A 243793-nucleotide genomic window follows, 5' to 3' on the forward strand; every position below is an offset into this window, starting at 1 on the left:
CAAGGCCACCGGGAATGGTGCTGTGGTCCTGGAGGATGCTCATCCCCAGGCCCTGCAGCACTGATTGCTGGGATTTGGGGTTGTGATGGATGGAAAGTGACAGGGCTCCTTGCACATAGCCACGCTGCAAACCAGAGGCAACTGCCTGGACTCCTGGTGATCTGGTGGGGCAGTTTGGAAGCTGATCTCAACATTGTACAATGATAGCCACACTCAGATTGGGACTCAGCCGTCCCTTTCTATTTCTTGGTAGTTTACTGTTGTGGAAATGAGTATATGAATAAATTGTGAATAGCTAAATCTAGCGTTTAAGCACAGTACTTAATTTGTGTGAGAGAGTTGCTAGAGGATGTGAATTTCTTTGGAGAATTTTAAGTGCTCTATTTTAGTAAGGGCTGTGAAAGTAGCAGTGTTTTCCTGTGATGGGGGAGGTGTTGACCTCTAGAGTTGGAAGTATGTAGTACTGAGTTAGAGGGATCATATAGGGAAAATTTTTTTTTAACATAGTGAAGCTTTATGACATGGGAGAAGAATAGAAAGCCCGAGTTAACTTCCTGTGCCCGAGAAATAGTAATGTATTTACTACTGTTTATTTTAAAACCAACTTTTCATTTAGAAAAGATGTGTGTATCATATTGAACTTTCTAGTTTTCATATGGAGCTATATGAGTAGTAGTTTGATTATTTACATTTTCCCCACCAAAACCCTGCATGGAAAAAAACTTTTTTAAGCCATAAAAGGATATGTGGTTCATGAAACCTGTTTTATATTGAACCATCCAACATTGATGCTGAGATCCCCAGTGATGAAAGAACAATAAAGAGACAGCAGCCTTCCTTCAGGCTGCAGGTCAGCCCTCTCACTGGGTAGTGTGGAGGACAGAATGCAAAGCCCAAGTTATCTTTTGGTTTCATTGCAGGTTCACTGAGTATCTGAATTTCCGGAATGTTTGTTGAGTGCTTTTCATGTGCAGGGCTAAGCTAGGACATTGTTCTTCATCTGTTCCACTGCATTTACAGTATCATTTATCTGTTTCCTGTTCTCTTCTGTGGATGGAGAAAGATTGAAGATAGATTGAGTGACCCAACTATGCATGTGATTCATCAAATGCATTAAAAAATTGAGTAAGGGCTTCCCTGGTGGCGCAGTGGTTGAGAGTCCGCCTGCCGATGCAGGGGACGCGGGTTCGTGCCCCGGTCCGGGAAGATCCCACATGCCGCGGAGTGGCTGGGCCCGTGAGCCATGGCCGCTGAGCCTGCTTGTCCGGAGCCTGTGCTCCACAACGGGAGAGGCCACAACAGTGAGAGGCCCGCGTACCGCAAAAAAAAAAAAAAAAAAAAAAAAAAAAGAGTAAAACTTCTGTTATGAAATGTCTTGATTTAGTTATTGCATTGGTTTCTATTGGTTCCTACCCTGTGAAGTATTTTCAGTATTACCAAAAGCTTTTCCCAAATTGTGCATTTGTCCTTAGTGAGACTGCAGGGAATATGTAATTGAAATGTCGAATTTCTTTTAATTTGGTCGGGATAATGTTAATTTAGTCAACTAAATTTTAACATATTAAAATACTAAGTTTTTTATGATAAAATATACATAACGTAAAATTTACCATGTTAACCATTTTTAAGTGTACAGTTCAGTGACATTAAGTACATTCACATTGTTATGCAACCGTCACCACCATCCGTCTCCAGAAGCGTTTCATGTTCCTGAACTGAAACTTTGTATCCATTAAACAGTAACTTCCCATTCTGTCCTCCTCCCCCCCCCCCACACACTCCTGACCACCACCTTTCTACTTCTATCTCCATGAATTTGACTACTTTAGGTCCCTCATATAAGTGGGATCATACAGTATTTGTCCTTTTGTGACTGGCTTATTTCACTTCGCATGTTTTCAAGGTTCATCCATGTTGTAGCATGTTTCAGAATTTGCTTCCTTTTTAAGACTGAATAATATTCGATTCTATGTATATATTACATTTTGTTTATAAATGTTCTAAATTTTAACATACTAAGTGTTAGCAACTGAGGTAATCTCATGATGATCAAGAGCTCTCACTGGAAATTATTTAATTATGATTTGTTTAATTAAAACAGAAAATCAAATTAGTTATTTTAAAATTTTTTTTAATTTTATTTTTTAATGCACAGTACCTTTTTAAAAATTTTATTTATTTTTTATACAGCAGGTTCTTATTAGTTATCTATTTTATACCTATCAGTGTATATATGTCAACCCCAGTCTCCCAATTCATCCCCTGCCCCCCCGCCCCAACTTTCCCCCCTTGGTGTCCATACGTTTGTTCTCTACATCTCTGTCTCTATTTCTGCCTTGCAAACTGGTTCATCTGTACCATTTTTCTAGGTTCCCATGTATGTCTTAATATACAATATTTGTTTTTCTCTTTCTGACTTACTTCACTCTGTATGACAGTCTCTAGGTCCATCCATGTCTCTACAAATGACCCAATTTCATTCCTTTTTATGGCTGAGTAATATTCCATTGTATATATGTACCACATCTTCTTTATGCATTCGTCTGTCGATGGACACTTAGGTTTCTTCCATGACCTGGCTATTGTAAATAGTGCTGCAATGAACATTGGGGTGCATGTGTCTTTCTGAATTAAGGTTTTCTCTGGGTATATGCCCAGTAGTGGGATTGCTGGGTCATATGGTAATTCTATTTTTAGTTTTTTAAGGAACCTCCATACTGTTCTCCATAGTGGCTGTATCAATTTACATTCCCACCAACAGAATGCACAGTACCTTTAAAAAATATGGGAATCATGGGGGATGAAACTAATATGTATGTTATATCCTTTCTGGGTCCTTTAATTTCCCTTCCACGTGGATAGTGACATATGGTACATCTTTCTGAAACTTGCAGCTGATGCAGACGATGTTTTTTTTTCTCAGCTAATGTTATAATGGTGGTATATTTTGCTGTATGGAAGAGCATGAAGGACTCACCCTGAGGTATACATTGTATAGGAATGTTTGATTATGTCCCTTTATTTGCCACTCTCCAAAATCATGAGTTGGTTCCCTACCATCTTCCAATGGTAATGGAGCTAGGGTCTTTTCTTTCCTTTTTTTTTTTTTTTTTCTTTTTGAGGATCTTTATGAACTCTTCTGTTTTAGCATATATGATGTGTTTCAGTCCATTTCAATTATTGTCCTTTTGATGCTCAAATTGCCATATCTTTGGGCAGATAGACTTATTCAGTTTGGCTCTGAGTCCTTATGACACAGCTCTAGTAGCCTATAGTAGCTTCCTTGCTTTCTGGTGTGACAAGATGTTCCAGGCTCATCCTATAGCCTTCCTGTTCCAGGTTTGGAATCAGAACAGACCATTTTTAAAAGAAAAATGAAAGGGAAAGTAAATGACCAATAAATATATTAAAATATTCAATTTTACTAGTAATTGAAGAAATGAACTTAAAAGCAAAAATAAGATACCATTTGTTATGAACCGAATGTCTCTCCCCCTAATTCTTATGTTGAAGCCCTATCCCCCAATGTGATGGTATTTGGAGATGGGGCCTTACGGAGGTAATTAGGGGTAGGGTGGAGCCTTCATGATGGGATTAGTACCCTCATCAGAAGAGACAGACACCAGAGAGCTCACCGACCCCTTCCAAAACACTTCCCTCCCCGCCCCTCACCATGCACAAAGAAGGGGTCATGTGAGCACATAGCTAGATGGCAACCACTTACAAGCCAAGATGAGAGGTCACAAAAGAAATCTGCCTTGTTGGCATCTTAATCTTGGAGTTTTCAGCCTCCAGAATGGTGAGAAATAAATTTCTGTTGTTTAAGCCACCCCAGACTGTGGTATTTTTTAATGGCAGCCTGAGCCAACTAAGACACCATATTTCAATGATTATATTGGCAATGTAATTTAAACTCAATTTAGACCTTACTAGATGTGAAACAATTTGGTAAAGCTTGATATAAAGTATTATGTTATTATGATTACTTCGGGTATCCCTTCTCTTGGTAGTCTTAATATTTGGGCATTTCCCAGTTTGGAGTGGGAATAAGGATGATAGTAATTTCCAGTGCTGGTGAAGATGAAGGGACGTGTATACTCTTTGGTCTCAGTAGAGGTGTAAATTGATGCACTTATTCTAATTTTTTTTTTTTTTTTTTTTTGGCTGTGTTGGGTCTTCGTTGCTGCATGTGGGCTCTCTCTAGTTGCGGTGAGCAGGGACCACTCTTCGTTGAGCCGTGTGGGACTCTCATTATGGTGGCCCCTCTTGCTGTGGAGCACGGGCTCCAGGTGCGCGGGTCTCCGTAGTTGCGGCACGCGGGCCCTAGAGCGTGCGGGCTTCAGTAGTTGTGGCTCGCGGGCTTTAGAGCACAGGCTTAGTAGTTGTGGCTCGCGGGCTTAGTTGCTCCATGGCATGTGGGATCTTCCTGGAGCAGGGATGGAACCCGTGTCCCCTGCATTGGCAGGCAGATTCCTAACCACTATGCCACCAGGGAAGTCCAATGCACTTATTCTAAATAGCTACTGTTATGTGTCAAAACGTAAAATTTGCATAGCCTTTAACCCAGCAAGCCCACATTTAGGAACTTATCCTAAAAAATAGTAGGAAAAGTTAGCAAAGATATATGTATACAGTAAAGAACTATTTACTATATACAGTTATTTGGTAAATAACCTTAAGTAAGGAATTGATTAAATAGATTGGGGTACCTTCTTTGCATACAGCCATTGAAAATAATGATATAAATCTATATTAACTAATCTGGAAAGATGCCCATTATATATTATTGAGTGAAAAAGAGAGGTTATAGAACTGTAGGCATAGCAATTACATATAATATAGGCATAGAAAATGCTGAACGACTAGGCTTTGGAGGCCAAGAATCAGACCTTCGAGGAGCGAGGCTTCAGGAACCGCCTAATGGACAGTCTGTTTCAGGTGCCATGTCTTGAAGACAGCACCCACTGATTTCATTCTTGTGTCGGAAGATTTAGTTTTCCTGGGGAGAGACTATGATTGGCCTTGTTAGGTAATTTGCCCTTTGGCGGTGTGTGTGTGTGTGTGTGTGTGTGTGTGTGTGTGTGTGTGTGTGTGTGTGTGTGTGTGTGTGTGTGTGTGTGTGTGTGTGTGTGTGTGTGTGTGTGTGTGTGTGTGTGTGTGTAGGATTGCTCTCAGTTGACAGTCCCACAAAGATATAGAATGGAGGAATCACAAGGTGAGTTGGGGTGCTTTTAACTAAAGAAAGGGAAGACATTCCAGGAAGACAAGGCGATAGATGCCCGCTACACATTCAGTTAAAATTAAATACATTCTTTGCTCATAAACATTGAATTAATTACTGCATCTCCATAAATTACTACAGACTCTGATAAACTTGGGCTTTCTTTTCCTTTTAACTTCTGTTTTTGGCATGTTAGGACCTATACCAGTGGGTCAACTCTATTTGATTTCTGGCTTTCATAGAAAATGGGTCAAAATTAAAATTTTGGATTATTCTTGGATTGTAAAAATTATGCTATTTTCCCTTTAAATGTGGTTAATTCAGAATCAAATCTATTTCTCTGATGTCAGTAAGTAGAAATAGAAGTCTTTGCGCTTGTGTGGTGACAAGGATACCCACCTTTGAGAGAAAGAGTATTTTAAGAATAGAATGGAAAAGTAGTGTTTATGGAAAGCCTCCTAGTAATGGCATAGTAGGCTGTAGAGTGTAGAAAATTATTCTGTAGGTGTGCAGAGGTGCTGTGAAGATAATACAGACTCACTTGAACATCTTTCTCACTGGTATTATTTCTAATCCAAAGCACAGTTAGAGTCAAAATGGATGTGAAAGAGCTTTGAGAAAGATAACACACACTACAACTTAAGATTCACAGTTTCTCACTTTTTAAAAATTAAAGACTTAATTTAGACCTTAATGGATGTGAAAGGATTTGGAAATGCATAATATAAGTTATTATGTTGTTACAATTATTTCTGCTGTTTCTCTTTTCGGTAGTCTTAATACTTGGACATTTTCTCCCAGTTTGGAATGGGCATAGTAGAGCCACTGGGTTATAGTTTTTCTTGTATCAGATCTGTTCGTGTCTGGTTAAGGCTAAGAAGTTGGCCTTTTTCGTGAATAATTTTTATGACAGTCTCAGCCTCTCATCTTAAGTCTCACCTGTTGATCCCAAGCTAGTTACTGTGTGGGACACTTGGTTCTTCAGGCTCTTTGGTATCTACTTTCTAAAACTGTTGCTCAGTGTTTTCAAATTCTCCTTTGATAGAGGCAAATATCACTGGGTTCAGAATTTTTTCATCCTAACTGAATGTTTCTTTGACCAGTTTCTTGCAATCAGCAACGGAAGATTAGTTTAAATTTCGGAGGCAGTTACACCTCGTGTGTGTGTGTGCAGGTGTGTGTGTGTGTGTGTAATTTTCAGTCTCTGGCAAGAGAAATGAAGAGTCTTGTGTAGAACATACTTTGAGTACCATGTTCTTGGCCCCCTACGAACCTTTCCTTCATCTTTGGCTTTTAAGAGTATACGATACCGTCCTGGGGAAACACATGGCATTGTGTCAGAGTGCCAGAGGTCCTCCATGAGGACAGGCTGGTTAGTACTGGGACAGTTTTAATATTCCAGAAAAGCTGATCAGTAGTGACATTACTATGTGCTGAGAATATGCAAGATTATCTTCACATGTAAATCAGTTTCTTAAGCTTCAGACAGTCCCCTTAGCCACAAACCAGATGGACAAATTCAGCTCCAGTGGTTAGAATATCAAAACATGTGTGATAAGAAGTTAGCCTGATACTGTGGATGAAAACCCTGGACACCAAAGCTGACATTTCCGGTGGCCATAGTTACTGTGTTAAATCATCAGGAAGTGTATGTATTAACATCTGTCATATTACACAAGAATGCCTTCAAGAAGTCATTCCTGGATTTAACTTACCTGAAAGAAAGAAGTTTAAGGAGGTTGGCTCATGGGGACAGCTAGGTGGATGAATGTGGCTAAACCCAGGTCACATTTTCCAGGGCCTCCAAATAGTTGGAACTCTTCTTGTTTTTGTGCTTGCCATCTGTTCCCAGGAAATGAGAAACCCAGTCTGTGTTTCCTTTGTAGGATGTTAACTTTTCAGAATTTTCTGATATCTGAATGATGAAATAAATTCTGTAATATTTGAAATGCTTGGAATAAAATACAGCAACTCTTAGTAAAAGAAAGCTCACAGTTTGCTTATCTTATTCCAGTAGTAGTAATTTTTAACACTGTGACAAAGTGAGAATGGAAGTGACACACACATTGTCTCCTCACCCAGCTTTGATTTTGAGGGACTTGGGGATAAATTAAGTAGCGTGGGATCGGGGTCCCGCCCACAGTCCATCCGTCATAGCTAACTGGAGCATCGCTTCCCAGCCTTTCTGGATTTATGGCGTCCTGTTTGTGTTTCCTCCTCACCATTCTCACAGCTCCGACAGCCAGGTCTCTGTTTTCAGTGGAGAGCGAAGTGCTGATACATGAAGTCCACAGGTTATCACCATAATTCAGTTTTATCTAATTATGTCAACCTTTAATTTTAACTAATCAGCACCGAATCTTTTCTGGATCATTAACAAGCTGCACAATTACATTGCTATATGGAATAGATTTATGTAAGTTTTTGATCAACTAATTAACGTTGTTTTGAAAAATTTCGTGATACAGTGCAGTGAATAGGACTTGTACTTAGGTGTATTTATGTGCAAGAAATGGGATAGAGAAACATTAAGTACCATTGTAGGTCCCTCCTAGGCTACAAATGCTTTTCTTCACAGAGGTATTCATAGAAGCAATAATGTTTATGAGGTGCTTTGACATCAGTTTCCTATGAATTTAATGTAATAAGTTTATTGTAAATAAGTAGAGAAGTCTCAGGATTAACCCATGGTTCAGAAATGGTGTATCGTTTTTAATTCTGAGAGCCTTGGGATATCCCATTGTCTTCCCTTTCTTTGCTGTCTGTGATTTGCAAACAACGGTGATCTCTGCTGTTAATGGTCATAGAAATGGAGTCTCCTGGGCCGTCCTTCACCCGTGTTCACATGGTGAAGTTTTTCTCTTTCATGTGACATAGAAGGATGTGCGTGTACTTGGCTTTGCGGAATTGAGCTATTTCTCTGGTGTATGTTAGACAGCTGAAACTTGTGGGAGAGGGGTGAGCACTGTCACGTGAACTATACCAGTAATCACTGGAGGTCAGCTTAAGCCAGTTACTTCAAACCTTTTACTAGATGGTTAATGACAAGCACAATTGGTTTGAGCTAAACCTCCTTTGGTGCTAATGAGCAGTAAGGTGGACCCAAGGTGAGATGTCTGAGGAAGGGAGCGTGCTGGGGAGTCTGGAGTTATTCACAAATTAGATCATGAATGAGCTTCAAGAAGTTAAGATTGGGTTTAATTCTATTCTTCGTTTTGTGTCTACTCGGCCTTAAGTACTGTCTTAAGTACTTAGAGTTATTTTAAAACATAAACTACTATCTTGTAGCATAGGAAACTCCAGGTAAGTAGGGCAACAGAAAGTCTGCCTAAGGTTAATGGAAGAATGTAATCAACTGGGATGCAAACTTTTAGCTCCTGAATTTTTATCTAGTGGTTTTAATCATGGTCACACTATTCTGCGTGAAAAATATTTTATCTTTTGACTTCTATATTGTTTTATGTATGGAACTTCAATGTTCTTTTTGCTTCTTAATTTTAATATGATAATATGACTAATATTAATTCTTAGTATAATTCTAACTCTGACATAATATAAACTCTACATATATGGGGACACCTTGAAAGAAGTATATTCTTTCTTCAGATTCTCTGGTCCCCTTCTAAATTTAAAAGCACAGAAATAACAACAACCAAAAAATTACTAAGATAGGTTGGTTCTAATATAAACTGCTGAGTTAGTTGTAACTATTTTATTTTAAGAAGGTGCTTTTTCTTTGAATAGGTGCGTCTCTCTAGAAATCCAGGTAAATGGCGCTCCAGGTGGGAGGCGACTGCCCACCTGTGGTGAGTGCTTTTCTGATTCCTTTTTTTCTGATTGGCTGGTGCTGAAATTTGAATCTGGTTTTGACCTGCGAGGTGTTTGCACACCTTAGCCTTTTCTCAGGATTCCCACTTCTGGTTGTGGTTTGACCTGTTTTCACTATTGTGGGCACCAAGTAGGTAAGCTTAACATATTGCGCTCATAAAGAAGAAAAGAGTCCTAGATTCTAGAAGGAGACTTTGGTTAGGAGTGTCCAACAAATTGAACAGGGTTAGCAGCTGTGGGGAAGGCTGCACTGAAGCTCTGCTTTCTCTAGCAGAGCCCCCAGGTGTGGGGGGCCGTCAGAGGCAGTGGGTGGAATGGGAAGAAACGTGGTTTAAGGGGACTGAATTGGAGTTTGGATGTACAGATTTGAAATGTGTGAAAGCAGTTGTAGCAGATGGAGTACCTAGGCATGTGGCCTTTTTTTAAAAATTAAAAAATATATGAAGTTTGCTGTGTTATGTATATCAACCCCTTTTCTCGCATGTATATTATAAATATTTTCCCAGTTTCTTGGTTGCCTTTCAACTCCAACTCTGTTCATGGCATATTTTATGTATAAAAGTTGAAATTTTCTATGTAGTCAAGTCTTTCAATCTTTTTTTCCGTAGTTTCTACTCTGATGGTTTGCTTAGAAAGTCTTTTCCCATGCAGTGTGTTTTTTTCCCCTTCTTCTTTTTTTTTTTTTTTCCTTTTTTAAGCAGACAGGTGTTTTAAACTTTTTTTTTTTTTTGCGGTACGCAGGCCTCTCACTGTTGTGGCCTCTCCCGTTGTGGAGCACAGGCTCCGGACGCGCAGGCTCAGCAGCCATGGCTCACGGGCCCAGTCGCTCCGCGGCATGCGGGATCTTCCCGGACTGGGGCACGAACCCGCGTCCCCTGCCTTGGCAGGCGGACTCCCAACCACTGCGCCACCAGGGAAGCCCTAAACTTTTAAAAATAAGCTTCGTATCTTAGAATAGTTTTGGATTTACAGAAGGTACAAAGATATTCGGTACAGAGAGTTCCTCCGACCCTTCCCCCACTTTGATGTTATCCTACAAAACTGTAGAACATTTGTCGAGACTAAGAAATTAACATTGATACGTTGTCATTAACTAAACTCTAGACTTCCTTCTGATTGCACCGGTTTCACTGATGTCCTTCCCCAGGGCACTACATTGCATTAAGTGGGGTGGGTTTTGAAGAGGCAGGACCACACATGGCAACGTGCTCTGTGGGGAAGCTGAGCTCGAGACACTGCAGTGGTGTGGGACATGGCAGCTTTATGGTTTACAGAATTCTTTCATACATACACATGATTTAGATGGAAAATATTCTTGATCATCGGTCTTATTAGACACACCTGCCCCTTGGAAGCGTGTCTTGGGAGTGGCACTGTTCTGTATGTGTGCGACCACAGGGAACTTGGGCAGAGAAATACCTCTCAAACTGTCCAGACTGCCCGTTGCTGCCTCCGTTTTCCCTGCATTGTAACTCCCTAACATGTCTTTGCTCTCACACTGTTACCTGATTCTTCTGCCTGGACCGGAGTGGAAAATCATATGTTGTTGATTTTTAAGTCTCGGAGAGAAAGGCACCCTCATTGTGAGGAAGCGTTTTAAGTTCCTAGACATCAAAGTAAGCCCAGAACATCACTGCTTTCATCCTCTAGAATCACGGTACTAGGCACGGCCAGTCTTCTAACTTTATTGCCCAAATGAAGGTTGATGTATCTAATGAGAAAAAATGTGGTTGGCGTAGATGAACGCATATCTTACTCTTTAGATGGGTTTGAGACTCTCTGTGGCTCGCTTGCCCATCTCTACCCCACGGTAAGTGGAGACAGATGAATGAAGTAAGAGGTGGGGCGGGCAGCTGGGAAATTAGGTAGAACACAAGCCTCGCTGGGTGGCTCCGTGCCCACACTGCCTGATAGAAATAGCATTAGCAGGGAGGCCTTAGATACCTCTGCACTTGTTATCTGTAGGCATCGCGACTCACACACGTTCACGTGAGTTGGGCTGAGCTGTCTCGTGGGTACCCACTGGCTTCTACTTGTGCGTTCAAATCAGTCTCTCCTCTCCTAACTGAAAACACTTAGGTTTTCTTAGCCTTTTCTGACTTGTAAAACACCACCACCCTGCCTTTCGATTTAGAAGGCAGTGAGAATATGATTGCTGTGCATGCCTGAGGAGGGGGGATCAATGAAAAAGTGAAGAGGACCCTGGGTTGGCTTTCTACAGACCCCTAAGACAGTTTCTATAGAGTTGTTCTGTTCCACCTCAACTCCGAGAGAATCGGTAGATCATATTGGAAAGCCTCCAACCAAGTCACAAGTAAATCAATAGAAATATAATTTTTAAAGCAGAGATCTATTAGTAGATTATACCTGCTTCAGTTTGGCCAGACAGAGACAACTTTTTTTTTTTTTGAGGAGTTTTTCTCGGTGGCTTGTGACTTTTTACATTACAAGTTTTAGCTATAATCATTGCTTTTATAAAGACTTTTTCCACATCTGCCGTTTTATCTGGTCTTCACAGTAACCTTGCACATTATGTCAAGCCTGTATTTTTTTATTTTATGAGAAAGCTGAGGTCGGGGGTTTGCCCACGGTCACGTAACTGTTAAACAGACGTCTTGGGACTTGAGTCTGCACCTGCTGATCGAAAGTCCTGCATCTCTTCTCTTACCCCCTCGTTTGCCCTGTGGCCTCCTGCCCAAGCTGCTGCTGCTGGTTTTATAGGTGCATGTGGGTGAAGCTAGTGGGGTTTTCTCTTGGCAACAACCAGCACGTATCCCAGATTGATAACTAGCCGACCCTGTTGAGTGCATTTCTAACATCCTTTCTTCCTTTCGTCATAGAATTGGGGTTTTGTTTAGATACCCTCCCCGTCTGCATGTGCTGTGGGGAAGGCGATCCATCCCCAGCACAGGGGTAAGTCCTAATCTGTTTCAGCCAGTCACGCAGGTCCCACTCACCGTCGGTGACTGCTGTAGGGAGAAGCAAGAGACCTAGTTCTGGTCTGCCAGGGGTTCTGGAACACTTCTCAGTCTTAAAATGACAACACTAGGAAAGAGAGTCCTTTTCCTCTGAGTACAGTCCTGTCTGGATGTGGTGCCTGGAGTCGTTACAGCCGCCTTGCTACAATCTGAACGTGAAGCTGGTGCAGGGGAGAGGACGGAGCCGAGAGAAGAGCAGCGAGAACTCCTCGGAGCCTTCCACGCACCTGCCTTTGGACGTACCGTGTGAGATAAATTTCCCTGTTGTTTAAAGCAACCGGAGTTGAGATTATCTGTGACGTGCACTGAAAGACATGCTAACTCGTTCATACCACGAAGGAGAAACACAGGGTATAAAGGTGGGATTTGATCTGGTCAGAAGGTCAGAGATGGTTTCCCTGAGGAAACGCAGAGGCCTTGGTGAAAGAGGTGCCTTTTTGTGCTGGGCCTCGTGTCCCGTGTTCAAGGAGTTTGGTCTCTATTGCAGGAGCGGAGCCACTGAAGGGTTTCAGGACTGCAGAGTGGCAGGAGAACACTGAGCTGTAGTGAATGTAAGCTGCCTCTGCTACAGAAAACCTTGGCTTAACATTCCAAAGAGGCCCGTTTGATTTGCTGAGCAGGCAAGGATCAGTCAGTGGTGAAGGCCCTGGTGATTGTCAGGTACGTCCACAAAACATGAAAGAACATCTCTGCTTGGAATCTGGTGAAGTAAACGATCTACTTTTCCTTTTCTTCCTCCTTGCCAGTGTGTGTGTGTGTGTGTGTGTGTGTGTACACATATGTACATATCCATGCACAGAGGCAGCTTTCATGTTTTCTAATTCAGGTGTAATTTGTGAACAGTCTCGTTCTCTTAGTGTTTGATTATTTAAGTTAAAAAATTGCAGCTAAGAGATCTGTGTTGGCGTTACAAAAACAGGATAGATAGTTTCATTGTAAATAAAATTTTAAGGATATATTAATGTGGCTGAAATTGAACTTTTAGCGTCTCCAGAGGTTTTCCTCCAGGTCTGATGTAATAAGATCTGCTCTGATTCTCATACATATGGATATATTAGAAAACTGGATTCCATCCCAGTGTAATCAGGCCGGGAACCAGCCTGAGCTGCAGAGTGGAACTGCAACGAAAGCTGCAGTCTCCTGTAATCATATTAGGATGCGATGTGGTCCCTCCCTATGTTTATTAATTAGTGGAGTTGTAATGAGACTCCCCCCCATGCTTTTAAGGATGCTGATCAGTGGGCATCTGGGCGGGATTTGAGTTGTGTTTGGGAGCCTTCTGTGTGCAGGTGGGAGGGATCCGTGTTTCAGGTGGCGGCAGGTGAGCCTCCCACCAGGTCGGCATAATGGGAACAGGACTCTTCTGGGTCGCCATCTGTTTGTGGCGGATAGGAAACCAGCAGTGACTTCTGAGGAGTTCATGTTGAAATACTTAGGAATTAGTAATGCTGAGACTGTGCTGATCAGGTATTAGGAGGTAGGGGAGATAGACTGTGGAGTGGCTTTTCATCACTACTGGTTTCAGGATGTGGCTGCCTGGGTTCAGCAGCCCCCGCTCCCACCTCCCCCAAACCGCAGCTCTCTTGTACCCACCCAAACGGCCACTCATGTCACCCCGGTTCTGTACTGAGTTGCCCATGGCAAGGGGACACATTATTGACATGACTGTCTCAGGTAACACCGTGCATGGTGTTTGTCGCAGGGTGGGGGGCTCAGTCTCTGTGACTCTTGATGTATCATGTTTTTTTGTTGTTTTAAATTGTGGGAAAATGTACATAACAAAATTTACCATTGTAGCTATTTATAACGTGTACAGTTCGGTAGCATTAAGTACATTTATGCTGTTGTGTGACTATCATGATGGGTCATGTTTTAACCAAGTAAAAATAGTGGATGCTTCTCTGTTTACCAAATATATGTATAAAAAAATCATCAGCATGCTCTGTCTGATTGATGTCCCTTTGGTTTTTAAGCTGGGATTTGCTTCCTTTCCGCATGGGAGTTGACTTGGTGGGATAGACGGGCCGTGCCCCCGTTGCTCTGGGTTTGGTTTGCTGTTCTTGAACCTGGGAAGCTCTGCCCTCCAGGCACAATGCTTTGTGTGTGTATGTGGTACGTGGGCCTCTCACTGGTGTGGCCTCCCCCGTTGCGGAGCACAGGCTCTGGACGAGCAGGCTCAGCGGCCACGGCTCACGGGCCCAGCCGCTCTGCGGCATGTGGGATCCTCCCGGACCGGGGCACGAACCCGTGTCCCCTGCATCGGCAGGCGGACTCCCAACCACTGCGCCACCAGGAAAGCCCCGCAATGCTTTTTGACGGTACCCTGAAAGCTGCTCTGCGTCTCCTGTATTCTGCTTTAAAGCAAGGGTGTGGAGTAGAGAATAGCTCACTTCCCTTTTAACCTAGCATTACTTGGTAGGTTAACTAGAGGAGCTGCCCTCGGGTGGCCTGCTGAGGACGTGTGAGGTTGGAGTCACCCTGTTCAACCCCTGCCACTGCATCAGGTTCTGAGGTGCTGCCTGCCTTTCTGACTTGCAGACCCTGCTGGGTTCCATCTACCACCTGCAGGTTTCTAGCTTGCCTCCTTCAAAACAATCAACAGAAAGGACCACAGAGCCCTCTGTTAGTTAGGGGACTCCTGGTTATAAGTTAGAGAGACCTAACTGAACTCGTTTATACGCTAAAGGCAATTTATTGGAAGGATTCTGGGCTGTGTCCTAAAATCTCTGAAGGGACACAGCTGGGCTTCAGGCCAGGAGCCAGAGACTGGAACAGTCTGTGGATGGGCCTGGGAAGCTCTTTCCTTCTCTCTGTCCCCATCTCTTAGCTTCCTTCAGTGCTTCGAGTTCTTTGTTCCAGACCAGCATTCTCTACTCCCTGGTCCATGTGGCGCAACGTGGCTGCCAACACCCATGTTCTTCATTGTTATGATCCAGGTGTCTAGAGACTATTTTCTCTGACCCAGAATTTCCTGGGAAGAACTGATGAGTGGTCATAGAAGATGGAACCAGGCTGTGAAAGCACCTAATAAGCTTTGCATTAGAAATTAAACAGAACAATGAAACCCCAAACGAAATCAGAACAAAGTGCTGCCATCTCCACTACCAACAAAAAATCCAGTAAATGAGAAGATGAACCTGCCAAACAAATTCTGGAATGACCTTTTTAAAAATTAAATTTCTTTTTTAGTGAAATAAATTATAGCCTATTTTTATGTCAGCATTGTTTGAACTCAGAGAAATTGTGGCCAAAGTTTAATTCAGCAGGGTAGCTTGATGTGGGAGATAAATTCCTGAAAACTTGAGTATAAATAAAATATTTTAAATTAAATTATATTTTAAATACACAAGGGGAGTCAGTGGTTAAGGCCCTGACTGCTTGCTATCAGAAGGAATCCTTTTGTCAATCTTTTTCTAAAATGCAGTAATTTTAACCTTATGAATTTGAATCTTCCTGTATCACATTTACCTAGATCAAAGCGTACCAGTGGATTGTCCTTCCTTGCCGTCATTATCTTGTTGGGGTCACTGGCTTACTGGCAGACTGAACACTCCACCGACTTCTGAGGTTATGAGCGACAGCAGTTCCTCTTTTAGTTGTCTGGTTGCACCCATGGATCCCCTGTATGAATTTGAGAATTCCTCTGTGAGTTGGAATTAAATTGGGATTGAATACTGTCTGAATTGTGAAGCTGTATGCAATAATCCAAGCAGGTTTGAAAGTATCCCTTAGTGATTGCAAGAAAAAGAGCAGTCTGACAATTCTAGGAATTAGTGCCATTTGAGAATTTGGGAATTGGTCATGTTGTCAAATGTGTAGGATCTATTGTATTTGCACATCAGTCGTAAAGGTGGTTTATTACCTATTTGACTTATTAGTGTATTTAAAACTAAAAACTCAGTTTCCCTCCTCAGAAAATGTGGGTTGTGTGGAAGTATGAGTATCACCGGCCTTGAGGGGAAGGGCATGGTTAGCACCTGAGTAAATATTGACGTAGTGGAAGATGACACCCTCTGGAAGGCTGCTCTATCTGACATGCCCCTCACTGTACTAGATTTCCTACCCTCAGAAGGGAAACATTTATTTCTGCTTTAAAGGATTTAGAAGCCACTGGCATTCTAAAATAGTGCTGAAAGAGCCCCGCTGTTGGATGGAACCTGGGAGTACTGCATGTGGGTTATGGGAAGCCCTTTGTTCCATATGACCTTTCTCTCCTTGTGCAGGCCTCTTTCTACATACCGTGGGGGATGCCTCTGACATGTCTTGTCTTAAATAGAATGCCTTGAACCGTCCTTCTCTCTCAGAAATGCAGAGCTGGGGAGCTCTGAGGATTGGGGAGACTTGGTGCTCTCAGAACGACAGAAGTTAGAAGTAATAATAGAAAAACAGAAAAGCACATATGAGGGGGCCGATTTCATGTGGTGCCTTATGACAACCCAGAAAAAATCAAACTAGTATTGTAAATTTGATAAGGCACCACCTTTTAGTTTATAAAGCATGTTACATTCCTCAGAGCATTTTTATAAACGTTGTCACCTTTGATCTTTATAGTGTTGTCAGCAAAGGTGGTAAAGAGTGCAGCAAATCGACTCTCCGTTTACGGATGGGGAGCAGTCTCCGAGCAGCTGTGCACCCCTGGCGTGTCCCCGCCACTACCCAGCACAGCTGACCGGAGCTCCTCCTCCAATTCCTGCTCAGATGCTTTTCCCATTTCACTTTTTCTGACCCTCCTTTTTAAAAGAAATTGTATTTGATGATAACTTTATTTACTTACTTATTTAGAGCCCAGCCTTCTCCCACAAAAAAGTTAAGGCGGCTTAAAAGTAATGACTAAGAAGGAAATTATGTTGATAGAAAATTTTGGCTCAAGTAAGGCCAGTTTTCTTCTTAAACTTTGAAAATGAGGATAAGAGGAAAACTGTTTGATTAAAATTAAATCCTCTCTGTGTGCCGAGAGCTCCCCAGCAGTTGTTAGGTCATTGCACAGCCCCCAGATATTAAGCATATATAAACCTTTCTTGTGCCCCAAGTTTAGGATTGTGTGAATGGAGAAAGGAGTGGCACACGAGGGAGCTCTGTGGTTACGGACACCTGAGCTTCGCTCCTTTGGTGTTATACTTAGTGTCTTTACAAGTGCGGGCATAAAAAGCAGCAGTATATTACAGTACATTTACAAAACGGTGGAAAACCACCTGCGGTCTCCACCCTTATTATAATTCTTAAGCATAGCAATATTATTTTTTTTTTCTTTCTTTTTTTTTGCGGTACGCGGGCCTCTCACTGTTGGGGCCTCTCCCGTTGCGGAGCACAGGCTCCAGATGCACAGGCTCAGCGGCCATGGCTCACGGGCCCAGCTGCTCTGCGGCATGTGGGATCTTCCCGGACCGGAGCACGAACCCGTGTCCCCTGCATCGGCAGGCGGACTCTCAACCACTGCGCCACCAGGGAAGCCCGCATAGCATTATTTTGAATTCTCCTACAAACACCTTTGTATGCTTTTGAAAATTGAACATAGCACAAGCATTTTTCATGTTCCTATATAGTCTTCATAACTATACCTTTTTATTGCGACAAAATATATAACATACAATTTACTCTTTTAACCATTTTTAAAGTGTGCAGGTCAGTGGCCTGAAGGACATTCACCTTATTGTGCAGCCATCTCCACCATCCGCCTCTAGAACTTTTTGTCTTCCCAGACCGAAACTCCGTACCCGTTAAACAGTCAATCCCCATTCCCCACTCCTGGCAGCCACCCTTTTACTTTCTGTCAGTATGAGTGTGACTACTCTAGTTACCTCATTATATTCACTTATAATGAAATCACATAGTGTTTGCCCTTCTGTGACTGGCTTATTTCATTTAGCATGATGTCTTCAAGTTTCATCCATGTCGTAGCATGTGTCAGAAATTTCCTTCCTTTTTAAGACTGAACAATATCCCATTGTATGTATATGCCACATTTTCTTTATCCATTCATCTGTTGATGGACACATGGGTAATTACACATTTTTGAGGACTGTATAATATCCCATCAAGTAGATAAATCATATAATGATATTCTTCAGTGTTTGTTGTTTGGGTTGCTTCCATTTGTGGGCTGTTTTAAAGTAAAGATGTAGTAAATATCATCGTACTTTTTTTTAATCCTTCTGGGTTGTTTCTTTGCAATGATTATACAAATACTTATGTTCTGTTTTGTTTGTGATTTACTGAGTTAGAATTTAGGCTAAACTTTTGGATGAAAATAATTTAGGTGTATGCTAAAAATAAAAGCATTACTCTCCATTTTATTGAATATGCCTTAGTTTTAATGAGGAAGGGCCATCTAAAGAATTCTTATTACATCAGCCAGTAGAATGCCTCCTCAGTGAGAGGGCATGGTGCAGTGGTTTATAGATGTCAGAGATGACTGATGTTTTAGTAGTTGAAGAACTGATTTCAGGACAATATTCAAGAAGAGTCTATGGGCTGATGAAAAGATGATCCGATCTTTGAGAATTAGTCCAGTGGTGAAACTATAATTTTTACAAGACCGAGTGGTCATGTTGGGGAACAATTGGTATCTTTGTTCCTGTTTTTATTGTTATCAATCTTTGGCATGTCTGTGAATACAGAGCTGGAGTGAAAGATGTGATTCTTGACCTCAGAGATCTTACACCCAGATTGTCATACCACCATGTCAAACAGTTAGAAAACCAAAGCAGCTAAGTGGTAAGAGAAGCCGGCATTGGGTTCCTACAGAGGAAGCAAAAGCAGGCTTCCCTTGCTTTTTAGATAGTTGTTAGACTGAGAGGAGGGTAGGCCCTAAGAGCATTCCAGAAGAGGGTCTTCAGTTTGATATCCTGCCCTCCCTCCTGCATCAGCTGCTGCTACATTAGGCCTCTGCGTACAGTTTGCGGCCGTCTAACAGTAAGTCCTCCGATCACTGGGGAGCTTCACTTCTTTGCAAGGCTGATCTTCACCCTTTCCCAGGCAGCTCATTGCTGTGGCATCCACTGTGACCTGGAGTGTCGCTCCCCTGCCCATGGATGCAATAAGAAGGCCTGTGCGGTCTCACCGACCCAGTGTAGACAGCCATTCTTTGGCCAGACGTTGCCTAAAACCCTTCAGTGGTGTGCTTGCCTTTGCCTGGCTGAATTAAGGCTCTTTGTTACTTTTCTATCAGTCTAAACCTATCTGCTCCATGTCTTTTAGAAATTCCTCAAGGGCCTGTCAGTAGTGCCTGTCTGTTTTCTGCAAAAAATTCTTGTGGTACTTTTATATTTGTTTGATCATTTTAAGGGAATTTGAGAGAGGGACTAAGGTAAACACATAGGCTCATTCATCACTTTGAATTTATTCTTGTGTGTTTTGTTTTCCCATTTTACTGAACTCTCTTAATAGTACTAATTTCATTCAATTCTGTGTGTTTTGCAAATGGAAAATTATTTATAAATAAGGATTTTTTGCTCTTTCCATTTTTATATGACTTTTTTTTCCCCTGTCATAATACACTTCTTGGAATTTTTAGAGTGATGTTGAACAACACCTCACATTAGCCAAACGTTAGCACCGTTGGTTTTAATCACGGTCTGCGTATTGCCCAGTCGCCTTCTGGAAACGGGGGCCAGTACTGGAGTGCACCTGTCACCTGCAGCCTCACCAGTGTTGAGTGCCCAGAGTATTGCCAGAGCTCTTCCTGATCTGTCGTTCTGTCATTTTAGCATTAAATTTGAGTTTGGTCATTGGTTATTTCCTCTAGACATTCTGGAGTCCATGAGAACAGTCAGAGTTGGCCTTTATTCATACATCATTTTGTTCTCACCAAATACTTATACACAGCTTTCCCTCCCTATTCCAGAGCAGCTTGGGTGTGGAGTGGAAATTACTGGCAACACAGTTCGGTGGAGAAAGTACGGGCCGTGGAGTCAGATATCAAATCATAGCTCTGTGACTAATAGCCCAATGATTTTTGATAAGCTTAACTTAAACTCTTTGAGTCTTGGTTTAATCATTTGTGAAGTAGGGATTTTACTGTCTCACAGAGTGGCTTTGAATGTAGAGGAAGATGCAAAGAGGGCTCTTAGAAATGCAGAAATCATTCTTGCTCCTTGCCTCTTCTCTCCCCAGTGGGTTATTAACATACTAAGGCCATTCAACAAGAATTGGCCACAATTTTGGTAGTCTTTACTTTTTTTTTTTTTTCTTTTTTTTTTTTTGCGGTACGCGGGCCTCTCACTGTTGTGGCCTCTCCCATTGCAGAGCACAGGCTCCAGATGCGCAGGCTCAGCAGCCATGGCTCACGGGCCCAGCCGCTCCGCGGCATGTGGGATCTTCCCGGACGGGGGCACGAACCCATGTCCCCTGCATCGGCAGGCGGACTCTCAACCACTGCGCCACCAGGGAAACCCGGTAGTCTTTACTTTTAATCAGAGATAAGTTTTACTCCCCCGCCACTCCGATTCTTTGTCCCTAATTTTCTAATTGAAATCAGGGTGAATGATGGTTGTTTTTACATATCTTGTTAATAATTTACTTTATTCCAGTTTTTTAATTGCTTAGTGGGTATAATATAAATAACATTACAACAGCAATGTCTAGCATTTTTTTGAGCAACTATAACTATGTGACAGGCAGGTAATTAAAGTACTTTGTATATATTTATTTAATCGTCCCAGCAATCCTTCTTCATAGGAAACTGAGGCTCATACAGGTCACCGAGGTTGGGAGTGTGACCCAGGCTGCACATCCTGGCAGTCTGACTCTAGAGGTGTACTTCTGCTGCCTCTGGACTGCCATCGTGGTATTGAAGGGTTTGTTCCCTTTATTCTGTATTCCTGAAGCCCATTCTAGTGTGAGTGTGTATACATATGTATGTAGAAAAAAAATCTTAGTTTTTGAAAAGGCTACTTATTATGAAGTTAGATAGCAAGTGCCAAATGTAGAGCATTCATATCTAATTCTAATCTGTAGCATTAAGGCTTTTTCCTTACCTAGGCAGTATAATTTGACGTATCCCCCCTTGAAATTGCCACTCAGATCTGAATCCCTCTACTATGTCTCTAGAACCCTGGTTTCGTTTTGTCCTAGATTATCATAAAGTCCTCGTTATTGGGATATTCTAAAAATTTTTTCTTATAAAATATATCTAACATAAAATTTACCATCTTAATCATTTTTTTTGTTTTGTTTTGTTTTGCGGTATGCGGGCCTCTCACTGTTGTGGCTTCTCCCGTTGCAGAGCACAGGCTCCGGACGTGCAGGCTCAGCGGCCATGGCTCACGGGCCCAGCCGCTCCGCGGCATGTGGGATCTTCCCGGACTGGTGCACGAACCCGTGTCCCCTGCATCGGCAGGCGGACTCTCAACCACTGCGCCACCAGGGAAGCCCCCATCTTAATCATTTTAAAGTTACAGTTCAGTGGTGTTAAATACGTTTATAGTGTTGTGCAGCTGTCACCACCGTCCATCTTTATAACTTTCCATTTTGTGAAACTGAAACTCTGTACCCATTAAACAGCATCCTCCCCCAAGCCCCTGTCAACCACCATTCCACCTTCCCTCTCTTTGACTAACCTAAATAGTTCATATAAGGAATCAGACAGTACTTGTATTTTTGGGACTGGCTAATGTCACTTAGCACAGTGTCCTCAAGGCTCCTCCAAGTTATAGCATGTGTCAGAATTTCCTTTCTTTTTTAAGACTAACATCCCATCATATGTATATACCACATTTTGCTTATCCATTTATCTGTTGATGGACACTTGGTTTGCTTCCATGTCATTATCTGGACAGTCTTGTCAGTATAGTTCTTGTCAGTATATTCTCCTTGCTTTGACCTATGGTTAAGCTGTTTTTTTTTTTTTTTTTTGCTTTGCTATTGCACCATCTTCTTAAGATCCTGCGCTGGCTTTATGTTTCCAGGATTCATCATTCAGTCACAGTGCTCTCAGCTCTGCCCCAGTGCACTTGCTGGCCCTTGGTTATAGCTTATATCTTGTAATATTGAAGTTTATGTGTTTTGCCCATCTTCTCTGACCATGCGGGGAGCTCCTCAGGGCAGGGACTGGATTTCACTAAAGTTCTCAGTGCTGGCTCCCTCTGAGTGTCTGGGCCTGGGTGGTGGGTACCCAGTGACCAGCACCTCGTTTCTTGTTTCTTGTTTGGGTGTTCCTCGGCTGGTTTCCTCATTTCATATCTCACTTTGGACTCTTGCAGCTAAGATTAACACACATCAGCTATTGATTTGATGCTTGCCCTTTTTAAAATCTTCCTAAGCCTTCAAAATTTCTTCCTGAAATTCTGGATCCTTCACTGATGAAATGTCTCCTGAATTAGAGGTAATTTTTACCTCAGCCTCCATTGTGCCTAAATGTGGCATCTTTCGAGGCTGCCTTCACTTTTGTCTCAGTTTATATGCCAGCCTATTGTAAACATAGGCTGTAATAGGTTTATTTAATGTAAGCAGTTCTGTAGTCGTCTCTGCTCTGTCCTATGTTATTTTGTTTTCAGTTGTTGCTTATCATGTGGTAATCACGAAAGCATTTGAACCCTTCTCAGGTGGGTAGCTGTTTTGGTCCAGCTTCCTCAGGGTTGTGTCCTGAGGCATTGGTGAGGAGGATGGGCAGAGAAATATCTCACCCACATACGCCTTGTCTCTTAGCTGAGAGAGACTTTTTTTTTTTATTGTATTGCCCTTTAGAAATTTTGAAAGGGAGTTTTGATTCAGGTATAACTATCCTCCCAAAGGAAAACAAAAAGTACTGAAAAGTTGGATTTTTTTTTTTTTTTTTTTTTTTTTTTTTTGTGGTATGCGGGCCTCTCACTGTTGTGGCCTCTCCCGTTGCGGAGCACAGGCTCCGGACGTGCAGGCTCAGCGGCCATGGCTCACGGGCCCAGCCGCTCCGCGGCATGTGGGACCTTCCCAGACCGGGGCACGAACCCGTGTCCCCTGCATCGGCAGGCGGGCTCTCAACCACTGCGCCACCAGGGAAGCCCTGAAAAGTTGGATTTTAAAGTTAGAAAGCACTGAGAATGAATCTGTGCCAGGGAGAGCTTATTGGAAGGCTACATTTGGGAATCTGTAGGATTACATTTAAGGTGAGGTAAAGGGCGTGTGTAAAGGTTGGTGGTGGGGGGAGCTCCTTGAAAGGATTGATTAGGGCACCTGAGCAGTGGAGACCTTAAAAGTATTTGCAGAAATAATGTTAGACTCTTTAATTTTTAAATTAGAAATTTAGGAGTGGAATTTAGGAGTAAAGGGGTTGAATACCAAGAGATTAGCTCATAATTGCTATCTCTGAGTCAGATGTGGTTGCTGCCCTTGGGGAGGTTACAGTCAGGGGGGAGCAAAGCTTTCCCCACTAGATTTAAAAAATAAATAAATTTATTTATTCATTTATTTATTTTTGGCTGCGTTGGGTCTTCGTTGCTGCACACAGGCTTTCTCTAGTTGTGGCGAGTGGGGGCTACTCTTCGTTGTGGTGCATGGGCTTCTCATTGCGGTGGCTTCTCTTGTTGTGGAGCATGGGCTCTAGGTGCACGGGCTTCAGTAGGTGTGGCGCACGGGCTTCAGTAGGTGTGGCATGCAGGCTCAGTAGTTGCGGCTCACGGGCTCTAGAGCTCAGGCTCAGTAGTTGTGGCACACGGGCTTAGTTGCTCCATGGCATGGGGGATCTTCCCGGAGCAGGGCTCGAACCTGTGTCCCCTGCATTGGCAGGTGGATTCTTAACCACTGCACCACCAGGGGAGTCCCTCCCAACTAGATTTTAATTACAGTAAGATGCTGAGTTTCATGTGATAGGATGGCAGATGTATTTCAGGAACCCAGAATAAGAATGTTTGAGTTGGGAGTCACCAGTGGTCACCATCGTTTTCACCATTATATTCTTCTTTTCATTATTTTCCCTCTTTGTCCCCAGAAATGACTAATCTGATTAATAGCTAAGAACTTTTGCTCAGTCTAAGATAATGGTATTAATAGTTCTTACTCATTAGGTACTTAACAGTGAGCCCTGTGGAACCCAAACATTCCAGGTCAGGCCAGGGTGGAGGAACCAGCAATGGAGACAGAGAAAGAATAGTCAGGAGGGAAGAGGAAAGCCAACAGGGAGTTCCTGCCAAGATCTTACGGATGGGGAGGCTGAGACTTTTGTGTGTGGTTCACAGGCCTCTTACCACCGTGGCCCCTCCTGTTGCGGAGCACAGGCTCCGGACGCGCAGGCCCAGACGTTCCACGGCACGTGGGATCCTCCGGACCGGGGCACGAACCCGCGTCCCCTGCATCGGCAGGCGGACCCTCAACCACTGCGCCACCAGGGAAGCCCCGAGGCTGAGACTTTTGAGTGGTTAAATGACACAGCTGTCTGTAGTCACGCCCTGAGGAGTAAGTGATGGAGTCCCCCTTCTTAAAACACTGCTGCTTCCCAGGTTTACAGGTGTTTCCATACCCAGTTATAATTTTACCCAAAAACAAAGAAATGTGACAGTTTAGTTTGTATAACTTTATCTTAGGTAGATGCCTAGCTCTCAGTACGTGTTTTACATTTGTGGACTGAAAAAAAATGCACAACCTAAAAGTTGAGAATTTTGATTTATTTGGCAGACAAAACTGAGGACTTAAGCCCGGAAGACAGCCTCTCAAAAAGCTTTGAGGGACTGCTCCAAAGGGTAAGAGAGGAAACAGGGTATATAGGGGTTTTTGCAACAAAAACCAGGTAGTTCAAACATCAAAGGATTTCTGTTAATTAAAGAAAACCAGACACCTCAAGTTAATGAATTTAGCACTTTGTATGGGAAGATTCCAGAGTCTGGGCTCATTGACAGCATTCCTTTGGAATGCACCTTAACCATCTACGGCCAGTATCCTGCTTTTCTCCATCTGGAATCCCCTGCTTTTTTCCATTTGGGGGTGGCTGCAGTGGCTGTGGTGGCCGCTGGCTTGATGCCGGCAACATCCTTTGTTTACTGATATGGCAGGCGGTGTTTTTTGTCCACACAGTTTATCTTAGCCAGAAGGCTGGGAAGTGATCAGTACGTGTTTTAAATATTGAAAAATAGCTAATGGATTTTGATTAGTGGGTTTTAGATGCTTAGGGTACTCATGACCTGTGTTTGGGAATCTGGTCCAACCTTGCCATTTTACCTAAGGAGAGAACGGACACCCTTGTTTAGGGACTTACCCAAGACCTCACTGGAGTGGACTTCAGTCTTTTGACTCCAGGGTCAAGTTTTTTTCACTGTACATGGCCTTTGGAACGCATTTTCGTTTATAGATAGCGTTGTAAATGGAAGTTAGGTAGAGTTGAAGTGAACACATAAGATGCTAAAAATGCCATCGTCAGAATCACTGGTGTAACCTCCACAGGGCCACATCCAGTGTCTTCATCCACCCTGACATCCCAGCTGACCTTCTTGCTACGTTGTTAAGACTCCACTCTTTGTTGGCTTTCCTCCTCCTCTTGACTCTTCTTTCTCAGTCTCCCCGCTGGCTTCTCCACCTTGGTCTGACCTGGAGTGTTGGGGTTCCATAGGGTTTACCACTAGACCCTCTTTTCTTCTTCATCTTCATTCTCTCCCTCACTGACTCACCAGTTTTTGTAGTTAACTCATCTTGATGTGGATGATTCTTAAATTAATACTTCTAGTCCAGTCTTCTCCTCTGAGGTTCAGATTCATGTGTCCGGCTACTTACTTGACCTTGACATTTGGATGTTTCACAGACACTGCAAACTTAACATGCCAAATGGAACCTCTTCCGTAGGCCCTCTGGACCTGTTCATAGCACCCCTCTCCCCCGTCCTGCTCTTCAGTTATTGTCACCACCAACTGGGAATCATCCATGATGATAATAGTAAGAGCTGACATTTATTGAGAATTTATTATGTGCCAGGTACTTCCTTACAGGCATTGCATGAATCAACTCAATCTGTTTTGTTCTAACAGCAGTACCACGAGGTAGGTGATGGTAGTAGTAGTCGTAATGAGAATAGATGATTTAGCTCCTAGCATATACCAGGCACTGTTGTAAGCGTGTTGTAATTACTGACTCATGGAATTCTCAAATCACTGAGGTAGATACTCTTACTATCCTTCGTTGACAGATAATGTCGGAAACTGAAACACAGAGAGATTCCGTTCTTCCTGCCACACTCCAGGTCCCCCAGCTAGTACGTGTGGAGCTGGAAATACAGTCCGGCAGAGACTGAGCACGCGCACTGCGCTGGTGCTGTTTCTTACTGTGACTGTCCCCATTTCACAGACGGGAGGCACTTCCTCCGTTTCCTCTCCCACATCCAGTGTGTCAGAACTTCTGCTGATCCTGCCCCTTCATACCCGTTTCCAGTTGTGCTCCTCTTCCTCTGTCTGGTGAGTGTTGTAGTTTAGCCACTGTGGGCTCGCCCTGGACGGCGGCCACAGCCCCTGCCTGTGCTTTCTGCTTTGTCTCTGTCCCCTGCAGGGCTCCTCCACACAGCAGCCGCTCTGGCCTGAGCCTGAAAACCAGAACATTTCCGCCCGCTGCGGAAAGCTCGGCAGGGGCTCCCACTGTGCTCAGAAGTAGACGTGCACTCCTTTCGGTGGCCCTCAGGGCCCCCTAGACCTTGTTTATGCCCTTGGTCTCCACTCCCCCTGCCCCCTGCCCCAGTCTTTTTCATGTCCTCGTGTCTGTCAGAGTCCTTGCTGCCTCTGGGCCCTGGCACGGCATCCGCTTGGCTGGGAAGCTCCCACCCACCGCCGGCTTTGTCCGGCCTCCGCTGCAGTCTCTCCCCAGGCCCGTCCTCCCTGCTGCTCCGGAGTGCTCCTCGGCTCGGCACGTATCACCCGTGGCCCTAACTTCCTTATCTCTGCCCTTTTGCTGCTGTTTCTCCATAAGGATATAAGCTCCCTAAGGGCCTAGAGTGCAACAAGTGTTTGTTGAAAGAAAGAAACGCAGATTGAACTTTGGCTGCCTTAGGAAGCTGGCTTTTTCCAGGTGCAAGTGTGTCCTGAGCCCAGCAGAGCTGCCTCTCCCGGAGCCTGGGGCACAGCCCACCTCTCGCTTCAGCTGCTTGTGTGCTTCTGTCTCGGGGGGCGCAGGCACCAGGGTCCCGACGTCCCACCAGCTTCCTCATGCACCACAGGGTCTGAACCTTGTGGCACCACTGCTGCCAAAGCCTCGGGCACTTTGTGGCCGGGGGAGGGGAGCCAGGTGGGGGCTCTCACCAGGTGAGCTGGGCCTGCCTGCGACAGACCCCCGTCCCCTCCCTGCAGCTCGGGTTCTCCCACAGCCATGACCTCTCTTCGCTCTTTCTGGGTGCCCGCTCTGTCCCTTGGCAGCTCCAGGTCACTGTCCCTGGGGATTCTTCTAGAACGACCTTAAATGTGCATGTCACTTTAGCGGCAAGTTCTTTGAGTTTCTTTAGTAACACATTCTCCCAGGATGGGGTCCAAGGAAGTGTGCCTTTTGAGAATTCCTGTAGTTAAGCAAAAAGATGGAATTTGGGCTAATATTAGTAAACAGGCAGTAACTGTTAGCAAATTAATTACAGTCTTGCTTGTAGTTCTGTTGTGGAGGACAGTAAGCGATCAGCTTGTCGAAGACCCTGTAACTTCCTAAGAACTGACATCCTGTGAGGGTACGGGATGTGGTGGGCCCCGCGGGAGGTGTAGGAGTGTGCCGGCGTCCGGACTCCCAGACCGGGGCACTCACCTCTTCCTGAGCAGCAGTAGTGGCTGCAATGACCTGGGGAGACCCTTCCTCTGAAGCAGCAAAAACATGTTCTTAATTGACAGTGGAAGAGTAAACACAACCCTGATTAACGACTGCTTCAGCTGTTCTCTGGTCCTGAGCTCACAGTTCACACAGGTAAGAGCCTTTGGGTCCCCTTCCCACAGCACCCTTTTGTTTTTCATTTGGAATAACTGGGAAGTGATGGGTGTAAAGCAGCACTTTCTCTGCACACGCCCCAGGGTGTTTCTGTTGTGGCGATGGGGCCTGAGCTGTTAGAATCCGCAGCTGTTCTTTAGCCTGGCTCCCCTTGGTCCCGAATGCCGCCTGTAACCGCCCCGCAGCCAGGGAGGGTCAGGGAAGGGAGACGGCTTCGTGGATGGTCAAGCGTGCGGGGGCAGGTGCTGGTGTGTTAGCCCCAGTCCACTGTGGGGTGCGGGACGTATGGACTTGCCTGCGTAGCAGTGATGATGTTGACTTCACTTCGTCAGGATCGTTTATTCAGAGTTCAGAACAATCCACTCACAAAGACTCTAACCGCGTAGAGTGTGGGCTAACGGGGAAGTTTGCAGCAGGGCCAACAGAAGAGGGGACCGGCCTGGGCCACACAGGCAGCAGCAGCGCCTCCTCCCGGTCCTCTGCTGCCGCCGTCCTGGTCTGGGGGAGCTCAGGGTGGGCTGCGTAGGATCTTGTTTCTCCTGTCACACTAGGCTCGGTGGCTCTGACCTCTTGGTGGCCTGGAGGGTAACTTCTGGCTTTCGTGTGGAAGCTGTTGCTGTGCACGTCGAGCAGTAGATCTTACACAGGACACCTCGGATGAGTCTCAGCTGCGGAGCGTGTGCGTCAGTGATGCGCGTATCCTGAAGCCACTCGCTCCTTCCTACAGAAGTTCCTGGTGTGTGGGCGCCAGATACATCCCTCATTTTCTTTTTCTGACAGCAGTAATCTTTGTGGGCTCTGTGGGGCATCTCAAGCTTGGCTTGAGGCAGCTCTGCTTTCTTCACTCAGAGATCATCCTTTCAGCCCCTGTCTCGTAATTCCTGTAAGTCCCTCCACTTCCTTGATACTGGGGCCTTCTCAGCAAGAGGCAGAGGCAGCTGTGGGCTCCCTCCCTCTCCTGCTAAATTCATCATCCCAGTTGTGGAGTGACAGCTTCAAGGGATCTTAAATCTGCCGATTGTCAATCAAGTGGACTGCACCGTATTTGCTTTAGATGAAGTTCTGGGGGAAGGGTAGAGTCTGTTTTCACAGCTCCTTTCAGACTCTTCAAGGTGTCCAGTCTTGGTGGATGGTATAGCGAATTTTATTGACAATACAGCTTCATAAAGAAAGAGCCAAGTCCAGCCCCTGATCTCTCCCTTCAGTTGTTTTGATATAGTACATTTTGGAGTGTTTGGAGGGGGCAATGTTGAGTAAAGTACTGGGGTTTTTTTTTGCCTCTTGTTTTGAATGTAAAATGATCCAGCATTTCCAAAATATGTTTTTATTATTAGAACTAAAAGATGGTGTTTATGCTCATGTTGATTGAATTGATTGAAATGCTTAATTTTATGGACATATGCTTAACTCTTTCCTAGGATGTTACTTTGATAATACTTTTTGGCTGAGAAAATTTTTACATCATGGTTTTAGAAGAACAGTTGCTCTGATAGGAGTGAAAATTTCTTTTGATCATTTTACCTATTTTATTTTTTAATAGATGCTAGTAAGTATTTATTTGATCATCATTTTTCCCCCCTTTAAACATCTAATTGAACAAATACTTCTGGAGGCTCTACTGTCTACAGGGCACTATGTTAGGTGATACAGACCCAAGTCACAGTCTCTGTATTAGGGAGTTGTGTAGCTGAGGTTTAGCCTTCCTTTACACAGACTCTGGGAGGGGGTGTGGTCCAGAAGACTGGGCATAGTTTTTAATAATGTAGAACAATTAATAATTGTTCAGAGTTTAAGTCTTGTGTTTGTTTTCTACCATCTAGTTGAAACTTTAGAAAGATACTGTTAAATTTACACATAAACTGCATTAGTATATATCCATGCTTTAGCTCAGGTATGATAGAAGATGTTCTTTTCCTTTCTCTGTTATAATCTAACCTTTTTTTAAGTTTATTTTTCTATTGTCTTCTTTTTAAAATTATTTATTTATTTATTTATTTTATTTTTGGCTGCGTCAGGTCTTAGCTGCGGCATGTGGGATCTTCGTTGCGGCATGCGGGATCTTTTGTTGTGGCTCGTGGGCTCTGTGTTGCAGCGCGCGGGCTTCTCTCTAGTTGTGGCGTGTGGGTTTTCTCTCTCTAGTGTGGCACGCGGGCTCCAGAGCGCGTGGGCTCTGTAGTTATGGCACGTGGGCTTAGTTACCCCGCGGCACGTGGGATCTTAGTTCCCCAACCGGGGATCGAACCTGTGTCCCCTTCATTAGAAGGCAGGTTCTTTACCACTGGACCACCAGGGAAGTCCCTGTTATAATCTAATCTTAATGTCGTGGGAAGATAATAATACAGAGTTTGGTAGTAATGTGTTTAGAAAATGATTCCTAGCCTAAGTATATGATATTCTATATGCACCAGTGAGGAAAGTCTTCATTTAATATATGGCTCAAACTATGGAAAAATAAGTTTCAAATGACTTCATCAGTATTTAACTTCAGATAATTATGTTAAAAAAGGGAAGAAACGAAGAATCTCCCTCTCCCAGCCTAGTCATTTGACACTAGCATAACTGGGACAGTGTCCCTGGCCTGTCTCCTTCCCCTGCCCCTGGAATGGTATGGGCTACCCTGTGATCTTGCTGAGACATACAGCAAGTAGACCTCTTCGTTCTCTTCCAAAAAGTTCTCAGATGCAGCAGACAACTGTGAACACTGGATACTTGCTTGGCTTGGAATTAGCATGTGAACCTCTCTACCTAGAAAGTCATTCTCTAGAACATAGGGCTGTTGCTTCAAAATGGTGTTTGAAGTTAGGAGATGCCTCTTTATGAGCAGGCTGAATGTTGAGGCATTAGTCGTGTGGATAGACAGGAGATGCATCACGGTAGATTTAAGGATCTGGCTTTCTCAGTAACTGGGGAGTCAAAATGGATAATTCAGTAAGTGAGAAAATGGCATATTTAAAAAATATATTCTCTCTTCATTTCCTTTTATAGATCATCTTCAATGTTTGTTGTTGAGAGGTAGGCCTTGGTGTGAATTTTAATTAGAACTGTGGTACAACATTAATCTTGTGGTAGCAAGCCCAATGTGTTATGAATGCATTTAAAAAAAGGAATGGTTATACATTATAAAATGAATAATTGAAGCCATGCCAAGTGCACGGTACTACGCTTTTATGCCATTGTATCTTTTTTTTTTCTTGATATTGCTTTTTTATTTTTAATACTTTCCACTGGTCATTTATTACCTTATCTTCCCTGGTTATTTAACATTTGTTCATTTTCCTTCACCAGGAACCCATTTTCTTAGCTTCTTGGAGTAAGTGGCTGCCTGAATGTAGATTTTATTTTTACAGTGAAGATTAGTTTCTTACAGAAATTCTTCAGTGAGATTAAAAACTGCTTCACACCAAAGGAGAAAACCATGGTCAGGAAGAGTCCCTGCACGATTTGATCTCCCCCTCAAATGGCTGCCTCAGTGCCTCTGTAGCCAGGAAAGCTCTTGGCACAGTGCCTGCTGGCTGTGGGCACAGAGCTGAGAGCCCAGCTGTCCCAGCTGCCCAGTGGCCCTAGTCGGGTGATTTTGTATTTGAGTCCCCGACCCATTATCGGGTTTGCAGGAGACAGTCTTACATTCTAATGCTATTTGAAAGGTGCATTCTTATCGTGCAGTACACATTTTAACCATTTAAATTGGGAGAGGGAAACACTGTCATTTGTCATCTAAATTAGAAAGTCAGGGATGTGTTTTATTGATAGTTTCTTCACTGCTTAGCACAGAGGCTGGGGTGTAAGGTGCTCACGTTGTCGACTGAAAAGAAATGCACAGCCTAGAAGTTGAGAATTATGTATTATTCGGCTGATTTTCTGAGGGCTTAAGCCAGAAGACAGCCTCTCAGATTGCTCTGAGGAGAACTGCTCCCAAGGGTTTGGGAGGAGCCAGAATATATAGGGGTTTGTGCAACAAAAACTGAGTAGTGGGGGCTTCCCGGGTGGCGCGGTGGTTGAGAGTCCGCCTGCCAATGCAGGGGACACGGGTTTGTGCCCCAGTCCGGGAGGATCCCACATGCCGCGGAGTGGCTGGGCCTGTGAGCCATGGCCGCTGAGCCTGCGTGTCCGGAGCCTGTGCTCCACAACAGGAGAGGCCACAACAGTGAGAGGCCCGCATACCGCCAAAAAAAAACCCCAAAAAACCCCCGAGTAGTGGGAACATCAAAATACTAGTGTTAATTAAAGAAAACCAGACATCTCAAATTAATGAATTTAGCACTTTTCTATGTATGAGAAGGTGCAGGAGTCTGGGCTCATTGAAAACATTCCTTTGATGTGCACCTTAGCTATCTGGGGCAAGTATCCATCCTGAGTTCCCTCAGGACTCATTGTGGGAAGGAGGGGAAAAGGGGGAGCCTGTAGTGGCTGATGGCTTGATGGCTGCCACATCCTTTGTTTGCTGATATGACAGGTGGCATTCTTAGTCTGCAGGCGTTTGTTCAGTGAACTAATAGAGGGACAGATGTATGGATAAATAAATTTAGTTGATTTTTATTCTTAAAATATTTTATTTAAGAAGAAATAGCAGATACCTTATGTTATATCTGAGAAAAAAGAGCCACTTTGAATCCTTCGTTCTCCCAAGTTTTTGGGTGAGTGGCTGGGAGGGATATGGATCATCACATAGGGCCTGGTAGAGCTAGCTGTCTCAGCTTGGGAATGTTCTGGGAAGGATATTGAAAAAGGCAGGAGAAAGAAACGGAATTTCGTCACTAGTTTCCATGCATTTCACTGGTATCTGAGAGAGTTAATTGAGACTTTGGGCTCCCTGGGCTGAAGTCCTTGCTTTAATATCCTTATTTACAGAACCAGCCTAAATAGTGGGGTCTTTTTTTCCCATCCTGGCGTTTAATCCTTCCATCAGCTCAAAGGGATGAGGCACTGAAGTGGCAGCACTTCACAGGTGACAGAGGGAAGCGGGGAGATGGAGTGTGAGCCTTAGGGCCCTTATCTTAATTTGTAACTAGTCTGATTAAGAGTCATGCTTTTGTTGATGGTTTCCTTTGCTGTGCAAAAGCTTTTAAGTTTCATTAGGTCCCATTTGTTTATTTTTGTTTTTATTTCCCTTTCTCTAGGAGGTGGGTCAAAAAGGATCTTGCTGTGATTTATGTCATAGAGTGTTCTGCCTATGTTTTCCTCTAAGAGTTTGATAGTCTCTGGCCTTACATTTAGGTCTTTAATCCATTTGGAGTTTAGTTTTGTGTATGGTGTTAGGGAGTGTTCTAATTACACGTAGCTGTCCTGTTTTCCCAGCACCACTTATTGAAGAGGCTGTCTTTTCTCCATTGTATATTCTTCCCTCTTTTATCAAAAATAAGGTGACCATATGTGCGTGGTACCCTCAGAATGGGAGAAAATATTTGCAAATGAAGCAACGGACAAAGGATTAATCTCCAAAATTTACAAGGAACTCACTCAGCTCAATATCGAAAAAACAAACAACCCAAACCAAAAATGGGCAGAAGACCTAAACAGACATTTCTCCAAAGAACATACACAGATTGCCAACAAACACATGAAAGGATGCTCAACATCACTAATTATTAGAGAAATGCAAATCAAAACTACAGTGAGGTATCACCTCACACCAGTCAGAATGGCCATCATCAAAAAATCTACAAACAGGGCTTCCCTGGTGGCGCAGTGGTTGAGAGTCCGCCTGCCGATGCAGGGGACATGGGTTTGTGCCCCGGTCCGGGAAGATCCCACATGCCGTGGAGCGGCTGGGCCCGTGAGCCATGGCCGCTGAGCCTGTGCGTCCGGAGCCTGTGCTCCACAACGGGAGAGGCCACAACAGTGAGAGGCCCGCGTACCGCAAAAAAAAAAAAAAAAAAATCTACAAACAATAAATGATGGAGAGGGTGTGAAGAAAAGGGAACCCTCCTGCACTGTTGGTGAGAATGTAAATTGATACAGCCACTATGGAGAACAGTATAGAGGTTCCTTAAAAAACTAAAAACAGAACTACCATACGACCCAGCGGTCCCACTACTGGACATATACCCTGAGAAAACCATAATTCAAAAAGAGTCATGTACCACAGTGTTCATTGCAGCTCTGTTTACAATAGCCAAGACATGGAAGCACTAAGTGCCCATTGACAGATGAATGGATAAAGAAGATGTGGCACATATATACAATGGAATATTACTCAGCCATAAAAAGAAATGAAATTGAGTTATTTGTAGTGAGGTGGTTGGACCTAGAGTCTGTCATACAGAGTGAAGTAAGTCAGAAAGAGAAAAACAAATACCGTATGCTAACACATATATATGGAATCTAAAAAACAAAAAAGCGTTCTGATGAACCTAGGGGAGGACAGGAATAAAGGCGCAGATGTAGAGAATGGACTTGAGGATACGGGGAGGAGGAAGGGTAAGCTGGGAAGTAGTGAGAGAGTGGCATAGACATATATACGCTACCAAATGTAAAATAGCTAGTGGGAAGCAGCCACATAGCACAGGGAGATCAACTCGGTGCTTTGTGACCACCTAGAGGGGTGGGATAGGGAGGGTGGGAGGGAGACGCAAGAGGAAGGAGATATGGGGATATATGTATATGTATAGCTGGTTCACTTTGTTATAAAGCAGAAACTAACACACCATTGTAAAGCAATTATAATCCAGTAAAGATGTTTAAAAAAAAAAGTCATGCTTTTTAGGAAGACTGGGACGGACACATTCTCTGTTCACCTCATAGCACATTTCAGACCACAGTACCCTAGCCCTCAAAAAGCTGCCGTTACCTATTAACGTTAAGTTTTTAATGCGTATTTCACTATAGAAAATAATTGTAAATCCTCTTCTACATTTGTGTGAGATTGTTACAGACATTATCTTTTCCATCATCTGATGGCCATTCTGTAGTGCTTTGATATTGAAATTTTTTCAGAATACAGTAATAGGGAAAATGTTTCTTTCCTGGGTAATAGACAGTTTCCTCATTTCTGATAATAAGATTTATGTAAGCCATCCTGAGTCTCCTTCTGCCCTGGTTGCAGGCATACTTAAGGCCAAGATTTTTGTGCTCAGTGTTGACATTTTTTCTGTCTCCTTTTTCTTAACTTTTTTCCTTTAAAACTGTTTTAAGGTGATAAATAATCTGATTTTATTTTGTATGCACTTTTTAATCAGGTGCTTGAAATTCTTCCTGGAGAGATTTGTGCTTTTAATATACTCATTAAAAGAACGGTGCATGTTCATTATTCATTAAGTACTTGCTTTGAGTTTATTACGCCTGTTGTACTACAGCCTTCTTTTCCTGCTGACTCCAGTCGACTTTTCTTTCTTGTTTAGTCCTGGGCCAGGCTTAGTATTTCCATATTTAGGTATACTAATACTATTTTACTTAAGATCTTAAGGTTGTGGTATAAGAACTTGAAGGAAACAGAACTGATCTGTTTCTTCTGAAAGCTTAAGCTTTTGTTAAATGACTCTGAATCCCTTCTGAGAACCTGGGTGATATAAATCATTGCTCGAACCCAAGACTTATGTTCATTATCTCCAGCAGTGATTATTGCCCTTAATTGAAATGTGGTTTAAGGGAAGATTTGGATCATTATCCTTTTTCCTGCTTCCCAGTGTCTTCTCTTTTGTTTGAGGTAATGCTGTTTTCTGGGAAGAAGGGTTGCTCCAGTGATTAGAGAGCATGATAGTGGAGATTTAAATTCTGCACTTCATTTTCTCATGTTTTATTTGCACACTTACTCAGCCTATGAATTAACTGAATTTTCCCTGACACTTTTCATTCTTGTTAGTGTTACTGTAACAGCGCCTGTGGGAAGCAGGTATCTGGGTCCTATAGGGACACAGACGCTTTCCTTGATGAACCCCATTTCTTATCAGCTTTTTCTCAGTTTTGAATTCTTTCAGCTATTTCATATACAGAACGTTATATTATGTGAAAAGCTACAGAGTTGTGTGCCTGTAAGTGCTAAGATGTGGTGGTGTGACACTGGATCTTCATCCAGCTTCTTTGAGCTTCCTTTTGCTAATTATGATTATCTCCCATGTATGGTTATTACAAAAAAAGAAATAATAAACAAATCTTGAAGCATTATGCTTGACTACATTCAGTAATAATTGAATTAAAATAATAAGCATTTCCAAGCCCTTGGTGATGGTCCACTTACTCCCCAGTCTTTATAACCAAATTCCTTTGTAAAGCAGCACCTTAGTATGGAATGTGACAAGGTTTGGCTTGTGCTGTGAATCTTATGATTTCACAGCAGCATAACACAGCTGATAACTTGTTTCCAATAATGGAACATCCACTTCATTTATCTCATTTCCTGTACATGGGGTTTCCTATGCCATATCTCCTACTTGAATTGATTTAACTTTAGATCTGTGTGCTTGTCTTCAATTTTTTTGATAAGTTATATATACAAACGATAGAGTTATATTCCCAAATTGTCCTTTTCAACTGGTGGAAGTACCGGTAAAGATAAACATTGTTTTCTTTTTCTTCCCGTCATCCTTAGAACTAATTTCTGAAGTTCACATGGGTCTCCTTATCATTATGAAGTAAGCGCCTGCTTTTTGTCTTCTGCCCTCCAGGGCTTTTGCGCCCCGCCCTGGGTCCTGCTCTTCCCCAGCCAGCCCTAGCTACCTCTCACGCGGGCTTGCACGTTTCCTTTGCCTGCTCTGGGCCTATCCTGCTTTGACTGCTCCCCTTGTTTCAGCTCTTGCTCACCTTAGGGATGATTTCTAAACCCACGTTGGAAGGTGGTAGGTGGTAGTGTGTGAACCTCTTCTGGAAATGGAAGCTGACCAGATGTTATGGAAACCTTCCTGCTAGAAACACTTCCATTAGAAATACTGGAGAAAATAAAACAAACACCCTTTTATTATCTTTATTATAAGAAAGTGAGAAACCCACAGGTGGGGAAAAAGATAAAGAGGAGTAAACGTTTCTAAGAGAGAGAGAGAGAGAGAGAGAGGGGCTAAAACCAGAGTGGGACATGACAGTGAGAGGACTTCTGCTGATTCTGGGGACCTGGATTTCAGGAAGACAGTTTCATCTGAACCTCTTTGAAGGGCTAGGCTGGGAGTATGCGTGGGGTGGGAACATCCATTAGCAAAGGGAGGAGGAGGTGTCTTCTTAGCTTTAAAAAAAGTCTCTTTTGAATCTTGTTGGATTTGGGATTTGAATTTATGCCACCTGCACGGTCTGGAAAAACCCAAGATGGGAAGCTCATCTCAGTGCATCTGGGTTGGAAGTGCCTAAGGGCTTGGCAGAAGTAAACACAAATCCCCTCTGGAAGAATGCCACCCTCAACTCACTGATGAAGAGCTCTGAAATACAGACAAACAAAAAAAACTAGATGTATAAGGCAATGAGCCACCAAAGGAGAGTCACCTTGGAGCCCATTGTGATGTGCCGTTGGTTCATCCATTCATTCCTCGCATTTTTATCTATCAGTCATTGTATAGTAGGTGCGCTTCTCAGTGCTGAGGTTATAACAGCAAAATATTCTGTGGGGAAGTGGGTATTGCTGTTGACCCGAGGCGAGGCTTTGGTACCTTTGCCCCAGAGTCCTGCCCACTTCAGGTTTCTGAGTCACTTCCAGGAAACTCTGGTGCTTTTTCGTCCCCAGTTTGAAGACCTTTATTTTACAAGTGAAAAAACTGAGACCACTGTGGTTAAGTAACCTTCCCAAGGTCTGAACCTCAGATTGCTTGTCTGTAGAATGGGGATAATACCTACCTCTTGGGTGCTATCATGATGAAAGGTTAACCTACACGTCATCTGCCACAAATACACCTATTCTTCCTTTCCTGTGCCACTGATAGTCACACATGGTACGGACTCAGTTCTCCTGACTTTCAGGCTAAATGCTTTTTTACTACTGGTTTGACTCCATGAGATCTTAGACTGTTCAAGCCTGTACAGAGTCCCACACTTTCACCCTTAATTGTTCTCTGATTATTTCATGTTTGTGAGTTTTGCTTCCATTAGTTAGACTGTGAACTGTTTAAGGTCAGGGACCAGATCTTGTATTTTTATATTAATTTTGTATTATCTAGTCTCAGGCTGGTTACTTGGTAGAGGTTTTATAATATTTGTTTATTGTTGCTTGATTAAGCATGTAATGCCATTGTTATGAGGAAATGAAAATATTTCTGTCCAAAAAAGTTATTATGGTCATAATGTGAGAGTTTTGGCAAAGTAAGAAAATACTTTAGCTGGCTGCTTATGATGTAGACATCTGTATTCTTCTCTCCATCCCTGACGGATAAGATGATTCCTACCTGGCTTCCTGCTGCAGTGTCCTTTTGAGTCCAAGACTACTCATTCATTCAGGGCCAGGCACGTGTGTAAGTGCTGCTCACCGAGCTCGGACTCTCTGTGTATTGGAAGTTATTGTATACCCCACAGCCATTTCTGTGTAGTCCTGAGCACATGTTTAGGATTGGAAATGTGTCCACTTGTATGGGCACTGGGCCATCAGTCAGCTCTGGTCCCCTGCCTTCCTGCCCTGCCCTCTGCCCCAGGACACGGCCTCGATGGACAGTCGGGCGTGCTCTCTGTGTCTGCCCTGTCCATCTGTTGGCTGCGGGTCAGCATTCCTGCTCACCATTGGAACCAAGAAGGAATCACTTGGAAGTTATCCCTCCCATAGAACCCAACTGAGGCTGGACAATAGCCAGGATTCTGTTCTCGTTCAGCTGCTGGCTGCATTTCAGCGATCCATTTGAGCCCCTTTTTTATTTTATTTTATTTTTAATTTTTTTTTTATTATTATTTTTTGTGGTACGTGGGCCTCTCACTGTTGTGGCCTCTCCCGTTGCGGAGCACAGGCTCTGGACGCGCAGGCTCAGCGGCCATGGCTCACGGGCCCAGCCACTCCGCGGCATGTGGGATCTTCCCTGATTGGGGCACGAACCCACGTCCCCTGCATCGGCAGGCGGACTCTCAACCACTGCGCCACCAGGGAAGCCCTGAGCCTCTTTTTAAAATTTTTATTTATTTATTTATTTTTGGCTGTGTTGGGTCTTCATTGCTGCACGTGGGCTTTCTCTAGTTGCAGCGAGCGGGGGCTACTCTTCGTTGCAGTGCACGGACTTCTCATTGTGGTGGCTTCTCTTGTTGCGGAGCACGGGCTCTAGGTGCGCGGGCTTCAGTAGTTGTGGCTTGTGGGCTCTAGAGCGCAGGCTCAGTGGTTGTGGCGCATGGGCTTAGTTGCTCCATGGCATGTGGGATCTTCCTGGACCAGGGGTCAAACCCATGTCCCCTGTGTTGGCAGGTGGATTGTTAACCACTGTGCCACCAGGTTGCCTTTAATTTTTATTCCTGTGCTCTCCATATCTGGTTTTGGTATCAAAGTATAATAGCCTCATAGAATTAGTTGCGGGTGTTACCACTTTTTCTCTTCTCTGGATGAGTTTTTGTAATACTGCAGTGGTGTCTTCCTTGAATGTTGGTGGAACTTATCTGGAAAATATCTGGACTTGATGTTTTCTTTGTGGGATGATTTTAAACTACTGAGTCATTTTCTTTAATGTTTATAGCACAGCTTAGACTTTTATCTTTCTTCTTGAATTAGTTTTATTAAATTATGTTTCCTAGGAATTTGTTCATTTCATGTTATCAAATATTTAAGCGTTCAGTTGTTGATGGTATTCTTTTATCTTTTTAATCTTCACTGTACCTATAGTTTTACCCCCCCTTCTCATTCCCAGTATTGTTTATTTGTGCTTCCCTTTTCTTCATCTGTCTAGCCAGAGGTTTGTGTCTTTCATTACTTTCTTTGAAGGGTCAACATTTGACTTTGCTTAGCCTCTCTAATGTTATTTTTTCTCTTTTATGAATTTCTCTTCTTATCTTTATTATCTCCTTTACTGTCCTTTGGTTTATGCTGTACTTTTAAAATGAACATTTATCTTCTTAATTTGTAACATTTTTTCTTTTCTATTGTAAGCATTTAAGGAAATAAATTTCCCACAAAACACTGCTTTTTCTGTAGATGACAAGTTTTGGCATGTAGTATTTTAATTCACATTGAGTATTTTACATTTTCCATTATAATGTCTTCTTTGTTTCATAAGTTATTTAGAAATGTGTTTGTTTAAAATTTTCCAATATATAGTTTCATGATCATATGTGTAATTACTTCTAGGGTTTTTTTTTTTTTTTTTTTTTTTGGCCGCATTGGATCTTTGTTGCTGCGTGCGGGCTCTCTCTTAGTTGGGTCTTACTTGTGGCGAGCGGGGGTTACTGTTGGTTGTGGTGCGCAGGCTTCTTATTGCGGTGGCCTCTCGTTGCGGAGCACGGGCCCTAGGTGCGTGGGCTTCAGTAGTTGTGGCCCATGGGCTCAGTAGTTGTGGCACACAGGCTTAGTTGCTCCATGGCATGTGGAATCTTCCCAGACCAGGGCTTGAACCTATGTCCCCTACATTGGCAGGTGGATTTTTAAGCACTGCACCACCAGGGAAGCCCTGTGTAATTGCTTTTAACTTATTAGCTTTGTAGTCATATTTCTTTGACACTTATTCTTTAAAATATGTTGAGACTCAACTTTACATGGTAATTTTTTTTAATGTTCTTTTGTGCTTGAGAAGAATATGCATTCTCTGAATAGGATACAGGATTCTGTATTCATTCATTAAGGCCAAGTTTGTTAATTGTGACATTAACATCTTCTAAATGTTTACTTTTTTTCCCCCAGCTTGATTTATACATAATTGAGAGAGCTAATTGAACTCTTGTATTTTGATGGTGGATAACTAATTTCTCCCCATCACTTTTTGCTTTGTGTATTTCAGCGTTATTTCATTTTGAGTTTTATCAGGTTAGAGTTGTGATGTGCACCCGGTGAATGGAACTGTTGATCACTCTGTGGCTAGCTCTCTTCTTTGCTCCATGTTAACTACTTTTGCCTTAAAATGTATTTTGTTTGATGTTAATAGAGTAACCCTAGCTTTCTTTTCATTTCTATATACATAACATATCTTCTTTTTAAAATCCTTTTCCTTTTTTTAATTATTATTATTTTTTAACATCTTTATTGGAGTATAATTGCTTTACAATGGTGTGTTAGTTTCTGCTTTATAACAAAGTGAATCAGCTATACATATACATATGTCCCCATATCTCTTCCCTCTTGCATCTCCCTCCCTCCCACCCTCCCAATCCCACCCCTCTAGGTGGTCACAAAGCACTGAGCTCATCTCCCTGTGCTATGTGGCTGCTTCCCCCTATCTATTTTACGTTTGGTAATGTATGTATGTCTATGCCACTCTCTCACTTTAAAATCGTTTTATTTTCATTCTTAACTTGATCTTAGGTTTTGGGTATGTTTCTTGTGAAAGCATTTAACTGTTTTTCTGGGTTTTTCCCCCTTTGGTGTAATCTGATACTCTTTGAACTGGCAAGACTAGGTCTTTTAATCATTGATGTGCTGTGATGACTAATATATTTGCATTTAACTTCTGTCTCTTGTTTTCATTTATTCTGCTTTTTGTTTCGTTTTCCCCTTTTCAGAGGACTGATTTGAATCCACTCCCACCTCCTCCATTTTTTCTGTCTTGTGACTGGGCTGTTGTATACTTTGTTTCTGGTCTTTCAGAGATTGCCCTTTACAATTCACCATGCTTACCTAAGCTAATCAAGTGTAAAGTTAACAAGTGTTTTAACTTTCTGAACATTATAAGGGCCTTGGAGTATAGCTCTGATCATTCTTCTTTTCACCACATTTTATTTTTTTTTCTTTTTTTAGTTTTCTGTTTCCTCCTTCAAATAGACACAGGTCAGTGGTTAATCACAGGGGCTAGAAACCTACAGCCTGTTTGAACCCCAGCTCTGCCACTTACCAGATGAGTAAAGTTGGGCAAAGTGCTTAACTTCCCTGTGCCTCAGTTTCCTCATCTGTAAAGTATGGACAGTAAAAGGACTTTTTTCCTGAGACCAGGGGTTTTGAATGAGAAATGCAGTACCTATAGAGCATTGAGAACTGTATCTGGTGGTTAGCAGGTGCTGTGTAAGTGTCTGCTATTATTGTTCTTTTTTGAAAAGACAGTGTTTAATTTTACCTGCGTGTTTAACAATTTCTTTTTTCATTGTTTCTTCTTCTTAGACTTTCCTTCTGAGTCATTCTCCTACCTGAAAAATATTCTTTAGAAGTTATTTTGTGAGTTCAGCTGGTTTTAAAATTTAGCTTTTGCCCTTTTTAATCATCTTTGTTATTTAACTTTTAATTCTTAAAAGACAATTTTTCTGGGTATATAATTCTGTGTTACATATCCAGAATAGAATTCTGTATTTTCTGTCAGTGCTTTGAAGATCTTAGTTCATTGATCTCTGCCATTGTTGCTGTTGAGATGTCTGTTCTCAGCCTGTCATTGCTCTGTAAGTCCCTGTCTCCTTGGCTCTGTGTTTTGCTAAAATGTACTCAGGTGTGGATTTGTTTTTTATTTATCTGCCTTGGTGTGTGTATATGTGTGTGTGTGTGTGTGTGTGTGTGTAGTGCTTCTTGTATCTGTGGATCTTTCATCAGTTCTGGCAAATTCTGTCATTATGTCTTCAGATATTTCTTTTTCATATTCTTTGTACTTTCTTTTGGAATTCCACTTAGATCTGTCCTCCTTTTCTCTTAATCTTTCCTTTATATTTATATCTCCTGGTGCCTCTGTACTACAGAAGCTTTCATGGGAGATTTCTTGAGCTGTTAGATCCAGTTCATTAATTCCTTTTTTGGCTGATGTCTCATATATTGCATTCTGTTTTAGTGATTAGGCTTTCCTTTTGTCTCTCTCTGGTCAATTTAGATAGTGTCTTATTGCTTCCTTTTTTATTCCTTTAAACATTTAACTAATTATTTTATTTCTTCCTTCCTAATCTGGTGAGTTCAACTATATTGTTATGGATTTTCTGCTTGTTGGATCTGTCCATTTCTGACAGAGGGGTGTTGAAGACTCCAACTATGATAGGAGACTCATCTCTTTTTCCTTGCAGTGCTGTCACTTTTTGCCTCAAGTAATTTGATGCTCTCGTGTTAGGTACATACGCATTAAGGAGTATTACGTCTTCTTGGGGAATTGACTCCTTTATCATTATGTAAAGCCATTATTTATCCCTGATAATTTTCCTTATTCTGAAGTCTGCTGTGTCTGAAATTAATATCGGTTCTCCCACTTTTTTAATTTGTGTTAGCCTGGTATATCTTTCTCAGTAGATGTAGCTTTTAATCTATATGTGTCTTTATATATATATATATATATATTTTTTATTTACCTGTCTTTTTTTTTTTAACATCTTTATTGGAGTATAATTGCTTTACAATGGTGTGTTAGTTTCTGCTTTATAACAAAGTGAACCAGTTATACATATACGTATGTCCCCATATCTCTTCCCTCTTGGGTCTCCATCCCTCCCACCCTCCCTATCCCACCCCTCTAGGTGGTCACAAACCACCGAGCTGATCTCCCTGTGCTGTGCGGCTGCTTCCCACTAGCTGTCTGTTTTACGTTTGGTAGTGTATATATGTCCATGCCACTCTCTCACTTTGTCCCAGCTTACCCTTCCCCCTCCCCATATCCTCAAGTCCATTCTCTAGTAGGTCTGTGTCTTTTTTTTTTTTTTGTGGTATGCGGGCCTCTCACTGTTGTGGCCTCTCCCGCTGCGGAGCACAGGCTCCGGATGCGCAGGCTCAGCGGCCATGGCTCACGGGCCCAGCCGTTCCGCGGCATGCGGGATCTTCCCGGACCGGGGCACGAACCCGTGTCCCCTGCATCGGCAGGCAGACTCTCAACCACTGCGCCACCAGGGAAGCCCAGGTCTGTGTCTTTATTCACATCTTACCCCTAGGTTCTTCATGACCATTTTTTTTTCTTAGATTCCATATATATGTGTTAGCATATGGTATTTGTTTTCTCTTTCAGACTTACTTCACTCTGTGTGACAGACTCTAGGTACACCCACCTCACTACAAATAACTCAATTTCGTTTCTTTTTATGTCTGAGTAATATTCTATTGTATATATGTGCCACATCTTCTTTATCCATCCATCTGTTAATGGTCACTTAAGTTGCTTCCATGTCCTGGCTATTGTAAATAGAGCTGCAATGAACATATTGGTACATGACTCTTTCTGAATTATGGTTTTCTCAGGGTATATGCCCAGTAGTGGGATTGCTGGGTCATATGGTAGTTCTATTTGTAGTTTTTTAGGGAACCTCCATACTGTTCTCCATAGTGGCTGCATCAATTTACATTCCCACCAACAGTGCAAGAGTGTTCCCTTTTCTCCACACCCTCTCCAGCATTTATTGTTTCTAGATTTTTTTTTACAACTTTATTGGAGTATAATTGCTTCACAATGGTGTATTAGTTTCTGCTTTATAACAAAGTGCATCAGTTATATACATCTGTTCCCATATCCCTTCCCTCTTGCGTCTCCCTCCCTCCCACCCTCCCTATCCCACCCCTCCAGGCGGTCACAAAGCACCGAGCTGATCTCCCTGTGCTATGCGGCTGCTTCCCACTAGCTATCTACCTTACATTTGGTAGTGTATATATGTCCATGCCTCTCTCGCTTTATCACAGCTTACCCTTCCCCCTCCCCATATCCTCAAGTCCATTCTCAAGTAGGTCTGTGTCTTTATTCCTGTTTTACCCCTAGGTTCTTCGCGACATTTTTTTTTCTTAAATTCCATATATATGTGTTAGCATACAGTATTTGTCTTTCTCTTTCTGAGTTACTTCACTCTGTATGACAGACTCTAGGTCTATCCACCTCATTACAAATAGCTCAATTTCGTTTCTTTTTATGTCTGAGTAATATTCCATTGTATATATGTGCCACATCTTCTTTATGCATTCATCCGATGATGGACACTTAGGTTGTTTCCATCTCCAAGCTATTGTAAATACAGCTGCAGTGAACATTTTGGTACATGTTTCTTTTTGAATTATGGTTTTCTCAGTGTATATGCCCAGTAGTGGGATTGCTGGGTCATATGGTAGTTCTATTTGTAGTTTTTGAAGGAACCTCTGTACTGTTCTCCATAGTGGCTGTACCAATTCACATTCCCACCAGCAGTGCAAGAGTGTTCCCTTTTCTCCACACCCTCTCCAGCATTTACTGTTTCTAGATTTTTTGATGATGGCCATTCTGACTGGTGTGAGATGATATCTCATTGTAGTTTTGATTTGCATTTCTCTAATGATTGATGATGTTGAGCATTCTTTCATGTGTTTGTTGGCAGTCTGTATATCTTCTGTGGAGAAATGTCTATTTAGGTCTTCTGCCCATTTTTGGATTGGGTTGTTTGTTTTTTTGATATTGAGCTGCATGAGCTGCTTATAAATTTTGGAGATTAATCCTTTGTCAGTTGCTTCATTTGCAAATATTTTCTCCCATTCTGAGGGTTGTCTTTTGGTCTTGTTTATGGTTTCCTTTGCTGTGCAAAAGCTTTGAAGTTTCGTTAGGCCCCGTTTGTTTGTTTGTTTATTTATTTACTTACGTACGTACGGACTTACTTACTTACTTACTTACTTACTTACTTACGGTACGTGGGCCTCTCACTGTTGTGGCCTCTCCCAGCTCTGGATGTGCAGGCTCAGCGGCCATGGCTTACGGGCCCAGCTGCTCTGTGGCATGTGGGATCTTCCCGGACCGGGGCATGAACCCGTGTCCCCTGCATTGGCAGGTGGACTCTCCACCACTGCACCACAAGGGAAGCCCCCATTTGTTTATTTTTGTTTTTATTTCCATTTCTCTAGGAGGTGGGTCAGAAAGGATCTTGCTGTGATTTATGTCATAGAGTGTTCTGCCTATGTTTTCCTCTAAGAGTTTGATAGTTTCTGGCCTTACATTTAGGTCTTTAATCCATTTTGAGCTTATTTTTGTGTATGGTGTTAGGGAGTGTTCTAATCTCATACTTTTACATGTACCTGTCCAGTTTTCCCAGCACCACTTATTGAAGAGGCTGTCTTTTCTCCACTGTATATTCTTGCCTTATCAAAGATAAGGTGACCATATATGCGTGGGTTTATCTCTGGGCTTCCTATCCTGTTCCATTGATCTATATTTCTGTTTTTGTGCCAGTACCATACTGTCTTGATTACTGTAGCTTTGTAGTATAGTCTGAAGTCAGGGAGCCTGATTCCTCCAGCTCCACTTTTTGTTCTCAAGATTGCTTTGGCTATTTGGGGTATTTTATGTTTCCATACAAATTGTGAAATTTTTTGTTTTAGTTCTGTGAAAAATACCAGTGGTAGTTTGATAGGAATTGCATTGAATCTGTAGATTGCTTTGGGTAGTAGAGTCATTTTCACAATGTTGATTCTTCCAATCCAAGAACATGGTATATCTTTCCATCTATTTGTATCATCTTTAATTTCTTTCATCAGTGTCTTATAATTTTCTGCATACAGGTCTTTTGTCTCCTTAGGTAGGTTTATTCCTAGATATTTTATTCTTTTTGTTGCAGTGGTAAATGGGAGTGTTTTCTTGATTTCATTTTCAGATTTTTCATCATTAGTGTATAGGAATGCCAGAGATTTCTGTGCATTAATTTTGTATCCTGCTACTTTACCTAATTCATTGATTACCTCTAGTAGTTTTCTGGTAGCATCTTTAGGATTCTCTATGTAGAGTATCATGTCATCTGCAAACAGTGACAGCTTTACTTCTTCTTTTCCGATTTGTATTCCTTTTATTTCTTTTTCTTCTCTGATAGCTGTGGCTAAAACTTCCAAAACTGTGTTGAATAATAGTGGTGAGGGTGGGCAACCTTGTCTTGTTCCTGATCTTAGTGGAAATGGTTTCAGTTTTTCACCATTCAGGAAGATGTTGGCTGTGGGTTTGTCATATATGGCCTTTATTATGTTGAGGAAAGTTCCCTCTGCCTACTTTCTGCAGGGTTTTTATCATAAATGGGTGTTGAATTTTATCAAAAGCTTTCTCTGCATCTATTGAGATGATCATATGGTTTTTCTCCTTCACTTTGTTAATATGGTGTATCATGTTGTTTGATTTGTGTATATTGAAGAATCCTTGCATTCCTGGAATAAACCCCACTTGATCATGGTGTATGATCCTTTTAATGTGCTGTTGGATTCTGTTTGCTAGTATTTTGTTGAGGATTTTTGCATCTATGTTCATCAGTGTTACTGGCCTGTAGTTTTCTTTCTTTGTGACATCTTTGTCTGGTTTTGGTGTCAGGGTGATGGTGGCGTCATAGAATGAGTTTGGGAGTGTTCCTCCCTCTGCTATATTTTGGAAGAGTTTGAGAAGGATAGGTGTTAGCTCTTCTCTAAATGTTTGATAGAATTCCCCTGTGAAGCCATCTGGTCCTGGGCTTTTGTTTGTTGGAAGATTTTTAATCACCGTTTCAATACCAGTGCTTGTGATTCGTCTGTTTATATTTTCTATTTCTTCCTGGTTCAGTCTTGGAAGGGTGTGGTTTTCTAAGTATTTGTCCATTTCTTCCAGGTTGTCCATTTTATTGGCATAGAGTTGCTTGTAGTAATCTCTCATGATCCTTTGTATTTCTGCAGTGTCAGTTGTTACTTCTCCTTTTTCATTTCTAATTCTATTGATTTGAGTCTTCTCCTGTTTTTTCTTGATGAGTCTGGCTAAAGGTTTATCAATTTTGTTTATCTTCTCAAAGAATCAGCTTTTAGTTTTATTGATCTTTGCTGTTGTTTCCTTCATTTCTTTTTCATTTATTTCTGATCTGATCTTTATGATTTCTTTCCTTCTGTTGACTTGGAGGGATTTTTTGTTCTTCTTTCTCTGATTGCTTTAGGTGTAAGGTTAGGTTGTTTATTTGAGATTTTTCTTGTTTCTTGAGGTAGGATTGTATTGCTATAAGCTTCCCTCTTAGAACTGCTTTTGCTGCATCCCATAGGTTTTGGGTCATTGTGTTTTCATTGTGATTTGTTTCTAGGTATTTTTTTATTTCCTCTTTGACTTCTTCAGTGATCTCTTGGTTATTTAATAGTGTATTGTTTAGCCTCAATATGTTTGTATTTTTTACAGTTTTTTTTCTGTAATTGATATCTAGTCTTATAGTGTTGTGGTCAGAAAAGATACTTGATATGATTTCAATTTTCTTAAGTTTACCAAGGCTTGATTTGTGACCCAAGGTATGATCTATCCTGGAGAATGTTCCATGGGCACTTGAGAAGAAGGTGTATTCTGTTGTTTTTGGATGGAGTGTCCTATAAATATCAATTAAGTCCATCTTGTTTAATGTGTCATTTAAAGCTTGTGTTTCCTTATTTATTTTCATTTTGGATGATCTGTCCATTGGTGAAAGTGGGATGTTAAAGTCCCCTACTATGATTGTGTTACTGTCGATTTCCCCTTTTATGTCTGTTAACATTTGCCTTATGTATTGAGGTGCTCCTACATTGGGTGCATAAATATTTACAATTGTTATATCTTCTTCTTGGATCGATCCCTTGATCATTATGTAGTGTCCTTCTTTGTCTCTTGTAATAGTGTTTATTTTAAAGTCTATTTTGTCTGATATGAGAATTGTTACTCCAGCTTTCTTTTGATTTCCATTTGCGTGGAATATCTTTTTCCATCCCCTCACTTTCAGTGTGTATGTGTCCTTAGGTCTGAAGTGGGTCTCTTGTAGACAGCATATATATGGGTCTTGGTTTTGTATCCATTCAGCCAGTCTATGTCTTTTGGTTGGAGCATTTAATCCATTTACATTTAAGGTGTAATTATTGATATGTATGTTCCTATTCCCATTTTCTTAATTGTTTTGGGTTTTGTTATTGTAGGTCTTTTCCTTCTCTTGTGTTTCCTGCCTAGAGAAGTTCCTTTAGCATTTGTTGTAAAGCTGGTTTGGTGGTGCTGAACTCTCTCAGCTTTTGCTTGTCTGTAAAGGTTTTAATTTCTCCATCAAATCTGAATGAGATCCTTGCTGGGTAGAGTAATCTTGGTTGTAGGTTTTTCTCCTGCATCGCTTTAAATGTGTCCCACCACTCCCTTCTGGCTTGCAGAGTTTCTGCTGAAAGATCAGCTGTTAACCTTATGGGGATTCCCTTGTGTGTTATTTGTGTTTTTCCCTTGCTGCTTTTAATATGTTGTCTTTGTATTTAATTTTTGATAGTGTGATTAATATGTGTCTTGATGTTTTTCTCCTTGGATTTATCCTGTATGGGACTCTCTGTGCTTCCTGGACTTGATTAACTATTTCCTTTCCCATATTAAGGAAGTTTTCAACTATAATCTCTTCAAATATTTTCTCAGTCCCTTTCTTTTTCTCTCCTTCTTCTGGGACCCCTATAATTCGAATGTTGGTGCGTTTAGTCTTGTCCCAGGGGTCTCTTAGACTGTCCTCAGTTCTTTTTATTCTTTTTTCTTTATTCTGCTCTGCAGTGGTTATTTCCACTGTTATCTTCCAGGTCACTTATCCGTTCTTCTGCCTCAGTTATTCTGCTATTGATCCCTTCTAGAGTATTTTTAATTTCATTTATTGTGTTGTTCATCGTTGCTTGTTTCCTCTTTAGTTCTTCTAGGTCCTTGTGAAATGTTTCTTGCATTTTCTGTATTCTATTTCCAAGATTTTGGATCATCTTTTCTATCATTACTCTGAATTCTTTTTCAGGTAGACTGCCTATTTCCTCTTCATTTGTTAGGTCTGGTGAGTTTTTACCTTGCTTCTTCATCTGCTGTGTGTTTTTCTGTCTTCTCATTTTGCTTATCTTACTGTGTTTGGGTTCTCCTTTTTGCAGGCTGCAGGTTCGTAGTTCCCATTGTTTTTTTGGGTCTGTCGCCAGTGGCTATAGTTGGTTTAGTGGGTTGTGTAGGCTTCCTGGTGGAGGGGACTAGTGCCTGTGTTCTGGTGGATGAGGCTGGATCTTGTCTTTCTGGTGGGCAGGTCCATGTCTGGTGGCGTGTTTGGGGGTGTCTGTGGCCTCATTATGATTTTAGGCAGCCTCTCTGCTAGTGGGTGGGGTTGTGTTCCTGTCTTGCTAGTTGTTTGGCATAGGGTGTCCAGCACTGTAGCTTGCTGGTCGTTGAGTGAAGCTGGGTGCTGATGTTGAGATGGAGATCTCTGGGAGATTTTCGCCGTTTGATATTAAGTGGAGCTGGGAGGTCTCTTGTGGACCAGTGTCCTGAAGTTGCCTCTCCCACGTCAGAGACACAACATTCACTCCTGGCTGCAGCACCAAGAGCCTTTCATCCACACGGCTCAGAATAAAAGGGAGAAAAAGTAGAAAGAAAGAAAGAGGATAAAATAAAATAAAGTAAGGTAAAATAAAATATAGTTATTAAAATTAAAAATAAAAAATAATTATTGAAAAAGTTTTAAAAAGAAAAAAAATGGACGGACAGAACCCTAGGACAAATGGTGAAAGCAAAGCTATGCAGATAAAATCTCACACAGAAGCATACACATACACACTCACAAAAAGAGGAAAAGGGGAAAAAATAATATATCTTGCTCTCAAAATCCACCTCCTCAATTTGGGATGATTCGTTGTCTATTCAGGTATTCCACAGATGCAGGGTACATCAAGTTGACTGTGGAGATTTAATCCGCTGCTCCTGAGGCTGCTGGGAGAAATTTCCCTTTCTCTTCTTTGTTCACACAGCTTCCGGGGTTCAGCTTTGGATTTGGCTCCGCCTCTGTGTGTAGGTCGCCTGCGTGCGTCTGTTCTTCGCTCAGACAGGACGAGGTTAAAGCAGAAGCTGATTCGGGGGCTCTGGCTCACTCAGGCCGGGGGGAGGGAGGGGTACGGATGCGGGGCGAGCGTGCGGCGTCAGAGACGGCGTGACGTTGCACCACCCTGAGGCGCGCTGTGCGCTTTCCCGGGGAAGTTGTCCCTGGATCACGGGACCCTGGCAGTGGCGGGCTTCACAGGCTCCCGGGAGGGGCGGTGCGGAGAGTGACCTGTGCTTGCACACAGGCTTCTTGGTGGCGGCAGCAGCCTTAGCGTCCCACGCCCGTCTCTGGGGTCTGCGCTGATAGCCGCGACTCGCGCCCGTCTCTGGAGCTCTTTTAAGCAGTGCTCTTAATCCCCTCTCCTCGTCCACCAGGAAACACAGAGGCAAGAAAAAGTCTCTTGCCTCTTCGGCAGCTCCAGATTTTCTCCCGGACTCCCTCCCGGCTAGCTGTGGTGCACTAACGCCTTCAGACTGTTTTCACGCCGCCAGTCCTCTCCCTGCGCTCCGACAGAAGCCCGAGCCTCAGCGGCGGGTGAGCAGACAAGCCTCTCGGGCTGGTGAGTGCCGGTCGGCACCGATCCTCTGTGCTGCGGGAATCTCTCCGCTTTGCCCTCCGCACCCCTGTTGCTGCGCTCTTCCCCGTGTCTCTGAGGCTTCCCCCCTCCGCCACCCGCAGTCTCCACCCGCGAAGGGGCTTTCTAGTGTGTGGAAACCTTTCCTCCTTCACGGCTCACTCCCACTGGTGCAGGTCCCGTTCCTATCCTTTTGTCTCTGTTTATTCTTTTTTCTTTTACCCTACCCAGGTACGTGGGGAGTTTCTTGCCTTTTGGGAAGTCTGAGGTCTTCTGTCAGCATTCAGTAGGTGTTCTGTAGGAGTTGTTCCACGTGTAGATGTATTTCTGATGTATCTGCGGGGAGGAAGGTGATCTCCGTGTCTTACTCTTCCGCCATCTTCCTCAACTCCCTACCTGTCCAGAACAAGAAGCAAACTGAATCCCGCCTGCCTCGAAAAAGAACTGTTGAATCTCGAGCAGGGGAGACGTATGTAGAGCTCATTGGAGCCAATACTTTTCTTTTCACAGGAAGAAACTGAGGACGTCTCGTCTAAGGCCAAGGTGCTTAAGGACCGGGCGGAGACCCACACCCATCCCTCCATGTGTCTTTATATTTAAAGTGGGTTTCTCTTTTTGTTGTTGTTGTGGCCTCTCCCGTTGCGGAGCACAGGCTCCGGACGCGCAGACTCAGCAGCCATGGCTTACGGGCCTAGCTGCTCCGCGGCATGTGGGATCTTCCTGGACCGGGGCACAAACCCGTGTCACCTGCATCGGCAGGCGCACTCTCAACCCCTGCGCCACCAGGGAAGCCCTAAAGTGGGTTTCTTGTAGGCAGCATATAGTTGGGTATTGTTTGACCCACTCTGACAATCCCTGTCTTTTATTTGGTGCTTTTAGACCATTGATAGTCACAATGATTATTGGTATAGTTGGGTTAATATTTAGCATGTTTTACTGTTTTCTGTTTGTTGCCCTTGATCCTGTTTTTTTTGTTTGTTTGTTTGTTTTTTTGGTCTTTCACTCCTTTTCTGCTTTCTGTGGTTTTATTTATTTATTTATTTATTTATTTTTGTCTGTGTTGGGTCTTCGTTGCTGTGCGCGGGCTTTCTCTAGTTGTGGTGAGCGGGGGCTACTCTTCGTTGCGGTGAGCAGGCTTCTCATTGTCGTGGCTTCTCTTGTTGCAGAGCACAGGCTCTAGGCGCGTGGGCTTCAGTAGTTGTAGCATGTGGGCTCAGTAGTTGTGACATGTGGGCTCAGTAGTTGTGGCTTGTGGGCGCTAGAGCTCATGCTCAGTAATTGTGGCACATGGGCTTAGTTGCTCCGTGGCATGTGGGATCTTCCTGGGCCAGGGGTTGAACCCTTATCCCTTGCATAGGCAGGTGGATTCTTAACCACTGCACCACCAGGGAAGCCCCTTTCTGTGGTTTTAATCATGCATTTTATATGATTCCATTTTCTGTCCCCTCTTAGCATACTTTTTTCTCACTATTTTTAGTGGTTGCCCTGGAGTTTGCCATGTACATTTACAGCTAATCCAAGTCCACTTTAAAATAACATACTGCTTTGCAGATATTTTAAGTACCTTATAATAACAAAATAATGCTAATTCTTCCCTCCTATCCCTTATATCATTGCTGTCATTCTTTTCACTTATAAATAAGCATACATAAGCATACAGGTAGCACACGCATACATAATTGAATATGTCATTGGTATTACTATAATATTTGAATAAACTGTTTCTGTTAGATCAAGAATAAGAAAAATAAGTTTTTATTTTACTTTCACTATTCCTTCTTTGATGCTCTTCCTTTTGTAAATCTGGGTTTCTGACCTGTATCATTTTCTTCTCTCTAAGGAGCTTTTTTTTAACATTACTTTTAAGGTATGTTTACTGTTGGCAACTGTCCTCAGTTTTTGTTTGTCTGAGAAAGTCTTTGTTTTTCATTTTTGAGGGGTAATTATACAGGGTATAGAATTCTAGGTTGGTGGTTTTTTCCTCAACACTTTAAACATTTAATTCCATTGTCTTCTTGTTTGCATGGTTTCTGACGAGAAGTCAGATGTAATTTTTATCTTTCCTCCTCTATATTTAAGGTGTTTTTTTCCCCTCTGGCTTCTTTCAGGATTTTTTTTTTTATATTTGATATTCTGTAGTTCGAAAATGATGCCTATGTATGGGTTTTTTTTTTTTTTTTTTGCAATTTATCCTGCTTGGTGTTCTCTGAACTTCCTGCATGTGGGTTTTGTTGTCTGACAGTAATTTAGGGGAAAATCAGTCATTAATGTTTCAAACATTTCTTCTGTTCTTTCTGTCTTTCTTCTCTTTCTGCTATTCCTATTACATGTATGTTACAGTTTGGTAGTTGTCCCTTAGTTCTTGGATATTTTGTTTTTTCCAATATTTTTTTCTGTTTGCTTTTCAGTTTTGGAGGTTTCTACTGAGATATCCTCAAGGCCAGAGATTCTTACTTCAGCCATGTCCAGGTTACTAAGAAGTCTGTCAAAGGCATTCTTCATTTTTGTTAGTGTTTTTGATCTCTAGTACTTCTTTTTGGTTCTTTCTTAGAATTTCCATCTCTCTGCTTACATTGCCATATGTTCTTTCACTCTGTCTGCTTTATCCATTAGAGCCCTTAGCATATTAATCATAGTCCTTTTAAATTCCTGGTATGATAATTCCAACACCTCTGCCATTTCTCTGTCTTGATATGATGCTTGCTCTGTCTGTTTAAACTGTGTTTTCTGCCTTTTTAGTATATCTTGTAAGTTTTTCTTTATACCTGGACATGATATACTGGTTAAAAGGAACTGCTGTAAGTGGGCCTTTAGTAATGTGGTGGTTAAGGTGTGGGGTTGGGAGAGGCGTTCTATAGTCCTGTGATTATGTCTCAGCTGTGTGTGTGTGTGTGTGTGTGTGTGTGTGAGTGTGAACATAAGTTTTTTTTTTATTGTGAAAAATGTATAACATGAAACTTACCATCTTAACCATTTCTAGTGTACAGTTCCATAATGTTAAGTACATTCACACTGTTTTACGATCAATCTCCAGAACTTCATCTTGTAAAACCAAAACTCTGTACCTGTTAAACAATGACTCCCCATTCCTCCCGCCCCATAACTCCTGGCAGTGACTGTTCTCTGTTTCTACGGATTTGACTACTTCTAGATAGGTCATATAAATGGAGTACACAGTATTTGTCTTTTTGTGACTGACTTATTTCACTTGGCATAACGTTCTCAGTGTTCATCCACGTTGTAGTGTGTGTCAGAATTTCTTTCCTTTTTAAGGCTAAATAATATGTTTTTGTATGTATGTACCACATTTTGTTTATTTATTCATCTGATGATGGGCACTTGCTTTGCTTCCACCTCTTGGCAGTTGTAAATAATGTTGCTGTGAACATCGGTGTGCAAACATCTCTTCAAGATCCTGCTTTCAGTTCTTCTGGGTGTATATCCAGAAGTGGAATTGCTAGATCATGTGGTTGTATTTTTTTTTTTTTGAGGAGACTCCATATTCCATAGCAGCTATACCATTTTGCAGTCCTGTCAGCAGTACATAAGGGTTCCAATTTCTCCACATCCTTGTCAATGTTTTTTTCTATACTAACCATCCTAATGAGTGTGAGGTGATACCTCACTGTGGTTTTGTGTGTAAAGAGTTCTCATACTAGCACTCTTCTGAGTTTCTCCAGAGCACTGTATTCTCTTGGTCTTAGCCATGGTCTGAGCACGTGCTCTCCATTTGCTTGGAATCCTCCCCTTACCTCCACTATCCCTGACATTGTGGATTTCACATCTACTCTTCCTTCAGGTTGCAGCTTTCAGAACACCGTGCACCAGTCCTTTGTAGCTTTTGTCAGAGCCATAATCATTTGATTAATATCTGATCTTCATCACTGAACTGTAGGCTCCTTGAAGGTAGGACCACATCTCTACTTGCTCACTCTTGTCTTTTTAGCACCGAGCTTAGAGCCTGGTACATAACAGTAGCAACATTAATAATAATCACTAACACCGTGTAGCATTTATTCTGTGCCAGCCACTGTTTTTCAAAATTAATATGTAATTTGCATACAGTAAATTCACCCCTTGTAGTGTACAGTTCTGTGCATTTTGAGACGCGTTAACAGTTGTGTAACCACTACCATATCAACATATGGAGCAGTTCCATCACTTCCAAAAGGTTCCCTGTGCCCCTTCTCCCCCTTTTTTTCCCTGAGTTTCTTTATTTTTTCTTCCAACATTATTGAACCATAATTGACATATAACATTGTGTAAGTTTAAGGTGTACAGTAATGACTTGATACACTTACATATTGCAAAATGATTACCATAGTAGGGTTACTTAACACCTCCATCACCTCTCATAATTAGCATTTCTTTTTTGTGGTGACATTTAAGATTTACCCTCTTAGCAACTGTCAGGTATATAATAGAGTGTCGTTAAGCATAATCCCCATGCTGTACGTGACATCCCCAGAACTCCGGGTCTCAGTCTTGTGGTGGGCCTTTGCCTCTGGGCCATCCTCATGTATTTTTCTCAGTTTCCCCGCCCCCTCTTAGTTGGGACAGGTTGGCCGGAGTGGGCTCGAGTTGGGTGTGTCTCTGCTCCCAGGTCACTTCTGCTCTTATGAAATACTGATTTGTTAGGCCCTGCTTAAATTGTTTTTCTTGAGGGCAGACCCTGTTAAGAAGAGTGGAATGCTCTGCTGTATTTCGAAATGATTGCTTTTCCCCTGCCAGAAGCGAGGGTTACTGTGAGGACCTGCTGAGCTCCTGGAGGTAAAACTCACCAAAGTGGGTCCCCCTGAGGCTTTTATCTTTCAGACTTGCTCACTCTGGGCCTCCGACAGTTCATCATTTACAGTTCAGGTTTCCCTGGGTCCCAGTTGGGGATGTTTTCTGAAGACAAGGTGTGCACTTACTCCACCCCAGCACCGTTATGCTGGGAGTTTGGGGCAGCTTTAGTTTCCTCCATGGGCCCTGCTGAACGTGCCATTCAGGTTCAGTCTATCCACTTTGAGGTTGGACCAGAGTTTGGATACCTGATAGCGTGACCCGCTGTCTGGTTTGCCCAGGACTGAGGAGTTTCCTGGGACGTGGGACCTTCAGTGCTAAAACTGACACAGTTCTGAGGAAACTGGGACAGTTCGGCACCCAATTCTGATTCCACTGCTTATATCAGCATTTGTCCAGCAGTTCTGAACAAATATGTATCTTATGTCTGCATTTGCTGGATAATTCTGGTTTTCTCCTTTGTTTGTGTGTGTGTGTGTGTGTGTGTGTGTGTGTGCGCGCCTTCCTCAAGATATTTCTCATACTTTCCTGCAACTCCAGCACAAACTACGTTTGGTGTAATTTACTCAAGATCTAGTTATATAGTAGTGGGCAGGCCCTTCAGAGCATCCTGGGAGCTTAACCTGTAATTTCACTTTTTTCTTTTGGTATTCAGAACATGTTACCATGTCACTCCCAAGTAGCCTACAATATAATTGCTGGTGGTTGCATATTTTTTCTGCTTTATGTGTGTACCAGCATTTATTGAACCAGTATCCTGTTTGAACATAAAGGTTATTTAAGATTTTTCCTTTATAAAAATGCTGTGGTGGAAACCCTTATAGCTAAATCTTTGCACAATCCAAGATTATTTCCTTATGATAAATTTCCAGAAGTAGAATTGCTGAATCAAACTGTTTGTAACATTATAAGTCTTTTGAATTATATCACCACATTGGTCTCACATTTCTCTACACACTACGTGACACTAGGAATGATCATTTCTTTCAGTCCTTGTCACTTTGATAAATGAGATGCTCTCCTTTTCTAGTTAAGGCACATGACTTTTGAAACCAGTGAGTCCCGTATATAGCACGACAGTATTTTTTGTTTCATTTTGTTTTTTGATTTTTTTTCAATATCTTTATTGGAGTATAATTGCCTTGCAATGCTGAGTTAGCTTCTGCTGTATAACAAAGTGAGTCAGCCATACGTTTACACATATCCCCATATCCTCCCCTCCCTCTTGCGTCTCCCTCCCACCCTCCCTATCCCACCCCTCTAGGTGGACACAAAGCCCCAAGCTGATCTCCCTGTGCTATGTGGCTGCTTCCCACCAGCCATCCATTCTACATTTGGTAGTGTATATATGCCCATGCCACTCTCTCACCTTGTCCCAGCCCAGCCCTCCCGCTCTGTGTGTCCTCAAGTCCACTCTCCACATCTGCGTCTTTATTCCTGTCCTGCCCCTAGGTTCTTCACAACCATTTTTTCTTTTTTTTAGAGTCCATATATATGTGTTAGCATATGGTGTCTGTTTTTCTCTTTCTGACTGACTTCACTCTATATGACAGACTCTAGGTCCATCCACCTCACTACAAATAACTCAATTTCATTTCTTTTTATGGCTGAGTAATATTCCATTGTATATATGTGCCACATCTTCTTTATCCATTCATCTGTCGATGGGCACTTAGGTTGCTTCCATGTCCTGGCTAGTGTAAGTAGTGCTGCAGTGAACATTGTGGTACATGACTAATTTTGAATTACGGTTTTCTTAGGGTATATGCCCAGTAGTGGGCTTGCTGGGTCGTATGGTAGTTTTGTTTTTAGTTTTTTAAGGAACCTCCATACTGTTCTCCATAGTGGCTGTATCATTTTACATTCCCACCAACAGTGCAAGAGTGTTCCCTTTTCTCCACACTTTCTCCAGCATTTATTATTTGTAGATTTTTTGATGATGACCATTCTGACTGGTGTGAGGTGATACCTCATTGTAGTTTTGATTTGCATTTCTCTAATGATTAGTGATGTTGAGCATTCTTTCATGTGTTTGTTGGCTGGCAATCTGTATATCTTCTTTGGAGAAATGTCTATTTAGGTCTTCTGCCCATTTTTGGATTGGGTTGTTTGTTTTTCTGATATTGAGCTGCATGAGCTGCTTCTGTATTTTGGAGATTAATCCTTTGTCAGTTGCTTCATTTGCAAATATTTTCTCCCATTTTGAGGGTTGTCTTTTGGTCTTGTTTATGGTTTCCTTTGCTCTGCAAAAGCTTTTAAGTTTTATTAGGTCCCATTTGTTTATTTTTGTTTTTATTTCCCTTTCTCTAGGAGGTGGGTCCAAAAGGATCTTGCTGTGATTTATGTCATAGAGTGTTCTGCCTATGTTTTCCTCTAAGAGTTTTATAGTGTCTGGCCTTATATTTAGGTCTTTAATCCATTTTGAATTTATTTTTGTGTATGGTGTTAGGGAGTGTTCTAATTTCATTCTTTTACTTGTAGCTGTCCAGTTTTCCCAGCACCACTTATTGAACAGACTGTCTTTTCTCCATTGTGTATTTTTGCCTCCTTTATCAAAGATAAGGTGACCATATGTGTGTGGGTTTATCTGGGCTTCCTATCCTGTTCCATTGATCTATATTTCTGTTTTTGTGCCAGTACCATACTGTCTTTGTGATTACTGTAGCTTTGTAGTATAGTCTGAAGTCAGGGAGCCTGATTCCTCCAGCTCCGTTTTTCTTTCTCCAGATTGCTTTGGCTATTTGGGATCTTTTGTGTTTCCATACAAATTGTGAAATTTTCTGTTCTAGTTCTGTGAAAAATGCATTTGGTAGTTTGATAGGGATTGCATTGAATCTATAGATTGTTTTGGGTAGTATAGTCATTTTCACAATGTTGATTCTTCCAATCCAAGAACATGGTATATCTCTCCATCTGTCTGTATCATCTTTAGTTTCTTTCATCAGTGTCTTATAGATTTCTTCATACAGGTCTTTTGTCTCCTTAGGTAGGTTTATTCCTAGGTATCTTATTTTTTTCGTTGCAGTGGTAAATGGGAGTGTTTCCTAAATTTCTCTTTCAGGTTTTTCATCATTAGTGTATAAGAATGCAAGAGATTTCTGTGCACTAATTTTGTATCCTGCTGCTTTACCAAATTCATTGATTAGCTCTAGTAGGATTCTCTATGGATAGTGTCATGTCATCTGCAAACAGTGACAGTTTTACTTCTTTCCGATTTGGATTCCTTTGATTTCTCTTTCTTCTCTGATTGCTGTGGCTAAAACTTCCAGGACTATGTTTGAATGATAGTGGTGAGAGTGGGCAACCTTGTCTTGTTCCTGATCTCAGTGGAAATGGTTTCAGTTTTTCACCATTGAGAACGATGTTGGCTGTGGATTTGTCACATATGGCCTTTATTATGTTGAGGTAAGTTCCCTCTATGCCTACTTTCTGGAGCGTTTTTATCATAAATAGGTGTTGAATTTTGTTGAAAGCTTTTTCTGCATTTATTGAGATGATCATATGGTTTTTCTTCTTCAGTTTGTGATTATGGTTTATCACATTGATCAATTTGCATATATTGAAGAATCCTTGCATTCGTGGGGTAAACCCCACTTGTTCAAGGTGTATGATCCTTTTAATGTGCTGTTGGATTCTGTTTGCTAGTATTTGTTGAGGATTTTTGCATCTATGTTCATCAGTGATATTGGCCTGTAGTTTTCTTTTTTTGTGACGTCTTTGTCTGGTTTTGGTATCAGGGTGATGGTGGCCTCGTAGAGTGAGTTTAGGATTGTTCCTCCCTCAGCTATATTTTGGAGGAGTTTGAGAAGGATAGGTGTTAGCTCTTCTCTAAATGTTTGATAGAATTTGCCTGTGAAGCCACCTGGTCCTGGGCTTTTGTTTGTTGGAAGATTTTTAATCACCGTTTCAATATCAGTGCTTGTGATTGGTCTGTTTATATTTTCTATTTCTTCCTGGTTCAGTCTTGGAAGGGTGTGGTTTTCTAAGTATTTGTCCATTTCTTCCAGGTTGTCCATTTTATTGGCATAGAGTTGCTTGTAGTAATCTCTCATGATCTTTTGTATTTCTGCAGTGTCAGTTGTTACTTCTCCTTTTTCATTTCTAATTCTATTGATTTGAGTCTTCTCCTGTTTTTTCTTGATGAGTCTGGCTAAAGGTTTATCAATTTTGTTTATCTTCTCAAAGAATCAGCTTTTAGTTTTATTGATCTTTGCTGTCGTTTCCTTCATTTCTTTTTCATTTATTTCTGATCTGATCTTTATGATTTCTTTCCTTCTGTTGACTTGGAGGGATTTTTTGTTCTTCTTTCTCTGATTGCTTTAGGTATAAGGTTAGGTTGTTTATTTGAGATTTTTCTTGTTTCTTGAGGTAGGATTGTATTGCTATAAGCTTCCCTCTTAGAACTGCTTTTGCTGCATCCCATAGGTTTTGGGTCATTGTGTTTTCATTGTGATTTGTTTCTAGGTATTTTTTTATTTCCTCTTTGACTTCTTCAGTGATCTTTTGGTTATTTAATAGTGTATTGTTTAGCCTCAATATGTTTGTATTTTTTACAGTTTTTTTTCTGTAATTGATATCTAGTCTTATAGTGTTGTGGTCAGAAAAGATACTTGATATGATTTCAATTTTCTTAAGTTTACCAAGGCTTGATTTGTGACCCAAGGTATGATCTATCCTGGAGAATGTTCCATGGGCACTTGAGAAGAAGGTGTATTCTGTTGTTTTTGGATGGAGTGTCCTATAAATATCAATTAAGTCCATCTTGTTTAATGTATCATTTAAAGCTTGTGTTTCCTTATTTATTTTCATTTTGGATGATCTGTCCATTGTTGAAAGTGGGGTGTTAAAGTCCCCTACTATGATTGTGTTACTGTCGATTTCCCCTTTTATGTCTGTTAACATTTGCCTTATGTATTGAGGTGCTCCTGTGTTGGGTGCATAAATATTTACAATTGTTATATCTTCTTCTTGGATCGATCCCTTGATCATTATGTAGTGTCCTTCTTTGTCTCTTGTAATAGTGTTTATTTTAAAGTCTATTTTGTCTGATATGAGAATTGTTACTCCAGCTTTCTTTTGATTTCCATTTGCGTGGAATATCTTTTTCCATCCCCTCACTTTCAGTGTGTATGTGTCCTTAGGTCTGAAGTGGGTCTCTTGTAGACAGCATATATATGGGTCTTGGTTTTGTATCCATTCAGCCAGTCTATGTCTTTTGGTTGGAGCATTTAATCCATTTACATTTAAGGTGTAATTATTGATATGTATGTTCCTATTCCCATTTTCTTAATTGTTTTGGGTTTGTTATTGTAGGTCTTTTCCTTCTCTTGTGTTTCCTGCCTAGAGAAGTTCCTTTAGCATTTGTTGTAAAGCTGGTTTGGTGGTGCTGAATTATCTTAGCTTTTGCTTGTCGGTAAAGGTTTTAATTTCTCTGTTGAATCTGAATGAGATCCTTGCTGGGTAGAGTAATCTTGGTTGTAGGTGTTCCCCTTTCATCACTTTAAATATGTCCTGCCGGTCCCTTCTGGCTTGCAGAGTTTCTGCTGAAAGATCAGCTGTTAATCTTATGGGGATTCCCTTGTATGTTTCTTATTGCTTTTCCCTTGCTGCTTTTAATATGTTGTCTTTGTATTTAATTTTTGATAGTGTGATTAATATGTGTCTTGGCATTTTTCTCCTTGGATTTATCCTGTATGGGACTCTCTGCGCTTCCTGGACTTGATTAACTATTTCCTTTCCCATATTAAGGAAGTTTTCAACTATAATCTCTTCAAATATTTTCTCAGTCCCTTCCTTTTCCTCTTCTTCTTCTGGGACCCCTATAATTCGAATGTTGGTGTGTTTAATATTGTCCCTGAGGTCTCTGAGACTGTCCTCAATTATTTTCAATCTTTTTTCTTTATTGTGCTCTGCAGTAGTTACTTCCACTATTTTATCTTCCTATTTTATCTTCCAGGTCACTTATCTGTTCTTCTGCCTCAGTTATTCTGCTATTGATTCCTTCTAGATAATTTTTAATTCCCATTTATTGTGTTGTTCATCATTGTTTGTTTGCTCTTTAGTTCTTCTAGGTCCTTGTTAAATGTTTCTTATATTTTCTCCATTCTGTTTCCAAGATTTTGGATCATCTTTACTATCATTACTCTGAATTCTTTTTCAGGTAGACTGCCTATTTTCTCTTCATTTGTTTGGTCTGGTGGGTTTTTACCTTGCTCCTTCATCTGCTGTGTATTTCTCTGTCTTCATATTTTGCTTAACTTAGTGTGTTTGGGATCTCCTTTTCGCAGGCTGCAGGTTCATAGTCCCGTTGTTTTTGGTGTCTGCCCCCAGTGGATAAGGTTGGTTCAGTGGGTTGTTTAGGCTTCCTGGCAGGACCGTGTCCGGTGGTGTGTTTTGGGGTGTCTGTGAACTTATTATGATTTTAGGCAGCCTCTCTGCTAATGGGTGAGGTTGTGTTCCCGTCTTGCTAGTTGTTTGGCATGGCGTGTCTAGCACTGGAGCTTGCTGGCCATTGAGTGGAGCTGGGTTTTAGCGTTGAGACGGAGATCTCTGGGAGAGCTCGCGCAGATTGATATTACGTGGGGCCGGGAGGTCTCTGGTGGACCAAAGCCCTGAACTTGGCTCTCCCACCTCAGGCTCAGGCCTGACAACCAGTCGGAGCACCAAGACCCTGTCAGCCACATGGCTCGAGAAGATGGGCTATGAGTTGAGTGTCAGCCACTGCCCTGTTGTAGCTCTGTCTCAGCTGTCTCCAGAGGTCACCCAGATACATTAGGCTATTCCACTGTTCCTCAGAACTTGCACATGCCAGTCTGGGATCTGTAGATGTCCTCCTGATACTCTTCATTGAAATATGTTGCATTCATGGTGGTGAGAGATATGCTAGTAGTGTTGGTTATCTTCACTTCAGAGACTGGGACAGTCTGAGCCTTCATGTGGCCAAGTCAGGAGCACCTGGCCAATGGTCCCAAAGTGATAACATGTCAGAATCGAAGAAGGCTTTCTGCAGCGCCTGAGCAGTAGTCCCAAGCGGCCGCTCCGCTCAGGTGCAGCACTCTGACCAGGGAACTCGGTGGGACCCTCAAACGAGGATTTCTGCCAGCCTTAGAGCCTGCCTTGCCCACCCAGGCAAGGAGCTGAGGAGAGCGTTTCCCGGCCCCATCTCACCAGAGGAGCGGACACCTGGAAGCTCACCACAGTATTTTAACATCTAAGTTTCCAGTGTGGATTCATTCTCAGACGTACCTAGCTCCCACTCTTTTAAACTTGTAATCAATCTGTTCGTCTTGCAGCCTCCATGCTCTCCTGTCTCTGTACAGATAATTAGATGTTCATGTTCTTAGAACTGGCTGTAGAAATCAGGCACAGAAAGTAAATAGGAGTAACCTTCCCTGAGAATGTATCTCTTTGCTGTTCTCTGAGCACAGCAGTGGACCGCAGCCCTCTCCCTAAATTCTTTCACTCTAATGGGCTGCAGTGCCTGGCGGCCTCAGGCTTTCAGAAGGCCCAGATCTGAATGGTTGGTGTCGGTGACCACTTGGCGGTTTGTGAAGAGAACCTCATTCAGTCAGCATTTAGTTTCCCTTTTTCGTAGACGACTGTTTGGGACTCTGAACCATACTTAATACAGTGTTGAAGACTTCATTAAATGCATTACTGGTGGGTACTGCAGGTGAGATAAAAAGTGGAGTTCGGGTGTTTGTGGTTTGGTAGGTACGGTGGATTATACTGAAAAATAGCTGTATTATGAGCAGAGAAGACCCTTGCCATGTGAGTCTGGGCAGTGCTTCTGTGTGCTACGAGCATCTGAAGGAGCTCGTGCTGTTCGGAATAAGACAGCTTTTCTGTGGGAAGTGTCTCTAAGATTTACAGTCAACAGGAAAGTGATGTGACACTCACACAATTGTAGTAAAATTGCATCTTTTGAATAAGCCTGGGTATAACCATGCATACGTGTCTTTAGTTATTATCTCACAAGCATGTTTTGAGAATTAAGAGCTAGAGAATACCACGATAAAATATATTAAATCATTATTAAACTCCATTATCTTTGCAGTGGTGTTGTAGGTGTTTCATGTGTGTAGTTGTTTCCCTGCATATGTAGGTAGTAGCCAAGTGACATTTGATTGCTGGGAGTGTCCCGATCTTCTCGCCCTCTCTTCCTGCCCCCTAGGCTGTTTGACATTGATTTTTTTAAAAAATAAGTATGGTTGTTTTATAATATTATATTAGTTTCAGGTGTACAGCATAGTGATTCAGTATTTTTGTAGACTATATTCCATATAAAGTTATAAAATAATGGCTGTATTTCCCTGAGCTGTACAATATATCCTTATTGCTTATCTATTTTATACACAGTAGTTTGTACCGCATAGTCCCCTACCCTTCTTTTGTCCCTCCCCCTTACCTCTCCCCACTGGTAAATAGTTTGTTTTCTATATCTGTGAGTCTGTTTCTGTTTTGTTATACACATTCAATTGTTTTATTTTTTAGATTCTGCTTATAAGTGATAACGTACACCGTATTTGTCTTTCTCTGTCTGACTTATTTCACTAAGCGTAATACTCTCTAGGTCCATCTGAGAGTATCCCTAACTTTAAAGGCAGTCTTGGAAGGTAGATTTGAACTAGCCTCCAGGCAGCTATTGAAACTAATTAGGAACCAGTTAGAACTCCCTTGATGTTTGTGGGTTGTGGAAAATTCCCCAGGGAAAGGAGTGACTGTAATTAGAGGCAGGTCAGTGTAGTTACTTTCCTCAAAAAGAAATGTGGAATTCAGGACCTGTTGTTGTCTGTGGAAAGGAGGCATCAGGGGAGCCCCAGTGCGGCGGCAGCTACCCTCCCTCCACCCTGCCGTGGAGCTGAGCCCAGGACAGCAGGCAGCTGTCCGGGAGCAGACCCTGGGGTGTGCTTAATTTACATCGCCAATCAGCAAAACTCATGTTTATTTCCTTTTCTTCTCTCAAACCCGCAAACAACTCTGTAGTCAAAAGCTTAGAGTGTTGGGAATATTTTATTCAAAAGTTTCTACTTTGTTTTTTTTTCCTGTTTTGCATTCATCTAACAACATCTATGTATTTTTTCCTAAAATCTATTTTCCGCTTCTCATCTCAGTCCTCTGCCTAACTACTGTATACATTTTTATCCTTTAGAAAGAAATAGAGCTTTATTCTGAAATTTTCTTATATCCATTTGTTACTCTTAATATGTTTTTTCTTTGTGGATACTTTCTTAGCTTGAGAACTAAAATAGTATTTTTGATACTTTATTGGGATTTTCTAGATTGAGAGACTACTCATTAAGGTTGGTTATAATAACTAAAAAAACTCTCTTAATAATTGATTTAAATTATCAAAAAACCCCAAAGAACTGATGCCTAATATAGTTCACAGTGCGTTAAACCTGCTTATTGTGAGATGTACCATCCATGTAGAAGAATATGTCAGACATAGAGGTGTAGTAAAGAATAATTATGGAGTGAACACCCCATAACTACCACCCAGATCAAGACGTGGAGTATATGGAATATTGCTAGCGTCCCAGCAGTACCACTGTGTGCGCCCTCCCCAGGCATAATTTCCAACCCCCTCCCCTTTCAGGTGACAACTAAAACTAGTGACAAATGCATTTTTATTCCCCCCAATAGTAAATTTTATCCATGTTGGTGGAAAGTAGGAATCAGATAAAACAGAATAACCTGTAGTGAAATAACGTTAGTTAGAAAACAGAATATCTAACCGGGGGCAAGACGGGCAGCGAGTGCAGCACAGGGGCCTCCTGCATAATAGATGCTCCGTTAACATTTGTTGGTTGATTCATCCAGGAGCGCCTGTGATTAGTACAGAATTTTCTTGATGATGTACAATCCTGTCCCTAAGTTGTAGTTTCCCAAATTCTCAGGCTCCTAATTTGCCGTTAGAACTGGATAGTATGGGAAGTTAGCGTGTGAGGCATCGTACACGTTTACTGTCTCCTAGATCGCTGTCAGGTTATTAATTCAATCAGGCACATGTATTATTTGCTTTAAGATTGTAATCTTCTAAAAGCAGATTACAATAGAATTGATAGATAGAATAGAATAGATTTTTCAGTGATTTACTATCGGAATAGTCTGAAAATAAGCTGCAATTAACAGAAGCAGGTTTGGGCCAGAATTCAGAGGATAGCATTGTTTATTCCTAATGAAAGCCTCCAAGGATGGCTCATGGGCCTGCATTACAGTTTTAGGGTAAAAAACATCATAATGCCAAACTGAGTATTTACCTTCAGTCTGTTATCAGAAAACTTTGTATGAATAGTTGCTTTTCTCACCTGATTTTAAAAATTGAGGTGAGATATATGTAACAAAATTTACCATTTTTATCATTTGAAAGTGTACAATTCAACGGCCTTAATAGAAATACATTCACATTATTATGCAGCCGTCACCACTGTCCATCTCCAAAATTTTTTCATCATCCCAAACTGCAACTCTGTACCCATTCAATAATGACTCCCCCGTCTCCCCGCCCCCAGCCCCTCACAGCCACCATTTCCTCTGTCTCTATGAAGTTGGCTACTCTAGATACTTCATATAAGTGGAATCATACTTACATGTATTTGTCCTTCTGTGTCTGGCTTATTCCACTCAGCATAATGTCTTCAAGGTTCATCCATGTTGCAGCATGTGTCAGACAGAATTTCAGTTTTTTTAAGGCTGAATAATATTGTATGTTTTTCCACATTTTGTTTACTCATTCATCTGTCTGAGGACACTTGGGTTCCTTCCACCTTTTGGCTATTGTGAATAGTGCTGCTTTGAACATGGATGTGCAAATATCTGTTCCGAGTCCCTGCTTTCAGTTGAATAGTTGCTTTTTAATCTTTTTATACCAAACCCCTTTACTAGTGTTGATTTGACAGTCAGCTTCCCTCAGAAACTAGTTAATCAGTTAGAGCCTTATTTTCTCATCCTCATGAGAAAATAAGACAGAAGGGAAGTATCCAACATCACTTAGTTCTATTAACGGTAGCACTAAGATAGGCACCAGCCTTTCAGTAATTAGGAGACTATGATAGGAGTTTTTTTGTTGTTAGATTTTTGTATCCATTATCCATTTGAGAAATAATAAAGGAGCATGTCATTTTTCCTTAAATGATCTGCCTTATTTTGTCTAGCATACATAGCACTCTGTAATTTTAGAAGTTTGATTAAAAACCATTAGCAGCATATATAAAATGAAACACTTTTGTCTGTGCTTTTACTATGGAAATTTATCCTACATACTTTATTTCAACAGTTATTTAAGGCTTATATTCTGGAGCGTTAGCATTAGCATATGTCAGTGATTTTTAACCTTTCTGGTTTTAGGGCCCCTTTGTATTCTCAAAAATTATTGAAGTCCGAAAAGAGCTTTTGATTATGTGGGTGTTATAGCTCTTGATATTTACCATATTAGAAATTAAAACTGAGAAATTAAAAAAAAATTACTAATTCATTTAAAAACAATAAACCTATAAATGTTATAAATAATATATTTTAAATGAAAAATGACTATTTTCTGACTAAAAAAATTACTGAGAAGAGTAGCATTATTTTACATTTTGGTAAAATATCTTTAATGTCTGACTTATTGAAAAGATAGTTGAATTCCCATATATGCTTCTGCATTCAATGTTACAATATTCTGTTTTTGTTGAAATGTCTGAAGAAAATCTGACCTTACACAGATATGTAGCTGGAAAAGGGAAGAGTATTTTAATAGTCTTTTCAGCTAATCATGAATATTTTTCTTTGATACTGTACTAAAACTCAACAAGTGGTAGTTTCTTAAAGGTTAGTAGCAATGTGGAGTTTTAAATATATCAGTGACTTTTTTGTACTTGGTTATATTAAAATCCATTTGTCTTTCTTGCACTTTGAATGGCTCTGTCAAGCATAATTGGTATCATCATTCACTGGTCATTTGAAGAATGTTGCTTCAGCAAATTATGGGATCTTCCAAATATTGACACACTATGAAATATACTGTAAAAAATTCACATTTATTAATATCACCTTCTGTTGCTTGCAGAGTGTCTTTAAATCTTGGGGAGCTATCAAGCTCATAGTGATAGATGCTGGTTTTCCCACAATTCTAATTTTAACTTGAAAGCTCTACTTTTATTATCAGCAACAAATACCATCAGTTGTTTTCTTTAAAGTGACAGCTCACTTTGTTCACATTGGAGAAAAATGTCTGCCAAAGACCCAAGCCTAAATGACCATAATTTGTCATTCATTCTTTCCAGTAAACATGGCATTTCATGAAAAAGCAGTTTGCTCCGCCCATAACTTAAACTGTAGCACAAGTGCTTTTTCCCAGGATTACCACTGTAGTGCCATAGTCAGCAGAAGTGCTGTGTGTGTATTTACTGTTTGAAACACAGAATATTAAAAAACCATGTCCTCAAGAGGTGAGATTTAATAAATTAATAATTTTTACTGCTGCAATAAGAACTTCTTTTGTTTTTAATATTTATTTATTTATTTGGCTGTGCTGGGTCTTAGTTGCGGCGTGCGGGATCTTTAGTTGCGGCATGTAGGATCTAGTTCCCTGACCAGGGATCGAACCTGGGTCCCCCTGTTAAGACTCTGGGAGCGCAGAGTCTTAACTGCTGGACCACCAGCGAAGTCCCAAGAATATTCTTTTTTTTTTTTTTTTGCGGTACACGGGCCTCTCACTGTTGCAGCATCTCCCGTTGCGGAGCACAGGCTCCGGACGCGCAGGCTCAGCGGCCATGGCTCACGGGCCCAGCCACTCTGCGGCATGTGGGATCTTCCCGGACCAGGGCATGAACCCATGTCCCCTGCATCGGCAGGCGGACTCTCAACCACTGCGCCACCAGGGAAGCCCAAGAATATTCTTAAGTGAAGCTGGCATTTAAAAAAATCTGAAGAGCGCTGGTGCTGGCTGGTGCTGGGCCTTTTTTTGTGTCACAGAGCTGGCAGTTTGACCCACTGTTGCTTTCGCACCGTTGATGGAAATTGTCAATGCAGTGAAGAAGACAAATAATGTCTTAGTTTTATTTTGAAAATAATTTTGACGTTACAGACCCCTCTCCCTCCAGGCCGGTGTGAGGGAGCTGATGGTTTACACTGTCGTGTTTAGTGTGGGCGCTTCAGTAATCGTGGCCTATGCTCTTAAATCGTTCAAACCCTGTGTATATATTGCTGGGTCTTGAGAAGTTGCTTTTGCTTTTCTCCTCTGTGGTGCTGTCCCCAGGCCAGGGCAGGGACTAAGGGAGTATTTTACAGTGACATTAGAATCTCAGGAGGAAGAACATGGCATAATTTGAATTTTATAGCATTTGTTTTCACTTTTTCCCCTCGGGTACAAGTGCTTCCCGAGAGAATTTGTTTTGATTTTAGACACATAGGAAGTATATGTCCTGTGACTCATCTGAATTAGGATATCTCCAGGAAATTATCTGTAGCTGCTGCCTTGCCCCTGCCTGCATCCTCTTACAGACTTCTACTGAGTAACTTGTTTGTGCTAAGCTCCTTGCCAGGGACGAGAAGGGTAGGCTCCCAGCCTCTAGACGCAGCGAGAGGAAGACTGTTGCACGGGTTAGTATGGAGTCTCTGGGAAGCTTCACGGGAGAGGGCGTGTTCGGCGGGTGTTAGAGGCGGTGTGGGCTGGCTGGGCAAAGGAGCAGCAGGTGTGGAGACATGAAGGAGAGGAGGGACTCGGTACTTGGGGACATGGTTCACGGAGTGGCCAGAGGGCGACGGCTGCAGCACCGGCTGGACGTGGAGGCTGTGGCAGAAGAGGACAGGTTGAAATCACATCCTAAGGGGTCTTGCTGGGACTTGATCTCATAGGCCAGTGGTTCTCAAAGCTGGTCCCAGACCAGCAGTGTTAGCGTCTCTCAGGAGCTTGTTGGAAATGCAGATACTGAGGCCCAACCCTTGACCTTCAGTGTCAGGTATTTGGGGGGTGGGGCTGGGCTGTCTGTTTCAGCTAGCTCTCAGGGGTGGGGGACTGCCTGGGCGGGGCGAGAACAGTCCAGGCTCTTGGGGCAGCCTTGAATTTTATTTGTTTTTTGTTTTTTTTTGCGGTACGCGGGCCTCTCACTGCTGCGGTCTCTCCCGCTGCGGAGCACAGGCTCCAGACGCGCAGGCCCAGCGGCCATGGCCCACGGGCCCAGCCGCTGCTCGGCATGCGGGATCCTCCCGGACCGGGGCACGAACCCGCGTCCCCTGCATCGGCAGGCGGACTCTCAACCACTGCTCGGCATGCGGGATCCTCCCGGACCGGGGCACGAACCCGCGTCCCCTGCATCGGCAGGCGGACTCTCAACCACTGCGCCACCAGGGAAGCCCAGCAGCCTTGAATTTTAGAAAGATCGCTCTGAGGGTCCTCTGGAAGGTGGGATGGTGTGGGGATGTTAGGGATCAAGTTGTCCAGTGTCTTTGCAGATGTGTTGTGGGCCTGGACTGAAGGCAGCAGGAAGGAAGAGGGGATGGGTTTGCTGGAGGTAGCTTCTCTGGGCCTGTATTGCTAGTAGACGATGTAAAAGCCGAGAAGACAGCTGTGCCTTTTGCTCTGTGACCTGCTGGCAGTTAAAGGCCTTTGCTGCCTTGTGTCTTCAGGGATTATTTTTTACTGAGAGTGAAAACATCATTTCAGATAACTTGCCTGAGTCTCTTCTGTCTCCTTTTTGAAGATGCCTGCTTAACTCAGGGTGATGACCTCTGGATGGTAAAGGTGCACCTTCAGGGCTCAGAGTCCTATGAAGGACAGTCTTAGGTGTTATTTCGTTCACTATGCACAGCTGCTGGCAAATTTAGTAAATGGTACCTGGCGCTCAGCCTCCTCATGTTGCGTGTTGTCTGTAAGCTGGCAAGGAGCCCCCTTTTACTATTCAGATTTGACCAATCGGTTGCTCCATTTGATACATGTAAGTGTCCACATGGGTCTCTGATTTCAGTTACAGTGATTATTATGTTCTTACATGATACTCATATGTTCATGCAAAAAGGTGTATTAGAACCTTTATTGTTCAGTATTTAAAAATTCTTTTTTTTATGTCCTATTTTGTTTTACAGATTTGTAAGACTCCAGGGCCTTCAAGCTGTGATTAATCCCATGGTTCCTGAAACGACTGGGAAAACAGACGTCTTGTGTGCCAGCTGAAGAGTGTATGTCTATGTATATTTAAAACCTTCTTTCTGTACATACACATTTACACGAGAAGGCAGGCTCATTCTTGTGTGCACTTGAAGAGTTTTACAACTGATGAAAATTAATTTAAGAATCAGATGGAGCAACTTGACACCACTGGGCTTGGGAGCCCGGGGAGAAAAATACATCACTAATGGCCAGTTTTCCATATGGTCTTCACGGGTAAAGAAGGTTTGCAAAAAGAAGAAAAAAAAAACTTGCACAGATCAAGCCTCAAAAATACCTCTCCAGTTTAAAGAAGGAACTAAGTGAGAAGGTGACTGAGGGAGAAGTGTGATTTCAAGCATTGCAGATGGGAGCATGCAGTGCTTTTTGCACTTTATTTTTCAGTGGGTCTGGTGATTTGGACAGAGGCGAAAATTCTGGACTGAAGAGTGGCTCTTACTGTGTGGTTATGACTGGAGGAAAGCCAGTTAGTGTATGATGGGACAAGTTTGAACAGTGAACTGATTCCTTTGCCTTTTTTCTGTTAACTGTATTCCAGAAATTTTAATTTATTACTTCCCTTTTCCTTTCCTATACCTATAGGATAATACCTTAAGGTAGCAGTTGAAACTGATACTTACAAAATAATTATCAAGGAGCATCCGAGTAAAGCTTCTTTCCTTGGACTGTACACGTGGCGTTTGGAGACGGTCTCTGGAGGTGATCAGGAAAGTGCCCGTCAGCCGAACGTGGTCACTCCGTAGGGAGACAGTGGGGAAGAAGCTGACTCTCACCTGTGTTTCCGTTTTAAGGGATTCTCTTCCATGTTGAGTCCAGGAATCTTTGTATATAAGAGGAAGGCTACTTGATGGACTTAATTCTGAGATTAATTTTTTTCCTTCAAGATGGAAAAGTATGTAATCTTTACGAGCGGAAAGGGGAGAAGTGACTAGGGTAGGAAGGGAGGAGACGCAGCCTGCAGCCCAGCTTGGCTCCCGTTTGCCTGCAGGAGTATTTAGGATTCGCCGGGGGCCCACACTCAGACTCCCTCCCGTGAGAGCTTTAGAGCCTTCTGGCTCTGCTGAGGGAAGGGGCTTTCTTGCCCGCCTCTATGGCACCGAGGGGTGCGTCAGCCTGCAGAGGGGCCCTCCCTGGGGACACAGCCACCTGCTGGGAAGCCAGGTTGGGCTCTGAAGTTGGAGGTTTCAGATTCTGAACAGTGGGGAAAGAGTCCTTTTTTCTCCTAAAATTTGGACTGCTGTCTGCACAAACTCTGGTCTGTTTTGCACGGTTTGTGTGCCTTTTTTTCCCTTTATGCAATCTTTTTCAGCTTTAGCAGCAGAGATTTGTCTAGTTGAGAAAACAAGCCAGAGGGTGGCTTCAGAAGGAAGATGATCCCCATGTATTCTGCCTCTGCATCTGAGCTTTTGAAGAGAAGATTCCAGCTCGAGGGATTCTTAAAGCCTTAAGTTACTTGAAATCTATGTATTTGCAGCCCTTTGTCTCTGGAATCACATTACACTAAACTGGAATCTCAGGCTGAATAAGAAGAACCAAGTTGAGTGAAAAGAAGAACACTCGGTTTCTTTATCACCACTCGTTAACAATGCTCTTTCTCCAAAGGGTCAGCCCCCTCTTCCTCTGAGGACTTGAAAATAAAAATGGACCCCACGTTGTTTTTAAGCATTACCTTTTCTTAGCTGACTGCCGTCATCTTTTATAGAGGAATTTTTTCACTATGCATTTGGTGGATCTTTATAAAATACTGACCTTCTAATTAGAACCGGGTCAGTCTTAAAAGGGGGTCAGGGAAAACAGCGCAAGCCAACCACAAAAATAACATCGATCTGTCAGTGAAAGCAGTTTTTCAGCATTCAGCATTACTTTTTAAGTAAAACGGTTCTTCAAAAAAAAGTATGTATGCAGCGGTGGAGCATGGGCCTGTCCTGTGCAGTGACTCCAACATCCTCTGCCTGTCCTGGAAGGGCCGTGTCCCCAAGAGTGAGAAGGAGAAGCCCGTGTGCAGGAGGCGCTACTACGAGGAGGGCTGGCTGGCCACGGGCAACGGGCGTGGCGTTGTTGGCGTGACCTTCACCTCCAGCCACTGCCGCCGGGACAGGAACACTCCGCAGAGAATCAACTTCAACCTTCGGGGCCACAACAGTGAGGTGAGCGGGCTTCTGTTTCACTTTTGGTCTGGTCAGTAGCCGTGGATCTGAGCCCATCCTGCATGGATTCCAGTTTCTCAGACTTGCTGCTGAGGGAGACTTTTCAAACGTGAACCCTGTCTTGTGTGTGTGTCCCAGTCGGAGACACAGTTCCCGGCGGGCTGTGTCACCTCTCCAGCGTCCCTTGTCCTCCTCTCCCTGTGGTGGGTGGGCTGCCCCCTGGCAGGGGCACCAAGGCGGCTTTCTGACCAGGTGTGAGGTTGGATGAGACGATCCTAACCTGCCTGTCACGCTCTGAGCCTTTATGGTCGCCTGTATCCATGGCAAAGAGTCACTGCCCCAGTGTCAGACGGTCAGTGCAGGCCATGGAAGTGGTGCTGTCTTGGCCGTGCACAGTTCACATCTGCATGCTTTATGATGGTGTAACACCTAGCTTGTATTCTTGTACTGGGAGGTAAACAAAGGAATTAATTGGACAGAGGTGAAAGGAGTAATTGGACAAGAGTCATGGTTTTCAACATCTATGGGGTATATTCTGTTGAGGACATTATGCTATGTATACATGCATATAGATTCCTCTGGGCTTCTGAAACATAACCATGGTCATTATCTTTGAAATTCCTTCAACCAGCATTTAGTGAGCAGTGTGGTTACAAGAAGAGTTGTACTTGCGTAGCGTGTTAACCATATTCATGCTTCACTGTTGACTAGTTTCTTATGAGGAATCCACCTTAAATTGTCACTGGATGGTTTTTGGTTAGTCGTTGTAAAGGGGAAGAATATTTTTGAAGGGTAGCATACAGTAAAGTGCATTAACCGTACGCATACGTCCGTCTCAGTGATTATTTACGTACGCAGTCACCCGTGTAACCTTCCCCCAGATCAGGGTGTAGAACATTTCCAGGACCTCCCACAGGTACCTGCTGCCCCTTCCCAGGCCCCACAGCCCACTGAGAGGTGACCCAGACTCTGGCTCTGTCATCACACGTCAGTTGTGCCTGTGCTTGAACTTCATGTCAGTGGAATCATTCATTTTATTCTCTTTGTGTCTGGCTTCTTTCACTCAACATGGTGTCTGTGAGATTCATCCCTCTCATGTGTGCTGTTAGTTTGTTCTTTTAACTGGTGTTAGTTTTCCACTGAAGGAGGACACCACAGTTTTTCCATTCCTCCATTCTTCAAATGGTGGGCATTTGGAATGCGTCCAGTTTCTCGCTGTTGTGGTGAAACCTGCTCTGAACTTTCGTGTGCGTGCCTTCTTGTGGGTCTGCGCACTCATGACAGGTTTCCAGGTTGCAGAGCGGGCGTGCATTTAACAGGAATTTAACAGGTTTAACAGGAATCGCCAGGAACAGTTTTCCAGAGTGATTGTGCCGTTTGATGCCCCTACCGTCAATGTGTGAAAAGTTTCAGTTGTGTAAAAACTTCTTTTGGATTTGAACTTTTCATATTAAAAAAGGTAGTTTTATGCAAGGAATTTCGGTTTACAGATCCTTCTGTCCTTACTACACACACACACACACACACACACACACACACACACACCTGTAATTTTGAACTGGATGCTCTCTTAAAAGACATATTTTTCTTTTTCTTTTAAATAGATCTTTGTTGGAGTATACTTGCTTCACGATACTGTGTTAGTTTCTGTTGCACAACAAAGCAAATCAGCCAGATGCATACACGTGTCCCCATATCCCCTCCCTCTTGAGCTTCCCTCCCATCCTCCCTATCCCACCCCCCTAGGTCATTGCAAAGCACCGAGCTGATCTCCCTGTGCTGTGCTGCTGTTTCCCACCAGCCAACTATTTTACATTCGGTAGCGTATATATGTCGATGCTACTCTCACTTCGCCCCAGCTTCCCCTCCCACCCCATGTCCTCAAGTCCATTTTCTATGTCTGCCTCTTTATTCCTGCCCTGCAACTAGGTTCATCAGTACCATTTTTTTTTTTTAAGATTCCATATATATACGTTAGAATACGGTATTTGTTTTTCTCTTTCTGACTGACTTCACTTTGTATGACGGATTCTAGGTCCATCCACCTCACTACAAATAACTCAATTTCACTCCTTTTTATGGCTGAGTAATATTCCATTGTATATATACGCCACATCTTCTTTATCCATTCATCTGTTGATGGACACTTAGGTTGCTTCCATGTCCTGACTATTGGAAATACTGCTGCAGTGAACATTGTGGTACATGACTCTTTTTGAATTATGGTTTTCTCAGGGTATATGCCCACTAGTGGGATTGCTGGGTTGTATGGTAGTTCTGTTTTTAGTTTTTTAAGGAACCTCCATACTGTTCTCCATAGTGGCTGTATCAATTTACATTCCCACCAACAATGCAAGAGGGTTTCCTTTTCTCCACACCCTCTCCAGCATTTATTGTTTCTAGCTTTTTTGATAATGGCCATTCTGACCAGTGTGAGGTGATACCTCATTGTAGTTTTGATTTGCATTTCTCTAATAATTAGTGATGTTGAGCATCTTTTCATGTGCCTCTTGGCCATCGGTATGTCTTCCTTGGAGAAATGTCTGTTTAGGTCTTCTGCCCATTTTTTTAACTGGATTGTTTGTTTTTTTGATACTGAGCTGCATGAGCCATTTGTATATTTTGGAGATTAATCCTTTGTTGTTTCATTTGCAAATCTTTTCTCCCATTCTGAGGGTTGTCTTTTTGTCTTGTTTGTGGTTTCCTTTGCCGTGCAAAAGCTTTTAAGTTTAATTAAGTCCCATTTGTTTATTTTTGTTTTTATTTCCATTACTGTAGGAGATGGGTCAAAAAAGATCTTGCTGTGCTTTATGTCAAAGAGTGTTTTTCCTATGTTTTCCTCTAAGAGTTTTATAGTGTCTGGTCTTACATTTAAGTCTTTAATCCATTTGGAGTTTATTTTTGTGTATGGTGTTAGGGAGTGTTCTAATTTCATTCTTTTACATGTAGCTGTCCAGTTTTCCCAGCACCACTTATTGAAGAGGCTGTCCTTTCTGCATTGTCCCTTGTCGTAAACTAGGTGCCCATATGTGCATGGGTTTATCTCTGGGCATTCTATCCTGTGCCATTGATCTGTATTTCTCTTTTTGTGCCAGTACCATACTGTCTTGATTACTGTAGCTTTGTGGTACAGTTTGAAGTTGGGGAGGCTGATTCCTCCAACTCCGTTTTTCTTTCTCAAGATTGCTTTGACTGTTCGGGGTCTTTTGTGTTTCCATCCGAATTGTAACATTTTTTGTTCTAATTCTGTGAAGAATGCCATTGGTAGTTTAATAGGGACTGCATTCCATCTGTAGATTGCTTTGGGTAGTATAGTCATTTTCACAGTATTGATTCTTCCAATCCAAGAACGTGGTACATTTCTCCATCTGTTTACGTCATCTTTGATTTCTTTCATCAGTGTTTTATAGTTTTCTGAGTACAAGTCTTTCACCCCCTTAGGCAGGTTTGTTCCTAGATATTTTATTCTTTTTGTTGAGATGGTAAATGGGAGTGTTTCCTTAATTTCTCTTTCTGATTTTTTGTTGTTGGTATATAGGAATGCCAGAGATTTCTGTGCATTAATTTTGTACCCTGCAACCTTACCAAATTCACTGATTAGTTCTAGTAGTTTTCTGGTGGCATCTGTAGGATTTTCTATGTGTAGTATCATGTCATCGGCAAATAGTGACAGTTTTACTTCTTCCTTTCCAGTTTGTATTCCTTTTATTTCTTTTTCTTCTCTGATTGCCATGGCTAGGACTTCCAAAACTGTGTTGAATAATAGTGGCAAGAGTGGACATCCTTGTCTTGTTCCTGATCTTAGTGGAAATGCTTTTAGTTTTTCACCATTGAGTATGATGCTTGTTGTGGGTTTGTCATATATGGCCTTTATTATGTTGAGGTAGGTTCCCGCTGTGCCCATTTTCTGGAGAGTTTTTACCGTAAATGAGTGTTGAATTTTGTCAGAAGCTTTTTCTGCATCTATTGAGATGATCATATGGTTTTTATTCCTCAGTTTGTTAGTGTGGTGTATCACATTGATTGATTTGCGAATATTGAAGAATCCTTGCATCCCTGGGATAAGAGATATTTTTCTAATGCTGTGTAACAAATCACCATGGACTTGGTGGCTCACAACACCCACTTCTTTTTTTTTTTTTTTTTGCGGTATGCGGGCCTCTCCGTTGCGGAGCACAGGCTCTGGATGCGCACAGGTTCAGCGGCCACAGCTCACGGGCCCAGCCGTTACGCGGCATGTGGGATCTTCCTGGACCGGGGCATGAACCCGTGTCCCCTGCATCGGCAGGAGGACTCTCAACCACTGTGCCACTAGGGAAGTCCCAACACCCACTTCTTATCTCACAGTTCTGTAGGTTTGAAGCCCGGCCTGGGTCCTCTGCATGGGGTTTCATGGTGGCATCAGGGACTGTGAGCTCCTCTGAAGCTGGGGTACCCCTCAGATGCATTCAGGTTGTTGGCAGAAATCAGTTCCTTGTGGTTGTAGGACTGAAGCCCTCAGCTCCTAGAGGCCGCCCACCACTCCTGCCACATGGCCCTCTCCACAACATGGCCATTTGCATCTTAAAGGCCAGCAGGAGAGCATCTACTGTAGCTTGGAGTCTGACTTTCCATCTCTGAAAAAGGGCACATCTGATTAGGTCAGACCCGCCCACACTCCAGGTGAGGGAATCGTGTAGGGTGTGCACACCAGGGGCTGCTGTTTTAGAATTGTGCCTACCACAAAAGAGGTGATTATAATTCTTAGTGACATGGATATTTCACTACTGAAACTATTTCATGTGATTTTTCCATTTTGTATTTTTACTTTTAATTTCTGTTCTTTTTTTAATTGAAGTATAGTTGATTTACAATATTGTGTTAGTTCCTGAGGTACAGCAAAGTGATTCAGTTATATATACATACATACTTTTTCATATTTTCTTCCATTATGGTTTATTACACGATACTGTAATCGTTTCCTGTGCTAATTTCTATTCTTAACATTAGAATAGTTCCTATATATTGAGTGCCTGCCAAGTAGGGTGACCAGCCATCCTGGTTTCCCAGCATGTGTGACTGTCAGTGCTAAAACTGGAAAAGTCACAGGCAAACTGGGATGTTTAGTCATTCTACTGCTAAGGGCCAGACACATAGTACCAGGTGCCTTGCAACCTAACTACTTCATGTGGTTTTCACAGTAGACTTAGGGATAGATATCACTTTCCTATTTTACAGGTCAGAAAGCTAAGGTTTATGGATGCTAACTGGTTTGCCTAGGTTCATACAGCTCGTATGGAGGAGAGCTGGAATTGGATCCCAGAGCTCTGCCATTCTCCTTCAGTGTACCTTTATTTTCTTAAAACTTGTGTTAGGTGTAAGTTCTCAGTCCCTTATCCACAGTTGTGAAATCTAAGGGCTCTGAAAATGGAAAGTTTTCACATGACTCATTTAATGGCAAGACATGAACTGATGTGAGGCTATTTTTTGTCATCATCCTGCCATGTCAGCTGCAGAAATATTTATGTTTTATTATGGGTGCTGCCCAGACACTGCTGGGGGTGTTGTATATTGATGGTGTCTCCTGTTTTCAGACCTAAAATTTCAAAAACTCTGAATTTCAAAACTTACCTAGCTGCAAGGATTTTGAGTACATGATTATGAGCCTGTATCTTCCTTTAAGGGAATCGTGAAGAGCAGCCTCTGAAGAGTTTTATGTTTTTTCATTTTCAGGAAGGCTGATGTTTAAGTCATCTCTGTCCATTGCTTAGTTACCTAATCTTCACTGCCCTTCCACTCGAGGAGCCAAGTCCCCCTGCCCCCACCCTGACATACCCTAAAAACTCTAGTCAAGAACTGTCACAGAATTTTACTGTCTTCTGGCCATGGGATGACCAAACTGCTCATGTCAGGTCTCGTGATCTGCTGTTTCACAGCTGAAAAACTTGGGAATGTTTTTCTTCTAGAAAACAATTCATTACGGTTATTATTGATGGCATGCAAGTTAGTCACTGATTCTTCATTTAATGAGATTTTCTTCACTTAAGTGCGGACAGGCATTCATGCGTGTTTGGTGGGATCTGTTTCATTACAGGGACACATCCGCTGTAGGAAGGGTGTCTCCTGGATTCTGGGATCTGGTTACTTCTTCTCTGAGAAGCTTTTTCTGACCCTCTGCTCGCCCCCCCGCACTCCTCACCCCAGGCTGTACACTGTACACCGAACAGACCTCTGTGCTTGCCCTGGTAATGCCTTATTACAGTTACCTGCTTGTGTAGATTGGTGAACTTAGTGAAGATTATCTGTTCTCGTGTCGTAATTTCCTCACCTCCTACTATTTAAAATGTCATTCGTTTATTTTAATTTCCTTTAACTTGTTAGCCCACTTCAGTGGGGCTTCTTTTCCCACCACTCCACTGAGATGGTCACATTCCCAATGACCGCACGTTGCTAAACCCGTAGGCCACTTTATGGCACTTGCTGTCTTGGAAGCATTCAGTGGAGTTGAAACGTTATTTTCTCTTGCTTTCCAGGACACCAGGCTCTCCTGATTTTCCTCTTACCTACCTGGCCTCTACTTTCCACCCTTGTTGCTGGCTCTGCCTATTTTCACCTCATTGTTAATAAATGTTGGAGGGCCCCAAGCATGCCTCTGTTTCTAGATAACCTCTCCAAGTCGGTGCTAAATCTACCTATATGCTGATGATTTCCGAATTTATATCTTCCACCTGCCATCACCTTCTAGTTCCAGATTCTGTTCTTCGGTTTGTTACATGAGATACAGAATTGGACATCAGTCACTAGGCTTCTCAAACTGTAGGCCCTCTAAGAGAGAACTCCTTTTCCCACTGCCCCTTTACCCTCCATCTGTCTCCTCCATCTCAGGAGATGGCCCCATGGCTGGCCAGTGAGTCACACTGTACGCTGTACGCGCAGCAACCTCCCTGCCCTTTCCTTTTTCCCAGATCCAGTTATCAGCAAGGCCTCCCACTGTATTCGACTTCCAAGTGATGTCTGAAACATGCCTTCCTCTCTCCTTCACACCATGCTGTACAAGCCTACTCACAGATCTTTTGCCTTAAGCTCTGTTCTTAACCCATTGTGGAGGGCTCTGCTTACCAGGGTATATTTAGTTTCTCAAGTGTTGTTAAAGTATTCTAATTTATATCTGATGTACTTTAGTTTTCTTTTCTCTCTCCTAAAAATACTGTATGACATAGGTCACAATTCTGAAAAGAATGAGAATTTCTGGATTATAAGAATGATCTCCCCTTGTAGTTGAATCTCAGGTTTCTGTTATGCTCCATGGTGTGTCTAGTTCACCCTCCTTTCTGGAAGCCCCAGGGCTCCGGGTGGATTGCCAAGCCTGGGCTTGTTTTTGCATCACTGTGCATGGTGATGGTCAGCTTTCTTAAACTTAAAAGAGATTTGAAAACTGCTTTTCATTTATAAACATTTGTACAGGATTCAACATATTTAAGGGGTCATACACTAATTCCAGAGAGAAAATTTGACAAATTTTGGATTAAAGCCAGTGAGAAGACACAGGAAATCTTTTATCTTCCTTCTGAATTCTTCACAAAAAGTGACTTTTGGTAGATTTGTGGTCACCCACTAGGGTATCACAGTGATAGATGGAAGGGAGGATGGTGATTTACTTCCTGTGGTGATGGCCTATTCCGTTCCCCACTCTGTTCCTGTTTTTCTATATCTCTATTCCAAGAAGTTCTAGCTCTACCACTTAACTAGCTGGTGTGTCCAAACTGTTCATGTCCTTATTTTACTCATGGTTAAGTTGAAATAGTAATTTCTTTCTTTCAGAGTTGTCGTGAGAATCTATGAGAGTATATTTTTGAAAGGACTTCTGTCTTTTTTTTGAAGAACATTTTATTAGCCTAATCACATGTTTCTATTAATTTTTATTTCCATAATTAAACTCATGATTTTATATAGTTCTCCTGATCTGCAATCATACTGTAAGCTATGGTAGCACACTGAGCAGTGGAACCCTGTGAAGCCAGCTATATTCTTAGCAATTAAGAAGTTGAACATTCAGATACAGGAAAGTAAATATCCACAGAGTACTACTGCTAATATCTATGTCAAGTCTGTTGTCTTTCATCTCTGCCTTTGAAAGGACTCTGAAAATAGTGAATGCAGTGTATATAAATGGTGATGTTAAAGTATTTCATACTCTATTTACTTACTCATTTTGGGTTCTGTAAATACTTGAGGGGCCACGCTAGGCTGGAAACTGCTGGACTTCGGCTCCACAGTGATGAAAGAAGAGCCATTCCTGCCCAGATGACCTGCGTGTCAGGAGAATGGATATGGTTTGCAAGGTAATAATGTTGCTACTGCTGATAACAGTTGCCACATATTATATGGCCACGATTTTTTATGTGCTTTATGTCCACTGTTTTGTTTAACCCTCAGAACAACTCTCTACAGCTTTGTTTTATTATCCCTGGTATACAGTTGAAGAACGTGAGGATCAGAGATGTTATGGAAGTTGTCTGAAGTATAGAGCTAGATGATGACAATGACAGATGTGGGATTTGAATTCATGCGTGTGTGTTTTTCCTTCTGTAAGACACTGCTTCAAGAAGAGGTGAACCATAATGAGCAGAGAAACAGAGTTATGAGTGAGACGGGAGTGTAGCCACTTACAAACTGAAGGTATTTGAGAAGCAGCTCTTTTAAATGTGTCTTATGAATTCTTATTTTGAGCAGAGAACTGTTCTATCAAAGAGGCAGAAATAGGCATGTTTTTGGATCTTTAGGTCAGAATTTCCTAAGCCAGAATTCGTAAATCATAAATTTTAAGACTTGTATGTCTGAAAATACCTCAATTTTGCCTTTACTCTTGATTCATAGTTTGGCTAGGTATATATTTCTAGGTTGGTTCCTTCAGAATTTTGAAGGCATTTTTCCATAGTCTACAAAGTTGCAGAGTTATTACCGAGAAGCATAATAGTTAAGAGTTCAGGCCCTGAAGCTGGACTCAGTTTGAGCCCCAGCTTTATCGCTCAGTAGTGTTGTGACTTTAAGGGTATTGTTTAATTTCTTTGTACCATAATCTTCTCATTTGTGAAATGTGTTTGTTGTAAGGATTAAATGAGTTACTATATGTAAAGCATTTACAACAGTGACTAGTACATCATGAGGACTTGGTAAAATTGGCTATTATTATATTATTATTCTAAGTCAGTTATATGTGGCCTTTAAAAAAAACTGACATCTGCTCATTATCCCAGATATTCTGAAACTTCATGATGATGTTTAGAAGTAATGTATTAGAAAGCTTTTTGTCACCTCTGTGTGTATGGGCGGTGGGGCGGGGGCGGGTATTTCAGCTGATGGGCTTTATTGTGGAATAATCTGGGGGAGAATCAACTGTTTTGTTGCTGACTGCTAAAGGTCAGCAGCCAAGCATATTCACTGGGGTGGTTCCGTTTCTCTACATAAGGCCCTTCCGGTTGCATGCCTGTGAATTTACTCCTGCTCTCAGCATTCTGAGAGCCTGAGGAGGGGGTGTGTGTGCGCGTGCGTGTGTGTGCTGGGGGAGAGGTAGTGATAGTAGAAGTAGAGGGGCAGGAGGAGGAGCTGACACTTGTTGAGTGCTTGCTGTGTACTGGCCCCACTGTAAGCGCTTTACCTCGTTTAATCCTGGCATCGGCTCTAGGACTTTGAACCTATTTATTATCATCATCTTATAGATGAGGAAACTGAGGTGCCGAGATGCTGAGCAGCTTGCCTAAGGTGACGCACCTTTGCTAATTGATGGAGCTGAGACTGAGCCTGGAGCCCCGCAGATTCCACACAGTTTTTTTTTTTTTATGATTCCATTTATTGGAGTTACCTCCAATGGTCAAATTCATAGAGACAGAATCTAGATTAGAAGCTCCTAGGGGTGGGGGAAGATAGATTCCACACTCTGAACCTCTCGGAAAATGCCCAGTTGTCAGGCCTCTGTTGTCTTCTCTGTGCCCAGTGTCCCCGAGACTGCTTTCTGTGGTTCACTCTGCGGGGGGTGGGGGGTGGGGTGGGGATTAAGCCTTCAGGCTCTGACGCTGCGGTGAGAATTGCCTGGCGACGTCTCTGACGGCTCCGGGGTCCGGAGCGTCATCTGGCTGCGTGGGTGCCTGCGCTAACGTGCTCACCCCGGCCCTCTGGCTTCAGCCCCGCCTGCACCTCTCGCAGTCCCTGAGCCTCATTCCTGAGCCTTTCCGGGCTTCCTTCTCCCGGGCACCTCTCTGCAGGCACCCTGTTTGGCCTTCCTCTGTTTTGTGAAGCCAGTTGCCACGTTCCTTATCCATTTTCTGTCCTCACATGCTGTGGTCAGGGCACCTCGAAGATGGCTTTTGTGTGTGTTTTCATGCTCCTTGTTTTGAGGTGATTTCTAAGAGATGGAATAGGATCATCTTTATTTTGCCATCTTAAATCTGAAATCTCCTGTTAAGATATTTTTTAAAGATTCTTAAAGGCATTAAATGCAGATTTATTTTCCCTAAACAAAACCCAGACTATAATAGAATTATATTTTATTAAGAAAATAGAATTTGTCAAAATAATGGCATTGTTCATTTTTTTCCTTTAGCAATTTGGTTTGTCTAATTTTTTTCTCTTAATAAAAATAAATGATCATATCTGAAAGTATTTTAGACTCATGGCAAGCTATCTTTTGGGTGTATTTTTGCTAGAGAGAGTGAGAGAGGGATGTGGGTACAGGACAATAATTTTTTTGGTAGTAGCCTCTTAGGGAAGCAGCTTCAAGCTTCATGATGTCAGAATGAGAGCAAATGAGAATGAGATTGTTACTGAAGTCCTGAGCAAAGAAATACTTCCTGAACTGTGGAATCTGTGTTCATGATTTATTAATAGCTGAACCTATGGATTCTTGAGCCAGACTGCTTGGGTTTGAGTTGACCCCCTTTCGGTATGATTTGGGACAAGGACTTAACCGTCTGTGTGCTGTGGTTGCATTATCTCTAAGGGAACATAACACCTGCCACCTAAAGTGGTTGTGGTGACTGAAAGATGTGACCCACAGACAATGCACATAGAAGAGCTCTTTAAGTCTTAGTTCTTATTAATTATTGTTAGACTCACTGTCATCCTTGGGTGTTTCACCCATCTGCATTTCCTTCTGAAGCTAGAACAGTGGAGCCATGGCCTCTTTTCTGAGACTGCAGGAGTTGGCCTCATGACGGCAAAACACGGGAATGGAGTGTGAGGTGGGAAGCAGGTGAGGGGTTAGGAGCAGGATGGGAGTGTCCCAGCCGCGAGGGAGGCTGGGCTCGTGCCGGTAGTTTTATTATAGGTTTGGGATTCTGGGACTACGGGCGCCTCATCTGTGTTGGTTCCTTATTTGCAAGGCACTCTTGACTTCGTCTTAAGCAGAGCTCATTCACGCTGTCAGCTTCTGTCTGAGCCCACGGGGCCTGACTCGTGGCCTCGGGGGTGAATGGCGCATCTGTTGGTCCTTCAGCAGGGAGGCTGTTAGACATAACGCAGAAATGGATCCATGTGCGCTGGCAGCGGGTATCGTATTCTAGTAGGAGATTTTTGTCTAGAGTTGATCGAAGTCATCTTTCTGGGATATGGTCTGGGGTGGGTGGGGAGAGTGTGGGTCAGGAGAGAGAGCCCGGGATCCTGTGCTGTGAGTCAGTTTGGTGATTCTAATTGGTTCCGTCCACATGCTTGACTCCAAACTTCCAAAACAAACACACTTATGCACGTTGCCCAAGACTATACTGCTGGGTGTTCTTATCGTACCTTCTGGCAGCCTACGTTTGGTTTCTCTCCCTCATTGTTGCTGTTGTATAGAATTCTTACTGACATTTGTTGTTTTCTCCACTTGGCCTAGTTAGATTTGGATAACTGAAATACAGAGGAAATTGTCTCTGTCCCAGGGACCTTTCGTTATCCTGAAATAATCCTGTTTAAGCTCGTGCCCGACCTTCCTTTCTCCTCCCTGTGTATAATCCCTAAAGTAGTGTTTCAAACAAAAACCAGTTTTGTCTGTCTTAGCTCAGTTCTCCTCTTCATGTCCTTCTTAAACCTTTAGAGTTAAGGAAGAGTTTGTCAGTCAGAACCTTAAAACGGAAAAATAAGTAATGTTGTAAGTAACATTGTTGTCAGTCAAGTTTATTTCATAAACTCCTTGGTAGCAGAAGTAACTGTTTAAAGGCTTTGTTTATAAGATACTATAAGTTAATGTTTAGGATTTGGGAACTTGATGTTATTCATACAGAGTTTGAAAACAGAAGTGTGAAAACCATCTATTGTCTTCCCATTCGCTCGGTATTTTCATGAGTTTAGATTTTATTTTTTCTCCTCTTCAGGAAATTTGCTACAGATGGGATTTGTGGCTAATCAGGCAATTACTTAAACAACATGACCAGAGAGCTCTTTCTTGTCTCTTAGGCCTTAAATTTTTCTTTTCCCTTAATTATGCCTTAAAAAAAACCTAATTATCTACTTTATTTCCAAGATTGAAATCAGCTTAGGGGAATCAGAATCTGTAATGTTCCTTGACATTTTTCTCTAGTAATGAAATACTTGTTTAAGAGATCAACAAACACCTCTTTTCAAAAAAGGGTATTATTATATTTTAGATCAGCATTGTAAGAGAAATACAGTATGAGCTGCATGTGTAATTTAAAATTTTCTAGTAGCTACATTATAAAGTAAAAAGGTGAAATTTATTTTAATAATATATTTTATGTAACCCAATATGTCTAAAATATCATTTCAATATGTAATCAGTATGAAAACTCTTAATGGGATAATTTATATTCTTTTTCATGTTAAGTCCTTGAAAGTTGGCACGTCTCAATTTGAATTAGCCACATCTCAAGTGCTCAGTTGCCACATGTGGCTCATGGCTACCATATTGAACTGTGTCGTTTTGGACGATTCTGCTTCTTTTTGAGGGTTATGGCAGAGCTGCATGCTTACCCCAGAGAGCTTATTAATGTATGACTTAAAAGGCCTTTTGTCCAAGGTCCTAAAACCTTTTTATTTGGAAATAATTTCAAACATACATAAAAGTTGCGAGAAAGTTAAACACTCAGTCTTTCCACAGATTGACCTGTTGTTAACTTGGGCGTGTGTGTGTGTGTGTGTGTGTGTGTGTGTATGTATTTCCCCTCCCAAACCATTTGAGAATATATTTCTTGATTTTTTTACCCTGATATACTTAAGTGTATAAATCCTAAGAATAAGGACATTCTCTCATATAACCACAATAGTACAGTTACCACCTTCAGAAGATTTATTGATAACATTGATTCGATGCTTTAATTTACTGTCTATATTCCTTTTTTTCCCACTAAATGTTCATATTTATTGCTAACTTGGGGCCTATTAACATTTAGAAAATACAGTTTCTAAGAGGCAGCTGCTAGAGATTGGCCAATTATAATTCACAAGTCAAAGAGAAAATCTTATTTGACTTTAAAATTCTGTACTTGTTTTCTCCTTTCATGAATTATCACACAGCCAAAGCACCATGTGTGTGAGAGTAGGGATACAACAGACTTGCTTCCCAACTATCTGCAAAAATGCATCACCTCAGATGACCTTGGTTCTTTCTACACTAAATAAGGAATTTCTTCTGATTTTACAACTGATTTAATTACAATAAAAACAATTGTGTGAATAAAATAGATTGTGATTATCTATCTCCGTTTTCAGTTTCTGTGAGGAATCTTGAAATGCCAGCAGTTCTGTAGGAGAGCGTTTAAGTCATTTATTATAGTATGCCTCCTGTATCGTGATACATCCAAAAGTCATATCAGACCGATGCTTGGTCTCCCAGACAGGTAGTTTTCAGAGCTGGGTTAAAATTCTGAGTATATAATTGTTCTTTTTTCTTCTATATTTATTTATTTATTTTTGGCTGCGTTGGGTCTTTGTTGCTGCGTGCGGGCTTTCTCTAGTTGCGGTGAGCAGGGGCTACTCTTCCCAGCAGTGCGCGGGCTTCTCATTGCGGTGGCTTCTCTTGTTGTGGAGCACGGGCTCTAGGCGCGCCGGCTTCAGTAGTTGTGGCTTGCAGGCTCAGTAGTTGTGGCACACAGGCTTAGTTGCTCTGCAGTATATTCCAGTTTTTGTCAAAATTTTTTCTCCAGTACAGAATCTAATTTAGGCTCACAGATTGCATTTAGTTATTATGTATGTTTAGACCCTTTAATCAGGAACAGTTCTTCAGTCTTTTTTTTTTTCCCATGTCATTGGCATTTTAGAAGAATACCCTTCCTCATCTCTAATAGAATGTTTCTGCATTTGGGGTTTAATTCAGGTTAATTGTCCCCAGCTGAACACCCTGTAAGTGATGCTGGATGTTGCCTTCTTCTCAGATACTATGTGGAGGCTCATAGTGTCTATTGGCCCCTCCTTGCTGATGTTAATTTTGATCACCTGGCCAAAGTGTTGTCCAGTTTCCCTGCTGTGTAGTTACCATGTTTTCCCCTTGCATTTGACAGACATTTTATGGGAGGACACTTGAAAACCACGCACATAGCCTGTTCCTTATCAGGATGTTCTCCATAGGTTCATCATCCATTAATGATTCTTGCTTCAGCCAGTTTTTATTATGATGGCTGCGAACTGCTGATTTCCAGCTGCAGCACTCCGTCCACAGAGTGTTCCCAGGGGACGTTCTGTGTAAGCAGGAGCTCCCCATTCTCCCCATTCATCCGTTCAGTTACATGTTACCAGTATGAACTTACGGATTTCAGTTTTTTTTCTTCAGTGCTCATTGTACTTAATTGCTGAGACCCAGTTTTGCTCAAATTGTTCCATGTTTGGCCAGTGGAAGCCCCTTCAAGCTGGTGTGTCCTTTTGATGCACTCCAGTCATTGGGGGTGCCTCTACTTTCTGACACAACAGAAGAGAGCATATTATATTTGTTTTTTCTCCTGTTTTATTGAGATATAATTGGCAACATTGTATTAGTGTTAGGTGTATATATATGCTTTTTTGTACTTTTGCTTTTCTACTTAGCATCTGGAAGTGGTTCTATGTCAGCTCATGCAGAATGTCCTCATCTTTTTTTTATAGCCCATGGTGCTCCACTGTGTGAAGGTACCAGAGTTTATTTGGACAGTGTCCAAGTTTGAATATTTAGAGAATTTTCTGTAGTTTGTAATTATAACTAATGCTACAGTGAATAACTTGTACATACATATTTTCATATATTTTTTAAAATATTTATTTATTTATTTGGATGTGCCGGGCCTTAGTTGCAGCATGTGGACTTATTAGTTGTGGCCTGCAGACTCTTAGTTGCGGCATGCATGGGGGATCTGGTTTCCTGACCAGGGATCGAACCCGGGCCCCCTCATTGGGAGCACCGAGTCTTACCCGCTAGACCACCAGGAAAGTCCTGTATTTTTGTATTGTTGGAGGTGTATCTTCAGGATAAGTTCTTAGAAGTGGGATTGCTGTGTTCAAGTGTGAAAACATAAGTAGTTTTGTTGGATATTGCCAGACTCCTTTCCATGATGATTGACCCACTTTGCATTTCCACCAGAAAAAGTATTCTCAAGCTTTAAAAATTTTGCCAATTTTCTAGATGAGAAATGGTAACTCAGTGTAGTTTTGATTTGGATATCCTTTATTATGAGTGAATTCGAACATCTTTTTAAATATTTAAGGGTCATTTTTATGTCTTATGGGTTGTCTAGTCACATTGTCCATCTTTCCATAGGATTTTTGATTACTTTGCCACCTTTACATTTTAAAAGTTTTTGGTGTATTGGGGATATTAGTTTTTTATTTGTAATATATATTGCAGATGTTTTCTCCCAGTTTGTTATTGATCTTTTAACTTTTCTTATTATATTTTTTACCATACAAAAGTTTAAAAAAATTATCTAGTCAAATTTATCAGTCTTTTATTGCATCTGGATTTTGAGTCATAGTTAGAAAGCCTTTTTATATACCTCTGTTATAGAGAAATTCACCCATATTTTCTATAGGTTCAGGAGAAGAGTTGTAACAGAGTACTGCTCAAAGAAATCAACACATTCTTTGTACTTGCTGTGGAATCTGTCATCTGTGGCCTCCTTACAGCAGGACAAATGGTAATTATGAACTCTCGGACCTGCCAGGCAGTTGGGTTTTGAACTGCTTCTGCAAACAGATAAACTAAAGAACAGAGAGAACCATTCAGGTCAAGTTAGAATTTCAGTCAGTGACAGAATTGAGAATGTAACTCATTTTTAAAACTCTTTGTATTCTTCATCTATTTTGAGTTAGTCCCTAAGACCAATCCACTCGTTTCTGAGATTCTTGTTTGTTAACTGGGTCCTTTCGTTTAAGGTTATTTCCTGATTTCCTAGAGCATCTTGCCAAGTCTTATCGACGTCTTAGAGCTGTGTTTGTCTTAGCATAGTGCCAAGGTCATCTGGAGAGCAGTTACCAGCCATGACATTTCTTAGCCATCCTTCGTGACCCCCACTGAGCAGAGGCTTAGGATGGTGATTACCTCTGGGTGGGCGGGTGCAGAAATCAGTCCTCACATCCCTTTCTCTGGAGAGATTTGTGTGAAAGGCCCCCTCAGCAAATGAGCTCCCAGCAGTCCAGAGGCTGGGAGAGAGCAGGTTCCCTCTGTTACTGAATAAGTGAAAATAATGTTGTAGTGATTCGTTTTCTTACAGTGAAGTATGAAAACGGGGGCCAGGAAGCAGCAATGAGTAGATGCTGAGCCCTGGTGTCTGAAACTGCCCGTGTGATCCATGATGGATGGAACCAGTGGGAGGGAGTCCTGGGTTCTGTTCTGCTGACAGTCACTGATGTATGACTGTCGGCCGGTACTTTCTTTTAATTTTCTTTATCTTAAAATCAGGTGGTCTTCAAGAACCTTCCCAGCTCCAAGGTTCTAAATTCTTCTAGTGTCTTTTATTTCCTGCTTGTAATATAGTCCCCAAACTGCTAAGCACTTTTGAGTCTTCGTCTTTTTTTTTTTTTAAACCATTCACTTCTTTCTAAAATTTTCTTTTTGAACATTCTTGGTCTTAAGAGTATTGGTCAGATAAGTAGATTGGTACTTGACATTTTGTCATTTCTGTTTGAGTGTAAGCTCCATGGGAATGGGGACTTGGCGTTAGCACCTTAAACTAAAAGGTAAATAGTGTATTTCTTCTTGGTGTGGCTTAGTTTTAGAAGGGTAATCAATTCTAGGGGCTTAGTAACATTGAGGTAGGCCTTAATGTTTCAGGTTTATTACCATATAGACCAGTAAGCTGTCTTTGTTTCATGGTCCTATGTTGTACCCTTTCATAATTATGGCCGGCGATCATGAAAGTGCATTGTTGGGTGCAGAAAGGTTGGGTGAAAGTGTTGCTTGATCCTTGCAGATCCATCCTAGTGCCTTGAAAAACAATGCAAAATATGGTAATGAATTTATACTGAAACCACATTCAGTATTAGTTCCCCCTGCCTCCCAGCTTATGTTCTGCTGTTTCACTTGTAAAATGGGATTTCCTTCATGTCTGAAGAATGGAGAATTTAATTATTAAAAAGAAAATCCATTCCCAGTTGGAATGACATTTATTAAGAACATTTGGCCCTATTGTTGAGCAGCTATCTTATTTCTCTTATGTGGAAAAAAAAGCCAATTATATTTTCAAAGTTGTGACCCAGAGCCAGATGTTCACTTGAGGTAGCCCATGTTCCTTTTGTAATGATCAAAGGTACAAAACAATTCATGTTGCCATACAACAGTCAGTGGTTATCATAGAGTTAGCTTAATCAGGAAGGAAATGCCAAGAGTTTTGTGTAATATAAAATTCTTTTAAGTTCCATGGATTTATAGTAATTACTGTAACTGGAAGGCTTCTTTTCCAGTGTGGATTATGTCTGTAAAGTCAACTTTTCTTTTTTTTTTTTTTTCCTAGTGAAAGTGAATTGTGGTGGTTGTTTTACTGTTGACATTTTAAAAGGTAAAAATGCCCATGTAGGGAGTTCCCTGGTGGCATAGTGGTTAGGATTCCAGGCTTTCACTGCTGTGACCCGGCATCAATCCCTGGTTGGGGAATTGAGATTCCGTAAGCTGTGCGGTGTGGCTAAAAAGAAAAAAGAGAGAGAGGAAAGAAAAAAATAATAAATTATATATATAAAAAATACCCGTGTGAAATATTTTGATACTAGGTTTTTATTCAGCTCATTTGAAAAAATATTAAGCATCTTCTGTGTGCTAGCTGCCATACTAACTGCTGTGGTGATAGGGGTGAACAGGATGAACATAGGTTTTATTAATTATGATATGTTTGGTTGGAGGCACAGAAAACCTACTCGTATTGGCTTAAGCAATTAGTGAAAGGAATGTGCTGGCTCATGGAACTAAGAACATCCAAGAGATAATCAGGTGTGAATAGTGGCTTGAACCTTCGGGACCTGGTGACTCTCCATCTCTCTGCTTCTATGTGGGCTTCACAGGCAGGCTCATTCGACATGGTTGCCCTTGGCATCCTAAGCTAATAATCTCCTAGTTCTCACTCTGATGAAAAAGAGAGACCGCTCGTCCCCAGTGAAACGTTGGGTTTGACTCTTACTAATGTGGACTTACTCATGTGCCCAAACCTGAACCAGTCGCTGTGGCCAAAGTGAGGCAATGCTCCGATTGGCCAGGCCTGAGCCAGATGGAGAGAGTTGTCCCATCTCTAGCACAACGGCTGAGAGTAGGGAATAGTGGTCCCAGGGGGGAAATCCAGGCTCTGCCCTAGAAGCAGGGAGTGAATGGAGTCAGCAGTAACCACTGTCTACCTTACAGCCTAGTGGAGGGAGACGGAATTTCAACAGCAATGACTGTAAAGGGCGGTGGCGCTCTGAGAGAGGAAACACAGGCTGCCGTGGGTGCGCCCGGCAGGAACACGGCAGTGTAAATCTTACTTTAAAGTGTAACAAATAACAACAGTCAAAAACGCATCCTTAAAATTACATGTTTTAAGGACGCATAATATGGTGAAGGAACATGGCAGTTAACCTTATTTTGGACATTCTCGGGCAGCAAACCGGTTGAGTCAGTGCCTGTCAGCTCTTTCTCTTCAGCCAGGTCTCTGCTGGAAGAGGACTGGCTGAACCGTGAACTGCTCCCAGGCCGCCGGGGCAGTGACCTCTCATCCCGCGTTCCCTGCAACGGTGAACATCCTATGTTTCCATTTAATAAGGGCTGGTTCAGTATTGTGATGGTGGGTCAGCCACCTATGTTGCACCTTCAGTCAGAGAGAGGCAAGTGGGCTGCACTGTGAGGTCTGCACAGGGACCTGAATCACTGCCCCTGTGATGGCAGAGGGGACTTTGGGGGGTGGAGGGGTGATCACAGAACATTTCATGGACCGCATGGCTTTGAGATAGGCCTTGATTATGACCAAGGTTCCTCCTGACTGGGGGAGCCCTGCCTCACTTCTTCTGCTGCCTGCCCTCTTTGGAGTCCCTGAGGATTGCTCTTCTCATGCAGGTGGAAGCATTCCTGGGTGGGCGAGCATTCCCCATGCTCATCTGGAGGACTTCCTGAGAGGGGACCCAGAGCTCAGCTGGGCGAGCATCCTTACACTCACCTGGAGGGCTTCCTGAGAGGATTGCAGAGTTCAGGGAACGTCAGTCTCGTGGCCAGTTGAGTGCATTTGAGGTCCATCAGCTCCTGGGCACTGAGTGGGGCTCACCGTGAGGACAGAAGCAGGAATGTGGTCTGACCTGGTGCCTGGGGGCAGCTGCTTGTTCTCTGGCGGTGTCCCCCGCAAGACGCTGCTTCAGTGGCCACTAGCAGACATGCTCAGAGATGTGTAATTTCATTTGGTGGTATGTACTGTAACTTTGGTAATTTGGTGACTAGTGAAAATGTTATTTTTCCGGGAAGGGCGTTTATCAGAATTGCTTTGTATTTATTTAGCCATTATATTCAGCAAACCTCGAATAGTAGTGTTAGGGCTACTCATAACTAGTGAGTACAGATCATGTTTACTGCATTAAGGCCCCATTAATTCAGTTGTATTTTCTTAAGTTTGTCCCTGAGTTTCTGAGTGTCCTTCCCCACTCCTGTGTGTGTGCATGTGGGGCAAGTCAGGGCAGGCGAAGGCACGCACACAGCCTCAGGCGGGAAGGGAGGTAGCCTGGACTCATTCCCCAAACCATCCACCGCAACAGCACTGGGCCTGCGCTTCCCGGGGATGTGCTGTCCTGCTCCTGCCTCCGACCTTTCCTTGGGTGTTCCTCCTCAGGACCTGCCTTCTTTCTTTCATCACCAGGATACATGGTGTCCGTTCTGAGGGCCTCCCACTTGAGCGCGTGGTGACTCTGTGGTCACCCATCGCTAATCGTGCCACTCGCTAGGCGTAGGACTCCTTGTCTTCTGTCGTGTCCAGGGGTGTGTGCGCGTCGGGCTCCTCTGGTTTGCATTGTCTGAGTTAGAGCCTTTGAGGGGTGGCTGAGCTGCTGGAGACGGCACACAGTCAGCCGGGAGAGTTAAGGAATTTTAAGGCTGCCTGTTTCGGTTTTTTTTTTCTTTGCGGCACGCGGGCCTCTCACTGCTGTGGCCTCTCCCGTTGCGGAGCACAGGCTCCGGACGCGCAAGCTCAGCAGCCATGGCTCATGGGCCCAGCCGCTCCGCGGCATGTGGGATCTTCCCGGACCGGGGCACGAACCCTTGTCCCCTGCATCAGCAGGCGGGCTCTCAACCACTGCGCCACCAGGGAAGCCCAAGGCTGCCTCTGTTTTGAAAACATGTAGAGAGACTGCTGCACTTTGAAAACATTAATTTACATAGTTTACATCACCATGAGTCACATCTTACCTTTGTGGTTCGTTTGTACACTTTAGATCTGAATCCTGAAAAACTAGTGTTTTGTTCATATAGCCTGGATTGTCAGTGGAGGAAAATAGCTCTCTACGGCTGATTCATTCAGGGAAGTAACTGCATAGCCAGCTTGGTATCTTAAGCATGTAGGGTTTCTAGAATAATGAAATAACTAATTATATAATACATATTTTAGATTTTGTATTCGATACTCCTCAGTGAAAGTGCAAGTCCCTGTGCTCAGTTGCCCATAATGCTGACCTTTTGAAGGGTTGGATGAATGACACTGTGGTATAAAGAACTTAGGATCTGGAGTCAGGTGGACCTTGCAGCAACTCTTGGTTCTGTCCTGTACTGGCTGTGTAGTCTACCATGATTCCTTAGCTACGAAGCAGGGATTTTAAAAGCCTATTGGGCTGTTGTGAGGATTAAATAGGACTGTGTATATTTATCTCATGTATAAAGTATCTGGTATAGTGTTTGACCCTGAGAAGATGCTCAATAAATGGTAACTGCTAGGCTTCCTGTAGTGAACAGTGGGATGAAAAATAAGCAGTATGTTTTGGGACCAAAACTTAAATTTGGGGATACTTCTTCACAATTGTCATCTGATAAAATCATCAATCTGGTGGTTTGCTGTGCAAATGCATAAAACCATGTGTGTGCTGCCAGGCCCGCTTCCTCCAGACCAGCCCCAGGTGATGGGGGAAGATGGACCCACTGCAGCAGGGGAAGCAGCGGGACAGGGAGTTTCTCTGTGATGGCCTGAGGCCCACACAGAGCTGACCTAGGAGGAGTGCGTAGGTTGTGCTCATATAGCTGTGCTTACCTTGGAGCTGTTTGTGAGGGAGTTTGAGCTTTATGCTTTGTCTGTGAAGGCAGGGAGGAGCTCTGACTCCAAAGGTGAGGTTTGCTGTGGTTCCTGTCAAGGGGCTGAGCTAGAATAGAAGTCAGATGCTGATGGAAACTGGGTCCGAAATGATGTTGTGATCTAGCTTCTCCAAACTTTACCTGGTTAAATCATTGTATGTATGCTTTTTCTTTTTGTTGTGTTTCTAACCAAACAAAACACAAGTCAAGTTAATGCTGGGAGGGGGAGCATGATGAAGAAAAGACTAAAGGCTCTTCACTGGCTTCCTTTTTTCTTTTTCTTTCTTTTTTTAGTCTGTCAGGACAGGTAGTTTGACTTCAAATGAAAATAGTAATAAAATGAAGTACATAGAGAAAATTATGATAAAATTAAGTATGTGAATCATTCCTATCACTTTTGTTTAGCTTTCCGAATATAAAAAGCATGTGTAATTTCATACCTGGGCTTCTTTTAGTACTAAAAGGTCCAATATTTTGGGTTCTAAAGGTTCATTTAGGCAGTATTTTTATTTTATTTATTTATTTATTTATTTGGCTGCGTTGGGTCTTTGTTGCCGTGCATGGGCTTTCTCTAGTTGCGGCGAGCGGGGGCTACTCTTCTTTGTAGTGCATGGGCTTCTCGTTGTAGTGGCTTCACTTGTTGCGGAGCACGGGCTCTAGGTGCACGGACTTCAGTAGTTGTGGCTCGTGGGCTCTAGAGCTCAGGCTCAGTAGTTGTGGCGCACGGGCTTAGTTGCTCCACGGCATGTGGGATCTTCCCGGAGCAGGGCTCGAACCCGTGTCCCCTTCATTGGCAGGCGGATTCTTAACCACTGTGCCACCAGGGAAGTCCTAGGCAGAGTATTTAATGATTTAAGATTGGTCTAGAGTTTCAGCTTTTGCTAAAGCAAACCCCCTTCAGCCACTTCTTTCCTAAAATAGAAATCGGGCTTACATTTCTGCTCTTCCCTCATGACTGGAATCATTATAATTCATAATTCTCTGATCTTTGCTATGTGCTAACTTGACATTGAACTTTAACCTTAATGTGTGCATATCAAAATTTGGATGTAAAATATGACCATAGCTGTAGCAGACGTGCAAGATAAAGTTTATTATGAAATTCCAGAATGTAAAAATGTCAGGTTGTTTTTTTTTTTTTTTCCTTCTGGCAAATAATTTTTTGTTTTACTTTTTTCTGAAATAAGCCATTACAATAAAATGTAGTGTATATAGCTTTTAACAAATTGGAAATCCTATTCTCCTGCGCTGCAAGGGTAGCTGATATTGATCATATGATCCTAAGGCATTACAATATTCCAAAGTGTCTTTTGAATCATTAAAGAAATATTATCTTAAGTATAGTTTTTTAGTTCATTGCATTTTATTGCATTATAATTGAAAAATAGAGATCTGCATATTTCATATATATGGGAACTTTCTTATTTAAAAAGTAATGCATGATCCATTAACATATACATAGCTGTAAATATAGAAATATGAAATGTTGTGCATACATTCCTAATCCAGTCACTTTTTCTCGTTCTGCTGCTAACCCTTCCGGAACTGTGCTGACCTGCTTCTCCTCCGGACGTCCCTTTAGTCCACACGCGGCCAGAATCACATTTCTGAGCATTAGGTGATCCCGTCACCCATCTGCCTGTTTAGCGCCTGCTTCCTCCTGCCTCCCTGAGGTGCAGTCCTGCCGCTGACCTCCCTCTACAGCCCTGGGGCCGAGCTGAGCCACGTCCGCCGCCTGCCTGCTTAGTGCTGTCTTGCACTTAGGTTCCACCTTGTTTAAGGTTGCTTCCTCAGAGAGGCCTGTCCTGACCACTGAGTCATGAGTTATCCCTTCTCTAGCTTTCTTGCCTATTACGATTAGATTTTTCTGACAGAACGTTTGTATTATATTACCTCCCTGATTAAGAATCTAGAAGTGTTCTCTAAATTGTTTATCTCATCAAATGCAAACTCATACTTGGGTGTTCTTGATTTGCTCTCATTCAAACGTTTATGTTTTATACAGTAAACTTAGGGCCCCTTTCCTTGCTGAGATGCTGTTTCTAACACTTGGTCATTTAAACAGCATAACCCTGAATATAAATGTCGCAAGTGTCATTTGGGAAGGCTGGCTATATGCATGACTTTATGTTGTGGTCTTTCACCGTGTCTGGGGCCTGTCACAGAACTCAGGGGTATGGACTCATTCTCTGGTACCGAGCCACACATACTTGCACTTACACAGGCTCCTGAGAGTGAGGTGAAGAACAGATGCTTGCTTAGGCCGGTTCTGTCACTGTCTTGGCCTGCTGCTCAGCCCCATGGACCCAGATGTGCTCACGCTGGCATTTGCACCTACTTCTTCAGCGCCGTGTCGGGTCTGTTCTTGGGGCCCAGGCTGAGCACGACTTAGTGAGTTTCATCTTCTGCGTGGAGAAGGCTCAGCAGCCTGCTCGGGGGAACCAGTAGCAGTGAGAGTAAGGCCGCTGTTACAGCTGTCACAGCAAGGCTGCTGAAAACTGTGTTGTTTCATTTACAGCTTATGGTCACACGTGTCGTGTTCTTAGGAGATGAGGAAGTGTTGGTGGCGTTTCCTAGGAAGAACTCTTGGTAGATGTGCTCTCCTTTATAACTGTGACCTAGTGTGGTATTTATGGTCCCCCAGACTTAGCTACCCCGTGTAATTCAGGGATTGTTTGCGTTGGCCCAACTGAATTTTGTCATTTGTGATAGTTAAGTAACATCTTTTCATATGGCTGTACTGTGATTCGTTTAATCATTTCCTCGTTGGGTGCATTTAAAAAATATTTTCAAGTTTTCCTTAGAGTAAATAGTGTTAACACACTCTTTGTAGAAATTCCTTTGGGATTAGTTTCTGGAGATACAGTTTCAAAAGTGAGATTAATAAGATTAATGACTTGAGTAATTTAAAATTTTTGTTGTATATTCCAAGATTTTTTTCCAAAAGGATTGGCAAAATGATGAACACCAGATTTTTTTTTAAGACTTCTGGAGTCTAGAAGTTCTAGATCATACGGAGGCATAATTTTTTTTTTTTTTTGGATAACTAAGGGGTAAAGTAGTATATTATGGTTTTTGGTTTTATGTTTTCATTTATTAATTAGGTTGAAATTTAAAAATAATATCAACTTGCCATCTATATGGACTAATACTGATTCTTTAACTTTTCAGATATAGTGAATTTTTGTATGTTGTATTTTATTACTTTTCTCCACCCATTAAAATATTTCTATTTTAATTTAATTTTTCTTTATTTAAAATATTATTTATTTATTTATGGCTGCATTGGGTCTTCGCTGCTGCACGCGGGTTTCTCTAATTGCGTTGAGCGGGGGCTACTCTTTGTTGCAGTGCGCTGGCTTCTACTGCAGTGGCTTCTCTTGTTGTGGAGCATGGGCTCTAGGTGTGTGGGCTTTAGTAGTTGTGGCACGTGGGCTCAGTAGTTGTGGCACATGGGCTTCAGTAGTTGTGGCTTACGGGCTTCGGTAGTTGAGGCTTGCGGGCTCTAAGGCGCAGGCTCAGTAGTTGTGGCACATGGGCCCAGCTGCTCCGTGGCATGTGGGATCTTCCCGGACCAGGGCTCAAACCTGTGTTCCCTGCATTGGCAGGCGGATTCTTAACCACTGTGTCACCAGGGAGGTCCCTAAAATAGTTTTTAAATTAAAAAAAGATTTTATCTTTAATCACACCCTTCATATCTTTAACAATCACATTTAACTTTGTTTTACAGTTAAAATAGATACGTAAATCCCTTCTAAGTATTTATCATGATTTAAATAACAAAGGAAAGGCAAATAAGATATTTTTCCTTTCAAAATGTTCTTTTGTATTTGTGCCAACTTAATTTTTCTGACAAATTTTAGTGTCATTTTAAAAAAATTCATGATCGTCAGGGCTGCAGAGAGCAGGTTCTAGTTATGAAAAAAAATTGGACCCCAAACCCAAGTAAGGATGAGCCAGCCAGAAATTGTTACATGGGATTGATGTTGATCTGTGGTGTGTGGTCTGTCTGCCTCCCAGACGGCTTGGCTCCAGTAATGCGTCTGCTTCTTTCATTCCCACCTCCTGTGGCTCTGCCAGTAGTTTTCATCGCGTTTGATAATGCTTTAAACCTGTGTATTAAATGGGGCCATGTCTCCATTGCTGTATTTAGAATTCCAGTTAGAATCCTCCAGTATCTCTCCATTTGCCTTTATCTCCCATTAGAGTTTTATAATTTTCTTTAAATAGATTGCTTATGTCCTACTTTAAGGTAATTCCCCCAAATTGCTCTTACTGCAAATTATAATTGCTTTACAATTTCATTTCGGTCCTATAGCTATGTATAATTTCTCAAAAATTTGGAGCCATAGAACAATAAACATATTCAGTATGTATATATATTTTAGTACATGCTCTTCATAAATTGAAAGCAGTCTGCGTAGTAAAATTCTCAACGTGTTCTTTTTTTTACTCTACCTGAAAATGCCTTTCCAACTTCCAGCTATAAGTTTACATCTTCTTTAATTAGTTCAGACATCTCTTTTATTGGGTGCTGTTTGTGGAGAGACAGGTAATGAGAGTGTTAAATTGCTGGATTGCTTGTTAGTTGATATCTTCAAATACAGTACTACTTGTATCTTCTGTCTTTAAATTTTAGATCTCTGAGAATAGATCATTCTTAAAGTCCCTACCATTTCTTTTTTTTCCTGGAGGTTGAAATACTATGAATTCTCTAACAATAAAAACCTCCCAAGTAAAGCCTTTGACTTTGAGATTCTCTCAAGTGTTTTTTGTTTGTTTTTTTGTGTGTTTGTTAATGTGGGCACTTGTTAAGGATGTCAGAGAACAACATCCTCTCTGAAGTAGCTGCAGTGGTCGCTGTGGGAATAGGCTCCGGAATCTTCAGGGAGCATTTCCGTTGACCCAGAAGATGCTGTGTCCTTACCCTGAATGCCCATCAGGGTTCTCCACCACCACTCTTTGCTAAGGAGCACCTCTGGAATTTGGGGGGTAATTATACAACCACTGTATTTTAGGGATTTTATTAGACGATTATGTCTTCATTTCCCCCAGTATTTGCACTTCTTCTCAGAAAAAGGTATTTAATAATTGTTAGTTGGCAGAAGGAACGAGTGAACTAGTGAGGCTGGCAGCTAACGTGTGAGTAACTTTTATGTGTCTTAACGTGTTTTAGTTCATCTCTAAGGCATCTGGAGAATGTCCAACTGCATGACAGCATCACTGAGCGAGTGCGGCCATGCGTGCGCGCTCTGGTACCGACATTTTCTGTTACCGTGTTTGCTGACTGGTATCACTGTGAACAGGTACAAAACTCTGTCCTCTGACAGATCTGGAGTGTGTCTAATGGGCAGGCTTAGTAGAGTGTCAGTTTTTTCTTGTTTCACGGCTTATTAAAAAAACCCCAAAATAACTGTTGAGGCCACTTGTCGTCAAGTGTGAATGAAGGATAAAATATTTGTCCTCAAGATGCTCATTGTCACATATAAGTAAAAATTCCCATACAGTGAAGTAGTTGGGTAGAGGTATGTACAAGGTGTTGGAAGCTGTGAGGAGACTGTGAGGGAATTCTTCAGGGGACGGTTCAGACCAGATGAACTGTAAGCAGTTTCGAAGGGTAAACAGAGGTCTGTGAGGAGACTCATTTATTTGTCCAAGGGTCAGCGTAGCATGAGAGGAAGCGGACGGGGTGGGACCTTGTGTACCGAGTGAGGGAATTATCTGACCTCAAGATAGCCATGGTGTTGGGCTTCCCTGGTGGCGCAGTGGTTGAGAGTCTGCCCAAGGTCCCGAGTGAGGGATCACGTCGTCCCGTTGATGGTGGGATGCAGCAGAAGGATGGAAGCATTTGCGTTTACGCAAGCTCTGCTTGTGCAGCGTAGGTTCTGAATTGCAGGGGGAGAGGCACTGGGAGCTGGGACTTTGGGCTGCTGCAGGGATCTAGGCATGAAGGCGTGCTCAGGCCAGGGCAGTGGGAATGAAGAGGGCACATTTGAAAGAATGGAGGAGATCAGATTACGGGGTTGCTGACAGGTTTGATGTGGATGGCAAGTAGGGTGGAACCCAGGATGACTCCCAAATTTATAAATGGATGTGATTGACTGAGATAAACAGTGTAGACTTCATTTTGGGACATGTTGCATTTGAGGATCAGGTAGGATATGTATTAAAAATTCAGGTTCAAATTTATACACACAACAGCATGGATGAATCTCAGGAACATTATACTGAGTGAAAGAAGCCAGACACAGATAACTGCATGTATAGTGCGTGATTCCATTTACGTGAAAGTGTAGCAGAGACAGATCCAATCTGTAGTGTCAGAAGGCAGGTCAGTGGTTGTCTGGGGGCTGAGTGAATGGGTGGGGTACATTAGGAGAGCGGAGGTTGGGTGCAGATGGACCCGTTTCTTCTCGGGGAGCAGGGTGGAGAAGCTGGCTGAAGGGGCGTGGAGCAGCTTTGGAATAGCTGCCTAGGAAGTGGGAGCGGGACGTGACCCCGGAGGAGCACAGGGCTGCTGAGAGGAATTAAGCCTGCAGATTAGAAACTGCCGGGGTTCGGACTGAACGGGCTGTCGTTTCTCCAGCCGTGCCCAGCCCTAAAGAAACACAGGTTTCTCTCGCTAAGACAAAAGGCGACTAGGTAGCCAGATTAACATTCCCTTTAATCTGGTTCCTAAGGGGCATTGCCTTATGTGCTGCAGAAGGTCGTCTCCGTCTGCAGCCCCGGCACCGTCCAGGAGGGCGTGTCCTGGGCCCTTTGCCCCCTCCCCATCTGTGACCACCACGCACTGGATGTGAGACTGGTAGGGGTCGTGTTTGTAATTGACTTTGTGCCTCTCCGAATAAAGGTGTTTTTTGTTTTGTTTTGTTTTGTTGTTTCGGTACGCGGGCCTCTCACCGCTGTGGCCTCTCCCGTTGCGGAGCACAGGCTCCGGACGCGGAGGCTCAGCGGCCATGGCTCACGGGCCCAGCCGCTCCGCGGCATGTGGGATCTTCCCGGACCGGGGCACGAACCCGCGTCCCCTGCATCGACAGGCAGACTCTCAACCACTGCGCCACCAGGGAAGCCCCGAATAAAGGTTTTGTTTGACTAGAAATGAGAGCCTTTTGCCTGAGGAGAGTATGCTCTCCCCTGACCCCCAGCTTTATTGAGATATCATTGACATGTATATTGAGTTTAAGGTATATAATGTACTGGTTTCATGTATATATTGTGAAATGATTATGACAATAAGATTAGCGAACACGTCGTTCACCTCACTTAGTTACAGGGTTTTTTTTGGTGGTGAGAACTTTTAAGATCTGCTCACTTAACAACTTTCAAATGTACAACACAGTTTTTGTTTTTTAATACATCTTTATTGGAGTATAATTGCTTCACAATGGTGTATTAGTTTCTGTAGTACAACAAAGTGAATCAGCCATGTGCATACATATATCCCCATATCCCCTCCCTCTTGCGTTTCCCTCTCACCCTCCCTATCCCACCCCTCTAGGTGGTGACAAAGCACCGAGCTGATCTCCCTGTGCTGTGCTGCTTTTAACTATAGTTACCATGCTGTGCATCAGATCTCCCAGAACTTACGTTCATTTTGACCACCTTCAACACTACCCCTCATGCCCCAAGAATATGCTTTCTTTAATGAAAATAGGCTGAAGGAGTAGCAGTTGGTGTTCCCTGGCAGAGTTGGCAGAGGGCTTATGTCAGGCTTACATCTGAGCCATCAGGCGAGAGTCACTTGTTCTGTCTTCTAACAGGCATTTGAAATGCAAACCTTAGCTTCTGGTTGGAGGACCACCCTGAGAACATTCTCTTTCCCAGGACCCATGTTGGTGTATAAAGCACCTCTGAGATCCTGTGTAGCAATGACCACAACAAGCTCACAGGACCCCAGATGCCAGCAATTCCATCAGCTTAGTGGAGAAAGTGCTGTGGTTTCTGCTGTTGTTTTTACTGGCAGGAGAGCTCCACCTTTCTCTGTGATCCAGTGCCCAGAAAAGGAAATGTTTTCTGGAACCAAAAATGTTTCTCTGGTTCGAGGCCTGGCCCTGCCCTGCTGTGAGCGCTGCATGGCCCAGTTTTACCAGGGACTCCCACGTGCCTGGCCTTTTCCAGTTGCTGAGTTCGTTGGGTGAAGCAAGGAGGAGAGCTTTCACGTCCACCTTTGCTGCTTACTGGACTCTAACCTCTTGATTTCTTTGTAAAACTTAGGACCTCAGTTATGTGCTAAATTCAGAAAGCGTGGGTTTCTAAAGATCCAATGTAAGTAAGGAGGTGAGGTTGGGCATATCACTTCACCTTCTGCATCTAGTGTCCACCTCTGGGAGCTGGGTCGTGATTATGTCTGTCCCGCCCACCACATTGGAATGCCCTGGGCATTAAATAAGAGGGTTTAAGCAAAATGCTTTGAAAAATGTAAAGCGCCACGCAAATGTTAGTTTTTCATGTTGTTGTAAGTCCAGAGAAGACCATGACTTTCAGCCTTTCAGCCTTTCCTATGCCACCCAAAGACCTGTTTCTCAGAGTCTCCTCCTTAGAACAGCATGGGGGGCGCAAGCGCAGGTGGGGGAGCGGAGAGCGATTGTGTCTGAGAAACTCCGACAATTTTTTAAACTAAAGACTCTGTTTAAATAAGATAATGATAGAGCTGTATGAACTCTTCTTTGAGGCAAAAGTGATTCTCTGTGTAAATGTTAAGTGTGCTTTGTCATCACTGTGTCAGAATTGTGCTCAGAATGCTCTACCCTTGCCCTACGAAGGTATTTTATTAATTTAAAAAATCCGAATCCATCAATCCTCGAGATGATGTCGCTTTATTTAATTGAGTTGGTCCATTTGGGAGAAACTTGCTGACTCACATGGACTTATGCCTTACTTATTAGGCAGTTAGCATCTGTTTTACAAAGAGAACTTGAGGGTGAAGCCTTTCTCAGTGTCATTCTAACAAGGAATAACAAATGAACTTACTGGTTCTTGCAGTAAAACAGGTGTCCTCTGTAAGGCTAGTCAACACGTCCTTAGCAAAGGGTATAAAAAGGCCTGTGTTTCTCTAATGATTAGTGATGTTGAGCATTCTTCCATGTGTTTGTTGGCAATCTGTATATCTTCTTTGGAGAAACGTCTATTTAGGTCTTCTGCCCATTTTTGGATTGGGTTGTTTGTTTTTTTGTTATTGAGCTGCATGAGCTGCTTGTAAATTTTGGAGATTAATCCTGTGTCAGTTGCTTCATTTGCAAATATTTTCTCCCATTCTGAGGGTTGTCTTTTGGTCTTGTTTATGGTTTCCTTTGCTGTGCCAAAACTTTTAAGTTTCATTAGGTCCCATTGGTTTATTTTTGTTTTTATTTCCATTTCTCTAGGAGGTGGGTCAAAAAGGATCTTGCTGTGATTTATGTCACAGACCTACTAGAGAATGCACCTGAGGATATGGGGAGGGGGAAGGGTAAGCTGTGACAAAGTGAGAGAGTGGCATGGACATATATACACTACCAAGCGTAAAATACATAGCTAGTGGGAAGCAGCCACATAGCACAGGGAGATCAGCTCGGTGCTTTGTGACCACCTAGAGGGGTGGGATAGGGAGGGTGGGAGGGAGGGAGACGCAAGAGGGAAGAGATATGGGGACATATGTATGTGTATAACTGATTCACTTTGTTATAAAGCAGAAACTAACACACCATTGTAAAGCAATTATACTCCAATAAAGATGTTAAAAAAAAAAAAAGTCCTGTATGAGAAATGGTTCTGTACTCACAGGGCTCTTACTTGACAGCAGAAGACATGCTTGTAGGCTAGTAATATACAAACCGTGAAAAATTCTAGCGTAAGTGAAGGACTAAAGCACTGTGATAACTGAGGCATCATCTCTGATGACGTCAGAGAACACTTTCAAAAGCAGGACATTTGAGCTGGGTCTTGATAGGCAATGAAGGGGTTCCCTAATTGAAGAATGGAAAACAAGCGATGCCAGCCCATGGCCCTTGCAAGGGATGTGAGGAGACAGGCAGCTGGTGTTGGCTGGGGCCTGGGAGGGCCTGGCCGGGCTGGAAGCAGATGCTGGTCTAAGCTGTCGGAGCTGGGTTCATACGTGCACGTTTCTCTTCAGTTCAGCTGCTCTGATGTTAACTTAGGGGTAAGGTGTGGTGTGCTTGTGTTATAACATAGCTTTTCCTGGGAAGATCCTGCCCCAGTTTATTGTTTTTATTTGTGTAGGTTTGTGCCATCCGCCCTCTCCCCTCCCTCATTTACCTAGAACTAAACTGAGAGAAGATGGGCGTCTCACTGTTTACAGAGGAGGTGCATGCCCATGGAACTGGGGGAGACACTCCCTCTGCTTTCAAAAGAAAACACATCTTTCTTGGGTAATTATTGCTCTGTTCCTTCGTAGGTATATCAAAGGCAGATAATACGATCTTTAACTGGTAAGTTAAAAAGTTTTAAATGCCCAGAATTTGTCCTCTCTTCTTAGTTAAATAGACCTTGGCACAGAAGGTTTATACTTTTGCTTATTATGTGATGAGCTTCTCTGTGGGCCTGACCCCGACAGAGTACCTTTTGGTTTCTATTCAGTTCTTGTCCTTTGCTTCACTTCATCGGGCCCTGGGGACTCGCTGATTATTTGGCTCCACTGGACTAAGGGTTAACGTTACTGTTGTGATTTTGGTAAACTAAAGCAATTGAAGCTTTTTTGTGCCCTGCCCCCTTTTCCTCAAAAAGTGTGAGGTTAGGGTAATCATACATAACAGGAATTACAGTCTTCACGCCGGTCGGGGTGCATCTCTGCGGTTTGCTCCTGTGTACCCTTGTCATTCTTGGTGTCCATTTGTCCATCTTGGAGTGCTTGGCCGGGTCCGAGGGAAACAGAAACCTGCAAGAACTGACAGACCCTCAATTCACCTTCTTCTGGATTTGCAGCCTCTAATGAGATTATTAGTGTCTGCCCAAGAGGATTCTTATTATATAGCATGTGCCTGAAGAATCATTCTTCCAAGTTGATGCTGTTTTTCTGAGTGATGTAGAAGATTGATTTAAAAATATGGTTGGCCTGCAGTGGCAGCAACAAAGATGTGACATTTATGAAGAATTGGGTCCCATTACAAAATGAGTGAGTAGCAATAACCAGAACATTAGGTAGAGGGGCAAGAAAGAAATCCAGTAATGTTTATTTGACAGATATTTGCTGCTCATACATTTACTGAATGCTGGGAGATGGAAGATTATAAGATTACTCTCTCACAGGCTCTTAGCAGGTCAAATAGGCTCTGAGCAAGTGACTCCCTCCCCGATAAAGAAGTCTAGCAAAAGATGCAGCCCATGTTGTCATTTTCCCATAAGAAATTAGCCTGTGACTGCATTTATGTTGCAGAATTACATTTCATGTAATTATTGGTACAGTCGGACTCAGGGCTGCTAGTTTGCTTTTTTTCTATTTGTCTTACCTCCTTTTTTCCTTTTTTCCTTTTTCGATTCTTCTGATCCTCCTTTCCTGTCGCCTTTTGTGTTAGCCAAAATTTTTTCCTATGTTCTTTTAACTTGTGGTTTTCAGTTGTTTCTTTGCTGTATATTTGGGGTTTTTTTAAGCGGTTGCTCTAAGGATTATAACATTCATTTTTGGATTTGTCACAGTATACTTAAAGTTAATATGCAGTCGCTTCTGGCGGATCCAGGCGCCCTGCAGCAGCGCCGTTGCATTTTCCCTCTCCTCGTCCTTGGTGCTGTCGCCGTAGGGTCTTGCCTTTCCCTCTCCGTGAGTTGGGGCTGTTGGAGTTGGGAGCAGAGAAGTGTCAGGAGGGGCTGTTGCTGCCAGGGGTGTGTCCACACCCACTGATGACTTGAACAGAGCGGTGTTTAATTGTAGTTTGTTTCATGACGTTTTTTTCTTTTAAAAACCTATGAGTAGAGTGTTTTTCACTGTTTAGAAATAGCATATGCCGATCCTTAGCATTGAGAGAGATGCGTCCCTGAAAGAGAACCTTAAAAGCCTATTTGAACAATGTGCCAGACTGTTTGGCTTTTCCTTAGTTTTTCCTGAAATGGTGGATTAGTGTTATATTTCATTTAATTAGAAGTGAATCCCTGTCTTATAGCTTGTTCCTCAAATCTGTTAGCTTTTTAAGTGTTTTTGACTTTTAGAGGTGCAAGTGGCTTATTTTCTTTTTGAAATTAATACGTGTACATTCTCACTGTAAAAACCTGGATGCTGTATAAATGTATGGAGTAAAATGTGAGTTTTTCTCCCTGAAGGGAAGTCTTGTGGCACATGGAGAGCTGCTGTCTCTCACCACTTCCATGTTCATTGCATCTTTTCTTTCTAACAAAGAGTGTGTACTCCTCCAAATAATACCAACTTCCCCCTAATTTTAGAGGTTAACTTACAGATGAGTCTGTCTGTTCCATCTACCTCTCCTTATGGCTTAGAACATTTCCCAGTCATCAACATAAAAGGTTTAGGTGGCTTATTGGTTTTGCCTTGAGAATATTCAAGCTCTGCAGCTTTGAAAACTTCTCTGGTAGTTGAAAGATTGGTTTGAGATTAGTTTTATTGGATTCCACAGAGAAGGTCCCGTAGCATCATTGAAATAGTGCTGTTGCATAACTGTCCTGTGTCTAAAAATAGTGGTTGAGTAGCATCAGCTCTTGCCCAGGGATATGAACACACACTCTTCTGGTTATTTGTACTGACTCTGACCACAGACTGGCTTCCAGTGTGTCCTGCCAAGTGATCCTTTATAGGAAAGACCGAGCTTGTTCCCGTGCAGTCTGATGCTGTTGTAGTCACTAACAGCACGGCAGACGGACAGCACTTGGTGTTTGCCCAGGCCTGACTTGCCAACATTGAGGGATTTTCATAATTGTTTTTATACTTCTCTGAGGTCTCGTTGCCTGGGGTTGAAGATTGTCTATATCTGCGCTGAGCCGGTACACAGAAAGTGTCTTGAAGTGAACCTTCAAGTCAGACTCAAAGTCACAGTCTTTGTATTAGGGTCAGGGTGTGTTTTCCAGCTCTACACTTTTGAAATTAATACTCCCTTTATTGCCTGTTTTATCACATGAAAAACTATTGACCCTCCTCTTGCTGGCTGTCTGTACAAGGTTACGAATGATTTACAGAGCCTAAAATAGGCCGAGAGTTGCTCTGGGGTCCAGATGTGGAGATTGTGGGATGACTTTATTAGGGAGAGTGTGAATGTACCAAGGATTGTGCACAGGAACCGATGTTTCTATGTGAAGTGCTGTTACGTCTTTGAGGGCATCTATTTTTTAATTCACCTAGAGTGCCAGCTAGATTTTTATCTATTGTTATTTCAACTCCTATTTCGCTTTGAATTAAGGATATGATTCACATGTGTTTTGTTTTCATTAAGTCAGTACACAGTTGGTATTTGCAAAACCCACTTTAATAAATGCATATTAAAATAGCAAAATAATTAGCGTCATATTAAAAGGAACATGCAACATAGAATTTCTCTTCATTTGCATACAAATCAAAGACAGTTATGAACTATTTATCAAAACTTCACATTTTAAAATTAGGTGAAAAAAATCATGATTTTGTGTTAAATATAGAGGAAATGGAATGAATTGTTAAGGGCCATGTAATTTGACTAAGGAAATGCAGAGTAAGTTAAATGACTAGTAAATAACTTCTTTTGGAATTCCTCCTCCTTATGATTATACTTCAGGGAAGTTTTTAAATTTAGAAAGGAGAAATAAGAATCTAAACGTTGTGAAAAGTATTTTGCTCATATTTAGGAGCTGTCAACTTGGGGTTTTTAGAACTGAAAAATTAAGAGGCAAAAAAAATTAGTTGAGAGGAAATAATACTAAACTGGCAGTCAACATACCAGGGTTCTTATTTGTCTCAGCCATTAATTAGTTATGAAACCTAAAATAAATCTTTTATTTTCTCTCTTAGCTTCTTGTATTACCTTTCAGTTTTTAAAATTATTTTTGTTGAATGTATATTCTTCATTAGTTTTTGTAGTAACTGTCTGTAGAAGGTAAACTGAGTCTTCATGTTTCAGAAAAAAAGTCTTTATTTCATTCTCACTCTTCCTCCTTATAGATTCTAGATTAACAATGGTTTTCCCTCAAAACTGAAAATGTGAATTTATTGCTTTCTACGTAGAATTTATTGTTGTTATTGAGAAGTCTGCTGCCAGTCTAATTATCACTCTTTTAACTCTTTATTTTTTTCCCCACTGTTTTTCAATCTGTTTTTCAAGATTCCTTTTTTTCCTTGATGTTTTTCAGCCTCACTACAATTCATCTAGGAGATTTATTTTTATCCAGTCTGCTTGGCACTCACTGTGGGCTTTCAGTATCAAGATTCATGTCTTCAATTCTGGAAAATTTTTGGCATTATTTCTAACACTGCTTCCCACCATTCCTTCCAGCTTTATTTCTGGAAATACTGTTAGATGTGTTTCCCTGTCTCCCTATTGTGTTACTTAACTTCTCTGTATGTACTTTATCTCTTTTTCTCCACTCTGAGCAAACTTCAGTTTACTAGTTTTCTCTTTGTGCCTGGTGTTGAGTTTCACCCATCTACTGAGTTTTTAATCAAGACCTTTTTGTTTTTTTTTTCATTTCCAGGATTTCCAATAGACTTTTATTTTCAAAGCTACCTCTAGATCCATTATCTGACTGATTTTGGTTCCAAAAATTTGGGGGGGTTATTTTTCTTTTTTATCTCTTTGAAGGTTTGAACACATTTATATTAGAGTCCTTTTCAGTTTGCCATGTTTTCATTTTGTCAGGAGTATCTTTTTCTGATGGTTGAATATTTGTCAGTCTTTTTTTTTTTTTTTAACTAGATCTTCATCGGAGTATAATTGCTTCACAATACTGTGTTAGTTTCTCTTGTACAACAAAGTGAATCAGGCATATGCATACACATGTCCCCATATCCCCTCCCTCTTGAGCCTCCCTCCCGCCCTCCCAGGTCATGGCAAAGCACCGAGCCAATCTCCCTGTGCTATGCTGCTGCTTCCCACTAGCTGACTGTTTTACACTCGGTAGTGTGTATATGTCCATGCCACTCTCGTTTCGCCCCAGGTTCCCCCTCCCACCCCATGTCCTCAAGTCCATTCTCTATGTCTCCCTCTTTGTTCCTGCCCTGCAACTAGGTTCGTCAGTACCATTTTTTTTGTTTTTTTTGTTTTTTTAGATTCCATATATCTGCGTTAGCATATGGTATTTGTTTTTCTCTTTCTGACTTACTTCACTCTGTATGACAGACTCTAGGTCCATCCACCTCACTACAAATAACTCAACTTCATTCCTTTTTATGGCTGAGTAATATTCCATTGTATATATGCGCCACATCTTCTTTATCCATTCATCTGTTGATGAACATTTAGGTTGCTTCCATGACCTGGCTATTGTAAATAGTGCTGCAATGAACATTGTGGTACATATCTCTTTTTGAATTATGGTTTTCTCAGGGTGTATGCCCCGTAGTGGGATTGCTGGGTCATATGCTAGTTCTGTTTATTTTTTTAAGAAACCTCCATACTATTTTCCATAGTGGCTGTATCAATTTACATTCCCACCAACAGTGCAAGAGGGTTCCCTTTTCACCACACCCTTGCCAGCATTTATTGTTTCTAGCTTTTTTGATAATGGCCATTCTGACTGGCGTGAGGTGATACCTCATTGTAGTTTTGATTTGCATTTCTCTAATAATTAGTGATGTTGAGCATCTTTTCATGTGCCTCTTGGCCATCGGTATGTCTTCCTTGGTGAAATGCCTGTTTAGGTCTTCTGCCCATTTTTTAACTGGATTGTTTGTTTTTTTGGTATTGAGCTGCATGAGCCGTTTGTATATTTTGGAGATTAATCCTTTGTCTGTTGCTGCATTTGCAAATTTTTTCTCCTATTCTGAGGGTTGTCTTTTGGTCTTGTTTATGGTTTCTTTTGCTTTGCAAAAGCTTTTAAGTTTAATTAAGTCCCATTTGTTTATTTTTGTTTTTATTTCCATTACTCTAGGAGGTGGGTTAAAAAAGATCTTGCTGTGCTTTATGTCAAAGAGTGTTTTTCCTGTCTTTTTCTCTGTTTTATAGTGTCCATTTAGGTCTTTAATCCATTTGGAGTTTATTTTTGTGTATGGTGTTAGGGAGTGTTCTAATTTCATTCTTTTACATGTAGCTCTCCAGTTTTTTCCCACACGACTTATTGAAGAGGCTGTCCTTTCTGCATTGTATGTTCTTGCCTCCCTTGTCATAAATTAGGTGCCCATATGTGTGTGGGTTTATCTCTGGACATTCTGTCTTGTACCATTCATCTATATTTGTTTTTGTGCCAGTGCCATACTGTCTTGATTACTGTAGCTTTGTGGTGTAGTTTGAAGTCAGGCAGGCTGATTCCTCCAACTCCATTTTTCTTTCTCAAGAGTGCTTTGGCTATTTGGGGTCTTTTGTGTTTCCATACGAATGGTAAGATTATTTGTTCTAATTCTGTGAAGAATGCCACTGGTAGTTTGATAGGGGTTGCATTGAATCTGAAGGTTGCTTTGGGTAGTATAGTCATTTTCACAATATTGATTCTTCCAATCCAAGAACATGATATATTTCTCCATCTGTTTATGTCACCTTTGATTTCTTTCACCGGTGTTTTATAGTTTTCTGAGTACAAGTCTTTCACCCCCTTAAGCAGGTTTGTTCCTAGGTATTTTGTTCTTTTTGTTGCAGTGGTAAATGGGAGTGTTTCCTTAATTTCTCTTTCAGATTTTTCATCATTAGTCTATAGGAATGCAAGAGATTTCTGTGCATTAATTTTGTATCCTGCTACTTTACCACATTCATTGATTAGCTCTAGTAGTTTTCTGGTAGCATGTTTAGGATTCTCTATGTATAGTATCATGTCATCTGCAAACAGTGACAGTTTTACTTCTTGTTTTCCGATTTAGATTCCTTTTATTTCTTTTTCTTCTCTGATTGCTGTGGCTAAAACTGTCAAAACTATGTTGAATAATAGCAGTGAGAGTGGGCAACCTTGTCTTCTTCCTGATCTTAGAGGAAATGGTTTCAGTTTTTCACCATTGAGAATGATGTTGGCTGTGAGTTTGTCATCTATGGCCTTTAGTATGTTGAGGTACGCTTCCTCTATGCCCATTTTCTGGAGAGTTTTTATCATAAATGGGTGTTGAATTTTGTCAGAATCTTTTTCTGCATCTGTTGAGATGATCATATGGGGTTTTTTGGTGAATTTTTTAATTTTATCTTTATTTATTTATTTATACTGCAGGTTCTTATTAGTTATCTATTTTATACATATTGGTATATATATATGTCAATCCCAATCTCCCAATTCATCCCAACACCAACACCAACACCCCCCTCCACCATTTTCCGCCCTTGGTGTCCATACATTTGTTCTTTACATCTGTGTCTCTATTTCTGCCCTGCAAACTGGTTCATCTGTACCATTTTTCTAAGTCCCACATATATGCGTTAATATACGATATTTGTTTTTCTCTTCTGACTTACTTTACTCTGTATGACAGTCTCTAGATCCATCCACGTCTCTACAAATGACCCAATTTCGTTCCTTTTTATGGCTGAGTAATATTCCATTGTATATGTGTACCACGTCTTCTTTATCCATTTGTCTGTGGATGGGCATTTAGGTTGCTTCCATGACCTGGCTGTTGTAAATAGTGCTGCAGTGAACATTGGGGTGCATGTGTCTTTTTGAATTATGGTTTTGTCTGGGTATATGCCCAGTAGTGGGATTGCTGGGTCATATGGTAATTCTATGATCATGTGGTTTTTATTCCTTAATTTGTTAATGTGGTGTATCACATTGATTGATTTGCATATATTGAAGAATCCTTGTATCCCTGGGATAAACCCCATTTGATCATGCTGTATGATCCTTTTAATGTGTTGTTGGATTCTGTTTGCTAGTATTTTATTTTTTTAATTTTTATTTATTTATTTATTTAATATTTGGCTGTGTTGGGTCTTCGTTTCTGTGCGAGGGCTTTCTCTAGTTGCGGCGAACGGGAGCCACTCTTCATTGCGGTGCATGGGCCTCTCACTGTCGCGGCCTCTCTTGTTGCGGAGCACAAGCTCCAGACGTGCAAGCTCAGTAGTTGTGGCTCACGGGCTTTGTTGCTCCGCGGCATGTCGATCTTCCCAGACCAGGGCCCGAACCCGTGTCCCTGCATTGGCAGGCAGATTCTCAACCACTGCACCACCAGAAAGCCCTGTTTGCTAGTATTTTGTTCAGGATTTTTGCATCCGTGTTCATCAGTGATATTGTTCTATGATTTTCTGTTTTTTGTGATATCTTGTTCTGGTTTTGGTATCAGGATGATGGTGGCTTCATAGAACGAAGTTGGGAGTGTTTCTCCCTCTGCAATTTTTTGGAAGAGTTTGGGAAGGATTGGTGTTAGCTCTTCTCTAAATGTTTGATAGAATTCGGCTGTGAAGCCATCTTGGTCCTGGACTTTTGTTTGTTGGAAGATTTTTAATTACAGTTTCAATTTCATTACTTGTGATAGGTCTGTTTATAGTTTCTAATTCTTCCTGGTTCAGTGTTGGAAAATTGTACCTTTCCAAGAATTTGTCCACTTCTTCTAGGTTGTCCATTTTATTGGCATAGAGTTGTTTGTAGTAGCCTCTTATAATCCTTTGCATTTCTGCAGTGTCAGTTCTGATTTCTCCTTTTTCATTTCTAATTTTATTGATTTGCGTCCTCCCCCTTTTTTTCTTGATGAGTCTGGCTAAGGGTTTATCAATTTTGTTTATCTTCTCAGGGAACCAGCTTTTAGTTCTATTGATCTTTGCTATTGTTTTCTTTGTTTCTATTTCATTTATTTCTGCTCTGATCTTTATGATTTCTTTCCTTCTACTGACTTTGGGTTTTCTTTGTTCTTCTTTCTCTAGTTGTTTTAAGTGTAGGGTTAGTTTTTTGGTTTTTTTGGGGGGGGGTTAGATTGTTTATTTCAGATTTTTTCTTGTTTCTTAAGGTGAGATTGAATTGCTGTAAACTCCCCTCTTAGAACTGCTTTTGCTGCGTCCCATAGGTTTTGGGTCCTTGTGTTTTCGTTGTCATTCGTTTCTATGTATTTTTTTATTCCTTCTTTGATTTCTTCAATGATCTCTTGGTTATTTAGTAGTGCACTGTTTAGCCTCTGTGTATTTGTGTTTTTTACAGGTTTTTTTTTCCTGTAACTGATTTCCAGTCTCATAGCGTTGTAGTCAGAAAAGATGATTGATACGGTTTCTATTTTCTTAAATTTTCCGAGGCTTGATTTGTGACCCAAGATTTGATCTGTCCTGGAGAATGTTCCGTGTGCGCTTGAGAAGAAAGTGTATTCTAGCAGTTTGGGGTGGAATGTTCTATAAATATCAATTAGATCTATCTGATCTATTGTGTCAGTTAAAGCTTGTGTTTCCTTATTTATTTTCTGTTTGGATAATCTATCCATTGGTGTAAGTGGGGTGTTAAAGTCCCCTACTATTATTGTGTTACTGTTGATTTCTCCTTTCATGGTTGTTAGCATTTGCCTTGTGTATTGAGGTGCTCCTCTGTTGGGTGCATAAACATTTATAATTGTTTTACCTTCTTCTTGGATTGGTCCTTTGATCATTATGTAGTGTCCTTCTTTGTCTCTTGTAATATATTGTCTTTATTTTAAAGTCTATTTTATCTGATATGAGTATTGCTACTCTAGCTTTCTTTTGATTTCCATTTGCATGGAATATCTTTTTCCATCCCTTCACTTTCAGTCTGTATGTGTCCCTAGGTCTGAAGTGGGTCTCTTGTAGACAGCATATATATCGGTCTTGTTTTTGTATCCATTCAGCCAGTCTGTGTCTTTTGGTTGGGGCATTTAATCCATTTACATTTAAGGTAATTAAATGTAATTAATTACCTTTAATTAATTGGGGGTCATTGTCAGTCAGAAGGAGGCGGCATTTACTTTTGTACAAGCTTCTGAAGTCTTTCTCTTGATGGAGTATTGGTAGAGCTGTTTATGTTTTAAGGATAATGTTTAATGAAAAACTGCCAAAATTGCAGTTAACATTTTTCAAAAAATAAATAACTTAGCAAGGAAGCAACCATATGGTATTTGTTTAAAACTGGAGGTGTAGAATCTATTTTAAAAAATAGACCTACAAAAAGGCCAAACACAAACCAAAACCCCCCTCCACTTTAATAAAAAATAGTCTTTAACCATTTATGGTTAAATTTAAAAATTAGACCTAATAGTTTTAAACTTTTACAAATAGCATATTAAATTTGGCAAGCAGAAGTGCTGAGGAAATGTAAATTTGATCCCAGTCCAGTGGTTCTCAGTGATTCTTCTGTTGCTATGCTAACCTTCTAAGCAGAAGAAAGAATTGCAGATGACTGCAGTTTTTAGGGAACCAGGTGCTACGAGAAGAATGGGGTGAGGGCCTGCCATTAATTAGGAAGAAAGGCAAGGAAGTAGTTAGAACAGAGGGGAGAAATGGGCTCCTGAGTGGAGCCCAGGAGGAGAGGGTGGTGCCGCTGTGACCTGATGCCCAGGCCGACTTCTCACATGGCCCCCACCTTTTTTGACACACACCAGTGCTACCTGAACATCAGGACCTCAAAACTGGCATCAGAAGTGACCTGTCAGATCTCAAGTGGAACTTTGAGCTATCCATGAATTTCCTTTGTTGGAAATTCTATTGCCTCTTGGTTAGTTTGTCTGTAAAGTAAAAACCTATCTATATAAAATGATTAGAATTTTTTGCATGAGAAGTTATGATCATTAATGCTAAAATGGTTAATAACAGAATTGAGTTGTACTCTTGTTTTTTTTTTTTGAGTTGTACTCTTTAGTTTAACTGCTAGATTCAGTGTAATGTTCTTAGCCCTTTTGAACAGTATCCTATATGCCTTTTGTCTTATGTTGAAAGCATATCAGAAACCCATCCCTAATAGTCTTTAATGGCATTTGTGAATTGGGCTAATAATTAGCCCATTTGGTTAAAACACTCTGTTGGAGAGAGCAGAGTATTGCTTCAGCCCCTGGGTTGGCCAGTTAATTTCTTTCAGTTTTCTGAGTACAGAGCCTTGGTCCCCAAAGAGGAATAGATCCTCACATCACCATTATAAAAACAACTTCAGGGTGCATGACTAGGGCATAGTGTGTATGTCAGTACCATTTTCATTAAAATGTATATACACACAATCTCTTTTTTTAAGTATATAAAAATTATACAGTTGCCTCTTGTGGGACAAGCAAATAGTTAAATTTTTTTCTTTTTTTTTTGGCGGTACGCGGGCCTCTCACTGTTGTGGCCTCTCCCGTTGCGGAGCACAGGCTCTGGACGCGCGGGCTCAGCGGCCATGGCTCACGGGCCCAGCTGCTCCGCGGCATGTGGGATCCTCCCAGACCAGGGCACGAACCCATGTCCCCTGCATCAGCAGGCGGACTCTCAACCACTGCGCCACCAGGGAAGCCCGCAAAAAGTTAAATTTTAAATACGTTTTTATCTTTGCAGTATTTGTACAGTATTTAGCAGATCATTTAATCACTCAGTATGGTATAAAGAATCAATATCATACGCTTCTTGGCCTCTGTGTAATCATAATCTTGAACAAAACTGTGCTATGATGTAGTTTTATCTGTTTTGAAGGGACTTTTTAGAATTTTATAGTGCCAAAGAGCCACTGTAGGAGGTAATGGTGCCAGATTGCAAGAAATGTCTCCCTTTATATCTTATTAGAATCAATTTTAAGAATACAAATAGAGCTTCTTTGGAAGGCCATGATTTTATCCTCAAGATAACTCTTATTTTGTGCAGCTTTTATTTTGTTATAATGGCTTGTGATGAAATGTCATTTTACAAGGGAGGAGACAATATTAAGAGGCTCCGAGTTGGCCTCTGCCATAGGAGGCCAGGGCAGGAGTGGAGTGAGACCACCTGGGTGGATAACTCTGTTGCATCTTGTGTTGGGACAGCTTCACTTGAGACTTTCAAAGGTGGGAGCTGAGTATGTTTTTTAAAGCAAAGTACAGAGCAGATGTTGCTGTAGTTTGGTTTTGGAAAGTCATACATGTATACTTCTATATGCATAGACTATCTTCAGAAGATATTATGCAAGAAAATGGTAACCATGGTTGCCTCTGGCTGTGGTGATTTGTGCTTGGTAACAAGACTTGGTGGACTCAGATAATAGCTCTTATCTTAGGGAATTAATTTATCTTCAAGACTCAGTTTTCTCAGAAGAGGGGAAAGGAGAATATAGTAGACATCTGTTGTTTTTGACGTCTAGTATCCATGCACCCTTTATGGCACCCCTACTGGGGTTCTTGCTAGGGTTCCAGTGCAGCTGCAGCTGGTCCCATGACCTGGAGCTAGGCTTTATGGTTCCCCCATCTACAGCGATTGGCTCAGGAATAGGGTCATGACCTTGACATAGTCAGTGAGAGGTAGAGAGACTTTTGTTAGCACATCCAAGGATGAAATTCTTGTTCTTTCCCACTGGACTTGACTGAACAAAAGGTGTGAGGTTTGGAATAGCAGTCATCTGCATTCTAGCCCTAAGAACCAGAGAAAAAGCCGACAAGGAGGAAAGCATGGAGCCTGGAGCCACAGGTGGGATCAGGCGACCCCGGCAGCTCGTTCTGCCCCAGCTGATGACTAGGCTCTTTACGTACTCAGGCCAATAAATTCACGTTTTGGCTTTAGTTTCTTGTCACGTATGTGAGAAAACAAAATCCCAGCTGGTACAGGGGAATAGCATTTGAATTTCTGGATCACTGGTTGATTAAATGACACGTATCTATTAATACGAAGTGTGATGCCTGGCGGCACGTCGGTCATTTTGGAATCTTTAGTCACATTTTACTACTAACTTGCTCTGAGGTGGAGTAGAGACTGCAAGAGAGACTCTAACAGGTGCTTAGCTCGCAGGCCTGGCACAGGTACACTCTGCGTCTGCTCAAGGCCAAACACTGTGTTAAGATACAACACAGGTCTCTTTGGTGTATCGCAGCCGGGAAACACTAGCTCCGCTCAGGTTTCAGAGTTGATTTGAATTCCCTGTTGTTTTCGAATTTAAAAAGATACAATTCCATTCTATCTGCTGCTCTTTAAAAAAAAAAAAGAAAGCTATGTTGGGTGACTTAAAAAAAAAATAAAAAACAGGAACTCAACAATAATGAATGTCAAAGACTGATCAGGTCTCCGGAAGACAGCACCTCATGACGTCATGATGATTTTGGCTACCAGGTCCTCCAAGGCAGAAAAATCAGAACAAGCAACTATAGGGATGGAAATGTGTTGTTTTAGGTTGTTAGCATTGAACCACAGAACTCATTGGATTACATAATAGCAGAGATATCATTGTTGGTTTTCTGACATCTCAGTCCTCTCCTAAAAGTGCAGTGTAGCATATTTTTAAAAGATTAAATTGAATTAAAATCAGTTTCTATTTTGAGAATTTGAGTAGAGTGAGATAATTGCAAAGGTCCTGGAGTGCTTCAGTAATGATTGATCGTTGTTCGTAATGATAGAAATGAACCCTGAAATGACAAGCATTTTATACCCTCCAGCTAACCTGATTTTTAAAATAAAAATGTTTCTAACGCATAGGGAGCTCATGGCCCCTATCTGCAATAATCTTGACCTTTTTTCCACTTAGGGCTTTTATGTGATTATCTCATCCCCGACACCATATTTCTGAAGTGTCATCTTTTTTGTTACCAGCAAATATAACATACACAGTATATGGTTTTGTTTTTGCTGCTTCATTGCTTTCACATTCTGAAAAAGTAGCACATAGCATGTAGCAGATCAGTCAGAAAACATTAGGCATAAATATAAGGAACCAGGAAATCAAGCCGATATTTAGATTATTTTCACGCAGTAATAATGGAAACTGTTGCTAGCACTCCGTCAGCAGGCACCACTAATAGTGAGCAAGGTCTGGTCAGCTTGCCAGAGAGAAAGAACTGCTCAGAGAGAAAGAACCTGAAGATTGAAATAGGTAGTGAGTAGAGTAGGGTGGGAGCTTGACCGTAACTCAACGGTAAGTCAGGTTCTTAAAGACGGAGTTCTCTGAAGCAAGTGTAGAGTCTGTCCACAGTGGTAAGAGGAATTACAACAGGAGTAATGGTTTATCCGTACACAGCTCTCACTGTGTCCCAGGCACTGTGCTAAATGCTCTGCATATACTAACCTACTGAGTCCTCTTAGCAGCCTCCGAGGCAGCTGCAGGGGAGCCAGGGCCCGGGGTGGTGCGGTGACCTGCTCCAGGCACCCAGTTAGCGGGTGTGGGCACTGACGCTGTTCACCACCTCCTGTCTCGCCTCCCAAGTGGACGGTCCCTTTGATGAGCGACACGTTGAGAAAGCCAAGGGGAGCTCTGAAGAAGCTGTCCTTCGTCCTGAAGGCTTTGCCCTTGAGCCAGACTTAAACGCCGCGCCCGGCTGGACCGTATGGGGACTTCTTGAAAAACAGTTTGGTTGGTTCTACTTACAGTTATGGAGTTCATCTCCTCTTGGTAATACCGTCTTAATGAAATCCATGCTTTTCAAGGAAAGGACATTTGGAATAAACAGGTTATGGCATCCCCAGGTTCCTGAGTGGTTAATTCCTCCAAGAAGCTGCCTTTAACTTTCTCAGGCCACACAGATTTTTCTTTAGGATTTATTCCTGATAATGATTTACCAACTGCCAAGTACTGTGGCATGTGTTTTTTTTTTTTTTTTTTTTTTTGCGGTATGTGGGCCTCTCACTGTTGTGGCCTCTCCCGTTGCGGAGCACAGGCTCCGGACACGCAGGCTCAATGGCCATGGCTCATGGGCCAAGCCGCTCCGCGGCATGTGGGATCCTCCCAGACCGGGGCACGAACCCGTGTCCCCTGCATCGGCAGGCGGACTCTCAACCACTGCGCCACCAGGGAAGCCCTGTGGCATGTGTTTTAAAGTTATTTTTCATGTTGATGCATTCATCAGATGTTTATTGAGCCCCTACTGTGTTCCAGTCCCTGGAGAGAGGGATTGAGGACCAAACTGGTCCTCAAAGACTAGGTAGGTTCCATGTGGGTGGAGAAACCAAGCGATCTTACTGGCGGAGAACAGCCTGTGCAGTTGTTCAGAGAGGACCGTGAGAAAGGCTTCTTTTCCTTTCTTCTGTGAGATACTTCACACCTGCAAACTGTGAATCTCTGGGCTGACACATCCTGCTGCTTGGGAATCTTGGTTGCACAGACTGTTTCTGGACTTGTTTTAATAGTGCCATTAAGATACTATTAATAACATAACAATGCAGAGGCCTGCTTAGATGCAAACGCTGATTAGAAGTAAAGAGTAGACATTTTCCAGGAGTGAACTGGTAGTGTGGATGTATTGCAAATACGAGTGGTATTTTGTGGTTTACATTGATTTTCCAAAAATGGAAAGAAATGGGAGAAGAATTACGAAATTCAGAGAAGATACTACCTTGTTAGTCTTTTAGGATCCGCTCTCCAATTTTGGATTCTATCGTGGGAGCTATCACACGGACCAAGGAGGAGGTCAGGAGTCTGGCTTTCAGCCTGCTGCTGCCTTAGGTGACAGGGTTTATCCCTTAAGTTCTCCATATAACTCCAAATATTTACGGTTTCACTCAATTTCTTAGAAGTGGTTAAAGTTGTTTATAGGGCGCACTGCCCATTCCAACAATACTAATACGAACGTAGGAAACATCATACTGTCCCAGCCGTCATTATGACTTCCAGGTTTCAGCTCTAAAGCAGTGAATTTATTCACGAGTGTTACCTCCTAGGACTCATTATATTTTTGTTTTAAAATAGGTCTGAAATGTAACATTTTCCCAAAGTAGCTTATTAAGGATGCTTCTTGGTGTGTTTATAGAGTTATCAGGGTTTTATTTCTGTCCTTAAAGTAGTAGCCTTGCTATGCTTACCTAAACTAAGTGTTAAAAAAAAGTCAGGTTCTCAGTCATAATTTAAGCAATTAAATGGGAGGGTTGTTTTTTAAAATTTAAGCCCTTCCTTTTTTGTTACTTGTTAGCAATTCAGTATGTGTTCCTTTTTCCTCCACTCATCAAATGTTTGTTGAATACCTGCCGTATGTCAGCATTTGGTGCTGGGAATAAAAAGCGGAATACAGTACGGTCATTCCCTTAGTAACGAAGTGGTTTGGTGAGGAGACAGGCCCACAATTCCAAGATAATGGGACAACTGAAAGGAGCTGAGGAGTGTGGAGAAGGGAGGGTGGGAGAAGAAAAGGACACACAGCCCAGCACTAAGTGGTGGAGAGACGCTGAGCATAGCGTGAAACACAGGATGCTCAATTTCATTCAGCAAGAACTTATTAAACTTCTACTCCTTACCTGGTAAGGACTGAACGAATGTACATAGTGCAGTTATATGTTGGCATCTCCATGTACCAGAACTCCTACTAGATCCAAGAAGCCAGTATAATGGGGAAAAAGAATGTGACTGAATGTAATTAAATTTTTTAAATGTCTGTTATGGACAGAGAGATCACTGTGGAAGTGTGAGGCGGGGCCCTGTCCTGAGGATGTGAGGCCGTGTCTGCTTGTGCTGGCTGGGGCTCCAGCTCCAGGTGAGGCAAGAACAGAGGCACGGAGGCCAGAAGTAGCTGCGGGATCTGGGGAAGTGAGGGCCGCAGCTGGAAGGGCAGCGCCCTTTCCTAAGCCCCTTCTTTATTGCCTGCCCCCCACTGTTTTAGTTGTCTGCACTGATGCATAACAAATCACCCCAAAACTCAGGGGCTTAAAACAGTAGTAATCGTGTATAATCTCTCACAGTTTCTGTGAATCCAGCACTCAGGAGCAGCCCCGTCAGGCAGTTCTGAATCAGGGTCTGATGGGAGGCCTCAGTCCAGTGGTGAGGGGCTTGGGATGTGGTCATCTGGAAAGCCCTCCTCAGCCCCCCACCTTGGGGGGGGGGTCTGTCTGCATGGTCTCTTCAGCCCGACTCTTCACACAGAGCCTCAGGGCCCCAGAGACATACGTCCAGGAAAAAGGGAAGTCCAGGTGGAGGCTGTATCACCGCCTCTGACTTAGCCTTGACAGTCACCCGGCATCACCTGCTCTGTCACAGAACCCCACCCAGATTCAAGAGGAAGGAACTTGGATCCTGTGTCTCAAAGGGGGAGTTTCAGTGTCTGTTTAAGGAGAGCATGTGGAATGGGGTATATTAGTGTGGCCATCTTTGGGAAATGCAACCTGTCACAACCACAGAGCCTGTTCACTTTCTCGGCCTCTCTTGTGGGATGTCAGTGAGACATAAGGAGGAGTTGGCTGGCAGCCCTGGGAAAACCTTTGTTTTCCATGTAACAGAAGCAGACATGACTGTCACTGCCTCGTGTTTACCCTGCCGGATGTGGTGGTTATGCCAGGAGCTGTGGCAGCCATCTTGTGACCATGAGGGAAGGGCCAAGGGAATCAGAGTGGTTGGCTCTGGCACTGTCTGTCGTTTCGGGTGCTGTAACAAAGTACCATAGACTGGGTGGCTTATAAATAACAGAAGTTTATTTGTCACAGTTCTGAAGGCTGGAGGTATGAGATCTGTGTGCCAGCATGGTTGGGTTCTGGTCACTCTCCTCTTCCAAGTTGTAGACTACCAACTTCTTGTAACCTCACTTGGCAGAAAGTGGGTGAGGTTCTTTTTTTTTTTTTTTTTTTTAATTTTATGTATTTGTATGGCTGCATTGGGTCTTCGTTGCTGCACATGGGCTTTCTCTAGTTGCAGCGAGCAGGGGCTGTTCTTTGTTGCGGTGCACAGGCTTCTCATTGCGGTGGCTTCTCTTTGTTGCGGGGCACGGGCCCTAGGCATGCGGGCTTCAGTAGTTGCAGCACGTGGGCTCAGTAGTTCTGGCTCGCGGGCTGTAGAGCGCAGGCTCAGTAGTTGTGGTGCACGGGCTTAGTGGCTCCGCAGCATGTGGGATCTTCCCGGACCAGGGCTCGAACCCATGTCCCCTGCACTGGCAGGTGGATTCTTTTTTTTTTTTTTCGTACGCGGGCCTCTCACCGCCGTGGCCTCTCCCGTTCCAGAGCACAGGCTCCGGACGCGCAGGCCCAGCGGCCATGGCTCACGGGCCCAGCCACTCCACGGCACGTGGGATCCTCCCAGACCGGGACACGAACCCGCGTCCCCCGCATCGGCAGGCGGACTCTCAACCACTGCGCCACCAGGGAAGCCCTGGCAGGTGGATTCTTAACCACTGAGCCACCAGGGAAGCCCCTAGGGGGGGTGAGGTTCTTGGGGGTGCGTTTTTTGGGGGTCCTTTTAATAAGGGCACAAATCCCATTCATGAAGTTCTACTTTCATGGCCTAGTCATCTCCCAAAGGCCCCACCTCCTAATACCATGTCTTTAGGGGTTAGGATTCCAGTATGTGATTTTTGGGGGGGCACACATTCAGTTCATTGTAGGAACTTTAGACAGCCCCGGACAAGTGACAGCACCTGTTTGCCTCCAGGCTTCTGTTTCATGGAAGAGAAAAACTCCTGTTTGTCTGAGACACTGTTTCTGAGGTTTCTGTTGCTCACATCTGAATGCCTTTCTAATGAGAGAGTATGTGATATTATATAATATGGGATGGAAGAGGTAGTAAGATTTTTTTTATTGCTGCTGCATGAGAGTAGTTGAAATTTTAATAGGCAGTGGGAAGCCATTTGAGCTTCTTGTGTAGAGTTTGAAATCAATCTGTTGCTGAAGTATTTATCAGTGTCTACTACATGCTCAGCTGTGTTATGCAGGATGGGAATAAAAAAAAGCACAAAGTAACATCACTGTTACTAAGTAACTTATAGTTCACTTGAAAAGAGAAAAGCAAGTGGGTAATATTAATACACATACCTATGACTTTTTAGGTGCCAGGTATTATGCTAAGGATATAACGTGAATTATTGAATTTAAACTCAGAATTATTATGTGAGGAAGGTACTCTTATCTCCTCTTTTTTTTTTAATTGATGAGGAAACAGATGCTTAGAAAAGTTAAGTAGGGCCTCCCTGGTGGCGCAGTGGTTGAGAGTCCGCCTGCCGATGCAGGGGATACGGGTTCGTGCCCCGGTCTGGGAGGATCCCATATGCCGCGGAGCGGCTGGGCCCGTGAGCCATGGCCGCTGAGCCTGCGCGTCCGGAGCCTGTGCTCCGCAACGGGAGAGGCCACAACAGTGAGAGGCCCGCGTACCACAAAAAAAAAAAAAAAAAAAAGAAAAGTTAAGTAGCTTGCCTACGTTTAATTGTAAGATTTTCTGTTGTTTTAAATGTGAAAGGAATTCACCCTGGAAGTGCACGTTTTTCAGATTGTCACTTGACATTCATTTAGCCTATATTTTGAGCCTCTGCACTTGTGCTGGACACCGTGTTTGGGTGCTGAGAACACAGAGAGAAAACATGATGGGACCTGCGCCTTTGAAGAGCCAAATGGAGCGGGAGGCCAACCTCCATGTAACCACATTTGGGAACGCGACACACATCTATTGAGGGCCTTCTGTGAGCTAGGACGTTTTAATATGTTCCGTTTTAATGCATCAAATTAAGTTCTGTAATGGTTATTTATTGTAGCATAACAAACCGTTTCAAAACAAAGTATTGAAAACAACAGCTGTTTATTTAGAACAAGCTTCTGTGCGTAAGCGGTTGGCTGGGCTGAGCGAGGCGGCTCTTCTGTGCTCGACCAGACTAGTCACACTAGTCACACTAGCCACACTAGCCATGCATCTGTGGCCAGCCACCGGTCAGCTAGCTAGCTCTGCTCTGAGGGTTGGTAGGCTGTCCTTTGGAATGACAGGGGCAACCAGGCCACACGTCCTTCTTCATCCAGCAGGCATCCAGGTTGGCCTGGGCTTTCTTTCATGGCAACAGGGCAGGATTCCAAAAGAGAGAAAGCAGAAGTGTGCAGGGTCTTCTGAGGCCTAGACCTGGGACTGGCACATCCTCTCTTCTGCGGCCTTCTGTTGGCCACAGTCACAGAGCAAGCCTGGTTCAAGGGATGGAGACTAGGCTCTGACTCCTGATGGGTGGAGTAGCTGCAGAGTCACAGTGCAAAGGGGAAGAGGATGAATTGTGACCATTTTTATAATCTGCCCCAAGTGTTATGACAGAAATACGTTCCAGTGCATTGAGACCTGAGTAACTGTAGGGTTTCTGCCTTAGGATATGGTGATGTCATATATAAACATTGAGTGATTGGGGTGGGGGACCCGGTTCTGGGGGGAAGGATAAGTTCAGTTTGGAAATGTTGAGTTAGAGGTGACAGTGGCTTATCCAAGCACAACCGAACTTGTATTTAACTGGAAATTTGGACCTTGAAAAATCAGGGGGCAACAGAGAGCTTTATGGAATCATCTTCCCAGGGTGACAGGAGGAGCCATGAGAACGATTTTGCCCTGAAAGGGAGGAGGGCAGAAATCTGAGTGCTGTCTAGAGGCCGTAGGAGGACTGGAGTGGAACAGGGAGATAGTGAGGGCTGCAGGAGTCTCCTAGGAGAGAGACAGGCTGGTGGCACATGTGATAATGGTGAGAGTGGATTCTGGTAGAGGTGACAGGATTTGCCAACGAATCACATTTGAGGCGTGAGCTAGAGAGAGGACTCAAAGCTTTCTGGCCTGATCAGTTGGAAGGATAGAGTTGCCATTTAGTAGGGTAGTAAAGATTGAGTACCACATTTGGGGCAAGAATTCAGGACTTAATGCTTTGAGCTTCAGCTTGAGATGCCTTGGCTATCAATCCAAGCAGTGATGTCAGGTGGGCAGGTTCATAAAGGAATCTGGAATTCAGGGAGGAGATTCAGGCTGCAGATAAAAATTGGGGGTTAGTTCTGTATAACTGGTATTTAAAGCCACTTAAAAAAAAAACCCACTAGATTGGATGAGATCACCTAGGGGTGCTGTAATAGATGATTAGGGACTGGGTTAGGGTGGTGGCACTAGGAGTAGAGAGCAGGAGATTCGAGAGTTATTTAAAAGAAAAGTGAACAGGACTTGGTGATAGTTATGATTTAAAACCTTAAAGATAGGGAGGATTTACACACATACCTCCTTGATCTTAAGAGGAGTGTGAAGATTAAAAAGGACAAGCTTCCTGGTTTTGTTTACCTTAAGGTCTTGTCAGCAGACAGTTTTTTATTTTTATTTTATTTTATTTTATTTATTTTATTTATTTATTTTTTTTGCAGTACGTGGGCCTCTCACTGTTGTGGCCTCTCCCGTCGCGGAGCACAGGCTCCGGATGCGCAGGCTCAGCGGCCCTGGCTCACGGGCCCAGCCACTCTGTGGCATGTGGGATCTTCCCGGACCGGGGCACGAACCCGTGTCCCCTGCATCGGCAGGCAGACTCTCAACCACTGCGCCACCTGGGAAGCCCTTTTATTTTTTAATTAATTGTTTTTATTTTTGGCCATGCCCTGTGGCATGGGGTATCTTAGTTCCCAGACCAGGGATCGAACCTGCACCCCTTGCATTGGGAGTTCGCAGTCTTAACCACTGGACTGCCAGGGAAGTCCCAGCCGATAGTTTTTAATTTTACCCTATCTTATATATGAAAACTGTGATCTGGTGAGAATGGAGCACACTTACGAGACCCTCACAGAGGGTACAGGCTCTGCACAGCCCCTCACCACCTTCCGGACCACACATCCCCTTGCTTTGGCAATAACGTAGAGTTAGGAAACAGTTGTGCTGAACAGATGTTTCTCAGCCCCCAAACGGCCTTTTCTGTGTTCAGCAGCCAGGCCTTAAATAGCTCAGTTTTGGTTCTATCTCACAACTTTCAAGCAAAGCAGGGTGCCAGGAGGAACATGGCGGCCCAGGTGTTGCTCAGCATTGCTGAGGGCAGGGCAGCTTGGTAAGGGTGGTTTGTATCTAGAGTTGGGGTGACTCAGGGGCTACACAGATGAATTTCTGTTGGGTAAGAGCCCAGGCACTCTGCTGGGCCCCAGACAGAAAGACGACAACGACAGCTGTGCTCTTGTCTGGTGAGGAAGATGGATGCGGCCCAGGCAGTGGCCCACTGGGTGTGCCAGGTGGAGGGCCGTTCAGAGCCCTGTAACGGCGGGGCGGGGTGGGGTTGGGGGTGGGGGCGGAGCCGGAGAGGGTTTCCTGACCAGAGTGTGGCGCACTGTGACTCGTTTGTACGTTTTGCTCTGATTCTTAGTGATTTGGGGGAATGTCTGCAGGCAGGAAGATAGGTACTTTTTACTTGCCAGTGAAAAGTAGTGTTTCTTTGATTTCTTACTTCCTCTATGCTTCCGAAAGCAAATACAGCATCATAATTTTATCTGAGACTCTGTTCTTGAATTCTGAATATTTTGAATTTTAGAAGGTATCGGACGCACATACCATAGAGTGTGAAAGATTCCTCGCAGGGCTGGGTAACACTGTAACCAAACGTAGTATTTCAGCACAGCTCCCTAAATGGATGAATAAAGGCCTAAATGAGCCATGTGCCAGTTCAGAACATGATTTGTGGCCAAGTAATAAGTCAGCTTAGGTTTTATCATCAAATGAGTTAGTGAAAAACATCGGATTTTCAGAGATTTCTAGAGCTCAGAATTGTGGATAATTGATTGTTGACCCGTATTCCAAATGTAGGGCGCTGCTTCCTACTTTCTTCTTCTGCTACGGACTCGATGTTCATTAGAGCCGCGGGGCATATTGTACAACGCGGGGGTAACGTGACTGAATTTGTGACTTGCTGTGTGGGACGAACCCTGCATTCTGAGCTGAAGATGTAAACTGCTACCAAGATCAATTCAGGAGTACTTATTCTTTAATAATGACAATAGTAGAGTTTCATTTATCTTTCTAAAAGCTCAAATTATGAATATTTAACATTTCTTCACGAAACTCCAAGTAGAATGAATTCTCTCTTAATATCAATAATCTGTGTTTACTTGGATTTGTCATTTCATTACGTGCAACGCGATTATTTTGTCTTCCTCCCTAGACAGGAAACCCTTTTCAGGTAGGCGCTGTCTTTTTTATCTCTGGTGTCGGCATAGTGGACACTTAGGGCCACACGTGCCAGCTGGAAGAGCAGCGGCAGGAGGCGGCGGTGGCGGTGGGGGCGTCGCTCTGGCCTGACACCTGGGTGCCGTCTCCCGTGTTCTTCAGAAGCCTCCGGAGGCGTCAGCGTGCTCTTTGGTACTGAACTGACGGTCGGGAGCAAAACTTTCAGAAACAGATTTCTGAGGCTGCATCTGGCTGGCTGGCTGGCTGCTCTGCGGCTTGGGCATTTTCTCTCTATCTGTTTAGCCTGGGACTCTGTCCGTGGCCTCCTGTGCCCGCTGAACCTTGAGAAGTGGAGGTTTCAGCGCCCTGTGAAGTTCTGGGGCCTACCCCTGTCCCTACAGCACGGTAGGCCTCTCCCTGCACGTGGATGACAGGATCCCTCTTTTTTCCCCCTCTCCGTTTGCCATATTCCTCCAGGCGGCAGAATGGGTGAGAAAGAGCTTTGGAGCCCAGCAGACTGGGAGTTGAATCCTTGGTCTGCCATTCCTTACTAGTTTCTTTTTGGTGGAATTACCATGAATCTTTGAGCTAGGTGTTTTTTTTTTTTTTTTTGCGGTGTGCGGGCCTCTCACTGTTGTGGCCTCTCCCGCTGCGGAGCACAGGCTCCGGACGCGCAGGCTCAGCGGCCGTGGCTCACGGGCCCAGCCGGCATGTGGGATCTTCCCGGACCGGGGCACGAACCCACGTCCCCTGCGTCGGCAGGCGGACTCCCAACCACTGCGGCACCAGGGAAGCCCTGAGCTAGGTTCTTAGCTCTGAAATGTTGATTAACAGATAAGCTCTACCTCACAGGCCCGCAGTAAGGATGAAATGAGCCATTTCTGTACTGTGGTGCAGGACATGCCACCAGGGAGGCCTGGATGAATGGAAGTTCCATCATTGACTGCGCCCCTGTGTGTGCCTTGAGACTTTGGAGAGGAACTCTGGCATTTGTGTGAGAAGTTGAGGTGTCATTACAGCAAAGATTGACACATTAATTAGAGTAATGTCCTTTTCACATAAGTGAGTCACATACCATAATAAATACCATTAATCTTGGGAAATCAAAAAGGAGGTCCTCAGAGGCAGAGGGGGCGGTGCTGAAAGTGGAGTGAGAAGAATCAAGGTCACACGGCTGATTGAGCCCCCAGTGCGTGAGAAGTATTTGCTGGAGCCGTTTGGCACAGTTTGTTGGGTCTGGGACTAAACAGAACCCATCTTGCCCTGGACCGTTCTGCTCAGCACCTGCCTCCAAGTCCCGTGGCCTTTAAGGTGTAGAAGCTAGATTCAGACCCAGTCCTGTGACTTCAGACCTGGGCGCCCCCCCACCCCACCCTGGCCTTACTCCTGTTCAGAGTAACACCACCTCCCGGGGTACGTTCAGCAGGTGCCAGTGATGACGAGAACACGGCTTGGTGAAGTCTGTGAAATCTTGTATCCCGTTCCCTGCCTGTAACACGGGAATGATTATATTGACTTCTGCGTACTCTTGTGAGTATCGTAATGGAACGATTCAAGTAAACGTGGCACACACAGCAATTTTATACATATGTCGGCTATTATTACCAGGGTGTGGATTTACATCGTTTGGGTTGGGGTAGTGCCTGTTTTCAAGGCTGTGGGCAACTAGTCTGGAGATGAACCTTATAAAGGTGAAAAGAAATGGACCATTAGCATTATAGGATGGACAGATAACTGACTAACCCACACCAGCCAGGAGTGTGCGCTGAGCTGAACTTGGAAGGCCCGAGGGACCCCAGAGAGCACAGCCTGGCCATCCTGAGTGCGCAGTTGGAGCCTGAGTGAAAACCTGGGAACGTGGCCCATGGATGTACTGGGACGGGGTGAGGGTGGGGTCAGGGTGGGAACTGCGGACCATCAAAGGGGCTTTGTTCTGATCTGCAGGGCTGACTAGATGAGCACACTCGGTGAACCCCCTTCTAAAGAGTTCCAAAGGGGGTGACTGCCTCGTAGGAGTTGGATGTGGCTTGGATAAGGCTTTGGAAGAAAATGAGAGCAAAGAAATATCTGGATTTGGCAGGGAATAAATGGATGAGGATCCATACTGCGGCACCAAACGTTATCTATCACAAGACTTGTGGACAGAGGAGGTGGGTCTAGCAGTGACGGCTGAGTCTGGTTGGTAGGGTTGGTGGGGAGGCTTTGGTGAAGTTCGTGAGCTCTGTCCTAACCTTCTGTATGACTGTAGTAGTCTTTCTTTAAAATAAATTACCTCAAATATTCTGAACACAATTTTTTTCCTAGCGTATAAAGCCAATTCTTTCATTCCCTGAATGTAGTAGACATTATGACGAAGTAGTTTAATTTTGAAAATGTGACTTTTAGTATAAGAACTATATGCTTGTTTAGCTCTTACCTTTCTATCTTCTTCTTAGTTGGCAGTGGTTGATCCTTTCTTCAGGCCATGCATTTTAATTGTTTGACAGGCCATTAGCTGGCTGACTAAGATGGGGTGAAGTGGCATTGTCACCCCAACTAGGATGAGCAGTTGACTCCGTAGCCATCTGGCATCGGACCTGAATGTGCCCTTGTTGGTTGTCGCTGAAGGACTCTAGGAGCAAGACATCCTTGGCCTTATTGCTTTGGAACGTAGTCAAGGGCTCACCTTATAAATGTTTGGAGAGTGTTTAACATGAAGAGACTGCAATATCAAACGATCTGCTTGGAAAACTTCCCAGCAGTAGCTTTAGGAATTCTGAAATTAATTCCAGATTATATCTCCCAGTACCCAGCCCCAAAGTTAGGCTTTTAATTGGGTTAAGAGCCCGTTGATGACAATAAACAAATGGATGCTTTCATCTGGAAAGCAGATGCCCTCACCTGCCTCAGGAGGTGCTGTTGTGAATGTAGGCTGTATTTCAGTAGGTCACTCAGTAATTACCAAGAAAAATAGAAAATGTGCATGAGCACCTACTGGCCTTCCACTTCCATCGCCCACTAAAATGGTGATCTTGGTAAAATTATCAGGGGCTTATGATTTTATGATGACAGTTCATTATAGGCAAACATTCCAAGGCCGTTCTTGCTGACTTTCTGTTGCCTCTGGCTGCTATTATCTCTCACCTGTGCAGTCAGGGCTTCCAGTTCACCTTTAATTAGGTTGTACTATACATGATAGCCCACAAGGGATGGTTTTGGTCAAAACAAGCAATGCCATCAAAACAAGCAATGCCACGTGGCAGAAAGAGCATGGGATCTGGGATCAGCAGACTCTGGCTTCAAATCCTGCCTTTCAGTTTAGTAAATGTGTCACCTGAGTAAGCTTTTAACCTCAGATTGTTCTGTGAAATGGTGATACCTCCGCCTCAAGGAGTTGTGAGGATTAAGCTAATATGCACATATATCATATATACATATATTGTATCTACATATGTACACCCATATAATTATATATACACTATGTAAATATACATTATAATTTATACATTGTATGTATCATTTACTATAGTGCTTGGTACATAAAGTTCCTTATTCAGTGTTAATTTTGATTCCCCCTTCTTCCCCATAATCGTCTTGCCAACAAATATGGTGCCATGTAGTTCAGTTTACGTTGGTGAAGGAAAGCTCACAGATACTCTGTATAATATGTTGATTATAAAGATTGCAGTTGGCTAGCTGAAATATTCACCCCAGACATTATTTTATGTAATCTTAGCCACAATTGTCAGATCACTGCCCCTATTAATTGTAAGTTTTATTTCTGAATTACAATAATAAATTTGGAATTTCAGTGCTCAGACCTTAATAAAGCAGTGAATTTTCAAAATTTAACAAAAGTAAAACATTAATTAGATATAATTTGGAGAACATCCAATCTTTCATGGTGACGCAGTGAAATTTACTAAGAGATTTGTACTCTAGCCCTCTTTCAAGAGAACAACACCTGCATAAGGTGTTCATAGGTGCTAAGAGACACAGTGGAGTAAACCCATCTTTTTACTAATTTAATGTATATAAAGTTCTTTTTTAAAACAAAATAACATATTACAGACGTAACTTATTTCATGCATAAGAAGGAGCCCTTAATTCCTTGACTACAGTTTAATATAGCTACAAAGTTCAGATAGGACAGTCCCTATTCAGAAAGGCAGTATCTAAGCACACAGACATAAGCCAGACTGCCTGGAGTAGAAATCTGACGTAACCATTTATTAGCTGAATGACCTTGGGCAAATTCCTAAACGTCTCTGTTTTCTATATCTTTATTTGCAAAATGGGGACAGTTATCATTCCTGTCTCATAGGGTTGTCAAGGGGACTAAATGAGTTAAAGCTTGGAAAGTACTTAGAATTGGATCCGGCACACAGTGTTACCTGTTTTTTTAAAACTTTGAAAATTGAGGAAGAATTAGTTTATTTTCTGTTTGTTTCTCTCATCTCAAAATGATTACAGAAATAAACAGGTTAGGGAAAATTTGGAGAAGGTAATCAAAATAGGAAAATGTTGTAAAAGCAGAGGATAAAATCAGGAAGAAACTGTACAGTACAGTTGGGAGAGCAGGTAGGGGCTAAAGCAGAGAGGGAATCATGCTGCCGCATAATAAATGTGGAGCTGTTTGTATAATTGTCAATTAAAGCTTTTAATGCAAGTTCATTGTATTATACCAAAGTGCAAATTGAAATTTGAAGATCACTTCTCATGTAGGACATCAAAATTGCTATATGCCTTATATAGTAAATGAGCAGCCACCAGTTACACATGTATCTTAAAGCTTCAAGATGTTCTCCAACATAGCATGCCTTGGTAGATGTCCTTATTTGAAGGGATTGAGACTGGCAGGTGGTTGGTTAATCCAAAAGAGAAAAGAGAGAGAGAGAGAAAAGTTGAATAAGATAAGGAGTCGATTAAAAAATGATGCATTTTACTTTAAACGTTTTACTTTAACTTAAAGCATAATTTCTGAGCAGCAAATTAACCAGTAAATAGTTTTTCCGTGTGTTTGTTACATGGATTCCATGATGGTTTTTCCACTGTCCAAGGCATGTGCTACTTGCCATGAAATACCACACTGCCAGTGTTTTACTCAAGAAAGATACTGATGGGATTTCAGGTTATCTTTCTTAACCCCCTCCCCATTTACCCTGAGACAGACAGACAGACACACACACACACACACACGCACACACAGGCTTCTTTCTTTTTAATTCACATACTATACAATTCACCTCAGTGTAATGTTTACAGCCGTTTATTGTGAGCAGAACGAAAGCCACTTGGAAGGGAAGGCTCACAGTGGGCGCTCTCTCTAGATTATTGTCTCTGATTTTTGACAGTTGGATCACCCTCAGTTCAACTGAAATCTTTCTAAGTGATCTGCCTTCATTGAATCTTTGCAAATTCAACTTAGTTTTCATAGTTAAATCATATTCATGAATGTGCATGTGAGCAGCTCTTAACTCATTCCTCCCAAAAGTGAATTTTTTTAAATTAATTAATTAATTTGTTTATTTATTTTTGGCTGCATTGGGTCTTTGTTGCTGTGCACGGGCTTTCTCTAGTTGTGGCGAGCGGGGGCTACTCTTCGTTGTGGTGCATGGGCTTCTCACTGTGGTGGCATCTCGTTGCGGTGCATGGGCTCTAGGCGCACGGCCTTCAGTAGTTTTGGCTCGTGGGCTCTAGGGTGCAGGCTCAGTAGTTGTGGCACGTGGGCTCTAGAGCGCAGGCTCAGTAGTTGTGGCGCATGGGCTTAGTTGCTCCGCGGCATGTGGGATCTTCCCAGAGCAGGGCTCGACCCCGTGTCGCCCGCATTGGCAAGTGGATTCTTAACCACTGCGCCACCAGGGAAGCCCCCCAAACTGAATTCTGTAATCAGTTCTGCTGTCTTATTTTAGTGCATATAACATAGTTGCTTAGAGAAAATTGCTGCTTTAAGAGATTCAGGTATCTCAAATGGTTTAGCTAGAGTAAATATAAATAATCACATATTTTCTGTTTTCTATCTATTCTAGCAGATTGCCAAATTCCATGCAATTCATATGGCATAGGACTTAGTAATTTCTCTGCTTAACTAGCAAATAATAAGCCTTGAAATTTTGTTTATATAGAAGACTGGTAATAAAATTTGGTCTCATCTATCATGTAAGATTCTTAGAGAAAAATAATATACTCCTTTTCTAATGAATCAAAGAAAGCCCTCATCAAAGGTACAGTTTTTCTGCCCATGTATAATTATGTTATTATTTTAAAAAACAGTCACCTAAAAAATTTTTTTTAGTTTAAATTAAAAAATATCTTCCTGAAGTAATCAAAGTGAACTCTGTAAATTATGGTCAAAAGTAAATTAACTCTGTAAATTATGGTCAGTTAGTGTCACAACTGAAATCTTACTAAGAACTATAAGGCACAGACTAGACTAGACTGGATCACAGTTTTGAGTTCTGTGGTGATAGCAAAGGTGACACTTCCCACCTCGGGGCCGTTTCCATGGTGGCTGCCAGTATTTACCGAGAAGAGCACAGGTCTGTTGTCACTCTGTCCAGCGTTCAGGATCTCTGATCCTTATCTGAGGTTTGAGGAGGAATGTCCCAACTCAGGATGATGTGTGTTTGCTGATTCATGTTTCAAAGAGTTACATGAGACCAAAGTAAACAGTGTCGTAGTTTTGCCAGCTATGGTAGGTTTTGCTGAAAGTATCTTAATAGGCAAAGGATTTAATTTTCTCACTAAAACCTACAACTGAAATCAGTAAAAGGCAACTTTTCCCTGGGGGTAAAAGTGAGACAACATTTTTTTTCCCTGTACTTCTTATCATATACATAAAAATACATGTTTTGAATGGAGATCAATAGAGGTGGGTTTGGGGGTTTTATTGTACAAATTATTTCTTAGGTTTCAATTAATATAATTAATCGCAAAATGCTATAAAGGGCCATATGAATCATGTGGTGTGCCTCTTTCCTTGGAGTTGGCAGACAATGCTTTTTTTTTTTTTTTTGCGGTAGGCGGGCCTCTCACTGTTGTGGCCTCTCCCCCTGCGGAGCACAGGCTCCGGACGCGCAGGCCCAGCGGCCATGGCTCACGGGCCCAGCCGCTCCGCGGCATGTGGGATCCTCCCAGACCGGGGCACGAACCCGCGTCCCCTGCACCGGCAGGCGGACTCCCAACCACTGCGCCACCAGGGAAGCCCCCAGACAATGCTTTTGATGAAATTTCTATTGTTAATAAGTATGGATTTGGCCAGAAGATGGCCAGAGCCCAGTGGTACCCCTCACACCTCAAGTATGGGAAGAGCCTTTGGTTTAAGGTTAGGGTATCTGTTGGAGAGTATAGCCCAGTTCAGGTTGTTGAACAAAAATTGATGTGCACGTGACTAAGCAACCAGGCTAGGTAGTTTTATTTGGTTTGAATAGTGTTAAAACATGTTTAGAACATAAGTCACTCATTTGCATAGTGAGAAATAAAGAAGTACATGAAGTGAAATACCCTCTCCAGTATCTGGGGAAGCAGCTATTGATAGCAGTTTGGTATTCTTCATGACTTTTCTTGTGCATTCAAGAATAGGCAGAGGGCTTCCCTGGTGGCGCAGTGGTTGAGAGTCCGCCTGCCAATGCAGGGGACACGGGTTCATGCCCCGGTCCGGGAGGATCCCACATGCAGTGGAGCGGCTGGGCCCGTGAGCCATGGCCACTGAGCCTGCACGTCCGGAACCTGTGCTCCGCAACAGTGAGAGGCCCGCGTACCGAGCAAAAAAAAAAAAAAAAAAAAAAGAATAGGCAGAAAGACACGTAACATGTACATAAATGTCCACAGCTTTTTGTAAAACATTTGAATCACGGTACACCTGATCAGCAACTTGTTTTTTCTCTGTGTAACTATATGTGAACTTCTTTTCTTATCAGTACACTTTTTTTTAAAAAAAAAGAGAAAAAGATTGTTATTCAAATGAATGGATGGGCCATTATTTATTTAATTATTCAGCCATGTATTGGTGGATGTTTAGGTCGTTTTCTCCTTATTGATTTGTTAGCATCTTCAACTTACAAAAAAAATAACAATCTGATTCCAATTTGTCAGTTACTGCAGTAAGGACTCCTAGCTGCAACTATCTACAAACATTATCATACTGTTGACTTCTTCCTGCAGTTAACTTTATCCCGCAAAGTGTTCAGCCTCATTTGAATAGAAGGTTGACCCCTTCTGTTTGGCCTGTCAATCTTTATACTTCATTTTATCAAATACATTTGGTAACTGGAAGTGTCTTTAGAGAACATTTATAGGGTGTTTATGTGACAGTTTCCTAGATACGGAGAAGTTGTTACTATGCCCAACAGATGGGAAAATCAAATCACAGCAGGAAAGGGAGCAAACAGGAGATCTAAGAAGATCGCAGCCTGTGTACCAAGTAATTGAAAAGTCAGATGATAGAGAGAAGCACACCGTTCATGGAATGGTTTTGTGGAAATTAAAAACTCGAGTGAAGAATTTCCATCAACTAGCACATTTATTTTATTATGTATGGGTACTATGTTTATTTTAAAATAGAAATAAAATGGAAATACTTGAAATAATAAATAGCAGTGTGGAGACAACTAGTATTGTAAGGATTTCTTTCTTTAGATAGTATAGTGTTTGTGGATGTATTTATGTCTGGGGGGCAGGTAGGGGATGAGAGTTGGTATTTATTTCCTTTTGTAAAATTTAAAATAAAAACCATAAGGAAGTGTTTTATTATGACATGGAATAATATGGATATATCTTAGAAAATTGAATAACAAGTACAGCCCTTGTATACAGCAAGGTCTTTAGCTTTTATTTTCTGTTTCCTTATAATAATTGCATTTTCAAAGTTCATCATGCCCACAGGAGAGGATCACAGGGAGCTGTGATGGAAGCCAAATAATCATTAACAACTGTTTAGAATCGGCTATACTTTATGAGGGTTTGCTCAGGAAATTTAAACATAAAGAAGCAAATTTGGTGAGTATTTAAAAAAATATTCTTTTAGCAACTACATGCTTCCCCTAAGATAAAATTTAAAATAGACCAGAAATACTGAATGGCAGGGGCTTCCAAATGTATTTCCATATGTGGTGTAAAAAACATGGAATTCTTGGGTTCAGGAGAACGAGTTAGGAGTGGGCTACTTTGATACATGTGGTCTGCTTGCTTTCCAGTGTGAACCAGGCTGTCTTGGAGTCCGATTGTAGTTTTATTATGACTTTACCAGCCTTGGATGTTGTATTTCACAGTGACCTTTTGTTGTTGTTGTTGTTAGTTTTGCTTATGAATAGATGCTTATTGCTGTCTGTAGTGCTTAGATGTGCTTTCCTCCGGGCTGTAAGGAAGCTCCACAAGGCCAGGCCCTTTCTGCTTTGCTCACTCTGTATTCCTAGAGCCTAGGATAGTGCCTGGAATGTGGTGGGCACTCAGTAATACGTTGAATGAAGTAACAACATATGCCTGACTGTAGCTTATAGAAATAGGATTTTGAATCACATAATAGAAAGCCCAGAGGCAAGTGGCTGCTGCTGGCTTTTTTTAAAAGCCTGAAGCAGCATCTCTGCCATATTCTCTTGGCCTTTTCCTCATGGCCATAAGATGACTGCTGCAGTTCGCTCCACGGCATTAGAGTATAAGGCAAGAGAAAGCGGGGTAGGGTGGCTTCGGCTGCTTTCCGCTCACATCTCATTGGCCAGAACTATGATATATGACCAGTCCTGACTACAGGGGAGGCCGGGGGGAGCCTTGGAAATCAGCAGAGGCAGATAAGGAAGGGGGTGTGTCGGGATTGGATGATGATGGGTAAGTCGTCCACCGTCCTACACTGCCACTGTATCTATCTGTTTACATTTGCATTTCTTTGCTCACTAGGGAAACTGAGCATTTCCTATTATTTATTTATTTAGCATTTTCTGTTCTTAATCCTTTATTGTATTTGATAGACACATTTTTCCTAGTTTGTTTTAACCTTTTTTTTTTTTTTTTTTTGCGGTATGCGGGCCTCTCACTGTTGTGGCCTCTCCCGTTGCGGAGCACAGGCTCCGGACGCGCAGGCTCAGTGGCCGTGGCTCACGGGCCCAGCCTCTTCACGGCATGTGGGATCTTCCCGAACCGGGGCACGAACCCGCGTCCCCTGCATCGGCAGGCGGACTCTCAACCACTGCGCCACGAGGGAAGCCCCTGTTTTAACCTTTTAAATTTACTAATTTAGCAATCTCAGTTAGCATTAGTTATATCTTTTTTGGTTGCCAGTTGCGTAAGTCTGACTTTAACTTAGCCCCAAACACAGAATTTATTGCCTCTTATGACTGAAATGCCCTGGGTTGGTCTGGCTTGGATGTATTTCGGTCCACACATCAGGTGGTGTCTTCAGCTCTGCTTTCTCCATGTGTTGATTGTATTCACTCATCAGCTTCTTCCACAGGAGGTGGTTTCTGATAGCCCCCAGCCTCCATGACCTCAATGGCTCATAGCGCCTGGTGAAAAGTAGACCCTCTACCCCTGGAGCTGTGACATCAGCAGCCGGCTGGAAGGCCTGGTTGGCGGCCTGAGTCCTCGTCGTCCCGGCCAACTGGCAGGGAGACACAGTGATGGGCAGTCCTGGCACCAGCACACGGGGTGGATGAGGAGTTGCTGGACACACAGAAATGGGGTGTCCACTCAGACCTGACAGGAGCATGCGGGTGTTTCTATAGTTGAGTCTCCTGTTTTTCTTTGATTTTTCTCCTGTTGCTTCAAAGCTTAGAAAATTGTCAGTTTTCAAAGATGTTACACCTGTACAATTCTGTTTTACGCTGGATGTGCTGTTGTTTGATATTTCCGTTCTCTGCTCAGTCCTCCTGGAGTTGATCTGAAGTGTGACGCGGGTGAGGTATACAGAGCTGGCTCTTGACTCAGATCCCCGACTTCACAGCATGGCCCGGCCTGCAGCAGCTGAGACCTTGAGCAAAGTAGGTCTTCCTGCGCCTCCGTTTTCTCATCACAGAAAGTCTGGATAAAAGTAGTTCTCACTAGTGAAGTAGTGCTCAGAGTTCAGTGAGAAAATGCATGTAATGCTGTTAGCAGAGAGCCGAGCGGGGTGTTGGCCCTGGTGAACGTAGCTGCTGTCGTTACTGCTGTTCGCGGTACTGCCTCTCCCTCCAGCCCGTCCCGTCACAGCTGTCGTGTCAAGAGCAGAGCTCTGCTTCTTTCCTCCCTTTTGTCTTGCCCTCATGCTGACTTCATCACTTGCATGTTCTTGGCAAAAATTATCCTTAATTTTAGGCAATTCAGTCAGACTATGAAGAAACCTTTACAGAAAGCTTAACTCTGCATATGCCTTCTTTGAGACAGAGGTCCAGTTTTACAAGTCAAGTAAGTACTGTGATAGTCAACTTTACTTTCTTTATATCAGGTGCAATACTTTAAAAAGGCAGAGTCAGGGCTTCCCTGGTGGCCCAGTGGTTGAGAGTCCGCCTGCCGATGCAGGGGATACGGGTTCGTGCCCCGGTCCGGGAGGATCCCATGTGCCGCGGAGCGGCTGGGCCCGTGAGCCATGGACGCTGAGCCTGCGTGTCCAGAGCCTGTTGCTCCGCAACGGGAGAGGCCACAGCGGTGAGAGGCCCGCATACCTCAAAAAAAAAAAAAAAAAAAAAAAAAAAAGGCAGGGTCAGAGGGGTAATGTATACAAAAGGAATTCATTGTTATGAAATGGATCCTTTGAAAATATACTAAAGGGTCCAAATTTAATACAGCTTTTCTAATTTTTATGTAATCTTTTATATATAAATTTATATAAATAATATATTTATTTTGTAAAAAATGTACAGCAGGAAGCATATAAAAATCTTTTATAGGGCTTCCCTGGTGGCTCAGTGGTTGAGAGTCCGCCTGCCGATGCAGGGGACATGGGTTCGTGCCCCGGTCTGGGAAGATCCCACATGCCACAGAGCAGCTAGGCCCGTGAGCCATGGCCACTGAGCCTGCGCGTCCGGAGCCTGTGCTCCGCAACGGGAGAGGCCACAACAGTGAGAGGCCCGCGTACCGCAAAAAAAAAAAAAAACTTTTATAATCCCATCTCCTAGATGGCTTTTCTTTATACACATACACATACGTTGTGATATAACTTAAGATGTTTCACTTAAGTAGTCATAAGTGGGAGAGGTTTGTTTTTTTTTTTAACTTACTTGTTTTAACTTCCCTACAAGAAATGTACATGCCTTTTTCTTAAGCCGAGGCAACCAGAACCCTGGAGAAACTGGCCGAGCCTGCTTTCTGTCTAATCTGTGGGAGGGCAGCTGGAGGTGTGGTAAGGCTTCAGCTTCACAGGACATTAACCAGGGATTGAGGAAAATGGACCATGATGGGATTAACTGATGTGGCTTGGATGTGTTTGCTCTGCAAGAGGGATTTTCAACAGTAAGATGAACTTCAGGTGTTAGCAGCTGACAGCCACGTGGAGAGCAGCTGGAGGGATGTTCAGGAAGTGGTCCTGGGAGAACCTGGGAGCAAGGATGCTGTTGTTTGACAGCCTTTATGGAAATGTTTGCCTTGACTGTGGGCGCTTGAGTCTCAGAGTAACCAGGTCAGAGTCAGAAGTGCCTCTTGGAACCTGGCTGTGGTCCCCACGCTGGTGCCCTGACTTCTCCAGGGACGTGCAGGATTGCACTTCTCCTTCCCTTCAAGTGAGGTGTTTTCAGTTCATTCACCTTGGCCAATGAAATACGTGCAGAACCTTGAAAAGGCCTGCTTGATTCTCCACGCCCCCTTTCCCTGCACTGCCGGTGACGATGGGACAGGCACTAGAGGCTGCATCAGCCCAGGTCCCCCGGTGAAGACAGTGTGAAGCAGAGCTCGGACTCACCCTCACGGGTGTGAAGCATAACCAAGAAAGAGACCTGTGCGATTCTAAGTCTGTGAGATTCGGGGCATTATTTGTTATTGCAGCAAGACGCGGCCCCCTCTTGATTGATTTGTGGCCTCGGCCCTTGTCCTCACCTGCAGAACCAGTTCACCTGTCCCTGGGCCCAGGTGGAACTGTAATACTGCTTCTGTTAGCTTGGCAGTCCTATCCTCCTAGCTTATTGAGAATAGGTTCATTTTGGTGTATGAAGTATACTGATGACCTCCTATTTTTTCATATGTCGTGAAACTTTGAAAGTCAAAATAGAGTTAGAAAGATAGAAAACAGATGTTCTGCAGGGTGGCGAGGGCAGATCCAGTCCCAGAAAACCACCCAGTGTTCGGTTCGCGCGGGCCTTCCCGCCTCGGGCTCCAGCAGTCTCGTGGGTCGGGGGGGCGTATACATCTCTCTGCCCGTCTCACCTTCTCAGCTGGGCCTCGTAACGAAAAGACAGATGAGCGAGAGCACAGCGCACGCATGTAGTTAATATAAGCGTTACACGGCGCGAGAGCCTTCCTGAGGAAACGAGCCGTGAAGGAGTGGTTAAGCCTGAGGGTTTCGTGCTGGGTTTGACGCGGACTGGGAAGCGGTGGGAACGTGAAAGCACAGAAGGGCTGTGGCTCAGTGCAGGGAACTGGGGGAGCTTAGCGAGGCTTGTCCGTCCAGTCCTCTCACGTCCCTCCATCTTCGGAGACGATGGTGCTGCTTCCCTCGGGGTACAGGGAGGCCACCTCTCACATGAGGGTCAAGGACCTGCTTCAGGGGAGAAGGATGAGGGCAAGGTCCGAGCCCTTCCCGCTCCTGCCGTTTCTCAGATTCCTTCCGTGTAAAATATCCAGCGTGCCAGCGTGTGCGTATGTTGGGGAAGTGTGTCCTGAACCCCATCAGGGTGATGACCTAACAGGTAGCTAGTGCCCGGACGCACAGCCAAAGGCTTCCCACCTTCCTCACCAGGTCCTAGGGCGGCTGGCCCTGTGGAGCGTGACGTCCTTAGTCCATCTGATCTGGGAAGTCAACCAGTTACCCCTGGTAAACACCACATGTGGGGAAGGTTTCACCGCTTCTCCAAACCAGACTCACGGCAGGCAGGCTCCTCTCCTGGATGGCAGCTCGCGACCCAGTGTGACCGCGGGGACCCGGCGCCGGCGTCCTCAGCTCCAGTGGTGGTCGGCCCAGTGCCTGGCCCCCGAGGCCCTTGAGGGCTGCCTCTTCACCACGAGGCCAGACGGTGCTTCCTGCAGCGCTGACCCACATTATGCAAATGACGCTGCCCCCGTCCTGTGTAGGAAGAGTGCCTTTCGCTGAGGGGCAGCTGTACCCACAGTTTAATATGCTGCCCTCACCCCAAGCAAAACACTTTTCACTCGTGAAACCGCCTGTGTAGACTCTGCAAAACCATTTTCCATTAGTGTACAGCTGATGTTGAGTTTTCTTTAATTGGAGTATAGTTGATTTACAGTGTTGTTAGTTTCAGGTATACAGCAAAGTGATTCAGTTCTCTCTCTCTATTTTTTTTCAGATTCTTTTCCATTATGAGTTTTCTTACTTTTTTTTTTGTGGTACGCGGGCCTCTCACTGCCATGGCCTCTCCCGTTGCGGAGCACAGGCTCCAGATGTGCAGGCTCAGCGGCCATGGCTCATGGGCCCAGCCGTTCTGCGGCATGTGGGATCTTCCCAGACCGGGGCACAAACTCGTGTCCCCTGCATCGGCAGGCGGACTCTCAACCGCTGTGCCACTAGGGAAAGCCCGAGTTTTCTTACTTTTAAATGCCTTAACAAAATTACAAAGCCATTGTGACTTCTCAGTGACTGGTATGTTCTGTTTTGGTAACACAGGTCATTGCTGTGGCTGCATCTGAGTGGTGGCTATGTGTTCATCTGAGTCCGGCAGTTTCTACCATCCACCTGTCAGTCAGGGGGTTTCTAAGTAGAGAACACCCTCGATGTGCGTGTGCAGGTGTGTGTGTAGGTGTGCGCAGGTGTGGGTGTGAGCCTTTGCTGGCACCTTCCTCTCACGGGCACCAGTGTTCACTTTTGAAAAAGATGTCTTCCTCTGCCTCATTTTGGGAGCTGTTCAGAGTAATCCTTAGTTTGCTGGGAATCTGAAAGGCTGGCAGTTTGTCCTTGGACGGCTGAAGTAACAGGAGAAAGGAGAAAAGACAGGAAGGGTTGATGCTTGGCAAGGAATGACCTTGTGGGCTTAAATGTGCTCCCTTATTAGCAGCTTTCACCTGGGTGGTTTTTCCGGATGCTGAGTGGGTGTCCCAGCATTTTATGTGACCACACAGCTGGCGATGTGGACGTTTAGTCCTGTAGGGCGCTGCCTCGCAGACTTAAACACTGCACATGAGATGCCTGTTGACATGCAGATGCTAATTCCCTGGGCCTGGGGTCGCTGATGTTCTGACACTTGGGGTAATTCTGACCCGGCTTTCAGATTCCAGTACTCAGAAGAGAAGGTGCTAGCATTTTATAGCCATTGCTTAACCGTCTGTTAGCCTCAGAACTGTATGCTACAAATCACACTTAACAAGATAAAATGTTTACTGATAAACATGAAATTTAACGATGTTATCATTTTACAGAGTTACCATTTTGATAAAGTTTATCAAATTAAAGAATTTTATCTATAAACCTTTTTAAAATTTACTGACGTGAAATAATGTAAAGGTATTTTTTATACCTTAGCATGAGCTACAAACTTTCCTTGAACAAGCACCTCCAATCCCCATCAGTTTAAAAAAAAAAAAAAAGCACATACTCCAGTAGATGGCATATTTATTTACATATTATATGCTACTATACCAAGAAAAAGTGTGCACCTTATAACGTAAACACAAAAGAGAAATTGTGAACGCATGCGATGTCAGTGAAGTAAGTAGTAACTTTAAATGTCTTGCCAATCTGATAGATTCATTCCGTCATTAATGTCTGAAGGTACAGCGCTTAGAAGGCCCTCTTGATTCACAGTTGTCCTTGTAAATCAATATCTACAACGGTCATCTCGGTAATTTCTTCCTTGATAATTTGAAATATATGTATGTTTATACATATATACATATTTAATATTTATATAGGTTTAATACACACATGCAGGCCATGTCTTGTCAGATCTGTCTGGATCAGCCTTGTACTTTTGTCACTGGTGAAGAACCCATTCTGACAGTAGGAAAGATGTCAGTCCTACCATTTTCTTGTTTTCCCTTGTGCTTGCGTAATTCGTTTTATCTTCACCTTCGTTTTCTTGGCGATGTCTTTTTAAAACTGGTCGTCCTCTTTGTGAGGTTGGCTTAGGTAAGCTGGGTGCCCACTCAGAAACGCAGCCCTGGGTGTGCGTCCGTGCGCGTACCTAGGGCGGCAACAGCGCCGCACAGCTTCCCCTCCTCCTCTGGGGCCTGGCCTGTCGTACCTGACCTGGGTAACCTTTCCGAGTTTGGGACCAGAGGGCCCCACTACAGTTCATATGTTAAATATTGATAACATTTTTGTTTACTTTAACTTCAAATAGTTACAAGGAAAAGTATTTTTTCCCCGCCTCCCAGTGGATTGCCTTGTGTACACCTTGGGGCACCTGTGCTAAGCTGCCAGGTCAGTTGGAGGAGGTTTCGGGGTCTGCCTGTTGGAGCTCTGATCCGGTCCTCAGACGTGGAGGCTTCCTCGGGTGGCAGTGGCACTCAGTGATTGCCGTGTCCTAGTCAAGACCACAGCTCTCTTTACCTTGTAATGGCAGTGTACTATTCTTCACTACAGTCTTTGGTCGATGATGGTTTCTGTCCTCTTGAAAAATGACCTCATGTTCAAAATGGTCGGGTGTCCGTGATGTGACTCTGCAGTCTCCCCAGGACAGTCAGTCAGGGTTCCACAGGACAACAGTAAGTTTCAGCCTCACAAATGTAAAGACTCAGATTTCTCTTGACTTTATATAAAGTTTAACGCTACAAATGGCCTCCCTTTTCCAAGTCAATCCCTTGCTGTTACCAAAAATTTTACACAGTGAATCTTGCCTTTCTGGCTTCTGCTGAAGAAATAATTATGTACCGAATATGTACAAAGGACCTGTCTCCCTGTTGCCTTCCGTGTGTGTGTGTGTGTGTGTGTGTATCTTCCTGCTGCTCAGGCCTCTCGGGAGCGCCCTCCCTGGGGCATCTGGTAGGAGCTGGGTTTGCTTTTTCAGCACCTGGAGCTGAAGCATCTTCCACTAAACGGGTACCGCTGCTGCCCTGCCTTCACGGCGCACGTAAGCTCCCAAACTGGTTTCATCGGAATCTCCTGGAGGGCTTGCCAAAACACAGATGGTGGGCCCCACCTCAGAATCTCTGATTCACTTGGTGTGTGGCAGCCTAAGAATTTGCATTTCTCACAAGTTCCCAGGTTGTTCTGTGTTGGTGAACCTGGGACTAGACTTTGAGAACCACTGGCCGTGGTAACACCAAGTTTCTCATCGGTCTCATTTTTCCAGACTTAACAGAGCGTCTTTGGTGAGCTGGGTGCCCTTGAAGCAGAGCCTGAGATGGGGATTCTTGTTTGAACAGTTTACTGAAAAGGCTCTCAGGAGAGAGAGAGTAGGTGGCGTGGGGCAAGCCGGGCCAGACTCAGCACGGGGTCCAGCTTCTCCCCTGCAGCAGCAGAGAAATGGGGCAGAGGGCACAGATCACCTCCCGGGGCTGCGTGTTTTCTCCCTGAGGAATGTTGGGTGGGATTGTGGAGACCGCCTCGCGGAGCAGATGGGAGGGAACGAGCGAGTGCAGGTGATGTGATCCAGGCTGGGGCACGTGTGGACTTGGGGACTTGAAAGGAAGGGAACCACTTGGGTTGGTCTGATCACGAGAACACAGGGTGGGATATGGTGCCCAGGCCGCTCTCCTGGCTGAGGATTTCTCACCAACGTTAAAAAACAATGTGCTACTTAATAGCAGCCACTAATGTGGATGCTGTTTACGGGGCTTGTTCTGTCTGGGCACCGGCCCCCAGGTTGTACTTGCATCGTCTCTAACAGGAAGGAGGGCAGTTTAGAGGTTAAGACAGGCTTTGGGGTCTGACTGACCAGGGTCATCCCTGGCTCTCTTCCCAGTTGCTGCGAGATTTGGGACAAACTGCTGAGCACCTCTAAACCGCAGTTTCCTCATCTTTGCGGTGGGGATGGTCCTCCATATCCAATAGTGCTTTGGCATGAGGATTAAATGAGGTGCTGTGTGTGAAGGACCAAGCAGCTGGTGAGTCCAGAATGAATGGTAATTATTCTGTTCTCCAGTTGACTCTTGCAGCAGTCCTGTCAGTTAGGTGCTGATGCCTCTGTTTACAGATGAGCAAACTGAGGCTCAGGGAGATTGTGTGACTCACCCAGAGGCTGGCAAGGCGTGTGTCCCATTTTTGGTTAACAGTACTCACGATGGAGTAGAATTGACTCTTGTTTTTACAGGTTAGTAAAATAGTGGCTGAATCCTTTGGCCACCGTTGCCTTTGATGATTCCCTTCACAAAGTACGTTTGCTCCAGAAATGTGTAGAGCAGTGGATCTTTCAGCAAGATGGAAAAAAGTTGAGCTTTAATAAATAGGAACATAGAGCTAAATGCAAATTACGAGTTGCTAAAGCGGAATTTAGGTTTAAAAAGGATTGAAAGTACGTTTCAGGTATTTCAGGCTGTTGACTGAGATCCAATGAATGGTAAGTTATACTGCAGAAGCACATTTGCACAAAAAATTAACACTGAGAAATATTTTGAAGGGGAAATCTTAAATATATTAGGGAATATATAATTATAATTTTTTGTTTGTAGCTGTCAAAAAGCCCACCCCAGTTTTCATTCTGAAAGGGAGTACTGGGCAGAAGGGAAGTCTCTTGCTTGTTGAAGGAATTCTAGATAATTAGTGTTTTAGCAGGGAATGCTAACCCCCCCTGGCCCTGGGGGTTTGGAGACACCTGAGAATGTCTTCCCTGCAAGGATCTGTGGCTAAGGAAGCCTCCCCACGCGTTCTCTCTGCACAGAGTGTTTCTGGCACCTTGCTGAGCCCATGGTTGCACAGTTACTTACCTGCCTGTCTCCCTGTCCTGAGAGCCTCTTGGGCGTGTAAGCCAGGTGCCAGCCTCGGCTGTCTCTCAGGCCAGCATGGTGTCTGGCGCGGGGCAAATGCCCGCTAAGTGTAAGAAGTGCCTCAGGGTCCTCTACTATGTCTTGTACATTTTAATTGGGGTGTAAGCCCACTGTCATTTGCCTATTAATTCTATAGGCTAGCCACCCCAGTACTTTTTGTTAATAATTGCGTGGTTGGAAGTGACGTAAATCATCCTGGTAATAGTTTGGGTAACACAGAATTTCATTTCTAGCCTTTCAAAGTGTGAAAGAGTCATAAATCAATTTGCTAAGAAACTCAGCTGGGTTTTTCCCTCCTATAGGTTGTGTTTATTTTGTGTATTTCTGTGTATCATATAACTTAAGAGAATAATGACATTTCATTTCTTAACATGGAGTCTTCGATGGGACAACGTGGTGTTCTCAGCTGTGTATTGAAATAAGTAAGCAGAAAATAAGGTCTCAGTAAGGCCTTTCAATTGAGAAGAGAAAACCGGCAGGTAGGGGTAGTTCAGGTTGACCAGTTGTTCGCATAGAACGCAGTGAATGTTTGCCTGTGCTGCTTACTTTCATCTGTTGCACATGTTCTGGGTTGTAAGTGTAAAGTGTCCCACAACCCAATAAGTAAACAGAAGAGGGACTTCCCTGGTGGCGCAGTGGTTAAGGATCCGCCTGCCAATGCAGGGGACACAGGTTCAAGCTCTGGTCCGGGAAGATCCCACATGCCGCGGAGCAGCTAAGCCCGTGTGCCACAACTACTGATCCTGCGCTCTAGAGCCCGCGAGCCACAACTATTGAGCCCGTGTGCCACAACTACTGAAACCCGTGCGCCTAGAGCCCGTGCTCTGCAACAAGAGAAGCCACCGCAGTGAGAAGCCCGTGCACCACAACAAAGAGTAGCCCCCGCTCGCTGCAACTAGAGAAAGCCCACATGCAGCAACAGACCCAAAGCAGCCAATTAATTAATTAATTAATTAATTTAAAAATACTTTAAAAAAAAGAAGTAAACAGAATATGTCAGACAGTGGTGAGTGCCAGAGATGGAGCTGTGCTGGGCCCTTTCATTTGGAGGCACTGAAGGGACCCGTGTGGGGTGGAGCCTTGGTCAGAGGGTCTGGGCGGGGCCTTCCAAGCAGTCAGCAGATAGTCAGCTCTCCGCGACTTAGAGACTCATCACCCGGTCTGTAGCTTACCTGAGCCTGACCTTCTCACTTGTCTCGCGTAGAGTGCTGTCTTCTAACTTTTACTGTTCTCTGGAATCACCCTAGTAGGTGGAGACTACACCTCCTTTCTCTGTTCTTTTGTTTGTTTCTTTTTTCTTTCTTAGATGGATATGACTTCTTCATAATTCTCAATGACCATCTGGTTTTTGTAAAAGTGGTTCAATCTATACCTCAATGTGGTTGAAATTAATCACTCAAAAGCAGTGTGGTATTCTGGACTGATTTTTAGGAGCCTGAATCTTCGTGCTGGCTTATAGATAAGTCATGGAAAGGTCTTAGATAAAACTTTGATATATGTTGTCTTATGTGAAAATGCTCCCCGACTTCTGAGAAAGTTGTGAAGTTTCCCAGGGATGTTATGAGGACAAGTTAATTAGAATTCTTTGGTGCTGCTTTGAGCTTCAAAAGCACAAACATCGCCTAAAACTAGTTCTGAGTTGACCTCCCATAGATGATTCATACCTTCCATATGGTATTGTCTTCCTAATAACCATGCTTTAAAAAATTGAAATGCAACCAAATGTACAGTGCAATGCAACCAAGGATTCTCCAACAATAATTTTTAAAATACTTGTCTCCCTCCCTTTAACTGAGAAGTAAGAGAAAGTTCAGCTAATTTTAATATGACTATGGTTTTCTGTACAGAACTACACCATCTTTGTTTCTGTTTTCTCACAGACATCCATTCTTTACTCAATTTTTGTGATACAAATATTATAATTTTGAAAGAATAACCATGGTCAATGCTAACTGCCAACTGATTAAAAGGAAAAAATGGGGGGAGGGATAAATTAGGAATTTGGGATTAACATATACACACTCCTATATATAAAATGGATAACCAACAAGGACCTACACTATAGCACAGGGAACTATACTCAGTATTTTGTAATAACCTATAAGGGAGAAGAATATAACTGAATCACTTTGCTGTATACCTGAAACTAGCACATTGTAAATCAACTATATTTCAATAACAAAACAAAACAAAACACCAATCTATGATTCCATCTGTGAGCTCTCTGCTTTTTCACTTCAATTCAGTCCACACAACAATCAGGCACTACGCTCGGGGTTGGGACGGTGCCTGGCACTGAGATACCGAGGGTTACGGCCCAGTGTGGTACACGCCGCACTGGGGATTCGGCAACGTGTGGAGTAACTGAGAACGGGGGTGGGGGGCGCGGCAAAGCAGGGGCACCGGGTACTCGGGCAGGAAGAGCTCCCCACGGGCGGTCAGCTCAGCTGTGGCTCGCACGTGGTGAAGCCGGTCCTCGCGTGCGCTCTGGTCCCTCTGTGCCCCCAGGCTGAGCCATCAGCAGGGCTGCCTCGTGCCCTCACACTGCTGCCAGTTGAGAATGTTGGGAAGCTCTTCCCTGTGGCCGTCTCTCATCTAACTGAAAACTGTGTCAGTTCCAGGAGCCCCAAGGAGCTCTCTGGTGGGACAGTCCTTTAGGAGGACCATCCAAGGACTCTGGTGAAGATAAGTCAGTGGCGTCATCGAGGGGTGGCTCCTCACTTTCCTGCAGGAAGTCCTGGCTGGTTAACACGGGCTGTCTTAAGGAGCTCCTCTTCCCAGGCCCCAGGGTCTTGTGATGTGGGAACAAGAGGGGGACGCCGGGTGTTCCCTCTGCCCATGATTTTGTGGTTCAGTTTAAATACAGAGTTCAGAAGTGAGAAATTGCTCGAAAACAAGATACTAGTGTGTGCAGAGATGATGACAGGAAATGGAATTGTTGTGAGGCGATGTGAGGAACTTAGCTGTTAGAAAGAGGAGGACGGACACACAGTGACTTGGATTAAGGAGTCGTGCAGGTCTGGTCACCAGCGAAGGGAAAGTGTGAATCTGAAGGAATGTGCGCCCAGTAGTTAAGACAGTGGTTTCAGAAGTACAGCGTCTCAAGGAATGTTCCTTTTCTACGTACACACTTCTGTAATGTCTGAATTTTACTTAGCATATATTTACACGACTAGAAGGAAGATTAACAGGGAAAATCGTATATGAATATTTGAGAAAAATTGTAAGATATTTTAACTTAATGCTTTAATGTTGCACCAAATGCGGAGCAATCAGAAATTTAAAACAAAAAATCTTTGTAATTCTAACGTCAGGCAGTGTGTTGATTGGGGTTCTCCCGAGAAACGGAGACAGTAGGACATACTCCTCCCTGCCTCCAGCGTGGAGTAGGGGTCAGGGCAGTCACCCCGGCCCATGCAGGAACCCCCTGCTTTGCCTGTCGACTCCGAGGCATGAGGAGCCCACGGTAGCCGGGTGGCGGTGTTAATTCCAGTGCAGTGTCTCCAGGTGGAAGCATTCCTCCCTGTGGAACTCAGACCTCTAAGCCAGCAGAGCGTCAGTGTGTGGGAACAGCAAGCACACATTTTGCTAGTGGGTCGCCTGGGGTAATAGTGGTGCCATGCCCATTGCCACCCCTGGATTGCTGGACCTGTGTATACTGGCTATGGGAGAATTGGCTCCACATAATTGGACACCAAATCCATACCCGGAGTGTCTGTTGCAGTCAGGACAGGACACTGCCCCTTCCACGATGGAAGTGGTCCAGTGTGATCAGCCTGCCGCCAGGTCGCTGGCTGATGGCCGTGGGGAAGGGTGTGATGCCGGGCTCAGTGCTGATCTCTGCTGCTGGCAGGTTGGGCACTCGGTGGTGGCCGTAGCCAGGTCGGCCTTGGTGAGTGATGTCCACGTTGCCCAGCCCATGTGTCACCTCCATCCCTGCCGCCGTGGCCCCTTTGTTCACGAGCCCACTGGGCAATGATGGGTGGATACCGATCCATAGAATGGATCATTCTCTCCACGTGTTGATTAGGATCCTCTTCTGCTGAGGTCACCCTTAGGCGAGGTCACCCTTTGGCAAGCATTCACATGGGACACAAACATCTTCACCTTTTTTGTCCATTCATAGAGGTCTAGCCACATACCTCTTCCCCAAATTTCTTTGTCACCAGTTTTCCAATCACGTTCCTTCCAGGTAACACCCAGGTCCTGATGGGCAGCTCAGGTCGCATGGTGACTTGTTGGTCCGTGGTTAAGCATTCAGTCTGTGTCAGGCCAAGAGCTGTTTCTCAAAAGGAGAGTGGTTGTCTGTGGAGGATGGCAGGGCTTCGCTCCGAAACCCTCAGGGCGTGCGCTGAGATTCATCCACCAGAGGCTCCAGACAGCCTCCCTTTCTGCCGCTGGTGCTTCAGGCACCAGTGGATCTGCCGGATCACGTGACCCGAGCGGAGAACAGCTCCCATGGTGACCTGACCCGTGAGGAGCCTCCTCTTGTTCTGGGCCCCACTCAAAACCGGCAGCTTTTCGGGTCACTAGGTAGATAGGCCAGAGTGTCACATCCAGATTAGGAGCACGTTGCCTCCGAAATCCAAAAGGGGCCCAATCAATTTGACACATAAAATTAACTATCACTATACATAGAACTCAATCTGTATGTAACTCTTGAACTAATTACCTAAAAAGTAACATCTCTCAGGTTTTTAAAATTATGAGTGCTTAGGAGGAAATTTTTATTTAGCTCCTAACTCTGAATTGAATTATTATAACATATTCACTCAACTCCCATCAGCTACCCACCCTCCTACCAGGTGTTATGTCATGATCCACGTGCTAGATTTTTTTTCTTGGGTGGTAAATGTGTTTTAAGTTTTGCAGGATATTGCACTTAGGAGTGACTAGGCTATATTTGCTTAGTACTTGACCAAATAGAATCCAATGTGTCAAAATATTAGAGCTGGAAGTATCTTTAGAAATGGTCTAGGCCAATTTACTTTTTCAGACAAAATGAAGATGCAGGGTGTGAGAGGCCAGAGTGGAACTTGGGTTTTCTGTTGTCAGTGAGAAGGGCTTCTCAGTTCCGGCTCCACCCTGCTCCCTTGGAGCTGAGCGGCGTGCTTTAGGCTGGGCTGAGAGTCAGCTTGTTGGGAGATGAGCTGAGGTTCTGTCTTCAGTTGGTAGCCTGGCAGACTTGGCTACCGATCAGAGGTGGTGCCTGAGAGGCAGCGGTTTTAAAGAGCAGGATGTTGAGAATCCTGCTCTCTTAACTGCTCTGAGAATTGAAGAGGAGCATCTGGAAAATTAATCTGCTAGATTAAATGTAAATGACTAAAGTACACACCTGGTTGACAAGATTACTATAATATTTAATATATAAATTTTTAATTCAAATAGCCATAGCATCACTGATACTAAGGCCGCGTTTAATTTTGATTTGTCATCTTGGAGTTGGATGGATGGTGATGTGGAGGTCCTCTAGTTCTAATCCAGAAGCACCCCCAGACACACACAACTGATTAGATGAGTTCCTTCCAGGTACGCTTGGCAGTTGGCTGTCCGGCCTCTTTTTTTCTTTTTTTTTTTTTTTTTGTGGTACGCGGGCCTCTAACTGTTGTGGCCTCTCCCGTTGCGGAGCACAGGCTCCAGACGCGCAGTCTCAGCAGCCATGGCTCATGGGCCCAGCCACTCTGCAGCATGTGGGATCCTCCCGGACCTGGGCACGAACCCGTGTCCCCTGCATCGGCAGGCGGACTCTCAACCACTGTGCCACCAGGGAAGCCCCCGGCCTCTTTTTGAAACCCTTTCCAGTGTTCCAGGTGCCTTTTGAAGACAGCCCCTTCCAGTGATTGGCCGTGCTCCTTGTTAGAAAGTTCTCTTTCACAGTAAACATTGGGCTTATAATTTGCGCTTGTGTCTCCTGGTTCTGCCCCAAGATTTTTTTCTAGTTTTCTCAATATTTTTCATAGCTCATTTTGGATAGTCAAAAATTCTAGACTAGAGATTACAGCTTTCTAATTAAAAAACAAATTGAGCCTCCTTCACAAATACAGTAGTTTTCCCAGAGTGAATAGGTGTTTTCCTCCCCCCACCCCCCCATAGGATCATGAAATGATTCTGCCTTACTTCACTTTGTACTGATAGGTAGGAAAACACACTGGACTGGGAATGGAGGTGCCTGGTTCCCGGCCCCTGAGCTCCGCCTCTTGCCCGTTGGGTACTTTGGGCAAGTGAACCTCCCTGAACCTCTCAGTTTCCTTTTCTATGAAGTGAAGATGATAATGCCTGCTCCAGGTGTCGGGCCCTTTTGAGAATCAGATGTTTTTGTAGTCTATCCATTTCCTTACAGATATAGGAGGTTAACTCCCTGGCTTTAGAATGGAACATTTTGAATTATAAATTTGATTTAGCAGGGGCTTCGATAACAAGTTATGATGACTAAGAAAGGATCGATGGTGCTTTCTCGGAAGTCTAAACCCCGTGAACGTGGTGGGTTGACCGTTCAGTTTATGCTTTTCTGTTTTTATTTTAGAGACTGGGAAGAGATTTTAAGAAATTCAAGAAGAAATAAAATGTATGAGTTATATTGTGGAAGCTAACATATTTGTTGGCTTAAATTAACACTGCATACCTCGAGTGCGGTCCATGTGAAGATCTTGGTTTTAGCTGGGATCCCTGCTACCTCCACATTACAATCAGATCTAAATCCAAGGGGGACAAAGTATCATTTGCTAATAGACAGTAATGACTTTAAGAAATTAGTGACCTTTGCTGATTAATGCTTTTTATTCAGAATATTTTAATTTCTAATTTGTTCCTGCCTGATTCTACTCTTTTGGTACTTCAGGTAATCTGCTTTATTTACAGCTGTTGGCACCTGAGTTCTCTTTGTTTGCTTCCAGTCAGGCTCACCAGACTGGAAGGCTGAACAACACAAAGATGTGCTCTTCCTACTGTGAAAATAGTGGACGTGTGGCCTTTGTCTTTCTTTTCCTTTCCCTTTCCTTTTTTAAAATTTTTCATTTTTTTTATTTTATTTTATTTTATTTTTGCAGAATGAGGACAATACTTCAGGTGAATTTTTCTTTAAACTGTTACATCTGCCATAAATATTGTGAAAACTCTTTTTTAAGTTTTAAAAAAAAGGCTATGGAAATATTTGTACCTTCTCTCAGCTCCACTTTTTAAATCTGTGAAATGGGAGGTTAGAATAACGGTAATACCTCCTCCTAAGATATCTGTGAAGATTAAATAAGCTAATGTATGTGAAAATGACTTTCAGGCTCTTGATTATTATTATTATTGGGAAAAGAAAGTGTTGAAATTCCTTGCTACAGAAATAGGTGAAGCTGGAAATACGTTCATTGTGGGAAAATCAGAAAACGTAGAAAAATTCTGATGAAAATCCCTTTACTTCACCACTGCTAATGTTTTAGTTTATTTCTCTTTAGTATATGATTTTTGTTTTCTTCGGTCAGAATTAGAGTTTGTCGGTACAGCTGTTTTTCAGAATATTTCTGCATCGCAGAAGTCTGACAGCAGGAGTAAGAAAGAAGACGTGAGGCGGCTTCTCCAAGCTCCCCCAGGCGCTCCTTGAGAGCAGGGCGTCTGCTCTATCTGTGTGTGTCCTGTGAGCAGCGCCTTGGTGGTGCTGAGGGATTGATGGCCCCGGGCCAGTTTGGTTGTGGAGACCAAGTGCCCTGGACCCGAGCGAGGAGACTGCGGCTCTGGCCTGGAGCTGACCTACCTCGAGCGTTCTGCGTGACCTCACGCTGGCTGCCCCCATCCTCATCTGTGAGACTGCATGGTCCTGTCAGCTCTCAGTTGGCTAAAGCCAGTAACCGTTGTCTATACCAAGGGTATTTGTGCGAGAATAAGTGGGAGGTGACGACGGAGAACACATGCTTTGCCCTGGTAAGGTGGTCTGTAACCTCGGGGAACAGTGTTTGTGACTGAACATACTTTCCAGTAAAATTCTGCTTGGGAGGTGGCAACAGAGATGGGACAGAGGAGGATGCAAGTGGGAGTCACAGGGAGTGTTCAGTGCACTGGTTTTGAGATATGCACACATCAGAAGATGGCCAGGAGATAAAGGTACTGACTGTTGGGTTTCCTACAGACTGTACTTTTGGATGAAGCCATTCAGTGCATTTTATATATTGCTTTAGTGGAAGATTCTCACTGCCACCTAGTAGATGAGAAAGCTAGGCACGGTAATCTTGCATTCGTATCAGGAGACTTGATAGAGTTCTTTTTTCCCTAACTCAGTCCTGCCTGATAATATAAACTCTCCCTGGAAAGAAGATGTATTATTTTCCAACAAGAAGGCTTGGGAAACATCAGGAAGGAGTGTGTAGCTGTGAGTTTCCTGAGAAGCGTCTTGGGGAGCCAGGACTGCGGAAGTCACCCCCAGACAAATTCAGATTCAGGTTTAGAGCCACGTAGCGGCACCCCGGTCCCTGGCCTAGGGCTTAGAAAACCATAGTCCCATGTTTTCTGAATTCCTTTATTGTCCCTGAACCATTTCCTTCATGGAGTTCTTATCAGCATATTGAATTGAATGAATGAATGAATGAATGAAGACTGGATCTGTGAACATGTAAATGAGAGAAATATATTAGATTATGTGGAAATAAAAGCTAAAGTTTCCCTCAAACAGAGTGTTTCAAAAGGCTTAGGAAGAGAAACTCTTGCAACTCACTAATAAAAAAGGCAACCCAATTAAAAAGGGGCACAGGATCTGAATAGACATTTCTTCAAAAAAGGTAAACAAATGCCCAGTAAGCACTTGCAAAGATGCTCAAAACCATTAGCCATCAGGGAAATGCAAATCAAAACCACTTCACACACACTAGGCTGGCTATAATCAAAAAGACATAATAGCAAGTGTTGGAGAGAATGTGAAGAAACTGGAACCTCATACATTGTTGCTGGGAATGTACATTGGAGCAGCCACTTTGGAAGACAATCTGGCAGTTCCTCAAAAAGTTAAACGTAGAATTATCATTTGACTCAGCAACTCCACTCCTAGGCATATACCCAAGAAAATAAAAACTGATACACAAATGTTCATAGCAGTATTATTCATAATAGCCAAAAGGTGGAAACAACCCAGATATTTATCAACTGAATGGATAAACAAAATGTGGTGTATCCATACAGTGGAATATTATTTGACCATATAAAGGAAGTAAGTCCTGGCACATGCTCCAACATGGATAAACCTTGAAAACATTATGCCGAGTGACAGAAGCCAGGCACAAAAGGCCACATATTGTATGATTGCATTTATATGCAGTGTCCAGAATAGGCAAATATGAACCGACAGAAGATCAGTGATTGTCTAGGGCTGAAGGGAGTATTGGAGGCTGATGAAGATGTTCTAAAATTTACTGTGATGATTGCACAGCTCTATAAATGATACAAAAACCACTGAGTTTTGCTTTTTAGCTGGGTTGTATGGTACGTCAGTTTTGTCTCAGTACAACTGTTGACGCCCCACCCCCGCCCTGCCCCAAACCTCACTTGGACTAGTTTTACACATCTTAGTGTTGAAAGAGAACAGTGTAAAATTCTAAAGAAACATGGTTAATCATCCTTCAGGAATATATTAAGTTAGAAAGATTTGTGGAGTGCTACTGTGTGCCTGGCGTCGTACCGGGCTTCAGGAATACGGATGCAAAGAAATCGTCAGGCTGGTGAGAACCAGAGATGGTGTGCAGGGCATGAATGCGTGCACCAGAATTGGGTAGGGGGACATTGCTGTGTGCCTGGTGCTGCTCTAAGGTCCTTTGTCATCATAGTTTTCACAATAGCTCTAGAAGGATTGCTGCTGTTACCCCCGTTGCAGATGAGGAAAAGGGACCCAAGCGGGTCAACAGGGTGCCCGAGGCCATGCAGCTGGTGAGCGGTGTGGCCGGGGCTGAGCTCTGGACCTCACGGGACCATCATGCTGGTGGGCATGAAGCCGTTGTCCACATTGAATTTCTTCCAGCCTCTGTTTCAGGGTGCTTTTGGTTCTTTGTTACAAAAGAACTGAATGTATCTAAAATTCAGTTGGCACTCATTTTGTTTTTCTTGTACAAGTGAAGTTAGTGCTGTTTCGCTTAATAAATTACAGAATAAGAAGAACTCTGGTAATAATCACCTACAGGGATTTATAACTTGAACTGTTTGTATTTAGCATGTATCCAAATTACATTCTTTTAGGGTTGAGGGAAATATTTCTGAACATTGGTGATACTGCTTGTTCACTGCGGCGGTTTCCTGGATATATATATAAAATAGAAATTACATCTACCAACACCATTTGAAGGGTTCCTGCCTGAAATGATGAACATTCTTGGATGAACTGGTGCCTTGGATTAACTGGCACTAGAGTTTTGTTCTGCCTAAAAATAGTTCTAGAAGTAGGAGGTGAAGTGACTTATTGAGGGCATTAGAGTACAGCCCAAATAGGCCTTCAGCAGACCTGCACTGTATTTTTAGTGTAGATTTCTCTACCGTTAATTGTACTTAATAAGTATTTATTGATAAGAATAGCTATAAAATGATAGAAACCTTACATTGGAGAGGGTGACAGGCTGGCATTTTGGGGGAATAATCAAAGACCTGGGTCAAAACTTGGCTTAGCCTCTGCCTGTAGAGGAACACATACTTCAGCTAACATGTTAAATGCTGAAGTTCTTTTGTGCCCAAAGCAAACAGGAGCCCCATTTTCCTTTAAAAGGGAAGGAAAGCTCTGCCTTAGAATGCCTGGGCAGCTGCTGAGCACCCTGCCACGTCATCTGGGCAACTGAGAACCCAGCTGGCCCCTGCTTGGTAATTCCTCAGCACTCTGGTATGTCCTGACATTGCCAGGCAGACTGGAGGGATTCGCAGAACAGGAAATAAGCGGCCGGGAGATAAGACGGCAGCTCCGAATCGCAGACGAGAGCGGAAATGAGAAAACTAAGCCAGGGAAACAACATCGCAGTTTAACTTTATTTTTAAACCAAGGATCACTGGAAAGATTTCTCTCTCTAATTTAGGGGAGCAGCCCACCTATACTCATTTATACCGGTTATACTCACAGCCAAGAAGTGTGTGTATGGGGACTGCTCTTCTGTTTACTGCTGCATCTCAGCGGATCAAGGATTATGAAAAGATGACACTGAGTCTGTGAACTCTTCGTTTCTCCAACAACTACTCCTGTGTTGTCCTAAGACCAAGACATTTTTAATGTTAGAAATAACTTTAAAATATTTTTTTGCCTCTGCTCTTTTGTGTTTGTGTCATGCTGCGACTTGCAGGCTGTCTTCATGAAGAAGAGAGGTTTTGTTACTGATAATAACTAAATATGCGATCATGTGTGGCGATGGTTGGTAAAGGAAAAAGGCAAAACTATAGAAAATGTGACTAACCTCTGTTCTCTGAAATGTGACGCCTTGTCATCAAATATTATTTTATAAGGAAGGTCATAGTAGATGAATGTTCACTGTATTTAACTTAGGAAATAAATGTTCTCTTTTGTCATATTCCGCCCTCTTGTAGCCATCCTGAAGTGCATTAGTGATTCTGGGCTTAGGCGATGCAGGTGTCTTTAGGGACCAAATTGCAGCACATCGTGGGCGGCACTGCTCAGGCCGATTGTTGTTGGGTCCGAAAGAAGTTTATGAAATTGGCTTTTATTGGCTACTTGGAAATTCTAAATTTTATGACACATTCAGTGCGGTGCATTTAAAGACTTTTATTGTGTTGGTTTTACTATTTTTTAAAATTAGATCAGTAATTTAAATACAGAATTTTTAAAGCTAGACTTTTAAAAAATGAATCTGGATTTGTTGCCCTCCCGTCCGCCTGTTTTGAGGCCCCCTCCTGTGTATGTTCACAACTCTGTACTTGCATATAGAGCAGGATATTATGTCTGTTTAGTGAACTGAACTCCGCAGGGACAAAGATTTCCTAACTTTCTATCCTCACAACCTAACGGTTTGTAATAGGCAGTCTTTCAGTATTAGCTCTTGTTAAAATGCCTTTGGGAGTCGAAAGTAACCTACTTGAAGTAGTTTTCAAAGCATAACTGAATGAGAATCGTAACTTACGTGTGGCTGTTTGGCATGATATGCTCAGCATTCCTGTGTGTCATTGTTCAGGGGTGAACATGCCTCTGCCCTTTTCCTCCGGTGGCCCAGCTCAGGGGGAGGAGGGTGCACGTAAACCTGTGGTTATAGCAGGTGGTGTGAGCGTGGCACCTGCAGAGCAGTGACCAGAGAGGGACAGGCAGTCCCAGTGGACGGACAAAAGCTAGGTGGGGCTGCCGGCAGCTGGCGTGTCCACATCCGTGGAACTTGCATCCGTTTTGCAGGCGGGCCATTGACTAGCTTAGATTTGGCCAACAATTGCCAGGTCTCAAAAGATTTCAGCCTTTCAGCTCTTGATGCCCAGTTTTAAAAAGAGCTACAGTGTCCTTACATTTTAAGTGGGTAGTAATTTCCTCTTGGACAATTTGAGGATTTTAGTATGCATCTTGCAGCAAATGCTGATACCACCAAGTGTGGTGGATCAAGGCTGGGTGGCCTCTCCTGGCTCTCTGGTGCCCATGGTACAACTTTGAGAAGGGGCAGGGCTTCTGTGTCGGTCTGTGGTTTGGACGCAGGTGGACGTGAGGAGGAAGCTGTGCTTTTGGAGGCCCGTGACGGTCCGTCCTTGGCCTCAGCCGCGTGCAGTCAGTGGTTTAGAACATAAGTGGAACTTGGGGACCATATGCACCGGTGCCCCGTATTCACGAGGGCTGTTAGCTTATGAGGCACGAAATCCTGGGAGGGGACGGGGTTCGCATCGTATGAGCAGCAGGGGTGCTCTTGCTGGTTACTAACGGCCCTCACTTGACTGACATACATCCGTACGTGTCCACGTATCCATGGCTGTTCTGGCTCCCAGCTGGACTTTGCGCTTGCCGAGGGCAGGCCCCGTCTTCTCCACCTCCGCGTTGGTCACGCGGCAGCATGCAGCGTGGATCTGATGAGTACGAGCTGAACGAAGGAAACGATCACGGTCACCAGCGCGGGCGGGCCAGGTGACCTTCGGAAGCATTCCCCGTGGGGAGCCCAGCGCTGGTTTTGTGCCTCCTGGGACCACGTCATAGCCCTGTGCCCTTGCAGGTTTTACTGGGCTCTGTGAGGGCTCATCCCACAGACCACCTACCAGCGGCCACCTTTTATGTGAACGAGTGGTAGTTGAGAAAGATGAAAATGATGGTCCACGTTCAGGATTTTTCAAATTTAAAAATTAAGTTCTCATACTCATCCATTTTGAAGCTTATAATTTCTTCGTATTTCCTCTGTGATAAATCCTGAACAGCTTAGATATTTCAACTGTGTATTTTTTTCCAAATTGGCATGCTTAGATGCTGAACTACTTGGAAATAATGTAGCCTGGCAAAGGTACAGAAAATTTCACTTTGGGAGAAAATGAGATTAAGTAGGCCGCACCCTTTCTTCCATCTGTACCAAGCAAATAGTGCCCTGACTCAGGTACACACAGGTTTCGAGGAAATCGTTTCCCCGCCGCCCAGGGCCCTCAGGCGAGCGAGCCTGGCACTGTGGAGGCAGGACCGGGTACGGGTGGGCTCTGGGCCCGCTCTGTGGTCATGGCGACGGGCGCTGCAGCACTGTGGTTCGTGGTTTGCTCAGGTGCCTGCTGTTTGTCAGGAGGCCATGTCACGTGGGCCTGGTCCCCTGAGGCGCTGCCGTGTGTCCTCTCTGCTGGACTCCCCACCCCGATCCTCCCTGAGTCCTTGCCTTTGTCCGTGCGTTCTAGTTAGTTCTGGGTCTGATAACTTCATAGACGTGATCGCGGCCCACGGGCTCCTTCTCTGCAGTAAATGTCTTCTTGCTCGTTTCCTAGGTCGTGTTGGTGAGGTGGAACGAGCCGTACCAGAAGCTGGCCACGTGCGACGCGGACGGCGGGATATTCGTGTGGATCCAGTACGAAGGGCGGTGGTCTGTGGAGCTGGTCAACGACCGAGGGGCCCAGGTGAGTGGGCAGGACACTCCTCCAGGGAAGGGCAGAGGGCAGGTGAATGAGACCAGCATCCTGCTTCTCGTGCTGCCCGTTGAGTACATCACTAGAGCAAGGGAAGGATCATCCTTCCTTCTCTTCCACTCTGCGGCTGTTGTGAGAACGCTCCAGGTCTTAAGCTTTAATTAAACCTGTGAAGTCGTTTTTCACCACTCAGTGTTGTGATTACCTGTTAAATTCCGATTTAATGAAGCGCTCCTGGCGTAGCGCTTCTTTGCTGTCCTGTGGAAGGTATTTTCCCATGTTGTCATCTTCCTAGTTCTCTCACGGGGAGCTCCACACGACCGTTCTCACAGCCTACTCCCCAAGCCGAGTTTTGAACACTCCCTTTGGTCAGGTTTCAATTAGCGGGGCCACCTGTTGTCATCGCTCAGCTCTCCCTTTCTGGTACCAATTTGTCGCTGCTCTGAGAAAAACAGTTGCTCCAGGGACACCCTGCCGAGCTGTGCTATTTTAAAAACCACTTCGTGGGTTCCTGTGGCTGATGGTATGGCCCTGGCTCTCCCCCCCAGCGAGGACGGCTGCGTGGAGCTCCTGTCTCGTGTGTTTAAGGACACGGGTCCCGTGCCAAGGATTTGACAGGCCCGAGTGCTGGGGGAACCTTTATTGACAAGGGGTTTCTTAGTCTGTTTGCCTCTCCGGGGTGGTTCCTCTGTGACTGCCTTTCTATACATTCCTAAGGAAATGAATTCTCACCCTCTCTCCTCCCATCTGTTGCTTAAATAAGCTACGAGCTCTCCAACTTCGAAAGATGCAGACCGGTGAGGGGACATAAAATTGCAGGGAATGAAGCTCTTACTAGCAGTTACTGTTAGGCTGAGGAACTTTGTAAGAAGTCATCACAGAAGGCAAACCTACCTCTGGGTGCAAACAGAACATACTTTTTTGTGTGAGTTTATTTATTTGGTAGGGTCGGTGTAATAATTTTGACTGGCTCTGGTAAGGCCTTACCGGTTTCCTATATTCCGCCGTGAGTGGAAAAAGGAAGAGGTGCCGCCTACACCGTGACTAGCAACTAACCTTGAAATTGAGCCACAGATGTGGAAACCTCCATGCCCATAAGAAGTTCACGTCACCTAGAAGGTGGACACTGTGGTCAAGAGCGTGAGCTCTGGAGTCAGCATCTCAGTCCAAGACGCTTCAGTAAGACATACTTTACTTCTGTGCCTCAGTTTCCTCATCTGTACACAGGGAGTTTAATGGTGCCTGCCTCCACAGATCACTTGGGAGAATTACAGAAGATTACACATGGAAGGGAGTTCCCTGGTAGCCCAGTGGTTAGGATTCCAGGCTTTCGCTACCATGGCTCGGGTTCAGTCCCCGGTCAGGGAACTGAGATCCTGCAAGCTGCGTGGTACGGCCCCCCCCAAAAAAAACAGATTAAATGTGGAAAATGCTGTGACACTGTCTGCACATGATGGTTGTCCCCACAAGTTGTGATGGTGCCTGAAGCACTTATGAGGTGCCAGCACCCATAGCCGCCAACCACAGGGCGTACCTGCCCTTAAGTCGTCGCCACAATGTCATCACCAAAGACCAGCTTCAGGCCTTGAGGCAGCAGCTCTTGACAGCTTCCCGTGAAGCGGAGACTCTTCTGAACTTGCCCATGAGGGTCTTTACAGTGCCATTGTTCCCCCATCCACCAGAGTGAAGCCTTTCCCTAGCAAGGCCCAGTGATCACGTGAGACATGCCTTCAGACCTTGGCCGGCAAGAGGTCTCACAGAGTGTTACTCTTACAGAATGGCACTCAGTGCTGGCCTTTTCCAGGTGTCGTCCCTCACCTCCACAGGAGCCCTGTTGGGAAGATGTTGTTACTCTCAGTTAATGGAAGAAAAAACCCAGCTCAGGGAGGTTGAGTAACTCACCCAGGGAAGTTAGTTCATGGTTTGTAAAGCCAGAATTTGAACCCAGGTTTGAGTCGGAAACTCTGTCTCGTTCCCAGACAATAAACTGTTTTCTCTTTAGCAGAAATGCATATACTCATAGTACATCCAGAGAGCGCAGGCTTCACTGCCATTGGCGAGTCCGGCCCCCCAGTCTGGTGGTGCTGCCACACCGTCTCCTGCTGACGGCAGCTTCTCTGAGGAGGGAGACATCTGTCACCTCCACGTCAGAGCCGTGTGGCCTCCGCCACCGCCATATACCCTCAGCCTTTCTTTCCATTGAGAGTTTGGCGCAAAAAAAAGCGTGTTAGAAACAAGAACGGATGAATTCAGACCTGGAAGTGAATGAGCTTACATGGACCATAGAACATCTGGAAGCACCTAGAATCTCCCAAAAGCCTGTTCCTTTCAGGTTCGACCAGAGTAATCACTGTATCTTGTGATCTGATCCAGATCTTCATATAGCTTTGCTGTTTGCCACTCTGATTCTACAGACCTCAGAATCCACTGAGCAATTGTTATCGTTAAGCACTTGCATTTGGGGGAGATATGGCTGCTTTTAATTGTGTTGGAGTCGTGTCTTGTATGAGAAGCGTCACGCGCCGGTGAGGATGGCTCACTGGTGGAGGGGGCGGAGGGTCTGTGCGCCGGGAGCCGTGTCTGGGGGCAGGAGGGACAGTTCTGTGCCTGGAGGAGGAGCGTCCTTGAAGTGATACTCTGTAGAAGAGGTGACAGGTGATCTTTGTTATATAGCATGCCTTTCATTGTCATGAAGTAATCAGACATTTGGCAGAAGCCAAATGAAGCTTTAACACTCTTTTTTTCAGGAAATGATTATGAGTCCTTTATTTCAAAACTGAGTCTGGAACAGTGCCTGCATTATTTCATAGCATTGGTCACAGGCCAGCTGTGCCAGGCACAGGCCTCGGACTGTCAGAGGAAAGGCTGTCCTGGGCTGCGGGCCGTCCAGGCTGCTCCTCAGCTTTGGTCAGTCATGTCGAGAGAGCCCTGAATGTGGGGCAGGAGTGCCACGGCCCCCCGCATCAGACAGACCACAGCAGAGGGCTTTCTGCTTATTTCCTTAACAGCACTAGGGACTCAGTTCCCCTGGTTTTGTTTTTCCAATTTTGGTGTAGTCTTATCACTCTATGCCAACCTAATTTAATAAACGCAATTAGATCATGTAAACATTCTCTTATCATTTTTTGTGACTGTAAGATGGGTGGTGCCTTGGAGAAGCATCTTGTCACTGGCTATACGTTTTCGCGCTCTAGTAAGATGTTTTTCCTTTAGCACAAAGATAAATAAGTTAAAACCCATGTAAATAAGTAGCATTATCTTTGCAAAATGAAAGGACTTTTACAGTTTATTGCAGAATTAATGTGTTGTCTGTAAAAAAAAAAAATCTTTTCAGTTCTTAAGAAAAACTAGGTAACGTAACTGGTTGAAACATAAGGTCAGAGAAACCAAGATTCCGAGTTGAAAAACAAACAGCTTTTTCCAGTACCTTCAGAACAGCTGTCGAGGAGCTGTCTCACACACCCATGCCATTGTCATGAGGGGGATGTGCTGACCACTGATAACCTATAACCCCTGCTGGGAAAACAGCGAGAAGTTCATGTCCTTTTGGTGTTTGTTCATTTGTTTTATTACTACGTGAAGTGTGAAAAGTCCAGTAACGTTACAAATTTCAATGAAGGTGAACATTTCCAAGTATAAGCAACAGTGAAGATGATAGATAATCCATTTTTTTAAGTTAGAAAAGATTTAAAAGGTAGTACAAACTGAAAAAGTAAATTAAGGTGATAGAAACAGGGCCAAATATAACAATAATTAGAATAAATGTAAATGGACTGACTTCACCGATCAAGATGATGCTTGACAGATTACGTTTTTAAAAACATAGCTATATGCTATTAGGAGCCACACCTAAAACTTAAGGATATATACAAGTTTAAAGTAAAAAGGTGAAAAAGATGTATTGAGCAAATATCCAGGAAAAAAGGAAGCTGAAGTAGCAACTGTTACTTTCGGGTAAAATAGAGTTAAAGATAGAAAGTAATGTTTCGTTTATAGAGTGCTACCACATAATGATAAAAGCTGTAGTTTACCAAGATGATATTTTAAATATGTATGCACTTATTAATAATAGCATCAAAATATATGAAGGAAATTGCCAGAACTGAAAGTAAAAACTGATAAATTCATTGATATACCGAGAAGTTTCAACAACAAAAAAAATCAGCAAAGATATAGAAGATCTGAGTAACACAGTTAACAAGCTTGACCTAATGGACACTTGTAGTTACTGAATCCACCAAGTAGAGAACATACATTTTTCTCAGACACACACAGAATGTTTACAAAAATTGATCATGTTCTGAGGTTTCAGAGACTTTTTCTGTGAAGGGGCAAGATAGTACATATTTTAGGCTTTGTGGACTAGGAGTGAAAATTGAGGATATTACATAAGTACTAACAAGAAAGAAAAGAAAACCAGAAAACTTTTTGTTGATAAAGTTAAAAAGTTTATTTATGGATGCTAAAATTTGAATTTTATATAATTTCACATACAACAAAGTATCATTCTTCTTGAAATTTTTTCCTAACCATTTAAAACCATAGTTTGTGAACTGTACGAAAATAGGTGGCAAATAGATTTGGCCCACTGGCCATAGTTTGCCAACCTGTGTTTTAGGGCATTCATAAAACCTAAACAAATTTCCATTGGTAGCTCTCATGATTATGGACTATGATTTCTGAATGGGTTAGAAGTTAATAACAAAAACATAAATTTAAGAAATTGGTGGGAATTCCCTGGCAGTCCAGTGGTTAGGACTCGGCCCTTTCACTGCCAGGGCCCAGGTTCAGTCCCTGGTCAGGGTACTAAGATCCCAGAAGCCATGCAGCGTGGCCAGAAAAAAAAGAAAAGAAAAAAAAATTGCTGACCAAATATTTGGATATTTGGTCATTTTTAAATGCATTGTTAAATAGTTCGTGGGTTAAAGAACAAATTTAATGGACATTTATAAAATCTTAGATCTGAATGATAACGGGCTGTCTACATATCAAAATTTGTGAGATAGGGGACACGGGGTCGAGCCCTGCTCCGGGAAGATCCCACATGCTGCAGAGCAACTAAGCCCATGCACCACAACTGCTGAGCCTGAGCTCTAGAGCCCGCGAGCCACAACTACTGAAGCCCACGCGCCTAGAGCCCATGCTCCGCAACAAGAGAAGCCACCTCAGTGAGAAGCCCGCGCACCGCAACGAAGAGTAGCCCCCGCTCGCCGCAACTAGAGAAAGCCCGCACGCAGCAACGAAGACCCCACGCAGCCGAAAATAAATAAATAAACAAATAAATAAATAAATAAATTTTTTTCAAAAGAGAATATATATCCTTAATTTATGTATATTAGAAAGGAATAAAACTCTGGTCAAATGAACAGAGTAAATCCAGTAAAAGGAGAAAGAAAATATAATTTAAATAAAAGTAGAAATTAATGCAATAGCGAAAAAATGATACAATAGAGGAGATCAACATATTCAAAAATTTGTTCTTTGGAAAAAAATTAATGAAGTAAACAAACTGCTGGCAAGCCTTGAGTAAGAGAAGAAAGATGAAACCTAAAATAATTTTATGAATGAAAAGTTGAGCATAACTGTAGATAAGGTAGAGATTACAAGGTAGTCAAAGGTAAATAAAAGATGCCTAGGTAATTCAGTGGGGGAAGAATCATTTTTTTTTAACTGAGGTATAATTGACATATAACATACTGGTTTCAGGTGTACAACAAAATTTGTATCTACTGGGAAATGATCACCACAATAAGTCTATTTGACATCCAAGGAATAGTCTTTTTGACAAATGGTGCAGAAGCAACTGAATATCTGCATTTAAAATTTAAAAAGTAGAATCTTGATTCTTACCATACGCCCTGTGCAAAAATTAAATGAATCATAGACATAAATGTAAAAAGCTGTACACTTCTTCTGGCAAGTTTGGGTTTGCCATCTTGGGTTAGGTAAAGATTTCTTGGACTGGATACAAAAAGCATGAAACGTAAGAGAAAGAACTTGATATTGGACTTGATCAAAATTTAAAACTTACTTTTTGAAAGATATCCTTAAGAAAATGAAAAGGCAAGTTACAGAATGGGAGAAATCATTTGCAGCACATATTCTGTTAAAGGATAGTATCTAGAATTTTTACAACACAATAAGAAGGTCAGAAACGTCTATATATCTGTATACATATGTGTATGTGTGTGTGTATTTACGTATATAATGAATAGGTGAACGTGAACGGATATACAAATAGATACATATGGCAAGGGATGTGAATAGAAAGGTTCCAAAAGATGATGTGCATATGATCAGTAAGCACATGAAATGATGCTCAGCATATTAGTCATTGGGGAAACACAAACTAAAAGCACAGTGTCCTGTGTGCTACCACTACACACCTACTAGAATAGCTAAAATAAAAAAGACTGGCAACACCGAGTGCTGGTGAGGTGTGGACCTACTCACATATATTGCTGATGGGAATGTGAAATGGTTTAGCCACTTTGGAAAAGCTTGGTAATTTCTTATGCATCTAAACATACACTTACCATATGACCCAGCAGTTAATTCCATTCCTAGGTATTTACTCAAGAAATATGAAACCATGTGCCTACAAAAAGTCTTGCACGTGAATACTCATAGCAATTTTGTAATAAGCAAATACTGGAAACAGCCCAAATGCCCAGCCCTTTGGGGAGATGAATAAATTGTGGTATATTTATGCCATGGAATATTACTCATCTATAAAAAGGAATGAACTACTGACGCACACAAGAAATCAGAATACTCTCAGAATATTATACTGAGTAGAAGCAATCATAAAGAAAAGTGAACATACTGTGTGGTTCTGTTCATGTGAAATTCCTAGAATAAGCAGCTAGTTACAGAAGTTAGGTCACTGGTTGCCTCAGACCCAGGGTGAGGGCAGGGAATTGACTGCCAAGGGGAACTTTATTTATTGCACGTAAATTATAGCTCACTAAAGGTGATATTTAAAAGGATAATAAGTACTATTAACAACTACTTGCCAAAAGTTTTGAGAACTTACATGAACTGGACAAATTCCTAAAAAAATATTTTAATAGAACTGACTCAAGAAGAAATAAAAAGAGAAGCTTGCCTGCTGCTAACACTATTAAATAAATTGAAGCAATGATTAAAAATCATCCCACAAAAAAGTGCAAAGCCAGATGGTTTCACAGGCATGTTCCACCAAACTTTGAAGCAACAGTTCGGCCCAGTTTATACAAATTCTTCCTGGCCGTGGAAGAAAAGGGACTACCCTCTAACTCATTCTGAGAGGTCAGCATTAACCCTGATAAATTCAAACAAAGACGTTATAAAAAATGAAATCACAAGTTTGCCTCACTCGTGAATACAGATGTGAAAATCCCAAACACATAATCAACTTCAACTGTATGTGTAAAGGACAATACTTGACCTCGAAGTTGGGCTTCTTCTAGGTATGTTAGGATGGCACAAAACTGGGAAATCCATGGAAGTAATTTGCTGCAGTAATAGATTAAAAGAGGAAAAACATGTGGTCCTTGGAATGAATGCAATAAATGCATTTGATGGAACTCAACACCCAAGTATAAGTAATGTGTTCCAGTTAGAGATTATTTCTCATTTTGATTGCAGGAATGTTGTTAGCAAGACTGAGAAACGTATATAATCAGAAACTGAGAGCCTTACTATCTTGATAGGTAACCACGAGACACTGATGGAGAATTGGTACTGTAAGGGGCAGGCCGTAGAACAGTGTCTAAGAGCAAGGATGCTGGCGCCGCACAACCCTGGATCATTCTTGCCTCTGCCCCTCGCCAGCTCCGTGAGACCAAGGAGAAGGTACTTCTCCCCGCTGTGGGAGGTAGTACCACGGGCTTAATGAATTACCATGTGTGAAGCACTTAGCACCTCCACGCTGGCATATGCTTTTCAAGTAATGTGTTTTATGCGTTACTGTTAAAATACATGCAACAACATATTATATTGTCTCTTTAAGGCCATCTCGATCTTCGCCAAAGGCTAAGGTAAGGACTACGTCTAGTCTTTGATAAAAGTCCTTTCCCTTTCAGATTACAAATTGACTCCCTTTATCTGTGTGTCCCAAAGGTGAGTGATTTCACGTGGAGCCACGATGGGACTCAAGCACTTATTTCGTATCGAGATGGGTTTGTCCTGGTTGGTTCTGTCAGTGGACAAAGACACTGGTCATCTGAGATCAACTTGGAAAGTCAAATCACATGTGGCATATGGACGCCCGATGACCAACAGGTAACGAACGCCTCTTGAACGTGATGTGTCATGTTAAAACTACGTGAGCTGTGGGGGAAAAGCATTCAGTACTAACGTGGTGGGGCGGGGGGTGGGGATGAGAGCTGGCTCAAAGGCTGGTAAAGAATGACAGAGGGAAAGAACACTGAGCTTGTCCAGGTAAAAATTAACACCAAAATTTCATGTGTTAATAGATTGGGGAAATAACATTCCCCACCAATACTGTGAATACTGAGTTAACAGTTTAATTATAGAAAATACTCATACAAATTTACTTTGAAATCTACATAAATAGCCAATTGATAAATGGATAATGGACATAAATTGTTCACAAAAGAAGTTCAACTAGCCAGTAATCATGGTGGGAAAGTATGTACTCTCAGGGAAAAAATGCGAAATAGCATAGTGAGAGGGTATATTTTCACTTTTTTTTTTTTTTTTTTTGCGGTATGTGGGCCTTGCGCTGTTGTGGTCTCTCCCGTTGTGGAGCACAGGCTCTGGACGCGCAGGCTCAACGGCCATGGTTCACGGGCCCAGCCGCTCCGCGGCACGTGGGATATTCCCAGACCGGGGCACGAACCCGTGTCCCCTGCATCGGCAGGCGGGCTCTCAACCACTGCGCCACCAGGGAAGCCCAATTTTCACTTATTAACAAAGAAAATGATACCGATGATTTTATTGATCATTCGTAACGGTTTAATCAAATAAGTATTTTCATTCATTGCTGGTAATAATATGCATTCGATCTTTAGGGTAGCAAAGCTTTGATACAATTTTTAAGCAAGTCCAAAAAATTATCATCTGCTTTGACCTGGTAATATGCTTTAGGAATTTATCTAAAAGAGGCAAAATGGGAAGAAAATAAAAGTTGTGGTTGTTAAAGCATTATTTATGATAGTAAAAATTGGCAACAGCTTACTAGTACGAAAACAGAAGACTGGTTAAGTAAACTGTGGTTTAACCTCTTAAAGGATCATATAGTAGTTCAATAAATTAGAGATCGTGGTTATAAAGATGACGTAATAATCTGAAAGAGCTCTTATGATATAATGTTAAGGAGAAAAACCAGGATACGAAATGGTGTATGTTGTGTGATTACCACATCATAAAACAACCGAAGGAAACTACCCACATTGTCAAACTAACTGGAAGGAAATTAATCAAAATGCCGCATGTAGGTGGTTATTTTATAGTGAGCCTCTGGGTCATTTTTAAAACCTAATTTCAAGTTTTTCTTTAAGGCGCCTATTTTACGTTCATGATAAAATGATGTATAATAACCTAATAAAATTATATATTGAGGGCTTCCCTGGTGGCGCAGTGGTTGAGAGTCCGCCTGCCGATGCAGGGGACACGGGTTCGTGCCCCGGTCTGGGAGGATCCCACATGCCGCGGAGCGGTTGGGCCCGTGAGCCATGGCCGTTGAGCCTGCGCGTCCGGAGCCTGTGCTCCGCAATGGGAGAGGCCACAACAGTGAGAGGCCCACGTACAGCAAAAAAAAAAAAAAAAAAAAAAAAAAAAAATTATATATTGATAATTCATTTTTTAATATAAGGGTTGACTAGTTAGTTAAAACCTTTATAAATGTAAAACTTGTGTTTTCCAAGTACAGGAGAATCCATAAAATGCCAGAACATTTTATACTCGAGATTTCAGTTTAATTTTGGTAAAATCGAACAGTATAACATGAAAACATAACTTTTTTGGGAACCTTTTTTATTTTTCTTTTTTTTAATGAATTGTTTACTTCTTGTCACTATATATTTCATGTTTCCATTTTTTTTTCAAGTAAAAATGCTCGGTATTTTTTTCTCTTCTCAAAATTAGTATTCTGAGAATTACAAAGAGGTAGTAGTCTCAAGTCTTGAGTTTCTTCCCTCCCCATCCCCCAAAGGCATCTTAGTATCCAGTAGCACATGTGTGTTTCTGTGTGAAGCACTTGGATTTATTTATTACAGCATTTTATTTTTGTAGGATTTTACTGCCCCTGCAGTCTGCTCAGAGATGCGTGCCGTGGCCCAGTGAGTGACCTTGCACACACACAACCTCTCCCTGCTTCAGTTTCCTCCTCTGTGACCAGGGGTGTGAATTATTTCCTGCCTAATTCCCAGGGCTTTTGTAATGGTCAGATGAGGGAACAGATGTGAAAGCAGTTAAGAATGTGTCAGAGGAAGTCTCGGCTTCACATTCTTCCCTCACCTGGAGTGATGGAACCGTGAGGCTCATGTCACGGTCCCCCCTGAGCTGTGCTGGCCAGTGTCCCCAGCAGACTGCACACTTGGAGTGTGACAGGCATGGGACCCAGAGAGGCTGGGGACACAGTGTGTGAGATGCAGCACCTGCCTTTGAGTGCCTTGGGCCACTGGAGGAGGCAGGCCCACAAGCACCTTGTGCTGCGTCCAACATGGTTGCCCAGGTGGCAGACAGCATGGTGTCGAGCGGGGGACGGAAGCGAGGTGGGCTGCAGCTTCGACTGGGTTCCCTAGGCCTGTCAGCAGGACCCCAGAGCAGCTGTGCAGATGGTTGGGCTCCTGGCCCACACCTCTGTCTGGATGGCTGTTTTTATGGTTCTGTATTGAGGGCCAGCAGGTGGGATTTCATCTGAGGAAAGTGCTCCATTCATTGCCTTTAAAAAAAGATTGCAGACCTTGGAGGAATTTAACACAGGGAAGAGGTGTGTGGGATGCTCTATGGGTCATGTTTGAACTGAGACATTCCTCCCTCCGTCTCTGTCATTCTTTCGTATCTTTTGCTTAGTTTGAAAATTATTGATGAGAAAAGAGTGTGAAGGTGTGAAGACAGTATAATGTTTGTAATGTAATTAATGCCCTGAGCTCTGACATTGGGACAGTCTCAGGTGTGGGCTGCAAGAAGCCGGCTACATCTCTTCTCTTCTCCTGGAGAACCTTCTGCCCTTGATGTAGAGTAAAACAGCCTCGAGGACGCCTCCTCACATCTTGAGACAGTTCTGATCATAATGGGATTTCAGGCTGCTTCCTGTTAACTCTTCAAAATGTAAGCAGTACAGTTTTACAAGCAGTGAGTTTGAAATCTAGCCATTTTCCTGTTTGTCATATATTTTCCTCATTTTTTCTGGGGGGTCTGGGTGAACAGTGTGCCTCTTCAGACATGAACATTTACAAATATGCATCCAGCTCGCTTTGAGTCTTAGCTGAGTATCAGTTCCCTGTCAGAGCCTTTCAGCTGGCCGTGGAGAACTTGAGACTTGTTTCCGTTAAGAAAGGTAGAGATGCTGGCACGTGAGCCAGCATGTGTCTAGGAGTTAGCACTGCTGTCCCAGGAGGAGGGTGAGCAGCTGGTGGATCCGTGTCCGCAAGAGCAGGACAGAGGAAAAAGCCTCAGACTTACATCTGACGAATTCAGGTTAGATGAAGAAGGATTTTGTGGTTAAAGTTCTGAGCACAAGAAGAAAGCTCCCCCTCCTTTCCCTTCCGCCCTTCCTGGGAGAATTCCAAGAAGGCGGCTCCCAGAAGCATCCCTCTGCGGTGGGGACCAGGGGCTCTGCAGAGGACTTCTCAGGCTGCTGGCCTTGTCCCATTCTTGTCCCAGTTGCCGCTTCTCTGTCACAGCTCCCACGAGAGGCACGTGTATGGTCTGGGCGCGCCAGCCGTGTTTGGATTCGTTTTAAGGGATCTCGGGCGTCAAAGCCATGTGCACGTGAGGCACGGTAGCGACTCCTGTTCGCACACAGTCAGTGCAGCCCCTGATCAAACAGGACTCATTCAGTCCCGGCGTTTGCAGCCTCCCTCCCCGAGCCAGTGGTCCTTCCTACTAAACCCAGTCCTGGCCTGCTGGCCTTTCTTGCCACTTCCCCACACTTCCTACTCAGGTTGCCTGCCCCCTGGGCCCCCGGAGTCTTGGAGCATCTTCTCTCTGGGCTCCTGCCTCGGGTGAAGGCTGTCCTCCATGCAGCCCGCGGCGTCCCTTGGCTGCTGCCCCACTGCTCGGCCCCTTCGGCCCCAGGCCACATGTCCAGCCTTCGTGCTCTCTGGTCGCTGCTGGCCAGATCCAGCCCCTGTCCCAGCCTCGTCTTCCCCTTCCCAGTGCCGCCCCTCGCCTGCTCCCGGAAACCTTCCCCAGCTGCCCCGTGCTGGCGCTGCCACCTCAGGCTCCCGTGCTCCTTCCACGCTTTCTGGGCTTCCAACCTTGGCCTTCCCCCTTTTTTCCTGTCCCCGGGGCGATTTCTTCCACTGCCACGTGTGCACCTCAGGCTCCCCAGCTCTGTGCTATGCTCACGTCTCCCTCTGGTCCTTCACCCTGAGCCCCGGCTGCCCGCAGACCCCGCTGGAATCCCGTGGGCTCCGCACTCTCTGGTCCGTCCTCATCCCTGCCCCGCTCCTCTAACTGCTGATCACTTACACCCCCGACTGGGAGCTGTGCTTGACTTCCCCTCTTCCTTAGCTGCGCCCTCTACTTAGTCACTAAACCCTATTGAGTCCACTTCCTAAATACTTTAGGGCCGGGAATTGATTTGTTTGTATTTAAAAGTGGCAGCTGGGGCCTCCCTGGTGACGCAGTGGTTGAGAGTCCGCCTGCCGATGCAGGGGATACGGGTTCGTGCCCCGGTGTGGGAGGATCCCATATGCCGCGGAGCGGCTGGACCCGCGAGCCATGGCCGCTGAGCCTGCGCATCCGGAGCCTGTGCTCCGCAACGGGAGAGGCCACAACAGTGAGAGGCCCGCGTACCGCAAAAAAAAAAAAAAAAAGTGGCAGCTGACTGTGCTCAGGCTAACGTCAGTGAAGGTAGGTTCGGCTCCACGTACCTAGAATTCTGGAGTAGGTCTGGGTGACCTGGGGGCTCCGAGGTTCTTCCCACCGCTCCTCTTCTGCAGCTTCGGCCCTTGGCCGCTTCCTTCTGTCGTGTCCGGTGGCTGCTTCTGCCAACTGGGCCGCCTTTTTCCTGGTTCATGTCCAGTGAGGGAGGGAGTGGCTCTTCAGCTCCTCGAAGTTACCCGAAGGTTCCCCTTGGCTCCCGCAGTGGCTTGCACACGGCGCGCATTCCTCACGGAGCTGTGTGCGTCTGCCTTCCTGGGGCTGGGGGTGGCCTTGGCCCGGGGGGGAGGGGACGGAGAGCAGCCAGCAGAGCCCGGGGCAGCCCCACTTCCCTTAGTTTTAGGTGGGATGTTGGGATGGGAATCTGCTCCCGCTCTGCACAGTCTGCTTCCTCTCTAACTTCCTTTCCTATTTATTTTTCCTAATTTTTATTAAAGAGCTGTAGTTTTTAAAAGTCAAATAGTACTACTGGGTTTATAATGAATGTTTTTTAAAAACCACAAAACACAAGCACCTTTCAGCTCCGTGCGCCGCCCCTCCCGCTCCCAGATCCCTGCTCCCTGTGGCCAGCACTTTGCTTGTGTTTCCCTCTGCATTTCTGAGTTACGGGCTTATGTGCCAGATCTTGCTCTTTTTTGGACTCAGGTATTCTCTGCTGACTTTGCACGTGGGAGATGAGGACTTGGCTCTCTCCGAAGGCCCCTTCCACGGCTGCCTGCCCGCCACCTCCCACCCTCCCAGCGTGCTCTGTCTTCTCGCTGAAGGCACGACTCGCACACAGAAGAACCAGGATAGCATTGCCTTCCTCATGCAGTCATTTGCTTTTTCCAGAATTAGTAAAGTTGCTTTATTTACTTCCTTAGTTTTCTATGTACCAATCACAAACTAATCCCTCTGCTCTCCAAAAAAATGGAAAATCTCCTCTGAAATGTCCCCCCACCCCACGTGGTGCATCCGACTCACGTGTTTCCTGGCGCTGCCCCTCCCTGGGCCCTCAGCCGCCTGCTCCGGCCTGGACCGGTTGCTCTTGGCCTGCAGCACACCTGGCACCCTGAGCGCCCGTTCCCTCATCTCTCCTGTTTCTGGGACGAGCACCTTTATTTTTGTGGTTTGTCCCATCATTTTGGTGGAACGTGTCTTCAGGGTGTTGTATGTTTCAAGATGCTGTGCTTTGTCTCTCTCACCTGTTTGGCTGGGACATGGTGGTCATTTTCCAACTTCTCCTTCACCTCCAAGGACTTGTCTTAGTTCTGTGATATTTCCTTTTCTCTTTCTGGAAATCTTATTATTCAGATGACGTTCTTTTAGGTTGATGATTTGATTTTAATATCTTTTCTCTCCCTGTTTCTTTTCTTTGCCTAATCTTGTTTTCTGAGTGATGTCCTGAGCTATATCCTCCAAGTTTTCTTTGACTTTAAAAAAATTAGTGCTATCACATTTTTAATTATTAGGAGCTCTTTTTGTTTTGTTTTGTTTTCTGATTGTTCTCTCTTTAAAAAAAATCATTTTATTCTTATCTCATGGAGAACAAAACAACGTGAGGATATTGATTTGAAGTGTTTTTTTTTGTTTTTATGTTTCTTTTTTGCGGTACGCTCACCGCTGTGGCCTCTCCCATTGCGGAGCACAGGCTCCGGACGCGCAGACTCAGTGGCCATGGCTCACGGGCCCAGCCGCTCCACAGCATGTGGGATCCTCCTGGACCAGGGCACGAACCCATGTCCCCTGCATCGGCAGGCGGACTCTCATCCACTGCGCCACCAGGGAAGCCCTGATTTGAAGTTTTGAAATATTCTTTTGTATTCTTCATTGTCTTTCTCCTCCAGGTTCTTTCTGGTTTTGTTTTGGCTTCTCTTTTTCATATTAGTTGCTTTTCTCAAATGTCTGGTGATCCTTGGTTGTCTGCTCATATTTAAGAGGTACTAAAAAGTACCTGGAGGCCTGTGGAATGGGGTAGTTAGTGGACCTGTCCTTCTACTTGGAAGACCCATCTGGACATCAGAGTCTGTCTTTGAGCAATCTTCTTCCTGATCGTGGCAGTGTTGGAGGCTGGCTGCCTGTGGGCCTTACCTGGTGGCTGAAGTGGGCTCGCTTTTAGTATTTAGTTGCTGGGTTTTTCACCCTAGGCCCCTGAGCTGTGTCTGGCCTTCTGTTCAGCCCCTTCCCAGAGAGTAAGATGCGTACCCGCCTGCCTGGGTAGGAGAGGAGATGCGGGGGGCTAACCATTCCTTTTCAAGACTTCCAACCAGTCCACTCCAGGAAGGTGACCCTAGTCAGCTTACTCTTGTGTTTCCTGATGTAGCTTTGGGCTTCAGCTCGCTCTGGTCTACTCTCTCACTTACCACGTACCCATGTGCTGTCAGTTTCTAAGTGTTGACTTCTCTGTCTGCTGACCTCTTCTCTCCGCTGACCTGTTCTCTCCAGTTCTCTGTTAGAGTTTCATGCTCATTACCCTCAATTGAGTGAGGTTCAGGAAGGTGTTCAGTCCATCAGGCAACCCCTCGTGCCTTTCTAGGCTTCTCTCTGCCCCCGCTCTCCCGTTCACGCTCACCCTAGTAGACTAGTTTGATTTCCTAAGCTCACATTGCTTTCCTACTTTTTCTTTTCTTTTTTTTTGATTGTTGTTGTTGTTGTTGTTGTACGCGGGCCTCTCACTGTTGTGGCCTCTCCTGTTGTGGAGCACAGGCTCCGGACGCGCAGGCTCAGCGGCTATGGCTCACGGGCCCAGCCGCTCCATGGCATGTGGGATCCTCCCGGACCGGGGCACGAACCCGCGTCCCCTGCACTGGCAGGCGGACTCTCAACCACTGCACCACCAGGGAAGCCCCTGCTTTCCTACTTTTGAGCGTGCTGTTCCTTCTGCCCTTGCCCCTTGTCTGTCCAGTCAATTTCCAGTCATCCTTGAAGGGTCGACTCAAACATCACCTCCTTTGTACAGTCTGCTCCCTGCCACCTTCCTCCACTCCAGCCCAGGCAGAGCTAATTAGACTCTCTGGAGTGTTCCAGGAGCACCTCCTGTATACCAAGAGCACATTTGGTAACATTTTCCACATTGTGTTGTAACTGTTGGTTGCATATTTTCTTTCTTACCAGATGTGAGGGCAGGGGCCACGCCTCATTGTTCCCTGTGCAGCAGTAGTGCAGTCATGCAGCGAGTGCGGGAAGAATGCTTTCTCTAGGAGCGCCGGCCTCCCCCTCCCCTCCGCCTGGTGATGATTAAGTCCTTATCTTCGCCTAAGGAATTGCCATATTTCCTCCCGTCCTCAGGTGCCACACAGTCATGAGAGGAATTCTTGGTTTACCCCACATAGACTGTCCAGGGAGGGCCCAGCATTCGTTTTTCATTCATAACTGTTTCATACAGAAAAGTCTAATTTTTTGGTTTTTCACATCTCCTGGCACTTGTGTGGAATCTTTCATTAGTTAAGGCTGGTTGGATTGAGGGGTAGGGTGGGGCGTTGTTGGTTTTTTTCTTAATTTTTTAGGCTGTGTGGTTATCCCTCCTTTAGAAAGCAGTTTGAGTGAGGATCCTAATGACTGAATTCTTCTTCCTACTCAAATCCAAAAACAGTTTCTGAATATGAATTGTCAGCTTCATCTTGATTCACGGTATAGAAAATTCAACTCAGTGACAATTATTAGCTATTAGGATATAGTACCAAGAAAATCCGCGTGGTTTCCTTGGATGAAGGCCTTTGCAAGATTACATGTTTCCATTTCCTGGCATGGTGTCCCTGCAGTGCTGCCTGAGGACGGCGGGTTAGGATTGATGACGTCTTCACAGACCACCCCGCCCTAAGATTCTTTTCCTTTTTTCTTCCTGTGTCATATCTGACCCCTCTTTTTCCCTCTCTTCCATCTCTTCTTTACAGTAATGAGAATTTTTTTATCCTGAGCCAACAGACTTTTCCGTGTCAATATTCTGAAATTCTCCTCTTTCCCCAGTGTGCCTATGACATATATTCATTTTTTTAACTTTAGTTGTACGTGAATTATGCACCACTGTTACCATATTGCAGACCTTGGTCTCCATGTGCAGGGGGGTACTTAGCCTCACTAGGATTCTCTCAGTGGTGTGGTGAATAGTTATTAGTTATTCTTCTGGTACAGGGGAGTAAAGTCAGGAACAACAATGTCACCAGCTTGGTGACATCATTCCCGATACAAATTCATGACGAACATCCTGGAATTACATTCAGGAAGTCTGTAGCCATAGGAGGGACACTTTAAGGCTCTTTTCCTTTAATGAGGACACAGGTCAATATTTTTAAGAATCATAAAGGCAAATACTTCTTCTTCATAAAATTTGGAAGTACTGATAATGACTTTGTAGAGTTTATCCAGGCAACGACAGATACAAACTATGATTAAATTATACAGCAGAGGTTATCGTGTGATGATGATGAACTTCCAAAACAGGAGAACGGTCCTGTACCATAGAAGAGAGAGAAGTAGACTATGAAAACAAATTTTCTGCTCCAAAGGATTTACAGACACAGTCTTACAAGTGAAACCGATTATTTCAGTAGACACATATTATGCTTGACCTTCAATTATAATGAATAACCAGTGGTTTCTCCTTTGGAATGTTCTGTTAGGAAACAAACATTTGTCACATAGCTGGAATATTTAAGTGTTTGCTACTGATGTTAATAGTCCTAAAGAAATACAGGTATTCTTCACTTTATATACTAGATTTTAAAATGTAGGTGAACTGAGTTTTTGTAATCATAATTATACTTAAAGTATCCATGTAAGGAAATCTTTCCTATTTAAAAGAATATTCTGTAGAAATTGCCCTCGTTTAGAAGGCAGTTTGCTGTGAAATGGGAATTCTTCACCTAATACATCTTTTTGCTAAATGTCCAGACTTTAGTTTTCCACGAGTAGAGGTAATGTTTGTTTATATACTAAAGCTTAAAACCTGGTACTACATACTAAAACCTTTTTCAAAGGAAGCCTTAAATACTTAAATAGACTTAATATTTTCTTAGACACTTCAAGCCATGATTTCAAATAAACTAGAAGGGGTCTGGGGTTGGTACGTCTTAAACAGCCCCAAGAGAAGGCTTTCCAGTTTTCAAGTCTTAGCACACGCAAATGTGAGTGGGGTGAAATCTTCTCCTCTGGCCTCCATCCTGGTGTGTTGTTTTGTTGTTTTTGTTGTTTTTAACCGAGGAAGAGAGGTTTATTCTTTTTGCTTTTAGGTTGATGGTAGATTCCAAGCCTCCTCTCATCGGCTGAAAGTAAGTTTTTCACAAAATATGGTCCCTCCTGATCCAGTATCTGGTGTCTGCTGATGTGATCAGTGATCCACCAGCGTTTTTACAACTTTAAATGCAGTCGGTGCCGTGACGTGGATGACAACAACAAGAAAAATCACTAAAAGTACCCTTTGTGCCTCTGTGACATCTATGAAATGAAAGCTGTTTTTATGTACACGCTTCGTAAGAAACATGACCTTTATTTCTCATTTGGAGTAGACTGCAGTCAGGACTTGAGTGGTGTAGCAGGATCGTTAAAGGGGATATTTCAGTGCAGGATTAATTCATTTAGTTCAAATAATTTTAAAAATAAAAAAATTTAAATCATTACTATACAGCATCTTTCCAGAGATATGAATTGGTGAAAAAGGAACTGTTATGGTACTAATATACGCTTAAAGCTTTAACACATTAGTCGGTTGAAAAGAGTAATTATTCATTTAATTCTGAAATATAAGGTTATGAAGTACCAACATAGAGCTCAAGTAGATTTGCTGACTCCCTCCAAGTATTTTAAGTAATAAATGATTCTGTAGGGTTTTTTAATTTTATAAATTCTAAAACTTTGATTATAAAAAATTCAGTAACGTCAAAAATAAATAAAGAACCCAGATATTTTACCACATTTGCTATTTTATCCCTTTATTCTTTTTTTCTGTGCTATATTTAAGACAAATCCCAGATAGCGTGTCCTTTCACCCATACTTATTTCAATATAAATCTCTTCAAAATGTGGGATTTCCTTCCATAACCACAGTGCTGTTATCTGTCATACTGCCTCTTATCTTTACTTTGAAGAAGGTCTTGTCAGATTAAAGTAAATGATTTGTCTGGGGCTTGGATTAGCCATGGCTAATGGAGGAGGGCATCTGTTACATCAAGAAGATGGGTGTTCATTCTGAAGTTTTTCTTTGTCTTGCACTGTAAGATAGGAAATGGTTTATAAAGGAAACTTTAAAAAGCAATGTAAATCTTTACTTTCTCAGCTAAAAATGTGATGTTGCCACCATAGTTTTATAAATGAAAAGTAATTTACTGATATTTGACATACAGGAAATGACTTTCTCATAATGAGGCCCGATCGTTGATAGAAAAAAAATCAGACTTAACAAAACCAAAATAAAAAGAGTCACAGTTTGTTATTTGCAAGGAGTTTTTTTCTTCACCATAAGAAAATATTCTGCTGTGCTGCCTGTGTAAGTGCTGGTTTTTGGAGTGACTCAGCCGACTGCCCCCCACAGTGCTGCTCCCACCTCCTCCAGTGAGCCTGCATCTAGTCCTTTTAGGTAGTAATTACAGGAACTGTATAGGTCTTAGCTTCCCTGGAAAGACTGGAAAGCCATTGTGCTAACACAGTGAGAGAAGAACATGGAAATCTCTTACACAGGCTCTTGTACTCAAATTATTTATTACTATTATTATTTTTAATCCACAAACTCACTAGAGTAGCAACTCAGTGAACCATTCTTATTCTGAAGACCCTCAGTCGCGAGGGAACTGTAAGTAGGTTAAAGGACCTGTGGAGTAGTGCTCCTGCGTAGTGCCTTGTGGAAACGTAGCTTTGGAATCAGATTTAATCTAAACCAGTGGAAAAAGTGATTCTCTTCCCTCTCTTCCCATTCGATTTTCCCATGACTTTTTAGTGGTGCATGTACTAAAAAAGTACTGTACAAGGGAAGCTCATCTTTCTTTAAAGCCTTGAACTGAACATATATAGGAATGCTTCTTGCCAAAATAGGCAAGGAGGCTGTGAGTAACAATTAAGGAAAATAATGGAAACATACTCAGGAAAGGAAATCAGGAGATGGCCTCCCACCCATTATGGCTATCTTTATACTACTATGAATACCGTTTAAATTTTTTTGGATTTTGTTTGTACGTGTGTATTCTGGATATTCTGTTGAGCTCTTCATAGGAGAAAATAGATTTCTTTAGCAAAAACAGGTGAAACTACTGTGTGTACTGTTTTGTGCTGTTTTGGTTGAGTGACATTGGCAATTAAGTCATTTAAAAATTAAATTGCTCTTTGTTATCTCCAGACTCAGATCACTGTTGGATCACTATATAGAACACTCAGTCTAGGTAAATTATAAAATATGCTAAATAGAAAATCTTTCTTGAAATTTACGTTTGGCAATTTAGGTTAAGAATGAAAGATGGGAGGCAGTTATTTGTGTACAATGGCTAATACACCCTTTAAAGACTATGTCGGGCAGCAGTGATGTTAGCAGAATGGCACAATAGCAAGCTCTGGACCCTCCTTTCTTCAACAGTCACACCAAATCAATAATACACAGACCAGTTCCCTTTGTGAGAAATCCAGAAACCAGTTGAGAGGCTTCTGCACCCCAAGTGTGTGTGAAACCAGCCACATCAGAATTGGTAGGAAAATTTGAGATACCCTCTTGCCATAATCACTACCCCTGGCAAAGTGCCATATGATTGGGAGAAAACTCCCAGCTTCTCCCTGGGAAGACAAGGAAAGAACTGGGTCGTACATCTGATATTCTGGGTTTTTTTCCTGGGTGTAGCCTAAGCCACTGGCTTCTGTCTCACCTGTCTCAAAGGGCTGATTGAACACCGGGGCCACTGAGAATGGAGGTGGCAGTTTGAACTATCACTCAACACAGCCCCTCCTCCTGGCCCAACACAGAGTGAGCTGGTGAAAAAAAACCCCAGATTCCAGCTTCTACTTTGGGTGGGGGGCTGGGGGGTGGGGAGAGTTGGACCATGTATCCAATATTCAGATTTCCTGAGGGCTGCCCAAGGGACTGGCTTCTGAATTAGAGCACTGACCCAGCATACTCTATACACCTTGGGGCCACTAAGAACAAAGACAGTGGTTTGGACTAGCAAGATAAATCTCCAGAAACTGACCCCAAGGAAATGGAGATATATAATTTACCTGACAGAGAATTCTAAACAGCAGTCATAAAGATGCTCAGTGAGTTCAAGAGAACAAAGCATGAACCAAGCGAGGCTTTCAGATGTTTTTTAAAAATTAGAAATTAAGTAGCTGAGGTGTACAACAACTGAAATGAAGAATACACTGGAGGGTTTCAGCAGATTAGATGAAGCAGTGGAAATAATCAGGAAACTTGAAGATGGGTCATTGGATATTATCAAGTCAGAGGAGGAAAAAAGAGTGAGAGCATGAAGAAAGCTTGAGGGACTTGTGGGATACCATCGCATGGACCAATATATGTATTATGGCAGTCTCAGAAGAAAAGAGAGAGAGAAAGGCAGACTGTTTATTCAAAGAAATAGTGGCTGAAAACTTCCCAAATCTGGGGAATGAAATGGACATCCAGATTCAGGGCTCCTCATGGATCCCCAATAAGATGAACTCAGAAATCCACACTGAGATACATTATAATCTAATTGTCAAAAGTCCAAAGGCAAAGAGAATTTTGAAATCAGCCAGAAAAAAAGCAACTTGTCTCATGTAAGGAAACCACCATAACACTTTCAGTCCAGGAGGGGGTGTGACTATATATTCAAAGTGCTGAATGAAAAAAAACCTGCCGATTAAGAATGCTATACCTTGCAAAACTGTACTTGACAAGTGATGGAGAGATAAAGGCTTTCCCAGACCCACAAAAGTTGAGGTAGTTCATCACCACTAGACCTACCTTACAAGAAATGCTAAAGGGAGTTCTTTAAGTTGACATGAAAGGATGATAAACAACAGTATGAAGGTACAAAACTCACTAGTAAAGGTATAGACAAATACAGACTATTTTGTTACTGTAATGGTGATGGATATATCACTTTTAATTATAATAAAAGTTAAAAGACAACTATTAAAAATAACTATAATTATAAAACTATGCCAGTGGATGCACAATATAAAAATATATAAATTGTGACATCAGTGACATAAAATGCAGTGGGAGGGGAGAATTAAAAGTAGAGTAACTATAATTTATGTAAGCCCCGTAGTAACCAAAGAAAATACCTATAGAAGATACGCAAAAGAAAAAGAGAAAGGAATCAAAGCATATGAATACAAAAAAATCAATGAAACACAAAGGAAGACAACAAGAGAGGAAACGAGGGGCCGAAGAACTAAAAGACGGACAGAAAACAGTTAACAAAATGGCAGTAATAAGTCCTTCCCTATCAGTAATTACTCTAAATGTAAACAGATTAAGCTCCCTAATAAAAAGACACAAAGTAGTTGAATGGATGAAAAAAAACAAGATACAACTATATGCTGCCTATAGGAGGCTCACTTTAGATTTAAGATCATATATAGGATGAAAGTGAAGGGATGGCAAAAGATAGTCCATGCAAACGATAACCAAAGAGAACAAGGGTGACTATAATTATATCAGACAAAATAGACGTTGAGTTAAGATCTGTCACAAGAGATAAGGAAAAACATAAAGGCAAAAGGGTCAATTAACCAGTGAGAAATAACAATTATATATGCGTACAACATTAGAGCACCTAAATATATAAAACACTAAATTATTATGTAAAACATTGACAGAACTGAAAGGAGAAATGGACAGCAATACAGTAATGGTAGGAGACTTCACTACTCCACTCTCAATACTGGATAGAACAACCAGACAGAAAATCCGTAGAGAAACAGTGAGCTTTAACAACACTGTAAACCAAGTGGACCTAACAGACGTGTTTACTTTTTTCATTTTAAATACCGTATCAGGTTTATTTTAATAATAATTGTGTACATAGTATAGCGTGTCACATACTGTTTGCTATTTTTATGTGAGGAAAGAAATAAAAATGGGTAAAAAGAATTTTTTTTTTTACTTTAATGAACTTAATTTTTTTCTTAATTTTTTTTAACATAGCAGTGTCTACATGTCAATCCCAAACTCACAATCTTTCCCTCCCCCCACCCACCACCACCCTTCAGTGCTGGTAACCATAAGTTCATTATCTAAGTCTGTGAGTCTGTTTCTATTTTGTAAATAAGTTCATTTGTATCTTTTTTTTTTTCAGTCTTGGCTATTGCAAAGGGTGCTGCAATGAACATTGAGGTGCATGTATCCTTTCAAACCATGTTTTTCTCCAGAGAATATGCCCAAGAGTGGGATTGCTGGATCATATGGTAGCTCTATTTTTAGTTTTTTAAGGAACCTCCATACTGTTCTCCATAGGGGCTGTACCAATTTACATTCCCACCAACAGTGTAGGGGGGGCTTCCCTTTCTCCATACCCTCTCCAGCATTTATTGTTTGTAGATTTTTTTTTTTTTTTTTTTTTTTTTTTGCGGTATGCGGGCCTCTCACTGCTGTGGCCTCTCCCGTTGCGGAGCACAGGCTCTGGACGCGCAGGCTCAGCAGCCATGGCTCACGGGCCCAGCCGCTCCGCGGCATGTGGGATCTTCCCGGACCGGGAGACGAACCCGCATCCCCTGCATCTGCAGGCGGACTCTCAACCACTGCGCCACCAGGGAAGCCCCTGTTTGTAGATTTTTTGATGATAGCCATTCTGACTGGTGTGAGGTGATACCTCATTGTAGTTCTGATTTGCATTTCTCTAATAATTAGCGATGCTGAGCATCTTTTCATGTGCCTCTTGACCATCTGTATGTTTTCTTTGAAGAAATGTCTATTTAGGTCTTCTGCCCATTTTTTGACTGGGTTGTTTGTTTTTTGGATATTGAGCTGCATGCGCTGTTTGTAAATTTTGGAGACTAATCCCTTGTTGGTAGCATCATTTGCAAATATTTTCTCCCATTCTGTGGGTTGTCTTTTTGTTTTGTTTGTGGTTTCCTTTACTGTGCAAAAGCTTTTGAGTTTATTTATTTATTTATTTATTTATTTGTGGTATGCGGGCCTCTCACCAGTGTGGCCTCTCCCGCTGCGGAGCACAGGCTCTGGACGCACAGGCTCAACGGCCATGGCTCACGGGCCCAGCCACTCCGCGGCATGTGGGATCTTCCCAGACTGGGGCACGAACCCGCGTCCCCTGCATCGGCAGGCGGACTCTCAACCACTGCACCACCAGGGAAGCCCCTTGAGTTTATTTTTTATTTTATTTGTTTATTTTTGTTTTTATTCCATCACTCTGGGAGATGAATCGAAAAAGATATTTCTGTGATTATTCTCCTTATGTCAAGGAGGGTTCTGCCTATGTGTTCCTCTAAGAGTTTTATAGTATCTGGCCACCATCACCCTGGTACCAAAGCCGGACAAAGACACTATAAGAAAAGAAAATTACAGACCAATATCCCTGATGAACATAGATGCAAAAATCCTCCACAGAATACTAGCAAACTGAATTAAACAGCACATTAAAAGGATCTTACACAACAGTCAAGTGGGATTTATCCCTGGGATGCAAGGATGTTCAACATATAAGTCAATTAATGTGATACACCACATTAACAGAATATAGGATAAGAACCATGTTCTCAGTAGATGCAGAAAAAGAGCATTTGACAAAATCCAACACCATTTCAGGATAAGAAAACTCTAAATGAGGAATAGAAGGAAATTAATTCCACATAATGAAGACCATACATGAAAATTCCACAGCTAATATCATACTTAGTGGTGAAAAACTGAAAGCTTTTGCTCTGCAATCAGGAACAAGATGATACCTGCTCTCTTTACTTTTATTTGACAAAATACTAGAAGTCTTAGGGAAGTTAGGCAAGAAAAACAAAGAAAAGGCATTCAAATAGAAGTCATGACATAGTTTTATATGTAGAAAACCCTAAAGACTACACATACACAAACAACCTGTTAGAATAAATGAATTCAGTAAAACTGCAGGATCCAAAAATCAGTGTACAGAAATCAGTTGCATTTTTATATACTAGCAATGAACTATCTGAAAAGGAAATGAAGAAAACAATCCCATTTACAGTTGCATCCAACGGAATCAAATACTTAGGAATAAACTAGATCAAGGAGGTGAAAGACTTGTACGCTGAAAACTATCAAACATCGAGGAAAGAAAGATGACACCAATAAATGGAAAGACATCCCGTGTTCATGGACGGGAAGACTTATTATGGTTCAGGTGTCCATACTGCTCAAATCTATTTACAGATTCAGTGCAATCCTTATCAAAATCCCAATGGCATTTTATACAGAGATCGGGAGAAATTCTAAAATTCAGATGAAGCCACAAAGGTCCTAGACTAACCAAAACAATGTTGTGAAAAAGAACAAAGCTGAAGGAATCACACTTCCTGATTTCAAAATGCATTACAATGCTGTACCAAATATAACACTACGGTACTGGCATAAACACGAATGGCATAGAGACCAGTGGAACAGAAATTTAACCCGTATGTAGTCAACTGATCTTCAGCAAGCGTGCCAGGAATATATAATGAAGAAAGGGGGGCCTCCCTGGTGGCGCAGTGGTTGAGAGTCCGCCTGCCGATGCAGGGGATACGGGTTCGTGCCCCGGTCTGGGAGGATCCCATGTGCCGCGGAGCGGCTGGGCCCGTGAGCCATGGCTGCTGGGCCTGCGCGTCCGGAGCCTGTGCTCCGCAACGGGAGAGGCCACAACAGTGAGAGGCCCGCATACCACAAAAAAAAAAAAAAAAAAAAAAAAAAAAAAAAAAGAAAGGGTAGTCTCTTCAATACATGGTTTTAGGAAACTGGATATCCACATGCAAAAGGATAAAATTGGACCCTTATACCATATACAGAGATCAACTAAAAAATGGATTAAAGATTTAAACACAAGATCTGACACTGTAAAACTCCTAGAAGAAAACATAAGGGACACTTCATGACATTGGTCTTGGCAATGATTTCTTGGATATGACCCCAAAAGCATAGGCCTCAAAAGCAAAATTAGCGAAGTAGGGCTATACCAAACTAAGAAGTTTCTGCACAGCGTAGGAAACAATTAAGAGTGAAAAGGCGACCTGTGGAATGGGAGAAAATATTTGCAAACCATATATGTGATAAGTAGTTAGTATCCAAAATATATAAAGGACTCCTTCCACTCAATAGCAAAAAAAATTTTAAATAATGAAAAATTAATAAAGTATAAAAAACCAAAGAGAAAAGCCAGAATAAAAAATGGGCAGAGGACTTGAATAGACATCTCTCCAAAGAATACTTACATTGACCAACAAGTATAGGAAAGATGCTCAACATGACTAATCATCAGGAAATACAAATTGAAACCACTGTCCGATATCACCTTATACCTGTTAGGATGGCTATTATTTAAAAAAAGAAAAAAATGTGTTGGCAAGGATGTGGAGGAACTGGAACCCTTGTACACTGTAGTGAGAATGTAAAACGTTGCAGATACGGAAGTTCCTCAAAAAATTAAAAATAGAACTACCATATGACCCAGCAATCCCGCTTGTGGCTGTGTATTCAGAAGAATTGAAAACAGGGTCTCAAAGAGGTATTTGCACAGCCATGTTCATTGCAGCATTGTTCACCATAGCCAAGATGTGGAAACAACCTAAATGTCCATCAGTGAATGAAAAGATAAAGAAAATGTCATATATTCTTACAATGAAATATACACATACAATGAAATACTGTCTTAAAAAGGAAGGCTAAATAATATATGAAAAAACCTTGAGGACATTATGCAAAGTGAAATGATCCAGTCACTAAAGTCCAAATACTTCATGATCTCATGTATATGAGGTATCTAAAATAATCAAACGCATAGAAGCAGAGAGTAAAATTGTGGTTGCCCAGGGCTGGAGGGTGGGGAGAACAGGGAATTGCAGTTCAGTTGCTATAAAGTTTCAGTTATGCGAGATTAACAAGTTCTAGAGATCTTTTGCACAGCGTTTTGCCTATAGCGAACGATATTGTACACTTAAAACTGTATTGTACACTTAAAAATTTATGAGTGTAGATCTCGTATTAAGTATTCTTACCACAGTTTTTTTAAAAAGATATGTATTTTTTTAAATTGGTAGTCTAAATTATTTTAAAGTCCATTTCTTGTCAGTTTAGTGTTATATTTTCTTCATATGCTTATATTAATACCACGGCGTGGCAGTGGCCTTGGTTCTGACGCAGAGCCCTTGCAAGAATGGCGGTCTTTGTCTGGATGGCTGCACTACAGTATTGAGCTTCCCTTGGTTCCCTTTGGCATTCCTAAACCTTGGATGCCTTGCTGCTCTGACAGCCCTGCCATTGGCACTGAATACATCCTGGTGTCATTTTAAAGGGAGGCGATGTGTGTCACTGAGAGTGACAGACACGCTCCTGACTAAATTCTAGGCAGGCCCCACCGAAGCCTCTTCTGGACTGGGCCTCAACCGTGGCCTGTCCAACTAGATTCGCATCACAAGTGTTTCATTCTCTCTCTCTCTCTGTCTTGAACGAACACTAGCATAGTTTCTGTCCACGCAAGGCTGTGTAGCTCAAGATGACAACTCCAGCCTCCCGATGTTCTCGCCTGGGAAAGCCCGAGGCTGCCAAAAGAATTACGGCACCTGAAAGTAGGGCCCCTGTCTCCAGTCTCTGGACCTTAACTAGCAGAACCCAGATGGCCTAATGACATTGACAGTCCCCACCTCCCACTTCTGGCAAAATTTCCACTTCCCTGGCTCTGCTGTAGCCCCCGCCTCCCTCGCCGCTCTCTCCTTCTTCCTTTAAGATGCCGAGTCACGTCTGCACTAGTGGAAGCTGAGTTCAGCTCCTTACTGCAGGAGTCATTACTGGGTAAACATCTGTCCTTACCTCCTTGACTAGTGTCCGGCTTCACTGATCTTTGACACCAGTCACAGGTGCTGTTGGGTCTGCCCTCATCACCGTGTACCCTGACAGCTACCGTTGAGTCAGAAGACTGTCACCCTCCTCAGACCAGGAAATCTGAGCCCTTTCCTGTGAGCCCTTTTGTTGAAGAAGTTTATTAGTAGCCACAGGAGGAGATTACTATTTCCGTATAATGAGAAATATATTTAGATACGTTTCAAAGATTTGGAGCATTTTGAAATAGGAAAGAATTTGAGAGCTCATCTAATATACCTTTTTTATTTTTTTTTTATTTTTTTTTTTTATTTTTTTTTTATTTTTTTTTTTTTTGTGGTACGCGGGCCTCTCACTGTTGTGGCCTCTCCCGTTGCGGAGCACAGGCTCCGGATGCGCAGGCTCAGCAGCCATGGCTCACGGGCCCAGCCGCTCCGCGGCATATGGGATCCTCCCAGACCGGGGCACGAACCCGTATCCCCTGCATCGGCAGGCGGACTCTCAACCACTGCGCCACCAGGGAGGCCCTAATATACCTTTTTTAGATGACAGAGGAGAACAAATACTCAGGAAGGTAAATGATCAATTCTAAGTTACATAAGTATTTAGGAGTCAAAATAGAGCCAGACCCCTAGCCAGCCAACTCCCAGTTCTGAGTTCTTTGCAAAGGAAAGGATGTTGTCCCCAGAAGATTTAAGACTGTCTTCACCAAACAGGTTAAGCAGACTTCAGCGTCACCTAGCACCTCCTTCCCAATCCAAGGACCACGTGGTGAGTGCCCTGGGTGTTTTCACCCCGCTCCAGAGATCTGATATGGAGTTGTGTTCCTGAAACTTTTCTCTCTACCTCATTCCCTGTGTAGTAAATACATTTTAATAGTATATTCACATGGTATATAATTCTAAATGTTCAAAAGGATATATGGTGAAAAGTTCCATTTTCCCCACTATCCTCAAGCCACCCACTTCTGTTCCCCAGAGGTAATTGGTGTTTCCAGTTACCTGTGTATCCTGTTTTTAAATTAGTCCTCTAGTCATTCTGTTCCCCCACCCACCCCCAGAAATCATGTGTAGGTGTCTTAAAGTGGTGAATAAACTTTAAAATGGAGCCTGAAAGATTTGGGGAAGAATGTTCTAGCAATGGGAATTATCTAACATTAAATTCAGTACCTGAGGCAGATAGAATATCTCCTTCTCTGAAAATCTTTGAACTTAGCATAGTCTCTCATCTTTATGGGTTAGTTTATAAGCTGTTATTCTGCAGTGAGGAGATGAAATGACTTCAAAATTACATGTTTAGACCAAAGATACACATTTTTATTATAGATATTTTGGGTGAGATTTCTTTCCCATATTTATCAGAATAAGTCTTAAAGTGTCCGTTTTAGAAATGCATGTTATAGTCAATTGTGAAATTATATTTTATCTTTTTTTTTGAACCAGGAAATACTCTGTTAATCAGCTGAGCAGTTCTGTCCTTTACAACTGTCTGATTTCAGTGACTATTTCCTTAGTTGCAAAATACTCAAATCTGGCCTTGAAGCACATTTACAAGCTAGTGTTCTGAAACCCAACAGGGAGGTCTTTTCAAAACAAAAGTTTTACTTTGGTGGCATATCAGGACAGAAGGTTCCTTCTAAAGAGCCAAGGGACATCATGGCCTGTCCCTTCCCTCCTCCCTCCGCAGTAGTGCATTTAGACGTTTGCCACCAACGGAGCTGAAGTTACTGCAGGCGTATCTCAGGGATGTTGTGGGCTTGGTTCCAGACCACTGCAGTAAAGTGAGTCACGCAAATTTTTAGGCTTCCCAGTGCATATAAAAGTTATGTTTACAGTATACCGTGGTCTGTTAAGTGTGCAATAGCATTATGTCTAAAAGAACAATGTACATACCCTAATTTAAAAAGACTTTTTAAAATTTATTTATTTATTTATTTTTATTTTTGGCTGTGTTGGGTCTTCATTTCTGTGCAAGGGCTTTCTCTAGTTGCGGCAAGCGGGGGCCACTCTTCATTGCGGTGCGCGGGCCTCTCACTTTCGTGGCCTCTCTTGTTGCGGAGCACAAGCTCCAGATGCGCAGGCTCAGTAGTTGTGGCTCACGGGCCTAGTTGCTCCGCGGCAGGTGGGATCTTCCCAGACCAGGGCTCGAACCCGTGTCCCCTGCATTGGCAGGCAGATTCTCAACCACTGCGCCACCAGGGAAGCCCTAAAAAGACTTTATTGCTAAAAAATGCTAACGATCATCTGCGTGAGTCGTAACCTTTTGGCTGGTGGAGGGCCTTGTCTCCGTGTTGGTGGCTGCTGGCTGGTCAGGTGGTGGCTGCTAAGGCTGGGGTGCCTGTGGAAGTTCTTAAAGTGACACAGCAGTGACGTCTGCCCCATCGTGACTCTTCCTTTCATGAACCATGTCTCTGTAGCACGCAGTGCTGTTTGATAGCATTCTACGCACAGTAGAACTTCTTTCAAAGTCAGAGTCAGTTCTCTCAAACCCTGCTTTATCAACTAAGTTTATGTCATATTCTAGATCCTTTGTTGCCATTTAAATAATCGGTTAAGTTCGCCATCTTATATGGACATGGTTTGTGATGCCCCAAAATAATTACAATAGTAACCTCAAAGGTCACTGATCACAGATCACTCTAAAAAATATAATAATGAAAAAGTTTGAAATATTGTGAGAATTATCAAAATATGGCACAGATACACAAAGTGAGCAAATCCTATTGGGAAACTGGCACTTGCTTGGCACAGGGTGGCCACAGACCTTTAATTTATAAAAAACACAGTATCTGCAAAGTATAATAAAATAAGGCCTACCTATAGTAGGAATTTGTAATCACTTTGTTATCCTCTCCCCCAGCTTTAAATCACAAAAGAAAATAAATGGGGCAAAGTCAATTCCTTTTGTAGCTGGTTCCAATGCTACTGGTTAAATTCTACTACAAAAAAGGTGAACAGTTGTAGAATACATATTTTTATAGTTGAAATCTCCTAATATGGTCTTTATTCGAGAATTTAGATGCGTACCAGTCTCCAAAGGTAAAATCACTGGTGATATATGTCATCACTGGTTTCAAAACATAAATCTTTTGAATGATTTGCTGTCTGCTTCCTACCTCCTTTGGTCTGTGGCTTGGTTCGTTTTTAACTGCTGGTGATAATTGTGTTACATTTTAAAATAATTACATCTAAAAATAGTTTAGAATGGAGTACATTTAAATGGAGAGATTATATGTGGATACCACAATTTTTTAAACATTGCATCGATCCTAAACACTGCCCTGCATTAGTGTCCCCTATCCCTGAGGGACCGCCATTGAACTGGTGTGGCCTGAGGACTAGCAGGTTTCTACCACCTTCTTTGGTTCTTAGTGTACCCATTACAGAGGGAGCATTGTCCCTGCCCCTCTGTGAAGCCTGCAGTCCAGTAGAGAAAACAGCAGGAAAAATATGAGACAAATTTATATCATCCATAACTGAAAGTGTCTTGGAGGCCAATTTTATGGGAGGATTTGAGCACTGGTTTAGTTTAAAGAAGAAAGGAAAGAAGTTGTTGCTTCATTTGTAGGAAAATTTGGGCAAAGGCCAAAGCTGTGGGCAGAAATTTGTTTGCTAATAGTCACTGAGCATCCGCTGTGACAGGCAGCATGGGAGAACCTGGGGGTGCAGACCTGCCCTCAAGAACCTCATGGTTTAATGGGAAAGACAGACATGCAAAAACAGAGTGTTGTGGGAGCCATGGTTAGAGTGAGGTTAATTCTGTGTAGCGGGTCCCAAAAGCCTCGTCTGAGCACCTGTAACGTATCAGACACTGTACTGGACACTGGAGATAAAGCCACAGTCTTTGCTGGCAGAGGACCTGCTGTGTGTGGGGGTCAGGGGATGGGTGAGGTTATGAATCTCATCTGGGACATGTTGATTCTGAAGGGCCTGGCCTTCGACACATCCAGGGGTAGGCGGCTGACAGGCAGTTGGACCTGTGAGTCTGGAGCTTAGGGGAATGGCCTGGGCAGGAAGCCAGCCCTGAATGGGGTCCTTGAGGCTGTGGATGTGACCCTGACCTCCTAGAAAGGGGAGGAGGTCTGGGGCCAAGCCTAAAAGAGGAGACAGAGCCTGGGAAAGAGGAGCCGGCACCATTCTGTCCAGGGCACCAGAATTAGGGAGTGGAAGCTGCAGAGACGGATGCATTTGCCAGTGTGTGTATTTATTATTATTAGACTTTTCTGTCTTGTTCTCTTGAAGTCCTTGGCTCATAGAAGCTTTATCTCATTGGAAATGATAAGGCATGAAAAGAACTTGTAATAGGGGAGATTTTTGAAAATCTGATTTTATGTCATATCAGTGTTCTTCAGTTATCTGACACACTTGTTCCAAAACAGAGTAACTTCCTGCATCACTGCTTGACAACCCGACTGTTAGGGTTGCCGTTTTCCTTCTCTCTGATCTTAACAGTGCATTATCTCTCAAGAGAGATGTAGTCGGAGTCGATTAATGATGGGGGATTTGGAGGCTGGTTGTTTTTGTCCTCTTTTGCTTTACTGTGATGTTGAACACTGAAAACTCATTAAGCCACCAGGCCTTTATTCAGGAATTAGATGGTGTCTGTTCTTCTCCAAAATGGAAAAATGTGAGTGTTACTCAAAAGATGCTTCATTTCCTCCTTCCCTTCACAAACCCTGCCATGTGTCATCTGATATGACAGGCCCTGAGGAGGTTGCAGCGATCAGAGCAGACATAGTCCATGTCCTCAAAAGCTTACAGTCTAGCATGGGAGTCAGACCAATCAAATAATCACACGGTAAGATATGAGGATAGTGGTGATGGTGCCAGTGGAGACTGTGGGAGCCATAACAGGAGGGGTCTGGGAACTTGTGTGGGGTTGATACGTTGTAATCCTGGCACTTGAGAAGAATAATTGTTTGCTCTTGCCTGCTAACGAGCTACGTCTAGGAGAACCAGAGTCACAGGTGATGAAATAACCCCTTCAAGTACACCGTGGTACAGGGCTGCACTTCAGACGTGCTTGAACAAACGGGTGAGGATGCGGAAAGGGGAGAGGAAAGCCTGCGTCCTGGGATGTTGCCTTACAGTGGGGTTCCCACACGTCTTCTTCTTCTGAAATATGTAAATTGTACATTTCAGTTGAAGTTACAGGAGGTCACGTTCCATATTTATCTTCACTGCAGACTGCTCAGGAAGCATATTCAGCGTCTGCCTCTGCCAGGGCTTCAGTGGCTCTGACCCACCGCTCCAGTGTCTGCCTCTCTCAGCCCGTGTCGCATGAGGTCTTTGTGGACATGCTGGTGGATACTGTTTATTTTCTCTGTTGGCAGCCAAGAATTCAGCTTTTTCTAAAATGATCTTTACTGTGTTCCTATTACATCTTATCTGTTTTTTCCTTTAAGCAGCGTTCAATGATGATTCATCACTGGCCTTGGGGGAAAACTGTTTTAGCTTCTTTTTTTAAGTTTACAATCATTAAAAATATAGATCATGTTGAAAGGAATTTTTTTTTTTTTTTTTTGCGGTACGTGGGCCTCTCACTGTTGTGGCCTCTCCCGTTGAGGAGCACAGGCTCCAGATGTGCAGGCTCAGCGGCCATGGCTCATGGGCCTAGTCGCTCCGCGGCATGTGGGATCTTCCCAGACCGGGGCACGAACCCGTGTCTCCTGCATTGGCAGGCGGACTCTCAACCACTGCGCCACCAGGGGAGCCCTAAAGGAATATTTGATGGACAATTGGTTTATCTAAAACAGCTCTAAATTCTGTGAGCGTATCACTGCTGAAATGAAATACATCTTCCCATGCAATTAATCTCTCGTAATCATCAGGATAATTGCCTTTTGATTGTCACTGACTTTAATTCACTCATGTAACCGTAAATACTTATTGAGTGCCCACTGTACCCAAAGCTCTGCTAGGTGCCAGGGGTACAGCTGTGGACGGTCTTGGCCCTCAAGGAGCTCAGTGTCAAAATCTAAAAAGCAAAAAGAAGTATGGACCTAGAAGTCTTAAATAACTTTCCCTTTGTGTAGATCCTGGTATGGTTCTCCCAATGAGTTGTTGGTGGATAGACAGATGTCATTAGACAAAAAAGATACAAAGATTTCAATGCCGGCAGACACAGAAACTGCAGAGCCTAGCACACAGAGCAGGAGATAACAGGTGTGCTCCTCAGGGAGGTCCTGCTTCCCAGGGCCCAAGGGTCCCCTCGGGGTCGTCCAGTGGGATGACACCCGTCGGGGGGGCTTTTGAGCAGCCACGAGCAGCTCCCCTGCCGCTCTGATGGAGGGCGTCCACTGCTGTCCAGTCTCCCTCTGCCTGCTTGTGCTTTAGCCCTGGCCGTGTGTCTGCCTGCAGGCCGGGTGACTGCGGGGGGGGGCCTAGGAGCGGCCCTCAGCACACAAGGCGTCAGGCCTGTCTCAGCTCCATGCCAGCAGTGCTGGCACTTACCTCCCAGGGTTGTTTTGACAGTTAATGAGGTAAACTGGTTAGAATAGTGCTTAGCCTAAAGTAAGCACTTAATGTATTAATACCACGAATTCATTATAACATTATTACTTAAATACATCAACACCATTATTAGTCTCAGTGAAATAGAACCTGAGACAAACATGCTTACATACACTTAAAGTTTTTCTTTAAGAGATTTTTAACAATGAACTCTGCTGCTGCTTTTTTTTTAAAGAAAAATAAGAGAATATTATCCTCTTCTTAGCCCTCCTCCTTCAACCAAAAAAACAAAACAAAGAAAAACAACCCACAAAAGGTGAAACAGTGATTTTGCTGGTGTTTGAAAACGTCCACATAACATAATGAATATATTTATTATAGCATGAATCACATTTCCCTACTAGAGGACTAAAATTCTTCCAGTAATAGCCAGCTAAGTTTCCGCCACTTCCTGCTTTGTGTATTTCCTCAGTTGCTTACCTGGTCTCTTTCTTTAGTCCTGGTGGACAAGTCGAGGTGGTGAGGTTTGCCAGAAACCACAGACCTTTCTCCCCGTCCATCACGAGTCCTGGTCCTTGGTTGCAGGTGCTGTTTGGCACGGCTGACGGGCAGGTGATCGTCATGGACTGCCATGGCAGGATGCTGGCCCACGTCCTCCTGCACGAGTCAGACGGCATCCTCAGCATGTCTTGGAACTACCCCGCCTTCCTAGTGGAGGACAGCAGCGAGAGTGACACCGACTCCGATGACTACTCCCCGCCCCAAGGTAGCTCGCGGGCTCTGTGGGGACAAGAGTGTGGAAGGAGAATGAACCCATCCGCAGGGGAAGGAACAGGCCCGCCGTGCGCACGGCTCCCTAACCTACTGGGCAGGGTTCTCAGCGGAAGTGCAAGGCAGAACTGGCCTAATCTCTGTTCTTGGTTGGACCGTCTTCTCTCTGCCATCCCTTTTTGCAGAATCACTGGTCAGGTTGATGAAGCTCCATTGGCTTAGGTTTTTCTGGATATAAAACAAGACTTATGGCCGTTTCCCTGTCCCTGGGGTGTCGTGGGACTTAGCTGCTTAGTGAGAGAGAGCTGAAGATGAAAAATGCTGTGCTGTTCTTATACCCTAATCTGTGGTGTTTCAAATCCCTAACGTTATTAAAGCCCCTAGCTTTAGTTGTGTGGGGAAAGGATTAGCTCTGCCCGTAGTGAAGGCCAGTACGCTGGGCTGGTATCCATGCCCCTGTCTTTTTTATTTCAGGCAGAAGGTCTGCGCTTCCTCAGTTCAGGTGAACCTGCCGCGCTCACCCCCCGCCCCCAAGCCTCACAGTGACGTTAGATTAGAGTAGATGACGTCGGAGTTTTTTAACATTTGGACCAGTAATGAAAGATTGTTTCAGACCCTTGGTGGGGATAATTCCAGGTTCCAGCTTCCTTCACCCCTTGCAGTGTGTCGCCCCCAAAGCAGAAGCCTTTGGTGTCAACGCTGGCCATCACCAATGTCAGCCCTCAGCGCTGGCCCACTCAGGGCTCTGGCTCTTCCCCAGTGTCCCATCCCCTGCTCCAACCTCTTTTTTTAAAAGGAGAATATGTTACGAATAGTGGAAGGAAAAGACTCCCCGTGGTCACCTGCTGCGGGACTCCGGGCAGCTGTGCTCACACTGCTGGCTGAGTGCCCTTAATGGGCTAAAGGCACCCGCTGGACAGTTTCTACCCTTCCCTGTGACTATGGGCATGTTCAGCCTGTGAAGGGCTGGTCCAGGGAGAGTATTTTTAACTTTCTCCCCCATCAGCATCTGCCCTCACTGGTACTCGGAGTCTTCTCCCTCTTGTCCCAGACGTGATAAAGTGTCATGCTTCCCAGAGACGTACACATATACATAGCCATTCATGCAGTTAGGGAGAAGGCAGTGTTCAGACCGGTAATGAAAGATTGTTTCAGACCCTGTGAAAAAAAAGTGTAGATTGGCGGTAGTGTTTCAGGATTGGTGGGTCTCGGGAGGGAGAGCGTTCTTCGCTCCTGGAAATCCATCACCTCGTGGGGCCCCAGCCTTGAGCGAAGTGCTCATCCTTCCTCCACCTCGTGGTGATGAAGCCAGTGTCTTTCAGCATTGGACTCAGCATCCTTTAAAAACAGAACTTTGCTAGATTGAATGCATATTTGCTTATCCACATTTATTAGGGGAAGAAACAAGATCCAGAGACCAAGTTGATAAAGCAAGTCCAGAGTGAGTCTAAGAGCAGAACGCAGTTCCTGGCTACTACTCTAACCTGTCACCCTCTTCAGAAGCAGAGGGCCAGTTTGGAGGATGACTGGGATTTGCCTTTCAGATAGAGCAGGGTGTTTCTTGGTGACCTAGGGAATTTGAGCACAGAGGTGGGTACCTGCAGCATCTTAAAAGTGAAGCAAAGGAGAGTCATAACTGGGGATCCTCCACAGGCAGGGCTGAGCACGGTGAGCGAGCAGACGTCAGGCTGGCCCGCCCTGGGTGGGAGAAAACAGCATCATCCCTCACGGCTCCTTCCTTAATGCACAGTCTCCTCGCACGCACAAAGCAGAGTTCCTTTCTGCTGGCTGTGCACTGGGTGTGAGCCACATCCGACCTTGGGTCTCTTCTGGTAAAAGCAGAGAGCTCATGGTGGCTGCTCACTTCCTATAATGTTCAGTGAAAGTGTGTTCAGTGTTGAAAGGCAGCTTTTCTCTGTACCTTGGACCAGGATTAAGAAAATGTTTTCATCCCTCTTCCCACCATCCTTATACGTTACGTGACATTAAAATAATTTATGTTTGCACATCATCAGAAACATGTAAACCCGTAACCACAGAGGTTAATAAACTCTGCACGCACACTCTCAGCACGGCATGCAGAGCCCAGGGAGCCCTGCTCGGTGCCCTCGGGGCTGCGGTCCCCACCGCCTCTCATTCCAGGGGGCTCCGTGTAGTTCCTGAGTGCTGTGCAGCGTTGCCTCACTTGGTAATGTCCCAGCCCAGAGTCTGATCTGCACTGTGGGGTAGTTTCGAGGCCCCCCCGCAGGATTGCAGCACGCGGGCCTGGATTCCGGTCACGTGCTTGTTGCCTCGTTTTCACTCAGCGCTTCTGTCCCCGCAGATGGTCCGGCGGCATATCCCACCCCAGTACAGAACATCAAGCCGCTGCTCACCGTCAGCTTCACCTCAGGAGACATCAGCTTGATGAACAGCTATGACGACTTGTCTCCTACTGTCATCCAGTCGGGGCTGAAAGGTACGGATCAGCCCGAGCGGCCAGCCTTCCGAGCTGGGCGTCACAGCCAGGCCTGTTGACCCCCGGCCTCTGCAGTGGCCTCTTCCAGGCTTAATGGAGTCTGTTCACTCCTCTGCTTAGCTGACAAGTCAATTCCTTTCTAGTCTCACCTTGAGGAGGGATTCCTGACAGTCCCCTTCGTCTTCACCTGCGCTTCTCGCCCCACGGCAGGAGTGATCCTCTCGGGTGTGGGCCGCTTGCCTCCAGCCAGCACTGCGGGTGTTGGGCGGCAGCAGCTGCCGTGCCTGCGGCAGCAGGTGACACACAAGACAGCCGAGGCCTCGGTGTGAAGGTCAGCGGTCAGGGTCTGATGCCTTCCCGAGGGACGTTAATGAAATGCTGTCTCGGGGGAAGATAGGCATCCGTCAGCATTCGCAGGGTTCTGAATTTTGTGCCTCTGATGAGTTCTTTGGAAAAACAGTTCTGTCTCTTCAGGGTTGAATGGTGCAGTGTAGAAATTCCAGGGCTACTTCTGGTCCTCGAGGTTAAGGGACCTGCTATAATCTGAATGGGAGCCATTGCGGGGTCCGGCGGTGGGGAGGCAAACCGGAACCTTCAGTTCAGCTTGATGCTGTCCTTCAAAACTGGCCATCAGACCAGAGTCCTGGCCATGTTGCTTCTTGTCTGAATTGTTCAGGAATGCCCGGGATATGGAGAATCAAGTCCACATACTTAACTGTTGATTGGCGGGAATGCATCGTACCTGCCTGCACACCCCACAAGCACTTAATTCTGTTTCAGAACTATTGGATATTCGTGGAAACAAGTTAAACTCCCTCTTTTAAGTGTCCCGTTTGCTGTTTCAAAACTATAATTGTAAGGAATTATTTAGCCTATAAATTCCGGAGGGACATGTAGACGTCCTTCTTTATTATCACAAATGGACCCGTTAGGAGCTGAGTAAGTTTCTTTTTACGATGATGATGAACTTAAATTCCTTGGACTTTTCTGTAAATTCTTTTCTGAATTTTCTGTCTTTCATGGAGCTAAAACAAAAAGGTAGTCATCATAAATTCTCTCATGTATTTAGTGATCCAAGCTCTACTTTTGTTCTTCTAAAATTCTGTTTTTAAACCTTTTAACCACGTTTATTAGTTGCATCAGTACCTGCCTCTAGCTCTGCCGTCCTGAACTTCGTTCTCTACCAAGTGTCTGATCGGGACTGAAAATACCATAATTACCACTCAGTTCCTTTGTATTCTTTGTAGGGTGAGTTTTTCAAATTTTTCACCATCTTGGAAACTGCCTATGGAAACTTTATTTTTTATTCCTTGGATGTATTCTTTTGTTCTCTATCAAACTAAATTATATTGGAGCAACCCTTCTAACACATTCCCACAATGGGCATGAGAGGATTGGGAACATGAAGGTGAGGTGACCTGGGGAGGCGACCCAAAGTACCCCTCCCAAATGTGAAAGCTCTTGACTTGAGTTTTATCCTAAAAATACAGGCAAATGTAGCATTCTTGTGATGACCTAACTAGAAATCTCAGTCCAATCTCAAAATGTTTTCAATCATTTATGCCCTCATGACACGGGATGCTTTTGCACTGTCTTCCCAATTTCAGAAAGTTAGGTGACGTTTCAGTAAACTGGTGTCATCCAGTAGGTGCTGCATGTAGGCAGTTTCTCTCTTCTGTCTTGGTTTCAGAATATTTCAGTCTTACGTGTGGTATGGACAGCAGTCGTATTTGAAAATTTATTTATTTTTGCCCACCACTTTATGGGATATGTTAGTAAATATTGGGAAGAGGTCGCCAGGTGCTGTCAAAGATGGCTCGCCGCAGCTTCTTCCATCTACGGTAACCTGTCCCATCACGGACAGGTCGGTCCTTTGACTCGCAAGGTGCAGACGGTCCCTGACTTACTGTGGTTCAACCTGGGGTTTTTCAACTTTATGACGGTGCAAAAGCGATATGCGTTTGGTAGAAACCGTATTTTGAATTTTGAATTTGGATCTTTTCCCAGGCTAGTGATATGCAATCCCATCCTCTCTCGTGATGCTGGGCAGCGGCAGCGAGCGCAGCTCCCAGGCAGCCCCGCGATCACGAGGGTCAAAAACCGATACACTTAAAACCACTCTGTACCTGGACATGTTTTTCACTTTCGGTACAGTATTCAGTGAATTATGTGAGATATTCAACACTTATTATAAAATAGACTTTGTGTTAGATGGTTTTGCCCAACTGTAGGCTAATGTAGGCATTCTGAGCACGTTTAAGGTGGGTGAGGCTAAGCTATGATGTCCGGAAGGTTAGGTGTATTAAATGCATTTCCAACTTACAATGGGTTTATCCAGACGTAACCCTGTTGTAAGCCAAGGAAGATCTGTAGACCAAAAGGGTCTAGTATTTCCTTTTTACTGTCTTGAAGAAACATCATCAGAGAACTTTTCCAGTGAAGAAAGGTGACTCCTGGTATTCCCCAGCTTGTCACCAACACTGTAATCTGTGTCATGTGCACAAGAACTTACAGTGCTGGGCCCCTCGTGGTCTCCATGGCCAGCCCTCTTTCCCACCCCTGTCAACTCCATTTTCATTGCAGATTCGTGGGGTTGGGGGGATTTTGCCTTGCTGATGTTTGCTGAGGAAGTTCTGCCTTGAAGAAAAATCTGCTGAGTATCCCAACTTCGGGGAATTGTGTTTTTCACACAGTGAACTGTAAATTGGTTCACCTCATTTGGGGTTTTTACCCTTTATTGTGACTTTCCTCTTTCTTGAGGATGCAGCAGGGAGGGGGGGGAAAAGGCTATTTCCCCTCTACCCATCTTAGGCTCTCAGACCAGGCCCTGTAAGTTAGACTGACAAAAAACTGATTGACCAGAGAAAAACACACAGAAGTTTAACAACACGTGCACTGTGTTCACCTGTGGAAGCACAGAGATGAGTAGCTCAAAGGGTTTAGATAGCATGTTAACAAAAGAACAGTACATTTTTTGGAGAAGTGACAAGACAAGGAGAAGACTTGAAGTTTCTAGGACAGCAAATTGTGGGAAGGTAAATATATGGGGGAGCTAACGGAAGATAAAGACCAGTTAGTAAAGTCTGTTATGCAGATTCCCCTGGTGTTGATAATGGTCTAGAGTTGTCACCAGTGGTTCATTTCTGTCCTTCCTGGTGGGGGACGGGTAGACACCTTCACAGATTTATGTCCTGCTTTTAGGCAAGTAGGGGGAAGGGAGAGAGCTTTTCTTCTATCTGCTTCTTCTCCATTGCCTTCAGCTCTACGTAATTCTCATGCCAATGTGACATATCTTGGGGTGCACACTCTGTTATCTTTCAAGGAAAAATAGTTCAGTCATGAATTCAGACTCTGACCAAGCCAGAGCATCTTTGCAGGAAAGCAAGGGTCCCACCCTCGTGCTGACCATTTTCCTCTTTCTGATTTCAGAGGTGGTGGCCCAGTGGTGCACGCAGGGAGACCTCCTGGCAGTCGCTGGCATGGAGCGCCCGACCCAGCTCAGCGACCTTCCCAATGGCCCTCTTCTGAAGGGTGCCATGGTCAAGTTCTACAATGTTCGCGGGGAGCACATCTTTACACTGGACACGCCTGTGCAGGTGAGGATGTGTGCCAGACAGCCGGCTGTGCCTCTGGTGTGTTAGTTTGCACCCAGCCTCCGTTAAATGCTTGTGAGCTGATTCTACTCACTGTGGTTACCTTTGACAGATTTTAATCTTTTGTTGACCTGAATTCAATTATGGGGTATAGACCAGAAGAAGTAAGGGAAAAAGAAGTTTTTGCCTGTTAACCAAAATACACCCATTTCCATTCCCAAACGAGTGCACAGTGAGTGAGCAGAGTGAGCTGGTGTTTATCATCATTCTGAAGTAAAAATCAGAAACTTGCAGAGAAGTAAATGCTGAATTTACATTTATTTACTCTGATTTTGTTTGTTATGCCAGTAATGTACTTCTACAGTTAAACTAAATTATTGTTAAACAGAAAGTAAAAAAGCTTAAAGGTGTTTAAGAAAGTGTGCACATGTGGGCCCCTTTCTACTTGTTTTTATTTCCCAGAAAGTTTTAGACCGCCTCATTTCTGGCCTGGATCAGTTATGGTGGAGGCAGAATTCTACTACAGTGGAGTGGAGTGTAGTCTGAGAGTGAGTTGACGGTTGATGGGGGTGATAATAAACTAGGGACTTATGTCCTAACCTTACCCAGCTCATCAGAGAGACAGGTATACCAGATTTGGGGAAATTTGTAATTAGGTGCAGGCATTAATTATTTAAATGTATCTTTTTTTTTTTGCGGGACGTGGGCCTCTCACTGTTGTGGCCTCTCCCGTTGTGGAGCACAGGCTCCGGACGCGCAGGCTCAGCGGCCATGGCTCACGGGCCCAGCCGCTCCGCGGCATGTGGGATCCTCCCGGACCGGGGCACAAACCCGTGTCCCCTGCATCGGCAGGCGTACTCTCAACCACTGCGCCACCAGGGAAGCCCCAATGTATGTTTTTTTAATTGTAGTAAAATACACGTAACATAAAATTTACTGTCTTAACCATTTTTAAGTGTATTACATTATTTTGTAACCAATCTCCAGAATTTTTTCATCTTGCAAAACTGAAACTGTCTATACCTTCTTGTTTCTATGAATTTGACTGTTCTATGTACCTCATATAAGTGGAACCATACAGTGTTTGTCTCTTTGTGTCTGGCTGACTTCCCTTAGCATAATGTCCTCGAGGTTCATCCACATCGTAGCCTGTGTCAGAATTTCATTCCTTTTTAAGGCTGAATAATATGCCATTGTATGTGTACACTACATCTTGTTTATCCATTCATCCATCAATGGATGTTTGGTTTCCTTCCAGCTTTTGGCTGTTATGAATAATGCTGCTGCGAACAGGGATATACAAATATCTCTTTGAGTTGCTGCTTTCAGTTCTTTTGGATAAATGCCCAGAAGTCGAATTGCTAGGTTATATGGTAATTCTGTGTCTGACTTTTTGAAGAGCTGCCATACTGTTTCATGGTGGCTGCACCATCTTACGTTCACCCCAGCAGTGCACAAAGATTCCAGCTTCTTCACGACCTCGCCAGCACTTGTGATTTTCTGGTTTTTTGATGATAGCCGTCCAAATGGGCATGAGGTGTTATCTCATTGTGGTTTTGATTTGTGTATCCCTGAAGGTTAGTTATGTTGAGCATCTTTTCCTGTACCTGTTGGCCATTTGTATATCTTCCTTGGAAAAAGGTCCATTCAAGACCCTTGCCCATTTCCTAATTGGATTGCTAGTTTTTTTTGTTGCTGAGTTGTTATAGGATTTAAATGTATCTTTTGACAGTGTAATATCTTCTGTGGGCAGATAAGCGTATTTGTTTGTTCATTTGTTCAAGCACCCAGCAAACATATTTTGAGGGGCTCCTATGCAGCTGGCCCTGAGCTCAAAGCTCTGAGTGCTAGTGCATAGACCGTGATGCGGGAGCCCTTCAAGGTAACAAGCTGAAATCAAGCCCTGGCCAGAGCAGGACAGTGTGGTTTTAAAGTGAGAGTCAACGTTGCCCAGGCCGCCTCTGCAACCCCGAGAGGCAGAAGTGGTACAGGCTGCCTGAAATGAGGAATTGGAGAGATTCATGTAGCAGAGAGACCAAAACTGGGAGGAATTCAGGCAACTGCGAAGGATGGTATAGAAATGGGCAGCCAGGGAACCTTGGTGGGTAGCATCTGCTCTGTGACCTGAGACTGGCAGGTAATATAAAGTCGTAGTAAGGCATGTTCAGGAAGGAGTGATAAACACAGGATGGGAAGCTGTGCTTGGATAGGAAGTGCAGATTCCTGTTTTAGAAGTGAAGTAGTTCTAGGTGATGAGGCAAACCCAGGAAGAGCTAAAGTGGAACAGAGGTGGGGCCATTAGCATGAGGCCACGGTGTGTGGCAGAATAAACGTAGATATTGGAGTCCCTATGGATTTGGGATTGAAGGAGAGATTACCTTGTTTACACAGTAATCGTTACCCTACTGCCAGGGCATTGCTTAATACCTCTGGCATGTATTACACTTTTCTATTTATTTGCCTTATTTTCTTAAAGTCAAAGACCACGGTTTGTTCATTTTTCTGACCTTCACTGTGCTTAGAATGTAGTAGAAGCTCGACGGCCTTAACCATTGCAAAAGTTCTCATCAACTATCCCATGAAATTAACATAGGTCCTGAATTTAAACCATTTGAGGCTCAGGGATAAGAGAGGGGCTTGGCTCACCTTCCTTTGGAGAAAGATATTCACACAGTGTCTCAGCATTTTAATAAATTGTTGACTCTTTTTTCACTTGAGGGTCTGTTTTAACCATTGGAAAAATCGCCTCAATAATATAAAGTTAAATAACGATGCTATTAAAAACAAGTACAATACTGATTATATGTAGCACCAACTTAACTGTTGTCTGTGATGATTCTAGAATCACGTGTTGTCTGTACTATGCTATTCAAGTTGTCCAAAGGCAGGAACATTTTTATAGCAGGAAGGAAGTTAGGCAATTTATTGGGCTGTTTATAAAAAGAACTAAATGCAGTTTAGATTGGATAATTTATTTCCAGGTTAATGAGATTGTAGGTTATTGCGTACAAAGCCGTTGCCCAGCACGAACTTGCGGCAGCCTCACTTTAAAACTGATTCTCCTGAGTTACTCATAACAGCAATGCCTGTGGCCGAAGCTCCTAGAAGGAAATACACTGTAATTTATTTTCTTTTCCTTCCTGTCGTAATTTAAAAGTCTAGAGTTGATCACACTAGGTGCTGTCTGTAACCATCTACATGTAATTGCATATCTGATCCTCTGACCACAGATTTTGAGGGTTAGCACCACTGACTGAAGTTCACAGGCTTCAGTAATTCAGGTCTGTGTGTTTTTTATTTGGTTGGATGGTTGGGTTTTTTGGGTGGGTTGGTTGGTTTGTGTGTGTGTTTTAGCTTTATGAACTTTTTTTGCATTAAAGGCAAGTTGGTGGAGTTGCCTTATATTCTGTAAGGTTCAGGTGTTGATGTAAGATATTTGGGTAAAAAATTAAAAGAGGAAGATGGTAGGTGTGGGAACCGAAAAATCAAGTGAGAGAGCGCATTTACGGTCACAGACTTCCGTGCTCTTGAAGGAGAATTCTTTAGCAAAACTATATTTGCCTTTTTTGTTGTTGAGAATTAATTGTACCTGTTCTCTCAAAGCTGCCACAGGTGTGCTTTTCCCATTGTTTGCTGTAAGTAGCTGAGAAAGTCCCTTCTGGGCTGTCTGCTTATAAAATACAGGAACGGCATGTTCTTTCAAAATGGAGATTTGGGCGACTGAGTCCTGAGCTAGCTTTTATTACTGCAGCTTAGTTGGTGGCCAGGTCATTGTAACTTAATATTCAAAATTGTCCATGGCTCCAGCCAACACAGTTTTACGGTGAACAGTCACCACCTGGGTCTATTTAAAAGTGAACTCTTCTGGAAGGCTTTCCTCCTGTGTACTCGCCTGTACAAACATTAAACACCCCCTTCTACCAGGGGCTGTGAAACATTTGAAGTGCATTTCCTCTAAGACAGAGATCCCCACCTTCTTCCTAGGGGAGCTCAGAAAGGAGGGAAAGCGATTGGGAGACAGGAGACCCCTCTGACATTCCCGGGGTCTCACTCCTCATCCCGGGGCTCCATCAGCCAGCAGCTGCGTACCTAGATGGCCTCTTTTTCTCTCTCTTGGGCCAGTGTAGCTGGTTTGACCCTTTTGTTGTCTCTTGACTCTAATCCTGCTTGAATAGCTTATCTTTAACATGGAAAGGACACCCTGCTTTTTATTCCCTTTTAAGTTTTTCGAGGACTTCACGCAGCGCACTGCTGCACACAGAAACGGTGGTGTGGTGAGGAAGCTTTCGAGTCCGGCCACAAGCGTCACCAACTCACTCATCTCAGGCCTCTGCTGAAACTTCCTGCACGGAAGCTTTCTCTGCTCCCCTGTCTGAAACGATCCAGTTGCTCTGTCTCTAGCTCCTTATCCTACTGTTGTTACCTCGTAGCATTCTTCACTAGCTGACACCATCAGGTAGTCCGTCCCTGTCACAGAGCCTGAGGCACTTCTCTCTCCTCCTCCCTCCTCGGAGCATCAGCTCTGTGAAGGCAGGGAGCTTCTTTTATTCCGTGTCAATCCCCAAACGGCCAGCATGTGTCTGGCCCACTACACACATTTGACAGGGATTTACTGACTGACCGATTGACAGCTCAGGAGGCGAGTACATGATTGGACGGATGCACGGCACGGATCGTGTAGCAGCAGGAGATGAGGTCGCGAGGTATTCAGCGTCTCTTCGCGTGCCGTAAGGGGTTGAAACAGGCCGTTAACCTTCCATGATGCTGTGGCAGCGGAAGTAGGGTGAGCAGACTAACCTGCTTTCCTCGTAAGTGGCTGGCGTCTGACACAGAGAGAGGGACAGCCTGACTGTCCATTGGCCGCTCCTCCCGTACCTCTCCGGCCCAGGGACACCTGGCATCGGGCCATCAAACTCACCAAAGCACCAGGTTCCCGCCACACAGATACTCCCCGAAATGCAGCTCGTTGTCTTGCCCTTTTGCCTTAGATCTATGTGCCGAATACCTACACAAATTAAGTTCTAGCCATCGGTTCTAAAAATAGTCATTTTGTGCAATTTGAGAAAGCGATGAAGTCCACACATTTACAACTGAGTTTCTCCCTAGCAGACGGCAGCTGTTCAAAAACAAAAACATTCATCTGCGGAGGCTGCGTCTGTGTGCACCCTCGCGTGTTCCCAGGTTCGCTGGAAGAGAATGTTGGACACGGTTCTCTTCCACTGCAGCTCATCCTGGTGGGTGGGACGTGCCTGGGGAAGATGCGCTTGGACGCGCTCTGCCGGGGGCAGTGAGCAGGGGATTCCTGTTCTACCTGCAGCGGTGGGTCCCAGGGGCCGGGGCCGCTGAATCAGGATGCCCCTTCCCTGTGTCTGCGGGCACGTGTGTTTACCACCGCCTTGATTCCTGTCCTTTCTGAGAAAACAGCATGCTTGTACTGAGGGCTTTGCAGGCTGGAGCGCCAGTAAACAGAACAGGAAGATGAGCACCAGCACGAAGTGAGACTTGTAAAAAGTAAGATGACGTGTAAAAAACTATAAAAGTATAAACAAGGTATAAAAGGATTTTGTTGTGTGTGTTAATTTTCTTATTTATTTATTTCCAGTTTTGTTAAGATATATTTGATATGGACACTTTGTAAGTTTGAGGTCTACAGCGTCTGGATTTGCTATACGTATATGTGGCGGTGTGATTACTGCCGTGAAGTCGGCTCTCAACTCCCTCATGTCACCTAATTACCATTTCTTTTCTGTGGTGAGAACATATAAGATCTTCTCTCTTAGTAACTTCTAAGTATCTGTACAGTATTGTTAACTGTAATCACCGTGCTGTGCATTGGATCCCAGGTAGTAGGACTTCCTACGGGCTTATGGGACTTACAGGGATCCTGAGAGGTCATGGCCCTACTTACTGGCCTCAGACTCAGTGGTAACTATGACAGTCAATTTCCCCATGTCAGTGATACCTCAGAATCTTCAGACAAGAGTATCAGCTTTCACTAGTTGTAAATTTTTCCTTACTTTTCTAATACAGCTTTAAGATTTATTATGGCAAAGGCACCAGTATTTATTTTGCTCCTTTATTATCTTACGTGGGGCATATGCTATAAAAATAAATTAAATGAGTGTAATTTCCCCCTTTGCTGAAATAAATAAATCATCACTGACTTGGGCAAGTAAGTGAATGCTGTACCATACTAGACTGTACTATAAATTCCTAGTGGTAGTGGTCTTGTGCTGCTCTTAGAAAAGGGGGTTTCCTGGTCACCTTGCTCCAGATAACAGGTCCTTTGAGACCCTGCGGGCATCCCTTCTCCAGGCCAATCATTCCAGGTCTTTGTTCCCGCTTCTAGTTTTCAGTCCTTTCACTCCTCCTTGCTGAGAATTCTCAGTTTTCCTCATGTCGCGATGCCGGGTGTGGAGGGCACAGCCCTTCCTCCGCCTCCTGCTGCTTCACGCTCACCGGGCAGCACTGCAGGCCCACGTGACCTGGGGGCTCTTTTCTGCCATAATGAGTTATTCCGGTCATTGTCCACTTGTGGTTTATGCAGCTCGTTTCTCCTCTTGTCTGTTTGCCTTTTCTACACATCCGTTGTTGGGTCTGTTTCTGAGTAAAATAGCCTTGACCAAGAGGATTAAGGGGAGAACTGTGGGGAGAATCTGGGTTCATGACTGTATTTGTGATTGACAGAGAGGCAGCGTGTTGTAGTAAGATGAGCATAAGCAGTGGGGTTGGGGGATGGGTGAGAATGTGCTCTCCTGTTGATCAGCTGTGAGTTACGTAGCTCTCTTAGTCTCCATTTCCACAGATGTTCACTGGGAATAATGATGCCTGTGTGGCAGAGTTGCGAGGATTAAATGAGATAGTATGGGTGCTTATTAAGATACCTTAATGTGCTACTGGAATGTAGTAAGTTTTTAAGACCTGATTGTTAATTTTTGTTAAGATGGATAGTGATTATACCAGTAATTATAACAGATAGGATTTTTACCTGTTTATAGACTTGAAAGTCTATAAAATGGTTTAATTCCTTTTTACAAAGCTATGAGATAACATACTTATCATAATGATAATCTTATAGAAGACCCTCCCAAAACATGTAATCAGCTGTTAACACAGAGGTAATTACTATGAAAAGCAAACCAGGAGGAGGGAGGGGAAGAGAGGATGAATATATGTGTTCTTGCATTGTGACCAGTGGGACATCAGGTAGATGGATTCAAAACTCATGGAAAATTGGAAGAAAGAAGTGTCTGGTATTTTTGCAGCCAGTTCCAACCAAGTCAGATTGTGCTAATTGGAAACGGTTCTCCATTATTTGAGCTGTAGGTTGTAAATATTATCTTCGGAGACTTGGGGGTTGGCACGGCGGTTTACAGCTTTAAGATCAAGCATGATTATGCTACCAATAGAGCTTTGTCCTAAACTGCACTTATGGGGGTTGGTCATACTGAAGAAGCTCTCTTCGTATATATATATTGTGTGTGTGTGGTACGCGGGCCTCTCACTGTTGTGGCCTCTCCCGTTGCGGAGCACAGGCTCCGGACGCGCAAGCTCAGCGGCCATGGCTCACGGGCCCAGCCGCTCCACGGCATGTGGGATCTTCCCGGACCAGGGCACGAACCCATGTCCCCTGCATCGGCAGGCGGACTCCCAACCACTGCGGCACCAGGGAAACCCTCTTCGTATATTTTTTATGTGTCGTCTGCCGTGTCTTCGGCAGTGATGATGTCTTGCTCTAACCTAACAGTTTCCTCTGTGGGGGTCTACCCCCTGTGAGGGATCCTTTTATAAAGAGGCCCTTCTTGGAAGTACTCTGAAGCCCCCAGACTGAGCTCCAGGCCCTATGATCCTCCTCCAGGGGACTGCGGCTGTGGTCCTACCCATCGGCTGCCCGGCCTCGCCATGATGGAAATGAAAGATGAGTTATCTTCAGCCTTGCATTTTTGTTTTGAATTCGAAGCCAGAATTAGCTGACCCTGGAGGCTATTTTAAGCAAGTGTCTTCATGTGTTTCTTTTATCTTGATGCTTGTCACTAAAGTGTTGCGAAAGTTCTCTTCCTGTTTCGTATAAAAGATCTGGTATCCCCACTTCTGATCTTCGAAACCCCTCAAGGCTTCATTAAATGAGAACTCCATCTGTCTGGATCAGAATGAACAAATTCTCTGCTGCTTCTCCATCACAACCCTCCACCTCTTTCTTTCTTGCTTGGCTGATCTTTCCTAGATGGCACCCCTGACCTTTGGATTTTTTTTTCCAGTGCAACCAGTTTCTAACTTGCATATTTGGATTCCAGCCTGCCTCTTCAAAGCAAATAATGGCCACAAACCCCTAGAGCAGCTGCCACAGGAACTGTGTCCCTCTCTCTCCCCTTTCCTGCCCCGTCAGCTCAAGGATGGCTGAGAATAACAGTGATAGAATATCTGTGGGTTATCGCCTGTGATGAGTCCAGAAGCACTCTGATTTCTTTCATCTCCTTTAATCCTCACAGCCCCCTTTTTACTCATGAGAAAGTACGAGACTTGTATTATTCCCTGGGTCATGAGCTTGTGACTCAAATCCAATGTTGATCTGACTCTGAAACATTCCTTATAGGGACAAAAGGGAAGGGCCATCTGGTCTACCTCCTCCCTACCTCTGCAAGCCTTGGAAACTACCCCTGTTACATGAGGATCCAGGTAGCCAGAGCCTCAGTAAGGAATACGGGTTACTGTGTACCCCAGGCTGTTTGCATCTCCTGGCAGAGATGTCATTATATGGAGCTAAGTTAGGTTTTATGTCACCAAATTAAATGAGATAATACATGTAAAAGAACTTGGTAACACTATTCCGGTGCTTTGTGCTCCGCCCTGGGGATCTAACTACTTTTCAATGAAAATACTGACTTTTTTTTTTCCTTAATTAATTAATTTTATTTTTGGCTGCGTTGGATCTTTGTTGCTGCGCGCGGGCTTTCTCTAGTTGCGGCAAGTGGGGGCTGCTCTTCGTTGCAGTGCGCGGGCTTCTCATTGCGGTGGCTTCTCTTGTTGCGGAGCACGGGCTCTGGGCGCACGGGCTCAGTAGTTGTGGCTCGCGGGTTCTAGAGCGCAGGCTCAGTAGTTGTGGCGCACGGGCTTAGTCGCTCCACGGCATGTGGGATCTTCCCAGATCAGGGCTCGAACCTGTGTGCCCTGCATTGGCAGGTGGATTCTTAACCACTGCACCACCAGGGAAAGCCTGAAAATACCGACTTTTTATAATGTAGGATTTAATATCCTCGATTGTGCTTTTTAAAACCAACATTCTAAAAATCTGTTAGATCATTTTATTTTGCTTGACACAGAGGGCGTGATCTTTCTTTGCTTTTCACAAGAGCAAAAGCTTACACATAGTCTCCCTTTCCTTCCCGGCAGCGCCCTATCATCTCCATCTGCTGGGGACACCGGGACTCTCGGCTGCTGATGGCGTCAGGACCGGCCCTGTACGTGGTACGTGTGGAGCACCGGGTGTCCAGCCTGCAGCTGCTGTGCCAGCAGGCCATTGCCAGCGCCCTGCGAGAGGACAAGGACGTCAGCAAGCTGACCCTGCCCCCCCGCCTTTGCTCCTACCTCTCCACTGCCTTCATCCCCACCATCAAGGTAAAGCCTTCCGCCTCCTCCTTCTTCACCCTGCTGCCTGCCTGCCTGCCCCGGAAGGACCGCCGGGAGGAGGGCGGAGGCAGGGAGACGGGCGAGAGGCCCAGAGCAGGACCACAGAAGTCGTGCGGCTCCCCAGAGTTCTGCCGTGGTACTCCCTGTGTGCTGTCTGTCCCTAGCGTTAGTGTCCATGGGGGACTCGCCTTGCGTGATGGATGTGAGCTTTCTTGTGGTAAAGGCAGTGTTCCGAGCCTGACTGCTGTGGCCTCCCGATGGTCAGTCCGTCCGTTCAGTCCTGACTTGCGGGCAGATGCCGCCATTGTTCCCACGTGAGACAGCGGGAAACGTGTTCCTAGCAGTCAGGTAACTCGGTCCATTGATAGTTAGGAGAATGATCAGGATTAAGCCCAGTTCAATACTCGGGCCTGCTTTCTCACCACTGTGCTGAGGAAGCTGACCCTGCCAGCACTCGCTATCAGCTGTCCTTTATACGGGTTGTAACCCAGAAACTAGTCTGTTCTTGGTGGGAGTGTGTGGAACATAGCTGCCAGTTGCCGTTCAAGGGTGGGTTTCCCCCTTAGCCTCTGGACCTCTGCACCTTAGGTTCTTTTCTGTATTCTCTTTTTTTGTTTTTTATCTTTGCTTCTAAGTATCAGATTGGCTTGTTGGTTACTTTTTTTCTAAAACATCAGAGTTTTAGAACCTGTTATGATGTTTTTTTTCTAGTTGGTTTACAGTCTTGGTTTTGCAATAGTGATTCTCAACCCTGGCTGCACATTGAAATCACTTGGGGGAGTTTTTAGAAAATGCACATGCCCAGGCTTATCCCCTGGAGATTCCAGTTTCATTGTCTGAGGTGGGACCTGGCTTAGGTATTTTTTAAAAGCCCCCCGGAGATTCTTTTTTTTTTCTTTGGTCATACCATGCGGCTTGTGGGATCTCAGTTCCCTGACCAGGGATTGAACCTGGGCCCCAGCAGTGAAAGCGCCGAGTCCTAACTGCTGGCATTCTGACACACACCCAGCGCTGCGAGTCCCTGTTTCACGGCACATAGTTAACCCTTCCTGAGCTGCAGCCAGTGCAGAGTACCAGTGGTGCCCACACTGTCTTCCTTCTGTGTCCTGCCTCCAGCCCCCAATTCCAGACCCCAGCAACATGCGAGACTTCGTCAGCTACCCGTCGACCGGCAGCGAGCGTCTGCACTGCACCATGAAGCGCACAGAGGACGACCCCGAGGTCGGCGGCCCCTGCTACACGCTCTACCTGGAGCACCTGGGCGGGCTTGTGCCCATCCTCAAGGGGCGGCGCATCAGCAAGTTGCGGCCCGAGTTCGTCATCATGGACCCGCGGACAGATGGCAGATCAGGTGGGGCCCCCTCCCCCGGAGGCACTGAAGCCCTGTCGGGTGTGGTTGTGGAATAGCCTTCCTGGCGAGCCGTGTGGAGGGGGAGCCTGTGGATGAAACGTGAGCCTGTCTGGGCTGGCCAGGAGCATCCCTGAAGCTGCTCCATTTCCAAAATCCCGTTAAAGTTAATGACTCTCTTAATGTGCTTTCTGATGGGTTTTTAACAGCGTTTTGTACGGCTTCCGTGTGGCCGGGGCTGTAGAGGCAGCGCAGGCTCCAGTCGGGGGAAGCTGGCATAGGCCTGCTGGGAATGGTGACTTCCTCTGTCGCTTACTCATCAGGTGTTCACACGAAGGGTGTGCTGTGGAGGCCGTCGGAAAGTAGCAGTGAGGTGCTGTCTCTGCCCCCCAGAGGGAACGATAGAGCTGGAGTTGTCAGACCTTCAGCTGCCCCCCAGCCTCCTGCCAGCACCTGGCTTCTGCTTCTCTCTAATCCACCGTTAACTGCCCTTTAGCAGACCTCCAAGGAAAACTGCTTGTTCACCCGTAGAGATTTTGGCACGGTGAACCACCCCTGCCTTCCAGAAACCCTCCTAGACTGGTCTTCATGACTCAGTGGTTTGTACAGGTGTTCTCTGCATACTTCTGTCTGGGAGCCTCAAGGGAAGGAACCGTGTTCTTTTTGTTGGTACCGTGTGTGCTAGCCCGGGGCCCCCACCTGGTGACTGGCATGGCCTGCGTGTCCCCACCAGCAGGACCTGCCGGCCCGAAGGTGCTGCCGCCTCCCTGTGGAGTCTTGCCCGTCGCCGTGTCCCTCAGGGCCCGCGGTGGTTGTCACGCCAGGGCTCTGTCTGGCCCCCGAATCCTGGGGGCCTGCGGGGAGGGAACTGAGTCATCGTGGTACCCCCGGGACCTGGCACGCACCTGACCTTGAAACGACATGAGCTGAATTGGGTTTGTTTCCGTTAGTTCATCTTTATTCTCTCCACTTCCCATCTCCCACTCACGCTCCCTCATTATGTCCCCAGAGCCACAGGTCGTGGGACGACCAGAGTCATCCTAGTGTCACAGTGCAGTGGGCTTTCTCAGCCTCCTTGCCCCTCTAGTGTTTTATATCGTCAATCCACCTCTGTCTGCTTTTCTTGATTCAGTCAGCATTTGTGGCAACATTCTGCTACCAATGTTACTGTATAACATTGAAAGCAGTACAGCCGTACTTACCTTAGTCAGTTCCTTTGTCTTCAGGAGCAGGGGGAGCAAGTAGAAGGAGTCGAGGCTGGTGAGGAGGTCGTGGAGGCAGGAGGCAAAGTGAGGAAAACAGGCGAGCAGTGGACGTGAACTTGGAAGGAAGATGCGTTTCAGGGGACGGTAAAAAAGAGGGCTGTTGACGATGAGCGTGGCCGACGAGGGGACGTGTGAAGCAGGGCTGCCCGGCACACGCGTCCCGGCTTCTCACGGGCGCTCTTGCCTCCCGGGGTCCTCCCGGGCACATGACTTCATAGAGCCTATGCTCAGGTGACATCTTGAGGGGAACTTGAGTGCAGAGCTTGCTTCTGTTCCCCGGGTGCATGAATTCCCTGCTGAAGAACAGGACAGAAGCCGGGGGGTGGCGGGGGGAGATGTTTTATTTTTGTAGTTAAAAGAAGTTAAAAGTTGTAAAGCAAAGTGATTCAATAAGGTGTGTTTGGTGCCTACTTTGTACACGGTCCTTGAATCTCCTGCAGCTGTGAAGCAACGCCAGGGCGTCTCTGCTTTCAAGGAGTTTATAATCCCTTTTGGACGGCAAGACAACACTCGAAAAGTTCATTTAAAAAGTCAAGATTTAAATACCTTGAGACAAAAATAGAAGATGTGTCACAGGCAGAATATGACTAATTGCCAGCTGAATGGTGAATGTAAACGGGTGCAGAGGAGGAAAAGCTCCCTGACAAGGAGAAGCCGGGAGTTTCTCATCGTGAGGAGCGGATTAACTCTTTCAAACCTCCACATCATTGTTTCTCACATGTGGTCCATGGGCCACCTCCCTGTAGGTCACCTGGAATACTTACTTAAATAGAGATTCCTGGGCTTGCCCCTTAGATTAACTCAGCGGGTCTGGAGGGGAGCCTAGAAATCTGCAAATTAATGGGTGGGCAGGTGATTGTTATGTTCTGACGTTTGTGATCCACTGTTGTAGATGTTCTCCAAGCAATTTAACAGAGATCTTCCTCAAAATTACTGCTGTATGTTTTTATAATAGATAACATGAATCCCAATAATTTTTTTAGGAAAAATCCACCAGTTCTCAAAAGGAATCCTTAGAGCTTGCGATGGACTGAACTGTGTGCCCCCCAAATTCACATGTTCAAGCCCTAACCCAGTGTTACTGTATTTTGGAGACAGGGCTTTTAGGAGGTAATTAACTCTGTCATAACGATGGGCTCCTAATCCGATCGGATTGATAGCTTTCGAAGACGATGAAGAGGGAGAGCTCTCTCTCTCTCTCTCTCTCTCTCTCTCTCTCTCTCTCTCTCTCTCTCTCTCTCTCTCTCTCTCTCTCCCCCTCTCCCTCTCTCCCTCTCACGCGCACGCTCCCCCCCACCCCCGCCATGTGCACACACCAAGGAGAGGCCATCAGAGCACATAGTGAGAAGCTGTGGGTCTGCAAGCCAAGGACACGGCCGTGCTGGCCCCCTGACCTTGGGACTTCTCAGCCAACATTACCGCACAAGCCACTTCCCCTCCTCTCGCTCCCTTTTCCTGTACGTGTGTGGAGAGCCCTGACTAGTACAGACTGTAGTACTGAGGAGTGGGGTGCTGCTGGAACAGATACCCGAAGATGTGGAAGCAGCTTTGGCGCCGGGTCCTGGGTGGAGGCTGGAGGAGTTCTGAGGGACACCTTGGGAATACGGAAGTGAGGGCGAGCTCTGGTAGAGGCTGGGCAGAGTGGGGAGCCTGTTACTGGAAACCGGAGGAAAGTGACTCACTACAAAGCGTCAGGGAGCGCGGCTGAAGTGTGTGCTGGTGTTTTGTGGAAGACAGAACTTGCCAGCCGGTGAAACTGGATATTTACCCCAGGAGATTTCTAAGTGGTTTGGAAGGAGTGGCTTGGCTCGTCCGGACTGCTTAGAATAAAACGAGAAAGGGGAGGACGAATTGAAGAAGGAATTGTTAAGTACAAAGGAACCAGAACTTGAAGATTTGGAAAATTCTCAGCCTTTCCACCCAGGACGAGATGAAGGCAGGCTGTTGGACATCTTGGATTTGCCAGGATGGGATGAGAGAGCTGTTTGTAGGAACGTACTCTGTTCTTCAAGAGGGAAAATGACCCCAGCGGTGATTCAGAGGTCAGCAGGGCCACTGCCTCGGTTTCAGCAGGCAAGACGGCCTCAGCCCAGAGCCTTGAACCCCAGCCCAGCGTACCACGGAGGTGACACAGAGTATTGAACCAAAGGGGATTTTTCTTGAGCCTTACGATCTAATGGAATTCCCCTTACTAGGTTTTGGACTCGCTTAGGACCCATCACTCTTTCTTTCTTTCCTTTTTCTCCTCCCTTTTGGAATAGGAATCCCTCTCCTGTGCCTGTCCCACAACTGTATTTTGGATGCACATAACTTGTCTGCTTTCACTGGTTCACAGCCGGAAAGGGATTTTGCCTCAGTGTGAATTGTACCTTGAGTTTCACCCACATCTGATTTAGATGATATTTACATGAGACCTTGGGCTTTAGATGAGAGTGTTGATGCTGGTATGAGGTAATAAGACTTTGGGGGCTGTTTGGATGGGATGAGTGTATTTTGCATGGGAGCTTGCCATGAATTTGAGCGGGGCAGCAGGGGTGGGATGCTGTGGACTCTGGAGTTTGGGCTCTTAGGGGTAATTAAGGTTGAACGAGGCTGTTGTAAGCGTGGGGTCCTGATCCAGTGAGACTGGTGGCCTTGTAAGACGAAGGGAAAGAAGAGATATCTCTCTCTTTCTCTCCCCCCCGCCACTACATGCACTCACTGAGGAAAGTCCTTGTGAGGACACAGTACAGAGGGGACCATCGGCAAGAAAGGAAGAGAGCTGTCACCAGAACCTGACCTTGCAGGCACCTTTATCTTGGACTTCCAGCCTCCCAAACTGAGAAAATAAATTTCTGTTCTTTAAGCCCATGCCCGGCATTTTTGCCACAAACCTCTTGCCGTAGACACCTTTGCTGTGAAAAATAAAATAACTGATTGACACTTTGGTTTGACAGTTTGGTTTCGGCTGGTTGAAATGCACTAGCATTTCTCCCAGTTAGCGACGTTACTGATGGCTTTATTGGGCTGACAGATGACGATGATTTGCCCTGAGAGTTGGTTTCTTGTTTTGAAACACACTACGTTGGAGGAGAAGGAAGCCGAGGGCCTCAAAGGTGCAGAGCTGAACCCATGTTTCTCGTAGAACTTTGGAACATCTATCAGCGGACATGGGACCGTATGCCGAGAACACGAACAACAGTGTAGGGGCTTTCCCAGCGCAACACAAAGCTCAGCCACAAATACGCAGCCTAGTATTTGGAAACCGGTTTCTCTCTCTCTTTTTTTTTTGGCCGCACCATGCCGCATGCGGGATCTTAGTTCCCCTACCAAGGATTGAACCTGTGCCCTCTGCAGTGGAAGGGTGGATTCTTAACCACTGGACCGCCAGGGAAGTCCCAACGTATCTCTGTTAATGAAGGAAGAAATTTGGCAAGAAAAAAAAAGTGCAGTGTCAAATGAGACAAATAAACAAGCAAAAAAAAAAAAAACTTATGAACAAAAGACCTGGAAGACAAGTGCTTAGGTACAACGTACAAAATAAAATCAGTTATTTGCACAGTGTTGCCATGAATCAATACGCATCTTAAATGCATTCACATATTTTGTATTTCACAATAAAGTCTTTATAATTTTGTTACTCACTTCTCATGTTTTATTATGTCCTTTCTAATGTTCCCCTTTCATTTTTCATTATTTTTTATGGCAAAATTACACACTAGGGAGACAGCTAATAAAGTAGTTACGAATGTTTGTGCCCCATCCAAAAAAGGATTCAGGTGTTGAAATTCTGACACCCAGTGGGATGGTATTAGGAGATGGGGCCTTTGGGAGGTGATTAGGTCATGAGGGCAGAGCCTTTATAATCATGAGATTAGTGCCTTATAAAAGAGCCTGCAGGAGGATCCCTGGCCCCTTCTGCCACGTGAGGACACGGTGAGAAGTCAGCAGTGTACAGTCCCGAAGAGGGCATGACCAGAACCCGGCCATGTTGGTACCCTGACCTTGGACTTCCAGCCTCTAAAACTGCAAGACAGTAATTTCTGTTGTTTATAAGGCACGCAGTATGTGGTATTCTATTACAGCAGCCCAAACAGACTAAGACTTCAGTGAAGGAAACGAGCAAACGGTATGGTATATAGCAGTGGTTAACAAGTGTAGGGCAGTGTTGGGTTGTGTTACTGAACTTGCTCAGGTCTGTGGACTGGCTCTGTGCTCGTGAACACGTGAAAGTGTTCTGTGAGCTCACATGCCTCTTTGAATCATGGCCACACTTCCTTTGATCCAGGAATAATTTGCGATTAATTATAAAGGAAGTAATAGAAAGCACTGCTCGGGGCGTGGTGGAACTCAGATGCACAGCACTGTGGCTTGCTGGGTGCCGGAGCTGTGCCTCCTGATTCAGGCAGCAGTTTAAGGGGGTGAGGTAGTGACGGGCTGGGCGTCAGCAGCCTCCCTGCCGAGTTGTTCTGCTTTGCCTCCTGTGGCCTCAGAGAGGCCCCTGTTCACAGATGTCATCTCCACATGCTCAGAAACTTAGCGCCGAGTTTGGATTAACAGACTCTTCCTTTCCAGTATAAACAGCCCTTTTGAACGATCTGATCACTCACGTTCTATAAATTAGTTCATGTGCCTTTTTCTATTACCTGGCAAGGCTCTTGGAGCCTGGAGGGATGAGGCTTTGTCAGCAAAGTGATTCTGAAGAACGGGGTACTTCCAGTCAGGGCAGAGCTGGGTTTTGGTGGGTGAGGGGCGTGAGGGGGTGAGGAAGGCAGCAAAGGAGAAGGGATTTGGGGAGGATGTTAAACGTGACTTCCTCTACTCTGCGGTTTCGTGACAGCCTGGTCTGTGCACATCATCTTCTGCCTGATGGCCAACTGGCCCCCATACAGGCACCTCAGCGGAGCCCACAGCTACCGCCGAATGTTCTACTGCATGGGTCTCCTTCCGGCCATTGCTCGAAGCAAGCCAGCAGCTCGGGCAGGTGGAAAAGCCAAGGCCCACCGGCAACCTTGTGGCACTTCCAAGACCACCTGGCATCCAGACGTAAACTTCTGGGAGTCCCTGAAACAGACCCGACGTGGGTCTTAGCCCAGAGCAGGCCTGGAACCAACAGGGGTCTTCCTAGGTCCCAGGTCAGCAGCAGGCCCTCAGGGGAGTCACTGAGGCAGCAAGCCCCTTGCTTGGCCTGGGTTCCGGGGCAGCCGCAAGACTGTGTGGCCCCAGATGGCTGCCTGGTGTGTCACGAGGTGCAACAGCACAGCCGTTTTGGCTCCAGCCTTCCGCACAGTAAACAGGGCCAGACTGTTTTGTACGATCCAGAGGCATTAAAGTTCATGCCCGTTTTGACAGCAGTAGAAGTCAGTGCCTACTTTTGCTTAGGAGATGTAAGAGTGTCAAAAGGCAGATGGAAAACAATGTTCTGCTCCTTTCTGTGTCAACCTCTAGACTTCAACTGATGGCTGTTAGAGTCAGTCTGTCCTCTGGTTTCTAGTGATGACCATTGTTAGGGTCTAATTGACATTGCTCCCCTAAATTTTGCTGGTTGGTGTCTTACCAGATGAAATCTATGGAAACAGCTTGATTTCCACGATGATTGACAGCTGCAACTGCTCAGACTCCAGTGACATTGAACTGAGTGATGACTGGGCTGCCAAGAAGTCTCCCAAAATCTCCCGAGCTAGCAAATCACCCAAACTCCCAAGGTAATTTCGGTCTTTAGGGGTGCGCTCCCTTTTTTGTGTCTCCGAAGGTCCCACTGAAACCAGCAGCTGAAGAGCACAGCCAGAGGGCGTCGTCGCCTTTCATCTGGAAGATCTGCCTGCAGTAACCACAGCTTCCTTCATCCTTGCCTTTGGGATAGAAAAAGACATCCAGGAGGAAGTCTGCTAAACCCGCAGAACTTCCAGGGGTGGTTAGCACCAATGGTGGGTGGCATGGGGTGGCCATAGCCAGGGAGCTTGTTTTACCTTCCAGTTTGAGAAAGGTAAGAAAAATGTTTTTACAGTGTATGTAATGTGTTAAAGAAAGTGCAAAATTACATGCCTATAATTCTGTAATAGGGAAGAAATAGTGAACTAAGAAAAATTGGATCCTAAAGTTTGTCCTAAGGAGTGGCAGAAAGCTGAGAGGAGGTGGAAGGGCCTATGGTGTTGTAGATAAGAACCCCACGTGCCCCATCCTGGCTCCCTGACGTGGACACCACCTTCCTTATCTATGGAAGTTAAAGGGTGGACCAGATCTTCACTAAGATCCCTGTGTGATGCTGTGCAAAACCAAGGTATAATTCACATAGATAGATTCCCGCCCGATCTTAAACAGATAAGCACGGTGTAGTTGATAAACCAATGTATCCACCACCCAGTTGAAGATGAGGTTTCTGTCACCCTGGAGAGTTCCCTGGGCCCTTCCTGTTCGATACCTGGTCCCTAGAGTAATCGCCGTTCTGACTTCTGTTGCCGTAGGTTGGTTTTGCTTGTTCTTGAACTTCCTATAGATGACGTCAAACAATACATGCTCTTTTTTTTTTTTTGGCTTTTTTGCTCAACATAATGATTTTGATTCATGCATGTCGTTGCATATATCAACAGTTTCTCTTTTTTGCTCTATGAAATTCCCTTGTTACGAATATACTATAATGTATTCCATTTACCAATTGATGGATATTTGGTAGTTTCCAGTTTGGAGCTATTATGAATAAAAACCACTGTAGACGTTCTTATACAAGACTTTCTGGGGACATATGCACTTGTTTACCCCAGGTATATACTTAGGAGGGGAGTTGCAGGGCCATGGGGTAGACGTATGTTTAACTTCATGGGAAACTGCCAAACAGTATTCCTAGGTGCCTGTACCATTTTAAATTCCCACCAGCAGTGTATGAGAGTTCTCACTGCTTCCATTCTTACCTGCAGTTGAAGGTCACTTAAAAAATTGTATGCATTCTGGTGGGTGGGAAGTGGTATTTGGTTGTATTGGGTTGGCCAAAAAATTCATTTGGGTTTTTCCATATGATCTTATGGGAAACCCGAACAAACTTTTTGGCCAACCCAATAGTTTAATCCTAGTTATCTCCAGTGATTAATGATGCTGAGCAAGTTTTCATATGTTTGTTGGCCATTTGGGTATCTTCTTTTGTGTTTTCTAACTATGAGTCCTTTGGCAGATACATGGATTATCATATAATCTAATATCTGAATTTCTTCTTTTATGATTAGTGCTTTTTTTTTTTTTTTTGTCCTGTTTAGGAAATCTTTGTCTCCCCTAAGGTCATGAAGACATTCTTCTGTTCTCTTCGGGATGCTTTGTAAAGTTTTAGCTTTCACATTTCGCTCTCAGATTAATTTTATACCGCAGATTAATTTTTGTGTATATATGAGTTAGGGGTAAATGTTTGGTTTTTTTTCCCATGTAGATATCCATTTGCTCTAGCAACCTGATTGATTTCTTTTTTCATCTTTATTCTAAGCTTGTTAATTTGCAAATTAGACTATGAACTTTCCTACACTTCTGCAGTGTTTCTGCTTTTCCCATTGCTTAAGCAGAGAGGCCATTTAACACATAAGTAGTCAAATCCTTCACGTGTAAATGTCCATTTGAAGTTCCTGGGTGTGGCAGTCTCCAGAGCTGGTCCTGCTTCCTTCCGTCCTTCCCAGCGTTGAATCCCCTACACACAGCAGCCAGGCTGGTTGTCCTCGCACGGAGATTTAACCACCTCTGTCCCCCTCAGCCCTAGATATCTTATCAAGCTCTCAAGCAGTATATGTGAGGCTTAATGGTTTTCCTTCATAGAACGCCATCAACCTTACCATGTTCATTTTTATAATACTCTCTTCGGGGTAGATTGGCATTAAACACGTATGTTCCCCATGTCATAAGCATAGGAACTGAAGACAAACTTTAGATCTACGGATCTAATTTAAATATTGCAGGCGGTGAAATGCTAGATAAGTCTGTTGAATCCCAAACGTTATGTATTAGGAGCTGTGAAATCATTGTGGTCTTAAGGTGAGAAATAACTCTTCCCACCCACCATTTTCCCCGGGACTAATTTTGTAAACCCCCGGCAGAAGGCATTTCTAAACATACTCTTCGTCAATAGGAAGTGAAAGTTAATTCTCAGGGGTTCCTTACAAATGAATCGCTTCATCTAAGCGCAGTGTACTTTAAACATGTGCTGTTTGATATACGACTCGGCCTTCTGGCCTTCTTTCCTCATGTCCGCAGGGCAAAAGCAGGTGGGAGGGACTTGATTAAATTAAGGTCCCAGCCTCTGAGAGAGTGACACCACGGGGGGCTGCTAGAAAGTGGGGAGGGGCCGGGAGCGCCGGTGGGCGCCTGACCCGTGGCCTCGGCCTCGTCTCTGCAGGATCAACCTTGAGGCCCGGAAGTCCCCCAAGCTGTCGCGTGCGGCTCAGGAGATATCCCGGTCCCCTCGCCTGCCCATGCGCAAGCCGTCCATCGGCTCGCCCAGCCTGACGCGGAGGGAGTTTCCCTTTGAAGACATCGCTCAGGTAGTGTCTTGAGCCCCGCCACGCGCCCCTCCTCGTGCGTGCATGACGGCGGCCGAGCCCTCGGGACCGTCTCCGTGCCTGGGACGGCAGTGCCCGACCCGGGCGCCCTGGAGAAGAGCCCTGGTTGCCCCCCTCGGTGCCCGTGCCACCCCTTCATCCCGCTGGGCCTCCCTCCCACCTCGGGCATCCCTGCTGCTGCCACGAGAACCTTCTCCCAGGCAGCTCTGCTCGAGACATATCCTCACGTCCACCTCTGCTCCCTCAAACCGCTCCTGACCCCTCGGTGACTCGCAGTGTCTGCGGGAGTCCAGCCCCGGCTGCGGCCCCTCAGTCTGGCCTGCCTGTCTCCCTCCCGGCCCCCTTCACCCCGGGGGCCGCAGCCTCATTGTTGACTGGCCGCTTCCCACCTTTGTGCCTTTGTTCTGCCTGCGTCTCCATCTCCGGGTCGACGGGCCCATCCTCTCGTCTCCTCCCCCTTGTTTCTGCCTTGACGCTTCCAGACATAAGTTCGCCTCCATGCCGAAGCCTGCCTTCCCTGACTCAGCCAGAGTAACCCCAAAGCATGTTGTGTACAGCTCCCTTATAACATTGCTCAGTCACTCTCTGTCTGCAAATAATCACAAGCCTGATCTCCTCCATTAGCTTATGAGCTCTCTTGAGTGCGCGTGTGTATGTGTGTGTGGGGGCGGGGGGAGGTTTAAGTGTAATTGACCTACAACACTGTGTTAGTTCCAGGTGTACAATGTAGTGATTTGATACTTTTATACATTTCGAAATGGTCACCATGATAAATCTAGTTACTGTCTGTCACCATACAAAGTTATTACAATATTACTGACTAGTCTCCATGCTGTACATTTCATCCCTGTGATTTATTTATTTTGTAACTGGAATTGTAGCTCTTAATCTCCCTCACCTGTTTCACTCATCCCCCCACCCTCCCCTCTGGCAACCACCTGTTTGTTCTCCATGAGTCTGTTTCTGTTTTGTTGTATTTGTTCATTTGGTTTGTTTTTTACAGTCCACATATAAGTGAAATCATACAGTATTTGCCTTTCTCTGTCTTATTTCACTTAGCGTATACCCTCTAGGTCTATCCATGTTGTTACAAATGGCAAGATTTCATTCTGTGTTATGGCTGAGTCATATTCCAGTGTGTGTGTGTGCATGTGTATGTGTGTGTGTGTGTGTATACCACAGCTTCTTTATCCATTCATCTATTGATGGGTAATTAGGTTGCTTCCACGTCTTGATTATTTTAAATAATACTGCTATGAACTTTGGGGTGCACATATCTTTTCAAATTAGTGTCTTGGGAGTTTCATTTTCAGAACAATACCCAGAAAAAGAATTGCTGAATCATATGGTAGTTCTATTTTTAGTTTTTTGAGCAACCTCCATACTGTTTCCCACAGTGGCTGCACCAGTTTGCGTTTCTACCAACAGTGTTGGAGGGTTCCCTTTTCTTGAGGAGCTAGATTTTACTCGTCTTTATTATTGCCCTTGCACATGCGTACACACACACCCTACACATATGTGTGGTTTGAGCACAGTGATAACTTTTTAAGTTTTTTGAAATTTAATTGAATGAAAAAACAATTGGGTGGTCTCAGGACAGTGGTATCAATGCAACTGATATTTCTGGGAAAAATATCAAGGCTAAGAATGGAGTCAGAGCTTGGTACCTTGTGTAATAGATCAGTGACCGGGGCAAAAGGAGAGGTGAAGAAAAATGTGCCCACGTCACTTCTGTGACCTTTCTAAGCTACCCGCACACGGGCACACTGGGACACCATCCGCCCCTCACTCCCAGACCCGAGAATCACAGCCCGTGAGCCACCACTTAAAAACAGGGCCTGGCATGCTGTAGTCGGCATCTGGTATTGAAAACGGTGGAATGATACAGAGAATGAATATCTCTGTCAGTGCCCACCAGCGACTTTTTAAGCAAAAAGTGTTGGCATTCTTACTTCTTAAGTGATTGATAGAAAATATGGAAAGAGATTGTGGTTTTTCTTCTTTTTTTCCTCCCCACAGCACAACTATCTTGCTCAGGTCACGTCTAATATCTGGGGAACCAAATTTAAGATCGTGGGCTTGGCTGCTTTCCTGCCAACCAACCTCGGTGCAGGTAAGTACTGCATGCATCCCAGTCGGAACTCAGGCTGAGAAATCAATTTCGACCTCCAGTGGCCTAAAGTAAAACACGAGCTCTTATGACACCAAAAGATCAGCATGTACTTTACCTCCAAAGTTTAACCTCCAAGTTAGCCACCATGATTTTGTAAAAATTAGAATTATTGCTCTAATTGGTTTTTTTTTTTTTTTGCCAGTGGTGCTTTCATTTTTTTCTATAAGCCCTGACTGATAAAAATGACAGACATAACCAAAAGCTCTGATAGGTTTCTGGTTATTTTGATTTCTGGCCTTTTACCGTGGGCAGATTTTGGTACCAGTGTCTTTAGGTTCTTGAGGCAAAAGAAACTTCTGAAGAAAGTCGAGAAGAGAGCATTGGAGGCTATTAGAACACGTTGGCTGACTGTTAGTACAGTTCTTAGTGGTAAATCTTTGTAGATTTCATTTCTAAGTACCAGATAAATATCCTGTCTGTTGGAAGCTTGAGACCTCGGGGAAAATGGAACCAGCGGAGGACAGGGCTGGGCAAGAACCCAGAGTGCGCGTCCTCCTCGGTGCCCGACTTGAGTGAGTAGCACTAACGTGCCACTTACTCCGGGACAGTGAGGGAGGGAAATGACAGAGGTCCTTTTCCAAGTGGCTTCCTCCTGATGGCACAGCCCTGTATGGGCTGAGCGGCTGTGTTGTCCCCCACCTTGTGGGGTGGCCTGATCATTTGACATGCACACACCTCTCCAGAAGGCCGCCTTGGCCAGCCTATGGCTGGTGGCCCCATCTTGAATGTGCTCTGTGTAGCCTACTAAAAAAAATTTTTTTTAAATTCTGAATCTGCCTATTAGAGCTGTCTCAAACACAGATCCTTTAAAATAAATGATTCTTGCAAAGCAGACGTTAAATGATATGTTGCTGTGTATGTATCTTCAGAGGCTTATTAGGTAGTGCTGCAGGTGGATTTTTCATTTTGCAGTTACTCAGCTTAAAGAAGAGGAGGAATAAAGGTAAAATATAAAACTGACTTAGGAAATAAGAGTAGACTATCCCTGTACATAATGCAAAGAAATCTCTTAGGGTATCTTCCACAACCTGGACACCCCCTGAAGACCACAAAAGCCTGTTCTTCAGTAATTCAGCAGTGCGCTGCTGGTGTACACGGGGGTTCTGATACCACTGTGTGAGGGTTGTGATCATCCCCATGTCAGTAAGCTGAGAACTTAGCCATCTGCTGACTATAAACATTGAAAAAAGAATGAAAGTGAGAACTTACTTACTGGATCTTTTCATTCTGCCTGCCCTTATTTCTTGGACGTTGAGTGGGTCCACGAGCAGGTCAACGAGACCTTAAGATGGGAGGGCCCGTGAGTGCTTCTGAGGCCCGTGCTGCTGCAGTGTGAGGAGTCTGAGTGCCCGGGACCAAAGCCTTCTGTATGACAGCGGTGAAATCACTGTCCTAGTCACTGACCTTTTAAAAAAAGAGGGTTTTAGCTAGTACCATACGTCAAGCGAAGAGAATTTTCCATTTGATTCTACTAGAGAGAAGGAATTAACTCTTGGATTTTAGAAAGTATATTACATATGGGCGCCCTATTAAATACTCTGGTAAGCTTACCAGGGTGGATGGAAAGCAAGACGTCTGTACGGCCTGGCCTGTGGTTATTAAAAGAAAAAAAAAGTGAGTGTTGTTGGTTACTTTATATTGGATAATTGGATAATAATTTGTTTCTATTAGAATGATCTGGCCTGTGAAATTTTCTATTTTTAATTTTTTACATTTCTTAATTTTAAAAATATGGAATAAATTCAAAAGATTTAAAGGAGTACAGTTAAGCTGTCTCGTTCTCACCCCCAGCCACCTAGTTTTTTTTTCCTCCCGTCTGGAGGCAACTGATGTTATTTCTTAATCCCTCCTGAGATTTTTAATTTTATTTCTCTTTGTCAATCTGAATGACAAAGAATAGCACTTTAATGCATTAATTCTTAAGCTATATGGCCATCCAGAGTTTTTAAGCCGAAATTCATATTCTCTTCTGTGGGCAAGGGAGATGAAAAAGACCTGTAAGGACTGCTGGGTTGGAAAAATCATCTTAGCCCACGCCAGTCCAAGTACGCACTTTACAGAGGTGCTTCAAAAAAGAAAGTCTACTGCGCCCTGGGGCTGCTGGCCAGTCAGCCACCAGGCTGTTGGAGGTGACGGCTGTGGAGATAGGGTTTGGCTTATCTTAACACAAAACTTAAAATAGTAATACTTAAAGCACCTCTACATATGTCACAGGAAAGAGTATAAACAGAAAGTTGACGGGGCAATTTCATCCTGATTCTAATCTACCATGAAACTTAAATTCAGATTCATTATTTTTTTTCAGCTTATTTTGTCTCTAAATATTTTAGTTGCAGTCTAGGCCTTCTCTTAAATGTCCCCATTAATCAAAGTAAACCTTAGTGTTTAAAGAAAGCATGTGGCAGTTCCCCGTGTCTATCCTGGTCATGAAATTGAAATAGTCAGTAAGATAAGAATTCAGTCCTGAATAAAAGCAGCATTTTATTCCTACCTGAGACACGTCATCCCTTCTGTCATAGTTGCCTTCAAACAGCTCCTTGATTGCCCGAGATACCCCTGAGCTCGGCACTCTGGTTATCACAACTATTTTCACTAAATTATCCTTCTGATTGCAAATGAGATTTTTTTAAAATATATTTATCATACCCAGCTCATTCCAAAAAAGAGTGTAAGTTTTTAACGTTTGAAATGTGTGGTTCTGTAGACAAACCACTGGCAGAGTGGCCGGGCTAGACCGAGAATTTGTCGTCACCGAATCTGCACTGTGTCCGGGGTGGTGGGTCGAGCACCAGGGGGAGATGCACAGCTGCCCTCAGGCTCTCAGCCCGCCCACACAGATCTGTCTTCTGAGCGCAGGGACACCGCAGCCCCAAGCTCTCTTCCCGTGAGGGACGCTGCTGGCGCCCTGGCTGTCCTCTGCCGTGTCTCTGTTGACTGTGCTTTCCTCCTCCTCCCCACCAGTAATCTATAAAACCAGCCTCCTGCATCTCCAGCCGCGGCAGATGACCATCTATCTCCCGGAGGTTCGGAAGATTTCCATGGACTTTGTTAATTTACCTGTCTTCAACCCAAATGTTTTCAGTGAAGATGAAGATGATTTACCAGGTGTGTTCACGCATGTCAGCTGGTTTGTCACGAGCCCACACCCTCTCTTAGTGGGTCGTGTTGGGAGGCAGAGTGGTAGTAGTTGAGGATTACCGCACGTCAGCCCGTGCCTGCTGCCTCAGTAAGGTTGGAAGGCATGTGAGGTGTCACGGCAGAAAGGCCACATACTGTCACTAGTCTGGGGAGGAGAGGAGCTGCCAGAGCAGAAAGGACGCTTGAGGCGGAGGTGGCTGTGAGCACTGCTCCCGCCTCGTCTCACCCTCGCGGTGAGCCTCCTAGTCCCGTGCCTGGATAAAGAGAAGTGAACGGGACCAATCAGAAATCAGAAGTGAAACCCTGTCTCACGGACCCTAGGCCGGCCCTCGTCCTCTCAGTCCCTGCTTAGAGAATGACGTCACGCAGATGACCCTGTGCCCACGAAGCCCGGTTTCTCAACCTGCCCCATCTCCCGGGCAGGAAACCTGTGTATTTCAACATCTCTCTCTTAAGTGCAGTGCAGGTCTCCATGCATAGAATAGAAGCCCGGTGTGAGTTAAAAGTAAAATCTGGTACAAGGTTTTAAAATCCCAGTTTACAGATTTTGAAGTATCTATAGCATCTTAGGTTAATTTAAGTGCTTTCTAGTCAGGGGGTCCTATTTTGATTAACAGACTAGAATGAATTCTAATTAGTCTCCCAATTATTGTCTGTGACTATTCTCAAAAAATGTCCACCTGCAACAATTTTATAAACACAGAGATTCCTCTACTTAAAACCAAGCACGGTTCTGAAAGTCTCTGGTTTCTGAGCCAGAGGAACCCTGCATGTGCCGCTGACTTTTCCTGTACCTGGTCATTCTCAAACAGAGGGGCTCTAGTCTCGCCATGGGGTGGGCTGGGCTGGACACTGATCGCAGCTCAGGGTCTGAACGTGAGGGAGTTGTCTGCCTTCTCTCAGCCCAGGTTTTTACCTGTAAAATGACTGTGCTTTCTGACAGTAGCCGCCTTTGGTCCTCTGACGGTTTACCTCTCCTCACGGGTGGAGCAGGTGTTCTGGACTCACGCAGTCCTGATGGGCACGATCTTGCGACCGTGTTAGCCTGTGGTTTGGTGAGGCTGCGCACCCTTCAGCGTGTAGCCTGTGCCCTGCTAGTTCACCGCCTTGGATCTGGGAGTATCTTTTACACTTTCTCCTTATCACCTTCCGTTCTCCCAGAACGTGACTGATAGAGCTCTCTCTAACGCTCAGCTGTTGTCATCGTCTGTGGTTCCCTGTGGAGGAGGGAACGTTTGGTCTCAGAGTTTAAACTCAGTGCTTCGTGACGCGACAGAGACCCTCGTCTCGTTCAGCGGGGAAGACACCTGCCGTCAGTGTTCCATACCGAGGAGAGAACATCTGGAAGAGGAAGCTGAACAGGAATAGTAGAAAACTTGGGACAGGGCCCAGATTCGTGCAGGCAGGAGATAGTTAGCTCTCACGAGAGGACCCCCGGGAAGGGGAGAGTCTGTTGCAGGCGCTGAGGGCGGGCTTAGCTTTTCATGAACTAGCTGGTTTCATTCTGAAGTTCTGGTGAAAGGTCAGCCAGCCTCTGCAGTTAGCCTGTTAAATTCTATTTCCTGCTCGGATACTAGTTGCCACACAGCACTTAGGGGCCCACATGAGTCAGCTTGCCATGCTCGGTGAGCACTTCAGACAGGGCAGTTCAGACAGTGGCTCTGAGCATGTGCACGTGGTCTGTAGATCATCGCTCAAATATACACTTTATTAAATCCCCACTGTGTACAGATAGGATATATTTACAGGGTTTATTCAATGGGGCTCACCTTATATACCATTTGAAATGCTAAAACGCAGCTAAATTAGGAAATGAGCCTTCCCCTCATATGCAGATTTGCTAGAAGAGTCTTTTCATTGGTTTCTCTACTGCATTTCACATGGTTCTATTTACAGAAACTTAATTGCTGTACAAATCTCCAGACACACACCTGCTTCATGACACTTCCCACACTAACCAGTCCGTGACCCTGGATGAATCCACTCAAAAGAAGCCTAGGCACTGAGTCCTCAGTGGAGTTTCATACTGTACCAGGGCCCTCTTCTTGCACAAAAGAGTGGGCTTTTTATGAATATCACAAGTTAAAAGCATCTTTTAAACACTTAATCGTTTGCCATGGTGCCATTCAGGTACCAAATTCAGAAGGTTCAGAGGTATTTATTGAAAAGCTCTGGCAGTGCCCTTAGCTTACGGACGACTGCAGGCTGCCCTGAAGAACCCATCGGGATTGCCTGTGTGTCCTTCTAGAAACATTTAGGGAAGTGTTGTGTAATTTGTGTGAACTGTCCAGCTTTCCCTAAGCAAACACTTTCCTCTGTAGCGACTGCATTCTGTATGCAGAAGGACTGGATGAGTAGAGATGTGTTGCTTGTTCTGACCCAGTTTCATGGCAGTGTTTTGTTTGTAAGCAGTTCATCTTTCTAATTTCCTTTCAGTGACAGGAGCATCTGGTGTGCCCGAGAACAACCCACCTTGCACCGTGAACATCCCCATCGCCCCCATCCACAGCTCGGCTCAAGCGATGTCCCCCACGCAGAGCATCGGGCTGGTGCAGTCCCTGCTGGCCAACCAGAATGTGCAGCTGGACGTCCTGACCAATCAGACCACAGCCGTGGGCGCAGCCGAGCACGCAAGCGACAGCGCCGCCCAGTACCCCGTGGCCAGCCGCTACTCCAGCCCTGGCCAGGTGATCTTCGGGGGCGTGGAGATAAGCCGCGTCATCCCCAACCCGCCTCAGCTGTCCTTGCCACCGCCAGCGCAGGGCGCCATCCAGCTGTCTGTGCTGGACCACGGGGACCGAGACCACGAGCACCTGCAGAAGCCAGCCAAGGCCCTGCGGCCGGTGCCACAGTTGGCCACCGAGGGGGACGCAGTGGTGTTCAGCGCCCCCCAGGAGGTCCAGGTGGCCAAGATGAACCCCCCACCCCCCTACCCGGGAACCATCCCCGCGGCCCCCACCACCGCGGCGCCGCCGCCCCCGCCGCCGCCCCCGCCGCCCCCGCTGGACACGTGCTTGAAGAAGGGCGACTTCTCGCCCTACCCCACGGCGGCGCACTACCAGCCGCCCCTGGGCTACGAGAGGATCACCACCTTCGACAGCAGCGGCAACGTGGAGGAGGTGTGCCGGCCCCGGACGCGCATGCTCTGCTCCCAGAACACCTACGCGCTCCCGGGCCCGGGCAGCTCGGCCACGCTGAGGCTCACCGCCACCGAGAAGAAGGTCCCGCAGCCCTGCACCAGCGCCACCCTGAACCGCCTGACGGTCCCGCGCTACTCCATCCCCCCGGGGGACCCGCCCCCCTACCCGGACCTCGCCTGCCCGCTGGGCGCCCCCGGCCGCGGCGCGGGGCAGAGACCCGACGGCGGCCTCATCCACGCCACGCTACGCAGGAACAACCGCGAGGCGGCGCTCAGGGCGGCGCCGCTGGCCGAGCCCCCGCGGCCGCCGCCGCACCCGCCCAGGCCCAAGGGCGCGGCGCAGTTCCCGGCACGGCCCCCGCCCGCCCTGTACACCTGCAGCCAGTGCAGCGGCGCGGGCGTGGCGGGGAGGCCGGAGCCGGGCGCGGGGGCGCAGCCGGGCGCCGGCCTGGCGCACGCGGCCAGCACCTCCCCGCTGACCTCCCAGTCGTCCTACAGCCTCCTGAGCGCGGGCGAGGGCGCCCGCGAGCGCGCCGACTACGTCAACTCGGCCTTCACCGAGGACGAGGCGCTGGCCCAGCACTGTCAGGCCGAGAAGCCGCTGAGGCACCCCCCGCTGAGCGAAGCCACCGCGGCCATGAAGCGGCCACCCCCCTACCAGTGGGACCCCGTGCTGGGGGAGGATGTTTGGGTTCCTCAGGAGAGGACAGCACAGACCGCGGTGCCCAACCCCCTGAAGCTGCCCCCTCTGATGGTAGGTCAGAGCCAGCACCTGGATGTGTCCCGAGTGCCCTTCGTCTCCCCCAAGCCTCCCGCCAGCCCTACTGCCACTTTTCAGACAGGCTATGGCATGGGAGTGCCCTATCCGGGAGGCTATAACACCTCCCCTTTGACGGGGGTGCAGGCTCCCTGCTCCCCGAAAGACGCTCTGGCCCCAGCACAGTTTGCACAACAGGAGTCCGCGGTGGTTCTTCAAACGGCCTTCCCGCCCAGCCTCTCCTACTGCCCCCTGCCCCCCATGTATCCGGGAAGCAGCGCCTGCTCGAGTTTACAACTGCCGCCCATCGCCTTGCACCCCTGGAATTCCTACAGCGCGTGCCCGCCCGTGCAGAGCCCCCAGGGCGCTCTCCCCGCGAAGGCGCACTTGGTGGTGGAGAAGCCCCTCGTGTCCCCACCGCCCACGGACCTCCAAACCCACCTGGGTACAGAGGTGATGGTAGAGACGGCAGACAACTTCCAGGAAGTCCTCTCCCTGACGGAGAGCCCAGTCCCCCAGCGGACGGAGAAGTTCGGAAAGAAGAACCGGAAGCGGCTGGACAGCCGGGCCGAGGAGGGAAACGTTCAGGCCATCACTGAAGGCAAAGTGAAGAAGGAGGCTCGGACTTTGAGTGATTTTAATTCCCTGATCTCCAGCCCCCGCCTGGGGAGAGAGAAGAAGAAAGTGAAGAGTCAGAAAGACCAGGTGAAGTCGAAGAAGTTGAATAAGACAAATGAGTTCCAGGACAGTTCGGAGAGCGAGCCGGAGCTGTTCATCAGCGGGGACGAGCTGATGAACCAGAGCCAGGGCAGCAAGAAGGGCTGGAAGAGCAAGAGGAGCCTGAGGGCGGCCAGCGAGCTGGAGGAGTTCAAGTGCCGGAAAGCCAGCGAGAAGGAGGACGGGCGGCTGGGCAGCCAGGGCTTCGTGTACGTCATGGCCAACAAGCAGCCTCTCTGGAACGAGGCCACCCAGGTGTACCAGCTGGACTTCGGGGGGCGGGTGACCCAGGAGTCGGCAAAGAACTTCCAGATCGAGCTGGAGGGGCGGCAGGTAAGAAGCCATGTGCTGGGGTGTGGCCAGAGTGCCGCTTTCTGGTCCTGACAGGTCTCTGGACTTCGGCCTTGGGGAGCGTTTTTCAGAAGGCCAGATGGGAAATGTGGGAAACGGCTGATGACTCTTAGCTGGGGCGGGTCGGGCTTGTAATTTTCAGCGTGCCTGTTGCTCTCTTTTCTTTATTTCTCCCCAAAGTAACGCATGTCCCGATTTTTTGAAGTCAGATGGTTCTGTGAGACCCATGAGGGAAATAGCAGGCACCTGCCCACTGCCCACAGCTGCTCCAGAGGGCAGCTCTAACAGCTGACTCTGTGTGCTGCTTCTGGTGTTTGCCACCGTACTTGTGAAGAACACATTCCTACTTCTATCTCTTGAGTTTTCAGTTTGGGGCGTCATGTACTGACTTCTTCCTGAGCACCATGAGGGTTCATTTTCTTCACCCCAACGCCCCCCGACATATGAACTTTCCCTTCCCCCCTTTTCGCAGGTAAATCAGTAGTCGTTGGTCCCCTCGTCGTGCCACTGAAGGTGGTTCATTTCTGAGCCATGTGTTAGGGTTTAGTTACAGTTTCTTTTTTATCGTGTAGGCTTTTTACCCGAGACGTAAAAATTACCCAGTTTTCGTTTGCTTGTCTTTCTGCGTTTCTGTTATTAAGCCCTTCCCCAGTCCTCTGGCAGACCATCCATCTCCTCTTGGTGCACTTGAGCACTTTGCGTAGTTTGTCAGTTCTTCCTGCGCCAACCTGGAATTGTTGCTGTGGTCCCACTGCATAGCTGTCGTTCTGGGACTACCCTTCTCCACCATCCCGGGAATTCCCTTCACCGCTCATATTTAACGTCATTAATTCGCTCAAGAAATGATTATTGAGCACTTGCTATATGCCTGGCAGTCCTCTTGGCCAGGAGTTGGGAAATTACGGCCTACAGACCCATCCAGCCTGCAGCCTCGTTATATAAATAAAGTTTTATTGGAACACAGCCTTGCCCATTATTTCAGTACTGTCTGCGCTGCTTTTGCCCTGCAACAGAGGTTCAGTAGCTGTGGCAAAGTCCATGTGACCTACAAAGTCTAAAATGTTTTATCATCAGCCCTTTACAGAGAGTTCGGGAACCCCAGTTCTGAGTGCTGAAATTTAGAGCAGTGAGGAAAACAGAGGGAGATCTCTGTCCTCCTGGAGTTTACAGAAATGGAAGAAAGACCATGAACAATTAAATATGTGTAACATCATATAATAACATGATACAGTGTGGTCACAGTAAGCACTGGGGTGACAGGAAAGCAGGTGCAGGAGGTGGAGTGCAAGGGGGACCACGTGTGCTCTGCTTGGTCCCTCTCCGAGCAGTGTGACATCTGACAGATCGCAGGTGGTGGTTCTCTTAAGCCGCTTTTAGCCTGTAGATTTTTTTCTCTACTTTTTCTTTCTCCTTCTGTTTCTTGGTGGAGAAACCACTTCCTTTGACCCGAGGAGCTTTCCACGCTCTGAATTTTGCCTGTGGCCTCCCCACTGCACGATTTGACACGTTCCTCCATCTGTTTATTTCTGACAAACTCATAGTTAGATTGAGAAGCTTTTCAGAGTCGCTTTTGTTGGCAGAAATACCTCACAGGCCGCGCTGTCTGCTTCTGTCAGGAGCCGCAAGGAGGTTTTCCTCTAACGTCTTTGCTTCGCCGCTCCACCCTCGCCCCAGGTGATGCAGTTCGGACGGATTGACGGCAACGCGTACATCCTGGACTTCCAGAACCCCTTCTCCGCTGTGCAGGCCTTTGCGGTCGCCCTGGCCAACGTGACCCAGCGCCTCAAGTGAAGAGACTGGTGTGGGGAGGAGAAAGCGGTCTGATCGCAGACGCTGGAGGAGCCTGCACAGCCTGGTGCCCGGGGGACCAGAAGACGAGGGCAAAACTGGAAACGTCTGTCAGGCCCAGGGGAGGGCACTGACCTTTCGTTGTTGTTTGTTTGGGTTTTTATTATCCTTTTTCTTTTTTCTTATTTTTTTAAACAAAAGTAAAATACAGGAGAGCGGTGTTTGCAAGCGAAGGGTGCAAGGCACCTACCCGGTGGTATTTAGGTCGCTGTGGGAATGTCCTACTGGGTTTGCTTATGTCGGCGACAGGGACAAGGGGCCCTTCAGAAGGAAGGTTAGACTGCCTTCTCGCCTGCTGTTCTTCTAGACTAGGAGTGTGCATTGTTTTCATTCTCCACAACATCTAGCTTTTATTATTCCTCCAACATCACTACTAGTGTAAATATAAAAAACCCGTTAAGAAAAACACAACCAAAAAATCCTGAAGGTACAGGTTCTCTTGCAGGGGGACATTTAGTTCACATATTATGTTATTCCCCCAGAGGTGACTTGATTAATGAGGGGTATTTTGGCAAATGCACTGTGTTTGACTAATAAAAGTAGGCTTTTTACGGGGGTGCTATTACCAGGTATAAATACGATTTGCTCATGAGCTCGTAGGGAAAGGATGACGGGTGAGGAAGGATCTCCTGCAGGTGTTCACGCAGGTGGCTCACATAGTGTGACTTGAAGCAGTACAAGGGCCACGCTCCTCTTCAGAGGAGGTTTACACTGAAGCCTCCACTGGTTTCCTAATATGTCAAAATTCCGTTGGTTCAGTGCTCGTTCAGTCTGCTTGACTTCGGGAGAAAGATCCCCGAGTAGTGTGGTGTGGGGCAGCAATTTCCTGGGCTGTGGTGGTGGCTCGTTAAGAGAACTGCTGCTGAGAAGCGGGCTTCACTCCCTCTCCCCTCTCATTTTTGAACCTGGGAACCGTGCCAGAGACGGTGTCTTCCCCATCAGGTAACACTGTTCTGTACTTGCTCTTTCTAAAAATGCTGGCAACACTGATGTGAAAGCACTCCTTTCCTCTTTGGGGCTATATTAAAACTCAGTTGGCTAGAGATGTTTTCCAACAGATTAGAAATGTAGCAAAAGAAATGTTAGGCATTTGCCAGGGTATGAAAAGTAAGAGTTATAATCAACTCTTTTGACAAGAGCCCCACAAGCTTTTCTAGAAAAAAAAAAGTTTATTAACTGTACAGACTGTTTACTGAGGAGATAAACCACTGGGAGAATGTGGTTAAAGTTGCAAGTACTTAATGTAGTTGGTTGACTATTCTTTGTTAATTTCAACAACAACAACAAAAAATCCAGAGATTATCTTTTCCCACCTCCCCCTCCACAGAGGGCAATATTCAGTCCTGATAATAAGACCCAGTTCATAGTTTTCAGTTACTGATATCTGTGATGTTGTTTAGGGCGGGAACACAAGAACTGTCTACCAGTTTAGGGTTCTAAATTTGGATTTTGTTTGAAAACAGGTAGAAGATACTGCAGAAACGTATTTTCAAAAAAAAAAATTTTTTTTGCTTTTAATCTTCTGTTTTAGTTTAAAAATTAGAAAAGAAACAGGCCCAATGCAAGATGACATCACTTACCATTTTCTTCAGACCCAGAAGAAACACAGGTGAGGTTTCAAATATGGTGAAGGACATCTCCCAGCTAATACGAGAGCTTCCCATTTTATATTTTAAAATATTGAACCGGATTCTTCGGTGGGTAAATTTTTCCAGAAAGAATTTAGCAATGTATTCAGAATTATATAATTCTTTTATATGAGTTTCTGTAGCTTAACATGATGTTTCAGTGCTTATTATCAGCTGTGCAATAATGGTTATAGCCTATTTCTAAATAATTTAAATGCAGTTCCCCTGTTTTATTGTCCAAAAGTTAATTATTTATCTTGCTTTCATAGTGTTCGTAGGAATTATTTTGTTACTGTGTTCTGGTGAGTTATGCCCACTTTATTATTTATTTAGAAAAATAGTATGTTTGTAATGACTTATTTGGTGGCAGTATATTTTGCTGCAAGAAATAAAAAGGATATGATAGAAGGTTTTTTTATTGGACAATTTGTAACTTTTTCTAATTGGGAAAAATTCCTATTAATCCTTTAAAAGCAATTCTTTTTTTTTTTTCATTTTGTGGTATCAATTATATAAAAGGAGATTTCTTTGAGATAACGTATCCTAAAATATTATTTCCCCTTCTGTTGAAAACTTTCTTTTTAATGAAACTAAAAGGTGAAATGAAATGAGAGTTAAGAGAATGAGAGTAGCACAAAAAAGGAATTATAGTGGTAAGTTTCAGTTCTTCAAGTTCTGACTGGTTTTTGAGATGTAAAGACCACATTTTAGAACCTTTCTTAATAAGAGCAAAATACAGAGGGAAATCCTTGGAATGAAGACTACAGATGCATGTGTGAAGAGAAAGTGAGTATGTGTCACAAATAATTAACTAAACTTACTAAATTCTTAGCTCACTCCCCAAAGGACCTTTTCCCCACCTGGGAACAAAGGCCTCCATCTTGGATCCGCCTCTGGATGAGCGGCGGTCGCCCAGCTCTGCGGCCGCGGCTTGAAGGAAGACGTAGTCCCCAGTCCAGTCAGACAGGCGTCTGCAGCAGTGGCGACGCATGTCTTTTCACTTAATGGTGACGTTTTCACTTACTTTAAAAATTGCTTCCATTCGGTCAGTCTCAATTTATTAAATGCTACCAAAGTCAGTACTTTAAGCAGCAGAATTCTACATATTTAGTGTTCATTAATAGCAACTTATGAATATTAAGATACCTCAGTGAATCTCTAAAGTTAAAAACATTAGCCCAGTAAATAGCCAACCACATACAGAATCCATGCCTTTTTGAGGGAAGCGGTATGTTAAACATGAGAAGCAGTTTTAAATTTGGTTTTACCTCATCAAACCGAAGGCACAGCTTTGAGTATAGCATACCCATTGAATGTATGTATATCCTAAGAAAAACCGGTACCAAGAAGGCAGGAAAAGAACTCTCGTGGCAGGATAGGTCAGAGGGTTTGCAGTGTTTTCATCCACGGCTGTTGCTTCCTCATCGAGTGCCCCACGAGGGCGTGGGAAGACGTGTAATCATAGACGAAAGTCAGGAGACCCCGGGATCAAGCCAGCTCTGCCACAAAGCTGGAGGGTGACCGTGGGCCTCCATTTGTCTGTCTGTAATAGAAAGGACGGCCTGGACAATTTTCTAAACTCCTGTCGACCAGCTCGAATGGCTTGAGGGCCCGAAATGTAACGGTTTCATCAATTCCATTTTACAAACTTGGAAGGACGGTTTCAAAACATTGCCCTTTGTAGAGAAATATTTTTTTTCCCTGTATTTCCTGTATTTCCCTGAGCTACCTACTGAATGTAAACCAGTGCATTTAAAATAATATCTTTGGAAGGTTCACCTCTAGAAACGAATGCATTTGGAATCATGTTTTTCTTGTAAAATTATACAAAAACACCGATTCCAGGTAAGACAGAGAAGCCTCCCCATGAGTGTGCCCTGCTTGGTGGACACCCCAGAGAACAGCCCTAAAGTAAGTCACCACTTTGCCCTGAAGAGTGAGTTGAAAAAAGAACAAAGGAGTATATGCCTAGGCTGGCTTGAGTTCTTGAGTGTGCTGTGCAGTGTTGCACGAGCTTTGTGTTCAGAAGGTTTTCTCGAGAAGGAACCCGTTGTGTCCCCATGTGGGCCATCTATCGTTTGGCCAAGTCAGTGGTTGTGAGCAAATTTAGCTGAAACAAAATGTGTCCAAATGTTGTTTGAGTTCCTGGAATTTTGTTATAGCACACAACTCAAAACTCTTCACCTTATGTGTATTTCCTTGTCTCTGGCTGATGAAGCTCTGAAAGGTTGTGGTTTTCATTTCTTTGGCTTTGTGCAATTTTCTTGTAACTTTACTTGTACCTATATTTTCTGTTTATATGTTCTTTTAAAGGGGAGGGGGAGGGTTCTAGGATCTCGTTTATTGTAGATAAAATTTTTTTCATGTTGTAGAAAAGCATGGGTTATGCGTTTGACTGAAAAAGGCACTGTATTATTTACCAAAGGGGTATTGTTTTTGCATTTGTTTATAAATGCATTATTTTGGTACTGTAAATTTGATATAATTTCTGAGTTTATTACTACTGGCATTTCTTTTTCCTTTTTCTCCCCCCCCCCAACTGTAAGTGTGCGTTGCAGGTGCACAGGTCCCAGACCAAACTAGACCACCAGCATGTTCTTGTCCCTGCCTTGGGAGTGGCGCGCTGCTGTGTGTGCCTGATCCCTCTCATGTTGGTTTGTTTTTTAACTCAGCATCCTGCTTTGTTTTACTTTCCAAGCAAGATCTGTTGAGATTTCTGATTTGCATTCTAATGAGCTCACCCTTATTTCCTCTCTTCTTATGTATTTTGTGTATTAGATTGTGCAGGAGGTATTCTAGAAGGCATTAATGGTTTGCATTCAAAATGGCGTGGTATGTCCGAAGTATTTTCTGTCTTTATTACTGAGATGGATTAATCTCCTTAATTTTTTCCTGATGATTTGAAGTTGTAAGAGTTGTCATCTATTGCTTAATAAAATTTTACAGATCAAAAAAAAATCAGTTACTTGTGTGCAGAATTCAGATGCGGTCTTGAGTCCTTTGAGAAGAAATCACCGCTCTCCATTGGCATGACCCACCCTCTAGCTGCTTCTCCGATCCCTGGGTTACTGCCAGGGGTTGCTTTGACACCTGAGATCTTTATCATCATTGCTCTTTCTGAGAGGTCAGAGGTTGTGCTGTTTTCCTGGTGAGTTGGTTTGAGTTTGTGTTTGTTTTTGTTTTATTTTTCCTTGCTTTTTCAAAGAGGACCCATCTGTGTCTCTGTTTCTGCTAAGATCATCTATGTCATTTTTTTAGATTCCACATATATGCGTTAACATACAGTATTTGTTTTTCTTTCTGACTTACTTCACTCTGTATGACAGTCTCTAGGTCCAGCCACGTCTCTCCAAATGACCCAATTTCGTTCCTTTTTATGGCTGAGGGATATTCCATTATATATATGTACCACATCTTTTTCTGTTGTTGTTGTTCCCTGCCTCTTGCACCTCCCTCCCTCCCTCCCTCCCTCCCTATCCCACCCCTCTAGGTGGTCACAAAGCACCAAGCTGATCTCCCTGTGTGTACCACATCTTCTTTATCCATTCATCTGGCGATGGACATTTAGTTTGCTTCCATGTCCTGGCTATTGTAAATAGTGCTGCAGTGAACACTGTCATGGTAGAAACATTGAACTTTGGTCCATATCATTCAGTGTATTCTGATTACATAAATGTTCATGATCCATCCAAAAAAAAGAAGATCCGATTCACGGTGCTTCTGTCATAGCACCTACAAGATCTGAGATGCTAGACCCATCGACACCTTTTTTAATTTGTAGCAAACTTAATAAAACCGGGTTTTGAGCAATTCCACTACAAGTGCTAATATAACTGTTAATTGTTGTTATTACTAATGGGTCTTAGTGCACCTCCTTGCTCCAGCCTAGAATTCCCTCTGACCATGGGAGGGAGGCAGGGACTGGGGGTCATGGGAGGCGCATCTGTAAACACCGTAGTTCCCATGTGCATTTACAGAACCCCCGCTTGTTTTTTTCAGAGATAAAAAATAGACATGTAGTCACTCAGGCTTTGGGAGAAAGAGAACCAAAAACTACTACCATCTCTAAGAAATTCTTACCATTAATTAAGTTTTAAAATAATCATAGGACTATAAATCTGTGCTTTAAAGAGTAATAACCATACGAAGCTAACCCGAATTTTGTATGAGAATCTAAATATATCTCGTTTTATTGTGAAAGTCTGTGAACTTCAAGTTAACATTCCTTGTATCTTCATCATTTAAATCAGGGAGCAGGGAAACCTGATCAGGAACAAGCCCCCTCCTCCCCTCCCCCCAAAATCAAGGGACCAAGACCCTAACAGCCAGGCTGTGTTGGTTGGTGCTAAGGACCATGTATAGGAGTGGGGTTACCTTCTCCACCAGCCCAGCCCCAAGGTCAGCTTTGGGGCTGTTCAGTGTGAGTTGGTGTCTCCAGAAGTGATTTATTTTTTAAGTAAGAAAACTTGGCAAATCCCTTTCCTTCTACAGACTTATTTTGAAAAGGATGCATTCTATTTTTATTCTGCTGTTCAGTATTCTTTTCCCGGTAGTGTTAAGAGGGAATCAATTTAGCTCTCACATCCTGGTCCCCAAAACTCATTGTAGAAGAGAAATGACTGCCTCATGGAGACTGCATTGCAGTTTTTCAAGAATGCACAGGTAAATCTCCAAACTCTACTATAAAGTGGTTACCTTTTGCCTTCCTTTCCTTTCAGAAGAAAATTGAAGCATTGAGAGGTTGAAATGATTCCTGGATTCCACAGACAAAAAAAATGATCCTGAAATAGAATTGAAGATTTCTAGGTCACATTAATGAATAGGCCTAGTTTATTCCCAGCTTCTCACTCTGGTGTTTCATAATGATTTGCCTGTAATGAGCTCTGAGCCACTTACACTTAGTCATCTCCCTTGAAAAGAGGCAATGTAGGTGGGCCACCCTCGCCCATCAGCAGGTGAGCTCACCCTGTCGACAGCTCTTTCTTGAGTTGTCAGAAGATAGAACAGTTAACTCACCCAGGCATCCCGAAGGAGCAGGTCTGTGTGGATTTGTTTCTTTGTGTATCTTAGAAAGAGTTGCTCAATCCACTAAAGAAGGTGAAACCATCCACGTGAAGAATGGGCTCATTTCTTAAATCTGCTTGAAGTTCCTGTTAGAACGATAGCTTCAAGTGATAACAGGTACACCAGCACAGAAGCAGGACCCCGGCAGGAAACTGAGTCAGGTGTGAAAATAGTTATACCTCATCCCTTCTGCTTTCCCTTTTCTTAGTTTCCTGCTTTCCACATCACTTCCCTCTATAGGGAGTGCGTTCTCTGTGATTTAGGTGACCTTAAAGCCACTCTCTTGAAGCTTCCCTTGCACAGGGATGGGAGCTTTCAGTGCAGTTTCAAGCCTTGTTCCTTGAAACCTTGCTGTTGAGGCGAAGTGAAAGCTCTGTGGGAAATTACAAAACTATAGCAGAGAACTTAATTGAGTTTATCTTAAGGATAAATAAGCCTGAGGAATTTCTTAAACCTCAGCCACCTTCAGGACAGCGTGCACACACTTTGCGTACCATTTTTGTCTTTGCCACGTGAAATATCTGTGCCTTTGGTTGATTAATCTGAAATTCCGGTAGCCCATGTGCCATTTAGCTCTTGCTCTGTTCCAGGTACTTTCTAAGTCCCATGATTATGCAGCATTTTCACTGCATGTGCTCCTTCCCTCCTCTGCCCCCCCCCACCAAAAAAAACGGGGGGAGTTTGGATATTAAAGGCTGGCCGCATAGCAGTATCTCAAACTACTGATCAAGTTGCCTTCTCTTAGTCAAGCCGGTTACCTTAGTCATTTACCCCGTCTTCAACCGTCAGGGTTCAGAGAGAACCTCACGAGTTCTCTTCCACTCTTCTTCAAAGTAGGAAGAAGTGGCCAGTCCTGACACCATTCCCGTGTGTGTGCGGGGAACCAGGGGTCGCTGCGTGTTTTTTTAGTTGGGCCTCCAGCTTGTTCAGACGGTCTTGTGGTTTCTCCTTTCACGTGGATTAATTCGGTGTTGCCTGCCTCCCTCCCTAGGTGTCACCTTGAGGGCCCGCCATGAACCGCCTGTCACAGTGTTGCATCGACCCAGTAGTGGTGCAGTCCCTGTTGCAAGAGGAGAAATCCTTGCATCCTGTTCTTTTCACGTCTGGTATCACGGAAACCTGGGCTTTACCAGTGTTACTTTTTCTTTCTCTCCTGGTAAGGTGAGTGACCCAGACACCACAGTGCTTGAGACACAAGCGTGTGATGGATTCCCGCTGTAAGCAGGATTGTCCTCGAGTGACTCATTTCTTTCTGTGCTGGAGCCCCCCGGGGTCCTGTGAGTCCCGGTCACACATCCCTCAAGAGCCTGTACTGACCACAGGAGGCTCTTAAGTCCCGGGATTATGGTTTCTTGCCAGTCCTGAAGCTTGACTCCTTGGTTTTAAATCATAAGAGAAAACATTTCTCTGACAGGAAGAGATTGTCTCCACTCATTCCGTTAGAATAACCAGCCCCAGCCGAGGATTGGTGTCCAGCAGCGTGGGAGAAGGTCCCGTCAACGCCAAAGGGTTCATTTGTTGACCCGGATCCCAAGCCAACAGAGGAGGCTAGTTGCTCTAAAAACTGCAGAACGTTGGATTTGCTGAACCCTCAGGATTTCTGCCCCGGCTTAGCCACGTGGCGTTGGCCTCGTCTCCGCTAGCCCTTCTGTTTCCTTCTGTTCCCATGAGCTCCACCCCAGTGGGTCTCACCCTTGCTTCAGGGCTCCCCTCCCATGGGATGAGTTCATAAGCATCCTCTTTTCCAACACCCATACCTCCTGGCAGGTACTGACCTCCTGGGAGGCGGAGAGAGTGAGTGCAACAGACTTTGAGGGGATCGGCCAGGTTTCTCCGCCAGTGTCCCCGGAAGCCCTCAGACTTGATCACACCCACCTCTTGAGAGCGTCACATTCCCCAAACCTGCTTGGTTCCTGGCGTGTAACTCACTGGGTGGATTCTGCCCGCCAGCGGCTAGAAGCAGTGACGGTGACACTCCTCCTTCTGATGGGGTCCCTGCAGCGACCTGCCCTCCACGGGGATTGCAGCACGGGGCACGCCAGCCTGTCGCTTAATGTTGTGTTTTCATGATGTTGGTCTCTCAAGTTCGTGCTTGAAAAATGTGATCTGTGTGGAAAGAAGAACTGGTAAACCTGTACTTGAAAGCATAATAATTTTTTAAAACTAGCCAGATACAAGTGCA

The 243793-nt window shown here is 44.0% G+C and overlaps 1 protein-coding gene across 3 annotated transcripts; it reads left to right on the top strand.

Moving 5' to 3' along the window:
• Nucleotides 1-72958: 72958 nt before the first annotated feature.
• On the top strand, nucleotides 72959-234862 carry TULP4 (TUB like protein 4; the record flags this gene model as incomplete). 3 transcript variants are annotated; one of them, XM_079716320.1, is made up of 15 exons in its annotated part: nucleotides 72959-73210; nucleotides 136653-136766; nucleotides 160641-160769; nucleotides 168882-169043; nucleotides 195810-195990; nucleotides 198319-198453; nucleotides 201883-202049; nucleotides 211437-211661; nucleotides 212790-213024; nucleotides 219826-219970; nucleotides 222634-222778; nucleotides 224816-224909; nucleotides 227931-228074; nucleotides 230544-233053; nucleotides 234746-234862. In XM_079716320.1, 15 exons carry the CDS (start codon nucleotides 72959-72961, stop codon nucleotides 234860-234862), a joined length of 4755 nt encoding a protein of 1584 aa, XP_079572446.1. The 3 variants fall into 3 exon arrangements, with proteins under 3 accessions (XP_079572446.1, XP_079572447.1, XP_079572448.1); XM_079716321.1 differs by lacking the exon at nucleotides 136653-136766 and having other exon boundaries at nucleotides 230517-233053; XM_079716322.1 differs by lacking the exon at nucleotides 136653-136766.
• Between the last annotated feature and the right edge of the window lie 8931 nt (nucleotides 234863-243793).

Source organism: Hyperoodon ampullatus (assembly GCF_949752795.1).
Source record: "Hyperoodon ampullatus genome assembly, chromosome: 12".
NCBI classification, from domain to species: domain Eukaryota; kingdom Metazoa; phylum Chordata; class Mammalia; order Artiodactyla; family Ziphiidae; genus Hyperoodon; species Hyperoodon ampullatus.